Below are 288,358 nucleotides of genomic sequence, written 5' to 3'. Positions count from 1 at the left end.
TGCGTGGATACCCTAAGGGATCTGTGCTTGGCCCACTGTGCTGAAACTTTATGTTTGATAATCTGCTAAAAACACTTGATCAATCCGAACATGGAAAACGCTATGCAGCGTACGCGGACGATTTAATTGTCATTATAGATGGCAATTCTAGGGAAACCCTTGAAGCCAAAGGACAAGCAGTTATTGACACAATACTCACTTGGTGCAAGAATGCCAAGCTCGAGTTATCAAAAACCAAAACAGAGGCAATCTTCATGAAGCGAGAAATCAAACTTAGAGGCAAGAGGAATTACAGGGATAAAAACAATCCCAACTACCGAGAATATAAACTACACCTCAGAAGAAAGAAAGACAGGCACAAATGTAAACCACCGAAGATCACTATAGAGGGTAACAAAAAAAGTACCCAGAGGTAGTTAGGTACCTACACTCAAAATATAGCAGGTAGAATGGGATGCATCTGAGACGGGTCGCAAAACATACCAATTCTTCCCAAACATAGCAAATAGGCTTGATAATAATTGGATACGCCTGAACAACCTCATGACACCAATATTCACAGGGCATGGCATATTTCGTGCACATCATGTACAATATGCCACCGAAACGGACCTAACCTATCCTAATTACAATAGGAGAGACGACGACACAGTGGAACACTCCCTGCTGTACTGTCCCGCATATAAAGACACACGTAGCGATCTCATATCGGTCATACGTTCAGAAACGAACGTTGACCTCAGCCTGACATGGCCTGAAATAGCGCTAAAATTCGTCCAAACAAAGGACACATGTAAGGCACTCAAACAATTTGTCAAGGCGTGCGTAAAAGAGATATTAGAAGACATGTAGGAACCGGGTGCTTTCGTTCAATTAAGGTTAGACTCGTAGTGGTATATTGCAAGGCCTTGGGCTAGATGCGTGTATCCTCGTGCCTTTCTAAAGGCGTGAGAATATGACGTCCCAAGTAACACCGTCACTAGAAGTAGAGTCATTTCCAGAGTTATGCCCCACAAGGCGAGGTACTCAAACAAAATGTCCTTCTCAGGACAGGGAAACAAGGATATCTCGATAATTATTCAACATTATGGGATAATTTTCAATACACAATCAATAATGACTGTGAGCTTGCATTCCAATCCAAAGTATGATTTCTTATTGAGTACTTATCGAGATACAGGTTAGGCCACGCCCCTAATTCCGTTTTTCGCACATTTCAACTCGATTTCTAGCTTTTTTTCGTCAGTCTTGCCTAAATATATAGGTATACTCCCAATGTATAAATATAGCCAATGAATGGTTTATGTATTTCTTATGTTAATATTGATAAAAATACAAATAAGATTATTCATTTATAGATCATCTTAAAATATAAATGATGTAGAATGGAAGTTCATTTAATTTTTTGATATGGATAGTAATGTTTATTTATAACTAACTGAAAAAGGTGAAGAAAATGATAACTGAATTTGTTATAAATAATCTAAAATGAAATCTATGCAATTAATTCGAATTCTTCCAACGTGATTTTTTTCTTTTTTTAACTGATAAAAAGTTATTCCTCATGTTAATAAATGTAATCGAACATGTTATTAATTACGATTGTAATCGCTCTAAATGAGCGTATATCAAATCTTACATTGGAATTCGAAATTTTACTGTTTTCATTTATGCACACAAATTCATTACTTTTTCTTTCAAAATCATGCCACATCGATTATTTACACTGAATAAGAGATTCTATTAATTGGCTGAAAAATAAATGATTTCTAATTTCCGTCCATCAATTCTTTTAATTCATTACTGTTCATACCAGTCAAACAGCATTTACTCAGACAAATTTGCTAGAATAAGCTCGTATTGTAGCATAGATAGCAAAAAACCAATATATCCGATATCTTTTGTCATACTTAATGTTTTTACCCTGGTGCACTGTAAATCCGAAGATTCCAAAAACGTGTAAAAATAATACACATAAGGCGTATTCAATGTAAAACGTCCATAAACAAACAATTCATTATTCGTCGACACTTTATACACATTTCATAGTGTGTGAAAAATCTATAGTTTTTTTACGGCATTTAACATTAAAGATGCTTAGCGTGTTAAAAGTGTCTACAAGAATAACAGACTTAGATTCGCAGTGTGGAAAGATTGGTATCACTTCGACTTCGTTTAACTTATCTCAAATCAACTTGCCTTGCTATAGTCATTGCTAGAAATGAAAAATAAATTTGAACTAACGTTTATATTTAAAACTAATAGAATTTGTTGTAAATAATCGAACTCGAGATCATCACGAAAAATTTAAGTTGTTTGACCGAGAAAACGAGCTTCTTCTACAAAAAATTTATTGAATAAAGTAAGTGTGTTGAGAAAGTCTCAACTTGTGAATTAACCTAACCGTTTAAGGATAGGGATGATTGTGCCGAAACAGAGCAAACGGAAGTCAGGTTTTATAAAAAATAAAGTATCTTTATTTTAAGCACTAACAGGTACACTAAGTATACTGACAAACTTGAGTTGTTAACTAGGAAGACTGAATGTCGCTCAAAATCACTGAATGTCTATTTTTTAATTCTTGAATCTGAATTGAATGTCCAAAGAACTACTCAACTTGGTGTGTTCGGTATTATTGACCTCCCACACGAGCTCAGCACGCTTCTCAAGTTGAGCAAGAATGTGATTGTGCACGTGGCGTTAGCCTATCAATGCAATGCAAAATGAATCTTGATGAAATGTCTTGAATTACACTGAAAAATCTTAAAATATTTCTTGATTCTAGTTTTAGAATGAAGCTTGAATGGCTCTGATGATTTTCAATAGCACTAGTACTGATGATTGACTCAAACTTGTAAGATTTGTTAAGAATGAATAAGAATGGAGTGTACATGTGAACGAGAACAGTGAAAGAATCGCGACAGGAACTTCATCAGTCAACAGGGACACTGAAAATTAGTCAAATGATTGACTAAATTAAGAATTATTGATTGTTTGGTCGATTGGTTATCGACCCCGTCCCAAGATGGCCGCCGAAGTTCCTGTCAGCTGACAAATTCAAACTGAGAATTAATTAATTCTCAACATGCCGCCCGCCATCAGCAACTGGTTGATGATTGTCTTCTGGTTGATTCTGCTGCTGGGCTTCAGGAGTTGGATTGATCGGTAGAATGGCTAGCTTGACGATTGGTCTGACCAACGTCGTTGTTGGTGTCTTTACCGTTGCTACTCGTGGCAGCCCGTCTTGCCCTGGGTGCAATTGTATGATCCTCACGAGTGGCCATTTTGTGGGGGGAAATCTTTCATCTGTTAGCAAGGCTAATGCACCAACTTGAATTGTTCTGTTCCTGAAAAACCACTTAGAAATAGCTTGTAATTTTTGTAAGTAAGATTGTGACCACCTGTACCAGAACTGCTGTGATTGTCGTTGAATCATCCGCCATCGATTTTGAATTGAATGTGCAAGATCTGAGGTTGATGGTTCAGGAACAGTGTTGAGTGCTGACCCAATAAGAAAGTGTCCAGGAGTGAGTGCCTGAATGTCTTCTGGGTCATCACTGATTGGCTCTAGAGGTCTTGAGTTGAGAATGGCTTCTATTTGTGTCAGTAGTGTGGTGATCTCTTCAAACGTGAAGAGTGATTCTTTTACTGTTCTCGTCAAATGAAATTAAAGTGATTTCACTACTGACTCGCACTTGCCACCAATGTGTGGTGCTGCAGGTGGGTTGAATGACCATTAAGTGCCGTTGGTGATGCTGAATCTAGAGATGACCTCATGTTCTCTGGTCAATTGTGTGAATAATTTCTTGAGTTCTATATCAGCTCCAATGAAATTTCTGCCACAGTCAGAATAGATTGTCTGGCATAATCCTCGTCTAGAGGTGAATCTCCTGTAGGCAGCAATGAATGCTTCAGTTGAATAGTCACTAACTGCTTCCAAATGAACTGCAGAAGTTGACATGCAGACAAATACACAGACCCAAGCCTTTCTAGTCTTGGCTCCTCTGCCTGATGATGTTTTGATTGTGAATGGCCCAGCATAGTCTATGCCAGTATGAGAGAATGGCCGTGAAGGAGTGATACGTGATTGTGGCAATTGGCCCATGAGTTGTTATGCTCTTATGCCTCTTTGTCGAGCACATTCGATGCACCGAAGAATGAATGTTTTTACTGGAGCTCTTCCACCTATGATCCAGTAACGTTGTCTGATTGTTGTGAGTGTAAGTTGAGTGCCACCATGTAGTGTGGCTAAATGATAATGTCTAATAATAAGAGTGGTGAATGGTGAATGTCGAGGTAGAATTGATTGATGTTTTGAATCATGACTCAACAGAGCATGCTGAAGTCGTCCTCCTACTCGTAGAACTCCTTCTGAGTCAACGTATGCTGTGAGTCTGTTGAATGAATGGTTTGGTGGAAGATGTTGATTGTTGGATAAAGTCCTGATTTCTTGGTGAAAATGTGCTGCTTGAGTAGACTTTATCCAGAAGATTGAAGTGAATTTAATGATTAAGGCGGTGATTCTAAGTAACTTGTTGAGTGTAGAATATCTGTTGACCAAGTCCCATTGCATTATTGTATCTTGAATTGCTGCTATGAGTGATATTCCAGGACGAGCTTCTAAGTTACAAGCCTCGTCAGCTGGTGGTGAATTTACTGGCCGGTTTTCTTGATTTTCAGCTAACCAGGTGGGTCCCCTCCACCATAGCGAGTAATCTTTTAATTGATTGGCTGTGATGCCTCTTGAAGCACAGTCCGCTGGATTTGCCTTGCCAGAAATGTGGTGCCAGTGCGCGTCCGCAACTAGTTCTTGAATTTGCACTACTCTGTTTCTGACAAAGTCCTTCCAGCGTCCTGCATTTGAATTGATCCATGAATAAGTGATTGAAGAGTCCGTCCATGAGTAAATTGAATGTTTACTTGGTGAGTTTTGCTAGAATTAACGCAGCAGTTAACTCTATCCTGGGGATCGTGATTTGTTTGATTGGTGCTACTTTCGTTTTCGCATAGATGAGTGTGATTTTGGACCCTGTGGACGGTGAATTGATTTTTAGGTAGATTGCTGCAGCCATCGCAAGCTGTGAAGCATCAGAGAATCCATGAATTTCTACAGTTGAATGTCTGGTTGTGTGAATCCATCGTGGAAGTGAGATCTCATGAAGTTGAGTGAATTTTTCTCTGATAATCAGCCAGCGATTGATGATTGATTGTGGGACTGGTTCGTTCCAGCTGAGGTTGTGTAACTAGAGTTCTTGAAGGAGCATCTTAGCTCTGATTGTGATTGGTGACACAAACCCCAAAGGATCATAAATTTGAGCTACTTCTGAAAGAATGAGGCGTTTTGAATATGTTGACTCATGAGTGACTGATTTTGATGTGAATGTGAATGTGTCTGAGCTTGGATTCCATTGAAGTCCAAGAATTTTTGTAGTGCAGTCTTCGAAGGTGATTTTTTGTTGATTGCCTGATGATTGTGACGTTTTTTGAAAAAGTGATTGACTGTTTGATTGCCATTTTGCAAGGGGAAAGCCGCTCGCCTTGCACAAGTTGATTAGTTCCTCAGCAACTTGAATTAATTCTTCTGGAGAATCTGCTCCTCCAAATATGTCGTCGACATAACTACCTTTAATGATTGTCTGAGTTGCTTTTGGATATTTATGGCCTTCATCCTCTACTAATTGCAGTAACACACGAACTGCTAGATAAGGAGCTGATCTAGTGCCGTAGGTTACTGTTATGAGTTGATATGGGATGATTTTGTTGTGATTGTCTAGCCAAAAAATTTGTTAAAGCTTCCAATCTTCATGATGAACCATTATTTGACGATACATTTTTGTTATGTCAGTTGCGAATACATATTGATGTTGACGAACCCAAAGAAGTACGTCAAAGATGTCTAATTGAATTTTTGCTCCAGTATAAGTGATGTCATTCAATGAAATTCCAGTTGACGTCGGGCTGGATCCATTGAAGACTACTCTGAGCTTAGTGGTAGTGCTACTTGGTCTTAAAACCCCATGATGAGGAAGAAAGTATGGATGAATGTCTTGAGATTCTTGATTGATTGTTGGAGCAGGTCTCATATGACCAAGTTCTTCGTATCCCTTCATGAATTGTCTATACAGATTGCTGTATTCAGTCTCGCTGGTTGATCTCCTCAACTGACGTTTCAAGCATCGATACGCAGTTGTATAGGAGTCTCCAAGAGCTGCAGGTGAAGAAATGAGTCGAATTCTGACAATGTATCGTCCTGATGAATGTCTAGAGTGTGTTGATTTGAAGAAATCTTCATATTGTTGGTCCAAGGATGATAATTGATGTTGATTTGACATAGGAACTTCTTCTTGAACCCAGAATTTTGTCAGCGACTCTCGAATGTCTTCATGGTTCGTGATTGTAGTAGCATGATGAATATGATAATAATTGACTGATGTATTTGGTGCTACCAGACCAAGAATTAGCCAACCAAAGATGGAAAGTTGGGCTATAGGAGCTGTTGGAGAATTATATATGATATTTTGTTTTATGATTTTTCCATAAAAGTCAGCTCCAAGTAGAATGTCTATTGATTGTGGAATGTTGAATGTTGGATCAGCTAGTGTTAATCCATTGAGATGAGATCAATGATTGTTGGGATAATTACATAGCACTTTTGGAATTAAAGCTGTCAACTGTTTCATTATGTGAGCCCGAATGTATACTGAATGACTGGATGATGATGATTGTAGCTCGCAGAATGTTACACCTTTTGTTTGAGTTAGCTTAGAGCTTTCCACTCCTCTTATGTTGATTGTCTGATGGTGTTTTCTCAGTTGCAGCAGGTTGGCTAGATGAGAAGTGATTAATGTTAGCTCTGATCCAGGATCTATGAGCACTCGTGCAATGTAACTTCCTGAGTGTGAATTGGCTTTGACTTTTGCTGTTGCTAACAGCGTTGAATGATCATCATGTAGATGACCTGGAAGTGTTTGACTTGAGCAGATTGCTCTCGTCGATGATTGTCTGCTAGTTTGAATTGAATTAACGTCACTTGTTTGTTGATTTTGTGTGCTATTAGCACTACTAGTTGAATGTTGAGTGATTGTCTTGTGGTCATTCTGACCTTTTGATTGTCCTAGATGATTTTGCTCCTCCTGAACTTGTCCTTTGGACCATTCCAACTGAACCCTCAACCCTCCTGAGGCCGAAACCTCATGTGCTAAGGTCATCCAGTCAGTTTGACCCTCCAGAGCAAGTCCATCAGCAAGCTTGAATGTCTGTGAATTGTTTGAGTGTTCTTCGAAGACTGCTTCGCCTACTCATTGTTGTGAAGTTGAAGGCTGAGTGTCTGATGGTGGTTGTTGTGGTGATTGTGTCCTGGAAGACGCTTGATTGTTGTTGCTTGATGATTGTCTGAACAGAAGTGAATAGAACATGGTGTGATGTTTGGAGTTACATTCCTTACATCTGTTCTTATTGGTGCAAGCTGGTGTGTTATGTCTTCCAAGACAATTCCTGCAGAGTTTTTTGTTGTCTACCGTCCTCAGGCCTTGCTCAAGAGGCAATGCCCGGTACTCTGGGCAGACTACAATGAAGTGACCACCATTACAGCAGTCACAAATGAATCTACGCTCACTGGTAGTTGAATGCGATGAGCGTTGTTGATTGTCTGATTTGATTCGTGGCTCCAGTTTCTCCAACGTACGAATCCGAGCCAATAGGAAGTCATGGAACTCTGAGTAAGTAGGCATCCGCTCAAGATCATTATCCTGAGTTTCCCAGAGCTCACGAGTGTGTTGATCATGGTGTTTAAGAATGTGAAAGACGAGAATTGTATCCCAATTCTTAATTAATGTCCCAATAACTTGAGTGAGTGTAATGAATTGTTTACTATGGTAAGTAAGGATGAGATCTTGGAGGAATGTAGTACAGCTCTTTTGACTCAGCAAACTGGTTGAAAAGTTTTTCCAGGTGAACGTTGATGAGTCTCTTGCGATTCTCTTACCTGGACTTGAGTGTCGACCATGCTTTAGTGAATGATTCCTTCGTGTGAGGAAGGTTCTCTACCAGAGAGAGAGCTGGACCTGAAAGAGCTGATTTGAGATAATTGAATTTGATTACCTCATCCAGACCAGGTTGATTGGCTATCATGGACTCGAATTGATCTCTGAACGACAACCAGGAGGCACTAGTCCTATGGAATTTAGGCACTGACAGCTTAGGAAGTCGGGCTGAAGCTTGTGCGACGTCAGATGCACCGCTGGTTGATGTTGATTGTGCTGGAGGTTCCGTGGAAGCTACTTTAGCGGATATCATGAAGAAGTCTGAGACTGATTTGTTGAATGTCTCAAAGACATCATCCACAATGTACGGATGATGAAATTGAGATGGTGGCCAAACTTCCTCGAGCACTTGATGTTCTGAATTGAAAGCCTCGTGCAACGCTGTGAGTTGTTTCTCCAGCGAGAGTCTTTCTTCTTTAGTGATTGTCTGTTGTTGGTCTTTGATTTGCTGATGGAATGACTGGGCTAAGAGTAGCCGAGCCATTTGAGACTTGATCTCCAAGGTCAATTGAATCGGTAGACCAGGATTGGATGGTGTGATTGTCTGTAATCCTAATCCTTATTCGTTGTTGTGAGAATGATCCCGTTTATTGGCGACAGTTTCCACGTTGATGCCAGCTCCGTGGTGATGTGACTCTTGAGACTCAGGTGAAAATCTACTTCATTTTTCTAGATAAACATCCTTGTTCCGGTTAAGTATTCTCCGTTGCCTTTTATTAGTTTGCAACACAGGAATCTTATATTTGATAAACATGAATCGCTACATGAAAACCATATTGGTATGTGCCAACACGTAGCAGTTGTCGTTGATAGGATTTTGACTATCCCTGGTTCTGAATAGTCCACCGCATTATTACACGTCTGCTCGTGGTAGTACCTCACTGGAGTAATACGTACCACGGGCGAGACGGTCTTATCTGTATTAAAATGAGTTGGGCATCGAACGATTCTATCAAAATTTTCATCGTATAAACCTATTAGAACTATGGCGTCAGCCAGTGATTCTGAGTATCTTATAATTAAAGACAACGGTGTTGCCTCCATGCAGCGTAGATTTCCTTGGAGATCGATCTGAAAAGGTAAGTAATTTTTATGACGTTACTTTCGGTTGTGTCTTATACGATCATTTTTTGTTGTTTGTTTTATTTAAAAAAAATTTAAATAAAAAAAATATTTACCAAAGATCGCCCGACCTCGTCTCCTGCTTGGAATAAAAAGTCATAAATACTCCGACCTACTGAAAAACAGAAAAAATTATATGTATATATTTTTTTTTTTTTATTTTTTTTTATTATTTCTATTATATAGGTCAATATAACCTCAATCTAATAGTCTCTTACCTTGTGGACTGTGTACGAGGTTACCTTCTTCCATCCTCCAACATAAAAGTCAGAACAATTAGATGTTAAAATCAACTTTAATACGTATAAAAACCTTTTTTTCATAAAACTAATACAATCTTTCGAATTATTAAACTGAACGAGCAACGCTATATATTTATCAAAAAATTTATCAAAAAATACTAACTCCGATTCAATCATCAAAATCAAGTCAACTGCTATTGTAAATCCAACGACAATAACGGTTGACTTTTTTTATTCGTAGCTCTCGGTTTTGCCGGGAGCTGGCGCGTTGGTACTAAAGAGCACTATAATGGCCATAGCTTGTATGCGTATTCAGCGTTTTGAGTTTGTATTAAGATTTTACCCCTCCCTGACTCTAACCAAAAAGGATTCCAAGTGTATGGAGGCTCCTGGAATTCTACCCGCAGTGGCTGCAGCCGACTTACGACTACCCCAACTGTATCGCATTCGCCGAGGACACAGGAAAACTGCAGAAAACCGTGTGTCGATACAGTCGGCTCTTGCCAATAGGCATCAAGCCTCCCCACCAACAGATGATCGCCAGAAAAATATTTCTACTTCTCTGGGATTCGAACCCAGGGCAGAAGCGATCTCAGACTTTAAAATCCGAGCGCTCTACCACTGCGCTACCGTTGCGGGTTATAACGGTTGACTTGATTATATTCAAGAAAGGCACCAGCTGCTTGTAGCGCTTTACGGCCGTTGACTTAACTATTCTAGGCACCAGCAGCAATGTTGTGCTTTACGGCCGTAAGATGGTGATTATTATTCAATAAATGAAAATGGCGGCGCGTCGTATTGGCTAAACAAGCCCAATAGTTATGTGCCGCACTATATCACTTATAGCGCATCTGGCGAAGAACTCTAGAAATGCGGCACTAACGTAATCACTCAAACGTGCCCCGTTCTGCTAGTGCATAGAATAGTCAAGTCAAGTCAAACGTGCCACGTCGGATATAAGTATAGTCACTCATAGAGAATATATATAATATTTATAACATTTAGTACTTTACAACATTGCATATTGATTTACATCTACTTAATTAAGACGATGAAATTATGTTCTTAACAAATTGAACTTCATATTATAAAGTAAAAGGATAGAGGATCATCAACCTTAACTTTTAATATAAAAATATGAATTAAATATATAGTTATGATGTAGATATAAGTAAAAGTATTTTACTTTTGAATATTTTATCATTATCTTTATTTCCATAAAAATAACTAAGTAAAAGGATTATAAATGTTATGTCCGACTATTTTTAATTAAATTTAATTTATTTAATGAATAATATTATTCCGTAAGGTTATGATTTAATGGTGATACCATAGAAGTGAAAGGGGTGATTGCGGGTAGCGTGCGAAGGATTGGAGGCGTCGGACATGGACAGGTAGTTTTTCTAAGGGAAAGAAAAAAAAACAAACTTCTTTCCCCCTTTTTTTTTTCCTTAAGGAAATTTTTTTAAGGGAACGTTAGAAGAGCCTGCACTCTTCTCCCCTCTTGCCAATGATGAGTCTCCGTTCAGAATGGGAGGTTGACAATGGAAGATGAACTTACCTTAATCCGTACTGCTTGCCGGGAGAACAATTACGCACCAGGTACAGGAACGTTGAGTGGTGAGTTTCGATGGGAGATGTTTTACTCCAAGGGAGTAGGGATTCTCCTGGATCACAAATAACTTACACAACACCTCTTAGTAAACCAATATTTATTTATTGTTTCGTTTTAGTCCCTCTTTTTTTTTTCTTACAACACTAATAATAAGATTTTTATTTTCTTTTTGTTTTGCCAGTAAGTTTGTAACGTCGGTCGACGGAAACTTTTTATTTAATATGATTAGCAATAATTACTATAGGAGAGAATATACGCGTTACTGCGTCTCGGGAGAGATTATTGTAACGACTGAAGATAGAATAAATTTTATTTAGTTCAACGCGATGCTAGATACGCGGGCCGTCTTGACGGGTCTATGGTCTTCGACGAAAAGCCTTGATAAGAGCTGTTTGATCTACGAAGTGGCCGCGTGTAAACAGAGTCGCCGGAAGTAACCCTGCACCGGTTTGAATGTCAGCAGCCGACATAAACAACGATCCAACAAAGTATTGCTTTGTAAGGATTGAGTCATCATTTTATGTGTGCGTGATTTCTGGTGAACTGGAAAGTTTCTCAAGCTGATTAAGCTGGGAACTTCCAGTCCACAGAACAAAACAGGAAAAAGGCGCACCGTCTGCAGTTTGGGGCCCCGGGCCACGCCACAAGTCAAAAGGCTTGGGAAAGAGCTGACCATCGTCGACGGAAAAGAAAAATGCTGGTCAGCGGTATAAATCCTATGCAAAAAGGAGAAGCAAAGAGGAAAGAGGGAAACAGAAAAGGAAATAAGGGATACGGGATGGACGAATATTAAGTCGGACATAGCATAAACCTCAAATTTCAATATACAGAAATATATAGAATCTACAGTAATTATCAAGATATTAGTAAAGTGTTTTAGTTTCTAATGTTTCATAATTATCATTCCTATTAAAAATTGCAACATACTTAGAGATGAATGTAATAGATAACATCTTTTCTATCTAATATAAAAATCTTGCACCTGCCACAACAGAGGCGCTACATAATAGGGGATATTAGTAAAAATAAAAGATGAATTTTGAAAAATTTAATGAAACTGCTAAAATAACGATGCAATTAAGTGATGGAGGTTGGTAACGGTTATCGCTTGGCGATCGTTAGCGACAAAAGTTTCTCAAAAATTCAAAAATTGAAATTTATTTACCCTTGACAACAGCAGTGCTGCCTAGATCGGTAATAATTACCGACTGCAGATCGGTACAACGCCAATTTTAAAAATTCAAATTTTAATTTTCTACCCACCACAACAGCAGCGCCGCCTAGATCGGTAGCAATTACCGACTGCAGGCAAGAACAACGCCATCTAGCGGAAAAACGGCAACTCCACCCACAGTCGGTAAATCGCTGACTCTGCGGGTAACTTACCGATCAGGGTCGCTCGGTCGACATGGTAGGATAGGCTAGAACCCCCCTCAATATTCTACTGTAATGGCAAATTTTTTCAAATATTGAAAAGTGTTCATATTATTAATTAGATGATTACAAATTCATCCATACAAGTCCCTAGACGGAAAGCTAAAAGTTGGATTTTTTGTAAAATATTTCCTGACTTAATACGAGACTGCAGAGATCACTCCTGATCAGTTAGTGATATCAACTTTGAGATACGTTTATTTATATATCTCAGTGTAGATATACGAAAATCATTAACTTATGGAAAGAAACTCAAAAATAATCAAGTTCTCAATAATTCTCAATAATTTACAAGCTTGTTAATCATTAAATACACATTTCTCCATTTCACGCAAGTTTTTCTTTCATTCCAATGCCCTCGTTGTCTTTTTCTTGCAAGTTGATCAGTAAACTGCAAATGCCCAACTTGGGACTTGTATAGGTTAATTAGTAATCGTTTAATGGATGATACGGATCCTTCCAAATATTTAAAAGATGCGTTAGATTTGTTTGAAAATTTTCTTTTACTGGTAGCGCCATTTTTAACTTCCCAGTGGGAAGTTATAGTAATGGGTCCGATTTTGCGAATCGCTAATTTTGACATATCTCCACGTTTTAAGGTCCCCAGAGTCGAATACGATCGTTTTCCAGTAGACGTCTGTGTGTTTGTATGTGCGTATGTACGTATGTGCGTTCGGAATTATTTTTCGCCTCGATTATCTCGAGAACAAAAAATGATATCGATGTGGGACTAATTGCATTCAACGCGTAATTACCCAACTTAGAACTGAAAAAGTTTTCAGGAAAATCGGTAAAGCCATTTTTTTTGGCAGAATCAAAAAACTGGAAAAAAAGGAAATTACTTGAATTTTGCAATTTATAAATTATACCATTTTTTAAACAAAATTTCAAGATCATTGCAGAAATATGAATATTAAATGATAAGAATACTTGTATGAAAATATGGTGACAATATTTCATCGAAAAAAAAAAATTTAAAAAACAATATCAGCAATGAAAGAATTTTAAACTCGTGTCAGGATTGAGAAAACAGCATTAAAGACGCTATAATAGTCAATAATAATTGTCAATAATATGGAATTGTGTTCATAACAATTGAACATTGTCACTATCAAGTGATTATTGATCATAGTAATATTTAAATAATAAGTTTTAAATTGTTATAAACAATAAAAATAGGGACCCTTTCTATATATATGAGTACTTTTAACGCACAATTTTTTCTTTTACTGAAATAAAGTAACTAACCATATCAAATGAATAAAAACAGACTCATTTCGTTTATAACAATTCCATTTGTTATAAAAAATGGGAACGGGTTCTATTCAAATTGTTTTTTTATTTTTTCCACTGGGAAGTTGGTCGTGTGGACCTTTCGGGTCGCACCCAGACCACTGCAGAGCACTGATATTTTACTAGTTAATTAAACTTTTTTATTGGGTTTATGATGATCTCCTTTACCAACACTTTTTTACTTATTTCTGTTCCAGTTCCTAGAAAAGTAAACCGAAAACGACAATAGAAAATGTCAATGCCAACTACGCTAGTTTCCGATAAAACAGGGTTCCATACGACCTTCATAGTAATTTTTTTCCTGTCCTGAGAAAGACATTTTATTTGAGTACCTCGCCTTATCGGGCATAACTCTGGGAATGGCTCTACTTTTAGTGACGGCGTTACTTGGGACGTTATATTCTTGCGCCCTTAGAAAGGCACGAGGATACACGCATCTAGCTTAAGGCCTTGCGACGTACCCCCACGAGTCCAACCTCAATTGACCGAAAGCACCCGGTTCCTACATGTCGTTTTTCGACTTTGCAGCCCTGGATACGGGCTCGGATTCCGGTCTCCCGTAGTACCAGTTTTATCCGCTTTGGTCGGTGGCCAATGACTTTCATAGGTCAAGCTTCAGACGACAATATGATACAGTCAAAGCGGCGCTGCAATAGCGGAGTGGGCGAAGCTTCCCTATGAAAGAGGTTCCCGACAAACGAGGCTACGAGCACGCCGAGGTAACAAAGAATCACCAGTTGGGCTTCCGCTGCCGAGAAATAAAGACGAGACCGCACGACGCTCCGTGAAAGCACTTTATAAGTCCAAGTAATTGATCTAAAACAAGTCCGGAAACCGAAAAACGGGTGTTGGCAGTGTAGTTACAGTGTCAAGGACGCTTCAAAGAACTCAAGGAGGATCAAAACCTACGTTCAAACAGGAAGGAACGCCGGGAAGTCCTACGTAAGGTTCACAGCTCCTCCCGACCCATCATAAGGCCGGCATCGTAGTCCCGGGAAGGCAAAGAACATCATCTCCAGGGAGGAAATCCGCATCACGGGTGAGCTCGCTTCCAGAATACGTTCATTCAGAGGCACCGGGCGAAGCCGCAATGCGCCGCACGGACACAGCATTGCAACGTCGATTTCTCACCCTAATAATATCCTTATTTAATTCATCTATTGACCTTGACAATTACAATGGAGAAATAACAAGTTGTTAATTTACCGGGTCAAGCTTTCCTTTGCTACATATTTATCTACTCTGTAAACATGATAAGTCATACGCTAGCTCGCTTCGGGGCGCAGGGAAATATCCTGCCGTGTAAGTTAGATTATCTTTGCAATAAAGTTTTCTATGTTATATCACGTGTGGATGTAATTATCTTAGTGATACGCGTATCCTTATTTGCATGCTTTACAGGGATTATAGGAGTCCCAGAAGAGCTTGTCTCTTAGTTTCAGAAGGACGAAGGTCCTCACCAAATTCGTATTATCTCGTTCTTTGTTTCAACTCGTCAGCAGTCCAAGAATTCGATCACAGTTGATTCACTACGAATCCCTGGTTATATAAGAACCAAAACCTAAACATAAACCTGAAATATAATTGGCATGAAACATAGTTTTTGACCAAAATAGTAACATCATCATCATGGTTCGTGCTCATGAACTATAGTAATCTTCGTATACGCCTAAAAAGTCTGATGCATTGAGTTATTCCTCAACATACCCCGTTATCCTCTTATTCCCTTGGATTCTATGCCAAAATTACGCTCAAAAAATAACATAGAATATACACATAGCATCAAACATATTTTTCCCGCTTCTTTCTTTCCTTTCTTTCCCCCTACTATTTTTCCATTTTTGGCGTGAATCCTGCAAAGTTCACGCCATCATATTTTAACATTAAGGCCCCCTTCTCTAAATTTAAGTAGTAAATTTTTAATTATATTAACTTTAGTTAAATACTCATTATATTTTATTATAATCAATTTAATTTTAATTTTTTTTAGCTCATTATATAATATTTATTTTTTTTATAGAACACAAAATAAATTATGTAAATCAATATATTTCAATTTAAATCAAATAAATTTTAAAGAAACATTAATTTTAAAAATTAATTGATTAATTATCTGACGCTAATTAACCAGAAGATCAATTGCTTGGAAAGTTATAGGGATAATGAGGACTACGAAGACATTTGTGGTGAGATGCAAGCAGAAATAAATGCAGAAACTTTAGTAAAGACAAAGGCAAAAAAGCCAAGAGGGCGCCCGCCAAAAAAGAGGGCTAGCAGAAAAGTGGGGAGTAAGACGTCGGGCAAGGTGTGCGCGCGCAGAGTACCCAAGACATATCAGCACGGAATTACAGAATATATGGGTTGAGGAGAAAAGTTGGGTAGGAAAAATAAAAGTGACAATGACAGAAAAAAAAATAATAGTAGCAATAATGTAAGCGGGGGGAGCAATGAAAAGAGTGGAAAGGGAAAAACAGAAGACATGCAATGAAGAAAAAGTGAGAAAAGCAAGGAAGGCGAGAAAAGCAAACAAAAAGAGACTGAAGCAGGGTATGAAGGTGCATGCGCATCGCAAAGACACGCTCGCCAGATCAAGAGAAGTAAAAATAGAAAAAACTATGCAAACTGCAAGAGGCTAGCTAGTGAAATAAAAAAAAATAAGGAGCAATATGAACGAGAATTAAGAAAAAGCCAGAAAGAGGTCGCGAAAGCAGATAAGAGGTGTACAAACATGGGGTATGAAATATGTACTATTAAGGAAAGAGTCAAAGAGCTACAAAAAGAGAGAGAGACATATTAGAGAAAATATGTAGAGAGAGAGAGAGAGGACAGAGGGTGGAAATATAGCTTGTCACACGAGCCCGCTGACATTCAAGAGATGCGGAGGAAAGAAAGTAGAAGAGGCCGTCAAATGAAGCAAGTGAGGTGGATACAAGACATGATAACATGCAGCAATATGACATGCAAAAAAGAAAAGATAGTCAAGAACAGGGCAATAAATACGGGCAAAACAGAGTGCAATATGAAGATCAGGAATAGGAATCTGAAGCAGAATTTATGGAAAGGTACGAGAGGGCAGCAATACTACACCACCGGTGCCTCTAAGTAAGGAGAGACTGAGGAAGAAAATTAAACATCAATATAAGGTACATACTATGCGAGGGAGAAAGGGGATAGTGTAAGAGTCTCCTATCAAAAAATTGAAAGAAATGGAAGAATATGGAGATGGAGCGAAGGGGATGGCGAGTTGCATAGAGAATAGGAAAGGCAGAGGAGCAGATGAAGTGGGAAGCAAATGGCTACACTAGAACAGCGAGGAGAGAAGAAGCAGCAGGAAAAAAGGATAAACAGATATGAGCATAATGGTTTAAATTGTAAGAAAGGGATAGAGTAAAGCATGGTAAATTTAAGGTAGTAGTGTAGAATGTTGCGGGGTTGACAGGAGTCCTTAAGGTAGCAAGATGGCTAAAAAAACATGAAATAATCGTTCTTATGGAGACATATATCACTGAGAAAAGGAAAAAAACAGTAGTTTAGGGGTTGAAAAGATCTTTCACCAATTATAAATGGTGGATAAAATCACCGGAGAGAGGGAAAGAGACGGCAAAAGGTGGCTATTTTGTGGGCATTAGGGGTTCGTGTCAGCAAGGATAGGATGTAAATGAATGGGAGTGCGGAATAATTATTAAAAAAATGGAAAAAAGGAAGGAAAAAAGGTTAACAATGATAAGTGTATACAACAATGTCGGGATTAAGAAAATAAAATGCAAGTTAAAAGAATGTATACTGAATGCTGCGGCTAAGTCCCAAAGAGTTTATAGTATGGGAGATTTAAACGCTAGAATTGGAAGGGAGCAAGGGGATTGCGAGACTGAGAATCGCTGGGATAGAATTATAATAAGAAACTCATGTGATAAAACATGCAACCAAGAGGGAAAGAAGCTACTGAAGTTATGTAATAACCTGGGGTTGAAAATTCTTTATGAGAGGGTAGAAGGGGACTATGAGGGGAAGGTAACATTTTTTGGAGGGATGGGAGAGTGTTGACCTGACCATCTCCCGTTATCAACAGAAATCAAAAAAAAAATGGGAAGCAGGGCACGACTACGGTTTCCGTGGCGCCGCCATTTGAGGGTGTTTTTAGATAGATCGACCAAAAATAAGTCGAAAATGAAGAATAAAATTTTCGATATCTCGCTTCGTTTTCGAGATATCGAGGTTCAAAGTTTCAAATTTCGAAACACGTATTTTATAGGATATCTTAATAATTTTACATTATTAATCATTTGTAGCGATGGAAATAAAAGAATTTTTTTGTATTTTTCAATGAATATGAATAAATAAGCGTTAAAAACAATTTTTTTGACCGTTTTTTTTTTAATTTTTTTAATATTTTCATATTGTGCAACAGATAATATAATCATTGATTAGAATAAGATTCTCACGCCATTTAACAGAAAAAATTAATACTACGGATGACGTCACGAAATCTTTTGGCGGAAAAATTAATTAAAATCGATCTACTAACAATCTCTAGCGGCGAAATAATTGATTGATTATTTATTTGTATCAGTTTCCATTGTTCTTCGGTATCGTTCGTTTTGTCGATTTTCTTTCTGCTGTTCTTCTTTTCTACAAGTTTCCAAAATGTCAGGTATGCATCCAGAATTACATAGTAAATTAGAAAATTTTTCATTCTTTCATTCTTTTGGAGAACTTGTTACAACAAATGAATTAGCAATTTCTTTTTTCGAAGAAATCGGCTTAATTCCGTCGCGTCAATCGACACCACCGACATGTTGTAATCCCCCAATGCTCGTTGAGGATTTTGGAGACAAAAAACTCAAATGGGTATGGAGGTGTTCTTCAAAAGGATCAAAGAAGAGAAGAGATAAATCGTGCCGAAAAATTATAAACCCAGCGTCTGGTACGTTTTTCGAAGGAAATACGTGTCGCATCGAAGTACGCGATGTACTTGCAATCGTCATTTATTTCGCGATTCAGATGCAAGTCACTGATGTGTATAATCATCTCAAAGCTTGGCGTAATCATCGAGATTGCCCCGAGCTTAGTTGGAATACTGTAATTGATTACTTCAGTTATTGCCGAGAAATAGCTGAAGTAATCGCATCACACAGTGATTTGGTACTTGGTGGCGAAGGTAAAACGGTCCAAATTGATGAAACATTTTTGACTAAAAGAAAATACAATCGGGGCCGTGTTACCGAGCAGATGACTACAACCGTTCTTGGTTTATATTGCAAGGAAGACAAAGTTAGGTTATTTTTTAAAGTAAATGGAAAAAGCAAGAAGGAATTGTGGCCGTACATACAAAAGTATGTAGATTCATCAACATCCCGAATATGTACAGACAGCGCAAAACAGTATGAAGGAGTTGAACGAATGTTCGCTCATAGTACTGTTCATTTGCGAACAAATCATAGTATCGGTGAATATGTTGATAAATCAAATCCGGCAAATACCATCAATGATTTGAAGAACCAAAATAAATTGTTAAAATAATCGATTAAATGTCGTAGCACCCCAAAACTTCTACACCAATATATGGCTCTCTATTTTTATAGAAAGACATATTTGGATAAGTATAAGGGAGATCTGGGTTCCCAAATCATGCAATTCCTTCTTGATATTAAAAAAGTATATCCGGGAGTAGTGAAAGAAAACTTGGAGAAAGGAATAACAATTAAAGAAATTGATCCACCATGTTTCACATCATCTCAAGAAGAGAAATTTTTACCACCGGCAAAAAAAATGAGATTAGAAGATGGTTCGGATGACGAAGAGGACAATATTGAGAGAGCAATAGAAAGAGACTCTGATCCAGAATACGATGGTGAGGATGTCTTTTGAGACTAATTAGTCTCAACACAACAGGAGGGGTTTGGAGTCATAAAATACTTCGGAAGTGACGAACCGAGGGGTCCCCTTCTGTTGTGTATGAAGTGCGATTAGACAATACCTTCCCGTGGTGCACTTCGAGTGTAAAAAGCCTATAAAATTTAGCTTTTTATAGCCAAAATTGTCTAGAAATATAAACGAAAATGTGTGAATGTTCATTTGTTGTAATGTTAGGTATATCAGTTAGCTCTGTCGACTAGTGAGACAATTCTACACAATTTTGTGCTAATTAATAGTTGGTTCTGCATGAAAAGCACGGATTGGGGTATGCTACTATCTACTTGAGACAGTTCTACACAATTTTGTTCTAGTTGACAATTGGTTCTGCCTGAAAAGCACGGATTGGGGTATGCTACTATCTACTTAAGACAATTCTACACAACTTTGTGCTAGTTGATAGTTGATTCTGCCTGAAAAGCACGGATTGGGGTATGCTACTATCTACTTGAGACAATTCTACACAATTTTGTTCTAGTTGTCAATTGGTTCTGCCTGAAAAGCACGGATCGGGGTATGCTACTATCAACTTGAGACAATTCTACACAATTTTGTGCTAGTTGATAGTTGATTCTGCCTAAAAAGCATGGATTGGGGTATGCTACTATCTACTTGAGACAGTTCTACACAATTTTGTTCTAGTTGACAATTGGTTCTGCCTGAAAAGCACGGACTAGGGTATGCTACCATCTACTTGAGACAATTCTACACAATTTTGTGCTAGTCGATAGTTGGTTCTGCCTGAAAAGCACGGAATGGGGTATGCTACTATCTACTTGAGACAGTTATACACAATTTTGTGCTAGTTGATAGTTGATTCTGCCTGAAAAGCACGGATTGGGGTATGCAACTATCTACTTGAGAAAATTCTACACAATTTTGTGCTAGTTGATAGTTGATTCTGCCTGAAAAGCATGGATTGGGGTATGCTACAGTAGATAAGCAGGGCCGGTTCTGGATCACTCTGCAATACCGGCCAAGTCAAAAAAAGTGGGTTCTGATCCGCACTAATTACCGACCGCGATAACTTTGACGATAAGTTACCGACCGCGATAAGTTATCGACACTGATAAATTATCGGCAGCGGTTTTTTTTTACCGATCCTGATTGGTGATAAATTATCTTCAGCGATAATATTATAATTATCAGCAAAAAAAAATAACCGTAGAAAAAAAAATGGCGATGATGTGTCTCAAGGATGTTAGATGATTGGGAAAACGTTTTAGAGTAAAAACAATTTCTCTTTCAAGTCAATTTTTTTTTATTAAAAAAAATTATAATATATTTTTTCTTTTTTATAAAAAAATAATGATCCCTTGAATGATGGTTCCCAAGTAGCATTAATCTACCTGTAAGAATCAAAATTATTTGCTTTAATAACTTTTTTCATATAAGTAAAACTAGAAAAACTAATCATAAAACAAGACTTACAGTATCATAACCATCATCATAGTCAGTGGAATCATCATCATAATTATCATCGTCATCAATTGTTGGAGGTGAAGGAGGTAGAAATTCTACCTCACTATCCTCCGATGACACAGTCGCTGGAGAAGGAGGTAGAACTTCTACCTCACTATCACTGTCTTCGACAGTGATGATTTCTTGGCTTAGAGGTGGTGGCACGACGGAGATGTCTCCTTCTATCCGGAACCATATGACGTTACCGGGGAACGTTAGGCAGGTAGCCGTTACGCCACAAAGTGTAAGGGTAGCGCCTTCTATCCCTCCCGTCTCTTCCCAATGATCTTCAAGTGTCATTAGAATAATAATTTCTAGGAGGGTGATCGGTAGGTCGAACCAGGCCTCCGGAAAAATAAAAGTGCACATCTTTTTCTAAAAAGTAATAACGATTATGATAGATTGTTTTCAAACTTAAAAAAAGAAAAATTCTCCCACTTGATAAATTATCATTTAACAATTTATAAAATTCACAATTACACTCAATAAATAATTATATTAATGCATATAAATTAAAAAAAAAACACACTTTTTATACTTGAATGAAGCAAAAGTCACTACTTACTTGGTATGGTTTGATCAGTTTGACTGTCGAAAATGAACTAAATATTTTGTCCTATGCATCATACACCATGGCTAAATGTTTATATTTTTCAAAGAGGCCAATGGTGAAAAAATCATTGAACGATATTGATTTAAATCTATATAGAGAGGCCTTGATCACATCACTCAGCATCAAATTACAGATAAAGAAAAGAATTTGACAACAAGAAAAAATTCTCAGTAAAAAAAAATTTATAAATGACATTTTTTCTTTTTAATTATTAAAATAGTTTGTAAACGATCTCTACTATGGATAAATAATTTTAGACACATATTTTTTCGATTGGATTTTTAATTAAACGCGTTTTCTTTGTCGCTCATGCCTCTGCTATCTTCTTTTCCTCGCTCCGCCACCGCTTCCTCACTTTGTCTATACTTTTATTCTCCGCTAAGAAGCTGTGATTCATGCAAGAGTTGAAAGGGCCATGTGTCGAAAAATAATCGACTTATTTCATTTCATTTAGAAACGTTAACGTTTGACTCAGTCGGTCGACTGCATCATATTTTCCTCACCCTTATCTCTTTTTCACTTTGTTTATGCTCTCATTCTCTGTTACTTATTGAAGTAAGACAGAATACATATTATGAATAATCAATTGAAATATTTTATTTACTGTATGAGTAATCATAACTAAACGTATTTTAAATGTAAAAAAATTATTGAAACGAAAAATTATTATCTTTTTCATTTTATATTTTCTGAACTATGATTTATAATTATTTACGTTAAATGACTTCTTTAACAATAATAATAAGATTTTTATCTTGAGAAAGAATTTTTATTTAAGAAATAAAAATTATACATTTTTATTTTATGTATTTGAATGAATGAATTTTTCTTTTTTACAATCAATACAATTAATTCTCAATGTTCTTGTATGATCTAATGACATGTAATGTTTGTAACATTTACGATGCAATAAGATATCTCTATCGAGTTGTAAATGTTCCGGTAATTTATCCCAAATATCGTCGATGTATTCTGGAACAATCTTCAAGAAAAAATACTTTGGAAGACAAGCAATATCTTCACTTGACATTTTTGTTATATTTTTTAATAAACAATACAATTTGAATGACTTCTCAAATGGGGTTTTTTCATGAAAATTCACCATATACCATGCTTTTAGAATTTTTACATTCTTTTCTGCACATTTTTTATTTTCTCCATTATGCACCCCACAATCTCTTAGATGATTCATATCCAGAACATGTAGCGAAGGACATCCAAGCTCATCCAAATTAATTACAACTTTTGAGTTGTCAATTAAACTTTCTAACCATTTTTTTCTTTTCATCTCCTTTCACGTAAATACGGTCTCGATCTTTAACAAGTACACGAAGAATGTATGGAAGTTTATCATATGGTATTGTTCCAGATTTCCATGGAATGCCATGATAATTACGTATCAACCACGAATTTATGCATTTATATTTTTCAGGTAAATATTCCCACTGATATGGCGGTTTAAAAATTATCACTGAAATGTCTTCCATACCATCACTATTATCTTGGATTGTAATAGTCGCCAATTCTTTCACTAAAAACTGATTATTTGGCTGCTTGAAACCTTGAACATCCAATATCATTTCCATGATGTGCTCAAAAATTTGTATACATGCCAAAATGTAAAACCCAACTGAAAAGTTTTTTTGGTAAATCATCTATTTATATGTTTATCCCCACTTTAAAATTATAATATCTAATTTTATTGTTTGATCACTACAACGATTGTCTATAAAATTATATTTTTTTTCATTATATGTAATTTTCGATAGTCTGAAATTTTCAGCAAGAACGATGATGAAACATCATGCCAACCCCTCAAGATTTTTTCTTGAAAAATCAAGCAAAAATTTAAATGATCTCAGGGATGATTCACAGCCTTGACATATTCTAGAAATTTTCAGCGAGAATGATGATGCAACATTATGCATTCGATTTTTTCTTGGAAAATCAAGCAAGAATTTAAATGATCTCAGGGCTGATTCACAGCCTTGACATGTTCTGGAAGTTTTCAGCGGGGGATGATGATGAAACATTATGCAAACGTTTTTTTATGCATGTTTTAATTTATGATTGCATCAAAAATTGAAACATTTTGGAATCTTTGTTTTGGAGGGGATGAATTGTATTTATACCCATGCGACTCATGTTTAAAATCACTGATCAATTGAAACTGTGAGAAATACATTGTTATACATAATTCAAAACAGTAAAAATGGATCTATCAAGAGTAAATAAAATTGCCAAGTGTGAGACGTACTTACCAACCAAAAAGATGGATACATTAAAACCGTCTAAAACGTATAAAATTACTGGTTTAAAAGAACTTGAAACTGTGTATGGAACAAAAGTTGTGGCAACAGTTAAAAATAGCTACATGATATTTTTACCTCCAAGAACGGTGAAAATTTTGGAAAATCATAAAGAATTTGAAAAATTGGTTGAGTTGGCCGTTGACAACAGATTATCATTGTTGTACCATGGTGGAGCTAACAATTCTTTTGAATTCATAGTTGATGATGAAATGTAATCTAAAATTTTACATGTCAAACAAAAAAAATATAATGGATACAATTGATGAAATGTAAATCTTACGATAATCAATGTAATCTAAAAAAAAATTTTCATGTTACAAAAATAATGAATACAATAAATAAAAAAAAAAAATTTGAAATTATTGTTCTTTTGATTTAAATATTTCCCCTCTCTACATTTTAAGAAAATCGTTATTTAATGACGGTTAAATTTGGTAATTGATATTCTCGAACTTTCAAGAAATTTTTTCGGATTATGGCACCACATTACAAGGTCATCCAAAATCCTATATAAATCTTTTCAAACACGCTTTTTCATCATTGTAATTCTGAAGTTTGTCTAGTATAGTCGAAAGAAATGAGTGCATTAAACTATTATTCTGATTTAATTAAAATGATGGAGGAGGCTTATACTCTTCTACCATCTTTGAATCATGAATCTAGTGAAATCATTGATAAGTGGGTGCGAATTAGTAGTGACAATATTACTACATTAAACAGACATTTGCAATCGAGTGGTTTATCGGTTGGTGAAAAACAACGAATTCAATCGATAATTGCAGCACTCGCAACATTACATGAAAAGTTTATAAATCATTCAATCGTTGGAGGAAGCCTTCAATCAACAGAACAATTGATTCGATGGAAAGATTTAGAAAATATTTTCCAAAATCGAATTCGCACTGGTGTTGTCATTAACTTGCAACATTTAAATTTACGAGACTTCTTATTGGACGCTGAAAAGCTGATTACCGAAAAGTAGACAGATATAGTAACAAGTGAGGGAAATTTAAAAGTGAACTTTGTCCTTGCTTGTAAATTCAGTAATCAAACAAATGATGGAACAGTTGTAGAAATTAAGTACTTTAATGTTAAAAATGAAGCAATTTTGCCGTCAACAGACATAAAAAAACATTTTCTGGAAAATGTTGTTGACAAACTACTAACAAAAGTCGAGGATTTTCAAGAACGAGATTCTGGTTGGTCACTTGTAGAAATTGAATATCTGCAAGTCAATATTAATCGTTATCAACCTCTATTAGCTGGACAATCTACATTTATACCTCTACCAAAATTTATACAACAAAAAAAAGCAGTACTAAATATTAAAAACAACGATCAATGTTGTTTCTTTTGGGCTGTTACTGCAGCTCTTTATCCTGTTTTTGTAAATTCAACAAGAACAAGTTCATATCCTGATTACAAAAGTGTGTTAAAATGTGAGGGTATCAACTGTCCCACAACCTTACATGATGTTCCAAAATTTGAAAAACTCAACGATTTACCAATAAATGTGTATGGTTTAGATGACTGTACGTATGGTTTAGATAATAATTGTGAAATTATTCCGTTATATTTAAGTAAATATTATAAAGTAGATGAGCCATGTATTCACCTGTTAATGGTACAAAGTAGAGTAGAAGTAGGTGATGAAAATAATAATATTAATCCAGTTTTTCATTTTTGTCTGATAAAGGATCTTTCAAGATTAGTTGGAAATCAAATTTCTAAAAATGCACACAAACTATTCTTATGTGATAGATGTTTAAATCACTTTAAGATAGAAAAATCATATAAAAATCATCAAAAAGATTGTATCAATATGAATGATACGCGAATTTCACTTCCGGAAAAAGGTGTTAAAATAAAATTTAAAAATTTTCATTTTAAACAGCCTGTGCCATTTGCTATCTATGCCGATCTTGAGAGTATTCTTGAACCTGATAATGAAGGTAATCAAAAGCATATTCCATGTAGTGTAGCCTATTATATGCACTGTACATATGACAATTCAAAATGTCGATTTAATCTTAAACGTGACGTTAATTGTATAAACTGGTTCATGACTGAGTTGAAAAAAATAGCTGAAACTGTCAAAACTTACCTAGAAAACGCAGTACCAATGAAACCATTAACATCCCAACAGTTAAACGATTTTCATAATGCAAAAATCTGTCACATTTGTAATAAATCATTTTTACATGATGAAACGAAAGTACATGATCACTGTCACTTTACAGGCAATTATCGAGGCGCTGCTCATGTTAATTGTAATTTAAATTATCAAAATTCATGCATAATTCCAGTCATTTTTCATAACCTCTCAGGATATGACTCACATTTTTTTATTAAATCATTAGCTGCATCATTTAAAGGTTATATGGAATTATTACCTGTCAATAAAGAAAAATACATAGCATTTACAAAAACAGTTGATCAGAAAATTTCCCACGAAAAAAGAAAAAAAGAAATATTTGTTAAATTACGATTTATTGATTCTTTCCGATTCATGAGCAATAGTATTGAGAAACTTGCATCATTTTTGGATAATAACGCAAAATCAATTACCAAAAGTTTCTATCCCGAGCCAGATAAATTTCAGTTAGTAACTCGTAAAGGTGTTTTCCCATATGAATGTATTGACAGTTGGGAAAAACTTGACGAACGACAACTACCTGACAAAACAAAATTCTATTCGAAACTCAACGATTCGGCCATTTCCGATGACGATTACCAACATGCACGCCACGTTTGGGATCAATTCAACTAAACACCCTCGGTGAATATTCAGATTTATATTTAAAAACAGACGTTCTTCTGTTAGCAGACATTTTTCAAAATTTTAGACAAAGTTGTATCTCTACTTATGAGCTTGATCCGTTACATTACTACACTGCACCTGGATTAGCTTTTGATGCTATGTTGAAATATACAGAAATTGAACTCGAACTCTTGGACAATGTGGAAATGCTTAATTTCATAGAAAAAGGTATTAGAGGAGGAGTGGCACAGTGTTCAAATAGATATGCAAAAGCAAATAACCCGTATATGTGTAATGATTATAACCCCAATGAAAATATATCATATCTCATGTATTTTGATGTAAATAATTTGTATGGAGCAGCAATGAGTGAGTACCTACCAACTGGATCATTTGAATGGGTGAAAGATGACATCAATATTTCTAATATCTGTGAAATAATTAAAAATATCTCCAATGATTCTCCAGTTGGTTACATTTTCGAGGTTGATTTAGAGTATCCAAAAATCTTACACGAGCATCATAAAGATTTGCCATTGTGTCCTGAACACCGTAAACCTCCAAACAGCAATAGCAGCAAACTTATGACGACATTATTACCTAAACTTGAATATGTGATTCACTACAGAAATTTAAAACAATGTCTCGATTTAGGAATGATTGTAACCAAAATCCATAGGATCCTTAAATTTAATCAATCACCATGGATGAAGAAGTATGTAGATCTGAATACAGATTTACGAAAAAAATCTAAAAATGATTTTGAAAAGAATTTCTATAAATTAATGAATAATGCAGTTTACGGAAAAACAATGGAAAACGTTCGGAAGTATAAAGATGTAAAGTTAGTTACACAGTGGGAAGGTCGGTATGGTGCAAAAAATCTCATTGCCTCTCCAAAATTCCACAATAGTATAATTTTTGACAATGACATGGTAATAATAGAAATGGAGCGAAAAAATATATATTTCAATAAGCCGATATACGTAGGATTTGTAGTTTTAGATCTTTCAAAAATGTTTATTTATGACTTCCATTACAATTTAATTAAAAGACAATTTACAGACAATCAGGTAAAATTATTATACACAGATACAGATAGTTTAATTTATCAATTTCTCAATGCTGATATTTATGATTGCATCAAAGATAATATACATAAATTTGACACCTCAGACTATCCACCAAATAACCGTTTTAATATTCCATTAGTTAATAAAAAAATTGTAGGCCTTATGAAAGATGAAAATAAAGGTGAAATAATGACGGAATTCATTGGTCTAAAAGCAAAAATGTACACATTTAAAGTTCAAAATAAAAAAGACAAATATAGTAAAGCAAAGGGTGTCAAAACTGCAACAATAAAATCTATAACATTTGATGATTACAAAAAATGCTTACTTAATCATGAACAATTATGTAAAACGGAATATCATATAGTCAGCAAGAAACATGAAGTACATACAATTAGTAGACAAAAATTAGCATTAAGTTGGGAAGACAATAAAAGAGTTCTTCTAGCACAAACAACTGATACACTTCCTTGGGGTTATAATTTATATTAAATAGTGTAAATAAATTATTTTAAATATGAGGTTTATGTTAAAAAAAAAAATAATTTGTAAGAAAAAAAAAAATTTATTCAATAAAAAAAAATATTATAAATTATTTACATTAGTTTGTATTGAACTCATCTTCTACAAATAATATGACAAAATCATCTTCATTCTTATTGGTCTTATTTTTTTTAATTTCTTTTAACATTCGTTTATTAATTTTATCAAGACGTTTAATTATTTTTTTTTCTCTTTTAATTTGTTGTTGTTCTTTATGAGTTAAAGATATCCATTTAATATTAGCAGCTTTATCTTTTGTATAACGTGGTAATTTTTGAGCATCACTATACATTTTGTCAGCCATTGTTTCTAGCTCTTCAGCTAAAGACATTTTGGCAGTCATTGTTTCTAACTCATCAGTTAGAGACATTATAAATCTTTTATGTTAATCCAGCTATTGTGTGTTTTATCGAATCCTAACCACTTGACAAAAGCTTGATTACCACGTTTTTTCAGAACTTTTTCTACCAAATAAATATCAGGGTATTGAACCTTAGTCAATTCTTCTTGATAAAAACCTCCTTCAATCGGTTGATCTTGATAGTCGACAAGCTTGTAGGTTACTGGATCAGTATTCAATACTTGACTTACATTAAAGATTTCAGTTGTCCAATTAGGGGTGTATCCCTTCTCAAAGACATGCTTATATTTACTTATGCGTACTTTGTCCCCAACCTTAAATTTAGTCTTTTTTATTTTTTGTTGAACTTCAAGTTTATTATTGTAGATAGTATGACGTAATTGTTTCTCATTGGCTGAAGTAACATCAATCGGTTTTATTTTGATGGTTCTATGTTTGCTATTGTTATATGATGTCATCAATTTTGGTAAGATGTCTATCCACTGGTAATTACCTCGCAACGTAAATTGTTTCCACATTTGACTTTTTAACGTGCGATTAAATCGTTCACATATAGATGCCTTAAGATTACTAAATGTGGAATACATTTTGATATTATATTGTTTCATAAGTGCTTCAAATTCTTTATTGTAAAATTCTTTTCCTCTATCAACATGCAAAAATTTTGGCACTCTTTTTTGTGATAGAATCGATTTCATTGCATGGGCTACATCTTTACCATTTTTAGATTTTGTGGGCACAGCCCAAGCGTATTTTGAAAAAATATCAATAATAGTCAATAAATACTGATGACCTTTATTATAAGATTTATATGCTGTCATGTCAACTAGATCAGCTTGCCAAGTTTCATCAAGCCCACGTATATCAACATGTCGTCGTTGATAATTTCTTCTGACCGGTCTATGCAGCTCTTCAGTTATTATTTTTTTCTCCTTGTTCATGATGCTGCTGATCAAGATATTTCCGAATATTTTCTTCCAATTGTTTAATACTTTCAGCTTGTTTACGATTTGCTTTTTTCAGTAAACGTAATCGATCTGACTCATGCAGTTCAATTGTTTCATTCAATTCTTCTTTCAGACGTTTACGATGTTCTTGTGATGATTCAATATGTTGCTCTACTTGAACATTAATGATTTTGATTCTTTCTCTATTTTCTTCAACAATTCTTCTTAAATTTGCTACAGTTTCGCGTAACAGACGTAATTCTATTTCAATAAATTTTTTTAAAATTGTAATCTTTTTTTCAATTACTCCTAATGATGTTGCATCATTCAAATCTACTGGTTCAGCGAGATTACACAATCTCTTATTATCCATGTCAAACTGTTGATCCACAGTTAATTTGAATCCTTCACCAGGAGGCCCACGAACAGCACTTTTCACAATATCTTTCGCTAATTGTCGTCCAAAAACGTCAACACTCATTTTTAAACCTCTCACTTCAAAAGTTCTTCAAAGAATGAGTAGCTGTGTAGAATACATCAGATTAATAAATGATTTCAGCTTCACGCAATTCCTCTAAAATTGATAAAATTTCGTTAGTATGACTGAAATTTCCAGCAGTTTGAGATGCAATAAGTAAACGAAGTCGATCTACAAGTTCATTGGGATCATCCCAATAAATATAATCGGTAGGATGATTTTGTTTATGTTTAATCATATATTGTGGTAAACTTTCTCCACTTTTTGGTATATATTTACTGATTATGTCGGTGAATTTTTTTAAATTCTTATCTACTCTGATACTTCTGTCAGGAAGATAATGCTTTCGATAGGCGTTTGTCATACTGATAATTCTGCCATAAGTGTTTTCATCTTCTTTTGTTATTTTTGATTGATCAGGTGAATTCATAAATAATAATTCCAATAGACCAGAAGTAGTATTGTATTTTCTATCACCAATATAAATAAAATTATTGTCGAACCTGACTTCAGAATCACCCATCATCAGTCGATTACCTTTTAACTTTCGTATGCCATACTTTGTATCTAATTCTTTGGACAAGAGCTTAGAATCGAACATCTTCAAATACCTTACTACAGGTATGTCTTTAATAGGAGTACTTTGATGGGTAATTGTTGCTGTTGTATAAGAATCATCATCAGTTATTTCATAATCAGGTGTAAGGCTTTCTTGTTTGCTTTCAACTTCTTCTTTAGGCTCTTCTTTAGGTTCTTCTTTTTTTATTTTTATTTCTTGAGGTTCCTCTTTAATAAGTGTTTTATCAGCTAATTGTTTAAGAGGAGTCACCATAGGTTTAAATATTTCACTCATGGTTTGTTGAGTCATATCTCTTCCAAGTTTAATCAACTTATGCTTTTGGCGTATTGCATCACTAACTTTTGCTATTTGATGCAATATTTTTTTTTCTTGTTGCAGCTTCGTAGTTTTCATGTTGACACTTTGACAATCACATACATAATGTACAATTTAATGTATTCACGGTGAATTTATACTTATAAAGCAATCAAATCCTCTTCTATATCGCCCATTATTAAGATCACTGTCTTTATCAATTACCAAGAAGCCATATTTATCATTATTCCAGCACATTGAACATATATCTCGAAAATGAGAATAAGTCATGTCAGTATTTACATGATCATCGTAAATGTGTTTTAGATTCATGTCATCTTGCCTGAAAAGTACAAGAAAGTTTGTATTGTCACGCACCAAATGATTAGGAATTCGTGCATAAGTTTGACAAAGATAGAAGCAGTCAATATCTCTATGTCGTCCCATACAAAAATAGGTTCGCATATTATCTTGTTTTTCGCATGCTACGTCATCGAAAATCATAATTGAGTTGGGTTTTGCTTCATCCGGTTTTACCACTTCCTCATGCTCATTAAAAGCATAAAATTTAATACCTTCAATTGGTTCAATTATTTTTTTTAAAAACTGATATTTAGGTTGGTTAAATGATTTTGAATACAAATAAATATTTTCAAATCGTAGGCCATTTGGATGTACAATAAGTGCTAAAAGAGTATTTGTCTTTCCACAATTTGATGGACCACAAATAACACCACGGACACTATTTGGTAAAAGTTGTCCGTGACGTTTGATATTTGTGTCTCGTGATAGGTCAAAGTTAATTACAGGCAACTTAATGTCTTGTTGATTGAACTTCATCTTGATGTAGAATGACATTCTAGCTATAAATTTACATCTTTTATAGGTGTCGAGTTAGTCGTTCTTGAACAATGATAGTGCAAAGACGTATCAAAAAACGAGGTGCTGGTATTGTTAACACACTTATAAACAAATTGCCATTTGAACTTCATATACCAGGATATCATTATTGTGGTCCAGGAACTAAATTGAAGGAGAGATTAGCACGTGGAGATCCAGGAATCAATCCATTGGACGCTGCTTGTAAAGAACACGATATTGCATATTCGCAAAATCGAGATAACATTGAAGCTAGAAACGCAGCTGATAGAATACTTGCTGAAAAATCTATGAAACGTGTTTTTGCGAGAGACGCAGATATTGCTGAACGAATTGCTGCTTTAGGAATTTCCAACGTCATGAAAGTTAAATCAAAATTGGGAATGGGTTTGAAAGAAAAAAACAAAAAGGACAAGGGAGTTAAACATTTGCGAAAAGTTGTTAATTCAGCAAAGCTTATGTTAAATTCCAGTTCAGATCCTATTAAATCTGCATTAGCTGCTGCACGAAAGACTGTTCGCGATGCTGGTGGAAAGAAAAAAATCAAAGTTCCACGTATTATACCAATGCCGCCAAAAGTGGGAGGTATTTTACCTCTTATACCTCTATTTGCAGGTTTAAGTGCAGTTGGTGCTGTAGCAGGTGGCGCTGCTGGCATTGCGAAAGCAATTAATGATGCTAGAGACGCCAAACGTCAATTAGAAGAAGCTAAACGACATAACGAGAAAATGGAAGCAATAGCTTTGGGTAAAGGTCTACGTCTAAAACCGCACAAGAGAGGATTAGGATTGTATTTGAAACCGGTAAAAAAAAACTTTTAAATTTACCCCATCGTGCACTGACTGATATTGAACTTCAAAAATATGCAAAAATCATGAAAATACCCTTTTTTCGTGGTGTTTTTATGCGAAATGATCTTCCAAAATCTTCACCGTGGAAAAATGAATCAGCAATTATTAATCTCGATGATAAAACTGGACCTGGAACTCATTGGGTGGCATATAAAAAACGTGGTAATAAAGTTATATATTATGACAGTTTTGGCAATTTGCAGCCACCACATGAGCTTATGAAATATCTTAATGTTGATAAAATACTGTACAATCATGAAAAACATCAAGATTACAGTACAGATAATTGCGGACACTTGTGTTTAAAATTTTTACGTAGAAAAGTATAAAAGTAATATGCACTTTCCAATAAGCATCAGTCATGGATGATTCACTCACGTTAACATTGTCTGGACAAACGTCCATTCTAGAAGCGTTTTATTTTCCGCCAATTGAATTATCATCATCTAAAAAATATACCCTAGGACTTGTGGAATTGTTAATAATAAATTTTATTATACACTCAATGGTGAAGATAAAAGTATTAAAATACCCACAGGAAGCTATGAAATTGAAGACATTGAAAATTATTTGAAGAAAGCTGATACTCAATTATCAATTTCTATTAAGCCCAATAATAATGAACTACACAGTGAAGTTTACAGTGAAAATGCAACAATAAATTTCAAACCGCATGATTCTATTGGTAGTTTGTTGGGCTTTAGTCCACGAGTTATTTTTCCAAAATTGACTCACACATCAGATTTACCAGTATCTATCTTGAAAATTAATGCATTAAGGATTGAATGTAATATTACTACAGGAGCATACATGAATAATCAGTTGGTACATACGATTCACGAATTTTTCCCATCAGTTCCACCAGGATATAAGATCATTGAAGTTCCATCAAACGTCATTTATCTTCCAATCACCGTACAGACAATACATAATTTACAACTGCGCATTGTTGATCAAGACGGTCAATTGGTTAATTTACGTGGTGAAACTGTAACAATACGTTTACATTTGAAATCAGTCACGTAATGGGGATTGTTTATAAACCAATAGTAGGGGGAAGCTATAAAACTAACATATCATGCCTGAATCCCATCAGTCATCGAAGAAAATTCAAACGATTAACTTATCAAAATCGATTATTCCTACAAAGTCTGGGACTAAAAATACGCAAAAGTGCAACAAAATTAAAGTGAAAGTGTGTTGTCTTGCATGTCTTTTACCATGGAAGAAGAAAAATTAGCAATAAGCAAAGGTGTCATATTTGATGAGTCTATTGCACACATTGAGGTGCATGCTCATCAACCATATGCATCTACAACATATAATAATAATGATGAGATACATATCTCAGTTCAACATCAAGATTTATGTCTGTTGCCAAGCAAAAGTTCCCTTCATATTATGGGGAAATTTACAAAATCTAACGGAAATGCAGTAGCAGCAACATCAAGATTCGTTAATATGGCCGTATGCTATTTATTTGAAGAAATACGATATGAATTGAATGGTGTTGAGATTGATCGAAATAAAAATGTTGGTCTTACAAGTCTCATGAAGGGATATCTATCTCTTCATCCAGGTCAAAAAAATTATTTAGATAATGCAGGTTGGGTAACTGATAATGAAAGATTATTTAATGATAATGGATACTTTGATGTTTCGATACCGTTACATATGCTATTGGGATTTGCTGAAGATTATCATCGCATAATTGTCAATGCCAAACATGAATTAATACTTACTCGTTCAAATACCGATCTTAATGCAATTGTACAAGCTACAGCGGAACCTGAAGAGACGATCACGCTTATAAAAATTGAATGGATCATTCCTTATATCACTGTTGCAGACATGAAAAAGGTAGAATTGTTAAGTTACATTGCAAAAGACCCACCGATTCCAGTGAGTTTCAGATCATGGGAATTATATGAATATCCAATGCTGCCAAACACAACCAAACACGTATGGGTCGTAAAAACATCAACTCAATTGGAAAAGCCCCGCTATGTTATATTAGGATTTCAAACTGCACGCAAAAATGATGCTACAAAAGATGCAAGTCATTTCGATCATTGTGATTTAAGGGATGTAAAACTTTTCCTCAATTCACAATGCTATCCATATGGCAACATGAATCTTGACATAAGTCACAATCAATTTGCCTTATTATATGATATGTATAGAGATTTCCAAACATCATATTATGATAAAGAAGCAGAACCTCTACTCACGAAAAAAAAATTTATAGATATAGCACCACTCGTTGTAATTGATTGTTCTAAACAAAATGAATCCTTAAAATCAGGACCAGTTGATGTTCGACTGGAATTCGAATCATCAAAAGCTTTTCCTGCTAACACATCAGCCTATTGTTTGATCTTACATGATCGAATAATAGAGTATAAACCTTTAAGTGCGCAAATGAGAAAACTAACATAAAATATTGTAAAAAATATACATATTATATAATTATGATTATATTATTCATGTATTAATCAAATTTTTTTTTGCTATAAATAAATTGTGTACACGAAAAAGATTACTGTTTTCATTCATTTATTTCCAAAAAAAAAATCTGATAGTTGGTAGCGCAAATTTTGAGAGAATATCAATACATTGACAAAACTTTAAAAAAAAAATCAGTTATTTTTGCTGATAGTGAAATTTTAATCGCGGTTGGTAAAAAATCGGTATTATCATTGAAGATAATTTATCGAGGTTGGTAAAAAAAAAATCGCTGCCGATAATTTATCAGTGTCGATAACTTATCGCGGTCGGTAACTTATCGTCAAAGTTATCGCGGTCGGTAATTAGTGCGGATCAGAACCCACTTTTTTTGACTTGGCCGGTATTGCAGAGTGATCCAGAACCGGCCCTGCTTATCTACTTGCTACTATCTACTTGAGACAGTTCTACACAATTTTGTGCTAGTTGATAGTTGGTTCTGCCCGAAAAGCACGGATTGGGGTATGCTACTATCTACTTGAGACAATTCTACACAATTTTGTGCTAGTTGATAGTTGATTCTGCCTGAAAAGCATGAATTGGGGTATGCTACTATCTACTTGAGACAGTTCTACACAATTTTGTTCTAGTTGACAATTGGTTCTGCCTGAAAAGCACGGTTCGGGGTATGCTACTATCTACTTGAGACAGTTCTACACAATTTTGTTCTAGTTGACAATTGGTTCTGCCTGAAAAGCACGGATTGGGGTATGCTACTATCTACTTGAGACAGTTCTACACAATTTTGTGCTAGTTGATAGTTGATTCTGCCTGAAAAGCACGGATTGGGGTATGCTACTATCTACTTGAGACAATTCTACACAATTTTGTGCTAGTTGATAGTTGATTCTGCCTGAAAAGCACGGATTGGGGTATGCTACTATCTACTTGAGACAATTCTACACAATTTTGTGCTAGTTGATAGTTGATTCTGCCTGAAAAGCACGGATTGGGGTATGCTACTATCTACTTGAGACAGTTCTACACAATTTTGTGCTAGTTGATAGTTGGTTCTGCCTGAAAAGCACGGCTTGGGGTATGCTACATGATCAAATGGATATTAAGTGTTTCTTCTGATTTTTATTACGGTCCATCTTTGATTTTTACTTATGATTCTATTGAAAAGTATGCAATGTCAATTTTTAGTTTTATTTGTAATGATTCGCGCTTTTAGTTTGAAATGTACTTCACAAAGGAATTTCTTTTATCGACTGTTTTTCTAGCGCAGTCTCCTTTTTCGTCCATCCGTATATAAAAACTTTGACCTTCGATATCTCGAAAACGAAGTGAGATATCGAAAAATTTTATTTTTTATTTTCGACTGATTTTTGGTCGATCTATCTGAAAACACCCTCAAATGGCGGCGCCACGGAAACCGTAGTATCCCCGGAAGCAGAGATGGAAATAGAAAAAGAATGGAGCAGGATGAAATCGCAACACACGAAGGGAGAGGAGGGGAGGAGATGGAGCATATGATGGAGGACGAAGGGGGGGGGGCTATAAATGGGAAAAAGAGAAAAAACAAGAGTATATGGAGGTTAATCACGGTATAGTAGAAGGCAGGGAAGAATTTTTTACGAAAAGGGGTTGGGAAGGTATGTAAGAGATAGCAAAAAGGGCGGCCGAAAAAACTGGAATGATAAAAAGTAAGGAAAATGCGAGGGTAAGGAGGGGGGATACAGGGTAAACCCTGGTACAGCGAGGTGAGTAAGGACGCGAAAAGAGAGGTGTGGAAATCCTTAAAAGACTTCACAAGAGGGAAAAGGAGCGAGGAGAAAAAAAAGATTTTTGTGCAATGTAAAAAAACTACAAAGCTATTTGCCAAAAGGAACGTAAAAAATGGGGAGAGAAAAAATGGAAAGAGATCAATCAAGCAAAAGATATGCAGCAATGGTGGGAGGCTATAAATAAATATAGGAGAGTACAAAGGGAGGGAGTGTTAGAAAAAATAAAGGGAGAACAGTGGAAAGAGCACTTTACGAGACTGTTATAGGATCCAGGAGTAAATTTAAGTGATACAGATAAAGAGGTGATTACTGAGGAACAAGGCAAGGAGGTATTGGAAGATAAACCAAAAAAATTAAACGCGAAAATAGATTTGTTTCCAGAGTAGATTAGCGTTAGGGGATCTAGGAAACGGAAAAGCGTCAGGAGAGGATGATATAAGAGCGGAAATGCGAAACAAATTGGCTGGGAGTTGCCAAGAGATCATGGCGGAGATAATTGACGAGGTATGAAGGGGGGCAACTCTGCCAGAGGGTTGGGAAGTAGCAAGGATAGTTCCTATATTAAAGGGACGGGGATGAAAATAAAATAGAAAACTATAGAAGAATATCGCTTTTGGATGTAGGTTATAAGGTGTTGATATCAATAATGGCAAGGAGAGTAAGCATCTGGGCAGATAATAACAAAGTCATTGAAGAAAGCTAAGCGAAGTTTAGAAGGGGCAGAGGGACGGAGGACCATATCTTTGTACTAAGCTCGCTGATTAATAATAGATTAAAAGTTAAAGGGGGAAAATGTGCGGCTTGTTTGAATTTCAAAGCAGCCTTTGACAAGGTAAATATGGAAATATTAAGAAAAAAATAATGGTGTTAAAAATAGGGGGAGGCAAATTAAGCATAGCTCAAAATTTAAGGGAGAGGAGATAGAAGTGGTGAATAGTTTTAACTACCTAGGATACTGGTTTACAGCAAGGGATAGCGCGGCAAAACATAAGAACGAAATGATGGTGAAAGCGCAGAAAGCGATTAACACCACGTGGGGGCTCTACAAAAGAAGTGGGAGGCACAGAATTAGAGATAGGTTATATCTAATGAACACCTTGGCGAGGTCGGGGGCGAAAAATGAGGATGGGGGAATGTTACAAAAACAGCAAAACTGCAGGATAGGTTTTGTAAAATGGCTATGGGTTTGGCATGTAACACGCTGAAATGAAGGAAGAGAGGTAAAGGGCTTGCTACAAAAAATGGGAGCAGGAGAAATTGTGGAGTTAATTTTTGACAAGGAAGAAATAGCAAAAATTGTCGAGACTGTGGGACATGATGAAGATGATGGCTCATCTATTTTGTTGTGCAAAAGTTAAATATCAGATAGACAGTAAAAGTTGGGAGAGCATTGAAAAGTGGAAAGGAACGGAAGATAAACAGAAAATAGAAGATAAATTGATAAATAAGCTAAATAAGGAAGAGATAAATAAAGAAATTTGTAATTCCTTTAAAAAAATAGTAGTGATCAGAGTTGGGGAAGGAATAAGACATGAAATGATGGAAGAGAGATGATGAGTTGGGCGGAGAATGGATGAAAAATAAAGATAAAATGATTGTTTTCGCTCTTGGTTACATGACAGAAATAATAATGTATTGATGTAAATATAAAAATTTGTGAAAATAATGGGCAAGGAGTAGGCTACGTCAAGGTGAGAAACAGTAAGTGCAATAGAGAAGAAGTGTAGCTGTCTGAGAGATTGAGACGAGAAAAACAATTATTAATTACGGTTGTGGAGCGAATGAGTGAGAGAAGTAGAACATGAAGATAGATAGGAAAGAATAAGTAAATAAATTGAAGTTAAAACTTAACATTGAAAAAAAAATTAAAAACTTAAAAAGTAATAGAAATGGGGTAAAGTAGTAAAAGTGAAGCTATAAGTGTAACTAGAGGATGGGTGGATGACAGAAAATAAATGAATAAAATAAAATAAAATAATAATAAAAGCATAAAAGTACGGAAATGTAAAGATATGGACAGTATTAAGCTAAGTAACAATATCGCAACCAATGTAAAATATCAGTGCTCTGCAGTGGTCTAGGTGCGACCCGAAAGGTCCATACGACCAACTTCCCAGTGGAAAAAATAAAAAAACAATTTGAATAGAACCCGTTCCCATTTTTTATAACAAATGGAATTGTTATAAACGAAATGAGTCTGTTTTTATTCATTTGATATGGTTAGTTACTTTATTTCAGTAAAAGAAAAAATTGTGCGTTAAAAGTACTCATATATATAGAAAGGGTCCCTATTTTTATTGTTTATAACAATTTAAAACTTATTATTTAAATATTACTATGATCAATAATCACTTGATAGTGACAATGTTCAATTGTTATGAACACAATTCCATATTATTGACAATTATTATTGACTATTAAAGCGTCTTTAATGCTGTTTTCTCAATCCTGACACGAGTTTAAAATTCTTTCATTGCTGATATTGTTTTTTAAATTTTTTTTTTTCGATGAAATATTGTCACCATATTTTCATACAAGTATTCTTATCATTTAATATTCATATTTCTGCAATGATCTTGAAATTTTGTTTAAAACATGGTATAATTTATAAATTGCAAAATTCAAGTAATTTCCTTTTTTTCCAGTTTTTTGATTCTGCCAAAAAAATGGCTTTACCGATTTTCCTGAAAACTTTTTCAGTTCTAAGTTGGGTAATTACGCGTTGAATGCAATTAGTCCCACATCGATATCATTTTTTGTTCTCGAGATAATCGAGGCGAAAAATAATTCCGAACGCACATACGTACATACGCACATACAAACACACAGACGTCTACTGGAAAACGATCGTATTCGACTCTGGGGACCTTAAAACGTGGAGATATGTCAAAATTAGCGATTCGCAAAATCGGACTCATTACTATAACTTCCCACTGGGAAGTTGAAAATATAAAAAATTTGGGTAATGCGGGAGAGAGAAAGGAAAAAATGTATTGTAAATAAGATGTGTGACAGATAAATGTAGGAGAGATGGAATAAGAATATTGTGATGGGTATATTGTAAAACGTCGGGAGACAACTGGCATACAATTAAAATAAATGAATATTGTTATTATATTTGTCTCTATCAATTTATTATTAATTAGAATAATTTTTATTGTTTTAACTCTTGTTGAGAATGAATTAATTCTCAGTTTGAATTTGCCAGCTGACAGGAACTTCGGCGGCCATCTTGGGACTGGGTCGATAACCAATCGACCAAATAATCAATAATTCTTAATCTAGTCACTCATTCGACTGATTTTCAGTGTCCCTGTTGACTGATGAAGTTTCTGTCGCGATTCTTTCACTGTTCTCGTTCACATGTACACTCCATTCTTATTCATTCTTAACAAATCTTACAAGTTTGAGTCAATCATCAGTACTAGTGCTATTGAAAATCATCAGAGCCATTCAAGCTTCATTCTAAAACTAGAATCAAGAAATATTTTAAGATTTTTCAGTGTAATTCAAGACATTTCATCAAGATTCATTTTGCATTGCATTGATAGGCTAACGCCACGTGCACAATCACATTCTTGCTCAACTTGAGAAGCGTGCTGAGCTCGTGTGGGAGGTCAATAATACCGAACACACCAAGTTGAGTAGTTCTTTGGACATTCAATTCAGATTCAAGAATTAAAAAATAGACATTCAGTGATTTTGAGCGACATTCAGTCTTCCTAGTTAACAACTCAAGTTTGTCAGTATACTTAGTGTACCTGTTAGTGCTTAAAATAAAGATACTTTATTTTTTATAAAACCTGACTTCCGTTTGCTCTGTTTCGGCACAATCATCCCTATCCTTAAACGGTTAGGTTACTTCACAAGTTAAAATTTTCTCAACACAATGCATTTATTAATGTTAAAATAAATATACATTAGTAAACGTATAACAAAAGAAGTATATACTGATACATGTAATTCACATACTATAAGTGAGTAACGACCATTTATATGTAAAGAAAATACTGATCACAATCACAGATCTTTATTGCTCTCTAAATATTTATTTGTGTGTAAATTTCTTCAGCTTCAAATCGGGCTTAATATAAGAGTCAGTGAATTGCCGTTTTCTGGAATTTTCTTTTTTACTGTTGAGCCATTTTATATTATAAAAAATATGCATCCGGACGAAATTAATTATTATGAAATCCCGATGATTGAAACATGGACCTTCAACTCTCCAAAAATCATTGCATGTTTTCTCAGTCTGTCGTCAATACGATTTTTTAAATTTTGCGATAGATTATTATTATGAATAATTTTTGGCAATTCATTATTAAATATGTCATTCGCTGTCATAATTACTTCAAAAAATTCTTCTGTAGGTACGTTTAGATGGTTAAAATATGCACCATCTGAAGTATCATATGCTTTATGGAATATCAATATTTTATTTCCTAATTTTTCTGATATTTTACCTAATTTTGTCATACAGTCGAAGCAGTTATATTTTTGAAGGCATTTATGCACTAAATATCCTGCGACATATTTTATTGCACAATTTTGCAAAGATGGTACAATGATGTCTATTCTTTCATTTATTTCTTCTTCTATCTCTTGGTGCATATTTTCTTCTGTCTTTTCGTACATAGTTTCTTCTCTTTATTCATAAATGTATTCTTCTATGTCTTCATCTATACTCTGTTCAACGTCTATATTTTCTTCCATCTCTGCTAATATTTGTATTTATCTCTTTATCTCTGTTTAAAGTGTCACAATTTAGCGTATCCTTCGTAATATTATTATTCACATAACATATTTTTGAGTTATTATCCAAATGTCTCATTGGTAGCGGTAACGACTTATCATCATCTTCAATACAGTTGAAGCCTTTGGGTGGGGCCATTAGTCCTGCAACTATACTGTACTGCAAATTCTGTCGGAATTTCATCACCGAAGGACGCACGTTATTTCCAGAACGCCGATGTATATATGCAAATAAGTTTTCAATGCAATCCCGATTTAATCTTTGAGTCAATAGTTATGGTACCCCTTCTTCATTCAAATCATTTGCAAGCGTGAGTATAGAATTTACTGATAGCTGTAGCCTAACAACACACGGAGGCAATTTTCTCAAGTTATCGGCATATTTCCAAGTTTTTATCCAATTTAAAGTTTTTTCTAAACATTCCTTTACATGAGGTGAACCACTTCCTAAACCACGAGATAGTGGATTTCTATCTTTTGCATATCTTGCATTTAAACAGTCGAAAGATAGTGTATTTTTTTATAGAAGTCAGCAGTGGCCGAACATGTTGGATGGCGTAACGAATTTGTTTGTTTCTCTGTCTTTAAGGCAGCTGAAACAGATACACTAAATACCTGTGTAGCCAGTTTTACCTTTATTATCTCAAAATTTGATGGCTAACTAAGTTGCCAGGTTAATTTGGGAGCAAATCGGCAGCCATAATTTTTTTGTATCCACACAAATCTGCAATAGAGCCCCATGATATTCGTTCATCACCAATTAAAAAATCATTCTCAATTAAAAGATTTCGAACTGATTTTATGAGGTGGCATTTGTCAAAATTGAAAAATATTTTTTTCGTCTCAATGATTGTGGATGGATTCGATTCGGTAATCCCTAATAAAGACATTACTTTTCGATTTGCCAATCCCTGATCGCAAACCATCGACAGAATATTGATCTCTGCTGCGACACATTTTTTCACACAACATTTGATGAATTGTGTCAATACATTTGCGGTAATATTTGATTGTGAAATAAAATATCCAACTGGCAATTTCCATGAAAATCTTAAACCTCGTACCATGATAACGAGAGCGAATTTCCCGCGTTTGTTTTTCCTTCCTCATTCGCCAAGATCATGAAAACCTTCAATAAAATCGTTCTTACAATTATAATCGAGTTCTTTTATAACGCTCATTTCATCCCATGCTAATACCGGATCGCGTTCTTCACTGGACATACACTCGACTTTTCAACTTCCCAGTGGGAAGTTATAGTAATGAGTCCGATTTTGCGAATCCCGAATTTTAACATATCTCCCCGTTTTAAGGTCCTCAGAGTCGAATACGATCGTTTTCCAGTAGACGTCTGTGTGTTTGTATGTGCGTATGTACGTATGTGCGTTCGGAATTATTTTTCGCCTCGATTATCTCGAGAACAAAAAATGATATCGATGTGGGACTAATTGCATTCAACGCGTAATTACCCAACTTAGAACTGAAAAAGTTTTCAGGAAAATCGGTAAAGCCATTTTTTTTGGCAGAATCAAAAAACTGGAAAAAAAGGAAATTACTTGAATTTTGCAATTTATAAATTATACCATTTTTTAAACAAAATTTCAAGATCATTGCAGAAATATGAATATTAAATGATAAGAATACTTGTATGAAAATATGGTGACAATATTTCATCGAAAAAAAAAAATTTAAAAAACAATATCAGCAATGAAAGAATTTTAAACTCGTGTCAGGATTGAGAAAACAGCATTAAAGACGCTATAATAGTCAATAATAATTGTCAATAATATGGAATTGTGTTCATAACAATTGAACATTGTCACTATCAAGTGATTATTGATCATAGTAATATTTAAATAATAAGTTTTAAATTGTTATAAACAATAAAAATAGGGACCCTTTCTATATATATGAGTACTTTTAACGCACAATTTTTTCTTTTACTGAAATAAAGTAACTAACCATATCAAATGAATAAAAACAGACTCATTTCGTTTATAACAATTCCATTTGTTATAAAAAATGGGAACGGGTTCTATTCAAATTGTTTTTTTATTTTTTCCACTGGGAAGTTGGTCGTATGGACCTTTCGGGTCGCACCTAGACCACTGCAGAGCACTGATATTTGTTGTATTTTGTGAAATAAATTATCATTGAATCCTACTGATAAATCCAATCGGTTGATTTATTCATTTAAAATATTTAAACACGGGTGCGCAAAATTTTTGTGATCATGGAGAAAATTATATGCCATCGGAGACACGTAATATAATGACGTCGCGAATCTTTGTTCAACAGGTGTCCAGGCTGCACCTCGGTGTTCAGAGAATCGACATGAAGTCAACTCCATGTCACCTGTTTATCGGCAAATTGAACTACCACCGTTTAAATATCCCGGCTTTAATGAATCTTGGGGTGAATCGTCTCAAGTAGAACAACATCTGTTTCCGCAAACTATCACGCAAGCACCTGAAACGTCAACCTCACTTGTGGACCGTCCATTCGTCATGGCAATCAAAATCGCCGATTCGTCCGAGACTACCGACAATCCACCGGCTGGGTCCTCAGCGTCAGCCCCACCAACTGCTGCCGAAGATAGTGCAGTCACCTCCACAGCTAGTGAATTACCGAAGACCCAGAAACCCAAGATACCCTGGTGATGAGACAATGTGATCTTTCCATTCTCAAATCTTATGAGATCTTAAGATTGTGCTTTCCAGTAGGTATTTACTGTTAGACGTTGGAAGAGTTCAACTTCTTAAATAATGCTAAATTCTTTGGCGGCATTTGAAAATAAAGATGAATATTTCAAGTCAGATAATGTTATTGAATCGACAAATTTTTTTATTCGAATCTCTCCTTTCATTTCCTATAGAAACTCTTCATTTTCTATAAAATCGCTTACTTTTTTTCAGAATTATTATAATCCTATTCAGTTGTGTCAATAGGAAAATTCTGAATTCTGTGGGTTTGTGATTTCACTAGTTGAAGCAGGATCTTGTGAGTAATGCTTCCATAGTTTTTCATAAAAAAAGTTGATATGTTAATAAAAATTATTTACCAATAAGTTATTATTTCATCCGATGACAATAATTCTGATAGAATCAGACAGAACATTTAACGGCGTCACTTACTCATAAATTCTCATAGGATCTTATAACAAACGGTTTGATTGTTTCTTATAAAAATAGTTGTTATGCTAAAAAAATTTGTTGACCGATAAGAATTCAGTGATTTCTCACAGGAATTTTTCTATTGTATTTCTTTTGAATAAAATAACATCCTATCATATGACATTGGGATAAAAACATAATTTCTAAGTTGCATTTTAACTGTCATATCTTTACAAATGACAATTATTTCATTTCTGCTTCGAAATACTTGCGAGGGAGTGAACGTAATAAATGTTTAAATTATTTCAAATTCCTAACTAAAATAGATTAGTCGGAAGTCATATCTCCATGTTTTAGAATAGTGCAGTCGGCAGCGTACTGGACTGTGGACCCGAGGATACCAGGATTGAATCACACCATCAGCGGGATTTTTTCAGACAAAGTTACTAACAAATTTCACTACAGGTGTATATTTGAACAACAAATTCGTATAAATAAAGAACGTCCAGAGCGAATTAAAATTTTCCTCGTTTAAACTGATTTTCTTTTGCAATAAGAAGATAAATTGCGATAAAAAACCATACAAAACGCGCTCATAGATTCATATACAAAGCAATTGGAATATTTTTAATAATTTTTCATGAATCCTGATAGAAAACGATACGATATCTGCTTACAGGTTCTTATGAAGTTATAAGAATGAATCAGACAGTTGCATCAGAAATATTACTTGTTTTATAAGAATTTATAAGAAAATATTTTATAGATGCTCATAAAAAGTGTAATATTTCTGATGCAACTTTTTGGTCCTATCGAAATGTTCAATCAGGGCCTTATTATTGTCATAGAGATTCAGGTATTACTTATATTCGGTCACAAGGCAGCACTTTTTCAAATTAGCAGGTTCCACATAATAAAATACTTCCGAAGCGATTTAATGCTTATATCAATATAGAAATTGTTTCGTCTATAAAATCTGTAAAATATTTATATATTTATGTATTTATAGGGCATGATCAAGCTTTAATAACAATAAATGGAAACATCTCGAATACTCATGACGATAGCACTATGCCATATGATGAAATAAAGAATCATATTGAAACTCGCTATGTTTGACCAGTAGAAGCTGTATGGAGAATATTATCAGAACCATTACAAGAAAAAAATCACATTATCATGCGATTACCTATACATCTACCTAATGAACAAATTTGATAATAGACGATAATTGTGATAAAACACAAATAAGAAATGTCCTAGACAAAGTAACTATGTTGATTGATTTTAAATACACGCGATGAAAATGCTCGACAATATCTTCACACGTATTTAAAAAAGAGAATGAAAATCATCAATGGATTAAACGTCAAAAGCAATTCAAGGTTATTGGTCGAATGTATTCAATTAGTCCATCAAATGTTGAATTATTTCATTTCAGATTGTTATTAACAAAAATAAAAGGACCGAAAATTTATGATGATATTTATGCATGAGGTTTGATCGAAGACGATAATAAGTGCAAAAATGCACTTCATGAAACAGACATTTGGATGATGCCATCTCAATTGAGATATTCATTTGTACGTATATTATAAGATTGTTATCCATTGCACCCTGAAGAACTTTGGAAACAATCCAAGATATCAATGTCAGCAGATTTTACAATACGTTTTGGCTTAATTTTAGGAGAAAAAAAGCACATCTACATATAAATTCAATTCTTTGTAACAAAGGATCCGACATATCAAATTTTTTATTTATGGAGAAATTACAGATTCAGAAGATATAAATGACGACAAAACTAGAAAACAAGACGATGAACGTGGAATTCAACAATATAACAAATTAAATCAAAAACAAAAGGATATCTTTGATTACATATTAATTATTATCGATACCAACAACAATAATAGTATATCAAATTGTATTTATATAGATGGATCTGGGAAAACATTTATCTATACAACCTTATGGTATTTGTAAAATTCTGACAATATTGGTCTATATTTGACCATTTGAACCTAAATAAGTTCGTTAGAACATACTTTTGATCATCAGGACATAACTTGAAACGTTAGAACACATAATATAGCGTTAAAATATTTTCTTGTTCATTAGAATATTCGAATGAATATTAGACGATTAGAACATAAACAAAATTCTTAAAATGCATTTTCTATTATTAGAACATAAACCGGAACGTTAGAATACATATTTGACCATTCGAACATAAATAAGTTCGTTAGAACATATACTTTATCATTAAAACATAAGTTAAAACGTTTAATTGTATGATTCAACGTTAAAACATCGTTACGAACATTAAAACATAAATAAGTTGTTTTAAACATATGTGTTAAGGTCAAAATATATGTCTGGACTTTAAAACACATGATTTATTGTAGAACCATAAGTTAGATTGTTAATATACGTATTAAAACACTATTTTTTTCTCATTATGAGAACGTGATGCTTCCATCACAAAATAAATAGAAATCTTAATTAATTATTAGTAAAATTACTAATCATTAATTAAGAAATTTAAATTATCGAATTATCAATTACTTTTGTAATTAGTAATTGATTTGTAAAAAAAATTTCAAATTGCTCTTGTGATGTGTAATTTCACCAAGAATATTATCAATAACAGAAGTAATTTTTAATGAGATCTATAAAACTACAAATTATTATATTAATTTATCATTGGATCCATCAACTTATTTTGAAAATAAAATTATTAATTAACACTGATAATTTTATTTTCGATATTAATGATTATTCAGTAATTGATATTTCTTTTTTCTAAATTATCCATTACAGAAGTAATTGATAATTTTGCCCTATATTACTACAACAAAAAATATTAATGCCGAACCCTGCTCTAAACTATAGATTAACACTAATCTTGAAATAATTAAAATTGTTATAATTAATAAATTATTTATTCAATCAAGATAAGTAGTAAATTTAAAATAAGTTCTTAAGAAAGATATAAAATTTCATTCAGTGTGTTGAGAATGAATTAATTCTCAGTTCGAATTTAACAGCTGACGGGAACTTCGGCGGCCATCTCGGGACTGGGTCATAAGTGACAATAACAAAGACAACCAAGTGTGTAAGTGCTCGAAATGGCTGACCAACAAAAAAAGAGTAAGGACCAAGAGTCCAAGACCTCAAAACCTCAACCAAAAATCACGTTCAGCCCTGACGACAGTCAGGAGGAGTTCGGGAGCCCAGAAGAGCCGGTAGAAGAACCAGATCTCCAGCCACAACGGAGATCAACCACGGAAAGTACAATACAGACAATCACACCACCCAATCCTGGTCTACCTATTCAATTGACCTTCAAAATTAGGTCTCAAACGGCTACGCTTAGCTCAATCATTCACTCAACAAATTACTGACCAACAAGAGACAATCACCAAAGAAAAAAGACTCTCGCTGGAAAAACAACTCATAGCATCTTTTAATTCAGAACATCAAGTGCTTGAGGAGGTTTGGCCACCATCCCAGCTTCATCATCCGTACATTGTCGAGGATGTCTTTGAGACATTCAACTAATCAGTCTTAGACTTCCTTATGATATCTGCTAAAGTAGGTTCCAAAGAACCTCCAGTACAATTAACATCAACAAGTGGTGCATCTGACGCCGCACAAGCATTAGCCCGACTCCCTGTCAGCTGTCAGTGCCCAAGTTTCATGGAACCAGTGCCTCCTGGTTGTAATCAAGTTCAATTATCTCAAATCAGCTCTTTTAGGTCCAGCTCTCTCTCTGGTAGAGAACCTTCCTTACACGAAGGAATCATTCACAAAAGCATGGGCGACACTCAAATCCAGGTAAGAGAATCGCAAGAGACTCATCAACGTTCACCTGGAAAAACTTTTCAACCAGTTTGCTGAGTCAAAAGAGCTGTACTACATTCCTCCAAGATCTCATCCTTACTTACCATAGTAGACAATTCATTACACTCACTCAAGTTATTGGGACATTAATTGAGAATTGGGATACAATTCTCGTCTTTCACATTCTTAAACACCATGATCAACACACTCGTGAGCTCTGGGAAACTCAGGATAATGATCTTGAGCGGATGCCTACTTACTCAGAGTTCCATGACTTCCTATTGGCTCGGATTCGTACGTTGGAGAAACTGGAGCCACGAATCAAATCAGACAATCAACAACGCTCATCGCATTCAACTACCAGTGAGCGTAGATTCATTTGTGACTGCTGTAATGGTGGTCACTTCATTGTAGTCTGCCCAGAGTACCGGGCATTGCCTCTTGAGCAAGGCCTGAGGACGGTAGACAACAAAAAACTCTGCAGGAATTGTCTTGGAAGACATAACACACCAGCTTGCACCAATAAGAACAGATGTAAGGAATGTAACTCCAAACATCACACCATGTTCTATTCACTTCTGTTCAGACAATCATCAAGCAACAACAATCAAGCGTCTTCCAGGACACAATCACCACAACAACCACCATCAGACACTCAGCCTTCAACTTCACAACAATGAGTAGGCGAAGCAGTCTTCGAAGAACACTCAAACAATTCACAGACATTCAAGCTTGCTGATGGACTTGCTCTGGAGGGTCAAACTGACTGGATGACCTTAGCACATGAGGTTTCGGCCTCAGGAGGGTTGAGGGTTCAGTTGGAATGGTCCAAAGGACAAGTTCAGGAGGAGCAAAATCATCTAGGACAATCAAAAGGTCAGAATGACCACAAGACAATCACTCAACATTCAACTAGTAGTGCTAATAGCACACAAAATCAACAAACAAGTGACGTTAATTCAATTCAAACTAGCAGACAATCATCGACGAGAGCAATCTGCTCAAGTCAAACACTTCCAGGTCATCTACATAATGATCATTCAACGCTGTTAGCAACAGCAAAAGTCAAAGCCAATTCACACTCAGGAAGTTACATTGCACGAGTGCTCATAGATCCTGGATCAGAGCTAACATTAATCACTTCTCATCTAGCCAACCTGCTGCAACTGAGAAAACACCATCAGACAATCAACATAAGAGGAGTGGAAAGCTCTAAGCTAACTCAAACAAAAGGTGTAACATTCTGCGAGCTACAATCATCATCATCCAGTCATTCAGTATACATTCGGGCTCACATAATGAAACAGTTGACAGCTTTAATTCCAAAAGTGCTATGTAATTATCCCAACAATCATTGATCTCATCTCAATGGATTAACACTAGCTGATCCAACATTCAACATTCCACAATCAATAGACATTCTACTTGGAGCTGACTTTTATGGAAAAATCATAAAACAAAATATCATATATAATTCTCCAACAGCTCCTATAGCCCAACTTTCCATCTTTGGTTGGCTAATTCTTGGTCTGGTAGCACCAAATACATCAGTCAATTATTATCATATTCATCATGCTACTACAATCACGAACCATGAAGACATTCGAAAGTCGCTGACAAAATTCTGGGTTCAAGAAGAAGTTCCTATGTCAAATCAACATCAATTATCATCCTTGGACCAACAATATGAAGATTTCTTCAAATCAACACACTCTAGACATTCATCAGGACGATACATTGTCAGAATTCGACTCATTTCTTCACCTGCAGCTCTTGGAGACTCCTATACAACTGCGTATCGATGCTTGAAACGTCAGTTGAGGAGATCAACCAGCGAGACTGAATACAGCAATCTGTATAGACAATTCATGAAGGGATACGAAGAACTTGGTCATATGAGACCTGCTCCAACAATCAATCAAGAATCTCAAGACATTCATCCATACTTTCTTCCTCATCATGGGGTTTTAAGACCAAGTAGCACTACCACTAAGCTCAGAGTAGTCTTCAATGGATCCAGCCCGACGTCAACTGGAATTTCATTGAATGACATCACTTATACTGGAGCAAAAATTCAATTAGACAATCACAACAAAATCATTCCATATCAACTCACAACAGTAACCTACGGCACTAGATCTGCTCCTTATCTAGCAGTTCGTGTGTTACTGCAATTAGTAGAGGATGAAGGTCATAAATATTCAGAATCAACTCAGACAATCATCAAAGACAGATATGTCGACGACATATTTGGAGGAGCAGATTCTTCAGAAGAATTAATTCAAGTTGCTGAGGAACTAATCAACTTGTGCAAGGCGAGCGGCTTTCCCCTTGCAAAATGGCAATCAAACAGTCAATCACTTTTTCAAAAAACGTCACAATCATCAGGCAATCAACAAAAAATCACCTTCGAAGACTGCACTACAAAAATTCTTGGACTTCAATGGAATCCAAGCTCAGACACATTCACATTCACATCAAAATCAGTCACTCATGAGTCAACATATTCAAAACGCCTCATTCTTTCAGAAGTAGCTCAAATTTATGATCCTTTGGGGTTTGTGTCACCAATCACAATCAGAGCTAAGATGCTCCTTCAAGAACTCTAGTTACACAACCTCAGCTGGAACGAACCAGTCCCACAATCAATCATCAATCGCTGGCTGATTATCAGAGAAAAATTCACTCAACTTCATGAGATCTCACTTCCACGATGGATTCACACAACCAGACATTCAACTGTAGAAATTCATGGATTCTCTGATGCTTCACAGCTTGCGATGGCTGCAGCAATCTACCTAAAAATCAATTCACCGTCCACAGGGTCCAAAATCACACTCATCTATGCGAAAACGAAAGTAGCACCAATCAAACAAATCACGATCCCCAGGATAGAGTTAACTGCTGCGTTAATTCTAGCAAAACTCACCAAGTAAACATTCAATTTACTCATGGACGGACTCTTCAATCACTTATTCATGGATCAATTCAAATGCAGGACGCTGGAAGGACTTTGTCAGAAACAGAGTAGTGCAAATTCAAGAACTAGTTGCGGACGCGCACTGGCACCGCATTTCTGGCAAGGAAAATTCAGCGGACTGTGAATTTTTTTAAAAAAAAATAAGAAGAAAAATTAATTATGCGGAAGAAAGAAAATTTATATCTCCCACATAATTACCTCAATGGATCTAAAAATGTACATCCATGTTCTCTACACCTCTAAGAACATGCATGCCAATTTTTGCACGTTCGTGATGACCGGGAGTCATCCATAAAAATTTTTTGAAAAAAAATAAAGGGCACAGAATTAATTTTCTGAGAGAAAAACATTTAAAATCTCTTGCACAATTGTATCAATCAATCTAAAAATGTACATACATGTTCTTGACATTACGAACGCTGATTAAATTGATTTTAAAAATTACAAAAAATAGAGTTGTTGAGAAAATTTTAACTTGTGAAGTAACCTAACCGTTTAAGGATAGGGATGATTGTGCCGGAACAGAGAAATTACGAAGTCAGGTTTTATAAAAAATATAATTTCTTTATTTTGAGCACTAACAAGTACACAATATACACTGAATGACCTTTGATGTCTTAATACAAGAATTGAATGTCTTTAACAATAATTAGAATAACAAAAATGAATGTTTGAATTGAATGTCCAACAAATTTTCAACTTGGTGTGTTCGGTATTATTGACTTCCCACACGAGCTCAACATGCTTTTCAAGTTGATCAAGAATATGATTGTGCACGTGGCGTTAGCCTATCTATGCAATGCAAAATAAATTTATTTTACTTTCTTGAATGTACTGGGAATTGTCTTGAACTATTGATTGATTTCTATTGTTGACTACAACTTGGATGTTTCAGATGATTTACAATAGCACTAGCACTAATGATTGACTCAAAACTATACGATTTGTTCGAAAGGAATGTGAATAACGTGTACACGTAAACGAGAACAGTGAAAGAATGGCGACAGGAACTTCATTAGTCAAAAGGGACACTGAAAATCAGTCGAATGAGTGACTAGATTAGGAATTATTGATTATTTGGTCGATTGGTTATCGACCCAGTCCCAAGATGGCCGCCGAAGTTCCTGTCAGCTGGCAAATTCAAACTGAGAATTAATTCATTCTCAACAAGAGTTAAAACAATAAAAATTATTCTAATTAATAATAAATTGATAGAGACAAATATAATAACAATATTCATTTATTTTAATTGTATGCCAGTTGTCTCCCGGCGTTTTACAATTGTTCTGACTTTGAGTCGGCTAAGTGAGAAGTCGGGACTTTGTGGACTGTATTTTTTAGGATGTTTGGATGCTAGAACAGTCGGGACTTTTGAACGGTGTAAATGAGTTGGCTGACACTATTTAACAGTAACAGTTAACGATCTATTAAACACTAAAATCACAGTAACAGAAAAATAACAATAAAAGAGTCTTTGAATTGTCTGTACAGTCTTGAGTTCACGGAAATTTCACACAGAGTTCACTGATGAGTTGACTGATGAGTAGAGGATCACAGGAAAGTTGTAAGTTTTCCTGTACTGGTCTCTGCACCAGGAGTAGCCTGATTTTTTTGAGTAGTCTGAGTTTCATTGTGTTGGCGTCAGCCACACAGACACAAGCGAGTTGTTCGTGTATGGATCTTGTGTGTGTGTCTGTCCATGAGGCCGTGAGGCGTCGAAGCCGACATCATTCGCGCCTTTTGTAAAAAGGTGCTGATGCGGACCAACATGAGCTTCCTGAGGATGTCTTCTAAGAGGTAGACTGCCTGATGAGTTTATAATCATCACTATAGATGATTAACTGGTGATTTAGTCCATGTCTGAGGAGTTGTCTGGGTTTTCACTAGAGAGTTCGACTGCATGAGCTCTCTGCTGGTACATACGTACCGAGTTGACTGTTACAACGAGTTGTCTGTGGGTTGGCATCGTCCGATGATGCCCAAGAGTCGTCCGAGTACGAGCTACGTACGAATACTCGCAGTAACCGGCGAATACAGAAGACTACGGTCCGTGTTTTTCGAAAACTCTGCGTTTTCGAAGCTTCTAGGCCCTTCGAGAAGGGATATCTACGTCTGGGAATTAATTAGAGTTGTCTAATTGGCGAAAATGAGTTGGCAGGAGAGTCCTCGAGTTATCTAATTATTCGGTAGGGAGAAAAATGTTAGGCCGTCGATAGAGTACCTTAGACCAATTTAGAACAACAATATACCCATTACAATATTCTTATTCCATCTCTCCTTCATTTATCTCTTACATATCTTATTTACAATACATTTTTTCTTTTCTCTCTCCCGCATTACCCAAATTTTTTATATTTTCAACTTCCCAGTGGGAAGTTATAGTAATGGGTCCGATTTTGCGAATCCCGAATTTTAACATATCTCCCTGTTTTAAGGTCCTATGTGCGTTCGGAATTATTTTTCGCCTCGATTCTCTCGAGAACAAAAAATGATATCGATGTGGAACTAATTGCATTCAACGCGTAATCACCCGACTTAAAACTGATTAGGTCTCTAACAAAATCGGTCCAGTCATTTTTGTTGCAGAACCAAAAAACTAGCAAAAACGAAAAATGATCTGAATTTCTCAATTTATAAATTATACCATTTTTTAGACAAAATTTCAGAATTTTTTTAAAAATATGAATATTAAATGATTAGAATACTTGTATGAAAATATAATGACAACATTCCATCGAAAGAAAAAATTTTGAAAATCGAAATTAGCTGTGAAAGAATTTTAAACTCGTGTCAGGATTGAGAAAAAAGCATTAAGGACGCTATAATAGTCAATTATATGGAATTGTGTTCATAACAATTGAACATTGTTACTAACAAGTAATTATTGATCATAGTAATATTTCAATAATAAGTTTCAAATTGTTATAAACAATAAAAATAGGGACCCTTTCTATATATACGAGTACTTTTAACGCATAATTTTTTCTTTTACTAAAAAAATATTACCAACCGTATGACATAAATGAAAACATACTTTTCCGTGTATAACAATGAAATTTGTTGTAAATAATGAAAAAAAAGGATCTATGAGGAATATTCGAATTCTTCTAACGCACAATTTTTTCTTTTACTTCGAGTCGGCCGGTAAGAGAATAATCAGATTTAGTGGACTGTAGGATCAATGCACGAGGTTGGATGCTAGAAGATTCTTGAAAGCACTTTTAAGACACACAATAATTTCGGTTTTTTACTATTTATCAATAAACAACACTTATTTTCGTAGGAAATCAGCTTCGTTATTGAAAAAGCCTTGTATATCAATCACAAATTTCATCTTGAGTAAAAATAATGCTTGCTACTTGAAACGTGACAGCCGGTTAGCTCGATACTGAGCTCTTTGTTGAACAATATGTCTCTACTTTATGAAAAATATACTTAGCCAGCAAAATCTACAACAATTTGCCGCGATGAATCAATTTCAAGTATATTTTTATATTCAGCATAAATAGTACAATTTATAGTTGAAGCTAAGGCGTCATCAAAGCGTACTTCTAGACGTACACTTCCATGTCTGATCAAATTTCAGTGGGTATTGCTATTTGCAGGAAGATCAGATGTCGAATCAAAAACAGATAAGCAGTAGCCATTTTGATAGTCCGTACGATTAATATCGTTTCCTTCATTAAAAAAATATATGTCTGTTCCTGAGAATAACGTGTGATAACAATTAACAGACATAGAATTCTTAGTAAAATCTGGCTGGAGTGGTTTTGAAGGAATTTGACGGCCGTCGACATATATAGACAGATAATTAATTTTATAATGATGAAAATTGAAAGGATTCAATTTTGGATCGCCGTTAAAAGCTATGTTATCAACAAAACCTATGATTATTTGACGTGGTAATTGCCCTAAAATAACTTTATCAATAGTTTCACCATGAACACCACCATGTATAGAAACAGCCTTAACTTCCACGCGTGTTGAAGGATATTCAGCGGTAATTTTTCTGAGAACTCGACCGTGTGAAAGCGGAGTACTCGGGGATATTTTTACACGTCTCATTATAAAAGAGGCTTCAATTATTTCACCTTTGCATTCAACAGCTGAATCATATTTATAGGGCCAACATTAGTATCTGGCATCGTTTTTGGATCAGCCTGTAAAGCCTTACGAGGTGTAATTTTGACTTTTAAATTTAACATAGTATGTGCAAGATCAATATATTCATCACCTTGCCCTTGTACAACAAATTCAATGAGTGAATTATCTGTTAATGATGAAATCAGTTGATAAAATACTCATTGAGAGCCCTTAATTGTTGTTTGTGTAGGTGAAACAGAAAATAATTCTAGTTCTGTTTTTGCACACTCACAAGAATGAACATGAAGAAAAGCCATTATGATTATTTAAATATATCTGCTATAGATCGTGATTTCTTACATGAGTGTTTGGTGGTCTTTTTTGTCTTCTCCGTCTTCTTTCTTTTAACCTTGAAGCCTTTACTCTTTTTCTTTCTTCCTTTACGGCCCCTTTTTTTTGCTGTTTTGACTTCTCTTCCAGAGCATTTTCTTCTCTTTTGAGAACTGATGTTCTCTAAGCGACTGTCAAGGGACAATCGTTGATTTGGCAATGAACCTAGTGGTATATAGCCCGAGCCGCTCATCAAGCTATCAATTTTTTCAGCGGCATTTCGTTTGAAATCTCGTCCAGACTCTCGTAAAAGAGCTCAAGTAGATTCTTTGAATGATATGCCATTATCAAGGACATCATCGGCAATATTCAAACCTGACTTCGAAGCATCTTCACCTATGATTTTCGCACCACTTTTTGGAAACGGCAGTACAGATCTAAATAAGCCTCCTAAAAAACTGCTGATGCCATGACCGCGCTGATTGGGGGTTCCAATGTAAATTTGACTAATGCCACTGTATCCCCCACGCCCAAACCCGTCTTGTGGAATATTATAGGCAATTTCTTAAAACATGTTTATCTTAATTTTTCGAAATGTAACGTTATAGTCAACGTGCCGTGTTCAAATGGTATAGCTTGGCCTAATTCATCTCTAATATCTATTTCTATCGTACGAATATCTACCTTCAAAAGAGGGATGTAGCGCATTGTTGAAAACGAGTTTATTCGCATTGGACCATATGTATAATTATGCATGTCAAGGGGCACAATGCGTATTAATGGCGTCTGTACATCATCTGCTACATAATTCTCACATATATCTGTGTAAACAAATAAGCTACACGGGATAGACGCATATATGTTTGCTGGCCGGATGCTTTTTAGAAGTGGCAATAACACAGGTTTATCTTCAGCTGGAAATCCAAGAATCTGTTGGAGATATGGTGATAACTGAACGAGGTAAGCACCGTTACAGCTGTCCCCGCAAACCATTATAGCTTCTATATAGCCGCCGAGGTTCATCCCCCATTTTATATACTCACTGATAATAATGAGCTTATTCAACTCAACGATCAGATGATCGAGGCTTTGATACACACCCGAGGGCAGGCAGGTTGCATGATTTTCAGCATTTTCTGAATTATAAACATCAGTAACGTTTACTTTGGAAGAATCTGAAAGATCAACATTATGTATGAGCGTGAATAAAACTGTAGCATGTTTTACAGGTAAATTCAGAAAATTCATTGGAAAACTTATTTCTTCTAGAGACACACCCCACTCGCCAGTCAATTTAAGAGGCTAGGATAACTGTGTAATGAAGTGCGTTGTGGTGTTATCAGGAAAATAAAGCATTCTACTATTACTGGGTAATATTATGTGGAATTCGTCTTTTTGTTAAGCCATTTTTATTTTTGCTGTTGCAATTTTCGACCAACTTTTGATAGTTCTTCAGCATAGAAAATACCATCGATATCTTGATGATCAAGATCGTGGAGTATGTGAACACGTGGTTGACGGAACGTTAATATGCGAATAATTTTGAAAATTGCTTCACTCCAACCGCTTGTATATTTTTTCGTGAAAGCTGCTTTTGCTTTACTGACACGAACGAGATCACTAACACTATATTTAGGCTTTTTCGATGATTTTTTACAGCCCTTTTTGTACTCATATTTATGCTTCATGTTCAGAAAAGCTGTTAACTCATTGTTGAAATCAATTTCAACAGGCGTAAGTTTTGTAGCACTATGTTAAGTATTATTGCAAGCGGTGGCACGTAGCCATTATGAATAACATCTACAAACTGGTCTTTTGCTATAGCATATTTATTTTTCCTAGCTCTCATGGCGTCATTCAAAAGATCTATAATATTAGATCCTGGTATAAATCGCCCCTCAATATTAATAAGCCCTGTGTTATCCCACGAGATAATATTATCGGGCATGTTTTTTAGGCGTCTATAAAGAATTTGTTTTTGACTGGAATTTCTTCGGCACACTATCAATAACAGATTGATCAATATCATGATCAGGCGATTTATATATTGATTCCCCTGTTTCGTCACCATATGTCGACGATTTTTCATTGTCGTTTTGAGTCAAATGCTGCTCTACTGCAGGCCGGCTTACATTGTTGATCAACCGCAAATACCTTCCCAGTACTTGTGAATAGGCATTCCACTTCTCACGTTCATTTTGATAAACAGTAAAACATTATATTTCGTTCATTTCTTGATCAAAGCGCGCTAATACGGAATCATAACTTTTATCTCACCTGCTCGTTAATAATTCCGTATCGGACGATTGAAAATTCTTCCCAGTCTCTTCAGGTATTGTGCCGTTTTAATTTACGTTTTTGATCCGCTGTTAATGACACGTTGCCGTGTAAAATGTTAAGAGCACATTCGCATATGTATCGCACCAGCTGAGGATCAGCTTTCTTTAATGCAGCCGCTTGTTGTTCTTCACTTAGATCGAATGAAGCACTGAGTATTGCTGCTTGTTTTTTGCGTGGCGCATATAACGCCATCACTGATTGATAACTGGTAAATTGTGATTGTGTATGCTCTTATTTATAGGTTTACGTTGTACATAACCGTAATACTTCTTGTTGTTGAATTGTACTGCTTGATGATTCGTGCATGAGATCGACAATAATCAATTTCGGTGTACGATCAGCCTTATAATCGTTGCTAGTTGGTAATTCTTCTTAAAACTCAAGAAGAAGAAACTTTGGATAATTATTATAATCTTTTTGCCATTCAGCATAATGAAATATTATTTTTGACAAACGTGTATCACTCATGTGATGTATAGTACGAAGGAATCTTTTTACGTAAACAGTTTTACCACAACCTGTAGGACCACAAATAATTAAAGTCCAAGGATGTTTCCAGCGTGGATCCATGATTATAAATGTCCCCTAATAAAAAGTGACTACTATTTTTATATTATACAAGTTTCAAGAGATATACAACATTACATAGCTGTCAACATCTTTTTGTTGACGGTCATCATAGTCCTTATCATCAGGGTTATATGATCTCTTAGGACGGGCTCTGATCAGCCTGAATTTTTTGATGATAAATTGATATAAAGAAAGAGCATAAGTAGAGGAAACGCTTTCATAGAGTTCAAAGCAATAAAACTGCTATTTAAAAATGTTTCAATTTATGATAAAGAGCTTTCTTAAACTTACAAAGTACATCGTGCAGTGTATGTGGCTAATACTCGATATTTGCTGCGATGAACAAATTGTACTAAAATATCAGCAAAAATTTAATCATTTCTTAACTGACTCAACAGTAAAAAATTTACGGTTGGGTGAGGCGTTCATTCATCGGGACTTAGAGTGTGATAATCTAACAAGAAAGGCCGTTTTTGTGATTATCATGAGAGAATACGGCGATTAATACGTGAGCACTATCATTTCGTGCACAATTTCTTGTTTTTTACTCGGGATGATGAAGACGTGGTCGATGTTAAAAGGGCTGCCATCGAGTGAGTAGATAAGCCGGTTCTAGATCACTCCGCAATACCGGCCAAGTCAAAAAAGTGGGTTCTGATCCGCACTAATTACTGACCGCGATAACTTCGACGATAAGTTACCGACAGCGATAATATCGATTTTTACCGTCCTTGATAAGTTATCTTCAGCGATAATACCAATTGCGATAACTTCTTGGCGATAAACTATCGGCAGCGATTGATTGTGATTTTTTTTTTCCGACATCAATAAATTATTTTCAGTGATAATACCGATTTTTTACCAACCGCCATTAAAATTCTACTCTCAGCAAAAACAATTGATTTTCAAAGTTTTGTTAATGTATTAATATCATCTCAAATTTGCGCTACCGACTATCGGGTTTTTCTGGAAATGGATGAATGAAAACAGTAATCTTTTTCGTGTACACAATTTATTTATAGCAAAAAAAATTTGAGTAATACATGAATAATATAATCATAATTATATAATATATATATATATATTTTACAATATTTTATGTTAGTTTTCTCATTTGCGCACTTAAAGGTTTATACTCTATTATTCGATCATGTAAAATCAAACAATAAGCTGATGTGTTAGCAGGAAAAGCTTTTGATGATTCAAATTCCAGTCGAACATCAACTGGTCCTGATTTCAAGGATTCATTTTGTTTAGAACAATCAATTACAACGAGTGGTGCTATATCTATAAATTTTTTTTTCGTGAGTAGAGGTTCTGCTTCTTCATCATAATATGATGTTTAAAAATCTCTATACATATCATATAATAAGGCAAGTTTATTGTGACTTATGTCAAGATTCATGTTGCTATATGGATAGCATTGTGAATTCAGGAAAAGTTTTACATCCTTTAAATCACAATGATCGAAATGACTTGCATTTTTTGTAGCATCATTTTTGCGTGCAGTTTGAAATCCTAATATAACATAGCAGGGATTTTCCAATTGAGTTGATGTTTTTACGACCCATACGTGTTTGGTTGTGTTTGGCAGCATTGGATATTCATATAATTCCCATGATCTGAAACTTACTGGAATCGGTGGGTCTTTTGCAATGTAACTTAACAATCCTACTTGTTTTATGTCTGCAACAGTGACATAAGGAATTATCCATTCAATTTTTATGAGCGTGATTGTCTCTTCAGGTTCCGCTGCAGCTTGTACAATTGCAATAAAATCAGTATTTAAACGAGTAAGTATTAATTCAAGTTTGACATTGACAATTATGCGATGATAATCTTCAGCAAATCCCAATAGCATATGTAACAGTATTGAAAGATCAATGTATCCATTATCATTGATTAACCTTTCATTATCAGGTACCCAAACTGCATTATCTCAATAATTTTTTTGACCTGGATGAAGAGATTGATATCCCTTCATGAGAATTGTGAGACCAATGTTTTTATTCCGATCAATCTCAACACCGTTCAATTCATATCGTATTTCTTCGAATAAATAGCATACGGCCATATTAACGAATCTTGATGTTGCTGCTACTGCATTTCCGTTAGATTTTGTAAATTTCCCCATAATATGAAGGGAAATTTTGCTTGGCAACAGACATAAATCTTGATGTTGAACTGAGATATGTATCTCATTATTATTATTATGTGTTGAAGATGCATATGGTTGATGAGCATGCACCTCAATGTGTGCAATAAACTCATCAAATATGACACCTTTGCTTATTGCTTATTTTTCTTCTTCCATGGTAAAATACATGCAAGACAACACACTTTTACTTTAATTTTGTTGCACTTTTTCGTATTTTTAGTCCCAGACTTTGTAGGAATAATCGATTTTGATAAGTTAATCGTTTGAATTTTCTTCGATGACTGATGGGATTCAGGCATGATATGTTAGTTTTATAGCTTCCCCCTACTATTGGTTTATAAACAATCCCCATCACGTGACTGATTTCAAATGTAAACATATAATTACAGTTTCACCACGCGAATTAACCAAATGACCGTCTTGATCAACAATGCGCAGTTGTAAATTACTTGCCGGTTTCAAATACAATCCTAATCCTCTCTTGTGCGGTTTTAGACGTAGACCTTTACCCAAAGCTACTGCTTCTATTTTCTCGTTATGTCGTTAAGTTTCTTCTAATTGACGTTTGGCGTCTCTAGCATCATTAATTGCTTTTGCAATGCCAGCAGCGCCACCTGCTACAGCACCAACTGCAAATAGAGGTATAAGAGGTAAAATACCTCCCACTTTTGGCGGCATTGGTATAATACGTGGAACTTTGATTTTTTTCTTTCTACCAGCATCGCGAACAGTCTTTCGTGCAGCAGCTAATGCAGATTTAATAGGATCTAAACTGGAATTTAACATAAGCTTTGCTGAATTAACAACTTTTCGCAAATGTTTAACTCCCTTGTCTTTTTTGTTTTTTTCTTTCAAACCCATTCCCAATTTTGATTTAACTTTCATGACGTTGGAAATTCCTAAAGCAGCAATTCGTTCAGAAATATCTGCGTCTCTCCTAAAAACACGTTTCATAGATTTTCCAGCAAGTATTCTATCAGCTGCGTTTTTAGCTTCAATGTTATCTCGATTTTGCGAATATGCAATATCGTGTCCTTTAAAAACAGCGTCCAATGGATTGATTCCTAGATCTCTACGTACTAATCTCTTCTTTAATTTAGTTCCCGGACCACAATAATGATATCCTAGTACATGAAGTTCAAATGGCAATTTGTTTATACGTGTTTCAACAATACTAGCACCTCGTTTTTTGATACGTCTTTGCACTATCATTGTTCAAGAACGACTAACTCGACACCTATAAAAGATGTAAATTTATAGCTAGAATGTCATTCTTCATCAAGATGAAGTTCAATCAACAAGACATTCAGTTGCCTGTAATTAACTTTGACCTATCACGAGACACAAATATTAAACGTCACGGACAACTTTTACCAAATAGTGTCCGTAGTGTTATTTCTGGTCCATCAAATTGTGGGAAGACAAATACTCTTTTAGCACTTATTGTACATCCAAATGGCCTACGATTTAGAAATATTTATTTGTATCCAAAATCATTCAACCAACCTAAATATCAGTTTTTAAAAACAATAATTGAACTAATTAAAGGTATTAAATTTTATGCTTTTAATGAGCATGAGGAAGTGGTAAAACCGGATGAAGCAAAACCCAACTCAATTATGATTTTCGATGACGTAGCATGCGAAAAACAAGATAATATGCGAACCTATTTTTGTATGGGACGACATAGAGATATTGACTGCTTCTATCTTTGTCGAACTTATGCACGAATTCCTAAACTTTTGGTGAGTGACAATACAAACTTTCTTGTACTTTTCAGGCAAGATGACATGAATCTAAAAAACATTTACGATTATCATGTAAATACTGACATGACTTATTCTCATTTTCGAGATATATATCCAATGTGCTGGAATAATGATAAATATGGTTTTTTCGTAATTGATAAAGACAGTGATCTTAATAATGGGCGATATAGAAGAGGATTTGATTGCTTCATAAGTATAAATTCATCGTGAATACATTAAATTGTACATTATGTATGTGATTGTCAAAGTGTCAACATGAAAACTACGAAACTGCAACAAGAAAAAAAAATATTGCATCAAATAGCGAAAGCAAGTAATGCAATACGCCAAAAGCATAAGTTGATTAAACTTGGAAGAGATATGACTCAACAAACCATGAGTGAAATATTTAAACCTATGGTGACTCCTCTTAAACAATTAGCTGATGAAACACTTATTAGAGAGGAACCACAAGAAATAAAAATAAAGAAAGAAGAACCTAAAGAAGAGCCTAAAGAAGAAGTTGAAAGCAAACAAGAAAGCCTTACACCTGATTATGAAATAACATGATGAATCTTATACAACAGCAACAATTACCCATCAAAGTACTCCTATTAAAGACATACCTGTAGTAAGGTATTTGAAGATGTTCGATTCTAAGCTCTTGTCCAAAGAATTAGATACAAAGTATGACATACGAAAGTTAAAAGGTAACTGTAGCAAATTTAAGAAGAATTGTTGAAGAAAATAGAGAAAGGATCAAAATCATTAATGTTCAAGTAGAGCAACATATTGAATCATCACAAGAACATCGTAAACGTTTGAAAAAAGAATTGAATGAAACAATTGAACTGCATGAGTCAGATCGATTACGTTTACTGAAAAAAGCAAATCGTGAACAAGCTGAAAGTATTAAACAATTGGAAGAAAATATTCGGAAATATCTTGATCAGCAGCATCATGAACAAGGAGAAAAAAATAATAACTGAAGAGCTGCATAGACCGGTTAGAAGAAATTATCAACGACGACATGTTGATATATGTGGGCTTGATGAAACTTGGCAAGCTGATCTAGTTGACATGACAGCATATAAATCTTATAATGAAGGTCATCAGTATTTATTGACTGTTATTGATATTTTTCAAAATACGCTTGGGCTGTGCCCACAAAATCTAAAAATGATAAAGATGTAGCCCATGCAATAAAATCGATTCTACCACAAAAAAGAGTGCCAAAATTTTTGCATGTTGATAGAGGAAAAGAATTTTACAATAAAGAATTTGAAGCACTTATGAAACAATATAGTATCAAAATGTATTCCACATTTAGTAATCTTAAGGCATTTATATGTGAACGATTTAATCGCACGTTAAAAAGTCAAATGTGGAAACAATTTACGTTGCAAGGTAATTACAAATGGATAAACATCTTACCAAAATTGATGACATCATATAACAATAGCAAACATAGAACCATCAAAATGAAACCGATTGATGTTACTTTAGCCAATGAGAAACAATTACGTCACACTATCTACAATATTAAACTTGAAGTTCAACAAAAAATAAAAAAGACTAAATTTAAGGTTGAGGACAAAGTACGCATAAGTAAATATAAGCATGTCTTTAAGAAGGGATACACCCCTAATTGGACAACTGAAATCTTTAATGTAAGTCAAGTATTGAACACTGATCCAGTAACCTACAAGCTTGTCGACTATCAAGATCAACCGATTGAAGGAGGCTTTTATCAAGAAGAATTGACTAAGGTTCAATACTCTGATATTTATTAGATAGAAGAAGTTCTGAAAAAACGTGGTAATCAAGCTTTTTTCAAGTGGTTAGGATTCGATAGAACACACAATAGCTAGATTGACATAAACGATTTATAATGTCTCTAACTGATGAGTTAGAAACAATGACTGCCAAAATGTCTTTAGCTGAAGAGCTAGAAACAATGGCTGACCGAATGTATAGTAATGCTAAAAAATTACCACGTTATACAAAGGATAAAGCTGCTAATATTAAATGGATATCTTTAACTCATGAAGAACAACAACAAATTAAAAGAGAAAAATAACATTTATAATATTTTATAATTATTTTATTTACATAATATTTATACAATATTTATTTTTTTTTTTTTTCTATATCATATTTTTTTTATTGAATAAATTTTTTTTTTCTTACAAATTATTTTTTTTTTTCTCACATAAACCTCATATTTACAATAATTTATTTACACTATTTATAGGGTTTATGGGTGTTTTTATCAATAAAGAGATGGTAATCAATTGATTAAGAAAACTTTTATTCTTCAATTGCACAGCAAGAAAAAAACACGATGTACAAAGATAATCATAGAGAAGGGTCATAGACAATGCTGTCATCTGGTTAAACTTTTTAAAAGCCTAATCAATCCAACACTCCCACTAAAAGTTTAACCATTGAAATTTAATCACATAAGTTATGAAGAATTTAATCTCTAAAGTAGGCAAAAGATTGAACTGGTAACGCTTTTGTTAACATGTCTGCTAATTGACTGTTACTAGGAATATAATTTAATTTAATTATACCTAACTCAACCTTTTTCCTTACAAAGTTGTATTTCACATCTATGTGCTTAGTTTTTTATGATAAACAGGATTGCTAATTAATTTAATGGCGCTCTGATTATCAACATACAATTGAACACATTTAATATTTTCATCTAAATCTGACAATAGTTGCTGTAACCACAATATCTCTTTTGCAGCTTCACAAGCTGATACAAACTCAGCCTCAGTAGTGGAGAGAGCAGTAGTCTTCTACTTCTGACTACACCATGTTATTGGTCCTCTATTCATGTTGAAAATGTACCCTGTAGTAGACTTGCGCGTGTCCACATCGCCTGCAAAATCTGAGTCTGAATAGCCAGTGAGATCACTGCTTTCTCCATACTTTATACACAAATCTTCAGTATTTATTAGGTATCTAATAACACGTTTTACAGCATTCACATGTTGCTGACTTGGATTATTGACATATCTACTCAAGACATTAACAGCAAATGAAATGTCAGGTCTTGAAACAGAGCTCAAAAATAACAAGGAGCCTATAGCTTCTCTGTAAGGAAAGTTAACAATACTTTCATCCAATTTCTTTGTAATAACTACATTTGCATCTGCTGGAGTACTAGCAGAATTTGAATCACTTATACAAAATTTCTTTATAATTTATTCTACATAGTCTCTTTGATGAATACAGATACAATTATTGCTTTTTATTATTTCTATCCCCACAAAATATTTCAAATTTAGTTCTTTAATTTTAAATGCTTGTTTCAAATATTCTATAATCTTTTTAATCATTGAGGAACTGGAAGAGACTATAAGTCCATCATCAACATAAATTATTATAAATACTTTTACCCCATCAAATATACCTATATAAACACAATTGTCAGCCTGAGATTGTTTAAAACCATATTTTACTAAGAACTCAGTAAATCTTCTATTCCAACAACGAGATGCCTGCTTCAGACCATACAAAGACTTATTAAGTTTAAAAACACAATTATTTTTAAGTGACATACCCTCTGGTATTTCTATAAAAATGTCTTCATCTAAATACCCATTTAGAAAGGCAGTTTTTACATCGAATTGTTGAATTTCTAAATCATACCTAGCTGCAATAGAAAGGATAATTCTTATAGAGTCATATCTCGTTGTCGGAGAGAATATTTCTTGGTAATCTATATCTTTAATTTGACTGAAACCACGTGCACACAAACGAGCTTTCAACCGCTTACCCTGGTTATTCTCATCCCTCTTGATATTAAAAACCCACTTTATAGTAAGAGTACGTTGACCAGACCTTTCAACTGAAGTCCAAGTATTATTCTCTTTATGTGCAAGCAATTCTTCATCTATAGCTCGCAACCAGTCATCTCTCTGTGGACTCTTCATTGCTTCATTATATGTTTGTGGCACTGAAAATTCTACTAGGTTAGCTTTAAAGATCCTATTATGTCTTGGTCTCAAATTTATATTGTTCTGGATTGTGTCATCATCTATCTTTTGAGAGGGTTCATATGTAGGGTCATCACTATTACAACTCTGCAAGCTGCCCTCGTTCTCTGATGATGTAGATTCTCTGAGAGTATCCTCTGCATTAGTTTCTTGCGTCTCATTTTCTTGCTCTACTCTCTCTTCATCATCAAAGCATATTTGTGTAATATTTTTCCTTATATCTGGAGCATGCTGTTCATCAAAGATGACATTTCTAGATATTTTCACCCTTTTGGTTTCCTGACTGAACATCCTATAATTGTTGTTATCATACCCAACTAGTATCATTTTCTCACTCTTCTTTTCAAGTTTAGTTCTAAGTTGATCAGGAATGTGTATATACCCTATGCTTCCAAATATCTTGAGATCGCCTAAATGAGGTTTGATGCCATTCCATAGTTCAAATGGTGTTTTCTGAAGAGTCTGGCTGGAGGAAGTCCTGTTTAGTAAGTATACTGCACAATTGATAGCCTCTGCCCAAAGGTCGAGTGGTACATCCCTAGCATACAACATTGAGCGTGCACTCTCCACAATCGTGCGGTTTTCTCTCTCTACGCGCCCATTTTGTTCAGGCGTATAAAGTGCAGTACGTTCATGAACTATGCCTTCTTTGTTCAGATAGTCCTCGAAAGATTTGTTGACATACTCCCTCCCATTATCAGTATGCAATATCCTTACACTGTGCATATACTTGTTTTTGATCATAGCATTGTATTTCTTAAATACTTCCATCACATCACTTTTCTGTTTGATAAAATATACATGTCTGTAACTTGTAGCAGCGTCTTTGAATAAAACAAAATATCTCATACCTTGAATAGATATATGATTCATAGGGCCACAGATGTCACTATACACCAGGTCACCTGGCTGTAGTTCTCCACGTACAGACTCGTGAAATGGAAATCTGCATTGTTTCCCATATGCACATGCTTCGCACACAAAGTCAGTTTGATCACTGTCACTTAGTGTCAAACCTTCTACAACATTGTTAGCTCTCATATTCTTGATTTGTTTTAGGTTAAGGTGTCCCAGTCTTTCATGCCATGTTTTAATATTATTTTGATTACTTTGGACTAAGTTACAGGTGTTTGCGACCACTGCTTTTATCTTTAACTCATACAAGTTGTTATCTGTTATTCTTGCATACATTACCAAATCATTACCTTTATAAATTAGTGCACTAGAATCTTTCTTTATAATCGTATAGGATTGTCGCATTATCACAGCTTCTGAAAATAAATTCTTTCTTAAATTCGGAACATATAACACATTATGCAGCTCACTATCCTCCCACTGTCCATTGACATATCTCTTTATTAACACTTTGCCGATGCCGGCCACTTCAACTGATTGTTTGTTTCCTAATGTCAATGATTTCTGGCGGCAGTCAAAAAGATTTAAAAAGAACTCCTTTCTGTATGTCATATGTGCAGAGGCACCGCTGTCTAAAATCCAAGCATTCTCTTCAGTTGTATTAAAACTGGTTTCTACATTGAACGCTAATAAATCTGCACCTTCTTGTTGAGGTTTTCTGGGCTTGGATTTTTCTGGAGCACGACATTTTCGAGCAAAATGTCCTCGCCTTCCACAATTATAACACTCGAACCTGTGTTCGGTGGGTTTATTCTGATTTGAACCACCAGCACCTTTATTCTGATCGTTTTGTTTTAAGTTATTCTTCCAGCCTTTGTTAGCCACAAGGAGAGCCGTTTCCTGCTCGTCTTCACACTGCAAGCTGGCTTCTTCGTCCAAAAAGCGAGCAGTTAAATTGATAAGAGTCTGGTTCGCTGGATCCAATGACATCCAGACTTGACGGAGTGATCTATACTTGGGAGGCAATGTTCCAAGTATTTTTGTTATCACAGCCATTTCACTGATGTTTTCTCCACTTTCTTTTAACTGCTTGGCTAAAGATTCGACTTTAGAAATGTGCTGAGCGACACTGTCACTTGTAGACATTTTGTATTGATAGAATCTCTCATGAACTAACATTTTACATAGTTCACTCTTCTGTTCATATATTAATTCTAGTTTTGACATTATTTCCAGATGGTCTAGGCACTGAAATGTCGATCCCTTTTGCTTTCAGTGCACACTTTATCTGAAATTTCCATTGCCTGAAGTTCTGTCCATCGAATTCGTCTAAATTCATTGCCGCGCGGAAATCCATTTTGAGGTTATCTTATCAATTTGTTCTAACAACGATTGTAACTTTTCTTTTGCTGTTTTCTTTTGAGATTTCAATTACAGAGTCTACTGGGCCCATAACCTATAGGGTTTATGGGTGTTTTTATCAATAAAGAGATGGTAATTAATTGATTAAGAAAACTTTCATTCTTCAATTGCACAGCAAGAAAAAAACACGATGTTATATATGTTCAATGTTTTCTCTAATAAACTACAAGTCTCACAATTCGGGAGCTATTTAATTTATGTTTTTTTTAAATAAATAAATTCCTTTGAAATTTTTCCTCGTTTTTGAAAGTAGAAGGGGAGAGGGGGATCAAATACTTGGTTACGATCAAATTTAAATCCGTCACTTTATATCTTTTGGATATTTCGGATCCTTCATTTTCTTTGTTCCGAAGATTTGTTTGGCTGAGTTGTTGAATTCTGATAGATCCATTGTTGTTTACAAAGAAAAAAGATATTTTTCAGCTTACAAAGATTATAAAATATCAAACGACTTTTCGTTTGAGAGTGATTTTCTAACCAAAAAGTCTCGGCATTTGTAGCACTTTTTACCCCGATTTTATCCCTACTATTTTCAAAATTTACCCTCTCTTTACTAACTCAAGTTTTCGACTTTTCCTCCCCCCACGCATTTTTGGAGGAAGCGTTGATGCACTTTCCAATGATGCCCCATCCAAAATCGGCGGCTTTTCCCTTTTCCTGCACGCTCGAGGATGGAGGGGGGTGTTCTTAGAGATCATTGGCGTTCTGTTCTTATGGGAAATGTTTGTAGGATGCACCTTTTAAACATTTTATATATTTTCCAATAAATATTTGATTTTTTTTATATCTAAACGGGTGGGTAAACAAAGATCAAAATACGTATATAACCATTATGCTACACAATTTTCACTCAGTCGAAATGAGTGAGTATACGATGAACTTCAAGCGGATTAATAATTTTTACGATCGCTCACTTTTACAATTAGAGTCAGTTTGTCGTTATTTTGGACAACAAGAGCAGTGCAATGGAGATGAAGTTAGACGTTGGCTAGATTTAGCAACTAAATTTTTAATATTAGTGAGGAATAATTTAAAATATCCATCATTACCATTATCTCAAAAGTTTAAACGTTAAACATTATTGTGAAAGTTAAACTCGCATCTGAAGAACTTGGAGATTGAATACCGAAAATCCATGAAGATTATAATTCTTTTAAAAGTGTTTACGAGGAACTTGGAAAACTAGTGAGTGGTGGTGGTGTGATAAATAATACATTATCTGCAACAACGATAACATCCTCAAGATCAACTCCATCTGCTACAACAACATCTTCAAGATCAACTTCATCTGCTGTGACAACGACAGCGTCCTCAAGAGCAGCATCATCATCATCATCATCGTCACCTTTATTATCGACGGCAGTACCATCAACATCATTATCATTAGCAGCAACATCATCATCATTATCATTATCATCATCAGCGGCAACATCATCAACTTCAGCTGCATCATCATCGTCACCAGCAGTATCTACCGATCTTAAATAAATTGATCTGGACAAGTATGTGAAAAATTAATAACTGATAAAATTGAATATTATCAATCATTAAAAACCGATATGCGCGTAAATTTTGAATTATCTTGCACATTTGAAAATATAAAACAAGAATCGATAGTGTATGAAAAAAAGTATTTCCATTCAAAAAACATGCAAGTATTTATTTCAACGGAGTTTTCAGATCATTTTTCAAATTATACTATACCGCGTTTATTGCAAGATACAGAAGAGTTTCAAGAACGTGACTCGGGGTGGTCAATGGTTAGAATCGATAGTTTACAGATAAATATTAATAGGTATACACCTCTAAAAGGATCGGGATATATAGAGAAAAGCGAATAAGTACATATTGTGATCTTCCAAGTTTAATAAAAAAAAAAGCTGTTTTAAACATAAAAAATGAGACTGATGAATACTGTTTCCTCTGGTCAGTTCTCGCTTCGTTACATCCAGTATCAAATGCGTGAACAAGTAATCGTATATCAAATTATAACGAATATTTTGATACTTTAAAAATAACAGGAATCTCATTTCCAACACCATTAAGTGATATTTGTAAATTTGAGAAATTAAATGGTTTAATTATTAATGTTTACGGTTTAGATGATGATAATGACATTGCACCGGTTTATTTAAGCAAATATTATGATATCAATAAAAATCGTATTCATCTTTTGATTTCTGAGATAGGAGTAGATGAAAATAAAAAACCAGTTTACCATTACTCGCTTATTAAATCTCTTTCTCGTTTAGTATCAAGTCAACTATCGAATCATAATGGAAGTAAAGATCTTTGTGACCGTTGTTTAAATCACTTTCACACAAAAGAATCCTATGATAAACATATTCAAGATTGTATTAATTTCAATGATCGTAAAATTTCATTCCCTGAAGAAGAAAATTTAAAAATTTTATGTATAAAGAAAAAGTACCTTTCGTAATTTATGCTGATTTAGAGTGCATCATTGAACCTCCTATTGAATAAAGATTTAAACATATACCTTGTAGTATAGCTTTTTATATACATTGCTCTTATGATGATTCACAATCGAGATTTGCTCTTAAACGTGGAGAAGATTGTTTTAAATGGTTTATGGCAGCGTTATATGAATTTTCTAAAAAATATAAAGAAATAATTGATAATCCCAAGTCAATGGATCCATTGAGTGATAAGCAGCAGTCTTATTTTTATACAGAAAAAAATCGTCATATATGCGGGAAATGCATCGAACCCAATCAACCGAGAGTTCGCGATCATTGTCATTTAACAGGAAAATTTCGTGGTCCAGCTCATAATGAGTGTAATTTAAATTATCAAATAGAACCTATACTTCCAATTGTTTTTCATAATTTATCAGGATACGATTCACATTTTCTTATTGAATCATTATCATCATCAGATGTTCCCGGTACTATAAATATTATTCCTATTAATAAAGAAAAATATATATCATTCTCCAAAGTAGTTGAAATCGATAAAAATAGAAATTCAGAAAGATCAAATGATGATAATGATGAAAGAAAGAAAAACAATTCAAACATACAGCTTCGTTTTATAAATTCATTCCGTTTTATGAGCTCTAGTATCGATAAATTATCTAAAATTTTATCTAATGATGATTAAATAATGACGCGTAAAAAGTTCCCCGATGAAGAATCATTTAAATTAGCAATATGTAAAGGTGTATTTCCATATGAATATTGTAATAATTGGGAAAACTTGAAGAAAACCAATTACCCGATAGAAAGTTTTTTTTTGTTTACTAAATGATTCAAATGTAACCGCTGAGGATTATGAGCATGCGCTCAAAGCATGGTCTCACTTTAATACTAAAACATTAGGTGATTATTATGATTTATATTTGACTATAGATGATTGTCTTCTAACTGATATATTTGAAAATTTTAGAGTAAATTGTATGAAAACTTATAATTTAGATCCTTTACATTTCTACACAGCACCTGGATTAGCATTTGATGCTATGCTTGAGTGTACAGGCATTGAGTTCGATATTTCATGTAATGCTGAAATGGTATTATTTATAGAGAAAGGAATTACAGGTGGAGTATCACAATGTTAAAATAGATATGCTAAGGCGAATAATGAATGTATAGGTGACGATCACCAGCCATATAAAGAAGTTTCATACTTAATGTATTATGATGTAAACAATTTGTATAGAGCAGCCGTGAACTCTTCTTTACTATATGGTTCTTTCGAATGGTCTACGCCAGAAATGGATATTATGACAATGAGCGATGATGATCTTACTGGTTATATACTTGAAGTTGATTTGGAATACCCTTAAAGTTTATTTGAAAGACTTAAGATATGCCACTTTGCCCTGAGCATTCACGAGTACCTAATTCAAAGCATTCCAAATTAATGACAACTTCATATGATAAAAAAAAATTATATTATTTACTATAGAAATTTAAAACAATGTATCGAATTAGGATTAAAAGTAACAAATATACATAGAGTTTTGAAATTTAAACGATCTCGATGGCTAAAGCCATATATAGATTTAAATACAGATAAAAGAAAAGAGGCGAAAAATGATTTTGAAAAAAATTTTTTCAAGTTAATGAATAATGCTGTTTTCGGTAAAACTATGGAAAATGTTAGAAAACATAGAGATGTCAAACTTGTTACGGAATGGAAAAAACGTTACGGGGCGAATTATTACATATCTAAACCTAATTATCATTCTAGAGTAATTTTTAATGAAAATTTAGTTGCGATAGAACTTAAGAAAATAAAGGTAATTTTTAATAAGCCAATATACATTGGATTCTGTATTCTCGATATTTCAAAAATTTATATTTATGATTTTCATTATAATTATATACTTAAAAAATATCCTCTTAAACAAGCTAAATTAATGTATACTGATACTGATAGTTCAATCTATCATTTTGAAAATCCTGATATTTATAAACGTATTAAAGAGGATGTAGATAAATTTGATACTTCAGAGTATAAGAAAGATAATATATGGGGTATACCTTTAGCAAATGAAAAAGTTATTGAATTAATGAAAGATGAAAATAATGGTAAAATTATGACACATTTTATTGGTTTAAGAGCTAAAATGTATGCATTTAAGGTAATGAATGATAAAGATGGAATAAAAGCTAAAAAATTAGAAGTAGTGAGAGATAAAGTAAAAGCTAAAGGAGTAAAGTTATCTGTGATAAAAACGATTGCATTGGATCATTATAAAGAATGTTTATTTAATGATAAAAAATATCTCGAAAGTGAGTACAATTTCTCGAATAAAAATAGCTTTAAGTGTTGAAGATGATAAGCGAATGGTGCAAGAAGGAAAAACTGATTCATTTCCATGGGGGTATCAGAATGATAATATAGCAATCACATTGAAAACATGGGAAAAAGGGCAAAAAAGAAAAAAATAGTAAATAAGAAATATGTTTTTATTTCTTAGGAGCATTCATTGATACAAATTGTATATTTTTATTCAAATTAATAAAATTATAAATCTTTTATATCTATCCAACTGTTATGTGATTTATCAAACCCTAACCATTTAACATAGACTTTATTTTTCTGCTTTTTCAACACTTTTTCAACAAGGTAGACATCTGGATACTGGACTTTGGTTAATTCCTCGGTGTAGAATCGTCCTTCAATCGGCTGATCTCGATAATCAATCAATTCATATGTCACAGGTCTTGTATTTTTGATGGATTTAATGGTAAAAATTTCAGTTGTCCAATTGGGTGTATTTCCTTATTCGAATGCATGTTTATATTTACTTATACGCACTTTATCTCTGATTTTAAATTTCAATTTTAATTGTTTATTTACTGAATGTAAATGTTTTTTATAAATATCTTGAAGCAACTGTTTTTCATTATCAACTGTTACATCTTTCGGTTCCATCTTAATAGTGCTATGTATTGTATTATTATATGATTTCATTAGAGAAGGTAAAATATCAATCCATTTATAATGTCCGTGTATAGTAAATTGTTTCCACATTTTATTTTTTAATGTACGATTAAATCGTTCACATATAGACGCCTTTAGATTTGTAAATGTTGAATACATTTCTATGTTGTATTGCTTCATGTGTGTTTGAAATTCTTTATTATAAAATTCTTTGCCTCTATCCACATGTAATTTTCGAGGTACTCGTTTCTGTATTAACACTGATCTCATTGCATCGGTGACATCTTTTCCATTTTTTGTTTTCACCGGTACAGCCCAGGCATATTTCGAGAAAATATCGATAATTGTTAAAATATATTTGTATCTATTGTTGGTGGATGAGTAAGCAGTTAAATCAACCAAGTCCGCCTGCCATGTTTCATCAAGACCTTGTATATAAACTTTTCGATGTTGGAAATTTTTTCTTGCAGGTCTATGCAGCTCATCGGCAATTACTTTTTTGATTTTTTCCATCTGATTCATTATTCCAGGTTAACCCACTAAGTAAGAAATTCAATAATTGTGATGATTTCAAGAGTGCTTCTTGTCCCCTTGATTTTTCGAAAAGGTCTATTATAGCTTGACGGCATACAATAAATTGTGATTTCATTAAATCAGTGATGGCATAAAATTTTCAAAAATTTAGAATCAGTATAAATTCTCTCTGCGATGAATTTTTGTTCAAAATTCTCCAACTTCTTCTCTCAAGTAGATATAGTTTCATTTAATGATGATAATGATATTTCACCGGATACTGAATCTTCTATGACGTTTATCTGTTCTCTCAAAGTAGATATAGATTCTCTCAATAATGATGTTTCATCATGTGATAAATCTATTGCTTCATGCAAATCTGCCAACAGTATTTCATGTAAGTTTTTAAATTCTTGATGCACAATATTATTATCACTCTTCAATGACGCTGCGACATCTAAATCGATGGGATCAGCTATATTGCACAATCGTTTTCCATCAATATCAAACTAATCGTCATTAGTTAATTGGAAACCAATTTCAGGAGGTTCTCTTACTACACCGGGAGTAGATTCCCAACGCTCTCTAAGACGTTTTTTCAGAAAATGATGTGAATACCACAAAAGTTAACACAAGAATGATTAGTTTCTGACTATACTTCAGATTATATACCTTTTTTAAGTTTCATCTCTAATTCATTCAACTTGGTTTGAAGTGCTGTTAACTTTGAATTCATTGAATTGATTGAATTGGTTGTAGAAGATGTATGAGTTTCCAGTGTATTTTTTACTGATGCTGCTACATCATTTTTAACTTTAAATGCTATATCCGTTGTTTTTCTATTAAGTCCTTTCACTCTATTATCAAGTAATTGAATTTGCTTTTTCAATTCTTCAGAAGTATCATTCAAAATTTTCAATGACACAGCATCGCTTAAATCTATAGCATCATTTATATAACACAATTTTTTACCATCAATATCATAGTTATTATCCTTATTTAATTTCAAACCATTCCCCGGAGGGCCCTGAAGTTGATTGTAATTAGGAGTCCAATATTGACCATGACGATTGATACTCATTTTTTATTGTAGCGTATAAACTGTGCGGTAGCCACTACACAAATGAGAGATACTCAATTTTTGACTTATATATCATATAAATTTTGGGTAAATTTTGAGTAAAATTTCTACTTTATAACATTTGCTTCTCTAAGCTCTTCAATGATTGAAATTATCTCATTTGAATGAGCATTATTTCCTGCATTGTAGGAGGCTATAAGTAGCCGCAATCGATCAACAAGCTCATTAGGATCATCCCAGTAGGTGGAATTTGTTGATTGATTTTTCTTTGAGATTTTATATTGAGGTAAAAATTTTCTCATTTTGGTTGATAATCCACGACCAATATACTTTGCAACATACATATTGTATTTTTTACTATGATCAGTTCTCAGCTCTTGATTTGGATTATAATTCTTTCGAGCCAAGTTTGTATATTTAATAATTTCACCATAAATTCTTTTATCTCTTTCATCAACAGCAAGTTTATTAGGTAGTTTTTTAAATAATAATTCAAGTAGCCAAGGTGTGCTTCTATAAACTCGATCAGCAATGAGAATTTTATTACCCTGAAAAACAATTTCTGAATCTCCAATATAAAGCATATTTCCTCGAAGTTTTCTACACCACACATTGTATCCATATTTTGATTATTATCTCTAAGCATTTTTATGTATTTATTTATTGTTTCGGTGATTTTGAGGGGGGTGCTTGACATCATACTCGCTGTAGGCTTTTGTCGTTGATCTTCTTCTTCTTCTTCTTCTACAACTTCCATTCTTTCTACTGATCCCTCCTTTTCTCCCCCCACCGCTCCTTCTTCCTCGCCTATAGCTTCTCTGTCTTTTCCTTCTGCTGCTTTTTCTTCTTGTTTATCTCGTACTTTTGTATTTTCCATCATTTCACGTTCTAAATTATTTATAGGGATCGGTCTTTTCATAGCTTTTAATACTGCTGCAACTTCTTTGCTTTGATTGATTTCTTCACGTCTCTTCTTTTTCATGTCATCGTTATAAATAGAGAAAATATCCAGCTTCTGACGATTGAATTTTCTCTTTTTCGAGGGGGCATATTGTCTTTCATTCATTGATATATTTACATTATCATCGTTTAATAATGGTAGTTTAAAAGAGGTGTTTTTTTTATTCATAAGTTGATGTAATAGTGTTACTACGGGCTTAAAAAATTCATTCAATGAATATTCATTATAATTTTTTCCATGCTTAATCATTTCATGTTTTCGACGTATAACATTACTGACTTTCGTCAATTTTTCCAAGACATTAACTGCCTCCTCCAGTTGCCCACTCAATTCACTCATATTGATGATGTTTACTTAACAAACAATTATTTATAAATGTATATTTTCAGAATAAAGCATTTAATTTATACATATGAAACAATCAAAACCTCTTCTATATCGTCCATTATTGATTTCACTATCTTTATCGATGACAAGAAAACTATAATTATTTTTATTCCAACATGAAGTAGACAAATCATTAAATTGTTGAAATTTCACATCTGTATTAACATGATCATTGTATATATGCCGTAAATTCATTCTATCTTGACAGAAGAGAATGAGAAAATTTACATTATCCCGTATTAGATGTTTTGGAATTCTCGCATAAAAATCTCATTATTATTGTTAAAGAAGTCATTTAACGTAAATAATCATGAATCGTAGTTCAGAAAATATAAAATAAAAAAAGATAATAATTTTTCGTTTCAATAATTTTTTTACATTTAAAATACGTTCAGTTATGATTACTCATACAGTAAATGAAATATTTCAATTGATTATTCATAATAAATATTCTGTGTTACTTCAATAAGTAACAGAGAATGAAAGCATAAACGAAGTGAAAAAAGAGATAAGGGTGAGGAAAATATGATGCAGTCGGCCGACTGAGTCAAACGTTAACGTTACTAAATGAAATTAAATAAGTCGATTATTTTTCGACACATGGCCCTTTCAACTCTTGCATGAATCACAGCTTCTTAGCGGAGAATAAAAGGATAGACAAAGTGAGGAAGCGGTGGCAGAGCGAGGAAAAAAAGATAGCAGAGGCATTAGCGACAAAGAAAACACGTTTAATTAGAAATCAAATCAAAAAAATATGTGTCTAAAATTATTTATCCATAGTAGAGATCGATTACAAACTATTTTGATAATTAAAAGAAAAAAATGTCATTTATAAATTTTTTTTTAGTGAGAATTTTTTCTTGTTGTCAAATTCTTTTCTCTATCTGTAATTTGATGCTGAGTGATGTGATCAAGGCCTCTCTATATAGATTTAAATCAATATCGTTCAATGATTTTTTCACCATTGGCCTCTTTGAAAAATATAAACATTTAGCCATGGTGTATGATGCATAGGACAAAATATTTATTTTCATGCATTAATATGATTATTTATTGAGTGTAATTGGAAATTTCATAAATTGTTAAATGATAATCCATCAAGTGGGGGAATTGTTCTTTTTTTAAGTTTGAAAAAAATCTATCATAATCGTTATTACTTTTTAGAAAAAGATGTGCACTTTTATTTTTCCGGAGGCCTGGTTCGACCTACCGATCACCCTCCTAAAATCATTATTCTAGTGACACTTGAAGATCATTGGGAAGAGACGGGAGGAATAGAAGGCGCTACCCTTACACTTTGTGGCGTAACGTCTACCTGCCTAACGTTCCCCAGTAACGGCTTATGGTTCCGGATAGAAGGAGACATCTCCGTCGTGCCACCACCTCTAAGCCGAAAAATCATCTGTCGAAGACAGTGATAGTGAGGTAGATAATTATGATGATGATTCCACTGACTATGATGATGATAATGATACTGTAAGGCTTGTTTTATGATCAGTTTTTCTAATTTTACTTATATGGAAAAAGTTATTAAAGAAAATAATTTCGATTCTTACAGGTAGATTAATGCTACTTGAGAACCACTATTCAAGGGATCATTATTTTTTTAATAAAAAATAAGAATATGTTATAATTTTTTTTTAATAAAAAAAAAAATTAACATGAAACAAAAGTTGTATTTACTCTAAAACCTTTTCCCATCATCTAACATCCTTGAGACACATCACTGCCCCTTTTATTCTACGGTTATTTTTTTGCTGATAATTATAATATTATCACTGAAGATAATTTATCACCAATCAGGATCGGTAAAAAAAATCGCTGCCGATAATTTATCAGTGTCGCTAACTTATCACGGTCGGTGATTCGGTAACTTATTGCGGTCGGTAATTAGTGCGGATCAGAACCCACTTTTTGACTCGGCCGGTATTGCAGAGTGATCCAGAACCAGCCCTGCTTAGCTACTCGAGTGCGAGCTGGCCATGAGAAAGATATACGAACAAAAATTTCATTTTAAAGAAGATTATGGCAATGAAAAGTGGAAGCTCATGTTAAAAAATGAGCTCAATAAATTAGACGTCGTGAGGCGTGACCAGGCGTTAATGTGGCGGCGTATACACCACGATCAAGATGGTTGCGAGTCTGTCATACAGAGTCTTTATTTAGATCCTGTAAAGAGGCCCGACGCTTTCAATAATGTTTCTAGCTGGGAGCCGCAGAAAGAACACTCTAAAATTAGGTTAGACAAAGAAGCAATCAACACGTACTTCTTTGACTACTACCTATACGGCTGCAGGAGTCAAAGATGTTATGGCTATGCGTTATGACCTCTTCATACGCCCTGACGACTAATTGTGGCATAAGGCTCTAAGGCGCCATGGTTCGCCTACATTGTTAATTGTATTTTATTTTTAGATTATTTTATATGTATTATATTTTTTATGTTATATTTTTAATAAAGATAATTAAATAAATAATAAACATTATTCAACTATTTTCGTTTTTAATTCTTGAAATACCTATTATTATTATCTATATTTAAAATATCTTTAAACAATGAAATTTTTTCTATGCCTTCATGTTTCTGTAATATATTAGTTACAAATAATGAGGCAGGATTATTGGTGAATAAATAGATTATTTATGTAGAAGAAGACAACATGCGGCAATCGCCATGGGGCTACACACAGAGAGAGGGAATCTCTTCTCGCTTACTCCAGATGGCGTACCTAGTACTCCCATACATGACAGTTTTGCTGCGTTGTTGTGCTCTCACTTGCACAATTTACAGCTCAAGCGCCACACCTGCAACTAAAAGGAAGTTAGAGTATACATATCTGCGCGTAGTGGCCGTAAATATGGCATCGCGTTCGTGTGCAGCTTTCTTCAATCTCATTTTCCCACGCGGCGGGCGGTAGCCGCAGGCCTCCCGTGTGTAGGCCCTGGCTGGCCAAGACTGAACGCTCGAAATGGCGTTCAGCTGGCGTGAGTCGGCTTAAGTCCCACCACGCGCCAGCTCGTCCACTTTTACTTCCGAGCATGATAATATAGCGACCCGTACCACCACAGTCTATCGCTAGATGGCTCACCAAGCCAATTTAGCCGAAGCATACCAAGTACGCCCCTGTACACATGCTCTAATAAGTGGTCGAAGTGAAGTGCAGAGTGAAACTTACACAGAGGCAACCTCTCTCTCTCTTGCCAAGGAAAGCGAATCCTTGGTGGAATAACCATCTGTCCCGCCTGAAGCGCAGTGGTTATAGACAGCGCCATAGATTCCAACGTACCGAAAAGCTTAATGCAGATACCTACCGAATTACGACGGCGAGACTCCGATACCGCCAGCAGGTAAGGAAGTACTCCAAAGAAATTAAAAGAGCGAAGACAGAGAGCTGGAAGAACTTTGTCACAACCCACGGAAACGAGGAGAAATGGGGCGTGGTATACAAGCTTGCGGCCGATAAGATTCGAGCCAGAAAAGTTATAAATGCGCCCCGCACTGAAGAGGGTGGTGAGACCCTGGACTTCAAGGAAACAGCTGAGCGATTGCTGGCAGTACATGTAGTTGATGACCACCCGGAAAAGGACACAGATGAACAGAACAGGATAAAGATAAACGCTCTCAACCTACCCAACACAGACGATGCAGAACCGTTCAACAAATAAGAACTCAAGCAAGTCGTCCGAACGCTTAAGAATGGAAAAGCTCCAGGACTACACCTGCTGGAAGTGGAGGTCGTTAAACGTGCAATCACGTACCTCCCAGAAAGATTTCTAGCACTATTCAACGAATGCTTGACTCAAGGTGTCTTTCCTCGGGCTTGGAAGGAGGGAACAATTCGTATGCTCCTAAAGAGTCCCGACAAAGATGTAGCGGACCCTAAATCATACCGCCCTATATGCCTTTTATCAGTACTAGGCAAATTCTTCGAAAGACTTATAAAAATTCGTCTTTTAACTAGCGTCCTTGAACAAGGAAACATTTTAGATCACCAATATGGATTTATGGAAAGGCGATCAACGGTGAATGCGATACTGACGGTGCAAAGAGCGGTGCAAGAGTCCACGGAACGTACTGTGGTTGCATTGCTCTTCGATATCTCGGGGGCGTTTGACAATGCATGGTGGCCCTCAGTCCTCGAGAGACTTAAGTCACGAAACTGCCTCAAAAATATCTACAAGGTAATGCAAAATTACTTTACAGATCGCACAGTTAGCCTATCATCGAGAACTTCCTCAACCACAAAAGTGGCCACACGTGGATGCCCTCAGGGATCTGTGCTTGGCCCACTGTGTTGGAACATCATGTTCGATGATCTCTTAAAAACACTTGATCAGTCTGAACATGGAAAACGATATGCAGCGTACGCGGATGATCTAATTGTCATCATAGATGGCAATTCGAGGAAGGCCCTTGAAGCCAAAGGACAGGCAGTCGTTGACACAATACACACCTAAAACCTGTGGATCAAACGGATAGGGATTCTCACTTAACAATCCTCAACAAAACAATAATAGGCTTTTATATATTTTAGGAAACATCTAAAACTAACCATTGTCTTTTTTTCAGCTGTTTGACAATATAACGGTGCTATAAAAGCGGATAAAACTGGTACTACGGGAGACTGAAATCTAAGCCCGCATCCGGAGCTGCAAAGTCTAAAAACGATATGCAGTGAGCCGGGTGTCTTCGATCAATTGAGGTTCGACTCGTAGTGGTATGTTGTAAGGCCTTGGGCTAGATGCGTGTATCTTCGTGCCTTTATAAAGACGCAAGAATATCACGTCCCAAGTAACGCCGTCACTAGAAATAGAGTCATTCCCAGAGTTATGCCCTATAAGGCGAGGTACTCAAACAAAATGTCCTTCTCAGGACAGGGACACATTCTGCTATCAGCCAAACATTATGCATTTTATATTATCAGCAAACACACCATTATGAACCTATATAGAATCTCAGTGCGGCAATAGGTTCACGTTCTTTTTGTACGAGTTACAAAGATTTATACTGAAAAAACATCGAAAAATTCGGAAATCTCATGAAATATTGCCAAAATTGGAACAATTTTTCTGTAAAGTTTCAGAGCTAATCAGAGAATAAAATTTGAGAATATTAGATTTTTTTAGAGTAATTCAGAATAAATAAGATAGAATTGGGAAATCAATTATTTAAATTATGGAGGTTTTCAATCATTTTCAGAACTAATCAAGAGTACATATCAGAATTAAGGTTAAAAAATGCAGAAACTTATAGAAAAAATCAGAGTCGAATATGGAACTTGAATTTCACAAATTAAGGGAGATTCAGAGACTTTCTAAGAGAATCAGAATTAAATATAAAACTTAAATTTTTCAAATTCAGAGCAATTCAGAGTGAATCAGAGAAAATAAAAGTTGTATATTGAACTACAATTTTACAATTTCAGAGAGATTCAGAAAATTTAGCGAATTAGAACAAATTATTGAACTAAAATTTTACAAATTCAGAATGTTTCGGAGTAAATCTGAATCAATCGATAAACTTTTATTTGATTCAAAATAACAACAGCTGTAATTACTAAATAAAAAATTTTTATTTATTTAACATATTAGAAATTACATCTTCATTATTTATACAAGTGGTAAAAGACTTTTTCTCGACCTTAAGAACACTTCAAGAATCTTCAATGGAAATTAAACGCATTCAAACTCTTTAAATTATTAATCATCAAACTTTATGATTTATTCGTAGTAATTTAAATAGAACTTTAATATATTTAATACTGCGAAAAAAATTATCTTCAACTTTAATATTGAAATAATTATTATATAAAAATTAAGTAAACTCGAACACTTTAAACGTTTAATTAAACTTTAAAACTTTAAAACATCGTTTATTCGTAATACTTTAAATAGAACTCTAGTATATTTGATATTGCAAAAAAAATTATCTTTAACTCAATATTTGAAAACTATTATATAAAAATTAAGTAAACTCAAACGCTTTAAACTATTAATCTTGAGCTTTTTAAATTTAACGATTCCTCGTCTGACTTATTCTTCTTTCGAGGATTATTCCTCCTATTGCTCGCCCTAAATAGGCATTGATATTTTTCATTTCTAATGTATAAGTGAATTCATCACATTTGCGTTTCTTTAAAAAATATTCGAAATGTTGGGTTAAAGCTAGCACCTTATTTGCTTCTACGATCTGATGTTTTGGATGACCTCTTCTGTTGGCGACGCATCTGTTTCTTAAAGCATCATACCCCTATATAGCGTACGCTAATTTTGTTACAAATAAACTGGGCTTTAAACAATTTTTGGCTTTAATATAGGCAGCCTCTTTAATCCACACTCGCTCTCCTAAATACATGAGTTCAGAGCGAATCGTACCAACTCTTAATTTTGATTCTTTTATCCATTCTCCTTCTTCCAAAAAGACTAATCCGTTTCTGATGGTGCCAATTTTTAGATCTTCTTCTTCATTGGGTGTTTCATTATAGTCTGATATATTGGATAGTGGTGATCTTGAAGTTGATGATACAGGTTCTGTAATTGGTGATAAAGAAATTGACCTGGAGCTAGCTGGTTCTGGATCAGTATTTTCAATCGTCTAAAAAAATTATAAGAATTAGGAAAGATTCGAATCAACAATTTGGCCAATATTTTAAAATTCTTAGCTAAACTATTAATTGAAAAAGACTTCTTACATTGTCAGTGTCTATATTGATTTCTTCTCGAGCTTTTTTGTGGGCTTCAATAATACTATCAGCCATTTGCCGTTTGGCTGCTTTTTTTTTCATTTGGAGTTTCTATAAAACATTACATATTATCATAAAAATAATATTTCTTACTATAACTATCATTATTTGTTACATAGATAAAAATAACATAACAGTGTAAACTCTATTAGAGAGTTTCAAGAAATTTGAAAATCAAACAATAAATCGTAATCAGTCATCATTAATTAATATTCAAATATTTGAAACGAAACTTCAATTCAGACAAATGACGTTTAAAGTTATATTATTTAAAAATAGTAATGTTTTTACAAGTTTATTTAATTCTTCGAATAAACATATTGTTTTGATTACTACAATCTTTACCTTGATTAATAATTATCAATAAATTATAAATTATACTAGTTATGTTCAAGCGCGTTGACAACCCGATATTATCAACAAGATAAACAATATATTATTTTATTCTATTACTTTTAAGGAATCACAAACAATACTATTCATTTCGATGTGATTTAATAATAAAAACTATTTTAAAAAAAGAAATTTCAAAGTTTTTTAATTAAAAAAAAAAAAAAAAACAAATACCTTTCGCTGCACTTTAACTGTTGCTTGTTCATGCTTATTATTTTCATCACCTTCATCTTTGTCACTTTTATCCCCATTATCTTCATCTGTATAACTTTTATCTTCGTCATCTTCTTCTGACCTTTCATTATAGTTTTCATTTTCTGAATCTGATATATCGTCTACCCTATCGGATTCATTAATTTTGGGATCTGGCACTCTTTTTGTTTGAATTTCTACCCTTGTTTCTGAGAAAAAAATATGAAAAAATACATATTATCAATCTAATTGAAGAACAAAAAAATGAGCAGAAGTTATTAACGCCAACAAAAAACATTTATATATTATATGTATGTTAAATAACTAAGTGATAAATTCCTAGACTGTTATGTGAAGTGAAATGAAGTTAAGATATGAGTGTTTAAAGAAGAGTTTAAATAATAAGATAGAAATTATACTATACGTGCAAGAAATGGTATTGATAAATTATTATTATTACAAAATGTACTGATAAGACATAATTATTAAATTAAATTAGCTAAGGTAAAAAAAATTGACTCTATGTTATAACTTAATGCTTGCTATACAAATAAATAATTAGTTAATCTTCGGAAAATGTATATGAAAACGAAAACCTCATCCTAATTACATTTTGTTGTTATTAAATCAAACAATCAACAAATTTAATTTTGAAAATAACACTTTCAGAAATATAAAATAAAAAAAAAGTAATAATAAATTAATGTATCTAACCTCCAACTTTATTATTATTATTATTATTATTATTATTATTATTATTATTATTTTCATCTTGCGATTCGTCAGAGGTGTCTGGCCAGGGATCTCAGGGCTCCGACCCACCTGGGGCCTGACCAGACGGGATTATCCTGCAGGCACCTGACTCCCTCAGGTTTGAGGGTGAGCCGGGGCTGCAGCCGTTCAGTCATTTGTTACAGTCGTCTCAGGATTCGGAGAGAACCAAGGATGACTGCTTTCTGCATACGAGCCGCGAGAATCTCAGCCTGACTACGGCAGACTGGTATTGTTCGAAGCTCTGTCAGAAAGTGGTCCCTCATCCCTCCGAGTGCGCCAATCACTAGGACTATCACGTGCGCCGTGTGTTCGGGATAGACAGTTCTCATGACCTCCATGAGCTCTCTGTAGCGTTCCTGTTTACTCTCTTCTTTTGCACGTATATTTGTCTCAGCCGGGGCTGAGAACTCAATGTAATATACGTGCTTGGTGGTATGGTCGAAAAGAGTAATATCCGGCTTATTGTGTTCAATACGTTAGGGCGTAGAGAGCGGGTAATTCCAAAAAATTTTTGCTCTCCCGTTCTCAACGACTGACTCAATTTCACCGGGCACATAGGGCAGCACTGGTGTCTCGTCTATTCCATGAGAGTGCCGAAGGTGGTAATACAGCACTCTTAGGGCGGCGTTATGCCGGTGAATGTAGGCTGAGCGCGCTAATATCGGACAAGCCGATAAAACATGAAATAGCGTCTCATCTACATCACCGTGGCAAACTCGGCATCTTGTGTCCTCGAGTTGCTCGTGCATAACATCTCGCCGATAGGCGAGGGTGGGAAATACACCATCTTGGCAGGCCATAATGAATCCTTCGGTCTCAGGGAACAAGCCAGCTGACTTAAGGTATTGGAAAGTCAGCTGGTGTGACAAGTCCTGTGTTTCGAGATGATGATAAAGCACACCATGTAAGGACTTTGCCACATGTTCGTCGAGCAGTTTTAACTGCTCGGTTGTTTTTATATCGACCTTTCGCTGCCCTCTGGTCAATTGCAAAAGCCTTAGACCGTCTGGGCTGCTAGGGTCGAAAACTGAGCCGAGGTTCTGCCCTGCCTGATATGCTGCTCTATATAGGAACGCATCCCTTCCTAATAGTTCAAAGCTGTTCACGAACTTGAGAAGAGGATCAGAGCTCTCATAAATATCATAAGCCAGGCCTATCACTAACCTGTCATGTAGACACTCCAAACTTAGTAGTCCACGCCCTCCAAGATCACGGAGAAAGTATAGGCGTTGGACAGAAGATCGCGGGTGATGACTTCGATATAATGTCATCACTTTCCTTGTGATAATATCCAGATCTTTAAGCCCTTTTCGGAGCCATTTGAGAACTCCGAATGAGTATAGCAATGAGTATCACTCCAGTTCGGCGATCTTCCTTTTACTAAGTGGGCAACTGCGCACTTGTCCAACCCAAATTCCATGCCGATTGCACTGGTATACTCGGAAACAGCCTCTAGGGCTGTTCGGAGTCTCTCAGGACTTGCCGCGTACACTTTCAAGTCATCCATATAAAATAGATGTGTGACTTTGTGTACGCGGTTGGAAACTCGTCTGGCTTTATATCCAGGCGTTCGGCGTAGAGTGACAGATAATGGCAGCAGTGAAATGCAAAATAGAAGAGGACTCAGGGTATCTTCCTGGTATACGCCTCTTCTAAATGGCACTGCTCTGGTAGACACTCTTGTTTCACCAGATGTTACGGTGAAACGTGTCCTCCAGAGCGGCATCAGATGTTCGATGCATCTCACTATTTGTGGGGGTACTGAAAGGCATTCGAGCAAGTAGAGGAGAAGCTCATGTGATGTTGTATCAAATGCCTTTCTGTAATCCACCCAGGCCATTGACAAGTTGCGCTTGTAGTAGTATGCGTCCATTGTGACGCATCGGTCTACTAGCAAGTTCTTCTTGCAACCTGTCAAGCCACGCTTGCTGCCACGTTGTTCGTTTATCTGTCTCCATACAGGTTCTATTGCAGTCAAAATCCTCTCGTTCAAAATCTTCGTAAACAATTTGTAGAGAGTATTTAGACATGCAATAGGCCTGTAATTTTTGGGAATGGACAGATCACCACTTTTGGGGATCAGCACAGTACGCCCTTCAACGAGCCATCCAGGAATGGGTGTATCTCCTCCTAGATATTCTGAAAAGATACGCTGGTGGGATGACGTCAGTTTCTTCCACCAGAAGGTGGGGATTGTATCTGGCCCAGGGGCAGCCCAGTTCTTTGTGCCCCTTAGAGCATTCCTGATCTCATCCATGCTGACTCGTTAAGACTCTTCAGGAATTCATGATAGATGTTCGTCACAGAATTCTCTAAAAAGTTGAAGGGCTGGAGTGTCTACATCTAGCGCACTAGCGCGACCATATATTTCGGTCCAGTAGGTTTCAACTCTTTCTGCACTCGGGGGCTCATAAGTGACAGGGGCTTGCGGTTTAAGAAAGCGCGAAGGGTCAGATTGGAACAATCTGTTGTCTCTTCGTCGCTTGTACCGCTTTGCTAATGACTTTTTAACGGCTATTAGCGATCTTATTTTGCATGTGTACCTCTCCTTTAGGATCAGTAACACGGCCGTATTCAAAGTGTGATGTTCACGTCTGATACTCGCCACGATACGCCGAATTCTTGGCGTATAAGGCCTGTGAGTATTTAAGTGATCCATCACACTCTGAATACGAGATGCACCCTGTCGAGCCTTCTTGTCCCATTTTCTGTCCCCTTATCACATCTTATTATTGTGGGAAGAATCTTTAATTGTTTGACAGTATTTAAATAAAAAATAAGCCGTAATTTGGGGGTCATTATTTGTCGTAGCTTCTTCTAGCCAAAGAACTAAATGGTAATCCCTGACATCAATTCTAAATCCTCATTTTGTATTTCCAGGCCACATTTATTACCGTCAATTATACGAGTAAGACCGCTTGCACCCGGAAAATAAGTTTTTAATATTTGCAACATTAATTTGTTGTTTTTTGTAGGTAAATTGACTGTTGACTCTGCATCTTTTACAGTTATGAAATTCATTTTGTCAACTGTTGAAGAATTCTGGAATGAATTCATCAATAATTTTAAAATTAAACTAAGTTAAAAATGTTTGAAATGAGAAAAAAATCTAATTGATGTACTTTTCAGATTTTATGATTAATTATTATTAATAAACTTACCGGTTAACGTTTTATGGTGGACATAAATATTTACGCAGTCAAGTTTGCTGAAGAACGGATTCTCCCACTTCCTCAAATATCATGGCGGAATATCATTCTTTGGCTGGCCTAGCGTATGAGAATTCTACTTGTAACATGTGGCTCGAGTTTCCACTTCCCACATGTTGTGTGTAAGTTTCAAAGTTACACTTCTACACTTATTACATGTGATCATGTAGTTTTCTTCATTTCCTACATTTTCGACACACACAAATTAAAAGTGGCCGCAATATGGCACCACTTTCTTATAGAAGGTATATGAGCTCTACGCGCTTCCGAATATGGAAGCCCGTAGTGCTCACCTCCGTTTTTCGGAAAGCGGCGTCACACAGTGACTTCCTTCAACAAAAAGGATAGAAAATAAAGAAACTTGCTCCTTCTCGAGCAACGAGTGATAAGTGTAACCTCAAATTCTCCTCTAAAAGTGAGAAAAGTAAAATCTCTTCCACGAAGTTGGAGATTCAAATCACATGGTAAAAGCGAAATTCTATATCACATGCCCAGCCAAAGAATGAAATTACGCCATAACAGTTAGAAAGTAGGGGAATTAGTTTTGTTATTATTGCTATTATTGAATATTATCAATGTCTGTTTAAAATCAAAAAAAGTTGAAAATTAGCTGGTAAGTTGACACAGAATTTGAAAAGTACATTGAGTACATTAATGTTTCTTTCTTATTGAATTAATTTTTTCTAATTCGTGATTTTTTCATGTTATATTACAGATTTTTTGAGTATTTATCATGAAAGTAGAAGAGCTGATAAACGAATATTTTCATCAAAATTACACACATGAAGAAATCCGTCTTGTTTTATTCGAAAAACATAAACTTAAAATGTCTCTTAATAGTGTTAAGAGAATATTATCTTCATTAGATGTAAGGAGAAAAAATATAATCGAGTCAAGCTTGAAAGATATTGTTGCTGCCATCGTGGAAGAACTCCATTCTTGTGGTTACAATTTAGGCTATCGAAGCCTTTGGCTCAAATTGAAAAGTAAATACAATCTCCAAGTAAAACGAAACACAGTATATCAGGTATTAAAAATTGCGGATCCAGATGGAATTAAAAATCGGTTTGGGAACAAACTCAAACGTCGACAGTATTTGAGTCCTGGTCCGAATTTTATTTGGCACTTGGACGGTTACGATAAATTAAAACAATTTGAATTCGCAATTCACGGTTGTGTTAAAGGGTTTTCTCGAAAAGTTCTGTGGTTAAACGTAGCTACGACCAACAATGATCCACAGATTACAGCATATTATTACTTGAATACTGTCAAAAAATTAAAGATTCTACAGACGATCATAAGATGCGATAGAGGCACAGAAAATGGATCAATCGGACATCTACAAATATGTCTACGACAGCATCATGGTGATAAACCTGCTGGCAACAAGAGCTTTATTCAAGGTAAGAGTGTACACAACCAAAGAATAGAGTCATATTGGGGCCGTATGCGACAGCAAACTGTAGATTTTTACATTCAACTATTCAACAGTATGCAGGAGAAAAACTTATTTAATGGAAGTCAATTACATGTGAAATTGTTACAGTTTTCTTTTGCTCTTCTAATACAGCAAGATTTATATCTGAATCAAAATTTATGGAATAAGCACCACATTAGAAAACAAACAGCTCAAAACAATATTGGTGGAAAACCATATGTTATGTTCAATCTACCAGAAAAATAAAATTGCAAAAATTATAAGAAAGATGTAGATGTTAACATAGTACAAAAATTAATTGAAAAGTTTACAGTTGAGCCGCAAATTTTTGATCTTAAAATTGAAGAAATGGTCAAGCTGCTTACACCTGATTTTATAGTGCCAACAAACTCTACCCAGGCGTTTAATTTATATAAAGAATTATTAGAATTAATTAATGTTCACAAGAATCAGAGTTGAGAACTTCTTCATTCCAAGTAAATGAACTTAAACTTAAAAACTTTCCTAGACTTTAGAGCATTGTTTTAATGTAAGGAGCTTAATAATGTTTCATAAATATTTTTGGTATCAACTTTTTGTTGTTGACAACAAGAATAAAATGAATTACTGAACATTAATAAATAATAAATGGAATTTTATCTGTAGCACATTCGATTCGATTATTTAAAAAGAATGAACCATCGATATATTTTAATCTAAGGATGCCAATAGTGTTTGATAATTTTCAACGATTAAACAGCATTGAGTAACAATTGAATGATGCACAATTAGCCATTATTGTGTTCAATATTTTTTTGCTGTAGAATTGATATTGGTAAATAAATTAATGTAATCACAACTTTAATTCAGTTCAGATTATTGGAATACTAAGATACTGAAATAATAATTGACACTTCAAATTCTATTTAATTTTGCATTGTTTTATTGTAATATTAATGAAATAATTCAATAAAAAATGTTTCGCTAGAAACACTCACCTAACAATAAAAATTTTTTCAATATAGTGTTTCGAAAATAAAATTGACTTGCCAAAAAAGTTTAATGTTCAATAAATGAGTAGATCATACCAATTTTCTAGTCAAATGATAATCAGTGTAAAATTCTTATCAAGATGTAATTAAATTATATCAATCATTTTGTATTCTTGATTAAGATTTTATATTAATGACTGGCTATCGAATAAAATTGAAATCAGTTAAAAAGTATTATTCTCTTTATTATCACTTCGTTATTTAATATCTGTATAAAATTATAAAATACTCGATTTCTAGCACCATCGAGTGATACAATTTCCTAATGGTAATACTAGTATACTATATAACATAAACTTTGCACAGAATCAATTTGAAATAACATATAACATTAGCAGTCTGTTATTAAAAATATAGCATTAATTTTTTAAATACGAAGTTATCGAAGAATCAAATATTAAACTGTTATAATAATACTAATACTAGTAACAGAAACTTTGCACTTATATGTAGTTTATAGTTAAACTAAAAAGAAAAACAGAAGTAGTTACCTAGAATCTAGTATCAACATTCGAAGACTTAATTGTCAGTATAGTTTAATAATAAAAAAAATATATTTATATGATAATCATAATAAAATTCCAATTTCGATTACAGCAACAATAGTTATAACAATATTTAACTTTATAAATTAAAACTAAAGTCCTATAATGTTCAACCATTATTTAATATTTAAATAAATTGTGTTAAGAGCATTTAATAAGGTACTAGCTTTAGGTCTTTTCTTTGGCTCATGTTCAAAACAAGAACTTAAAATTTTTTGTGGGGCTGATAGTATTTTTGATATGTCAGGTTTTTTACTTTTCATTATCTCATTTTTTAAATTTTCCACACCAGATTTTGTCAAAGTCCATACCCATTTCTCTGTGAATATTTCTACAATGCAACATGCTAATGCCCACATATCTTAGTGCGTTGTACTTGGTTCATAATATATTAGAACTTCAGGACCCATGTGTAATGTTGTGCCATTATAGTTGTTTCCAATAGTGGTTTCTAGGGCAGACGGAGCATTAGATATTCTACTTAAGCCTAGATCACAGAGTTTAATTAAACATTGTTTATTAATTAAAATGTTTTCTAGTTTAATATCTCAAACGATTGCTTTTATTATTTGTAAGCAAAGGTGATATTTTTTGAACTCATTAATGCCGTAATCAAATCTTAATTCAGGATTAAATATGATATTCTTTCAACTTGAACTCTCAAAATATTCCATAACAATATATATATCAGAAGCTGCCAGGCTTACAGCCATTATCGAAATTATATTTGGATGACGTACTTTGTCTAAGACATTAATTTCTCTAAAAAAGTATTTATCATTGCCCGATGATTTTATAATTTTTATGGCAACCTCAGTACCAAGCCATGTACCTAATTGTACGCATCCAAATGCACCCTGACCTAATATTTTACCTGAAAATTGTAAATCGTATTTGTTTATGATTGGTACCGATAAATTTCTACTGAAACAATTTTTTTCAGATTTTACCAGATCATCTTCAGACTTAGGTATCATTTTAATTTGTTTTATGTTTTGAACTGGAATGTTCGTAGAAATTTGGTTTGTTGTTGAAGTAGTTGAGCAGTCTTTTCCTTTAATTACTGCCAAGATTTCATCGATTTCTTTTTTTTTGCAGGGTTTCTATTTTCTTCTAAAAATTGGAAAATATAATGCAAATTAATGATAATTACAGAAACATGTTCACCAATACATCAATATAAATATTTTGAAAACAAATATGCTGTACCTCTGGTTATTTCTGGCGCTTCACCGGCAAGCTCTATCCCCTCCCTTTGTACTCAAGTAAGTAGCTTATAACTTATAAATCTAAACACTTGTAGAGTTAATGTATTAGCTCTGCAGCCAGAGCGCTAGATTTTTAATTTGCCGAGCCAGGTTCAAACCCAGTCATAGCTAATGTTTTTTTCTCTTCTTTTTTTGTTAAAATTGCATATAATTGCAATTTTAGGATACCAAAATTAATTTTAAACATCAATTTCAATTTTTTCATAATTATTTTTCTAATCAATGACGGAAAAATAATACAAAAATCAAACGGTGTAAAAAAACTTATCTTCATACTTATGTATAGCTACATTAGTTGAAAGATTATTTTTCAAACAATTCGTAATGATAAACATAAAAAAAACAATCAAAACAATCCACGGTGAGTTCCGGCGCTTCGCCGGCAAGCTCTATTCTTACTCTCCGTACCCAAGCCGACAGTTTATAACTTATAAATATAGAAGTTCAAATGAATGTATGCTAGCTCTGGGGTCAGAGTACCAGACTTTTATTGTGCCGATAAGGGTTCGATCCCAACCACGGCCAATTTTTTTTTTACATTCGTTAAAATTACATATAATTATCATAATTACCTATTTATATTAGTTTAAAATTTGTTAGAGTTCGAATCTTTCCGCCAAACTTGTCCGTCATAATCGATTGATCTATTGATTAGAGTTTTGTCTTTCTTCTTTTTCTAATATGTATCTATCTTTATTACTATCGTGCAGTGTTGACATGTGTTCACATTCGTTTTCAAATCAATTTATAATTAATTAATCTTGTTAAATAAAATAATGTTTAGTATAAAATATTTCTTATAAATAATAACTCCTTCCACAAACGCATAAATCTTAATAAAATTAATTTCTAAATTTTTCCAAAGACGACATGTATAGTTACTACGAATTCTCTTCATTAAAAAATGTAGATTCTATAAAACTTTAGAAAACAATTTTAATCCAACATGAATAGGTCATTATTGTAATTATGTGTAATTTTAACAACGAAAAAAAAAAATTGGCCGTGACGGGAATCGAACCCTGTCCGGCAAAATAAAAGTCGCGTGCTCTGACCACAGAGCTAACATGTGTTCATTTGTCATCTACATGTTTATAAGTCATAAGCTGCAGGCTTGTGTACGGAGGGTGGGAAACGAGCTTGCCAGCGAAGCGCCGGAATTCGCCGCGGATTGTTTCAACTGTTTTTTGTTGTTTATTATTTTTGTTTGTTGAAAAAAAAACCCTACAACTAATGTAACTATATAAATATAAATTTTTCTGCACTACTTTAATTTTTTATTACTCTTCCGTCATTGATTAGAAAAATAGCTATAGAAAAAATTAAAATTGATATTGAAAATTAATTTTGGCATCCGAAAATCGCAATTACATGTAATTTTAACAAAAAAAAAATTTTTTTAAATCTTTCCGCAACTGGGTTTGAACGCTGCTCGGCAAAATAAAAAACTGGCGCTCTGACCACGGAGCTAGTACACCTTCATACGAATATTTTGTGTTTATTATTTTAAGCTGCTTGCTTGGGTATGGAGTATGGGTATCCAGCTTTCCGGCGATGTGCCGGAACTCGTTACACATTGTTGTAAGTGCTCTTCATGTTTTATAATTATTAAAAAACAACTGCTGCCTCTTTTGTAGCGACATAAAAATAAGGTTTTTCAAACTTTCTAATAACTTTCTTACTCTTCCGCTATAAATTGGAAGAGTAATTGATAAAAAAAAATATCAGTGCTCTGCAGTGGTCTGGGTGCGACCTGGAAGGTCCACACGACCAACTTCCCAGTGGAAAAAATAAAAAAACAATTTGAATAGAACCCGTTTCCATTTTTTATAACAGATGGAATTGTTATACACGAAATGAGTCTGTTTTTATTCATTTGATATGGTTAGTTACTTTATTTCAGTAAAAGAAAAAATTGTGTGTTAGAAGAATTCAAATGTACCTCATAGATCTTTTCATTATTTACAACGAATTTCATTGTTATACACGAAAAAATGTTTTCATTTATGTCATACGGTTGGTAACATTTTTTTAGTAAACGAAAAAATCATGCGTTAAAAGTACTCTTATATATCGAAAGGGTCCCTATTTTTATTGTTTATAACAATTTAAAACTTATTATTTATATATTACTATGATCAATAATCACTTGTTAGTAACAATGTTCAATTGTTATGAACACAATTCCATGTTATTGACAATTATTATTGACTATTATAGCGTCTTTAATGCTGTTTTCTCAATCCTGACACGAGTTTAAAATTCTTTCATTGCTGATTTCGTTTTTTAAAAATTTTTTTTTCTATGAAATACTGTCATCATATTTCTGTACAATTATTCTAAACATTTGATATTCATATTTTTCAAAAGATTTCGAAATTCCGTCTAAAAAATGGTATAATTTATAAATTGCAGAATTTAGGTAGTTCACTATTTTTTCAGTTTTTTGATTCTGCATAAAAAATGGCTGGACCGATTTTGCTGAAAATCTAATCAGTTCTAAGTTACGTAATTAAGAGTCGAATGCACATAATCGAGGCGAAAAATAATTCCGAACGCACGTACGAACATACGAACATACGCACAAACGCACATACGTACATACACACACACAGACGTCCACTGGAAAACGGTCGTATTGGATTCGCGGGACCTTAAAACGTGGAGATATGTCGAAATTAGCGATTCGCAAAATCGGACCCATTACTATAACTTCCCACTGGGAAGTTAATTATTATTTAGAACTAATTTTGTTATGCTAAAATAACGCTTATATATCATTAAAAAAAAAAAGAGAAAGAAAAAATTGGCTGCGGCTGGGTTTGAACTCAGCTCGGCAAATTAAAACTCTAGTGCTCTTTCTGCAGAGCTAATACATTAACTCTTCTATTATTTATAAGTTATAAGCTACTCGCTTAGGTTCGAAGGGAGGGGATAGAGCTTTTCGGCGAAGTGCCAGAACTCGCTACCGATTGTCGTATGTCTCTCTCTTTCTACGAACATGAGCCTTTCTTACTTCTATTCATACTTTTTTATGTACAACACAAATTATTCCATGTATTTTAAAGACCATGGCTACGCCACCTGTCGAGAAGGGAAAAAAGTACGATTCTGTGAATGATTACCTGAAACTTTCTCGCGAAACTGTGTTTTATTTATTCGTTTTTTTGTTATAAAATATTTTTTTAAATATTCCGAATAATAGTATGTACATTGGAAAACAACGATTTACCATATATGTAATACTCCTATGTTGCTAGTCGGTATAGGGAGGGAGACTTAAGCATTACGGTGCAGCCATATATGCGTTTGTCTCACTTATTATACGCTGCGACTTGTGCGCATGATCGTGAATGGAGCGTGCGCATTAGATAGCATTTCAATTTGTACAAGGAATGAGATAGCATCCTTTGCAAATAGAATAACGTCATTTTGCATATAAAAAAGCGTCTGTTTTACATGCTACATCCAATTTTCTATATATTTTAATTGACTTTATTAATAATCAATTCCCCATTTTTTCTAAAATGCCTGTTTCAAATATGTTATTCATTTGAATGAAGCTACTTATAAAAAGTAGAATATGCAAACTTCATTTTAAAAAAATGAAATAAAATCTTTTTTCATTAACAAAGAAAAAAAACATTTCTATTTGTAAATTGTTTAAATTAATTCCAGGGCTCATGAATGCTACATTTTTTAGAAAGTAAACTTTTAAATTATTAAATAAAGATATTTAAAATCCAATAGCTTGTATACTATTTATAATTATCATTATCACTTTTTAATTTTATTTAGTGATTAATAATTGTCATTAAAATATAAACAGGAAAAAAAATATTTTCTAAATTAATAATCATGATTATTTATTTATCATCATCACATTTATATATAATTAAAAAATAGAAGAGCAATGTCAACTATTGTGGTGATGTACAAAAGTGATTAGTATGTAGTTTGTAAAATCTAATACGAAAATAATAATTGAAAGGAACAATAATTGACTTAATTATTATTTTTTGCATTTATTACATGTTATTTCATTACTGTGGATATTGGGTCAAACTCAAGGAGTTTGGGCAGCTTGGGGAAAAGATTTTAAAATTTTAATTCTCCAAAAACTTTCAATTGTAATTTTTATAAAACAATTTAATTTGTACTGGTATTTAAAAATATTATGTAAAGTCATCGAATTGAATTAGAATTATTGAACAATAAAAATTAATTTGTTCTTACAACTTTAGATTATTTTATTTATTATAAATTTATTTACAAAGAAATAATGTATAGAAATACCTTTGAAATTAGATATTAAATTATTATATATAAATGATTTAATTATTATACATGTTTAAACAATTATTAATTGAAGTTATTCTACTAATAATAATAATAATAGAGAAAAGAAAAGAATGAAGAGATTTGAATACCCGAGACTCACTGCCAAAGTCGGGAGCTTTACCGCTGAGCTACGAAGCATACAGAAACGACATAGCTCTCCTTTTCATTCACACTCATTACATTTTTCTGCACATGCGCGGCGCATAGAAAAGTGTCAGTGCGAGAGAGAACGGCAGTTTTTTCCGTTTCACTTGCACTCACTATATTTTTATACACCTGTGAAGTACACTACAAAATATAAGTGCGAGTGAAATCGCATACTCCTCTAGTGGAAGCGCAAAAGATAGAAAAGGGCCCATTGAATCCTACTGTAAACATATAAAATTTTATTACTGCTATTATTCTATATGAATAGTAAGCAGCTATGGACATTCTTGGTTTTGAGTCGAAAATGCATTTTTAACTCAAGTATGAAATCTTTAAAAATTTTTCAGAATGATTTTTTTAATAAATTTGATTGTCAACTTCCGGTTATCAGAAAGGTTTAAAAATTTGTACAGCATTGCAAAATGTTGCAAAAGTTGATAAATTTTTGTGTTATGCAACATATAAATACAAAAAAAAAGTGGATCTCATTTGATAGAGAATTTAACTCTCTATCGATTTGTATATATAAAAATTATTACTTTTTTTACCCAATTTTCCATACTTTAAATATTTAAAAAACTTAGAAAAATTTTTAAAGATTTCATACTTGAGTTAAAAATGCATTTTCGACTCAAAACCAAGAATTTCCATAGCTGCTTACTATTCATATAGAATAATAGCAGTAATAAAATTTTATATGTTTACAGTAGGATTCAATGGGCCCTTTTCTATCTTTTGCGCTTCCACTAGAGGAGTATGCGATTTCACTCGCACTTATATTTTGTAGTGTACTTCGCAGGTGTATAAGAATATAGTGAGTGCAAGTGAAACGGAAGAAACTGCCGTTCTCTCTCGCACTTACACTTTTCTATGCGCCGCGCATGTGCAGAAAAATGTAATGAGTGTGAATGAAAAAGAGAGCTATGTCGTTTTCTCTCAGCGGCAGTAACGTAAGAAATGGAAAGTCCCCCAATTCATTTTTTTCATCTATCCTACGTGGATTAAAATGGAAATCCAAGTAAGAGAGCATACTGTATCGTAAATTTTACGCTGAATCGAATGGAAGAGAAAAAAAAAATTCAATTCGATTAAATATAAAAAAAATTAATTTGCAATTTTTAAACTAATATTAATTAATGAAAAGCTCGTAAAAAAATAAAAAACCTTTGAAAATATTGTCAGAGTAATAAAGAAGCCCTCTGATTTGGTTTTTTTTTAAAAAAAAATTTTTTAAATATAAAATAATTTTGTTAAAAATTCGACGTTCCACGGTTCCTTTGATGGCATATAATTTATAAACGGTAAGAGATACGTAAAAAATGTATGAATACTTTTTTGTAGAGAATTTAATTTTCTACAACTTTTATTTGAAACTTTTCTTCATATTTCCAGCCGTTCTCGAGATATTACGGAAAAAGTCATTTTTGCACTCTTTCGCATTTTTTTTGCAAGGGCTCCTTTGCATTTAGGATCCTGACTTTTTGCAATAATATTTCTACGACCCTTACGCACATTTTCGCGTTGGTTTCATTGTTTTACCGCAATATGGTAGTTTCGGCCATCCCTTCATTGGACTATATAGTAGCTTGGTTTCTGTATGCTTCGTAGCTCAGCGGTAAAGCTCCCGACTTTGGCAGTGAATCGCGGGTGTTAAAAAAAAATTATAAATATGAATTAAAAATTAAATTAAATTGATTAAATTAAAAAATTAAAAAATTGGTTATTAAAAAATTTATATTTTTTGTGTTTATGTTTATAATTTTTTTATGACCGGAAGTCATCTATATAAAGTTTTTTAGAAAAAAGTAAAGGGCAAAAAAATAATTATTCGGGTGAAAAAAAAATTAATTTTTCTTCCATAATTTTTTTTTTAGAAATTCAAATGGATGACTTCCGGTCATCACGAACATGCGAAAATTGGCAAACATGTTCATAGATATGTCAAGAACATGTATGCACATTTTTAGATCGATTGAGGTAATTATGTGGGAGATATAAATTTTTTCTCTCCCGAATAATTATTTTTTTTGGCAAAAAAAATCGGAAAAAATGCCCAAAAAAGTATAGCTAGATCGATCGGAAATTTAATTCTCTATCGATCTATATATATGATTATTAGACTTAAAATTGACAAATTTTCTCTAAAATTTAAAGCGCGTAAAACTTAAAAAAATTCTCGCGCTGATAAATTTCGAGCTCGGAAAGACTTTTGAAGCAACCAGCATCAGCCCAAAACATCCCCTCTTTGCTCACCGTATAGTGTCTTTGTCACACTTACGGTTGGAGTGAGTATTTCACTCGCACTTACGCTTTACCATACTCGGCGCATGCGCAGAAGTTTTGTGTGAGTGCGAGTGAAGCAGAGAGATATGTATTGCTCTCTGTCGCACCCAACGGCGGCAGAAGAGGAAAAGTGCTCTCGGGGGCCCAAATATTTATACCTGTATAACTTTTAACAGGTGCAAAATGAACAAAAACTTTGCATAGATGAAATGTTCCATTTTTAATTCTGCACATTTTGAGCCCAAAATCGGGCTGATCGGTGCATTTGAACCAAAATGGGAATGATTTAAATAATTCATTGTTTATAAAAATAATGAAAAAATTAATAAAAAAAAAAAATTTTTCTCTAAAAATGAAATTTAATATCTCATTTTTCGAAATAAATCGCCAAAAAGTAATATTTGTAATATTAAATATTTTTTATTAATTTTCTTAGACGCAACTGAAGCTTTTGTCAATAGTGAAGCTTCAGTCGCGAATAACTTTTTATCTATCATAGATATGAAAAAAAGTGTTCAGTACTTTTTTTATTAAAATTAAATTCTGAACAACTTTTATTTAAAACATTTTTCCATATCTATCATAGAAATCGAGAAATTCGCGATGGAGGGGGGGCGGTTTTTCGCGATTTACTCCCACCCTATGCGTGCCAAACAATTTTAACCTACACCATTGTGTTTCTCGCGAAATTTCCAATCCAGGCATCTATAAATCATTAATTTGGCCGCAGCAAACCAAAATTATCCCATTTCCCTCATTTGACTGGACTATTAATCTATTATAACGATTTGATTTTTTTTTCTCTCTACTCATTGAATTTATTGACGCTAAGTCGGAAAATATTTAAACAGAGCCATAAACCTTTTTTTCGTATAAATACATTGATAATAGCCTGTGTTTAACCCTTCAGACATATCGCCTTCCGAGCCACGGTCTTTCCTATCGCGATGAGAAAATCTCTCACAGCTTGTGCGCATGCGTTGCCATTACTGCGCATGCGTGTTGGTATACGCGCGATAATTTAGAATTAAATAGAAAAACCTAGTATTTAATCTTTTAAACAAATGTAAAATGTATTTTTTAATTTATTTTAATTGAAAAGAAAATAAATCACGATTTTTTATTTTTTTTATTTTTATTCTGAGAAAATTCTTAACACAAAATTCAGAAATTGCAATAATACAAGTGATTAAACATTTTTTAAATCAACATAACTTAGATTATGAACTTTTCAGTGGTATTTTTTTTTTAAAAAATATAAACACTTCATGATACTAAGTTTTTGCAACCTAGTTATAATCCTAGTCATATTATTAATAATTAAATCACATTTTTTTTTAACAAAAATAAAACGCTTTAACATTTTTTTAATTAAGAAACTTAGTTTTTTAAACTCTGTTTAATATAATGATATTTTTATAATTAATATATAAAAATAATATTAATAAATATAATTAACGATAAAGTGATACGTTTATTTATAAACATTGCACTTTCTTCACTTCTCCAATAATAAAAAACAGTATGGATGATCTCAAACGACATGGACGATCACGAAATGAGCATGAGACGAAGATTACCGACGTATTACGGAAACAGCCGAACAGCTACAAAACGCCAACGTTTTTGTTATCGCGATGAGAAAAAATCTCACACCTTTTGGAAAACTCATTTTTTAAATATTTTAAGAGAATGAAAAAAAAAATTTTGTTAACATTATATGAAAAAAAATCGAATTCTAGGAGGGTACTGGAAATTTCAAACCATCGTGCTATTTGAAAAAATAGAAAAAATTAACTTTCATTCTAAGTGTGAGAGAAAATCTCATAGCGATATGTCTGAAGGGTTAACAACTTATACATCTTTACATGCAATGTTATGTTATTAACATGTTATTAACAAGTTAATCATATTATTATCAACATTGAAAAGTAGTTTAAACAATCCGTGGCGAGTTCCGGCACTTCCCCGGCAAGCTCTACCCCCACTCTCTGTGCCCAAGCCTGCAGCTTATAATTTTTAAGCATATATAATCATATTGGAACCATAATAGCTCATATCAGTGGTTACAGCATCGGTCTTTCATTTTGCTAGGCAGGGTTCGATTCCAGTCATGGTAAAGTTTTTTTTTCTTTTTCATTTGTTAGATTTGCATGTAATTATAATATTAACATGCTAAAATGAATTCTTACCAACGATTTGATTTTTTTTTCTCAATTATTTATGTAATTTATCGATGCCGAGTCAGAAAACATATGAACAGGGTTATAAACACTTTTTTTACTATAGCTATATGAACGTAGCTTTTTTTTAAGCAATTTGGAAATATTTAGAAGTAGTTGAAATAATCCACGGGGATTTCCGGCACTTCGCCGGCAAACTCTATCCCTACCCTTCGTACTCAAGCCTGCATTACACAATTTATAAACATAAAAGTAATTTCAGATATGATGTATTAGCTCTGTGAGTAGAACATCAAGCTTTCATCTTACCGATTAAGGTTCGATCCCAGTCATAGCCAATTTTTTTTTCCTTTTTTTTTCATTAAAATTTTATATGAATACAATAATTGGTTGCTTATATAAGTTCAAAATCAATTCCTATTGCCTTTTAAAGACAACATTTTCGAAAAAAGAGAATTCATAGTAACTCGTTCTTCATCCTCAGCTTATTTTCAGAAAAACAAGTTGTTTTCCGTAATTAATTGGAAGAATAATGTAATAAAATATATAAATTGATTTATAAGTATATAAAGTCACTTGAACAAGAAACAGAAAAAAAAATTGCCTATGACTGGGATCGAACCCTGCCCAGCAAAATAAAAGGTCGGGGCTCTAACCACTGAGCTATTATGGTTTCAATAATAGTGAAGATGCTTGAAAATTATAAGCTGCAGGCTTGGGCACAGAGAGTGTGGGTAGAGCTTGCCGGGAAAGTGCCGAAACTCGCCACAGATTGTTTAAACTACTTTTTATTGTTAATAAGTTGTTAAAAAAGGCTATTATCAATGTATTTGTACAAAAAAAGGTTAATGGCCCTGTTCAAATATTTTCTTATTTGTCATCGATTAATTAAAAAATAATTTCACATAAAAATTGAAATTTAAAACTCATTTTTGGCATGATAAAATTGCAATTACATGCAATTTGAATTAAAAAAAAAAATTTTCAGCAATTGGAATCGAACACCGTTCGGTAAAATAACTGGCGAACCTTCTGACTATAGAGCTAGCATATTTTCATTTGCTTTGTTTACGTTTAGATATCGTAAGCTTCAGGCTTAGTAACAGAGGGTGGGGAATGTGCTTGCTCGTCAACTGTTCGAACTCGCAGTCTTCTCTGAAAAATAAGACGGAGATAGATAGATATATTTTGTGCTCTGTCTTGCTCGGAACAGATTATTCTGAAATTTGTAAATTTCTTGGTACCCTAAGGCTCCCTTTTTGTAGTGCATCCCTGAAAATTATCATTTTTCGAACGATTTCTCTGTTACCTACTCAATTTCAATTGATGTCAAGCTTCGGCCTTTTGCCGCACAACACGAAGGCGTAAAGTCAACTCCGGGAAACTTTCTGACTTCAGCCAGAGAAGAGAGACGTAAATAGAAGTTTATTCCTTATGGGACGATGTGGCCGGAAATTTTGATACGTGTTGTTGCTGTCAGATGGCAGAATGGTCGAGATTCAGAGACGTTTCTGAGCGTAGGGCGGAGCTCAAGTTCTGTCATGTAGTGGTAGGAGACGAACGGTTTCCCAACATCGTTCTCTGAGAAAATTTCTCTTTCATGTTAACAGGAGAGAAAAAAATAAAAAAACGAAGGAGTTGATAGATTTGTTTCGAATTTTTTTTTAAATAAAACGAAAAATTAAGACGAAGACAATGATGAGGGTGCGGAGTTTCAATTATCAAAAAGTAATTGAGCACGCGCCAAACATTGACCACTTAACCCGTGGGTTTTTCGATGTAAATAACGCTATTGTAAAAAGGTAGACCCGCATCAGTCATAAAAGCGGATTACCTACATAAAAAAGTACCACTTGTTCGTCTTCAGATGTAAAAATGTTAAAACTAGACTCGTAGTCCAGTCAAATGAGGGAAATGGGATAATTTTGGTTTGCTGCGGCCAAAGTGATGATTAATAGATAACTAGATCGAAAATTTTGCGAGGAACACGATGGTGTAGGTCAAGAATGTTTGGCACGCATAGGGGGAGGGGGGGGGGATCGCGAAAAGCCGCCTCCCATCGCGAATTTCTCGATTTCTATCATAGATATGAAAAAATGTTTTAAATAAAAGTTGTTCAGAATTTAATTTTAATGAAAAAAATACTGAACACTTTTTTCATATTTATGATAGATAAAAAGTTATTCGCGACTGAAGCTTCACTAATAACGAAAGCTCCAGTCGCGTCTAAGAAAATTAATAAAAAATACTTAGCGCTATAAATATTACTTTGTGGCAATTTATTTCGAAAAATGAGATATTTAGGTATATTTTCAGAAAAAAAAATTTTTTTTTATTAATTTTTTCATTACTTTAATGGACAATATATTATTTAAATCGTTCTCATTTTGGTTAAAGGGTTTTAATATTTAGGCCCCCGAGCGCGCTTTTCCTCTTCTGGCGCTAACGGGTGCGACAGAGAGCAATACATATCTCTCTGCTTCACTCGCACTCACACAAAACTTCTGCGCACGCGCCGAGTACAGTAGAGCATAAGTGCGAGTGAAATGATCACTCGAACCGTAAGTGTGACAAAGACACTATACGGCGAGGGAAGAGGGGATGTTTTGGGCTCATGCTGGTTGCTTCATAAGTCTTTCCGAGCTCGAAATTTATCAGCGCGAGAATTTTTCTAAGTTCTACGCGCTTAAAATGTTAGAGAAAATTTTTCAATTTTAAGTCCAATAATCATATATATAGATCGATACAGAATTAAATTTCCTGTCGATCTAGCTATACTTTTTTAGGTACTTTTTTCCGATTTTTTAACGCAAAAAATTAATTTTCTAAGAGAAAAAAAATTTATATCTCCCACATAATTATATCAATCAATCTTCAAATGTAGAGAAAAAAAAACATGTTCTCAGATATGTCAAGAACATGTATGTACATTTTTTTCTTCTCTTAGAAAATTATTTTTTTGCGCTAAAAAATCGGAAAAAAGTACTCAAAAAAGTATAGCTAGATCGACAGGAAATTTAATTCTCTATCGATCTATATATATGATTATTGGACCTAAAATTGACAAATTTTCTCTAAAATTTAAAGCGCGTAAAACTTAGAAAAATTCTCGCGCTGATAAATTTCGAGCTCGGAAAGACTTATGAAGCAACCAGCATGAGCCCAAAACATCCCCTCTTCCCTCGCCGTATAGTGTCTTTGTCACACTTACGGTTCGAGTGATCATTTCACTCGCACTTATGCTCTACTGTACTCGGCGCGTGCGCAGAAGTTTTGTGTGAGTGCGAGTGAAGCAGAGAGATATGTATTGCTCTCTGTCGCACCCGTTAGCGCCAGAAGAGGAAAAGCGCGCTCGGGGGCCCAAATATTAAAACCCTTTAACCAAAATGAGAACGATTTAAATAATATATTGTCCATAAAAATAACTCATTTTATAGGTATATTGTTACACATAAACATAATGGTTGGTACAAATACTGATCTAAAGCAGCTTAAAAGATTGGAGACTGGGGAAAACCATGGGATGAACAAAAAAGTTTAAATGAAAAAAACAGCTTAGCCCATGTCTCATAGAAACGTTACAATTATTTTAAAAATTATTTATAGACAAAAAGAGAGTTGATAATATCATTAATTAAAGTTGATTGATTATAAAATCTCTCTATATTACTACTTTCACTTTTATCAAAGTAACTCGATTCAAAAAACTTAGAAAATCGTGATATAATAACACTTAAATGCTGCAATGAATTATTTGTAAAAAATAAATATTAACTAAAAAGTTGATCGACTTATATCAACCCTTTTAATTGAATTTCAAAAATATTCTTTTCTTCAGCATATATAAAGTCGTTGAAGATACGCAAAGAAGTATTTATATATAGGAACAAATATTTTTTTATATCAATTGATTAATATATCAATGAACTAAGACGAAAACTGTCAATAATGAAAAGTGATTTAAAAACTTACCTTTCGTTTTTAGGAAAGCGATAAAACGAGAGATGCGGCATCCTCGATGACACATTTTCACATTTGAAAAATGCACATACATTTGTAGCTGGCATTTTTGCGTACACAATGCACAATCACTTATACACTGTATGCACTCTCGAAAAAAATCAAACAAATTTATATACTGATATATAAATTAAAGCAATGAATTCAATCGATAATTTTGAGTTGTAACTTTCCAAGAATTTCGGAAAATCTGAGAATTCAAGTTGGCTCTTTCTGCCGCGAAGCATTTTTTCTATGCGTGCGCATCTTTGGAGGAGAGTAGGCGTGACTGTGCCAAGAACACTGTCGCCACCTGGCTTTGGGGTACAGAAGCTTACATGTACAGTATCGCCGTCTGGCGGTTGGGGTGATAACTTTGGGGTTTGGGGTGATCCCCAAATGGAACACGGCATTGTGATTCTATTTAAGGCTGGGCTGAAGTCAGAAAGGCGACTGATTCCCCCTATCCAAATACATGGGATCGGGAAATTTCTAATTTCTTCGCCAATTTACAATTATTTCTATAAAATTAGGTACCAAATTACAGAGGAATTAATGCCGGACTGACGTAAATAACAATTTTTTGTATATAGTGAATATTTTTATTAAAAAAATTAGAAAGAATAATGAAAAAATTATGAATTGACTTGCCGCGCTTAAATTTCAAGATGGCGGCCACATCATTCAGATGAAAAATCACTAATTATTTCATTTTTATACGTTTTTCGCCCAAAATTCGTGTTTGCGTCAGTCCTTGCCACCTGTCTGAATGTTAAAAAAATCAATTCATAGTATAAAATTGAATAATTTAGAAATAATTAGAAATCTTGTATTCCAGATGATATTCTCCGGAAAATTAGTTTGAAAAAATTCTGATAGGTGACAGCATTATGCTCGCAGATGACCTCAGTCATCCATATTGAAAAAATGCTCAATCCGTATCCAGAACTGATGGTGCCCTGCATTTTGGCGAGTAAATTCTGTATGTGTGTGTACGGGTAATATATGTATGTGATGTAAACATAGTGTATCACTTTACAATGCCCTACACTTTGATGACTATTGCAGTTAGGATAAAAAAAAATGATGATACTCATTTAACATTAATTAATATAATACCTGCAAATAACTTCAAATACATATATTCATCCATTATTATCATTTTATTAGGTATAAATGTTAATAAGGAAGCTCAATTCCAAGTCGGCGTATCCAAGCATGTAGTGTAAAAACAAATATACATTAACTCAATATCGAGATTATGCTGGCCATGTGGTTAGGGCGTCAGAGTTCTATTTTGCCGGGCAGGGTTCGATCCCAGTCATAACCAATTTTTTTTTTCTACTTTATTCGTTAGATTAGCATGTAATTATAATATTGACATGCTATAATTAATCTTTTATAACAATTTGATTTTTTTTTCTCTTTATTCATTGAATTTATTGACGCTAAGTCGAAAAATATTTGAACAGAGCCATAAACTTTCTTTTTGTATAAATACATTGATAATAGCCTGTGTTTAACAACTTATACATCTTTACATGTATTAACAATGATATGTTATTAACAAGTTAATCATATTATTATCAACATTGAAAAGTAGTTTAAACAATCCGTGGCGAGTTCCGGCACTTCGCTGGCAAGCTCTACCCCCACTCTCTATGCCCAAGCCTGCAGCTTATAATTTTTGAGCATATATAAATGTTTTGTAATCATAATAGCTCGGTGGTTAACGCATCGGTCTTTCATTTTGATGGGCAGGGTTCGATTCCAGTCATGGTAAAGTTTTTTTTTTCTTTTTCATTTGTTAGATTTGCATGTAATTATAATATTAACATGCTAAAATGAATTCTTACCAACGATTTGATTTTTTTTTCTCAATTATTTATGTAATTTATCAACGTCGAGTCGGAAAACATATGAACAGGGTTATAAACACTTTTTTACTATAGCTATATGAACGTAGCTTTTTTTTAAGCAATTTAGAAATATTTAGAAGTAGTTGAAATAATCCACGGGGATTTCCGGCACTTCGCCGGCAAACTCTATCCCTACCCTTCGTACTCAAGCCTGCATTATACAATTTATAAACATAAACATGATGTCAGAGATAATATGTTAGCTCTGTAGGTAGAACACCAAGCTTTCATTTTACCGATTAGGGTTCGATCCCAGTTATAGCCAATTTTTTTTTTCATTAAAATTTTATATAAATACAATAATTGGTTGTTTGTATAAGTTCAAAATCAATTCATAGTGTCTTTTAAAGACAACATTTTCTAAAAAAGAGAATTCATAGTAACTCGTTCCTCACCCTCAGCTTATTTTCAGAAAAACAAGTTTTTTTTCGTAATTAATTGGAAGAATAATGTAATAAAATATATAAATTGATTTATAAGTATATAAAGTCACTTGAACAAGAAACAGAAAAAAAAATGGTAATTATTTAGAATTGGGGCTCCAGTCAAAAATCGCTCCAAAAAATTTTTCACCACCTGGAAACTATTTTGTTAGGTAGAATTAGATAATTAAAGGTGGGGGAGACATGTTTCATGAGGTTTCATCGAGAAAAACACGATTTTTAGGTGTAGGTATAGCTTAAGTTCGAATAATAAAGTGACGAAGAGGATGGAAGGTGCGTGTTAAAAGGGCATAAATAATTTTGTGATTATTAAAAATATTTATGTTCTCTTAACAACCCGCACCTCCCATCCTTTTCGTCATGCTATTAATAATCAAAAACAAGAATATATATTTTAGAATAAATACAGTTTAGAAAAAATGTCTGAAATAATGGAAATAATATGTCTCCCCCGCCTTAAATTTACTATTTGTACCCTCAGAAACAACCCCAAATGCATAAAAAATTTTTTGGAGCGATTTTTGACTGGAGCCCCAATTCTAAATAATTACCAAAAAAATTGCCTATGACTGGGATCGAACCCTGCCCAGCAAAATAAAAGGTCGGGGCTCTAACCACTGAGCTATTATGGTTTCAATAATAGTGAAGATGCTTGAAAATTATAAGCTACAGGCTTGGGCACAAAAAGTGGGGGTCGAGCTTGCCGGCGAAGTATCGGAACTCGCCGCGGATTGTTTAAACAATTTTTTATTATTAATAAGTTGTTAAAAAAGGCTATTATCAATGTATTTGTACAAAAAAAGGTTAATGGCCCTGTTAAAATATTTTCTCATTTGTCATTGATTAATTGAAAAAAAAATTTTACATAAAAATTGAAATTTAAAACTCATTTTTGGCATGATAAAATTGCAATTACATGCAATTTGAATTAAAAAAAAAAATTTTCAGCAATTGGAATCGAACACCGTTCGGTAAAATAACTGGCGAACCTTCTGACTATAGAGCTAGCATATTTTCATTTGCTTTGTTTACGTTTAGATATCGTAAGCTTCAGGCTTAGTAACAGAGGGTGGGGAATGTGCTTGCTCGTCAACTGTTCGAACTCGCAGTCTTCTCTGAAAAATAAGACGGAGATAGATAGATATATTTTGTGCTCTGTCTTGCTCGGAACAGATTATTCTGAAATTTGTAAATTTCTTGGTACCCTAAGGCTCCCTTTTTGTAGTGCATCCCTGAAAATTATCATTTTTCGAACGATTTCTCTGTTACCTACTCAATTTCAATTGATATCGAGCTTCGGCTTTTCGCCGCACAACGTGAGGGCGTAAAGTCAACTCCGGGAAACTTTCTGACTTCAGCCCAGCCTTAAATATATTTATCATTTCTGAACAGTCAACTTAAAAAATTAGGACTGGTAAATTATCTAGCGTCGGTATAGTAGAAAAAAAATTCAACTAGTGTCATTGTTTTCTGATAGATGACAGTAATTGCACTGTTTTCAATCAAAAATTCAAAATGCTTATACAAAGAAAAGTCTTCTTTCTGGCTCATGTAACGTCATGTAATTACTACTACATAAATAAGGATGTTTAAGCTTATAATCTAATGATAATAACATTTTTATCTTAATGTTAACGTAATAACGTAATCCAAGTGAAAAAAAATTGAAAACTGAATTATTAAAAAGTTGAAAAACTTCAAAAATAATGTCTGTCAGTATTATTCTCTTCTTTAATAAACATAAACAATTTTCGTGCAACGAAAAAAAAGTGTTATTACTTAAGTTTTTATAAAAATAAATCAGTATTTGTAATGAATACCTCAATTTACCTGAATTTAAATATAAATATAATATGAATATAAATTTATTAATAAATTTTAAGATAAATCACTAGTCAATTTAATTATTTTAAAATAAAATAATCAGGGTCAATTAAAGAATTCAAAAATCATTCCTGAAGTTATAAGTCTAACTTTTATTTATATTTAAGAAAATATACATTTGCTGGTATCTCTCTAACTTTGGTTTTCTACACTTCCAAATTATGAGCCACGTTGTCTCAGCTCCCGTCGAATATTCGTGCGTTCAACTACTGCCCACAAATATTCTGACAATGTCATCCTATATATAAATTGATATTATAACAAATTATTTAAATTTACTATAAAATGATTGAATAAATTGACAAATTATATAAGTACCTTCCATTTTTCAAGGACTCTTGTAAATTATTAATGTACAAGTCAATTGTATGTTGAATTGCTCGAGAATAATTTTGTCGTGTAGTCACTTCTTTAGAATAAGAAAAACAAATTAAGTTATTTTTTTTAAAAATACACTTATTATTATGTAACTTATATACACGTATAATATATTTTTATTTGAGTAATTAAAAATACTTAATGGAAAAATTACGTTTTTGTGTTAAAACTAATTGTCGGGTGAACTAAGTTGAGTAATGATAAAAATTTCATAGGATCGGAATTTTATTTCTCTTCAATATATAATTTATTTGTGTGAAAATTTATTTTGTTTTTTAAAAAATATGTCATTAATGAAAAAAGGAATTTGAAATAAAAATTTTATTAAAAAAAAACCTGTTTAAAAAATTTAATTACACGATGGAAGAAACTAACTTTATTAGAAAAGTTAAACTAAGCGTAAATTAATGATACAAATACTATGTTTTACTTTATTTATAATTACGATAATACTAGAAGACTGTCTTACTAATAGTCAATTAAAACACAAACTAACTAAAGAAATAGCAAGTAATTCAGTAACTTAAATGATTGATAAAACAAAAAAAGGAAATATATTGAAGAAAAATTCAATTTAAAAGTAAAGTATTTTTTTATTATTTTGAATTGTGTAATTGATATTGTAAAGAAATTAACTTAATATAACTTGATGTGGTATATCTCTAACGATGGAAAATATCGATATAAGTAATTGGTTTTAAAGAAAATTATCCTCCATTTCAAGAAGATCAATATAATATTTATTTTTGGTAAGTAAAGTTGCTATTAAACAGTTCAAAATTCAAAATCTTAAAAAAAAATAATTATTTATCTTTATATTTTTTACATTACATTCTTCATGTTGAATTAATATTTAATATTAAGAGAATTATTATGAACAATTTGAAGAGCTTTGAGTAAATAAATTGTAGCCATTAATGTTGGTAGTAAATGAGTACATTCTTCCTGTTGGATGATATTATTTTTTATGGAAAATTGTATATATGAGTTATATCTTATTTTATCTATGCTTCATAATGCAGGATATTTTCCATTTATGCATTCTTTGTTAAATTTATCTAATATAGATGATATTTTTGTTCGATTATATAAAAAAAAATGCTCCTTCTTTATTACTGATAACTTTTTTATCAGTTCAGGATTTTCTGCTATAATAACTGGATGACTTGGTTTCTTTCTTGTAATTTCACGTATAATCTTCATTGAAATTACATGGCTATTTTAAATTATCATTTATTATTATCATTAGATTATAAGCCTAAACATCCTTATTTATGTAGTAGGAATTACATGACATTACATGAGCCAGAAAGAAGACTTTTCTTTGTATAAGCATTTTGAATTTTTAATTGAAAACAGTGCAATTACTGTCATCTATCAGAAAACAATGACACTAGTTGAATTTTTTTCTACTATACCGACGCTAGATAATTTACCAGTCCTAATTTATTAAGTTGACTGTTCAGAAATGATAAATATTAAAAAAAGAAAAATTTTTATAATTTGAGTGAATATTAAATGATTGAAAATAAAAAAAACCAATTTTAAAAGATTAAAAGAATAAAGCTTATTTTTAAAATGATCATTAGATAAAAAATCTGGGCATCATAGAATTTGATTGACAATCAGTAAAATTATACATTTAAAGATTTAAATTTTAAAGATTGTAAAAATGCCTTTGACTGACATCTTATTGGGGACGGATGTCACGCTCCCTTAGTATTCTTTGGAGAAGTCTTCTCTCTGCTTCAACTTTAGAAATTGTCTAGCAGTGACATCATACGATTAATAAATTAAACTTGTCTTCAGCTTAACGAGACATCTAGATGAATTAATCTGAACGAAGTTGTGTTGAGCGGCTGCCATATCGTGAACATAAACAGCTGATATTTAGTCTACTACCTAAAAAAGGTTTGAATTTTATTTATATTTAATTATTAGTAGTAATAATGTTTGTTAGATATTATAAATATTATACATCTTTTAGTTTGTTAGCCAGAATTTAGCAAAGATGATGTTACCAGCATGGACCCGGTTTACCGTATTATTTTGGACTGGAATCATCATCTATGCAAAAGACAATGAAGACTCAAACAAATTTTGGAATATAAATGTACCTAATCCTATAATGGGACCTAGTAAAAAACCAAGGGTAAGAATTAATCTTTTAAATTACAAGAAATAATTATGCTTCTCTTTAATTGAGGTTAACTCTAAAAACATTTATCATATGTCACAATGATTTAGATAAAATTTTTATATTGGCAAAAAAAGTTAAATTATCATTTATCAGTATTACTTTGTTATGGAGTCTATGAAATATTTTGATGATTTGATTCTTTAATATAAAAATGAAAAATTTATTTATCCTTTTAAAATAATACACAACTTGGAACAAATAATGGACCACTTCTATAACCACAATATCGGTTCATAATTGCTTATCAATACTTCAATAACAAAATCTTTTTTAGCATTTCGAATTAAAAACGTTTTATCTAGTGTTAATAATAATATTTATTATCGTTAACGAAAAAAAAAATGATTTAAAATTTAATATCTTAATTATAATGTTCTTGCAAAGGATGAATCAATTATAATATTATGAAACTGTTATTTTTTTAGGAACTAGTTGAAAAAGGTCCAAAACGAAAATACACTTATCCGCCAGAAGAATTATAAATAACTAAACAAGTAAACATTGTAATTACAATTAAGTGAATAGAAACAAGTAATTAAAGAGAAATGTATAACTATAATGTGTAAATAATTATAAAATATTGTGGTGAAATAGTAAATAAAAGAAATATTAAAGAACCTTTTAGTATTTTTTATTAACACATTTTTTTTTTAAAAATATTCGTTTTCAGATATTTATGTAATTGTTGTATATGTTATTATTATCATTATGAAATGAATACGATAATTATTTAAATAAATAAATTATTCATTATAATATTAATATTTACTAATTAATTGATATTGATAAAAAGGATTAAGTACAGCGTTAGTAGGAAGAAATAGATGAAAAAATAATTCCAAGTAGACTTTTAGAGTATATTTTTTTTCTTTTTACAAATGTCACTGTAATTGTTTGTTTGTTTGTTTTTTTTTTTACTAGAGCGTGGACAATAACGAGCAGATGACCACAGCATATCTCTTAATGATAGCATGTATAATGTGTGCAATCGTATGTGCAATATTTTTATGTGATTTAAAATGCTTTTAATATATTACACGTGCACGTGTTACTGAAAGCCAAGTTCGCATAATATTGGATGAAACGATTGCCGGGTGACATTTTGCTTGATTATGATTATGAAATTATGTCGTTAATGACAATTTAACTGTATTCTTAAATAATCTACTTATATTTACAAAATTAATCACAAGATTGGGTATTTTGGTCATTATTGGTAGCTAATTTTTCATTGACGAATTTCTGAACTATTAGAGTATTTTTTAGTGTATTGACTGTATTACTCAGTTGATTACATGAATCGCTGTTTTTCTTAATAAGATAAATAAACGATGGAAGAAAAACTTTATTGTTCCAAACAGAAAACTTGAAAGTTATTTCGTTTACTTGAAACAATGGATAAAAAAATAAAAATAATTGTAAAACTATTAATAATAACATTTTAGCTTAATATTCTCTTAATTCTTGTCCAATTATTTATTATTATTTTTTCCATATTGTTTACCGGGAATCCATTTTTAAAGGAATTATTATCTTTATAGGTTTGTTAATCTTGTCATAAAATAAAAATAAATCTTGTGATCAATTTGAATATGAAAGTAGTGGTTAGCCTTGCTCGCTTGCAACAAAATCTTAATCAATATCACACCATTTGAATCAAAACTTATTCAATTGAATTTGCAAATTTTAGGTTATTGTAGTTATTGACTATTAATGGCGACACGGAAAATCTACCATACAAATGCTTGAAGATTTATTTATAAATTGAATTCTAAATAAATAGTTATGAATTATTCTAAATATAAAGATTAAGATTTTGTTGTTGGTTTTTATCTATGAATTGATAGTTAAAAATTAAAATTTGTATTTTAAAAATAAATACAAACTTTAATTCTGCTTAGAATAACAGACAACCAGGAATACATTATTACGAGAAAGAAATAATTCAGGCTTTTTTTGACATGTTTTTTTCCATACATGGAATATTTTTTTTGGTTTTGTTATTTCATCATAATTGATCATTTTTATTCTATCTAATCTTAATTGTAAACTTGTTAATACTTAAAAAAATTCAATCCCCTCCTATTTTATTATGGTCACTCTTCTTATTATTTTCAATAATAAACCTACAATGATATGGAACACGGCACGATGATTTGATGATATTAATAATTATATATAATTATTTTTTGCTCTTTTAATCTTGATATCATCTTACATTCGCTTAATCAGTTAAATTATCTAGTTATTTAAGTTTATTATTCTCCATTCTTTTATACCTTTCTTATTATTATTATTATTATTATTATTATTATTATTATTATTATTATTATTATTATTATTATTATTATTATTATTATTATTATTCCACGCACTCTCGCCACGTTTTTTTTATTTATTAATTTTTTTTTTATCAACTCTACTATACGCGACTGTTCTGTCACTAATTGTAAATTATAAAATTTGTCTTTTTGTTACATAAACAATAACATTCATATTTATTATCATTCAGACTCAAATTAATATTACATTTTTATATTATTATTTCAATGTAATTTAAAAAATTATTTTAGTTTTTAATTGTTATAATTTAATTAAACCTATTCTCTCTTACTTTTTTTTTTCATTGAATTTATCAAAAAATCCACTCAATTCCCTACTTAGTTCGATGTTTCGATACTCGCGAAATTTCCGGCTCTTTTAACAGATCAGAGTACGTAAAAGACTATAGATAGTTTTATTTAGTTATTTTATTTTCTTTTTTCTTTCATTTTTTCATAATTTATTTGTAGTTTATTCTTTTTCGAGTTTTAAGTAGGGATAGCATTGAATTTATGGTAGATTATACAGCAAGATAGCAAGATCAGATATCTCTTTCTCACAGACTACACAATTTCCTATCACACTTGTACTGAAAATTCAAGTTTTCGTTCTGTTTAGAGGCTGAGAAGGGTATTAAAAAAGATAAAAAGTATATTGTGTACGTATGAAATATATTTATTTAATTTTCTACACGGAACAAGAAAAATGTTATTTTCTGACTTGCAAACAGGGCGGAAAATAGTATGTTCCAGACCTAGTGAGTAAAAGTAGACTAGCTCAAATTTCCTGGTAATTAACATGCTCTCCCAAATTTTCTAAATGTCCCTGTCTGAATGCGAATATTGTTTTTTGTTGCATCTGTGTGAAAAATTCTACTCATCTTGAATCATAAGTCAGCTTTTCTTAAAGGTATAATGAAATAGTCTATAATGACTTTTTTAAGTTATTCTCAAGGAAAAAAATTGGGTGTTTAAATACACGTTATAAATAAATATAAGAAAGAAAAAGCAATACTATATGGAGTTAGTCAAGTGTCATTTTTCCAGCCTTCAAGCAGAAAAAGTCAATTTTCCTAAGGGATATGACAAAAAGCTAATTTTTTCTAGTTAAAATAATATATTGAAGAGAAAATGAGAAACGGTAACATAGAAATGTGTATTTATTAAAAGTAATAGTAAATAAAATACTGCATCGCCTTGAAATTTTAAATAAAAAAATTAAATTTTCAAGTGAATTGATTTATCTAAAGCTAAAATACAAATTTTTCATGTAACGCTAAAAAAAAAGCAAAAGCTATTACTTTTTATAAATATTCTACATTTCCTTGATATCTCGATAATTCCGCATTTTTTTCATTGAAATGCAGAAGCGCGTCAACCGTAATATTGTGTAATGTGTGCGTGTTTCATTTATTTAATAATTATTATCAACCCATTTTTTTCTAATGCCAATTAAATCGATCGAATTGATTCTTTAAATATTATTATTATTTATATTATCAATAATTTTATTATCATTGTTATTATTATTATCAATTATTTATCCACTGTCTTTCGCTCTTCTTCGTTTATTTAATACGTAAAATTCAAACATTCTATGAATTAATAATTACATTATTATTATTATTACATTTGTATTTACAGTCAAACCTGTCTAATCGCAATTCGTTTACCTTGTTGATAGCTCTTTGAATTGCTTCATTACTACGTAGATACGCAACCGCATGCGCACAAGACGAAATTATGTATTCATAATAATGAATTGCAATTGAGCAAGTTTGACTGTTTTTATTTCATTACTATTATTTTAAATTAAGTTTACATACGCGTCATACTTGATTCAAGCAATAATATTGTCAACAATTGTGTTCACTTTGTTAAAATTTCTAATTTGTATGCAAATTTTTTGGTCAGCAGTCTGTTGAAGATATTTTTGTTTTATTTATTCTTTTATTATTTAATTTAATCTTTTTAATTTTTTTTAATGATCTATTCAATTGTCATTCTCACAACAAATGAACGCAATAGTCGGCATAACTTTTTCCTCTCATTTGCAAAATATTATTCCATGCTTATTGAATAATGATGACGATGATGATATTAATTAAATTATTAATAATAAAGAAATTTAGTACAGAAAAAACTATTGTTGCCATAGGAAGAATGTTTATTATAATTTTAATGTTCCCTTGTGTAGTTTTTTTCATCTTCATGGCACGGGAGTATATATATATATATATATATATTTATATTTATTTATATATAATATATATGTATGTATTTATATGTATACGTATTTTACATTTTTTTATTTTTCTGTTAGTTTTAATTCAATAGGAATCATTTGGGATACGTGTTATGTGTTTTTAAAGATGAATTATCACAGAATATACGAGATATTTTGTTTATAAAGCTTAGAGAAAATTCACTCAATAATTTAGCAAAGATCTGAAGACAAAAAAATAGCCCGTCCGAATCATGCTCATGAATTTTTTTAGTATTTAAGGATTTAAAAAATTGAGATTGGTAACACTCGATTGTACGATATTCTGCTCTAAAGTGAGATAGATATGCTTGGAAATAAGTCATTTTTTTAGAAAAATTCAATGTTTTATGGATTTCTAACAAATAATCTAGTTAATGTTGATGTAATAAATCATTTGTTTATTCATAAACCACTTTAGAACAAATCTAAGAATCTGTTAAGAAATGAGAATATTTCAGGTAAAAGTATTCAGATTTGATTGGATCATGAAGTCTTATAGTACAGATCTGACTGGGATCTGATGTAGAGTATCTTAAGGTTGGGCTTTACTCACCTTAAATTTTTCTCATCGAACTGTTTATTTTTTATTTGTTTTTTTTTTCACGTAAAAAATATTTAGGAGTATTTAGAAAAGTGGTTTTCACATCGGAAAACGAAGATTGGTAGAATAAGTGTAATAATAATCGTAGAATGAATAATTTTCCAGTGAAGGGCTCACAACAAGTGCATCCGCCATGACACCTCGAAATTCACGGAAAAATTATTTATTCTACGATTTTTATTACACTTATTCTACCAATCTTCGTTTTCCGATGTGAAAACCACTTTTCTAAATACTCCTCAATATTTTTTACGTGAAAAAAAAACAAATAAAAAATGAACAGTTTGATGAGAAAAATTTGAGGTGATTTGAGGTTAGGAAAGCCCGGCCTTAACATGTACACTGACGGAAAGATGATGTTGAAACATGATTTTTTCAAGGTCGATCATTCTTTCAATGTATTTATGACTTAATTCGGTCATTCTCGCGAAAAAAAATTGCACGTATGATCATATATAAAATTTTTTCTGAAATCTGAGGAAAAAAAAAAATAGATTTATGGTTTTAAGAAAAGCAAAAATGATAGCAATTTGACAAAATGGGTATATTTAAATCTAGTCAGATCTAGTTCTATCAGATCAGATCCAAAAATCTCATGAGATCTGAATAAATTTTTCTCAGACTAAGAAAGAGTGAGCGAGATTATGGACTCGTGCGTTCGTATCGAAACATCGCTCTTATTTGTGAAAAATGTCATTCAATATCGCCATATTAATTTTCATCTATCATCTAACTCAGCATTTAAACAAGCATTGGCGAAAATTTTTGACATAATCTAGGCGTTAACTACATTGTAGAAACTTTAAAGATGATCGTATATCTCAATGTTGAAGAAAGTCTTCGATTAGTGTTTTTGTTTTATTAATGTTAATTACAAATGCAAAATGTTTAATTATCTAAAAAATGAGATTTCTTTATGCCTTACATAAACTAATGTATTGTTTAAAATATTTTAGACAATAAATAATAATCTTAAAAAATATTACTCATTTTTTAGATCTTCAAACTCTCCATAATGATTTCAAATCATTACTGATTTATGTTCTTTTTATTTTTCCATTTATTAATTGCTTTTATTCTCATGAATTTTATTTATTTGTTACTTTTTAACAATCTGGATTTATTTTCTTTTTAAACTTTACAATACATTGGGTTTATTATAAACTAACGACACATCAAGAATAACGTCAAGACGTGTCTTTTTGGTCGTGCGCAATGCTAATTCTTATACTCTTTGTTACAAAAATCATTTCAAACATTCCATTATCTACAATCGAGATTCTCTATTTAACGATTGTTTTTTTTCTAGAGAATTCATACTTATATCATTCTTGGGTTGTATTTTATACTTTTTATCATTATTTCCGGAATTTTATTTATCGACAACGTCACTAAAATTGTCGTCAAGTCTTTCGAAGTTATGTTCAATTTAAAATTTATGTCCATCTTTTATATCATCATAAGTCATAATCATTGTGCGATTCTATGGATTCAGTACTGTTTTGTTTTTTGACATTATGATCTTCTTTTATCGTTCAACAGGACTATCTTTCAATAATCGAATTCTTTTCAGTGTCATTAACATACTTTATATAGTCTACCTTCTTTATTTCTCATTGCTTCTCTTTTTTAAGCTCTTTCGAAGCTTAATATCAACCAATTATTGTCCCTTTATTCCTTTTTTTCCATAATATATTTAATTTCTTTTACAGCCCGTTGCTTCAAGTTGGATTTGGTAATGGATTTTCTTGACGAATGTCGCTCTTGAGCTTAACGAATTCCTTCGCAACATCGTCATTATTTCTTTGTGACAAAATTCGTAAAATTGTCCAACCCGTTTCGTCCATTTGAATTCTCTTGCCAAGAGACAACCAGAATGGGCACGAGCCTTCTTCTGCGATGTCCTTTAGCTGAAGCACTGCTACACCAACTAATCTATCTTCCCTTGCGAAACAGTAGTCTTTCACGCACAAATGTAGTTCATAAAAGTCCAATTGTTGTGGTTCGTTGCCAATAATACTGCAGAGTAGAATTATAATGAATATTTCTATTACTTTGGAATAATTTTTAAATCAGCCATTCATCAGTCGCAATATGATGATATTATCTAATAATTATATTTAAAAAATAAAGATTATTCTCGGAGTTCTTAAAGGCTATGGAAATACCTGAACTGTTTCATTGGAATCGTTAGGCTAATTTGGATACTGTTAAGCTAAATATTGCGTCAAGAATCTAATCTAGAGGGTACCGTCACAGAATATCCAAAGACCAAAAATTCGCGACAAAATATCCGCAGCCAACATATTTAATAATAGAATAAATTTATAGATTTGCAACCTTTAAATTTTGAACCAAGTTATAAAAATATTTCATTTCAATTTATAATAGTATATATATACATATATATAGCTTGCATATGTACTGGGGGCTGTGCCCCCAGACCCTTCTGAAGAAAGGGCTTCACCTCTGGGCCCCGGAAAAGAAAGCAATCCTGCAAGAGGGTAATTATCAATTTACAAAAACCGAGTAAGTACCTTCTGAGGCATTGCCCCTGGACCCCGCCCCGTGCAAGTACAAGATATTAATTTAAAACTAATAACATTCATTATTTTTATCGCCGGATATTCTGTCACCAAGATATTTTTTTGCGGATACTTTGTCCACGGACAACAATTCATTCTACCATCTAAAGAAGTGAGGAATTCATTGCGACTGATGAGAGTATGAAAGCATCAAATTAACATACAAGTGGAATGTTTCGTTGAATTTTGGCGCGAAAGTATTACTTTTCGATTTAGTAGCATATTTTCGTTTCCTTTCCGCCAAATGGGGACCAATTAAATTGACTTCCACGAAAGGTCTGAACATTCCGGAAGTTGCATTCCACTTGAGTTCAGCTGCTGCCAGTACTGAAATTTTTTATTAAATATTAGACAAGAAATCAGAAGCATGAACAAATAAAACATATTTTAGGAACAAAGAACGAACCTTTTACAGTTACTTTCTGTTCTCCAGTTCCAGGATGAGTAAATAGATCGACTTGGGTGCATAGTTCACCTACAGAACCACCATCAATACCTACGGTATCTGAAAATCAAAATTAATTTGTTTTTAATCCATTTTCAATTTAATTAGTATGCATACGGCAATTTTTCAACACTTCCAATAGCCTACGGACAAACAAAACTGTCAAACTTCAAAAAAATATAATCATATCCTAATTAATTGTTCTTCTAATTTCCTCTAAATTATCACTGTGACTAAATTTACAATGTATTGTCATCAAATATATAAAACCACACAATAAGGAGATTTTTATATAAATATTCAAATAAAGGAAAGCAGACGGAATGTGCTTTCGCTCTAAAAATGAACGAAAGTTGATACTTTTTCTATTCGTAAGGCTGAAAATTAATTTTTCGTCATGCCTGCGCGGAAAGTTCACTTTTCCATTGGAGAGGGGTTGAACTTTCCACTCAGGTATGACGAAAAATTATATTCAGCCCTAAGGAGGACAATTAGACAAGCTTAAACCACGTGTTTACCCCCCTCGCCTTCGGCTCGGGTTGTAATTTTACACGTGGTTTGAGCTAGTCTACTTTTCCTCCCTAGGTGTGAAATATACTATTTAAAATCATTTAAATAAAAATTGATGTGTTTTTGAATATTTTGTCAGTAAAAAAATCTCCTTAAACAGACAATAAAAATCAAACGAAAGCAAAAATTATTTCAGCATCAATAAGTAATTATTACATCACAAAGTTCACTTTTCTATCCTGTTTGGAATTCTAAAAAACATTACTTTTTTCACTCTGTAGAGAAATGTGATTCTTTGCACACATGCAGACAGTTTTTTACTTCTCTTCACAGTAAAAAAATCATTTCTAATCTTCAAACAGGATAAAAAGTTCAAGTTTTAATACAAATGTGATGAAAAATTGTGACATCATTTGAAAAAAATGTAATTAATTTCAACCCGTGTTATGTATTTATCAAAAAAATAGTTAGTTCTTATAAGATTAAATACGACGGTATTGCCAAATGCTTCAATTTGGTATACTTTATCTCCCTAGGTGTGAAATGTATAAATTATACGCAGGTTGAAATGTTTCATTTTTCTCACGAGGTGTACAATATGTTATTATTTTGTTTTTTAGCAAACAAAATAATAGCAAAATATTTCAAATGTGTAAAAACTCACTCAAGTGTACTTAAAAATATATATTCACTAATTTATGGAAGCTGAGTGAAAATGATCAATAAATGATTGCTTGCGGCGTAGCATATTGTAGAAAATGAATTTCTTTTATCAATAATAGCAATGACAGTAGCAGTAGCTTCACCAGCAGCCTTAAATCCATGACTACCAATCAAGATACTTTCTAATGTACTTCAAGGATAAAACATAATTTCAAGAGACTATTGGTAAATGGTACAGTGACATGATAATAGATATAGGGCATATGGCAATCTAATGGCATGAATTATATTTTTGCCACTAGGATCACGAGTTAATAGAGGAAATTAACATTGAAGAAACCCGATAAGAAAAGTTCTCTTTTTGCCATTAGACGTCGTATAGGAATGAATCATTTACCAATTCAGTTGAGTCTCCATAATATGGATGGCTTCGATCTATGAATTCAAAGAAATGGGAGAAGTTCTTTTCTAGGTATGCACCTCCACTTTATCCAATTAAACACATATAGACTACTCTACAATTAGCTCAGGACGATTTTCAGAGAAAAATATATTCTGTCAAGACCAGGACTCGAACCTGGACCTTCCAGTTACGCGCTGGCTGCTCTACCAGTTAAGCTATCTTGCCAGTCAATATAATTCACTTTAAATCGTGCCTGTATTCGTCATTTGTGGCTCCCCCCTCGATCTACGCCGTTCCTCATACGGCCTAAATAAATTTATTCACTACTTAAGTGTATCCCAGCACAAAGAATTTATTTTTGAAGATGTCCCTAGAACGGAACTCTACCCAAAGAAACTTTCAATTTTATGGGAGACCCAATGATAGAGACTCTACTGTAGTGATTGATATAATTGTTGATGGAGATTTAAAAAGTATCTTGATTATTATTGACTATCTTAAATAGGATATCTAAACCCTATAGGTAGCTAAAAATTGAAATTCCGGTCTCAGAGCTCCATTTCGCTGGTACCTTGTCGACTCTCTCGTCTAAGAGGGGGTTTGCTTTGACGAAGAGGCTCTTCTAAGCCTTCCATTCCTTCTACACCTTCACCTTCGTCGCCTCTTTCACTGGTCATAGATCGCTGACGTTGTCTCAATGTTGATGGGTCGTTCAGGGGCACTGTTACCCGACAATTTTTTTATTTTTTAAAACGCATTTTTCTTTAGTTTTTTACCACTTATTTTTTATTAATTAATTATTTCTACTGATCCTAAACTTTTTTTATTAATTATACTTATTGTTTTAATTTTATTTTACGACTTTATAGGTCTTTTTTTTATCTTGCAGTCTGTTTGTTATTTATGAGTAGTTGATAAATAAATTAATTGAAAAATTACCTTGGTTAACTTGGGTCGTAATAAATGTTTTGATTAATGTATCTGTTGTTTGTGTGTACAGGCTCAAAGCATAACGTAAGCTCTGCAATTCCGGTGATTTTTCCAAGAATGTTTTCTTCAATCCATTACCACCTGCGTGGAAATATTGCTTTATCGTGTCCAAAGCTACATCTAAAACTGCACATTGTTTTGGAGATAGATTTTTCTCAACTTCCTTTGATATATCCTAAAGAAGAGAAAAAATATTGAGTATTGTGCAGATGAGTTGGTTTAAAAATTAAAATAATTTCAGTAAATTTACCATTACTCCACTCAGTGCATTCTTGACATCTGGTTTGCCAGCCATGTGGTTTTTGAATATTCTTGACATATCTTCAATCTTGGCGTTAGCCGCAAGATTCTTCGCATTATCAGTCAAGTTTTTGAACATCATCTATAACAGAATTGGACAGTCATTAATTAATTATTTTATTTATTTTATCAATTAATCTTAACAAATGTTTTACACAACAGACAAAGTATGTTTGTCATACCCAAGATAAATAGATAAACTCGAAATTCATTCGTATTTAAATAAATTTTTTTGTAAATATATTAACATTGATTATTTTCTGTTGGAAGTTATAGAAGAGTGATTGAGAAATAATTAATAAATAAAGTCAATTCAATTTTATAAATATAACTCAGTTGTCTTTATTAAAAGACGGATTGCATTTAGAGAATATGTCCTTACGCTACAGAGAGTCGTCCAGAACTAATTAAAAGTTTAAACTAATGTATTGTAAGGACAAAGAGATCTAAACCTCTTTTCCATATGTTTTAAAAAACATATAACATACTGATAAAATCAGCGCACGAATAAAATGGTTACACTTTTCTGATTGGCCGATTTAAATTTGTATTCTATAATTATTGTTTTTTGGTATTTGTTACGATAATTTAAAAATTTTTTTTTATTATAATCATTATTGAATTGTAATCTCTATGATTTTATGAAAAAAAATATTATAAATATGTAATTATTTTCACACGAACGGTTTTTTTAATTTTATCTCTTTGCCTGACAGTAAGTCATGAGTTTTAATAAATACACTGAGAAAAAAAGTTCGTTAAATGAAAGAATTTTTTATTCAATCAATAAAAGAAACTTTGAATATTCTCAAGATAATATTTTATTCAGACTAATAGTAGTGTCATCAAAAACACATTTTGTCTTTTGTTTCAATGTTGCGACAAGTTTGAAAACAAATTTTCAAGGTTACGACAAGAATGAAAACAAATGACATTTCATTCATTTGAGTAAATAAAATGATTTCAATCAAATATTCATAATTTCGAAGAAATATTTTATTGCAACTATTTGAAATTTCGATGTTAATGATCGAATGAAATATTTTTTGTATGAAGTAAATTTTTTTTTCAGTGTAGGAATATTATATTTTAAAAACTATAAAATAAAATGAACAAAAATATCAACTAACTAGGATTTATTTTTGTTCAGAGAATCTAACATTTTCTAATTCTTTAGAAGACAAAAAATAGATATTTTCTCCCAATGAATGTTGTTTTGCTGTGCATTTTAAAAGTAAATCTAGATGATTATTAAATTGTAAGGTTTAAAATTACCACAAGTTATGAAGATGTAGCATTCAGTTTGACTAATATTATTTGTTTTTAAATTAACAATCTATTGATAGCCATTTTGGTCACATTCATTGTTGATAATAAGTAGTTTTAATCAACTTTTAGTTATTACATGTTAATGAATATTGATAATAGGTTTAGATAAAACCTTTCTTTACTAATTGACCCAGCACGAAACGATGCTATTTTTGAATTAAATTCTAAATTTTAATTCGATAGAAAAAAAATATTAGTTAAAATGGCTATACTTACACTCTTATCAGTCATAGGTGGTAAAACAACAGTTTTCTCCAGAATCCTCATCACAATCTTCCAAAGTTCTTTTAGTAATCGTTTGAGAACTGTTTTCTCACAGGACTGTGCATACAGAGACAAACTGCCATCAAGAAGGTCCATAAGTGGCCTTAAAACATCATCAGCTTCAACAGCAACGGCATTTCTTTGTGCTTGTTGAGTTAACGTCACTTGGCCGCCACCTTTGATGGCCAATAGCAGATCTCCAAGTTCACGGACGGAAACAGTTATTCTCGGTTCTAAGCTCTTGGCAAATAGCATCGCTAGATCATCCAAAGCACCATTTAATTGCTGTTGAAGTTCTTTTAGAATGTTGGCAGCATCTTCTTCCAGTTTTTCTCCACCCATTGATTCAAACATCTTCTCTAATTGCACTCGAAGTTGCTGAATGTTGTTCATTAAGATACACGCCTGAAAAAGTCGTTCTTATTAACTTGGTGCTCAAAAATTAACTACTAAAATATCAACTGAAACAAAAAAGTTCCAAGTTATGTTTCCATATCTTGAGGATTCTTTATCATTATTTTTAAGTGATTGGATATATTTATGTGTATACACATAAATATATATATGTATATATAATGTCCCATAGAAATGTGTGGATACTAATAAGTCAATTGTTTTTAATTAATAAAAAACTGCTGCTTTTGGTTTGGGAAGATAATTTTCTTGCGGACGAAATGTTGTGTTTTTGTTTTCTTATCTTATTATGATCATTGTAAAACTCTTGACATATCTATGAAATTTTCTTATTCGATTATATTGAAAAATAATAGTAAAATAATAACTTAAGAAATAATTTGAATGAACGAAAGTTGCTTCCTAACAATTCCTAACAGCTGAGTAAAGTAATCGATCATTAATATTAGGACATTTAAAATGTCGAATTAAAGAAATTGAAATTTAACATTAAGAACTAAGCAAATAAATCAAACAATTATTCAGCCTAGTTTTCAATATCGCTGCTTCCCAACGCTGCCTACTTAAAAATAAATAAAACCAATTTTTAAGACAAAAAAATCCTGCGGTGGATAAAAACCTCCCAAACAGGCAAAAATTATTTAAATTATCTATTGACGTGACTCTATAAAAATCTTAAACTAAGAGTTCGTCAGTTAACATTTTAATTTTAAAAATTAACTTCATTAATCTTCTTTTCTTTCTTCCTTTTTATTAAAAAGAGTTTCTGGAAAGAACCAATCAAAACTTCCAAAACAGCTGGAAATTCCAAGAAACTGGAAGGTTAAGAACACTTAAACAATTATTTTACATTTTGGTGAATGTCTAAGCAGATATTTATTTCTATAATTTTCTCACTGACATAAGATACTCTTCTTTAAGTATTAGATGATAATTCATCAGCATAATGATAATAAAACGTTGGGAACTAAAGACGAATCCAATATGTGAAATAGTTTTGAAATTCTGATTTTAACTAGAGCTCAAAGCAGTAACATCTTTGTAATTACCTTTATTAAATATTTTTAATGAATACTTCAATAAAACCTTACTTTACAGTGTTAAAAATAAAACATGTACTTCTTTTTTAAAATTTTATCCAATTAGGGTAAATATTATCAATGATTCCTAGCGTGTTACTAATTGAGATGTCTACTTTTTTAAAAAATAGTCTTTAATTATCCTAATGACTTCTAAAACCTAAAAGTATGTTACAATTTCTAATTTTTAGGCCCATCTCAATAATATTCCAATGTACTTTAAAGCTAAAAAGAACAACAAACAAAGGTACTTACAATTCTTTCCTCCTTAAGATGACTTGGAAATTCCTTCTTGACAATGTCTGAATAGGAGACTAAAACTTTAACAATTGTCTTGGCAAATCTCTTCATGTACCTCTTCCATATTTCTGGGTCAGGACACTCAAGTTTAGATACAACATCGAAGCACTGCGTTAGCTGTGTAAATACATCGACTACGGATACACTGAAGAGAGCGTGTTCGCTGCTTCTTTGGAAACCGTCCTTTTTATCTCTAGTGAAGGCACCATGGAGATACTCAAGTGATACATCGTCATTCTCATTGAGCCATTGCATCACGAATGGTTCAAACCAAGCTGGATACTCTGGTACAGAACCTTTGTATGGAGGTACATCCTTTACGTAGTTGGCATAAATCCATTTCACTCGGAAATGAAGGTTCATATAGGCCGAAGACTTACACAGACGATGCTGTTCATGCTCTTCAAGTGCATACTTCATGTCAGTTGCAAACAGTTGCCACATTGTTGATGCTGACAATTGACCAATGTTCAATTCTTGAGGGAACTGATTTAAAACTGGTGCATAACTATTTCGATCTTCTTCAATCACTGATACTATAAGTGCTATAAGCTTATGCCAGAAATCTAAAGAGTCTAAACGTGGCTCATGATCATCTGGATCTCTTTTAGCCTCATTTGGATCGACTTGAAACTCTCGATTGTAAAGTTCATAGCAGTTTGCAAAGAGAAATTGATAGGTTGAATATAGACAAGCTTTTACACAGTCTTTCACTACTGTACTGGCTCTTGGAGGACTTGATAACTCTTGAACTTTCATTCGAAAGAATGTAATACTTGTAAGCAGGTCCACTGTACTCTTCAAATCCATCAACTTTTCTTGGCTTGATGCTGGGAAATTGTTTCGATACATTGACAGATCGAGCCTTAGAGAATTGTGAAGTTGATCCAGCAGCTTGACAAATTTCTCTTTCTGGAATTGGAGAAAAGAAACAATGAGAAATTCAAAAGATGTATGATGTTGATTTTGGAGTAAATGAGATAAATAAACCTTGCATTGAGAAAAGAATTACTTATTTTTAAAATAGCATTTATCTCTTTACATAAAATTGTTAACATTGTGTTTTTGAGTAGAAAAAAATATTCCTTAAGTTATAACTTTTTTTAAACGTGAAATTTCCCAGCGTTGCTATTTACACAGCTATTTGAAGAGCTTTCAGGTAAGTGAAAAAAAACGTTAACATTTATACGATTTAGTAATTTCTCACAGAGTGGCAGTGAAGTAAATAAAAAATGAGTGAATTTCGAGCTTTGAAGCTATCTAAAATTGAATATTATACCATGAAGAGAATTTTTCAAAGGGAATAGATTCTAAATATTTTGAAGTTAGGATATTTTTAGACTTATTGATTGTCAGTCATTAAACATTTGAAATTGAAAATTAGTTCTGAGCTTTAATTTAAATTTGGAGTAGGGATAGGAATTAATTTGAAGGAAAATCTACAAGCTTTTAAACTATTCCGTTACATTTAACTGATAGATTCTATAAAAAAGAAAAGCTTTTAAAGGAATTTTTAATTGAATAGATTACTTTAGTTATTATTTTTTTGCTGTTTTAATTTATTTACTTCTACAGAACAATGTAGGAACTTGTTGATTTTTCAATTATTTTTTTTTAACAAGTTATAATCTATTCTTTGAAAATGAAGTCAAAACTTTACTAGTTTATCGAGGATAATTTCACTGGGAAATTAATTATTTCAAATCTGTTTACTGATCAATCCAGTAAGAAGGTCAAGAGTTGTGAAAATCATTATTTCCTCAAATATCTCGTGAAATATTGGTTTTAGATAAATTTTAGTTAAAATAAAATTTGTTTATTATCAAAATTTACACAAAAAAGTTCTCATACAAAATTTGCGTAGAGTGGATAGTCTTTAAGATATGGCAATGAGAAGCCTGAGTTTTATAATGTATTTATCTATACCTTGCTCTAAAAGTTCTCAGCCTTATATCTAAAAAATGAGTGGTCCTGCATAAATTTTGCAGAGATCTTTTTTGTGTAAATTTTAATTTTGAACAAATTTTATAATTACCAAAATTCATCTAAAACTAATAGTTTACATGATGTTCCTAAAAAAGTAATCATTGATCACCTTTTAAAACCATTAGACTTGAATTTTTTTAAGTGATATTATTTTTTATCATGATAATCTACTTTTTTGTTATTGACAATACATCCATCAAATTCAATGCGTATCAATATGCGATAATAATATGATATTTGACTAAATCCAAATAAAATTCCTCACATTCCCTGCGATATAATCTCACCTGTTGATAAAATCAAAAAACCCAGTCATGTTTAATATAATAGCTCAGTAAAATAACATCTCTTTTTGCTGGCTAAAATTGATAGGGTTGAAGTGCACGTCTGTGTATAGGGAGGGAGAGTAGGTGCATTGTGCAACGAGCCCGAACGAGCCTTGAGTAACGGATGGAGCTGTTTCCCGGGAAATTGCTGCATTTCTCACCCTCCTAAACCCCCAACAACCTTACTCTATTCCTCTTTACTCTGTTAGAACGTCCATGTCTTTGTTCACAAAGCATTCTAGACACACATTATGTTAGCCTGTCACTCATCAAACCGGAAATAAGACTCTTCACATATACTGGTGCTTTTACTTACCCCAAAATTGCTTGCTGCAAATCTATCACTAGCAGAGACAGCGGAGGATGCTGTTGTATGAGCATAGTATGCGTTTATATTGGCCAATAAAGTTGACATTACCGCTGGAACTCCTGGGCAAAGGTACTTGGTTGATAAACAGTGAAAATGCCTATGAAGTTGCCCCATAGAAACAAAGGAAATAACATTTTAAATTGATGTCATGTCAAATAAAGCATTTACACAATTTCATCCCCAAGTAGTTGAAGAGAAATCCAATATTTATTGTTTATCTGATGATTGTTTGTGATGAGTTGGTGTCTCAGACACTATTTTACATTTAATTAATTGGACTGATTAGTTAATTAAATGCACATACTGAAACACCTCAGTGTTTAGAATATCGAACACTATAAACAAACTATAGAATTTTGGTATACAGCAAGAGGCATCTAAAAATTGTCTACAAAAAAAGCTACAGTTTGTTTATGACGTTTTATGTGGTAAATACTTCAAGTGTTTAATTCATGAACACTTCAATGTGCTGGGTTTTGATGAGATGAATACATATCCCTATTAGCTGTGAAAATTTATCTACACTGAAAATCTAATTGTGTTATTCTTGAAGACACTTTTAACACACTAAGCCTGTTTAATGTTAAATGCCGTGAACAAACGATAGATTTTAACACACTATGAAATGTGTAAAAAGTGTACACAAAGCATGTATAGTTTGTTTATGGACATTTTACATTTAACACACTTTATGTGTGTGATTTTAATACGTTTATAAAATCTAGAGATTTACAGTGTAGGATATCAAAATACTACTTTTTATGAAGTGCTAAAACACTAGTTTTGTCATGAGACTTGAACTTGCTCGTTTGAATGTAGCGTGGCATTTACTACACGCAGACAAATGTATAGTAAAAATTATCCTGAATTTTATGGTAACTTGGTGGAACTCGCTTTGTTCAGAGTCATAGATTAATTTTAGATGTCAGAAATAAAAAAGGTTATATATTAATATAACAGTCTAAGCCATGGTTCAATGTGAGGCTATAAAAAGATCAGTCTTGCTTTCTGCTAAGATCGTTAACTCTAGACGCAGTCAACTTTTAATACAGCTTTTCAAAGAGGGAGAGGTTAATTCATCACATTATACCATTTGCTATTCTTTGAAATATTTATTACGTTCAGAATTTGCTGTTAAAAAACCAAATGTCTTTCCATTTGTTAGTCTGTACGTATGCTTGTGTACTATAGGTTATTATTCTTGACCGATATTAATGCATCTTGTTTCTATCAAGTCATCAGTTATCAAAATGGAAGCCTACTGATTTTCATAATAATTGGGTAGACCATTTAATATTTGTAAGCTACTTATCATTTATTGCAATTCTTCTATTGTCTAACCAATTCTATGCAACAATCATTTTTTTCTCAACTTGAAATGAGATATCTTAACTTTAGAGCTAATATTTAATCAGTGAAGTACTTATTAACTTTTCGTCACTCGCGTTACTCTTCCCAATGTCTTTCATTGTGTGGTAAGTCCTACGTCGTCCATGTTAAAGTTGATACGACATTGTCACGTATTCACGCGTATAGCAAATATACAATTAACAAATGTAATTTTATGGTTTATTAATAAAGTTAATTAATTAATACTTTTAAATGTTAACTAATTTACAAGTTGGAATACCTTAGGTTGAATGTCAGCTAACAAGCCGGCTAAACAACTTGGCACCACTGTGTAAAAATTTCTTTGACGATTGTCATCGCGCAGTAAACATGGCGCCGCATTTCGCGCGTGTGTTGCAAAAAATTGGATTTTTTATTGTTTAAAACGTTATTCATGAATTATAAAAACACATAGCGCGAGTAACGAACGGTTAATTATTGATTATTCTTATTATTAATTGATTTTATCAAACTACACACGTTCATCAATTTAGTTGAATTTTTCATATTGAAACAATTTATGGAGAGTGCAGTTTTTGTTTTATCAGCCATTTTGAACTATCTCTAGTAGGTTATGTAAGTTTTTTTAGCTAAGTATATGTACCATAGTTTTAAAAAAATATAACAATTGAAAGAAATAACATTAGAAAAAAGAAGTTTGTCTGTTGAATAATGGAAAGGAAATTAACCTCCGTTAACTCATTGTATTGCATTAATTATTTTTAGTGTCCAAGTGAATGCATAAAATTAAGTGTCACGTTCATTCAACACTCAAGTAGTTATTTAATTTTCTCTGTTCTTCTTAGGAATGAAATTGTTTAATTAAATAAAAAAAGTGATCAACAATAATACTGACGTCATTGCTTGGTAAATACTCTCAATTCCATAGCGCATAGCAAATTCATCCACAAGTTCCTCTCCAGGTGGGTCAAAGTAAACCTTCCAAGCATCATCGCCTTTAGCTTGTGGCAATTTGACCATTCCACCATTTTCTTCACATAAACTGTGGAATAAATTCTCGTGGAGACAGGTGTATTGTACATGATAAGGAGCCACTTTTTCTTCTCCTTTTATCTCAACACTGATGTGCAGCCGAATTGCTCCAGAAACTGCACTTTTATCTGTTCGCTTCTCTAAATTATACCAAACATCCATCTCGCCTGAAAGAGTGCGCACTTCGATGATGGTCTGACCAAGAAAATCATCACTCTCACGAGTCAATTTTTGCCGTAATTTAGACTTGAGATCATTGTCTTCATCCCACACTCGGACTTTGATACGATCTGATGAATTGTGGCATTCACTGAAAGCATTAAATTTATTGTTGGTAAGTATAAAGAATAAAATAAGATTATTATAAAACAAAAACGGGAGTCATTTTTAGAGGGTAGAATTAAAGTGGTACCATAAAATTACATTATGAATTATGCCTTCTATTGTATCTAATTACAATATAAAAATAAAGTAAACTAGTATAAATATCGGTACTTTTTATTTGACCTCTAATGGGTTAAATCATTAAAAGTGTTTTAATATGACGTTTTTGAATGTTTTTAGTTTAAATCGTCTAAATCATGTCACTTATAGTTAAGACCTGGCTTTGACTTGAGAATTAAAATAATAATAATTTCATTTTGAAGAGCTATGTTCAAACTAAGTTCAAATTTTTCGAAGCAGGTCTTATTCTATCGATATATTCCAATATCAAAGAAAAATAGTCCAAGTCAGGTCTTATTTTTTGACTTGAGTCCACAAATTCTTCCATCCTAAATTGCCTGAATTACACTGATAGAAGAATATATTTGGTGGGACTAAACGAATTCATTAAAATTATTTTTCAGCATTTATTTGATACAAATAAAGATTTATTTGTAGGTAATAAATCTTCTTTGCTTAGCTGTCTGATATTATTATATTTATAAAACCATTAAAAATTCACACGAAATTAAGTGGTTATAATGTAATTGCTCGTCGAGCTATTGTTTAAAAGAAAATATTAATTTTAATTATTACGAAACTGTTATTTTTTATTTAAAAATTTTCAATAAATCAAAGTTATTTCATACTATAACCTAACATTTGATTATGCTTTACCGTCATTCTACCTTACCATCGAGCCCAATCATAGTATTTAGATGAGAAATAAATATTTGTTTGCAGCTAAGAAATCATTCATTGAGCCAAATCAATCTATTCTAATAAATAATTTCTTAATTGTTAACAAATGTTCGTTCGATTTCTCTTTCAAATAACATATTTATTAGCTGCTAATAAATTATGTTAGATACAAAGAAATACTTCTATCAGTGTAGGAGTATCTAAAATTGCCACGTAATTTTTATTTCATTCTTCTATTCGTATAGGATTGCGACTATTGGATTGGTCCATATACAGTTACTGATTACTCTATAATGTAAAAATAGACTTTGAGAATTTATTGATTTAAAATTAAGATTATGGTTTCTATAATAATTTAAGTGCTTTGATAGACCATTGATTGTCATGTATCGAACCAATAATAATTATCTGATCTGAAATAAGTAGTTTTGTCTTTTGAAGCCTTTTTCAGAACCAACAATCTCTAACAATTCCAGTCAATATGCTTCAAAAATTTAAAGTTTGTTGAATTAACCAATCTCATTTATTTTGTCATAACGACAAAATTTAATGAAGCTTTTTTTATTTTTCATCTCAAAATGTTATAAAATTTGATTAATTCTAATTTATTTTATGTATTCAAAATAGAAGTAGTTTCCGACGAAAAAAAACAAAACTTTAAAAAGATTATTTGTTGATAAATTATTCAATTGTTTAAAAAAAAGCGGTTCTTTTTATATAAATAATTAAATATCTCGAGAACTATCAATCGCAGAGAGCTCAAATTAATCTCATTTTATTCTTCATAAAAATCTCTACAAATTATATGTAACATATTTCAATCTCCGATGTGTTGTTTTCGAGTTATTAAATAAAATAAAAGTATTTTTTTTATAATCCAAAAAGCTCCATCTAGCTTGTGGTCACAAATACTTCCTGTAATCTATCATCCCTAAAATTAGATTACTTCGCTTACTCCGCATGTCTTTATCACCTAATCAAAAAATTTTCAGAGAATTTAGTCTAGTTTGTTTACATACAACTATCGAGAAGTTGGGCTAAATTTTTAACCCCTCCTCTTCCCCGACTCTTTTTACACCTCTTAACTATCGATTTTAATGAAACCATAGACAACAATCGCTAAATTTGATTAAATGATTACTCAAAAATTGACGGTTGAGAGGTGTGAAAGGTGTCGGGGCAGGGGAGGGGGGTATGTTAAAACTTTACACCAACTTTTTACACTGTCCTATTCTGTCCCTCTTTTATTTCTTCCAACGATTAATTCAAATATTACAATCACTGAAACATTATTACAATTATTTGATTCTTCAAACGCAAAAAAGTACCTGAAGGGCTGGTTTCCGCACCCTATACATATACATATATTTATATATATTCTTGTTCAGCATAATTTTCTCTATAACATACTAAAATTCCAACGAAATCAGAGTGGTATAACCTAATCTAAATAATTACCGAAAAATGTTTTCAATAATAATTAAAATTCATACTTACAAGTAAAATTTCTCATGCCAAACAGGATTTAATTCTTGAGGCATTGTTCTTGTCCTTTTCTTCACTTTTCCCACTTGTACGGTGACGTAAGGGTCAGAGGTTCCACTTTTGTCCTTGGCTATCAATCCTTGTGCACAGATTACTGTCGACGTGACATAAAAACATTAATTTACTGGAATAATCCGATTAGATAAGTGTTACCATCTATTTGTAACGAACTCAAAAACGAATCAGCATACCGCAGAAGTTGTCAACTACACCTCGTTACAACAGTCAACCGATTAGTTTTGAATTCAAAATGACACTTTGTACATAACTTTGGTCATTCAAATTTGTTAGGAAAATAACATTGGAGTGTCCAACTTTTCTTGTTTGGTCTCTTGGAAATAATGTGAGTTGGAAACTGTAGTACAACGTCACTGTATATTATATGAAAAAAGTATGAAAGAATTTTGTCACTTGAGGTAATTGCATTATTTTCTCTTAGATAACCAATGGTCGTATTATGATGTTTACATAAAGTTATTTTTTAGGATAAAGTGGAATGAAAGTAAAAAAAAAGTTATCCACAACGTTTTAAAGTCATTTCATGTTTTTTTTTGCTTAAAAATTGTATAGAGTTTAACTTTAAAAACTCGAGCTTGGTCATTCGAATTAGCTGACACAGCTCAACTTGGTCCCTCGTTAATACCTCTTCCGTAACACTAAACGAGTCTCAACAACTGCAACAGTGTAAGGTGTAGTCGTCAACCTCTTCTGCGATATTCCTGATATAAATTACACTTTTCCATTTTCTTTTTAATCCAATTTTATACTTGTTAAAACTCAAAAGTCCACATGGTCTTTCCGTAATAAAAAACAAAATATATAGAAATGTGTAATGGATAAAGTAAACAAAAAAGAATCATTTAATATCATTGAAATTTTTTCAATGTTTCTTGTTAGGTTGACAAATAGATTTTTTTTTTAACATGCATCTCGACAGAAGTACGACACACACATTTATATAATTAAGGCAGTCCTTTGATGAATAAAAAAATAGATACAATCTTGGAGAGATGAAAAACTTACCTTTGGAAAAGGATAGAGAAATGAATGTCTGGGTAATCAAACCAGTTGATGGAAAATTTAATCGATCTTTAATTTTATGAAATAATTTAACTTTACATATTTTTTGAAGAGCACAAATAGGATTTTTTTTCAAAATATGAGATAAAAAGGTTAAAATAATGCTAGAAAATTTTTATCAATGATAGAAAAATATGCCGCCTTCGTGTGTAATTGGCTATTTTCCGCCCTTGTTACATAATGTACTATTTTAACTTCCCAGTGGGAAGTTATTGTGATAGGTTCGATTGCGCGAATTTTAAATTTTCATATATTTTTACGTTTCAAGGTTCTTAGACTCAAATGTTATAGATATAGTTCCGTTTAAGGGACATCTCCAAAAATAAATTACAGTACTCTCTCTCTCTCTCTCAATAGTTCCTGCTATTGAGCGGAAGTTCGTGGTACTCGTAATTTTATCGTTAAAATAAAAAATTGGTTAACTTAATAAAATGATTATTATATAAATTTGATTATTCAGTTAACTAAGAACATAATTGATTTGAAAATATGCTTATCACTCAAATTACACTATTATATGTATAAGTCATTTTGAAGTTCAAAAAGCCGTCTTGCCCCTTTACGTTCTCTTTTATTTTCTCATTTTCAATTATTGTCAAGTAATTAGATCAATGATATTCATGTTTTCTATCTTAGAGTATGAACTAAGCTTCAAATTAAAAACTAAATTATGATAAAATATTCATTTTTAAGAACATAATTTGACAAGAAAAATTTTATATGAATTTTCTAGGAGAAATTTATGTATATTCTAGTCATACCCAAAGAATTATAACGGATCATTGAGGCTTACTATTATTTAGAGATATTTAATAAAAATTTTTGATGTAAATTGTGTGAGAAAGGTCTAGATTATAAAAAAAAAAAATTATTGATTTGATGTGTGAATATACAAGACATCGATATTTTCATGACTTGAAATATTGCCAATCACTTGTTTGCATCAACTGGCCATCTACCGGAAAACGCTTAATTATTAGGCTGATTGTCCTATTCTAATAGAAAGTAAGACTGGCTCATTTCTAATCCAACATTAGAGTAAGGTTCAATGTTAGACCAGCAATAAGCCATTCTTGCTTTCTACCAGAATATTCATCAAAGAAAAAGTAATTGTTTGAGAAATATTTTTGTTTTTTTTTTATAAAAAAAACTATTCTTAAAAAGAAAAAAAACCCTAAAAGCTGCTTATCATTTATACTTTCATCTTAATCCGGTTTACAATGATGGATGACTTGGTATCATTTACAAAAAGACTGCCTTAATATAAGAGATGTTGGAAAAAGCGTGCACAGAAGCGCGTAAGTGACGAAATATTAAATAAAATAGTGTGATAAATGATGGTGTAACGCGTGCTAATGAGACTAGTTACATTCAAGGATTATATTATGTTGCACATGCATCAGTATCACCAGTTTCTAGCATCAACTTCACAGACACTTCAATAACTTAGGCTTTGACACATAAAGCTTATATTAATCCCTCATCTCCTGTTGTTCGGTCACCGATGATCCATGAATTCAACTCCAATGGTTATGTAAACCTTACATGTATACATATGATTGTGATTCCAATGTGAACCACGCGAGAAACTATCTCCTGTTTGTGACAATGTGGCCACGCAACTGTTGAACGTGATCATTAATCGCGTTAGTTTCTAATCATACGCGTGTTTGTGCATTACAGACAAATGTTTGCCGGAATACACTTCATAGACATATTGATTATCAACTTGATGCTACTTAATCTACCAGGCTTGTTTTGATCATCTATTTTAGACTGTATTGATATCAATCAATATCTAGTGAGATGGATTGTTGTATTGTTGAAAAGAAGGTGAGTATCGAGAGAGCTAATTAAACTTTAACTTTGTAACTTTGGTTTAGGTTTAGTAGGTTGAAAATGGATAATTTTGAATTTGGAACCTGAATCAATTTGCCCAAATGAAATGACATCCATTCATTTTGGATTTGAAAAAGTATGGTAGATTTGGTGATTATTATATAGAATGGACCTTTATCTCTAGATGGTCTCCTATTGTAGAAAAGTAACACAGGGCAGCCCTTAAATTATTTTTCTCCATTAGCACACCATCCTGATCAGAAGCAAGATTGGTCCAACATGGGTCCAAGGTGGATCCAGTGATGAATCAGTTTTGCTTCCTACCAGGATGTACCAGTGCTAAGATTCATCTTTTCCTTTTGATATAAAGATTTTTCAATCGTGAAGTACCTGTTTGGACTAGAATCCCTTGTAAGGATTGTCCAAATAGAATAGCACGATTGGTGCATGTTGTGACTTGCTACAACATTGGGCATAATTAGCGCAGTGTAAGGTCAGAAATAAACCAGTATCAAGCACTATTGAGGTGCTAGGAAAGCTCCTCTTAATGCATGATAACAATTGATGCAAATATTTTTTGGACTCCCAGTAGGAAAGCACGTCAGGTTCATCTCTGACTCAGTACTCTGCCAATCTAAGTCAATTATAGCCCAATTTTGGGTCATAAATGTGCTAGTTTGTTTTCTGCTAGAAATTTGCGTATTTCGTAAGTATTACTTCGATTAGAAACTATACGTTTGAAGAAATTTTTCAAAATATATAGAGTACTTCTATGATATAGACCTTCAAACATTAAATTTTGCATGGTTCGCCAATTTGAAAAAATGCCTGCTAGATATATCTTATTCACGGTAACGATAAACTAGTTTAGCAATTTTGCTCTAAAAATTTCCTGGTGACCAAGTCCGAGGTTATTTTAATCGGAAATAAATCAAAAGATTTGATTACTGGAGCGGACATAAACGCCAACTGTTACCTCTTTTTCCGTGAAGCGGTAAATTTCTGTTTATTTTTTTCTTTTACAGTTTTCATTTCTCATAACAGAGTGAAAAGATAAATTATCTAATGTATAAACATAAATTCAAATGTACATACGAGTACTTTTTAACGCAGTTGTCAGCATAAATCAATTCTCTAAAATTTTATTGAGAGTTACCATTCAAATAATAGCTTTGAAGAAGCCATTTCCAAACAAATAAAATAAAAAGATAATCGGCTAGAGACGGTTTAGATTAATTTAACAGGTAATTTAAATGAAGATTGTTTTATTCAATCAGTAGCTACCAACTTCCAAGCTTTCGTGTTTATTGATCTTACCTCCTTTTTATTTCTACTATTTGCATGGCTACTCATTAGTTTCTTTTTTAAGCATTCTCATGAACGCATTAATGCTATAAAGCACCTACGTTTTTATCTTTGAATGTAGCATTTTTTTTCTTTTAGTATTCACATAAAATAGTTGAAATTTTGTGGAAAATATTTACGTGTTAAAAGATTTCTATGATCATTTGTTCAATAAAAAATAAATAAAATTGAAAGCAAAATAAAATACTCTCTTTTCGTTCAATGACGCTATCGCTAGATGGCGTATCCGTTATTTTATTGTTAGAGTTTATTTACGAGCGTTTGTTAGTGAATAATTTATTTTAAAATCTTTTTCAACCCTCAAATGTTATAATTTATCACAGCTGGTAAAATTAAGAGCTCTCTTTATGAATAATCATTATTCTCGTTTAATAAAAATTTTGCTGTTACTTTAGAAACAAGTAATAATGAAACCAATAATGACTTGAAATTTACATCAAAGTTGAAAGAATATTTCCATGACTATTTCATATTTCAAATTTATATTACAAAGCTTCAAATAAACTCTCTAAACCCTCAAGTGTAATTAAATCGAGTAAAGAAGCTAATAAATAATAGTTCCATAACTTTTGTATTATTCAGGTGAAAATCTTCATAATTTAAATGATAAAAGGAGTGAAAGATTGGGCTTGTCGGCTTGAGAAAGGAAGAAAGAAAAAAAAAGAAAGTACGAAAGAGGTTTTAAACTTCTTCAACTAGATCAATGATGGCGCTGCACTTGAATGTACGTTGAACTATCGATTTCCTGCTCACGCAAACACTAGTCAAATGAAAACTAACGTCAAATATTACCTTGTTTACTTGTTTAACATATTTACACATTTTTTTCTTTGTTATATACATATAAAATGTAAAATTAATTTTATTTATAGATAGTTATTTTTTGATATTAGTAATCGTGAAAATGTGTGTGTCATAATTTCGGTTAAAATCAAATGAATGTCGTGAACGTGTATAGACGTTTTATGATGTGATTTATTTGTAGAATGGATGGATGATTTAAATTTAGTGTCATGGCTACCTGTGATGGCGATCTTGCATGACCACTTGCTGGTCCCCTCGAGGACGATCTGCTCTGCCTGTTCTAGACTGTCAATGTGTGTATCCGGGTCGACTGAAAATGTTGTGCTGAAAAGAAGACAATGACCTCGTAATCGCGCTCAATTCAAACTTTTCTTCCAACCCTTTTATTCCGTTTTTTTTATCCTCTTGAACATATTTGCGTGGACGGTTTTATTGCCATTAATGATACTTATTTTTTATAACCCTAGAGATACCACTAATGCTAAATTGGATAAATTAATGGTTTCTGCTATTGAAGAAGAATACTATACAACTTCTAAATAGCTTTAATTTATAAATAATGGGCTCTATGAGACCCAAATTCACTTTTTATTTCATTCATTTCTGCATAAGGTATGTGACTAACACGCAAGTCGTTTTATTATGTCAATTTTCGAGGAATTCGAAGCTTTAAATGGAGTTTGAATTGCTATAGAGAATTTTTGATGCCCAAAGAATTTCAGATATTCATAAATTGTTAAGTGCAAAACTTTTTAAAGTTGGTATCTTTTTATTAAATACAAAAAAGAAAAAATGAAATTCTTCAGCTGAATGAAAAGTTGGACGAAAAAGTTTTTAATTGAATTAAAGTGATAAACTTTCTGAACGTTACATGAATCTGATCAGAAATAAGTTGACCAATGTTTGGATACCAAATGGGTATTGGTTATTGATATAAACAGTAAAGTCATTGAAGAAAACATAAAACAAAAGATTTGCGAGTAAAGCTGATACTGCAATTCGATTCTTTTATTACATAAACGTGACGGACCACCTGTTAACCCAACGATAGTAGAATTAACATTACCAGTTGCTGGCATAGTCTAAAAGAGAGTGAAGCCAACAGTCAGGTCAACCGTCTGGCTTAGATATATTCAGGCTAGATTCTAGAATAAGAAAACTTGTTGCTCACTACCTCACTCCTTTGTTCGATGGCGTTGAGCCAACTCCAAAGACTAGCACGTCCAATAATCAACCTTACCAATTTCTTACTTGAGTTATGGTCTAGATAAATGAATTGCTAATGCTAATGGGCCATGTTTCCTGACATGTACAAGATACAGTTCACATTTTTCACTATTTTTTGCAATTATCGCTTGACACTCTATCTATTCTCACGTTCTTTAGAGACTTCGATCTTGGTGTTTTGCTCTTTTGTTTCCAATAGCAAAAAGGATTTGTCATTTGTTGAAAATGAATGGAAATAGTCGACACTTTTTCATCATAGTTAGAAAAAAGGGTATTGATGGAAAATGTGATTGTATGCTGATAAAATTTTCTTGCTATGTTGGAAATAACAAAAATCATCATTTCAGGAATGATAAAAAGAAAACTAGAAATGATACCCAACAGTGTAAACAATGAATCATTGAGTTATAGGTTTGAACAGATTTGGAGCAAGCTATATGTCTAGGATTGACATATCAAAAGATTAAAACACCAAGACTCACAGGTCTTTTGTTTTTTTTCTTAGTTCAAGGAAAATTTTTTTCCGATCTGTAGTACTTTAGGTGGAAGAAGCTTTTAAATAATTAAAATGTTTATAACCATAAAAATGGTCTATGTACAAGTAATTTTGATGAAGTAATTTTGCTTAAGGTATAATTTTGTGGTTCTGATAGAGTGAAAACGACTAAAGTTGTCCATTCTCAGGGATTACTCGAGTTAGTTGAATTTGATTTAGCTTCCGTATATGACGTTTTAGGTGAACAGGGCATCTTTTATCGATTTATACAGCTCTACTATTCCATACAAGAATGAAATAGATAAATTGTCATGCCTCAACAACGACGAGTCTAAAATAACAAGATATAACGACCTACATTCCTAGTAAACAGATGTTTATTCTTTATCTTCAAACATCTTGTATGCATTTGAATTTACAGATTAAGCCGTCAGTAGTCTGATTCAAGTATGACTTAATAAACTTAATTGGCTAAGTTTCCAACACTTTCATGCCATGTTAATCATGACTATCGACAAATTGTCACTGTTTAATTATAATAAAATAATTAGAATACTCGTTTGTTTTATGGAGTTGGTGGAGTCAGGAAATGTAGATTTATTCAGTGATTTCAATTTTACGAAGCCCTAGTTTTCGGCATATTTAGAGACAAATTATGGGCACATTAAAACATCAAATTAACATTCATAGCGAGGAGACATCAAATTAAAAACAAAGAGATGATAAACATTAAGATAAATCAAACCATTTTTGAGATTATTACAGCCTCTGATTTTTGAAAAATCGCCAGCGAATATATGAAAATAAAGTAAAAACATCAACACGCATACATACGGGGCACAGCACATTGATGGGCTTTGGTACAAAACAAAGAGCCTGGTCAGCCATCTTACTTAGCCATAAAGCTTTCAAGGACTTGTTTTACCAATTGGATTAAACCCACACAGAAAAGAGTATCAATAAAAGCTTCATTTGCTATTGATAACCTGATGAAGTTGGTTGAAAAATTACTGCTTTATTCAAGATCTTTGATCATTTCTGGAGCTCTTGATGTCCAAAGTTAAACAAGTCAATTTTGACTATTTATTTGTAACACGAAGAGACGATTCACTGGGTAGTTACTCTAACAATTATTCCTTCAAAGCGCCAGCGTTCTGAATGTTCACTTTGATTTCAGTCTCGTACAATGAATAAATACTCTAGTAGAAAAACACAATGGACCCATTCCTGGCCCAACATTTTACCATTCAAAGCCAACTGCTGCTCAATATTCGGCCAACAATGAGCCAATTTTGTTTCCTGCTAGGATATCCTTTAACTAAATTAATTATTCACCAGAAAAGACAAATTATAAACAGGGGTAGTAATTTTCCAATCGACAGACCAGGTAGTCCTGAGCTGTTCCCAAATTACAAAGCAATCTTCGAACAAGATCTTATTTGTTGCAGTACCCTTCAAAAGTTAGTTCATCGTCGTTTATTTCAACTAGCTTTTGGACTGCACTGCATTTAAATTTAGTTGATTCTTTTACTCGTTAAAAATTATCCTACAATCCTAGTGTTAGCAGTGATAAATAGCTTCATTCATTTTATATCCAACTAATTAGGTTCATAAATAAATTATTACAAGTACACTTAATGTATATTTAGCTTCTAGAACACCCTAACAATACCTAGAACCATAAAAATTCATCAGGTTTCTCACAAAGTTTACTATTTTACTTTCTTCTGTGATTTAAACAACTGTATAACTAGCTCTATGATTGTTTGGATTGTGTTACAGGTTAATATAATACATATTCATGTCGTAGCAGTAGTACTGTTGTTTAAAGAGTGGGTGTGTTGAAGCCAATTGGGAAAACTAGTCCTTGATAGTTTGATTATCTGGAGCAGTGTAACCTAACCTTAGAGAATAACAATGCTGAACATAAAAAAAGGTAATGAATGATCAGGATTTTTTGACAACCCACAAACCTGTAATGGCGATTTTTGCGGACCACTTGCTTGTCCCATCCAATACCGATTGCTTCACCGATGACATGTGATTGATGTGAGCGGTCTCATCGACGCCGAATACAGACCTAAACTCCGATGAGATTCACATCAAGTGCCACACACAAAACCACTTAACCCTCAATATGTTTCCATAGACACTCAGCCACTTTATTGCATCAACACTCTTACCCATATCTCGCTCTCTCTTCCTCTCTGTTTTGTATTTGATGTTTTCTCAAAGCAATAGCCATCATCATAATAAGGGTACTACTAATCATGGACATAGGTATATGTATCAGGGCTATTTGATGAATTCAATTAATCAGCTTTTGGTTAATTAGCAAAAATAGCTATTGAAATATTCAATTGATGTTAATGTTAATATTCTGCAGTACGCTTGTTTAATGACAAAATATTCATTTTCGTGACATAGTATTAATTAATAATTATCCGAAATTGCTTTATTAAGGTTAATTGTTAAAATTATACACAGTAAATTGATTACATTTCGAATTATTAGGGATTTCTAATGTTGATTCCCTTTCCTGAAGTTTAAATGAATTGAATATTTTTTGCACAAACACTTTGATCTTAATAATTGTTTCGGTATTGACTTTAGTAAATGTGGATGTTCAGTAATAAATAAATAAATAAATAAAAATTGTTGCAAATTAGTTCATACGTTCGAGTGACTTTGAGTGATTATTACCAATTCATTTTCGAAAAATTGAAAAAAGGGTTCAGAAAACTTTGTGAAAAATTCTACTTGATGCTATTAATTTTATTGACACTCAAAATGGCTGACAGATTTTTGAAGATACTGACCATTATACTACCGAGAAAAAAATGTATTCAGTTAAAACAATGATTGTTTAGACTGAATTAATTGATTAGTGTCGTAAGACATCTATGCTTTATTTCAATCCCTCGTATTGAGCTATTATACAGCTTGGAGGGTGTAATTACCTGGACAAAATCAGGTACCACGAGGTAGCTAATAATAAACTTGATATCGATTGATGAGTGTAAAAATATTTCTCATAGTTTTTATGATAAAGAGAGAAAAAGAGAGTTCGATTGTTTATCAAGTACACACAGCATTCATATACATATCTTCATTGAGTATCAATAAAAATTGGATATATTTTATTAGCTTTATCTAAAAATGTCTTTTTTCCCATTCGATTGCTATTACTTTACATACTGTACTATTTCAAGCGCGTACATCATACGAATCTGGCTGACAAAGAGACAAAGATAAAAGTCTAGTGTGTTTGATCATAAATTGCATTGCATTCACTTCTGATTCAGCAATTAAAACACTTCATTTATCATTGCTCTGTTGATGATCGATTTTCATAGCTCGTTAGTGCATATTAAGTATTATTTTACCAAAAGTGCTACAATCAGGATAAAATTATTGTAACGATCTCATTATTCTTTCGTTATTGTTTCAGTTGTTAGCGTTTTATTCTCATATTACTAACTATCATTGCTATGAGAACAGTTTGTGGTTCCTTTTTCAATTAACTCTTTGGCGAACGGATTTATCTGTTCAACTAATTTTAATACAATTTGTTATTAATACATAAAGAGAAGAATGGACTACACATGATCCTTTCGTTCAGGGAAATTTTACTTTTAATATAAATGGGAAATTGGTATAAAAAATTTGAAATACTGATATCTCAGAAATTTATAGAGATAGAATATTTGTACTGAAATTAAAGAAAAGTCTCATATTATAGCAATTGAAATAATCTCCAAAATAAACGGTCAATGAGTCTCATAGCATGATTAGAGCAATGTGATTTAATCTCTGTGTATTAAAATATCCAGGCTGTGAAGTAAATGGTGGATCAAATAATGGTGGATAAGTGTAAGTATACGAAGAAAATTGTTTTCCTTATCTAAGAAAGAAATATTAGTTAGGTAGTAACTAATTTCTATGAAGTCTTTCAATAAAATTACGGTATGCTGTGAGGAAACATGATAAAGTCCGTATGTACACTGTAAATTCAAGGTGTCTTACAGTAAACTTATCTACACGTGTTGAATGTCAAGCTCCGTAAACAAACTATAGATTTAAACACGCTTTGAAGTGTGTCAGAAATGACTACAAAGATCTATAGTTTGTATATAGCAATTTAACATTGAACACTTATTCCAACACACCTTTGACTTACAGTGCGGGTTCTTCGAAATAATGTCAGAATTTTTGACACGTTTTGAACTATTTTCAATTTCTCATCCGGAAGTTATTGTAATAGGATCAATTTTTGAAATTCGTAATATTGTCATATCTTTACGTTTTAAGATATTTCACGGCATATTAGAAGTGTTGGAAATTCAGGATTATGGTGAAGAAACTTTAATTAAATATAGACTGAATTTATTTCGTTATATCAAAACTTTATTTAAAGATAACGGATAGTGTTGAAAAGTGCATTTAAATGCTTCAGAGATTTTCTTAAGACTAACTAAAAATGTTTTTAAACATTACTTTAAAGTAAAAACAACCAACCCTCTCTGTTTTGTTAATATTTACAGATGTCTGCAGTATGTGGCATAATATTGAATAAAATCAATGGGTCCTTTGACTGACCCAAGTACTTGAGGTCATATATTAAAAAAGTAATAAAATAAAATAGGAATTGTTTGGAATCTTTACAGATGTGTATTAAAAATACACATGTTTTTATTTCTTGAACTTGAAAATAAATTGTTTAATAAACAAAGAATAAATTGAGATTCATTTTTGTTCAGAGAATTCAATAGGAAAATTTAAAAATTAATGTTCATATGTCCCTACGTGTGTCCGTACGTACATGTGTCAGGTTTCTTTTTGTTCTCAATATCTCGAGAAAATCTAATGACATTGACTTCAGACAAATTTCATTTTAAAGATAATACAATGAAGAAGACTTGAAAAAAGTGTAAATAAATTCGGCACAGTCGTTTCTTTTTTATAACTAATAAACTGTAAAATAAATCAAATAAAAAGAAATTAAGAATTAACTTTACTAATTATGTAATCATAATTGTTAAAAAATTTGGTCGATATTAACAAAAAATTGACGTTAATGGCTTTATATAATTCATAATAATTACATATTGTTTATAATAACCACAATTTGTTATAAACAACAAAAAACAACAATCATATGACAAATTTCAATATGTATATAAAATATAGATACATACAATTTTTATAAAATTTTAATAAAAAATAAAACATGTAAAAATAAAAAAATAGTCAGTAGGAATGAAAAGTTCGTCGTGTGGGCACAAAGTACATCTAGACCCATTTTTTGTTTCTGGAATTCAACACCAGATAAATGCAAGTAAGAGTTAATTGACTTGAATCATGTTTTCCACGTGTGAAAACTAGCAAAAACATTTTTTTACACAAGATAAAAATAATATTTTACGGAAATTCATACTCCAAAATCCAATTATAAACTTTAATAAATGATAAATCAAAAACTTTATATAGGTTACATGAATTATCTTTTTTGAGTATTTTTAGTATTTTATAATTAAATTATGAATTTTTTTAATATTATGTCACTAGTTAGTCTACATTGATGTTAAACTTTAATTTCTATTCCATTTTGAATGAATTTCAGAGACAGGATCGAATTTCTGTCAAGGCAATCAAGAGCATGAAATTGATCGATGTCAATCACTTGTAATTGAACTCTTGACTAATAATTGCAAACAAAGACTAAGTTAATTCAATCATCATTTGTTACAATTTGACAACACTTGTTTAAATTATTAGCAATCGAATGAGACGAATGAGAAATCTTTTAATAACTATTTTAATTAATATAGGTCTTGTAGAAGAATAAAAGTTCATTACTTACCGAATGAGTTCGAATATTTCTGGCTTTTCTCGTTCCCTCTGCTTCATTCGTTCCTTCATTGCAGTTATAATGCTGTTGGCTTTGTCTTCAGCTCCATGTTTAGAACTTTTCTCTGCCGCTCCTGTAGTGAACAAGATAAAATGGAATATATTTCTTCAGTTGTAATGTTTTTGGTGTACATTGACGACATTTATAAACGAAATACTTAATACGTATTTCACATTTCCATCAAAGTTGATCTTGAAACTTTATAATAAGTTAATTAAGATGATAAATGTATCTTTAATCATAAAGATGTGCTTGCAATACTGAAAAGATTCAAGAGAGGATACAAATTACTTGGAAAATTTAATAATAATCTGTATCTTCTGACGTACTAACTAAGTTCATACTGCGCACATAATTATCAAGCAGATATTCTTAAGAGAATAATAACATTTTATTTTTGTCTGAGAACATTTTTTTATTTCATGTAAATGAGACTAATTGATAAACTTTATAGAATACTGGAAAGTTATTCTAATGAACCTGGAGATCAAAAATTTCAACATGTCTTTGTGTTTTAAGGTCATTATCATCATTCAAAAATATTCTTTAAAAAAGCTGTAATGCAGATATGACTTCAAAGATTCACGCTATTCATTTTCTCTAGTACACTGAAAAAAAAATATTGCTGTAGGAATTATCTGAAGTGTTGTTACAGATAGATCACTGTTAGAGCAATCCTGGATATCTATAATAGCTGTCCACATCACTGAAGAGTAGCACGTGACGTCCCACATTCATAAACCTATCTCTGACCATAAAATTTGAATATTAAGGTAATACTACCGGCTTCAGAATTCACGTTCAGATTTCAATAAAACATGGCATATTGGTACATTATAACATCATAATTGATCTGAAGAAAAAATTAATATTTAAAAAATTGTACCTTCACCATTAATCCTTACGAGAAATCACAGACTTTATTTTTTTTCATAAAACTGGACGTTCAGATTTCTATGATACCCATACAGGTCTTGCCATACTTCAGAAACATGGCCAAATGCTAGCCGATCAATGGTTGCCAATAATAAAATTTTAATATCAGAATACAATGAAAGATATCACAGTTGTCAATTAAAAGTGTTATAAACAATCAACAATGATAATAACAGTGGTGTCATGACTGTACTCCAAGAATACTTCAGAATTTTCACTGTGGAATTTTTTTATTCAATTCTCTGTAGGCCATCAAAAATTTAACTGATCAATTATGATGTTGTAGTGTACCAATATGCCAAATTTCAGTGAATTCTAAAACCGGTAGTACTACCTTAACGTCATGTGATTAAAATACGATTCATTGTTGTAAAAAATATTGGCTGCTCTAATTTTATTAATCCAATTTTTCAATAATACTAAAAAGACAATATTTGATCACGGTTCATTTGTAAGACAACATTCTTTTAAGGCATTAAAAAAATTTCTGATTATTTCATGAACGAACTGCATCGACGAGACAACATCGACAATGCCATAGGTGTCTGTTTGCGGATTTACGTACGGATCTTGCGACAAAAAATTACGATAGAATCTAAATCTTACCATACAGTTCAGTAGAGGTGCAATTTAATCAGCAAATCTTACCTCCGATTTTGAGATAGGGTTTTTTTTACGTAAAATTATATGAGGATTCTGAAAAAACTATTTGCAGGGAAACAAAAATATACGCGTTATTGTGTTTTTTTTTGTTATAAATAATTTTTGCCTGCTCGAGTCCGCACATTTCAATCAATAACTTTTTAAATATTCAAAAATCGTCAATATTTTATAGGACATTTTTTATTCTCTACAGTGCAATGAAAACCTCTATCACCTCACTTTTCTTATTTCCGACCTATTTTTTGAAATATTCGATCTAAAAAATGACGGCATCATTTCTTCAGCCAGCAGTTATTATTAATCTACAAGAATGTATGAAAGAAATCAATATCTTTGATATGTCTGGTAGTTTCTTTGATGCCAGTTTCTGCATTGAATCTTTTACAAGATCAAGAATTAAATCTTGTAATAATATTTTGTCGTAAGATCCATGAGTAAATACAAGGGCAGACACTTATGGCACTGTTCCAAAGTCTGACATTCTTTACACGATCGGTACAGAAAATTTTTAACAAATGTTCAAAAGTCAACTACTACATGGAGAGAATTTTTTTACTAAACGTAAGTACAACAAGTGATAAGTTCATGTTTCGAAGTTTAGAAATAAAAATATTTCTATCCAATAGTAAGTTTTGAGTTCTTGTAAGTTTATTTGATACTTAATAGGTGTCTTAGTGAAATAATTAGAAGACGAGGCAAGAGGGCTTTTTGAATTTCAAAATGACTTAAACATATTGTAAAATAAAAGTATAAGGACAACTAATATTAAAAGATAGTTTATTAAAAGTCACAGATTCAAATATAGAATCAATGAAAAGACGTCTAATGTTAGCTACTCTCAGTCCTAAACTGGAGATAAACAAACTCTTCCCTCGTTGCTATAAACAATCTAATCGTCAAGCAATCGTCGTTAACTAACAAACTGTCGTTAGTCAATAAATCCATAGATGGAGACATTCATATATTCTACAATATAATAATGTAATTGGGGCGATAAGTATATTTTCAAATTAATGTTTACTTTCGTATTAACAGCTTCAGAGGATCTGTTTTGCCTCACTAAGTTCCCAAAATCGAAAAAGCCGTCTTGCCCGTATTCCCCACTACTTAGGAGAGCCTAAAAGTTACTTATTTCAACCCGAAATTCTCTGTTGAACAGAAATATTTTTACTTCTCAACTTCGAAACGTGGATTTGTCACTTTCTACTGACAGTTAGTGCAAAATTAATTAATTATTTCAGACGTTGCCAATCAACTATTTGAAGAGTCATTTCAGCCATTTAATAAGAAAATTAATTTATAGAGTACGATATTGTTCCTACATCTATAAATGTTTTTCAGTGTAACTTGTTAAACAATAGTTGAAGATTTTGTTGTAAAATAATCTTTTATTATTTTTTGACGATATATTATAGTTACTTATGATATTTTATGTACAATCAAACTCCTCTTATTTCTAGATCGTCAATCTTCAATAAGCAGAGTAACGATAGATTTGATTAGGTGTTATATTATTTAATAAAAAAATCAGAGAGGAAAGACTCTTGATTGATAATACCCATAACTTTGTCTTTTGAGTTTTAGAAATGACAGGAATTTGATTTAACTGAAGTAAAAAAGACATGGTTACAATTTAATCATTCTAGAGTCTATGATATCACCATTTTAAATTATATACCAATCGACTCTCATTAGAAAGTTTAGTTATGCTAGAGGGTCATGTTTTGCTTTGCCCGCATCTCATATTTCATGAAATATTTGTAATGCAACCTCTCTTATATTCCTGATTCCGAGCTTTAGGTGCTAAGAATTAGGTAAGACAATAGAGGAAAAACTAAAGATGTAAAATTATCAATATTTAAAAGATTTCGGTAAAATACCGCATTGTAATGTCGAACAGTGGTAGATGCAAAAATGACCGTCAAGCAATTGGTCACAACAATTACTGTCAATTACCGGTTATTCACATCTAGCTATATGGATGTGACGAATATTTACCTAGATAAATGCGTGCTTGCCTCATTGATTGGCTTAACATTCCCATTTTCGCTTGCTCCCTGCGCTTGGTAACTTAAAAATAATTAATTATTATTCAGTTGAGAAATAAATTCTAAATTTTATAGAAATTGCTTTCGATTGTTACGATGAAGTTATAAAATGATTTAGTTCACATTGTACAAAAAAATACTTGATAAGTAAACTGAATAGTTAGGTACACATACTGACTTGATATAAACTTAGTTTTTAATCAGATTGAAAGGAATTAATTTTATATGACGATATATTATTTAACTTTAATAAATTCATTTAAAAACATTTATCTTATAGAAAAGACATTAGAAATTGTTAATTTTGATTGAACACATAGCACATGCATATTATCCAATCAGGAATCAGTTTCAATTGTGACCATATAATAATATTCGGCTCGGTAATTGACAGATTTTTACCGGCATTTTACCGTAAAATTACTAGTAAAAATATTTATTTATACTTTTAGATACTATGTTTAATTTTGGTTTCCCATCATAATGAATAGGTAGATGGATAAATAAAGCAGTTTAATACTTAAGAAATTGAATAAAGTTTTACATAATAACAGCATAGTAAGAAAAACAGTGCATGACAAGAAAGTAAATACAAATAGAAAACAACAAGAGCATATTGAAGTCCAGGGGGAGATGATGGGAGGCAGCTAAGCTATCCACCAGTACCGGGTAGTCATTCAGATGTAGAAGCAGCAGTCAGTATTGAGAGATCAATGTCAGAGAACTTAGGAATTTCGTTGAGTCTTTCACCATGCATAACAGAGCAGAGTTAACTTACATCTTCAAGCTTGAATGGAATAGGCATATGAGAATGAGGATATCAGGCACAAAATTTGCTGAGAGTAGAGATGAAGTAGGGATAGAATTTGAAGGTTCACTGGTAAAATAGGAGTCAAACTTCCTCAAGAAGTAAGTATCACTGACACTAAACTTCTTAAGTGGAACATTGTTGGCACCAGTATCTACCAAAACATGAGGTAAGGGACCAGTTAGTGTGCCAGAATCCAGAAATCTAACAAGGCATTAAATAGTTCAAATTCATAACAGCTACATTTGTGAAAATTGGTTATTCTTAGATATATCGATTGAAAGATCAGGTGTAGTGTAGTTGTTTGTCCAAGTAGTAAGATCAGTCACTGTTATCCATAAGACTATATTCGCCTGTTCAAAACAAGAGATAGTAGCCTTGAGAGCAGCTGTCTCACTTCTGAGGATATCGATTGTTGTGAGAATATCAAGCACCACTTTGAGAAAACAGTAATACCAATTTATGCTGGTATAGACAGCACTAACTCCTGCCATGACATGTTTGAGGATAAGCTCCAAACCAGAAGACGATCTTGCAGATAGCATTTCAGATGGTAATAAAAATAACAGTTTTAAACGTTAGTGATTCACGAAAATAAAGACATCACTTAATAATATACAATACACTGTAAATAAAACAAGTCCACTGGCAGAGAACTGCAATAAAAAGTTCAAGAGTAAAAGCAGTAAAACAACAAGCACTAGCATTCACCGAGAAAGAAAGAGGCATAGTCATAGGAATGAACACAAAAACAAAGAGAGAAACGAAATTGTCACTTTGAAAAGACTACTGTCTCTACGGGACAGGAGTGGAAAATGGGAATGTAGAGAGAGATTGTACTGCATACATATTGTACGAAAATAATTAAATCAAAAGCACGTTAATTTATCAAAGATCTGAGATCTTAGAAATTTAAAAGGTCTGGTCTTGAAAGGTTTTAGTAAAAAATGGTGTAAACAAGTTGGTCAGACGCTGCTACAATCAAGTCTTCATTATTTGCCCAATACACATATTATCAACGTCAGTGCAGAAGCTTAGATCTACTTCTTTACTAAAAATCCAAACATAATAGTGTTAGACTTATTCTCTTATTTTCACTGCAAATCTCAAATTTTAGAAGTGTTTCAAAATGACGTCATCTATTTGATTAACATTCTAGTCACTTTTTAGACACTTCCAAGCATCTAAAAAGTGACTACAATGTGAGTCAAATGGGTGACGTCATTTTCCCTTGTAGCCATTAGGAAACAGACTGTTGTCAGACTTACGTATGTTGTTGTCTTTTGGTTTTCTAACGTAAGATCAACGTCAGACGTCAGATGCTACTGCAGAAATTTCTTTAAGGAAGCAGACGTACGTAAGGCTGTCGAAAATTCTGACGTCAGATTTAGGCTACCAGGGTTAAGACACTTTAAGTGTTTTAAATTGATAGACTACGATTTGCAATGTTTAAAAGATATTTTGATATCTTTCATAAAAAACAAGTTGGTGTAAAACCAAGTCTTGCACTGATGTCGACAATACACAAATATTCAACACTATGATCACTCAAAAATAATCACAAGTAACTCTTGAAACCTTAAAACATAAAGGTAAAGTTTCTGATTCCAGGTATCAAACACACCGTAGCAGCTTTTCAGTACTTAAACGTTGATCTAACAGCAAATTGATATTTTTTATCATCACAAAACTGTTATAATCTCTTATTAATTTGATATTGGATAGTTAGCTAGTGTGGACCTCTGGAGTCTTTTCTGATAATAACCTCTTACTTCGATAGAGTCTCACCTAAACCACAGCTTGTTTGTAATAGAAATTTTCCCCAAGTTAATATACCTCCAATGAGGTATTTCTTAATAAAGTTTTTAAGTAATTTGTCAAACAAGAAAAGCTCACACTTAAGCAAATGTACCTCATAACTTATATAAAACTTGAATAAAGAACTTTCAGTGAGCTTAATAAAAGGCTAGAAAAAGTTTATCCAACTTAGAAGTAATAAATTATTTTTATTTTTACTTACTTTGAAGACAGTCTGCATTCAGAAGGTCCTTACACTTTTCGTGACATTTGACTCCACATTCCATACATCTTACACCTTGCCTAGCAATTCCCCAAAGTAAGCCTTCGCATTCATAACAGTATGTTGGTGAGGTTGCAGTCCAGGTGACAAAATTGTGTGGTGTTGTTGAAGAAATAGGATAGATCATCGCCTGGAGTGTTTTCTTGTACACGTGCATCTTCTATAGAATACGAAAATGACAAAAAAAAACTTTTAACAATCGTTATTCAATACCTGAACACTAAAAGGCATTTCCAGGGATGCTGGTGATTCAAACAAGTCTGCACAAACTTTCTTTTCATGCTTTCTCAAAAATTTTTTCTCAACTTTTATCATGTCTTTTTTTTGGAGTTAATTGAATGATTTCTTTTATCAACTAAATGCAAATCGGTTTCTAAAGTGATTATTCACCAGCTTAAAATAATTTTGGCGACACTCAAGAGTTTTCCTAGATTGGTAAGTGTGGTAAGTGAAGCATATCGATTTGCTAAAAAGCTCTAGAGGGAGAATAAAAACGTTCTTCTGATCTCTTTTTCACTCTTATCTCTTAAAGGATACACTTTTCGTTAGTTCTAGTCCCTCGGGCTGCTTTCTCGACAGAATATCCGAGTGAATACACTCAAGAATCAGAGGAACGCCTTCAATGACCTCTATATAAATGTACACACTGATGTAGGAAAAAGTTTTCTGCGATAGTTCTAGAGTGTTGTCTAGAATATTTTTATGGATAATAGGATGTGAGGATAGATTTTCATTCTTACTCATTGAATACGAATCTAAAAGTTGCCTCCTACTTCGGAATCTTCATATTTACAGTTCTGTTGGCAGTAGTAGTCAGTGTCACCACCACTATAGTTTATTCAACGGTATTGCATTTAAATTAAATCAAGCTTTTTGAGAAAATACCAATTATAAATGAGTTGAATAAATGCACAGTAATTAAACATGGTCATTTGAAATTATTTTAATTAAAAGCACTTGGAATCTACAATATTTTTTTACTGATTTTTAGTCTTAATTAGGAATGAGAGAAGTAAGAGTTTTTTAATAATTTTTAAACGTGATATTTGGAAAAAAAATTTGAATAAAAACTCTCGCCATGTATTAAAAAAATTATCTATAGTCCAGTCAATATGCTTCAAAAAACAGCCTAATTTGAAAGTCCGTTGACCATTAACTGATTTGGTCCATTAGGTTGTTTTTAGTTTTTAAAATTTTTACAAGAAAAACAATGAGACCAGTTTTAACTTTCTACGACGAATGGTTTTCGAGATATTAAATTGTGTATGTCAAAAGTACTACTGTTTTTTAAACAATTGATCATAGTTTATCAACAAATGAATTTTTTGAAGTTTTTTATTTAACGGGAAGTTACATTCATGCCAAATATGTAAACCTAGTGATACCTCACATAATAGAATATGTGCAAAAATTTCAGCTCTATCTCAATAAAAAACAATGTATGATAAAAACCACACAAGATTGCAACTATTGGCAATAGAAGAGACTTGATAAATGGAATATCTTTCGCCAAAGTTGGTTTTCGTTGAAGATGAAATTTTACTTTGAAACAAAGTGTCTACACGGAGAAAAATCGTAAGGCTCGTAACCCTTTTCTTAAGAAGTAAAAATAATAATGTTGATTTTAGTTCAAATATTATGAATTTTAATCGTCTTTAAAGGATTATTGATATTATGATAAAGTTATAAAACCTTTACAAATAACAGAAAAAAATTCTGGGGTTTATCATTTTTGTGGATTAAAATGAAACTTTACAGTAAAGGAATTTTTTTTGTCTCATATTTAGTTCTGAGAATTTATTGTCGGCGTATAGATTTCTGAATATTGGAAAGTGGACATCACTCGCCGTAAGGTAAAAGCTGTGTGCCGATACATTAATTCGATCGTTGTTTTTTCTTTTGTTATTCGAATATTCTTGTTTACAAAAGAAGTGTTAGAATAACTAAACGGATTAAAGCGTAGGTTTGAGTCATATGCGTGCGAGTAGTTGTAGGTTCGAATCCCCGAGTAGAAATAATTTGTTAGGACAAAAAAATTCAATTTAAATTAAAAATGCGTCAAATGATAATGAAACAAATATAATTCTAATTAAATGAAGCCATATAAATCATTGAGAATAATTTTTGTTTTAATTGTTATAAAAAGTTTATGTAATTATAATATTATAGACAAAATGTACGATTTGTATACTGGTAGTTTCATGTATACGTATTATGTCAGAAATTTTTAATATTATTTAAATAAATGCAACATTATTATAGTGTCATTATTATATTCACGCTAATAAATGTAACAATAAAAAAATTGAGAAATATATTAATGTATAACTTCTAATTGTTATAAATTAAAATGGACTTGGCGTGTAAGGTAATTTATCCTTTACAATAAAGTTGAACTGCATAAATATTTTGACTGGAAACATAAAATAAATTTAACTGTACAGATCAACCGTCCATATTTTTACTCGCTTGTCTTATGACTACTACTAGAATTCCAGACGCTCGCCCTTTACTTTTTTCTCCGTGTATGTACGTCTGCTGTATTTTCGAAAAGGAGTTAGTCTTTTGTCAAAATTTAACATCAGTCTTACATCTGAATATTCCTAATTATACGGAACAGACCTACGTAAATACCAAACGAAGGTTTTCTGTTGATATTACGTAGATTAAGTGAGAAATGATATGGATACAAGTTCCTGAATGAAATAAGGAAGATGCAAATTGATAATGGTGAGGTCCAGTTGACCTAATTCTAGAAATAGAAAGTAAATGGCCTAAGGTTATCAAATTCTCTTAATGTTTAATAAGCTTTTGTAGATAATATTCAATTTACACAGACAGTTCCAGCACTTTCTCTAAAAATATGAGGGTGCGATGAGCTAGGGAGGAAGATATGACAAAAAAATGACGGTTTAGTTACCATTTGACCATGGAACCCTAAAAATTAAGTTATTTGATCAAAGGTAAGATTACCTTTCTGTCCAAGAATGCCTCTTTTTTAAGAAACAACCCTAGTACTTAGAAAACTGAAGGAAGGAATTTGTCTAAATGGAGTTAAATAACGACAACTGCGGCTATAAACAAAGCTTGATATTACGCTAATGAGTTGAGATAAACTGAAATTAAGTCAAGAACTTGGCTCTGATAAATCAACTGATTAAAAAGCAGCTACGTGCTTGGGCAAAGGTACTGGGTTTGAGTTTGAGTTTAAGTCTTTTTTCTGGACTATTCGAAGTTGTTTTGCAAGTTTGCAGCTCAGAAAAACAAGTATCCTATTCTAGAACCCGCTTCAAGGAGCAAGAAGTATGTGATATTGCTTACATGTAGGGCAATCGTCAGCAGAGGAATTGAAAAATATGACATGAAAGACATTTAGTATCTAGCAGGACCACACTTGAATAACTCCAATATTCCTATAATAGAAGGCAAACGGTTTCTTGAAACAGGGTCAGGAAACTTCCAAGTCAATGCATAATCATAATGATGTAGCATATTTTAAAAAAAGTTATAAGTTAATATTACTAGAAAAAAGGTTATACTACGTAGATAGCTAAATATAATTTTTATTTTTCCTAAAAAGCTTGATTTTATCCTAAGATTCATAATTAATTTGGAATTTAAGTTCAGCTTTGAGCAGGTGGTAATACTGACAGTAAATTATAAGAATGCGGCTTCGAAAAGTTTCCCATGTTTGTTGCCTATCGTAAATGGCACCAGGTGGCTCTAAATGTAACACATTCTCGTTTCATAAATACTTTACCGGTTTTAATAGGTTAATTCGAATTTGATTAAATGACCTTAAATCACTTTTACTCCAGTTAATTATTGCCTTTAAAGCTACAATTTAATTTGCATCAAGGGAATGAACTTTGGTAGTTTGAATCAATAATATGACAATTTTTTCTCCACCGCATCCCAGATTACTACTTTCTGATAACTATACATTGCAAGTTTATATGGATGGGTATATTTATATGTATATCTTAGAGATCTTCTTGCAGTATGTGCTCATCTTGTACCTATTCAGTGAACATTCATTCTCATTGAAAATTCATTTTCCTACACTCTTGTCTAGATTGGTAATTTTCTAAAATGCTACTCGCATTTGAAAGAAAAGAAATTCACAAAAATTAACTAAAAAACCGTTAACATGAAAAATAATTAATTAATTGAAAAATTTTTTTTAAATGTAAATAAATAAACGTAAAAAGTTAAATTGCCATTAATTAAATTATTTTAATTTATATCTAATGAAATATTATTAAATAATTAATTATTGATAAATTTTGAAAAAAATTAACTAATTGAAAAATAATTTCATTTAAACAAATACATAAATTTGTAATTAGGTTAATTGAAAAAAAAGAAAAATCGTTAAACTAAATAAAATTTTAAGACTCAGCGTCACTTACGTGAAAGAAAATAGCGTGGAAATGAGGATAAAATGCAGCACATTAAATATAAAAAAAAATATACAGTATTGATTGTAAAAGTTATTATATTAATTACGCTGGTCATGTGTGACACCTTTTTTCAATTTATTTTATCTTCTTTAATAAATAATTATTAAAAAATAATCCGATTTTTTCTCTAGATCTTCCTTAAGATTTTTATTGATAAAATTGAATCAGAATTATAATTAGTAAGAATATTTAATTAATTAAATTATCATTATCAGACAGTATCTTACCAATTCTTCGTCATTCAATGTTGCTCGAGGTAAAGCTGACGTCAATCCTGCCGCGTTCCTTTTCGTTGCTGCCATAGTCTGGAGAAATAAGAAATGATTAAAATCTTATAAATAATAAATGAATAAATATTTAATTGGTACATTATTGAACCATTTGATATTGTTCAAAATGATGGTACTTTTTATTTTGAATATGTGCATACGTTTATCCAGCTGGTGATGTTTTGTGAAATATTTCATTAAATTATAGTGTGTGGGTGTTGATAAAGACATTTGAATTAAAAACAATATTCACATTGATGTTAATTTATTTATGTGATATTTACAAATAATTTAGTCAATTGTGATGTAAACAGTTTCTAATGAATGAAATTGATTTATGTTGAAGATAAAAAAAGTGTTTATAGAAAATGACATTCACCAGAAGGTCTCTTTTGTTATGCATCGCCCACTGAAAAAACTAATTGAGCCGGGCTGCGTACTGTTATTTTCAAATTAATACTATCATAAATGAGGATGAATTCTGATACAGACGAAAATATTTAGATTGATTGGATTTCGATGTTCGCGGTATCATTTGGTTTGTATTTTAGTTAGGAATTGGTTTAACAACTTCAAATTACTTATATTTGCTAAGAGAGGAGAGGGGAGAATAGAGAATAACAACTACTTCCAACGCAATTTTGTTGGAAGCTATGAGATATGAAAAAAAGTAAGAACAACAATTGTTCAAAATAAAATTTTACGATGAGAAGTTTTTTTCTACGTTTTTGGTATTGTTAATGAATAATGAGTTAAGCACAGTTAGAGTTCAGGGGTGTAAGTAAATGAAAGAATAATAATTAAATTATTTTATCGAAAATGATTGAAAATAGGAAAACAAAGGATTTCTCGTTATGTTTTTTTGTGAAATAATTTTTAAATAAATTAAAGTTATTTCTCTGATATGAATGGTTTTTTTTAAGTATAGAATAAATAATATATAAGAATAAGTTTTTTCATCAAGTTTACAATTGTAACATCCTCTAATACATTAAAACAATAATGTTTTTTATAACAATGCAAACATTTTTCAGCCACGCTCAATTATTTTTGCAGTGTATTAAAAAAAGTTGCTATAAAATGAATTAATTTTCTAAAATGAATTCTAACGATTGTTAAATACATTTTTATTTATAGAAAAAGCCTTCACGTGTGGAGAAAAGAAACTTTTAGTGATATTTACAGTGGGAAGTGAAAAAAACTTTGAAGAATGAAAAAATGAAAACTTTATTTACATGAAGCTATAATTAAATTCTAATGAGACTTACCCTCTAATACATAGGGCAAGTAGATGTATTTAAAATCAATATTTATAGTGAAAATTAATTGAAGAAAGGGTGAAAAGAAAAAAGAAGTGAATAGTAGAAATTAAAATTGAATAAAACAATGAGATAGATGCTTACCAACAAGTAAATTTAATATGAGCAAAGAACTCATGTATAAATGTATATATATATATATATATATGTATGTATGTGTATATGTGTGAAAATGTAATACAATTAGTCTACGGCAACTGAGCTATGGATATGGACATTGTGACCACAATGATTTTAATTAAGATCTTGCACTTTTTCGTGCAATCCCAGAGTGTTACTCTGTTAAAAACATTATTTGGTTTTCCCTCACAAGATCATGTATTTGTCACCTTAATAATACAAGGAGTCACACTAACTTGTTATACTTTTATTAGACTCTAGGGTAAACTGAGGTGAGGTAAAATGGGATGATTAAAATTTTCTTATTTCAATAGAACATTTCATCATTCCAAACTGTACCCATTTTGACCTCAAATATTTCCATGGAAAATCAAAAGTACAACGTGAGGTAAAAATTTACGCCTACTATAGACAATGAAATTTTGAATTAGCAATTAAATTTTACTAGCTATGTGACGTGAAAAGCGTTATTAGACCTATTATGTCTAGTTCCCTTGATAATACAATATGTAGATTGTTTTTTTCTTCTCTAATTTTGAATCGTTGTATAAACTAATTAATTTTTATTTTTTTAATAAACATTCTTTTCACTACAAACTACAGGACTACTTCTATCTTAGAATTAATAAATGAAATATCACGCTGGATGCAAACTGCGTGCGATTTTAAGGATTTTTTCATTTTTCAACAAAACACAGAATGAATAAATAGCAACCAATGTTTGTTAATTAATTCAAACAGAAATCGAGTCAATGATAAAAAACATACACAAAATTGGAAAGAATGATTAAAAATTATTATTCATTAAAACATAATAGAAAAAAAAATACAAACATGACTCGTTTTCTTCTTAGAGTATTATAAAATGATTAAAAACGTGCAAATTCGAAGAAAAGCCTGAAGATTATATTTTCGTATTATTCTGTACTCATTGAACTTTTTTTTATCTTATCTTGAATTTTAATTAAAATTTTTTTCTCCTAAGAAAACCAAAAAAAAACATTACTTTTCAGTATAAAATTACCTGTTTAATAAAATTTTTTGTTTTTTTTTTCTTGGTATAAAAAAAATAAGCAAAAGCTCTAGCAAGCGGTCGAAGTAATCCTTATTACATAATTACCACACAATCTCCTGTTTGCTTTTCTTTTTCGATCTCGAGGATTCGCGCGAAAGCGTGCTTGTGCGTAGAACAAGAAAACTCAAATTAGGTTGAAGAGACTAAGTAAAAAATTATTGATAATTGTTTTTTTTTTACCGGGAAAATTACTGGTATTTAACTAGATAATAAATCACAATAGAAAACAATATATCACATATTGAGTAAATAATTAATATAAACTATTCAACTGGTAATTAGTTAAAAATATTAATTTATCTAAAAAATTACAATTATTTGAAAAAAAATTGATTATTATAATTATTAATAATAATAGATATATTTAGAGAAGATAATTAAAATATAATATTAGTATTGATAATTATAACAATGGTAATACTTATAATAAAGAGATAACAATTAGGATTATAAAAATACATTAAAAAAGATGATAGAGATAGAGAAAAACGAGTAATAAATAACATGCAACGTTCGAGCAAGCAATTTTCAATAATTAACTAAGGAGAGCCATTTTTAGTACCTTCAAGACCTGGAGGTGGAGATTTTTTTGAGAGGTTCAGTAAGTGGTTTTTTTTGTCAGGTGTTCAGGTAGATACAACAATGGGCGCCACAGAGAACAAACAAAGAATAGCATTATATGCTGGTTAGTTATATTCATTTGTTTCGCTTGCATTAATTTTTTTTTTCAAATGACATTGAATAAAATTATATTTATTCGTTAAGAAAGTATAGAAAAGTACCGGAAAAGTAAGCTTGATTATTTTTGTTCAGTCATAGTTAAATGAAGTTCAAGTTTCATCTTTTTTTTTTGTTTTTTTTGCTTCTTAATAAATAGGCTAGTTTTGAATGAGTACTTACAGCGCACTCTATCTGGCTTACTTCATTTTGTAAGATTCTATTTTTAAAGATATTTATGAACTTTTTTTTACTTCAAATTGAATGAGTTTGTTAATTAAAAAGACAGATGTAAGAGCTTATTTTTAAGATAGATAATATTATAGTAAATTAATGAGATTAATTTATTTTTATTATTTTTGAATGGAGGTTCAGATCCGAAATTGAGACTTCAAATCTAATCTTTAAATAAGTGACTCTATGATTTGCACAAGACGATTTCTGTATAAAAAAATACACTAAGTACGTTAAAGTAAACCGAAGTTAGGCAGCCTTAACCTCAGTCATAACATCGATTGGTTAAGGCTGGGTTTTACTTCGGTTTTCCTCTAGAAAATCCCAAGGAGTCGGGAAATAACTAATTTAGCAGTTAATTTGCAATTACATCCGCTGATTTTAGTATAAAAAAAAAACCTATTTTATGTAGAATGCCGCTAGTAAAAATTTTATTTAATTAATTTACATTTTAATTAAATTTAATTAGAAATAAAATTGTTATCGAATTATTACTAGATTCGTCATGCTTCATGACCATCAAGAGAGAATAATTAATTATTCTTTTTTACAAAGTTTATGCGGGAAAAAGTTATCTGCCGACATCCTTGCCACCTTCTACATTATAAATAAAATCATTTTACATAATAAAACGCAGTGATTAGGATGTATTTCGTCATATCATTTTTCAGGTGCTTTCTGCTATAGCTAATAGGGCTAAAATTTTAAGTAAAGTCCAACCTTAAGACATTTATGCAGACAAAATTTTCCTAACTTTGGTTATCCCACCTATTTGGATGAATTTTCTTTTGCTAAATTTTTGACATACGTAAAGATAATCGTCAATAATCTTTTATTTGTGTTTATTCTGGCGGATAAGTGGATTACTTCCGATTTACATTTAGCTACTTCGACGTTTAAGCTTTGTGCGTGGCTTTTAACCTAAGTTAAATTGGAACCCGGAAAGCTGAACCTAGATTAAGCTATCTCAAACTCGTATGAATTCTCCCATCAATCATATTTGTGCTTGTCTAAAGGTTGCCTTCTCTTCTTGACCGTTTCTCTAGTGACACGGAGTTTAATGCATTATAGTTATTTACACTTTCTCAAAACAAATAAGTCTCAATTCCGGATAAAAACCAAAGTAAGGACTGTAAATCCATTTACTACCAGTAGGGTTACGTATTTATCTCATTATAACACTGTACATTATAATGTTAAAAAACTAAACACTTAAAGTGTTTACAATGTAAAGTACCATAAACAAACTATAGTAGTTTTGTAGACGAATTTTAAATGCTTCTGGGCGTTTACCAAACTTCTATAGTTCGTTTATGGTATTCAATACTTTAAACACTTAAGTGTATAATTATTAAACACTTCACAAGTTTTATTACTATACTCTTGAATTTTTCCGAATAGGTAGAATATTTTATAAATCTAATGGTGTCTTTATTTTATCATTAACAAATTAATTATTAGTGTATCACGATATCTTGTCATAACAGTGTAATTTTTATTCAATCCTTCTCTCTGTACTGCAACTTGTAGTGTTTTATTTTAATGCACTTAAAGTGTTTTAGAATGCCGTCACCCATTTGATTAACATTTTAGTCATTTTTTAAACACTTTCAAGTGCACTAAAAAAGATTACATGATAATCAAATGAGTGACCTCATTTTAAAATACTTTGAATGCATTGAACTGAAATACTTCTAAATTTGAGATTTGCAGTGTGTGTATGGATAAACTTAAGCAGATTCCAAATAGGGTTTGCTAAATTGGTGTCATCATCCAGCTATGGCCCAGTCATTTCCCATCACTAGACCAATGCTGGTTATGACAACTAATGGTGACTTATTGGATAATCTTATTTGAGATCTAAGTTAATTTGAATTTTTTTCCATTAGATTCCATTAGATTTTGATGTTTTACTTCCTAATATCCGATCAAATACAACTGCATCTCGGCAGATCTAATATTTTTTCTCATGACTCAATTGAACCAAGACAGTTTTTTTTGTCAGATTCGATCTAATTCAATTTAACAGAGTAAATTTTGAAATCAAATTAAATCTAATAAATTGAGATCTCTTCTGATCCGATCAGAACCAATTATTTATAATAGGAGTCCAAAGTTCATAATTTATGGCCAGATAATTCTAGCAAAGTTTGTCGAAATTGACCGAATCAAAATAGTATGCTTCTAAAGATGATAAATAAAAAAGTTAAGGTCGCAGTGAAATTGACTTTCATTTAACATGACTGACATAAAAGCCAAAGCAACAAATAAAGCGGAATTTATGATAATTTTCGGAGTAAGTAGATATCAAGCAGAAGATCAATATTTGTGGTAACAATCATTTTTTATTCCGGTAATTTTCTGAAAATCATAGGTACTTTATTTGATCATAAAATTTTTTTATCGAACTTTAAAAAGGGTAGGAAATATGAAACACAACAATGAGATTAAATTTTTGACATTTAACATACAAGGGGGACACATAAGTACGATGTGAAATTAAAAAGATTCATAGAGAGCTTTTTTTTTTTTTTAATTCGTTGTATAGTTTAAAACAAGAAGTTATCGTATTTAAGAAATTTTGATTTTGATATTACGATATTTGTTATCGATTATTCCCGCGTGAATTTGGAACACTGAAACGCAGAACATTTATTTAAGAACCATAGTTAAATTAGCGCATACAATTACGTCTATTTTTTATAGCTCGAGTGTATCATTTACACCAAATTTTTATTGAACAACTGCAATAAAAGGATTTATTGATGATCCAATTGGACGAATGATTGAAAAAATTTTGAAAATTCATCTTAAACTATATCTCAAAAATAGTCTAGGTAAAATGTATGTTTAGCGTAAAAAATTGAATGTAAAAGCACTCGAGCTTAGCAAATGATAAAAAAACGTATAGGCATTGTTGCAGTCGAATAGGTAAAATAAAATGGTTCCTTCAACCATTGTCTTTTCTAGTGTTTTTCTCGTCATATTTTACTGTCATTTTTGCCTTTTTTACTTTGCAATTTATGTCCGAAATATCTCTTGTCTTACACTACGAAAAATGAGAAGTTAGGAAGACAAAAGGTAAAGTTACGGTAAAAGAGGTTAGACTGGGTCAGGAAAAATCCTGAAAACAAAGAAAAAGAAAGGTAAAACGAGCAAAAATAATTATTTATGTTGAGTACATTGTCCACATTGCTTTTTGAGGTTGCTTCCTTCCCACTAACACAAAGACTTTTATCATTTCTTGTTTACTTAATTAACTACAGATTTTATGCAACCATTTTATTTTCATCATAAAATTATATTTCTGCTGGTTTTATATTCAACGAAATTTAATTATCATCTGTGTCCAGAATTAAATTTAATAATTTAAGCATTGTATAATTTTATTCGTATTCATCTTGAGATGGGTGCGTAAAGTAAGATTGACCTAAATAAAAACCTCTTTCTTAAGTGTATTGCTTTTAACTAAATATCACATTAATTTTCACTCAAACCTGGGCTTTCAATTGCTGAAGGCGAAATTTGGAATAGAGACTGAATTTAGTCTGAATCACGTTACAAACAGGAAAAAGGGTCTGTGCTTAGTTTGTTTTCTAAACACGAACTTCCCATTAATTGGAATCCGTAATTTTGTCATCTGGTTTATAAAAAAAACCATTGTTATAAACAATACATAATGGTCTAGAGTCATATGAAGTTATTAATACCCGAGTAAAAATAAATAGGCCCAAAAGAAGCCCAAAACACGCCCAAAATGAAAAATAAGCCCAATACAGGCCCGATTGAAGCCCAATCTTGATTTAAAAAAATTTTCAGTGCCCAAAACAAGCCCATTACAGGCCTAAATTTTGTAGGAGCTCAATTGAAGCCCAAAACTATTTTGCAGGCCTAAAATGCGCCCAATTCAAGCCCAAAAATATTTTAAAAATCTAGAAAAGAAAAAAAAATTCTCATAAAAACTTATCATTAAATTAACTTTCGGTGCTACAAATTTACATTTGTAATAATTTATTGTCATCATTGTCGAATGTGATCTTAGAAAATGGGCTTGAATTAGGCGCGTTTTAGGCCTCGAAAATATTTTTGGGCTTGGATTAGGCGTGTTTTAGGTCTAGAAAATATTTTTGGGCTTCAGTTGAGCGTGTTTTAGGCCTGCAAAATAGTTTTAGGCTTGATTTGGGTGCGTTGTGGGCCTGGAAAAGAATTGTGGACTTAAATTGGGCGCGTTGAGAGCCTGAAAAATAATTTGGGCTTGAATTGGGTCTCCTTTAGGCGTGCCCAAAAACTGATCATTTTTACTCGGGTAAGCATATTATGTTGACCTCAGTTGTCAATAATGTCAATCATCTAATAAGTAGTATCTATTTCAAATGTCTTCTTTACTCAACTCAATTTGCACTCTTTTTGTTATTAAAACAAACGGCTGGACCGAATTTGTTCAAACTCCTTTCACGTCTTCTTCACTGTATTATCTTTAAAATGAAAGTTTCTCGAAGTCGATATCTTCAGTGGTTTTCGAGATATCGAAAACAAAAAAAAACGTAACATACACGCACGCATGTACGCACGGACGTACATATATCTATGTTTAAACCTTCTAATATGGTTTTAAATTTCTCAAAATGTATGGATATGATAAAATGACGAATTCCAAAAATTGACCCAATCACAATAACTTTTGGGAAGTTACAAAAATACCAAATTGCTCAATAGAGAATACGAAGGACAAAAAGAATTTCAAAGTTTCTAAGAAGAGGTATTAATTAAAAACAGGTATAAATGCTGAAAAATCCGAGGAAAAATTTTCAGTAAGTATTCTTGAAGAGTGATAAAATGCTAATGACAAATGAGCTGCCTCATTAAGGACTAACAACTATTTGTATTCATGACTGGTAGCCTAATAGAGACTTTACTCCCTTCAAATAATTATTTAACTATTTTCCGAATCACAGCTGCAATTTTAATGGAATAATTAGTATTTATACCTGAATAGAGATAGTTTTCTGCCTGACTGGACCCAGACTACAACTTCAACATTTTATGGCATGGCGAAATATCAGGGAAAGTACTCATTGACTAATAGATATGATTATAGTCAAACCCGGGTATTTTCCTGAGGGAGATTCCATTCGCAATCACGGAGTTTTATTGCATTTCGTCAACAATTCCATAATACCTGCAGCATTTGGGTCCAAAGTAGGCGTCCGTCTTCTATGTTTGCCCAATTCATGTTTATTATGGGCTAATTAAATTTTTCCTTGGGTAAACTATTCCCTATACCTCCTATTGATGTTATTATAGTGCCAAGAATACTATTTTACTAATTCGAAATAGGTAGTTGAAGCAAATGCTTTTTGGCAATCATCAACCCAAATATTTTTCAAAGTATGGGTTAATCATAAACCATTTTTTATTTGTGAAACTTTGAATGAGTACGAAAATAAAATACAGTGCTTAAATTATTGTTAATAGTACTGAATTAATTTTTGAATATAATTATTGTAGTGGACTGCAACAATAGCCTAACAATGATGATGCTCCAACGACCAGAGATAATGTTTGACTTTAGAGAAGTTAATCAATCTGATCAATATATATATACTGCACACATACAGTACAGAAAATAGAATGAATAAAGACAATAATGGATAATCAACTACATACCAACTCCGAGACCAATGGTATCGATTTCCGACGTGGTCGAATGTCCGGCATACTGTCGATGTTGCTATAAAATGGATTGTCACCTGGATGTCTGTAATCAAAGCATTTAAACAGTTTGAATAAGCAACATTTAAGTATTTGAGTTAGAAATAATTAATAAATTTTCTTTAAAATAGTATATTTCAAACTCAGTCATTTTTAAACAACTGACCCAAAATTTAGTTTTCGGGCGTCGATTGTCTTACCGAATAAGCATAAATTCATCGAATTGGGCATTCTAGAAAAAATCATAAGATGGACATTAAGTAACGTAAAGAATAATATTCTAAGTATCAGATGTTTACTCTCTTGAACTGAATCAGTGAATATTAACTGAATGCCAGTGCCAATTCAATGACTGATTCATTCAGTGATAGGATTAGAACTGGGTATTAGTGAATATTCATTTATTTGCAGTAGTTTTCACTGATTCAGTTTAAGAAAGTATTTGTAAAAATATCAAAAGCAATGAACATGGATGCGAAGATTTTTCAGGTTTTTCCATCTGGATGTTTAACAACTGATTGCAAGTTGATTTTTCCAACCAAAAGAACTACGATATAATCTCTTTTAAGCAAAAACCTCGTTATAGCAAGGAAATTAACCTTTCTATTGCAAGATTTTAACATGGTAACTCTAGAAACAACAATGGTGAGGAAACATTGCTGCACCAAGGTTCTTTATCCGAAAAGAATAGTCATACAGAGGGGTTATTGGGATTCAACATATACGCCATTTGGATGAACTAAGAGTAAAGTTGATTTTTTTATATATACAGTAATTCACAACTGTTAGAATATATAAGTATATGAATGAGTGCGTGCGTGAGGCAATACAGTATATGAATAAGAGTGGCAACATCAGCGCAGCGTTCCGTCAGTTGAGTAATGGCTACCGTAAGTGTCAGTTGCTAATACATGTATAGTAAGTTTCATGTACACACATGTAATTCTCAGAAGTTAATAAAGTTAACTAATTTGTTCTTGATTAATAATAATAAAGATTGTTAATCAATAAAACCTTTTAACGACCAACATCTACAGTAGGATCTCTTTGAATGCAAGGCCCTTAAATGCACGAACTCTCTATTAACATTAAAGTCATCTCTCTAAACGCAACTTCTCTAACTGCTACTCTTATTATTGAACTGACCAATGAGAATCAATTTATATTATGTTTAGATTATGTTTGCACGTGGAGATAAAAAGCAACAGAGGAGAAGTTGCATTTAGAGAATTCCGCCGGTCCCAAATGCATTTAGAGAAATCCTATTGTATCAACAACTGTACAAAATTAACTTTAGTTTCCGTCATTTTTTCTAAGCTCCATCTATTTGTTAGATTCCAAAGTTCTCTTGATCTTAAAGTATTTTCATCCTCTAAAATTCTTAGCTTTGGGGTCCTTTAGTTTTTCCATTGCATCAAAGACAACAATTTCAGTCCTTATACCAATTTAGAATATACTTTGTTCTTTATTCAGCCTATCCAACACACTTGATACTACAAAACCAATAATAGATTCTAGCGTATATTGATACACTGATAGAAGAGATTTGTAATAATAAAGGAGGCTTCTTAACTGTTAAAATATTTTGTAACAATTATAATATTACATCTTAACTATTAAACATAGCTTTGTTACAATACAAAATATATTTTTAACAGTTATTAAATCTTCTTAACTATTAAGGAATACGAAGTAACCAATATAATTCATATTTTATTGTGGATTACTAGGTTTATTTAATATAAAATGATATAACATTCGAATGAGGCGAGGATTTGGTTTTATTTGATGTATAATTCAATCAATAGAAAATATGCATAAGGCAAAAAGTGAGGTTATAAAGAGTGAATTGATATGGTTGGACCAGAGAAAGAGTCGTTTTTTCGGCCAAAATACCCCAACCATGACCAAAATAATGAGCGCATGCGCCTAGCTATATTGTGCCCTATTTTTATTACTACGCCGCGTGGTAAATATAAAAAATCAAAAATTTATTTATTAATTCGCTTTTTTATAATTAATTAATATTTATATCGTATCGTGTACACATTTTATCAATAATTCATAACAATAAAAATAATATTTCTTAGTAATAAAAAATGTTAAGGAAATTTAAACTAAAGGAACTATTTTTTTTTTTGGCGGAATCGACTTTTTCGGAATCAACCGAAAACGACTTTTTCTCCGGTCTAACCATAAATATGACAGTTCTGGTTGATGTAAGGTTAGGTGGCGTTACGAACGCTGGTTTATTAATTGTTAAAAAATATTTTTATACGATAAAATGAGATTTACTCATTATAAAACCGCTAATGTATTCATAACTAAGACTTTTTTATTGTTATAAAATATTTATAAATAGTTCAAAAACATCGATTTTAATAATTAAAAAATCTTTTGTTAACAGTAATAAGTCTCTTCTATCGGTGTATAATTCTTTTAATAAATGTGGTTTTAATAATCTAGAATTACGGAACAGAGATTATATAAATCACAAAAGACAAATAAATGCACTAGAAGTATTTGTGTGGAGTGAGGATGAGGATAAAATTTTCCTTGACGGTAACTTGCGTGCAAATTGAGATATCGACTTTATTTTAGCAGTAATCGACATTTGTCAATGTCAGAATAATACCATTGAAGTTTTATCAAAATCAGTTGGCCTGTTTTTGTTGCTTTGATAGAACTAAAAAAAATTGATTTTTTGTTAAATTTCGCAAATGTCATAATCACGATTGTTGTTATTTGCAAAAATATCTACGAAGTTTTTAGTTTGTCTTTTTGCTAGCATTTTAATTGTATTCCTCTAATTTGAATTTTTAATCAAAATCTGAATTCAAAATTCTAAATATAATTTTGTTATTCAATTAAAAAACATGCGGTGAATAAATATTTCGTAAAAATTACTTTATTAGTACATAATTTAACGTAAAAAAATTTTACTCATTTCATTGCAAAATATTCAAAATTATTCGGTTAAATGCAATGAAAGTTATCGTGTAACTGCACTTGCATAGTGGAATGTAACTGACTGAAAAAACGGGTAATGATACTGCGACATGACGACAATTATTTATTCGCAGATTTTGACATCTAATAAATTAAACAATTAATCATTTTTGAATTGTTTCCCACTAGGTCTTTTGCTCATGGACCTCTGCTTAATCTAGGTTACGCGATGAATAGGCAAAAGGAAAAAAAAAGAATAAATGGGAAATTAATTCAACTTCCAAGCTGAATTGAAAACTCGTTCAGTGAAAGATCAGCTGGCGTAAAACAGTGTTTATTTGTTTTTCCATCAATCTTTGCGAAATAAAGTTGTACTTTACATTTTTTTGTTTTCGCTTAATACTTTTTTTTCGATTTACTCTTCAACATTGTGAGTCAAAAATTTGCGTGTATTGGAAATTTTTATAATCGAGTCTGAATATGTTTAAAAGAGAGGAAATAAATAAATTTTGATCAAGTTAAAAATGAAAGAAGAGAACGAACGTTGATAACTTTTCTTGCATTCAAAAATATACAGATTTATAATTTATGCTCCAAATTCCAGTGATGAATTGTAAAAAGACCAGATGTAAACAATTTTTGGAATAACTTTAACTTTGAAGATTAATAACTTTTCGAAAGCTAAACGGATGTGTTATCCTCTTATTCGGCTTGTAGCTAGAGATGTATTTTAATTATTTCCTAAACAAAGAAAATCCGCGAACTTTTAGATTTCGGTAAGAAATCGAAGAAACCCCGGAGAAAAACCATTTTTGTACTGATCTTAAATTTAAAATTCAACAACTTTAGGGGAAGGTGGGGTAAACACGGATGCTGGGTGATCGCGGACATGTTTAGCTATGTTAGAAGAGGTGGAAACATATTTCCAATAATGCAATCAAAAGTCGATCCCGAATGCAAAGCCTGACAAACAGTAGCAACGTGACGACGCGCTCGATGTACAAAATATGTTGACTTCATTATTTTTTAACAATTTTACGTAATTTTAGAGTAAAATGAAATATGTGTCTAACATTGTGAGGGAAAGCGTTAAGATCCTGTCAATGATGATTGAATAAAATGTAACAAATGTAATCTATGAGACCCACGAAAACTTTTCGATTAGTGAAAGTTCATCAAAAAGAATTATCTGTGATTTAAATAATGATAGAATTCACACTATCCGTAATTACGCCACGTGCTGTGGGGTAATTCCGGACACCAAGGTTTCGTTTATTTATAACCATTTGATTCTTGATTGAAAATACATCCACATTGACTGTGAGATCTTAAACTTTATTAATTCAAATAAACTTTCAATAATAAATAACATCTATAACTTCAACTACTTTTGTGTTATTTCACTTCTCTCTTAGGTGTTTGCAATTACCCCACTCTCCCCGATGAAAACTAAATGGATTTGCAATTTTTTCATCCTGGCCTGTAGCTAAAGATGACTTTTCAATAATCTGTTTATTTAAAAAGCTTAATCATTTCTAAATTTACTGTAAAAAAATAATAAGAGTAGGAAGGATAAAGTGAAACACTCGAGAAAATTTACTAATTTATCAAAATAAGTTTAAACATTCCTTTTGCACTTCTTGTTTATCAATTTTTCAATTTATTCATGTATTAAAAATCATGAATATTTGTTTATATAATGCTTAATTTGTTGATTTACGTTTTCCCTTAGTATTCCACTTCACCTCACCTCCCCCGACACTATCGACCTTATTTTTTGCAATTCACTCACTTTTTCTTACACCCCTAAATTAATAATCGCATTAACATAGAGACTTGAAAATCTATAGAATTCTCTTCTAATCTGCTGTACGTGTAAAACTTCCTTGAACTCTGCCAGAAAGGTTTCATCTTAAATAAATTCCAAGACATAAATGTTTAAAAGCTAAATATTCATCTATAATAAGTACTTTACAGCATTCAGATTCAAAAATGAATTAATTTGTACTATCCTATCTTTCTGAGACCTTTAAGTAGATGAGATCATAATGAAATACATATATTATTTTAAACTCAGAATTGTTTGTAAAATTAAATCCTATTTTGAAATGAAGATTAATTCCTTTGCAAGTTTATGTTTCATTCCAAGCTTAAAACTATTTCAATTGTAATGTAAATTGATTAATTTTCGTGGCAATGCATCAAATTAAAGTTTGAACACATTTTATCGTTGTTAAATTGGAATATTATTCAAATAAAAAGCAAACCTTTAATTCCTCATTAAAACTTGTTGAAAACATATTGGAAATTTTACGTTAAATATTCTTGTAAATTTCTTTATGTAAATTATCAGTTGCTAAAGTCATTTTATTTGCGTTTTCATCAAGATGTATTCAAACGTTTTGTATGCACTGCAAGTTTCAAAGTTACACATAAGCTGTTATTATAGAATCTACGATATTAAATATATCATTTAAAGTTACGTTACGTTTAAACTTGACTGAGTTGAAACAGAATAAAGTTAAATAAAAAAAAATAATGGCCAATTTAACTTACCCATTAGCTCGCCCTCCAGACTCGCCACCTGGTCCACTTCCATTCTAACAAATAAAAAACAATTTATTAGAAAATAACTAAGTAACAATTCGAAATGAAACGAAAAATGTACGCTTCAATTTAAAAAACAATTGTTGCTTATAATATACACAATATTCAGTAGTTACAGTTTTATTTTATCGGTAAGTTATCCACCAAGTCATTTTTTTTTACAGATTCAAACAAATTTGTTTGCTGAATGAGTTTTAATTTTATGTTATAGTATTTTAATTATTATTCATTGCAAATCCAAGTCAGTTTAATCAATTAATAATTCAAGTATTTCAAAGTAAAATACTTAAGGAATTTTTCGATTTGTATCAACATAAACAAACAGTAGCATTTTGACAAACACCTGCTATAGTTTGTTTAGAGGAGCTAACATTGGAAACCGTTTTAAATGTTTTATCGTGAAATAATTCATTAAACACTTAGATTGCAGTAATCCTTTATATGATTATTTATTAAATCACTGAGTGGACGTTTATCAATGTTTTGCTTCTTAACAATACAAATCTTTTGCTATTTACTCTAATGATTACATTGCGAGAAATTCTTTTGTATTTTTTTATTTTGTACCTACAAAAAAATGAGATGAACGAAATGATGCATTTTGAGGTTATGAGCAACTCTTCGTGATTTAGATCATCTATTTTTTTTCATATATTGTAGCACACATTTATTCTCTTTTCTGAACATTTTTCCTTCTTTATTTACCTCTTTTACTCTTTTATCGCAATACCATTTTCACCAACTCAATCTAACCTCTTTTTTGATGCCTTTTTTCTATTCATTTTATATTACTTTTTGTATATAGAATTTTCACCAACCTCCTTACACTTATTTTCAACAAATCCTGGTCTTTTCTCACGTATATTATTCACCTCAATATCAAGCTTGAAAATATTAACTGATCTATTTTATGAATTTTTTTTTCGCATTAACAGCATGACAGAAAGACTTTGCTTTTGATTTATAAAAAAATTTTTATTTCTTTATTAATATTAAAAATTTATAAACGACACGTCCAAAAATTACTTAACTTAAATCTTATTTCGACAATTACGTCATCAAAATGATCTAGAAAATAGCTTTATACCCATTTTTTTAAATGGAAAACTTAGGTCATCTATTGGCATTACTGGAAAATAACTTTATTTAATGGAAGGGCTTTTCATTAGATTATGTTTGCGTTATATTATCATAGCTATGAAGTATTTATGATCCCTTTTTTAAGTCTACGGTTATGAGAACTGGACGCCATCTATTGGTCAAAAAGCTCTAGTAAATTAACTGCGTTTCTAAGCATTGAAAATTTAATTGTACAGCTTTTTCAACTCTTGATCGAAGAGAATTTTAAATCTAAAAATTACCCAATTATTGATATATAATGTACAGTAAAATAATTTTTAAGAAGACTGTTAGTATGGAAGAGGTAAAATTCTTGTATAGTGAGGCTTGAACATATTGAAGGGTAACCTATCGGATATTGAAAGAAAGCACAGTATTGAAGTTATTATTTCTTTAGTTTCAAAAATCCGTTCAAGGTAAGATGACTTCATTTATCAGACAATGTTTATCATTATGGTGTAAGCGAGATTTGTCAATTGGAATAGCATATAATCTAAGAAAAGTTGTCGCAAGGACAATCTTATTGGGGATTAATTGATTAGTGTCAGTATAAACGTGAGTTTACTCTCACTAACCTTTGCAGTTATTTTATTGTGATATTCGCCATTTCAAGAATAAAATTTAAGATACAAGTGCGAAGACCGTACTATTCCTCCTTCATCTGTAGACCTTCGTAAGTCCTACAAAATAAAAGCAGCACCAAATGTGCATTCAATGAATATTTAAACCGACAAAACAATTTTTTTCCTTCATCATAAAGATTTCCTATCATAAAATAAAATATTGTAGATTTAACCATCCTTGATTGTTTTGAAATTTGTAATTACAGTGGAGTTTCAGCAATTTCAACTTTCTCTACATGGGAGAAACGAAGCACACTCCTTCTTTCGAAATTTTCCTTCTTTATGGAACTTTTTCATTGCCAAACAAGTGATAGATAGTATGATAGTAGGAGAGGAGGGAGGGGGGCTTAATTTCTCTTTTATGTAGTCTAGCTCAAACCACGTGTGAAATTACAACCCAAAGGCAAAGGTAGTAAACACATAGTTTAAACTAGTGTAATTGTCTTCCTTAGATCTGAATATGATTTTTCGTCATATCTGCGTGGAAAATTCAACCCCCCCCCTTTCTTCAATGAAAAGTGAACTTTCCGTGCGGGTATGACGTAAAATTAGTTTATAGCAGCAGAAATTAATTGAAGCCTACCGTGTTTTCTTTCTAACACTGCAAATCCTAAGAATTTATAAACGTGTTAAAATAACACATATAAAACGTGTTCAATGTGAAATATCCATAAACAAACTATACATAATTTGTGAACATTTTTTACACGTTTCATAGTGTGTGAAAATCTATAGTTTGTTTATGACATTTAATATTGAAGAGGCTTAACGTGTCAAAAGTTTCGACAAGAATAACACACTTGGATTTGCAGTGAACACTTCATATTGTGTCGTGTATTCCAGTGTTTTATACGAGGTAAAAACAACTTGATTTTTCAAAAGAAGTAGATTTGTGAGTTTGAAATTATTGTAACTCTACTGTATTTATTGATTCAATTAAGGAGAGTACACGATGTCATTTTATTGCATGGCTTTCAATCGAATAATTATAAAAAGTCATTTCAAATCAAAAAGCATTATTGATTAGTTTTTTGTGTTATCGTAATAACATAAAGATTTTTTTTTCTCCAAATAATTGGGTAATTTTTATGTAAAATTCGTATCCGTGTTATCGGGCTTTATAATGTGACAAAACTAATATTTTTATGGTGATTAGTATCGATTCCATTAGTCTGTTAACTTTGTTAATAATTAAATTATCTAAATTGGGTATAAAATGGTATTAAAAATGGGTGTTAAAAGAAAAAGCTTAATAAATAATCAATATCTCTCTCACAATACTGTCTGGCTTCATAAACTCACTTTAAGAGCGATCAGAAATTTTTAATAAAAAATTTTAATAACAATTTTACCATTTTATTATTATTTTATTCATAAATTTAATATTAATAAATAAGTTATTCATTATTATTATCACGTACACCTTTCGTTACTTCGTATTTACTTCGTTAGAGTTATGATATTAAACTTATGGACAGCGTATAACAAGTGTAAATAAATATTTAAATATAAAGATAGCCGCGTGTCAAAAAACATTCTTTAAACTATATATTTATTGTATATAATATAATATAATTTATCACGTGAAAATGTTACATCTTTATTTATTTTTCTTTTTTTGTCTTTTCATGTGTAGCTTTTATATATGTTTGTCTCTTTTAAAAAGCAAAAGAAAAACAATATTAAAAACAATGGAAAAGTTATAAAAAAAAATATTTTATTTTATCTGTGCCCTAGAGACAATCGAAAAACGAGAAAGAAACTGCCTAGTGAACAACAACATACCCTAGGGTATTTTAGCTCAACGACATGAGAAAAAAAGATGAAAAAAAAAAATTAATCAAATAAAAAATATTTAGCGAAATTTCATTAACTGATTTTTAGCCTCAAGAGAACTAACAGTCACTTCTAGAACATAAGTTCGTTGTTTTATAGCCAAATAATATTTTATTTGTTTACATTGGTATGAAAGTTGTAAAATGTTGGCTAAAGTTAATTAAATCAACAAATTGTAACGTCCCAGAGTATTAGTATTAATTTGATCTTCTCTTCAATATTTTATCGTTTTCATTCTCTTGAATCTCTTTCGACTTTTATAAAATTTGTTAACGATGATGCTAGCTGTGATTCAGATAATTTTAAAATATCTTAGAGTAGACATTATTCCAAGTATTTTCATACATTTAAATATAAGCATCAAGTTGAATCGAATTCTCCAAAAATTCAACGTCTATCTGTTTAGGACCAGTCATCAGCAAAAGTATTTTTAAATAAAATTGTAGATTACTCGTAAAATTTAAGTCAAGGATTGACAAATATCGATTGAAAAGTAACATAAAATCAGAAGTTTCATAATGGAAAATAATGAAAAGCTTTCATTTTTCATCATTTGTCAAGTTGTAATTTTAATTACCGATTTTTCATTATTTTCCAATATAAAACTTCCGATTTTAGAAATATCGTAATTCTTCACTCGACATAGTTTAATTATCAATTGAGTGGAAATTCAAAATGGAAAATTTCCATTTTCTATGAGTCAATTTGTTCTACTAGGATTATCATAAAATAATAAAGTGGCGTCTGTCTCCTCATTATGGTGAGTTTGAAGGTTTTTATACTGCATACATCTTCAAATTAACAGAAACTGTACAAGTCAATCGTAACACCTCTATTCCAAGATGTGTATAACATTTATGAATTTTTAAATGGTTGCCTGAATTTGAAATCTTTTATTGAGTAAATGATTCTGCATCGATGAAGATAAAGAAATAGATACCTTTCCGATAATTTAAGCGAAATAATTCGTTTTAAGGTCTTCATACATTCAAAGTCATTTCCACCGGAAGTGGAATAATTTTTATAAGAATCAAATAATTTACGTTTTTCTACAAAACTTATTGTTAATAAGTTTAGACGATTTGCGATTTTTCAAACCCAAAAATAAGTGGAATTCCGGGCAATTGCAAAGAAATATTTCGGTTTAAAGCCAATCAAATTAATCACTGCCAGTGCAGATATTAGGCCACCATTTTTAATGAAAAAATCTGACAATGCAGTTTGCTGGTATGTCGATAATGAAGAGGTCTTTACTATCCAAGTTATACTAATGACATAAAAAAAAATTGAAAATAAAACACGTAATAATTGCATAGCAACATATTTGTTATTTTGTAAAAACAAGTGAATTCTCCAGATTAATTAATTCAAATTTTGAACTGCAATGTTACCAGATTTTCTTTTGACTACCAAAGCGGTAATGTTTAATTACTCTAAAAATCTATTACAGAAACTAATTATAATTTAAAAAAATATTGCTGTATATAATCTACTACATATTAAAAAGTTTACAATTTCATTAGATGTACTACGAAATTTGACCTTACACACATCCTTAAATTAAGATGTGAACAAATGTTACATATCCTGAATTATTACGCGCCCCCTAATGCTTGAAATCATAATTATTGTTGTACATAAAATTGAAGTAGATAGCAGTAACATCCATTATTCTTAAATGGTTCTTCCATTGTTTATTAATATTTATAATATATATAAGGTTCTCTAAACTTAGCTTTTTGGAGCTAAAAGTATTCAAATGTAATCAACTATTTTTCGAGTTCAGACTATTTTTCCATCACAACATGGACAGCTGATGCACATTAATCTTTGTCTGTACTATACTCCTCCTTTTTTTACCTTTAGTCCAGTCGATACAAAAAGACTCGCTCTATTTGTTAGAAAATTTTTAGTAACAAGACAATTGTTAATTTCCCACCAAGAGAAGATTCCTGATAGAATGTAGAAAATATTGAATGAAAAGCAGAAATGATATATTCTTTCCTTCACACATTCTTTTCTTCCTATGTATCTAAGCAGAACAGCATAATAGGCAGCAGCACCATGTGCTGAAGAAGGACATAACAATTCAAAATGTGAGCAATGTACATTTTATAAAGGTCTATTACTTTCGATTGACTGATTATTTATTTATCCCAGCGAGGAATAAATATTATTATTTATTTTAGCTGCAGCTGCATAACTGTGCTCACTCCATTTTTTCGAATAGTTCTGAAGCTAAGAACCCATGTTCACGAATATCTAGTCTTCTAAAGCTAGGAGTTCAAATTTGCTTTGCACTGTTATTTAAACTAAAAGACAACTTGGCATATTATAGTTCCAACTATTGACAAGATCACCATATTCTCGAACTTGGCACAACGCAACACAATGTGATTTTATGCTCACACATATTGATAGCCTACTGTTTCGCTGGTCGAATCAGCATTATTCAACAAAATTATTATTCTTTCAAATAAATAAAACTTCACCATATAATATGTATCCTCTAGACTCTTGTTATCTTCTCCATTTGATCTACTTCATGCCTGCTAATTAAACACTCTAGATCATATACTATCCATTCATGGAGTCGTATTTCAACTTGTTACTTAGCTTCATACATTTTTTCCTGTTTTTTATCACCCTATTCGGTATTCAATATATTTTTCCAATTTTCTTTCTTTCGCTTTTTCTAACGAATTATGATCATCCAGTATTACCTCTATACAGAAAGAATAAAGAAGTTATCACGAATGGTAGTATTTTGTTGATAACGATGAAGTCTGAGTAACAGTTTTGTTTGGTGAAGGCTTATCTCTCAACGTGTCATGAAAAGAAAATTTGAGCATGTCTATATCTAGGATGAACTCCAAGCTATTAAGGAAGTGACTTTGCTGAGAAACTGATCACAAAGAACTTTGACTTTGTATGAAAATATCTAAGATAATATCCAATACAAAACATGACAAGATCATCTAAATCACAATTAGAATCAACTTTGATCATGTTTACCAACTTTTCTTCAATCATTGATCAAAATTCTCCAGGACGTAACAGAGTGACATATTTGACAACATTTTAGAGAATCTCGACATATTGAATATAAATAATTATTTCTTTTTTAGATACGAATGATACGATTTCTAATGATTTAAAGGTATAATTAGGCCTAGAGCATTGATGCCTGGCGATAAATGAGCATGCTTATTATGATAATGCATTTAAAATGCACGTACTACGTTAAAAGCATCATTAGTCAATAAACTAGCTGTATATCTTTGTATTTAATCTACGCGCAAAACTTATTTTGTGCACTTTTTTTTATTAATGATATGATACTGAATGTGATGATATGAAAAATTACGATATGGAAGAATGATAGTGATATTTATGGAGACATTTAACGATTATATACGTCAAGGTATATAGAGAATGCATATATATTAATTTCATCATTTTTCGATCTACTGTAATTGGGATTATGGTAAATGACAGATTTTATAGGGATAAATGAAGCAATTTTATAAAAAAATCACGTAGTAACTAGAGTCTAGGATAGTGTTGCTATATGATAAAAATTCCATTTTGCTTGATAATATTACAATTAAGGGTAATGCACTATAATTAAAACTTTTTTTTCTCTATCATAAAAAGTTCATGTGATAATATTATTAGATATAAGAAGAGAAAATAATGCAATCAATATTCATTGTCACTATTAGATATCTAAATGGATAAAAAGGTTCTATTCAGACTTAGCTTGTGAACTATGTTGTAATTCATTGGATTAATTACATTTCTAAAACAATTTTCAGGCATCAGCTTTAATCGTTAACTAAATTAATATTTATACAGATGAACATTTCTGTTCAAGAGCCAAGGATAAGTGAAATTTAAAATAAAGCATCAAGTCGTCAGATGTCAGTCACGTTGATGTGCTTGGATGTGATGTATGTGAAGCATGAACATGAAAACTACTTACTGAATACTAGGAGTAAAGGATTTTCGATGTTCTGTTTCAAATAATCTCACGAGAATAAGTGAGCACGGTTTTGAATTCATGTTATCATCCAATCAGGAGAAAGTCTGATCTTGCAACTTTGAGTCAAGCTTTTTTTGCGCATATCTCCAAAGTGGTAAGAAATATGAAAATAACTTTAAAACAAAAGCAGTAGGAAATTTTATTTTCTATCAAAATGTTCTATGATATTTTCTCGTAGCTCTAATAGTTTAGCCGTAAAAGGCATTCTAATTAAATCCCAATCAAAAGTGTAATTGAGGCATTTGAAAAATTTTGACTTATTTTAAAACTCAATGTTAAAAATGAATCTTATCATGTAGCAACATTGATTTAGAGAAGGGATATCAAAATCGATGGTAGGATACTGCTTAGGCTATAGTTACAAGCATAGCACGTCGCCTTCGGTCACATTAATGCGCCGTAATACATTATAACCCCATATTACGATGATCATGTCAGATTGATGCTAGTATATGCTTTGGACTTAGCTCAAAAGCTACATTTAGTATCTTCTGCTCCCATTTTGTGAAAGCATGACACAATTATTTCTGTAATTAAAGCATTCCCTTAATCCTTGACGTCACATTCTTCAGATATTTTAACCGACACGTTCATCTGATCATTAAATAGTTCTGCTTGCATTCGTCTTATTACATTTTCTTCATTATATCTACTAAATTTATTAGCTCATAAACTATAATTTTTTTTAATAAATAGAAATTATTGCTACTAGACTTTTGGTATTGACTTTTTCATCATACCTAAATTTAAATCACATTAGTTATTTAAGAAGAAATAGTTGTTACTATAATCTAGAATCATTCAAGATAAAGTTTAGTTGATCAAAGCTATGTTCCAACATCATCTGTGTGCTAAACTTTATCTAGGTAGATTCTATTATTATCCACCCTTGAGAGACATGCTTTCGGACGCCCTCTAGGAGCAAAACACAGAACGCAGAAGGCTCAGAAACTCGTTTTCCTTGAATATTCAATATTGCAATTGACGTAATAAGTTCAATTGTTCTTTCAATATTCTCTAAGCTTTCATTTTTGTGCCTCTCTTAATACAGGCGAACTTCGCTAATGTGAGTCCCGTCAATGTTACTCTCTCGCTGATGTTAGAGTTCCTTAAGACAGAATCTGGCAAGACAATGCCATATTGCTTGAGTTCTGCCTAAATTTCCATAAGAATTTAAGGGACTTTAGTCCTGCCCGACTCTGTCTTTAGGGACTCTAGCTAAGGTTGACCGAATAGTCGTATTATTGTTGTTTTTTTTTCCCCTCCTAAATTTTTTATTGACTAATCAGATTTTATCTTTGTAGTGCGCATTTCAAATTTAATTGGATTGAGATACGTATGTATCTGCACATGAATTCTTCTCACAATTTTTTTATTCTACGCATGTTAATGCGCATAGGAGAAGAGAGACATTAAGAAAGGTAGGAATAAGAAAAACTGTTGAGAGTAATGAATGCTCCTGGCCCGAGTTGTTAACATTAGCAAAGTTCAACCGTATTTTGGTCATTTTTCAAGATTTCGATGCAATACATAAAGTTTTGTGCTTTTTCTCCTCTAGATAGTTCGAGTCAAAGAATGTTATCTGATTTCCAACTCCATCATCATATTAAATTTCATTAGCTACCATTGTTCCGAATTCGATTGAACTATCATGAATTCTGGACACCTATCAAGGGTTTATTTTGAGCCTTTTTCTTTAAATAAGTGTATGATGAAAGTATACAATATGGATCTCATTTTCATTTATCAAAATAATTACAAATGGTGTATCATTATTGATAATTATCAATTATTAACAAAGAAAAGTATATTTGTAATGAAGTTTCCAATTGCAAATTGTTTAAATCTGGGCGGTGTATGCAATAATCTACCTGATGAATAAAATTAATGAATCTCATTAAAGTACGATAATTTGATGTAATGATAAAAAATAATTGAATTAACTTTAGTAATTTCATTATTCAGGTGGGCTACATCAAACATAACTCAAGTTTAAAAAATTTAAGATCAAAAACTCAGTTTAATAGTAGATTACGCATCAAGGGATCCAAGTGCCCTACTATTGTCTTGGGCTGGTGACGTCAGCTGAGGTATGCGGCGCATGCGTGTCTGAAGCGATGATCGGTTAGGTTCCGTGGTACACACGAAACTTTATATATAACAGGTTATGATAAGAGTTATTTATTCTAGCTGTACAGAGAGGTTTAAGTACCCAATTAGCGACACGATGGAAAGAGCTTCGGTATAGTTTTTGTAAACAAACAAATTACATAACCTCAGAATTGTTCAAAGATTTACTTAATCCGTCGTTATTTGTTCTAAACATCTCAGAAAAAATTTGGCGTTGTATCTGGAATTTATCATGATTTCGTTTTCGAGTACTTAAATTACTTAAGTATTTCACCGGTCGGTAATCAGCAATTTAGGTTCCTCTCTACAGGCATGATAAGTTACGTTTATCATTCCTGTGTTACATAAAAAAATAAAAACCTATTTCAGTCTGTAATTCCTAATATGGTATATGAAAGGCGTTGATAAATAGGAATGTACAAAATTTAGCGAAATAAAACTAAAGTGAGGTTAGGCATAAATGCCTCAATTAACTGATGTTAAGGTTCCCTAACTTAGATTGATTTTCACACATCAACATAGTCAAAGTCATCTCGATCGATCCCCACCACCACCTTATTTCAAAGTAAGATCCATATTTGAAACCTTCATCAAACTCACTAGCCGATAAATTTATGAAAAAACAATTACTTAATAAATATTTATCTAGTATTATCACCGAATAGATCTTCATTAAATGCATATGAATATTATTTATTCGATTCTTCAAATGGTGTTATAATGTAATCAACCTTAATTAATTCCTTGTTCAATTTCCTTAATATACTTTACCTAACATATAATCAGATAAACGTGTTTTTTCTTTTCTGTTCCTAATGTAAATGACGATGCAATAATGGTAATTGTCTAATATGAATGTGCGATGTGTTTCAACACATATGACACAACCGAGAGATATTTATTTAATTATTCTGGCTATAGACTAGTATGCATTATCATTTGTTATAGTTTTAATAATTAATTTACAACCGCAGTCTTGATTTATATTTCTGTCATATTATTCATCTTCAACCAAGCTCTCTTTTCTATTATTTACACCATGTTTTATTCATTTTAATTTCATATATTTTCAGAATAAAACATAGAAAAGATTGCGATTATTAATATTTAAAAAACAAATGTTATAAATTATTGTAAAAGTAAGTTTACAACTTTAACATTAATTTTTATTATACGTGAATAGATAATTCATGTTGGAAACTTTTTAATCTGTATACCTTAACTTGTTAATTAAACACTTCTATTTTGCACACTTTTTTTCGAAAGTTTTTCTTTTTTTTTGATTTAATATAAAAGTCTTTTATTTTTTAGCTTCAACCTTTATGAACTTGCAAACGTTTTAACTAGATTTCCAGAACCTTAAATCTTATGAAGGAACTTATTTCCCAGCTTTCAAAGGAAATTTAACTATGCTTTGTTGAAGATAATATTAAAGCGGCTTTTTGTAATCTATGTTTTATTGTTACTTTATTTACTTATTGAATTTATTATAAATCATGGTGTTCTAAGAATTAATTATCGCCAGAACAATCGATGTGTTTGGAGATAAGTTTTCATGAAGTCTCGATCCATATTGTTATGTAATTTTCTCCAGAACAGGATTCTTTAGAGGAAAAAAAAAACAAAGAAATGAATGTTAAAAATATTGTTGGATTGAAAAGGAAGGTATCTTGTTTTGTGATCAATAAATCATAATTTAAGTAAGATTTCATTCAATTGAAGTTCATAGATAGTTGGAACCCTGGAAGCCCTTACTTATAACACTGTTAGGATAATTTTTTAATATAGAATTTAAAAAAAATTGAGACAGGCACATTTTTAGCAGATCAAATTAACTCCAAATTTTTCAAAATTTATTCTACAATATGTTCGTGTAAATCGACGTTGATATTAAAATTAATTTTAGGATAATCGATTTAAAGTTGACGTCTTAGCAATATTTTAATTATCGACAGTATGTTGATATTAACTTTTTTTATTAATATTGCGTTGAATCTTAATAATAATTAATAATATATGTACACTAAATAAATAGTTTACATTGAATTTTGAAAAATCCATGGTATGAATTAAACACAAAGTTAATTAAGAGAAAAGTCTGAAAGGTCGATGTTATCTCGTTCTAGGAATAGAATAATAGAAAATAATAGAATATCAATAAAATAACAAAGATAGTAGAATAGTTAAAAATAAATAGGTCTGAGCACACTTTATCTGTGCTAACACGACGAGCTTCCCATTGGAAATTGTTTATAACAAGTTTAAAGAATTATAAACAATGTCTTATCATTAATAATATTCTTTCGCCGATAGAATCCAAATTAGTGCAATACACACATTAGTTAATCAATAAATACAATTGTTAATTGTTTATAACGAATTTATATTGTTACAAACAATATGTAATTGGTGAAAGTCATATTTGGTTGTGAACAATAATGTCTAGTCAATATCGACTTTATTTTTGAATGAAATTATTATTCTTCCGCTTAAAAGTATTTTGAATGGTTCATCTTTTCATTTATTCATTATTAGTTTTTTGTTAACAAAAAAGTTCATGTCGAAATACCACTAATAATTAGCAATTTCTTTAAATATCAACCACTTCCTCAACGTCAACTTCGAGTCGATTATTCTAAAATTGATTGTAATACATTGCAAATCTCAAATTTTGAAAGTATTTGAATTTAAAACACTTAAAGTGTTTTAAAATGACGTCACCCATTTGATTAACATTGTAGTCACTTTTTGAACACTTCCAAATGCATTAAAAATGACTACAATATTAATCAAATGGGTGACGTCATTTTAAAACACTTTAAGTGTTTTAAATTAAAACACTACTATTTGTAGTGTATCGATGTCGATTAATTATCATAATAAATGTCATATAACATGACAAACAAAACAATTATTATACACCAAAGTATGAAAAGACTAATTTTTCTAATGATTTTAAAATGTAAAAGAACTTTTTAAAATTAATTCTACAGCTCTAAATTATCAATAAATTCATATAAAAATATACAAATCTATTATTCTATCAATAATAATAAAATTTACTTGAAAAATTAACTAAACATTTTCCTGATTTATTTGAAAGAACTCAAGATTCTAACGACCAGTAGAAATAAAATCTATAAAAATCCTGATATTTAGAATTATAACAATGACTTCTACATTTACAGGAAACTAGAAACAAAGAAAAAAAAATGAGGCCAACTAATGAAAGTGATGTGATTTCCGAGCTCAGTTTCCATGAAGAATCAATAGCAACAGAGTTCAAGTCACGCAAGATTGAAATATAATTTTTTTATGAAAAAGGAGATAATATTGAAATATTAAATATCCCCATCGGCATAGTAAATATTGAAACACAAATAGAAATAAAGTACTAACAAGCATTAATCGAGACTTCAATGTAAACATATCTGAAGCTAGAACTAGATTTGTTTAATTATTAATTGACACAGAACAACCCGTGAGAATATGAATCTACGATGCGTTTATTTATTTATAATATCGTGCAGTTGTTTAGCGATAAAGTTTAATTGAGCCAAGCTCGTTCAAAATAGTGACATGCTTTTCAATTAACTAACTTACATCACTCTAATATTTTATTATCAGTTAATAATTAATACTCAATTTTTAGTATTTATTTTCTATAAAATAAAACAATTCAAAAATTATTTCTTTTAATTAAGTCTTATACTGACATTTTTACTCTCATTAATGAGCCAATTATTTATCAATAAATAATCGAGAGCTTTTTTATTTTTTTTTCCTATTCAATATAAAAGTGAGAAACTTGGTCTTATATTCTCTCCCTGTTTCCACAATTATTTTGTTTTTTTTTTTTTATTATCATTTTTATTTGTTAATTAATGGTCAATTAGTATTATTTTCAAGTCCAATTGGTAGATTTGTATGGTAAGAGTGAATGTATTTTATTGATTACTACGCTCATTATTCGTGAGATAATCAAGTGAATTTACTGCTGTTAATTCTAAACTATCCAATAATTTCTACGTCAAATCTCTGCAGGATGATCCGCATAACATTACATGGAATTATTATTATCAATTGCAATATTGTTTGTTTTGTAAATCATCCCTAAGTGATATTTTCCTTTAATTATTACTTCAATCATTTTGTTTACCATTAATGTAGACCTTCATTAGTATTACCTTGTTTCTTTATTTTTAGTTTGAAAAATTGTAAATATTCTGTAGAAAAATTACGCAATAAACATATCAAATAATTTTATTTTTTTTGCATAAATGAATATTATGAGATAGAGTTTGTAGGTATTTTCATTAATTGAGAGCTTTATCAAATAATACCTGAAAGCTTATAGACTACTAGTAGGTCTTAGAATATCATTGAAATATAAGTGTTATGTTTAATTTATCATCATAATTAGCTTGGGAAATTTTTAGTTTGTAAGACAATATATTTCTTATTATCTAGTTATTTCGTCCATTTAGATAAGTTGTTAATCAGATTCAATTGACTAGAATTTCTCGCATATTGACTTTAATCATATTATGAATGATTATCAATGAAATTACAACGCTTACGTGCACGAGAAAAATTAGTTCCAAGACCAAAGACTGAAACTCGAGCACATTTTGTTGAAATTATCGTGCCCTCACTTAATCATAATACTCACAGCTGCTGGAGTTGTTGGAATAGCGTTTTCTTTAGCAGTTGCTTCTTCAACTTCTTTGAGTTTTTCTTCAGCTTTGCGTTCCTTCAAGGCTTTCAGGAGTTTCCATTTAGATCCAGGTGGACCAGGGCTTATCTGGCCATCTTTCAATGTTGTGTCTGAAGACCCACATGATGAAGAGTCGATTTTTATTTTTGGTAAACTTAGTGTTGCTGTTTCAGCACTTCCAGCACCATCTCTTTCACCTTCAATAACGGTACTTTCGGAATCCCATGCTCCAGGAATGCTTACAGATATTTCACTTGGTGGAACACTGACACTACCTTCGCGAGAAAGAGAATCTGAACCTTGGAGTAATTTTTCACCTTCTCGACGCATGGTTGAGCTTGAACTTCTTCTTGATTGTTCTTCAAGATCTTTACGAAGATCTAGTTCTTCATCGAGTTCATCTGTTGAATGAACTGGACTATCAGGACCAGAAGTTTCACCTGAAGATCCTTCGTCCATTGGTAAGAGTGCTGTTCTCTCTTCTCGTCTTGCTTCTTCTTCGTGAGCCCACGTGTGGTAGTCAGTTACTCTAGCAAATACAGATTCCACACTCTCAGCTGTCTTCTTTTTAGGAATTGGCTTACCATCATCTTCAATTCGTCTTTCTAACATTGGAATGCTTCCATTTATTTTAGGGCCTTTCTCTTCTTTTCTGACATCTTTCTCATCAGCTTTCGGAATTGCTTTTAGCTTCAGTTCTTTCAGTACAATCGACATCCTCTGTTTTACATGTTCATCGGGGTAATACATATCTGATTCTTCTGGCTCTTCTACCAACACTTGACTCATTTCAATTTCCATTTGTGATTGTCTTTCTAGTTCTTCCAACTTTCGCAACTCATAACAATACCACTCATCTTCAGAATCAATTGAATCTTCAGTACTTTGTCTTCTTGAAGATACTCGTGATGTACTTCTGTATGAGTGAGTACTTCGGTTGTCTTCATCACCTTCACCACTTCGTGATCCAGCCCAAGGGATTTCTAAGCTCTGCTGATGTTTTGGTAGAAACCGATTACCCCCCCATGCAAAACCTCGACCACTTGATGCTGATGGACTTCCTTCAGAAACTGGAGCTTCTTCAGACAAACTTGCTACCAATTCAGGTGGTTTTGTACTTTTTTCAAGTTTCTCTGATACTGATTTTTCCCCTTCAGTATCATCTTTCATTTCCTGTAGCTGCCCATCTTCTGATTTTTTATCATCTTCAGTAGTTGGAGCATCATCTGATACTGTGGAAGACTGACGTTGTCGATATTTACCTAGTGCTCGTGACACAGCAAACTCCATACTTGCACCACCACCCATTAGTTGAATAGGTAATTTAGGTGCTTTTTCATTTGGTGCTTCATCAGAACTACCCGTCGAGCGTTTGATATCTCCTACTGTCGGAAATATTGTCGTAGACCCACCAGAACCTGAACCAGTACTTTTTCCAGACCCATCATGAGCATCATCTGGTCCAGCTAAATCTGAAAGTTCATGCTCACTTTCATGTTTCACTGGTTCACGTTCTTTTGATTCTTTTGACCATTCAGCAGCTTGTTGTTGAAGCTGTTCTTGATGTTGTTGTATTTGTTGTTGAAGAACTTGCTGCTGTTGGATGTAATCTTTTTGCTGCTGAAAATTGGGAGCTTGAGATTGTGGTGATTGTTGACCTTGAGTTTTTCTTTTCTGACTCGTTCGTACTTTAGCAAAAAATGGAGGCTCTTGACTCACGTCTGACATCACACTATCTTCGTCTTCAGACAAACCACTCTGCCGCCCACTACTCCACTCAGTTTCAGATTGTTCTGGATCAGACAAAGATTGAGAATGATGACTTCTTCTCTTAGCTTTTTGTAAAATTCCAGATACAGTAGATACTAGAGTATGTTTTTTCTTCTTTCTTGTTGTTTGAGGTCTTCCCCGAGATTTTACATCAGGAATAGACTCTTGTTGAGGTGGTGGTTGAACACCATCAAGGTCTTCTCTTCTTACTCCCCCTGGTAGTGATTGACTTCTGTGTCTTTTTGTCAGATGAAGATCTGGAAGCCAATGACTCATTGAACTCATTGCATTCTTCAATGAAGCACCTCTTCTCATCTTCTTTTGAACCTTAACTTCTTCATGATCTTTTAAATCTGATGCTATACTTATGTAGCCAGATTGTGATACAATAACAGTAGATGGGTCATAGTAATTACTTTGACCTTGAGGCTGAGGTCGTTCTTGTTCTCGCATATATTGATGATCTCTTTGTCGTTGTCGTTGATAATTTTCAGGCATTTGTGGAGGTCCACTTCGTTGCGTATAAGCTTGGTATTGTTGTTGATAAGGTTGTGGATAGCTTTGAGTAGTAAGTACATGATATTGACTTTGATGACTTTGATAACTTGGCGGCTGAGGAGGTTGAGGATGTCTTCGATCTGCATATGGACTTGGAGCGTAGCTACCTTCAGAAGTTAACGATCGAATACTGGAAGAAGTTGAGTCATGTGGAATTTGTGACTCCATGACATTCGACCAATTATCATTACCTTCAGTTCTTGGAAGATTTTCAGAAGTAGGATAATATGACAATGCATCTGTAATATTTCCCGTAGGAAACATATTTCTATACATGGACATTTTATAAGCCTCTTGAGTAGCCACTCTATCACCATATGACATTGCTCTTGTAGGCTTTCTCGAGTGTCCGTAACCTTGTATTGACGGATCTTGATATTGCATTGTACTGTAAGTTTCTTGGTAATTGGTAAAATGATCCATATTGTCTCGGTAAAATTGATCAGCACTCGTTGTTCTAGGAACGTACGATCGACCACTGGAACTAGGACTTGAAGTATAAACTCCAGTGATTAAATTCTGACGATTGCCACCAGCTACTGAATAAATTGCTGGTTGGTCTGGACGATATATCAGATCAAGAGTTCCCGCAGGAACTGTGTCATAAGTATGTTGAAGACTTTGAGCACGGGCACGTTTTTTTGGACTTTGACTCGGTCCAGAACTTGCTGGAGAGAAATTGTAGTTTTCTTTGTTTACTGGAGATTTCATTGGATAAGATGATACATGATTCGCTAGAGTCGAATAGTGTGTGGTAGCAGAAGTTGTAATGTTACCAAAAATATCTCTGCCTTCAGGAGTATCATAAAGAGGTTCTTGAATGGATGAAGCTGTTGTAGTGGTAATGGTAGTCGTTGTAGTTGGAGCTTGTGGAAGCGGTGGTATTGGACTGGTAGTTCTTAGAGATTGGCTACTAGTGATTAAATTCCGAGACTGGTCTAAAGAATAGGAATTAAGCATTTTGGCTAGCGAACTTTTAGGCGAACTTGGTGATTTATCTAAACTACTCCAACCACTCATAGATGACAAACCTGAATCAGACTTGGCTGGTATGATAATGTTGGAAGGCTTAGCTACGTGTTTGGGTGAAACTCGTGGCGATTTTGGCGAGTGTGGAGTATGAGGACTCAGCCTTTCTTGTTCTAACGCCAATTTTTCAGTACTTTTTAGGAAATTCTGGGGGCTTTGTACGTGTTGGTTTACTTCACTGTCACGCTGAGATTCACTCAGCATGAGGAAGGTGTCATTCGAATCCCGAGGTGCTGGAGGAGGTGGTGAACTTGGTGAGGGACTCGGTGGAGTTCTACTCTCTGGAAATTCAAAGTTTAATTTTGCTGCACTCCCAAAATAGCCATCTCGACGAGTTCGTATACTCTGAGCACTGTGAATACTATGTACACTTCCCGCGGATGAAGTCGGTGATGGCAATTTGTCTGTTGTATTGCTGAAAATAGTCGGAGATGCACAAGTTACAGCAACAAAACTTTCAGCCATAAGATCAGTCAATTCTTTATTTTCTGCATAACCTTTAGCAAAAACTCCTGGATCTATTGGAAGTGGAATAACAGGCTCTGGGCTTTTTTCTAATAAAGATGTAGTATACCCTAATCTTGGCGGAGTATACGTTGTTGTCATAGAGTCTAAATGACTCTTGGGAGTGGAGCTCAGTCTTGGAGATAAAGATCTAGCAGTAAAATCACCATCTGTTGCTAAACCTGAATCAGTGCTGACTCTAGAAATAGAACGTCCGGTAGAACCTGGACTCTTGGAATATGTCCAATTATCAACATCAGTCTCAGCATAAATTTTTCTTAATTGTTCATCTATACTGCTTGCTTCCTCAGCTAATTTTGCTTCCGCTTCTGAACTAAACTGTCTCTTTGGTGATTCCATAAGTCGTGTATTCAACTCAATAAGATCCTGTGAATCTTTCTGAAGTTTATTCGTCAACTTGTCTAATTCGTGAAGTTTCTCCAATGCGACTTGATCTATTGAACTGAGCTTCGAAAGTTCAGCCAAGTCTTGTTCACTTACACATGGTGTATTTCCACGATAGCTTTTGTAATCTGCTGCACTAAAAATTTCACCATCATCCACATCCTCATCATCTTCAGGTTTTGTCTCTAAATCTTCTTTGTTTTTCTCTTCTTTTTTTTCATCTTCTCTTTTTTCTTTATTCTTTTCCGCATTCAATATATCATCTTTCTTGCCATTCGAATCATCAACATCTTCTGCTTCCTCCCAAATCATTCCTAGTTGTGATGCAGGTCGAGATGTTTCACCACAAATTAAATCTTCGCGGTATGCATTATTTAAACTTCTGTAAAACGCTTCATCAGGCATATTTTCTTCTTCCTCTAGAGTTTCTAAAGCCTCCAAGTTTCTCACGCTTCGATGAATGTCAGGAATAACCGCAGGGCCACTGTCATGTGGAAGTCCATGCATCCGAACTAGTTCTTGTTGAGCTAATTTCTCTCTCAGTACACTAGTTTCTTCAATGCCCATAGAAGGTCCTAAGCTCTTCGCAATAGCATCTAACTCTCCAACAGAACTTCTTTGTGTCATCATCAACGTTGGATGTCCCATAGCATTTCCACCTTCGTGTCCACCTCCAGCATAAAATTCAACTAATTGACTTATCACATTCTGTTGTTCATAAAGTAATCCTTCTAATTTTTCTAACCGCTCCCACATCTTGATGTACTCTTGACTCAAGAGATCCAGAGCTCTCCATGCGTATTTCAATTCCGTCTCAAGAATATTTAAACGTTCTGCTAGTCTTTCCATATAGTCACTAATAATAAAATCTACATTGTTATCACCCGTCAATCCACTCGTGTAACTGGGCATGGTTGAACGCCCGGCGTCCGCTGAGCCCCCTGGTCCACTTAATCTTGATTCCATTCTCTTGTTGTATCTCGCCTCACTCGCTTACTTATTGATTCATTGAATTGTGATGTTGTCTGTTGTCAAATACTCGTTCAGGCAACGCATTCTTCCTTCAGTCTCAGATCAAATTGGATCTTGAGATTGGATTCTTTCATACCTTAGCTTCCGCACCATCACCATTTCACGTAATTTCAATATGAGTCTTAATACTTTCATTCTGATCTATTAGTTCTGTCTCTTAACTAGGTTAGTCACTCATTTTTAAACTTTACACTTTTTAATTATTTATCAACCAGCAAGCTCTGGAAACACTTTCACCGATAGGATCTGCAAAAAAATACTTTTGTTAACATTTTATGATATTGAAGGAATTTTATTAGAATTCAAATATCTCAAAATAATTTCCATGTTAGTCTTCACGACAAAACCACTGAAATTACAGTGGAGATGACGTGAAACACGAAGCAATTCTATTACAATTTTATTATTAAATCTTTCTATTTTTTTTAATATTCAAATTCAACTTTTTGATTTAAATATTATTGAGAATTTGGCAAAATAGAAACCCGTGATTGCTTCCTCTGTAATCTTTTATCGACTAGATAAGATCGGTTTTTCGCTTGCATAGTTATAGAAGCTCTAGAAATTCTTGCTTCTTCAGCAATGTGTACAAATAAATAAAATGGTTTATATTAAAACCGGGTGATAAGCGTGATTTATTAAAAAGTACCAAGAAACGTCGAAAATTCAAGAATGCCTCAGGGCAATTGAATATAATTGTTGAGCACAAAAGACTTTTGTGCTTCTAGTAAAAGAGAATGAGAGAGAGAAAGAGAAACGTAAGAGTATTGATCTATGTTAGGTTTTGAAAAATTCGACGATTTGTTCAAATAATTTAATAATATAATATTTTAGGGACTCTTCTGAATATAGTTATGATTACTCAAAGTTGATGCATAGTTACTATAATTATCGTATGGAATAAATTTTTACCTAAAAATTATCCCATTACTTTAAAACACAAAATGACGATTGAAACAAATTTTCTTTTTAGAAATAATTGTTTGAATTCACCTTATGCCTTTCATCTGAGTGATTTGGACCAGTTATGAATTTATATATCAGTCGCTTTTTTAGAATTGAATTATAATAATAAATAGAAATTCGCTGACCTTGATAACCAGTTTGTCATTAATTTTAGTCAATTATCGATTGCTGTCATCCAAATAATAGAGACACAGTGAATAAAAATAAATCTTGAGAGTGTTACACAAGTCATGCAAAGCATCTATATGATCGGTTTCTGAAGATAACAACAATACAAAAGTTCTACGAAAGTTAAATTCAATAGATACCTTTTAAGATATAAATAAGCATTTAAAGTTAACCAATCACGTGCTAGAAGCCAGAAAAAGACACTAATATAAATTTATAACGTTTATGACTACCTATATAATGAATTTTAGATTACGATATCGGAGTACTATAAAAATTTGTAAAATAAATGTACAGTTCTAAAAGTACAAGTACAGTTTGTAAACCCTGTCAATCTTAAATTTGAAAGTGTTTTAAAATGATGTCACACATTTGATCTACATTTTAGTCACTTTTTAAACACTTTCAAATGCATTAAAAGTGGCTTCAATGTTAATCAAATGAGTGACGTCATTTTAAAACGCTTTAAGTGTTTTAAATTAAAACACTATGATTCGCGGTGCATGTACAAGCTATAATCGTTATTTTAATTTAAACAACAAAAAATGAATATTATCTAATTTGGATTATTTATTTATTTATATTATATTACTGTTTGTAGTTAAAAAGGAATTGTGAACTTAAATTTATTTTTACGCTTAAATAAATTTCTGAGTTAGGGAGATTCGAATCTACGACCATTTGAATGCACGCATCTTAAACTAACGTCTCAGTCCGCTCGGCTCACCGAATAATTAATATCAAATCAAAATTAGCTCTATCTGAATGCATATGTTTTAATGATAGGTATTAAATACTCTAGCGCTAGTGATATTCACCTTGCTAGACAGTAAAATAATGAACGCAAAAACTTGGCGTATTTTATCGATCAGATATTCTCAGAATTCTATAGTTTTGCCTTACTGTATTCTTTTATACTGAATCAGTGACAGCTACTGTGCATCAGTGAATATTTTATCACTGAATGAATTAGTCATCGGATTGGCATTGAATATCAGTGAATATTCACTGATTCACGGCAGTTTTCATTGATTAAGTTTAAGAGAGTAAGATACTGCTTGAATTCATTTGTTCAGAAAAAATATTTTACTTTACAATAAAGTGAAGTTTATTCAAAAAATTTCTAATATCTGGAGTGTGAATAACCTCATTATTTCACTACATTTTAGATGTGAAAAATACTTTACAGAGCCAACAAATACACGATACCTACAGTTATTTGTGCTTCAAATTTAGTGTTGAATCCTGTAACTTTTCAACACTCCTGTAAAGTAAAAATTACACAACTCATTTTTCTCCGTGTGTGACCTTTAATTTCTAATTTTATGATAAAAATTGTGTTTTCCAGCCTGCAGAATTCAGAAAAGTCTGACTACATTGCTGACGCCTAGTATCCTGGCTGCTAACACGTGATTGGTTAACTTTATATTAAATGCTTGTGTCTCAGAAAATATTTGTCGAATCCAATTTTGGTACTCTCTAAAAATGAAACAGTGAAAATAATAAAATACACTGCAAAAGTAGTTGATATTTATTAATTTTGCAATGTAAATTGAGCCACTGTTTGAATTAGTTGTATTATATTCACTGATTTTGCAGTGTATTTCATTATTTTTACTGTTTCATTTTTAGAGAGCATAGCACAATGATATAATTACTGAGCATAAATTATGTGTCATTCTGTATTTTCTATAGGCAGAACATTAGATATTATCAAATAATAGTTCTCATGAGTTTTGTGGTTGATAATTAAATGAAACTTTGAATGGCCTTTGTGTTTTTGCTAATAAGGATATGAAAGTACATAACAGTAATAGAATGTTGAGTTTCTGAATTATAACGTGACAAGATGATAGTGACGAATGTATTGAAATGATTATATGAACGGTTTCAATAGATTCGTAGTTTTTTTTACAATTTATCTTCCAACGTTTTCAATAAGCAATAAATCATTGAGAAATTTGTGAACTTCTGAATTGAATGACGTGAGTAAAATGAATAATTGTAAAAATTTCTCCAAGAGTTAGTGTACTTTTTTAAACGCAATACTTTTCTGTAATACAAGTTGTTATTTTTTTTATCACCGAGAAAATAAATGAGGGTTTAGGAGAAATGTAAGACTACCTAGAGGCTTGAGTCTGCAAAATGAGAGAACCCAAGTAAATAACGATCGCAACTGTCGTTGGTAAAGTAACTACGTGACTACTTGATTACAATCCTTATTTCTGAATGGTTAAGCATTTATTTAAGTATTTTATAAATTCCATGTATAATACTTTTTTTTATTTACCGAGAAGAACTGATAAAACTTAATTACATGTGGTATTCATTAATTCGATTTTATGATCAAATTTTAAAAGAGATGAAAACCACACTTTTAAAAATAATTTAAAGATTGTAATAACATTCAACTTTTTAATCTATTTTTGCAAAGCTAAATTTCAATGAAAAATAATCATAGAAAAGAGAGCTAGATAGCAAATCAAAGCTTATAATTTTCTCTTTAAAGCAAAAAAAGATCTCCAAGATTTTTAGTAGTATATAAAACCAAGTGAATGTCTTGTAAAAAATGGCGATGAAAACCATAAAATTCCATCTTCTTCCAAACAATTTAATTTTTTTCTTCTCGGCTTTTGAAATCATTTTTGAACAAGATATTAGCTGCCAAAAATGAATGTCTTTTTCAACTTAAAACCTGAATAACTTAAAAATAAATTTTTGTTCAGGAATGCCTTTGCAATTTCTAAAAATTTCAAATTTGTTTTTACAAACCTTTTCTAGAAAAAAAGTTTCCAATTTATTTTATAGTCTAGTATAGATGCAATTTAATTAGCAAATCTAACCCCCTTTTTGAACTAAAGTTTTTTTTTACGTAAAATTACACGATGATTCTGAAAAAAACAACTGGTAGGGAAAAAAATGTACGCGTCATTGTGTTTTTTTGTTATAAACAATTTTTGCCTGCTCGAGCTCGCACATTTTAATCAATAACTTTTTAAATATTCAAAAATCGACAATATTTTATAAGACATTTTTTATTCTTTACAGTGCAACCAAAATTGCTGTCACCTTATTTTTCTGATTTTTGACCTATTTTTAGAGATATTCGATCTAAAAAATGAAAAAGAGCGTGCCAACTATTTTACAGCTACCATGCCAATTTGTCGGTATTGTAGAATTCTTTCTAATCAAACTTTTACGATTTCTTAGTATAGTATTGAGAAATTGTTTAAAAAATTTTAAATAAAGGACTTTAAGTGACCACAAACTATGTACTACATAGGATAAAAAGAAGCACAATTTAATTTTGCGATATTATGCTTTTTAATCTAACGTGAAAAAAGCCTTGGTTCAAAATCGAAGGTTAGATTTTCTATTACCCCTGTTTTCATTTTCATCCCTACTGAACTATAATATATTTTATAATTATTAAACCAAAAAAAAAACATCTCGTTTACCCTATGGCCCCATTGTAGAATGTCACGCACCAGGTGAAGAGCTTTGTCACTTTTAAAGTGGCTCTTTCAGAAAAGGGAATTTCGTGTAGATGCCATCCGAAGAGATACATAGATTTAAAAGTTTAATCTCTCAGAAACCTTTATTAACAATTTCAAAACTGTGAGCATCGGAAAAATTTGCTTCCTAAAAAGCACAGTCAATTTTCACCTTTAAAAATTAGAAATTGCTTTAAATAATGTTCATGCGATTTTTCATCAAGATAAATTAATTCTAGATAAAAAAACAACGATACTTTTTTATTTATTTCTCATGAGAAAACTATTGCAATGAGGTCAATTTCTAAAACTTAAAATTTTATGATATCTCCACGTTTTGAAGTATGTAGAAGCATATTGACTAGCTTTCAAGAAGAAGAAGAAGATGTATGTATGTGTGTACGTATGAATGACAGGTTTTTTTGTGCACGAAATCTTGAGAATGAATGGAGTTATCAACTTCGTACAAATTGTATTTGAAAGATAATGCAATAAAGAAAATCTGAAACAAGTTTAAACAAACTGAATCGCATCACTTTCTTGATAACAAAGAAAACTATTTATTTTTATCATTTTTTAATATTCAAATTTTAAATACTCATTTTAATATTAATAATATTAATAAAAAAAACTGAAAATTAAATACTGAAAAAAAAAATTTTTTTAATAAAAATAAATAAATTTAAAATACATTCTACCTATTAATAGCGATGTGTGATCAAGTCAACAACATCAAATCATTGTTGAAGTTCGTCATGTAGGTACAAAGTGCGTCTAAACCCTATTTATCGAATTTTTTGTCTATTATCCCTAGTAACCAATGCTTACGTATGTTATTAACATCAGTTTTACACGGTTATTAACATCAGTCTGCTATGTTTCTTAGGAGCAATCGTACATAAGATTTTCATGATAATGCAGTATCTCATCTGCATCTTACTCTCTAAAAATAAAGCAAAGAAAATAATGAAATACACTGCAAAATCAACGAATATCAACTGATTTTGCAGTGTATCAGTGTGGCTCATTCACAGTTATGGGGTGTACAGTATCCCAGAATAAGGTTCATGTTAAACAGAAATAACATAAAGTCCCAGGATTAATATTTTTTTGTCGAATTAAGCAATATTCTGTAAGATAAAAAATTCACCATTTGTTTGAATTTTTATGATAATTTCATGAAAAGTCCAATTAACACAAGTCAACTCAAAATCTACTGTTCAGTCTGAATGATTAATTGTCTAAGTAAATAATTATTTAGGTCATTGGAACTCATAACTTTCGTAGTCATTGTTACCCTTTAACAAGTAAGAGTCAAGAATTATTAAGAGTTATTCAAAGTGAGTACATTGCTGTCATTCCCAAAGTATCTTTCGTGATCGAGCAATGAATGAGGGTGAGAACAAGAGACCAACTTGGCATCCATCCAACTTTCTATTTTATATTGTAAAATTGAAAATTAAAATTTATGATTAAACTAAGTTTCTTATACCACCAAGTGTACTAAGGTTCAAAACCATAGGAAAACTTTTTTCCAAGGTTGATTTAACTTTCCTCTAATTATCCAACTTAACATTATCATTTTTATATTTTTTTTCCTCTGCTTTACTTACTTAACGTGCTACTATTCTCTTTTACCACGGCTTTTCTTAGATCCTAGTAAATAAAAAAGCACATAAACCATGTACTCCATGTAGTCCAATGTATAAACGAAGCCCAGACATATACACCAGACGTCCAGATCAATAAGAGCTTTTGATAAAATCTAATAACACTTTTATGACTTGCAATTGTTTTCAAAACAGTTTAACATGTTTAAATTGATTCTATTTATCTCAATAGAATAGTAGTGAAAAAATAATCATGTACAGCTGTTAACAGCTTATGTGTTGTCATTGGATTAAAGCTAAAAGCCAGGTGTATTGATTTGTTACGTCGTACAAAGAAGACTTTCTTGAACACATTAATTAGCTAACAAGAAAGAAGAATGTTGATAAAATAGTACTTCTTTTAATAATCGATAATTTCATTGGAAAAAAATTACATTCTCTTCCTTTCCTGCTGTATTTTCTTTCAATTGCCAATTTAATTATAGCCTAATTGGTAAGATTGTATTTATTCCAAGGCATGGGTATGCTTCAGCAACATTGTAACAACTATACAAGTAGACAATTGATATAATTACAATGAATATATTCCTCAAATGCTCTTGAGTTTTTTATCATTGTTGGAGAACAATTCGATTCTCTATGATTACAACTATGACCAATTTAGCTGATCATATAGCCAGACAATCATCTATTTGTTTGGCTCCTCAAGCATCACAATGAGATGGGTGTAGATGGAAAACGTAATATAATAAAAGAATAAGAGATGAATATAAAATAGAATAGGTCTCAGTTCGTTGGTAAAGAAAGCGTAAACTTGTGCTTTTCTTTTTCTCGCACCCTCGAGTACATTGTAAGCAAATTGTACGCAAGCTCTCGTTGCTAACCAGAACACGCGCCATTCAGTTTTTAAAGGTACTCTCATTTATTCGGAAGTGACAGTAACCAAGAGCGATATACATATACAAAGGAAAAGATAAAAGGAAATGTTATAGTAGAGAAGAGAACATATGAAATAAATTGTGCTTATTTAGCTTACCTTGCTCTGAATTTTATAAAACAACAGATTGTGAGAATATGTAAGATTCCTAAGAGAATTCATTTCAAGGAATTGGACCGGATTTTGATGTGTAAACATCTTTGCTCTTGGTATGGGTGAAATTTAGCATGGAGCATCAGGTTGTCTAGAGTAGTCATGCTGATATGCTTGCATGAATATGTGTAGATGAAGCATTAACGTAAATGCCTCTTGCCAAATACCAGGGAATAAGTATCTTGGATCTTTTTACTTTGAATGCTTCAAATACCTTCTAGAAGAATAAGTGAGATTTTAAACCTATGTTGGAAGTCAATGCTGCGTAGACTTGAAGAGAACTTGAACTCTTCACATATTAAGGTACACTCTGAATATTGCATCTATGATCACGACATTGAGAGTGTTTTTCGGGATGTAATAGACCTGTTTTCAGATAGATACTCTTTCAGTCACTTGGGATTCAACGACTATTTTTGCCAACACCAATTGGATGAAAATCTTCTTGCGATTCATTCTGTGTCTGGGATCAGCACATGACTTTCAATACTGAACACTTGTGTGTGCTCACTCACATCAGAATCTTACGGTCTCTCCATTTATATGATAGGTCCATAATTGGTTAATGCTTGGGCCATCATTGTGTATGGTAATCAATATTGGCCCAGTCGTGGGAAATTATTAGATTATAATTAGCATTGCTTCAACATCATCTACGTGACCTCTTCAGATTCCTAGAAGTCAAAAGCTACTCATCTCTATTATGGACTCTGATCACATCTGCTAAGCTTAGTGAAGCATGAAACTGTCTTTTAGAATCAACTTTCTGTTCAAGAAAAAGTAGTGTTATGAGTTTGAAGTCTATTTCTAGATCTGTTAGCAACATTATATGCTCCCAACAAGATGAACCAGTTCTAATGCAGTTTGTTCTGGTTGAAAGCTGGTTCAATCGGGATAGTTTTTAGGTATGTTTGATGGAAATGAGTCTAGCGATTTCAAGATCATCAACTAGTATCACAGTAAGTGTAGGTATCTTAGTTGTACAATTGATATTTATTCCACTTCTGTCCCTCTGATTGAATTGAAACTTCAAACATGTATACAAACCTAGTAACGATACAATATTATAGTACCATCAAACTGATCTGATCTAGGGTTTGGATCGAATGGTTGTTAACATCACTCTTCAATAGCTAATAATCAGGCAGACCTATCATATTAACCCCATAAATTGCCTTGACAAGAATTTTTCATGGCATCAAATGGTGTTGAGGGTCTGAAAATGGATTTGGAAATTGCTCTACTCCATTACTATTAATAAAAAATTATTCTTAACTGCAGAAAGCTTGAAATAAAAATCGAAGTAAAAATTTCAGAAACTCCTGACCTAAAAGAAACTCTTCAATACTCATATGCTCTCACATTGATTCCCATGAGTTCTAGCATTCACTATGTTTTGTTTTCTCAAATCCTATATCCGGTAATGTAAGTGCATAAGTACCTAAATGGAAGGTGCCAATCATTCCATGACTGACCTACATTTTCATTGATACAAATATGCAATTGCTATTACCAGACCATCATCATTATCATGAATATGAATTTACAATTGAGTTCAGAAAAGTTGGATGCATTTGTATGAAAATAATTTTCACTTTTACTCATGTAATTTGCGTCAAATAAGCACGTGTGTTTTATAAAATGTGCTTTTCTTGCTTAAAGTTGAAGCTATAATTTCCATAACGTCATACACTCACACTTTATGACTTGTAAATACGAAATATGGGAATAATAAATGAAAAAAGCACATAAGCAAGAAAGAAGTGCAATAAATAATAAATAATTTCAAATAAAAAAAAACTAGACTCCACTAGACCACGCATTTTTCTTGTCTAGTATACATTGTAAATATGTAATTCTCATTGCTGCAATGTAGCTTTATAAATGAGATACGTCTATCTAGTAAGAGAAATCCCGAAATGTAAAATTGAATATATTTCCTAAGTCTTATCACAACAAAAGCTTGAAGTTAAATTTATTACTACGATGAATTTTCATATGTTTCATAATATATTTCATGACTCTGAAATACATTAGAGATAATAACTCATAAATAATTCTCCTGATCTTTTTAATACATGGGCTGTTTTAATTTTTATTCCCCATTGTTTCTAAAACAATTTTTCCTTATCTACCACATGGGTAAATGATGTAGCTTTGGAATAAGAAACTGATTAAAATAAATTAGAATCATTGAATGACATCAACATATTTCTAGTCATTTAATTTCGCGGGCAAAAGGAATTCGTGTGCCAGTCCTGAGCACGCGGAAGATCAATATTCTCCCTGAGCATCTCCGAAACTCTGATATTCTCCCTCTCCTATCATCATCTTCGTGTTCTGCATGCGCTCGAGAAAAAATTTTCTCTTTCATTCATTTTGTTCTTCTTTGTAATGTCTTTATATACTTTTTTCTCTTTTATTTCACTTCCGCAAGCTTGGGGGATTCAGGATTCAAGTATTCAAAAAAAAATTCCTAATGATTTTCTCTAGCTCAGATAGAAATGAATGCGCACTACTACAGGCCACTGTAATTCTATAAATTACTTCTTTTCAGGTCCTTATTAGGTGAGTGCACTACGGGTAGACTTTAATTTATTACCTAGACAGTGGTGTAAGTGTTGGAAAATGTTTTTTATAATTTTAAATTAAATTTTATGTTACGATGCATCGTAAGGTCATGATTATGAGTTATGGTCGAGAATTATCCAGAATGTAGAGGTTAGTTTACTCGGCTGTTCAGCCAGATTGTTTGGCTTTTAAATTTTTAGTAGATGTTGTTAAACAAGTGAAGGGTAAAAATTTACTTCTCTAAATTTTTGATGAAATTGTTCCTTATTTTGGTTAACTCAGTACCACAAGAGTAGTTGAGAGCAAATAATGCGGTGAACAAAAAGTTTTTACTTAGTAGAAGAGTAAAAATAATATGTCGGGGTAAATGGTACTTTTCTGTCCAGTCTACTACGATTATTTTACATGACAGTATAATTTTTTTTATTCAGTCTGTGTGCACTTTTTCCAAAAATAAATTTTACGTGCTGTTGGGGTACGAATTGTTGCATTTTAGTGTAAATTTCCAACAGATGTAAAGAATATTTCTTCACAGTTCGATAAAAATGAAGCTACAGATATCTTTTATCAAATTATGAGACAAATATAGATTTGGCTATAGAAAACAAATTTTTACACTGACAAATATTTTACCCAGGTAAAAATTGGATAGATTGAAGTTCAACTGAAAATAATTTAACAATTAGGATTAACTTTATTCCTTAAAAAAATTAACAATTTTAATCAGAGTAATTTTTTCTTGGGTAATGACTAAAAATTCACTCCGGTGTATCTGATAGTTGGCTTTCTGTTTTTACATTTAGGACTAGACTATGAGAAATTTTTTTAGTGTAAAAATCGTCACTGTGGTGTCTCATAATAAACTTTCATTCTTACCATGGAGTAAAATTTTACCCATGCTATAAAATATGTTTTATTTCTAAATTTTCATACTGGTTTTATTAAATAGAAAACTGTTGCCTTATTAATGGGTAAGATAAAATCTTAAGTTACATAAATATTTACTCCAATTTTAGTTATTTTTTAACAATTTATTTTTAATTTTCGTTTAATTGTTGAGAATTCAGCATAAATTGAAGGATCATTCCTCTAAAGAATAGTTTCGTTTTAGATAGACAGATCACAACAATAATTGTTTTCTCAAACTTCAAGAACAATTTTATCACAAAGAAAATTATAGTAACCATTTTTCAATTTGATAAACAACAGTAACGTGTTAAGCATATATTTCTCTCAGGAATAATTCCTTTCCCGTTTGAAATTAAAGTACTAACAACCTTGAATAACGTTTGTGACGTTAGTTAAGAAAGTTTTCTTTAATAGATTTTCAAAAGATAAAAAAATGCATGTGTAAACGTTGAATGTGTGATGTAATATGCATGATGATACATTGTGGAGTGAAAAACTGTAATGTAAATGAAAATAGGCTTTGATGGTGAGGGGATCGATGGGTGATACTTTGAGGGCTCAAGAGGTCATTGAGTGTCACGGAATCCCCCTGTGGGAAAAGAATCAAGGACTTTGATTGCGGGATCGGAGACACGGGAGGGGGAAATCGTATCTGTATAATTCAATCACATACCAAAAAAATCATTACTGGAAAAAAAAATACATACACTGTAGAGGAAAAAAATTAGAAAAATTATTTCTCACCATTCACCGTTGATGAATTGTCAAATTCTTTTATTTGAAAAATCATCGAGTGAATGAAATAAATGTAATGATCGAAATTTAATGAAGTTCAAAGCTAAAGAAATGATTTTTTTCTTGAAAGAAAAATAGGAGAATGAAATCTCTCGATAGTTTATAAATATCTACTTCTATCACACAGTTAAGGTAGTTATCTCGCGAGAGCAATTACTTACAATTTTTTTTAAACCACATTATTTTTATAGAATAACAAAAAATGAACATTTTTTTCCTTTAAACAAAAAAGATTTGATGTCTCGAAATGAAGGTATTTGTAATTAAAGATTGCAATTTTACCATGCAGTCTAATAATAGAAGGTAACCCGTAGCAGTTTTTCAATAAATATTCCAAAACAGAATTTACGATTACGTTTAAAAAGAATCAGGAAATCAATAAATATGTAATTAATGCTTCAGTGAAAATTTCATACAATTTCGACGTTCAGTTATTGAACAAAAAATTATTAAAATTAATTTTCCGACAACAAATTGATGAATAGTAATGTGGTGGTACACGGAGAAAAAATTCCAATAAAAATTACCGTGCTCAGCACAACAATCCACGCGCAAATGTCTATTTCATAAAACATTAGGACTACCTTTAAAGAAAGATTAGTAATCCTTTTAAAATTTTTATGATAGATTCAATATTTTTTAAGAAGAGTAAAAATTCTTATACAGCCTGGTAATATTCGATAAATATTAATTTTTATACAAACTTTAAACAAAAATTAGTAAGTGACTAGGAAAAATGCATATACACGCAGAGAAATGTATAGTAAATTTACCCTGAATTTTATGGTAATTTGGTGACACTGCAGAGAGAGAGAGAAATTACTATGCAGTTTAGTAATTTTAACAGTGTGCATAGTAATTTTTACCATGTGTATAATAATTTTTATCCTCACCCTGCAATATCACCAAATTACCATAAAATTCAGGGTAATTTTTACTATACATTTCTCTGCGTGTACGTATGCAAATACATATTCTGATGTAACTTATAATTTTTGTATGCATTTTTAAATAAAAATTAATGGAATTTTTTCTTCATGTACACACATATAAGTAATGTCTATCCATTGGTACAGGTCCGTACCAAGAAACTTTTTAAATGACAAACACTTGAAAAATATGACTAATACCTTCTTGATAGTATGAAAAATAACTATATCTCTAATTCAAGCGTCTTAAATTGAATATCCATGCATTTGAAGCCGAGTTTTGAGCTCCAAAGTTGTTGGAGATACGAAAACGACTTTTGAATTTTTTCCAATTTATCACTGAAAGTGAAAGCATATAATTTTTTTGTGATAATGCATGTTTAGAGGATATTCGCAGCTTTTATTTCAATTTTTGGCTGAGATACAGGCTTTCCAAAGTGTAGTCTTTGATAAGAAAATATTGAAAATCGGATTTAAAAAATAACCAAAATCGAGGGATCTGCCAATTTCCATGTTCCGATGGTTCTATAAGGCTCAAAATTCACGCTAATGTAGTTAGCTATATCCTGAAAAAATATGCGTTGGAGTATGTTATTCATTTAAATTTAGTATTATTCATCTAAATTTAAATGAATATTAGGTAATAAAAACATAAATAAACAAAAAATAATCGAGTTTATTTGAACATGAGTTTATCAAGACTGACTAGATTGCTAGAGAACCTTTTGACTATATGGATTTGAAAGAAGACTTGTTTTTTCCATTTAAATGTCAGACATTGCAAATCCAAGCATTTTTTCCAGAATTATTTAGCTTCAAAGTTGGTGAAAAAGGAAAAAACCCCGACTTTTGGCTTTTATTTAATTCATTACCGGAAGTGAGAGCATGAAGAAATTTGTTGTGACAATGCATAAATAGAAGAAATTCTTAGCTTTCATCTTAATTTGGAAAAATATAAACTAGTGAATTTTTAGCTGAAATCAAGGCTTCTAAAGATTGATATTAAATAAAAAAGTTTGAAATTTTTCACTATACATCCTAGTCTCCAGCTTTGAGGTCAGTTATTTTGGTCAGATTTACATGTCTGTTATATTTCTGAAGAAGACCCGAGTAAAAATAAATAGGTCCAAAATGAAAAATAAGCCCAGTAGAGACCCGATTGAAGCCCAATCTTCACTTTTCAATGCCCAAAACGAGCTCATTACAGGCCTAAATTTCGAAGGAGCCCAATTCAAGGCTGAAAATATTTTGCAGGCCTAAAACACGCCCAATTCAAGCCCAAGAAGTTTAAGAAAAAATTGATATCGAATAAAGAATTACGTTAATTATAAAATTTTGATTTTTGTTCATTTAATAAAAAGATTCATACTGAAAACAGGAGTATTTACATGTATAACATATATATATATATATATATATATATATATATACATGTATGATAATTAATTCTTATACATACAATAATTTTTATAATATACGTCTGAACACATCGATGTGGTGATTATTTAATTGCAAAAATAAAATTCGTTTAATAATTGATGAAATATTCGCGTGCCTTGATAGTCTTCAATTAAATATGAATTCAGAAAATATTTTTGGGCTTGAATTGGGCGTGTTTTAGGCCTAGAAAATAATTTTTATTGAAATTGGTTGCGCTGTGAGCCTAAAAAATGATGTGGGCTTGAATCAGGCCTCCTTTGGGTGTGCTTAAAAACTAATCATTTTTACTCGGGGATCCAGATGTAAACAACGAACGCTAGCCAACATTTCTAAGTCCTCTTTTCGTCTTACGTAGGTATCATTTCTAAAGCTAATTCAATATTCATTCATCAGGCTTTCTATTCTACAAAATAAATAAACTGATTCATATTAAGTAAATTTTTCTTTCAAAATATATTCATAAATAATTCTTTTTAGAATTGGCAATCATGTGCTGATTATCAATTCACATGCTAATTTTCGTCTGAATTCCAACCCAAACTCTAGAGTTTTTTCTACCTGTATCAATGGCAATTACAGCTTCATTTTTCAATCGCAACATCTCCAATCAATTCATCAGAAAATAAATAACGTAACTCCAGAGAAATACCGCAGTTCATTAGGTTCTTGATAGAATATTCAAAGACCAGAAAAAAAGTCGTAAGTGCAATTTATCACCAGAAAGTATTGGAAGTAGGAAAAAAACCCTAGACCCCTAATCGAGTAATTTAATTTGAAAATGAATGAAGTAGATAGCTATGATTGATGATGATAGTGGTAGTCGTGGGTTGATGATGAGTATTATTTGTGGTACCACAACAAATAGAACCCCGTTGAAGAGCAAGTGTACAGGAGAGGGAGGGCAGAAAATGGTAGAAAAAGATGGAAGAGTGCTGAAGGAATCAATGTCCAATTTGCCGGCGCGTAATTTCCTGGGGACGTTCGTGAGTGTGATCGATACTAGGGAGAAAGTAACGAGCAATGCGAAGGGAATCGTAGCGTAAAGTGAAGCCTCGTCGAACCCACTGCAACGACCCGTCCACAATTCCACCCCTTGGCTTTTTTTTCCTATTCGTAGAAATTAAAGGGAACATTCACTTCTATATACATTCCCTAACCTGTTAACGTGACTAGAATAAAAAATATGTGGGTTTCTATGGAAGAAGTAGAACTAGAATTGTCATTTTGAGAGCAAATTGATGGTGATGGTGAGCAATGAAAGTGAAAATTCCCAAGATGACTTTTGGAATTTGTACGTAGTTGGTTAACGAACTAGAAATTTTTGTTCCCTTCTCAAGTCAAACAGTCAAGATGATTTGTAGATTTCGGACTGTGTTAGAATACAATGAGAAAAGGGTTTCATGATAATTAATCAGAACATGAGGAAGACATGCATCTTACTTTAGAACTTTGTGAAAGATGTAGAGAATTTTTCTCTGTGATTCAACATTGGGAAATACAATTACTTATTTCAAAGAAATAGACGATGAGGATTACATAAGTCATGAACTCAATACTTGCTGTGTAAAGTCTTGAGAGTATCTGGATTACATTGTAAGACGTATATTCTTTCAACATGAATTAGTCTCTTGATCGAATCTAATTTAACTCTTCCATAGGAGACTTTTGTCATGTTTATCAAGGGTTGAATATTGATGTTGTTTTGGATTATCTTTGATAGTTTCCTGATCAGTAAACTAATACCATTCACTAGTTTCTTCAAGTGTTCTTGGTTACTCTAATATACCTAGCGATGTTATTTGGCTTGACACTTAATTATCAAGAGAGAATAAATCTAGAGAATATCTACTAGTTGGTGTAAAAGAAATTACTTATCTCTAGCATGTAACGTCTTGTGAGAAAGAAGTTTTAATGATATTGATTTTTTTCATTCAACCTTTTTTATTGGAACTTTACTAAAGACCAAGACTGGCCCGTTTCGAGTCCGATAATAAGCAGTAGTTGGCTAGATTGGTTCAGTGCTAGATCAGTAATGGACCAGTCCTACTAGATGTCTCCTATTGAAATCAAGTAGTGTTAACTTTAGCAAGAAGCAAGATTCATTTCTGGTCCAACATTGGGCAATGATTGATGTAGACTGGTACAATATTGCTTCAAAGCAAAACTGAAATAATTTCACTAGTTCTCTGGTTTCATTGTGTCACCTTTTTCCAGCCAGTCTATGATCATTGATGTTCTGTAGGCAAATATCTATTTATTTCAATTGATTTTGTTTCTCAATAGAATCAATTACACTTAGAAGAGTATGTATCTTATTTTCAACCTCTTCTGTATAAATAAAAGCTCTTTTCCCAAGACACTCAAATAAAAAGCTGTCAAGGGAATCTTTAATTCCACTGAGCATCAACACGTAAATCGAGCACATCTGATTCAACTTGGGCTTTAAATTGTTCTCCTGATGATAATAAGCTTCATCTACTTTGCTTTAAAAAATATTCATTGGAATATTTTAGCCTGTTATTTCATGGAAAATTTTGTAAATTTTAGTAAAATTTCCAAAGAACATCTAGACATTGCTTTTAAAAGCCTGTTCGTTTCGATGTCTATTTTTCAAAAATTCTTTCACGATCATTTTTCACCATGCTATGGACTCTTAAAAGAAGCAGCTTATTTTTCGACTTTGAGCTTTTATACCTTCAAAAAAAGCGGTCATATAACAATCGATGAAGTACCATTTCAAAGCTAGAAATATCCTCTTGATATACTTTCATGCAATGTTCATAAAAAACAAATCTAAAAGTTGTAATGTTGATAAAAAATCACTTTCAAATTTCCTAGTTTCTAATAAAACTGACAATGCTAAAGAATCTAATTCAAAACTCTATTTAAAATCTTAATTAAATTTCATTGTTAACAATTTCCAATTTCATATCTTGGCTGCATATTGACTATCAAGATATATAATAAACCCAAGCTATTACAGTGAATGTCTAAAATAGTAACAAACAGGACAAAATTTTTTTAATCGCCAAATGTCAGATTACCAATTTATCCGTCGCGTTTGACTTGGAAATTCTAGTAACGTTTTGCTTTTATCCAATCAAGCGTCCACTGAGCGTGAAATAAAATTTTATATTGACCATTGAGCTACACTATTTAACACAAAACAATAAAAATAAAAATAAAATTGTAAAAAATTATGAGAAAAAAAAACTCATCCTATGAAATAAAAAAAAACATTCCAATAGGTTTTTTTTTATTCTATTCACGATCAAACGTGAAATTTAATTACAATATTGCATCAAAATATCAACGGTATTATATTTTTCAAAACCATTCACCAACTTTACTGAAAGAAGTTTTTATTTCTCAAAGTAATTTTAATTTTTTCATTCATTTTTTATTCCAAATAAGAGTCTGAAATTTTATCTTTTTTATCTTGTAAAAATATTCATATAAAAAGAAAGCTGTTTACTTTTTTTTCTTCGATGCTCAAAGACATTTATATATTTTTTTCCTTTATTTTCAGATAAAACAAGAGAAGATAAAAAAAAATCAGATGACGATGGATCGACACTCGAGGTTGGGAATGATGAAGAAAAAGTGGGATCACTCAAGTAGAAAAGGGACTCTCAAGTGATAATCAACTGGATTCTCTACGTCTGACAAGCTTTTTTCTTTTGTTTCTTGATCCGTCTTCTTTCATTCTGATCAAGTAAGACTTGAAGATTTCAACGATTTGACTTGATGATAAAAAAGATACAGTATAACAATGTGAAAAAGAGCAAGTTGATAGCTATCAAAACAAGCATAAAATTATCATAGAAACCTCTTTTTATCAGCATTTTTATTGAAATCAATCAAATTATCTTGCAAATGAATTCAAGAAGTCAATAAAAGAGAAATTTAAGACTTAGGAATAATCTTTTAGATCTCGGATCCAGGTTTAAATGAGCCAACTATAAAGAATCTTTGTTCATCTATCTTGATGATGTCTTATTTCGATAATTATTGCAGTAAAGAAGTAATAATCATCAGAGAAGGACACTAATAGAAGGATCTATTCGGTGGGACTAAATGAATTCATTAAAATGATTCTTCAGCATTTGTTTGATACAAATAAAGATTTATTTGTAGCTAATAAATCTTCTTTACAAAGAGCTGTCTGATGTCATTATATTTATAAAACCATTAAAAATTTACACGACATTAAATGGTTATAATGTAATTTCTCGACGAGCTATTGTTTAAAAGAAAATATTAATATTCATAATTACAAAACTGTTGCATTTTATTTTTTATTTTAAAAATTTCAATAAATAAAAGTTATTTCATAACATAACCTAACATTTGATTATGCTTTACCGTTATTTTACCTTACCATCGAGTCTTATCATAGTATTTAGATGAGAAATAAATATTTGTTAACAGCTAAGAAATCATTCATTGAACCAAATAAATCTACTCCAATAAATAATTTCTCAACTGTTAACAAATGTTGATTTGATTTCTTTTTCAAATAAGATATTTATTAACTGCTAATTAATGTTACCCTAGTAGCCAAGATCTACATATACATTCTATACATTGTATACATTCTATGTTAGATTCAAAGAAATACTTCTATCAGTGCAAGTCTGGTTACTTTTGGTTTAAAATTCGATCAATTTCATTCAACCATTGTCCAATGTTGGCTTAAAAATGGCCAGTCTTGCTTTCTTGCTAGGGTAAGCTGAAAACTGGAACCAACGTTCTCCAGTGTGAAGTGTGTATGGTAAGTATTTCTAGAGATATAAGCATTCAAAGTAGACCAATTACATGTTACCAGCCTGCAACAAGATACTAAAACAAATTACGCATGAACACATCAAATGTTTGCCCGGGAAAAAATAAGGTTAGAGCTTTCTAGAACCAAGATTGACTAGATTACCCTACTGTTAGATTAGAAAATAGGTTAGTCTTGCATGCCATTTAATTTTGCTTATTTTGTCATTTACTCTTTGACTTATTTTCTCATCAGCTTCCTCACTTCTAGTGACAGTGCTCAGTTTCTCATTTTGTATGGATCACCAGGATTTTGATTCAATATACTACCTGATACTGATACCTACTCTAGGTTATGTTACCTCATCCTATCATTTATGTTTAGATCTATTTTTATCAAAATAACTTTCAAATTGAGAGATTATTGTGTAGCACAGTATTCAGTCATGCTTTCTTTTTCCAATGTATGTTTGAATCTCAACGTGCATTATATTTTAATTCACTTGAATTCACAGTGTACAGGTGTTAAAAGTTGCACGAGGTTCAAAGCAAAAAATCAAAGTTATAAAATGTAATTATTCCAATAGTTTCCTTTAATTATTAAATTGAAATGAAAACGTGATTAAATAACATCTGTCAAATGGATTGAACGCAATGCACTCATTTATGCAAATAGTTTTTAACGAGTTAAATTTTCTAATGAAAGTGTATGGATATTTAATGTTTTTTCATTAAATATTATCACTTTTATCAACTTTTTTTATAGTTATTTGATAATTAACTTTTATGATTGAATAAGTCAATATTATCCAAACTAATGGCATGACTTGATTTTCTTACTTGATACAAATTTTGACCTTAATGGAATAAAAATATTACTCCAAGTTAATCGTTCTACATCGATTGAACAGCTGTGATAACTAACCTACATGTTTGTACGTGAGTCAACACAAGTTAGTAGTAGTAAGTACAGAAGGAAACGTAAATACTAACTGATAAGCAAAATACGAGCATACCGGCACGTGCTACGAATTAATCTCAATGTCCGCGTCTTAATGAACACGAGTGGAAAGCTAGGGATTCAGCAATGAAACGTTTCCGGGTGGTTAATAGACTGTCACTAGTTCAATCAATTGAATTTCCGTAGGATAATTTATTTTTGATTATTGATTTTCAGATCTAAATTATTGTCATCAGGTCATTCATTTCATTGATGTAATTATTATTAAAAAATTCTCTTTTGTTTTTAGATCCAATGAATGAAAGGAAATTGAGTGAATGGGATAGCAAAAAGAAAATTTTTTGCACGGAGAAAAAAGTAAAGGGCGAGCGTCTGGAATTCTAGTAGTATTCATAAGATAAGTGAGTAAAAATAGAGACGGTCGGCTTTTACAGTAAAATTTACTTTACGTTTTCAGTCAAAATATTTATGCAGTTCAACTTTATCGTAAAGGACAAATTCCTTTACACGCCAAGTCTATTTTAATTTATAACAATTAGAAGTTATACATTAATATATTTCTCAATTTTTTTATTGTTACATTTATTAGCGTGAATATAATAATGACACTATAATAATGTTGCATTTATTTAAATAATATTAAAAATTTCTGACATAATACGTATACATGAAACTACCAGTATACAAATCGTACATTTTGTCTATAATATTATAATTACATAAACTTTTTATAACAATTAAAACAAAAATTATTCTCAATGATTTATATGGCTTCATTTAATTAGAATTATATTTGTTTCATTATCATTTGACGCATTTTTAATTTAAATTGAATTTTTTTGTCCTAACGAATTATTTCTACTCGGGAATTCGAACCTACAACTACTCGCACGCATATGACTTAAACCTACACTTTAATACGCTTAGCTATTCTAATACTTCTTTTGTAAACAAGAATATTCGAATAAGAAAAGAAAAAACAACGATTGAATTAATTTATCGGCGCACGGCTTTTACCTCACGGCGAGTAATGTACACTTTCCAATATTCAGAAATCTATACGCCGACAATAAATTCTTAGAACTAAATATAAGACAAAAAAATTCCTTTACTGTAAAGTTTCATTTAAATCCGCTAAAACGATAAACCCCAGAATTTTTTTATGTTATTTTTAAAGGCCTTATAACTTTATCGTAATATCAATAATCCTTTAAAGACGATTACAATTCATAATATTTAAAGTAAAATCAACATTATCATTTTTACTTGCTAAAGAAAGCCTTACGAGCTTTACTATTTTTCTTCGTGTAGGTAATATGAATGTTCCCTGGTAGAAAGCAAGGCTACTCATGTCTGACACAGCATTGTATCAATCTAAGCCAACCAATGTTGGATTAGTTTTGCTTCCTATTAAGACTGTTGCCCTAGCAAAAAGCAAGACTAGCTCACTTATGGTCTAACACTGGATCATGATTGACTTCGACTAGCAAAGTGTTGGGTATAACCCTATGTAGATTTCAAAGAATAAAATTAATGAGCACTGATTGATCATTACATTTTCATACAACATGATAACCAATGTTAGTTTGGTTGTAATGCATAACTGAATGATGACACTAATCTAGCTCCTTTTATTAAAGTTAAATCTTGTCATCAAAAATAAGTAAGATTTAAATTTTTATTCCAGTTCCTAGTATTCAGTAAAACATCCGGAACTTTAGCTACATTTTCTTCCTTTACGATTAATAAAATAAATTTTTTTTACTTAAAAAAAATGCATGATATTTGACAGACTATTTTTGTTGTCCATTCCCCTCAGTGACTTTTTATCTATAAACTCTTAAAAACATAATAAATAAAGAAAAATATCATGCATAATCTAAAAAGTAGGAAACATGAATAAATGTAAAAAAGCGATATTTTATATATTCTGAGGAAAACTGATTACAAACAAGAACATAGCATTGGAATGATCACGAAATAGTGCGTGTATGATCTCAATCAAGTCTTAGAGCATCTAGGGTAACGTGTATCTAATTATGCATGTCAAGGGGTGAACTGGTTGCTCAGTTCCGCTAGTTATTCATTGATTTATGGCTGCTGGTATGTCCCACTAGGTTATATTGCTACGAGTGAGCTCAAAATCTACACTACTAGGATATTGACCATTTTATTTATATTGGAAAATGCTGGGATTAATGCTTCTATTTTTTCGTCATTAGCTGAATCTCGCTTACTATCTAATCATGATATTGAAATCAGTCTAGTATTACTGCTGCCAGTATTGGAAATCTGGAGGGTTTTAAAAGCTCCAGACTTTTTGACATAATTGTGATATTACATTCAATATTTGTTTTTTTTTTTTTTTAAATATGCATTCATAATTTTATATGGATTAAAATCAATCATAAAAAAGTAGTAATGTAGGATTTAAAAATACATGATGTTGATCTATTGATTTAGAAGAAAGATTAGAGAATTTATTTTTTAAAAAAATGAGAAGTAATTGACACAAAAAAAATATTCATCATTCAGTCGCTGTTCATTTCTTGTAACTCTATTAAGAATTGGCCTGGTACACATCTCCATACCCAAATGCCGAGCAAAAACATCACTTATACCAACTTTGTTAACAGGGGAGCAAGTCTGATCATTTTTGATATAACATCCCTAGTAGCCGAACCAACGTAAGACTTACATCAGATCTGAATATTTTGTCCTACGTTGGTCATTTACGTATGTTTCTGCCGCTTTTCTAAAGCAGATGGACGTAAGATTATCGTCAGAAAATTTAAGGTCAGGAATTCATGGCTATCTGATGTAGACGTACGTAAGTCTGACGAAAATTCTGACGTCAGGACTGGTTACTAGGGATTGGACCGATCTTAGTCAATCATGACCCAATGTTGACTTAGAAATGGTCAGTCAAAAAAGATATGGTTAATTGTAAAATAATGATAATTTATTGTAGCAAATTTTCATCAACTACCCTAGCAAAAAGTAAGACTTGTCGGTGACAGCCTTTTTTATCTCAGCCAATAACATTTTAGCAACAAATTCTCAGTGATATTTCAAAAAATAGCATTTCAGTATGAAACATTGGGCCACAATTAGCTTCGACTGGCACAGTGATGGATCGAGACTGAGTCTGTTGAGTTTTTTCGCTAGGATTTCTACACCATAGTCAATGAAGATATCAAAAATGGACTGCTTTTTTAATATCCTAGCCCAATATTACTAATCAAAGCTAACCATGGCTTACTGTTGGACCAGGAATGGACCCATTTTGCTTCTTGTTAGAATTTCGAACACATTTCTTGCACATTATGATCATCAGTTTATGATTGTTTCTCAGTCAGAAATGGAGAAGTAGTAATAAATCAATAATTAAAATTAAAATACAGCTATAATATAGGCATTACCAAACTCTTCAACACCATCAACTTCCCAGTTTAATTAAAATATTATCAACAATACTCAATACAAGTACTAGTGTAATAAAGTCACCATAAATTCAATGGCACCAATAAATGGAGTGGATTAAAACGTTAAAACTACTTTATAAAAAAGAGTCAACTTCATTCCAACAGCAGCGTACCAGCTGGCTCTTGTTTCAAACTAAGAGTAATTCTACTACAAGGTAAGTTTTCCCAACCACAAAAAGTATACATTTAAAAAAAACTACCTAGGTTTTAAAAGCATAATAATTTAAATATCAGGTATTTAATCTCTTATGCTTTTGATCGATTTAAAAAAAAAAATATGTAATAGAAATTTCTTTCTTCGTATAGCAACCACCCTTCTATGCAATTGAAAAAAATGTTCACTTTTTTCTCTTCTTTTAAAAACTAAAAACCTCCACATCAAAATGGACTTTTAGATTTATTTAAAGTTATCTAAACAATTTATGAAAAAAATGACAAAGTTTTCTTCTTATATGGGAAGTTACCCTTGTTTGATAAGAATAAAAAATAAGAGAAATGAAAGAAATATTTTTCAATGTATTTGAAAAGAAACTATAAAAAGAGGAAAAAGATTGGATAATCATAAGGTAATATATATGATATAAAGAAATAAATTGTCATTTATTAAATTAGGGTGGATTTATTTAATCATAATTTATTAACAAGAAAGCTTTTAAGTTATAAAAATGATCTTACCACCATTAATTATAATTATACAAAAATTCAACATCACCTAAAAAACGTTGTTAATCTCACCATTATCATAATTTATCTCTTCCTCATGTTAATCTATAAATATATATCATAATATGTAGCCAAAAATCAATAAAATTTACTGATAATCTTCAATTGCCCCCTTTGCAGTTTTAGTTTCATTTAAAAATGGTTACTGTTTCTGTCGACAGTTGGCCTACTTTGATTCCTTTTATTTGTTCATTTGAATTAAAAAAAAAAGAAAAGATTGGATATACTCTCTATCAAGTACTACTCGAGTGGAAAATGTTCTATCAGGTGATTTGCGTCAATTTGTTGACTAATTTCTCGGTTGATTTTTTTTTTTTCTAAGAAAAAGAACGTTGATTAACTGGTCAATCAAATAAAGAAACGAATGTATATTCGTTTGAAGTAAAACCAATAAATAAAGTAATTAAAATGATCAATTAAATTGAGAGAACGAGAAATTGTTTATTTCAAAAGATAAGTGATTGGATATTTTTAGCAACTCATTGATGATAGAATTGATCAATAGTTTATTTATAATTTGTACTTTTGTGCTTTGATAGGCAGAAATCAGTCAGTTAAGTAAGTCTGGACATTAAATTATTGTTAATCTACCTGGTAGGAAATAAGACTGGCCCAATTCCTGCTCCAACATTAGGGTCTTCTAGTTAATGTTGGTCCAGAAATAGGCCAGCTTTGTTTTCTACTATGATAAGATCATTAGTGAAATCAACTTAGCATTCATCAATTCTTCTGTAATGCACTATTCATGATGACTATTACTGTACCAATGTTGACAATCTAGCTGCTATTTCTGGAACTGTAACTTACTCTTGTTCCAAGTAGAAGAGAGCAGTCTCAGTCAACCATAATCAAATGTTGATTTAAACATTGCTGGTCGTATTGTTCTGCTAGGGATATAGAACATTACCCAAAGAAAAAGTTGAATAAAGTTAATTAGTCGTCACAATAAATTGTATGATTTTGAAATCATCATTCACTGAAGCAATAAACATAATTGAAACTCATTACATAAAAACAAACATTACTTATCAATGTTCCTCTTAATCTCTATAATTCCTTGGATGAAAAAAATATAGAATAAAAGATAATCTGTACATGTTTAACCCTCTTTCCAGATGACAATTATGACTCAATAGCTTCAGTGACTATTATGAGGTTGGAGGGAACACGTTTAATGAGTTTGTCAGAGACTTGGTTTTCACAATCTCCTGTCTACTCTTCACAACTCGCATCCCTTCATTTTTCACCCTGGGTTGTTTTTGTTGGAGATGAAAGTCGAGAGGCGTCTAAAACTGAAAGCTTTCTCTACCCTAACATAAAAAAGATCGACTTTCGACCTACTTTTTTTATCGTTTATCGATTGCTCAAATTTCTTTCTTTATTCTCCAACAAACTTCTCAATTTTCTATTATTTTTTTCCTCCCTACTAGTATTTTGAACGAGTGAAGGCATCTTAGCTTGATTTTTGCTATAAGATATTGCCTCTAGATAGTTTGGATTGATTTTAAACTACTTGGTGCATTAGATGAAAACTATTACTCTCTAGCTGTGGTTTTGTCAAGTTTTGATGGGCTTTTAGACTACAATGAGTTAAAACTGGTTTATATTACTACCTAGATCAGATAAAATGGGGATAAAAGGTGTTTTCTTGTAATTTAAAAACTCACGTGATCTTTTATTTCATCCTTTCTCTTTCCTTGACTATGTGCTATTTCACTGGGGATAATTCAATGACCAAATTTGATTTTATGACTCACCTTGAGTTAGAGAATACATTAAATAGAGGAATACATTTCCTTATTTTTTGTCGAGTGCTTAATGAACGTAATAAAGAATTGCTGAAGATAAAAACAAACGGTGCTTTAGTAGTAGCTTTGGGGATACTTAAAATGCAAGTAAAGATATAAAAAAGTGGAGTTTGTTTGCTGAGTATAAAATACTTTTTAATTTTACGGTTTTTTTTTAATTTTTATTACCAAGAGATGGAAGTGTGCGAATTTTTTTACGCAAGTTTCTAGAATTTAAGGAAATTCGTGCAGTTGGTTTGATAGTTAGAATTGAAATTCAGAGGTAATTATATTTTTTACTGAAACATGAAATCTTACTTATTTTGAAAGCATCACATAAGTTTATTTTCGAGAAAAGAAGCATAATACTGATATTTTCTAAACCAACATTGGGTCATGGTAAATTAGAACTACCCCAATGTTACGCCAGAAATGACCAAAAAATAAGCTTATTTTAGATCTAATTTTCTCGCTGAAATATTCAATGACTTAATTTTCGATTCTTTTTTTTTAATTATTCACAACAATCTTTAGAATATCATACTAAAAATCCTATTTTTTTACAGATTTTTCTTAAGTGCTAAAATTACCTTAAAAAAAAAAAAGTTAAGTTAAAATTACTGAATTTGTTTATAAATCAAACATTTTTCATTTTTATTTAATTATCAATTCCATTTTTTATCACATAAAAATATTTTCTTTGATTTAATTTCTTCTTCTGACAACCGGAAAATTTAAATTCTACTTTTAATTAATTTTCAAATCCATCCCCTTGACTTTTAATGATTTCGGTATTTTTTAAGATAAATAGTTTCGTGAAAATGGCACTTCATCATTATTAACAAAGATTATCGCTATCATTATTTATACTTAGCGTACACTTTCGTACAGCTTTGAAAGAAAAGCCTGTTTTTGTTACGATTTAGAATATATATGTAATATCCTGAAGTAGGATATTATACTGAAATGGGAATTAAAATTTTTAATAAAGCAAAGCTGCTTTAGAGTATATTGTTTATCTTCGATGAAATGGAGAAAATTATTTCAACCTTTATTTTTAACTTCAAGAATGTTTAACTTTTTATTTTTTTAATAGAAAACTGAACTGATCTTTTCCCAGGTCGATATTGGACTGAAAATAATCAAATTGGTCTAGTGATGAATCAAGAATGGGCTAGATTTGTTTTGTAACAGGATAGGAAGTTTTTGTAATAAATGAAATTTTTGTAAGTCCTGTTATTGATATATATATTTTTATAGGTATCTAGAGTACAATTTTGTTTCTTTAAAAAGATTTATGTCAGCTGAGCTGCTCATTGGCAATAGAAAATTGGATTTGAATTTCAATTTTAATATAAATCAATGCTGGAGTGCGAGGTATACTTCTAGATTACAATAAAATGTAGTAGAAGCATCAAGATTACAATGTAAAAAAAAAAAAAAAACAAATTATCTGACAGTGAATAGATGATCATATTAAAAAACCAAGAATACTCTTCAATGAATACTCTATTGACACCAATAAAATTTACAATAAAGTTTTTTTTTCTTTTTTGCTTAATCACTTACTTTTTTTTCTTTTATGAAAAAAATCAAAGCCCAAGAGTATTGGAAGAATAATTATATGTTTTGAAGGATTATTAAATTAAGCATCAGAGTGAAAAGAATTTTATTTCACTATTTTTTTGAAGAACTTATTGACAAAAATGTATATTTAGAGATTCAGAACACGTGGCTAGAGTTTAAGAGACAGTGCCAAACAAGATTCTCAAGCAAATCTTCGAAATCCCTTGAGCCAATTCTTTTTTTTTTTGTTTTCGTATAAAAAGAAAAAAGAAAAAGATAGATCCGAAAGGCATTAAAATGGCAGAGAGGTGATATGTCACGATAAATCTCGAATTTTCAAGGCTCCCAGGTAGATTTAGGGCTTTTTTTTCCTTTTTCATCTGAAAGTAAAGACAGTACGGAAAAAAGAGAAATAAAGTAAAACCTAGGAGTAAAATCGAGCTTTGTAGGGATCAAGCGACAGCAGTAGGAATTTTTTCCAGGATTTCAAACACCAGTGTGCACCAGTCTAGACTGTGGTTCGAATACTGCGGTCTAGAAACTCGGAAAAATATTCAGAGTATCAACAAGAAGAAACATTTTATTATAATGGGAAAGTAGACTTTTTTGGTGGTACATAAGAGCTTGAATTTTATAGTATTCTATGTTAAATAAAACATTTGGTTAACAAGATTCAAAGATTGGAGAATCGTGTAAATTTGATGTGAATAATGAATTTTCTTTTCATCTTTGGATGATGAAAATAAAAAAAAAGCTACTGTATTAGACCCTAGAGGTCTACCTACGTAGGAAACATAGACCTACTTAAATATCTTTAGCGTCTACTTCTTGTCAGAGCTGATGATCTTGAAGCTCAGTAGAATTCTTGAGTGCAATTAAAATTAGGTATGACTTCTGATAGACATGGTTAAGGGACTTTGGTTATCTGTTAACCTTTGTGGGACATGAAAAACCTCCGAAGCATTTTTGGAGCAGATGCATCATAACATTTTCATGAAGGTTCAAAGATTCTACCGATACAGGGTCCAGGAGCAAAGCTTCTCGTTCTCTCCTAAGTGGAAAGCACTGGCAATCATTGAATATTCACTGATTCAATTAAGAGAGTAAGAGAGTAGGATCTGGGTTGGAGCCACAGATGTATGTGTACACTTTTTAAAAATTGATAATCACCTCCTTGCAGGGTTGGTTTCGTTTGCTTAAATCGAGGGGCGTAGTCCCCAGTACTCGCATTACCTATAAGGGAATGAAGGGTAGTACTTAATTGGAACTTCATTTCAATTTTCTAAGCAAGAAGAATTAAAGAGCTTTCTCCTTTACCATCAAACTGTCTATCACTTGTTTGGCAATGAAGCAACAATAGAAGCTATCCAACACTATAGTACGTTTTACTACAATGGCCCATGATCCCCACGTACTATGTGTTATTGTACTTTTTATCCAAGTCTTTGCAATAAAAGCATAATAATTTTCTTTGTAATATTTACACTGAAAAAAACTTTTGCTATTATAACCATACGTTTTGCTGTCAGGGCCAAACCCTCTCAGCTAACTTAAGTTTAGTAGAGTATGCGGTGCCAGTGCTTAACGAACAACCAATATAGTTTTTTAAAAGAAATGAAAAATGGTTTTTAAAAGGAAGGAAATACAGAGTTCTAGTGCAAAAGTTGATGCTTCCAAGGTGGCATCTTCGACTGGCTCTTCTCTTGTTGATGTTGAAAGAGGAAAATTCTCTCTTCCCCTACTCTTTAAGATCTTTACCTGACGGGTTTGGGATTTTTTTCTGACTCTCTCCTTCGACACCTGTTTTGGATTCAAGGTATCTACATCTGTAAAAATGGGAAAAGCCAGTCGTTTGGAAAGACCAGCTTATCCTAAAAAACTAAGTCTACATTAATACTAGTTTGCGTCCTCGATAGTACATTAGTTGCTCCATTTCAATATTGTAACAATTGTATTAATGCTCGGATAGTTACAGTGTATTGCTATATCCACGTTACTGTTTTGCTGTCAAAGCTAAACAGCCTATTATTACGAGGGCTCAACAACAATTTTAAAAAAAAATTTCTTTTTAAGAGTTGAACGTTAACTCTTTTAAATAATAATTTATATGCTTCAGGCTATATAATTACTCACTTATTATGTCTGTTGAGTGAAGCTTAAACAGCCAATTATAGACCGGTGATATAAGTGTGATTCAAATGGAATTATGAATAAAAAACTATTGGGAGCTCTTTCCACCGTGTCTCTAATCGACCCTTTAAAGTTCCACTCAACAGTCATAACAATTAAGTTCTTATATTTAACCTTTAGTATATAAAACATCGTATATATCATGGAACCCAAGCGGGCTATCATCGCCTCAGACAGATGAAGCTAGCACAAGACTCGCGGCGCATGCGCATGAGTCGAAGGCGACTATCAGTCCGAGGCAATAATACCTCACTTAGGTCCCTGGATGCATAATGTATTATCATTTCTATAATGAGGAGGTTGTAATAAATAAATTACTGATTACAGAACACTTATATATATTTAACAGAGATCGATTACAATATGATTTGACTTAATGTTCCAGTCATATGATTATCCATTTCGCTATAGCAGTGATTTCTTTAGCTCTAAGAGACAAACGTTTCGTTCTAACAACCGTGTAAGTGGATTGTCTAGAAAACTCTATAGTTATTTACCTTTTTCAGGAAAACATATTGTTATAATGATCATAATAAAGAGTTGTTTTAACTATAAATTTTAGAAAAACAAAAAAATGCTGTCATAGGGATTTATTTCGTTCAAATAATCTAAACGTTTGGCTGTCATCACGATCTGCATCTGGCAATATTTTGTTTCCTCATGATAGAACAATTTTTTTCTTCAGTGGAATATAATATTGTTAATTATCTCTCTAATCATTGTCGATAATTATTCATTGATTATAAGTTTCTTTTGACTGTTTTCGTAATTGGTTCATTATTGTTTGAACTGTATTTTTACTGTCGAACTAAGACTGGGAATTAAGTACAGCACAACAGAATAAATAAATCAATGGAAAGTAAACTAATAAATTGTGTTCACGATACGGTGGTAATTACCAGTTATAGTTACGATCACAAAACAGCATAGATCTAGGGTTTAAAGGATTTACTAACTATATAAAAATAATTGTCTTCCATTTTTATCTCCAACAATCGAACATCCATATAATTCTAACAAACTAGAAGGTATCTGAAAACTTTGAAAGGTCAACAAATAAAATCGACACTCTACAGACTATTTTATTCTTCGTAAATGAAATTTACCAAGTTACAATTGACTTAAACTCTTTCGAAAACGTCACTTGCTCATATTTACCTACTCTTTCGATAATAAGAGCGATTGTTTAACCAACCGTGCCCAAGTTCAATGTTCATCCTGAACAGACAACTGTATATATATTGGTAGCATCAGTTGGTTATCTTAAGTTTCTACTATTTGTTTTTAGAGTTAAGTATATAAAGATCTAGTTCAGTTGACATTTGTTCATATTTTTCAAATAAACCAATCATAATTTTTTCCAAGTATTATCAATTTTTATTGAAGTTATTTTATTTTCTTCAAAAATTTCAACTTGTTTCCTTTTGATTTTATATCATATTCTGTCTTCAACATTTTCTTGACATTTACTTATTTATCTGATATCGAAAAGCTGTTATGGCTTGAAGGAAGCCGTTAGATTTTATCATTGGAGACATTAAAGAAATGTTAGAAACGTCAGTTTACCTCGCATTCAATTCGAGTATTCTTTTATCGTCGATAACAATTGCAGACAATCGATCGTTTGTAATTGGCCTCACGTTTCATTGCTCAAAACGTACTTTTCTTAGTTTTGTTCGAAAAACCTAGATTGTCCTTCATTGAATTTTTCCATTATGTCTGTAAACCAGATGTAATGACCATCGTTATTATCTTCAGACGATTCAGTTTCTAATTTTTTCTAAATTTTATTAACTTTTTTCTTGACACTTAAAGTCTTTACATTGCAATACGATTAAGGTCTTCAATTTAAAAATATAGTCCGTATGGAGAGACTTAATGGACAAGTAATAGACACTATTCATACAGGTTTATGGAATGTAGGCTTGGTTGGTTGATGTCTAGATCATGATTGGATGTTGCAACTGATGTTAGTCTAGTTGTGAGAATGTTTTAATCATAAAACCAATCAAATTTTTTTTGTCTAAGTAGCATCATAGAACCTGATGCATCGAAACCATAAAAAATTCAGCATTCTTCATAAGCAAAAAGCTTTTTTCTAAATAAACACATGATTCTAGAAGGATAATAAGCTATCTTTACATTACCTTATGTATAAAAGATAGCCATGAGGCGAAAAAAATAGTTTACAGCGAGCAAAAATCAAAAATGCACAAATATTAAATACAGACAATCACATTAGTACACTTGCGGAAAGTATTATAGTTCGAGTCCTCTAGCGGCATGTCGTGGAAAGATTTAATAGCGGAAAATGGTGAAACAATGTATGACGAAATTTAAAGTTCTAATAAAAGTTAGAAGAATATCTTTGTGTGAAAATATTTCACTCTTTTACATGAGCTGGAAAAAAAGCTTTTGTACAAATTAGAATGAAAAACCAGGTCACAGGAAAAGTTGGGTCCAGAGAACGAGAAAGTTTATCAATTTATTTATAAAAAAAAATTTCAAAGCTTTAACCATAATTTTTTAAATAAAAAAAATTAATAGACAATAAAATAATTCAATTTTTTTAAAATCAATAACTCATTACAGATAGCAAAATTAAGATATTTAAAGCAAATAAATCATTTTCAATCAAAATATCAATTTCTGTAGTACAATTGTGTATAAGTAAAATAAACAATGTCGTTTTTTTTTCAAATTAATCGACTTTTAGTAATTCAAATTGATAAAAGTTTTCAAACAAAATGAAATTTATTACAAAACATTAAAAATTTTAATGGTGAATAAAAGCGTTGACAAAAAAGAAGGTAAAACTGATGGAAATAAAAAAATTAATGTGATAAATTGAGCTTGAATATAAGTTAAGTTATAAAGAGTAAAAGTTTGGTTATTAAAGTTTACTTGTCAAACGTAGTAGTAGTTAAACCTCTTCTTGAAGAAAATCGTAACTTCAATTTATTATGGTGAAGATAATGGACTATAATACTTGCGTGTTAGACGACTAATCAAATAAAAAGCATTATCAAACTTGTTATAAGCATCATCAAAGATGATTGAAGGAAATTTCGAAGAGTACACTAAGAAAATTTTTTATTACTTTGAATTAATTTGATTAATTAAATCAATTATTCATGAATAATTCTCAATAATAAAACTCTATTTTAATAAGATCAGGGGAATTTTATGGTCTGTAAAACTCAATTTATCATCTGGAAAAACTACTGTTTGAATGATTTTTAGAATAGGAAGATTTTTAAAGAGTTATTGTACTTTAATGAACCTGGAGTCATTTTAAACCTCGTTATATCTAATTGAAGACATCATTTTTGAGTTAATTTTTTTATCGCCCTCCATAGCTTAGGGAGGTACACTAAAAAAAAAGTTTAATCACTGCAGAAAAAGACTGTTTTGTTCTGACACGTATTTCTCTTGTAAGAAAACATGTTTTTGGCGGAAGAATACGTATTCTTAGGGGACTAAAAATATAGTTTTGCCGTGGGGCGCAAATTTGTTTTATTGTGGGACTTGAAGTGCGTTGAACGATGGTGTAATAATGCTGCAGAAACTATATTTCGATATTTGACCGCATACATTACTACACGTGTGAGCTGTGTGTGTGTACACTATACATACATACACGTATTTTTATCTAAGAATTTAGAGTTCAAAATTATCCTTATTAAATAGTGTCATCATGATAAAATAAATCTGTGAGAATCATGCCTTCTATAATAATGAGAATTTAAATTCCTTTCAGCCCAAAATGCTTTAAATTAATCAAATATTTGAATTAAATTTTTGAAGTGGTATCAATAAGGTTATGAGATTTTTCGTCTTCGCCATCATTGTTAGTATGGCCTCTACACGAAAACTTTTTTTCTTTACGGTAACTGAACGTTTGTTTACGATGACGAAACTTTAGTTTAAGTCATACGCTAAAACTAATGTCGTTACGGTAACGAAATTTTTTTCTGCAGTAATTAAACTTTTTTTTCAGTGTAGAATAGAGCTAAAAAAATCTTCCTGATTTCAAATAGATTGTAATTAATCCTAGACTGGTCACCCTATGAGGGAATCCCCGCAATCTGTCTTATTTTATTTTTTAAAGACAAACTATCTCTCCAAATACTTCAAAAAAATTTGATTTTTTTCTTACAACGTTTTGAAAGAGACTGGCGTATCGAAAAAATTCATTGAAGTTAGTAGCTATTATTAAAAGAATAATTTATAAACGTATTGTCAATCTGAATCCATGTTAAAACGATGACTGCGAGGAGCTTGTTGCGTGCAAGTTGTCAATGCTTGAATTTCCACTACTCTTGTCATATAAACGAATAGAATGTATTCTGAATTATGTGGCAACGTCGCTGCAAAAATAAGATTGTGGGGAATTCCTATACAGGCGACCATGGACTGCAGTCCTGTGATATTTCATTATGTGACTAGTCTAGGGTTAAAGGGAATTTTTATTCGTCAAAATCGAATAGTGGTATTTTGGAGAGAGAACTAGCAAGTTTTTACATCAGTGCAGTCGTTGTTGGGGTAGATATCGGAGTTTATCGTTAAAAATAATGTTTTTTAAATTTAATCAAGACAACTTTGTTAACGAATTTGACATTTTATCCATGATGAAATGGATTTTCTAGTTTGACACTATTAAGTTTTGGAAAACATTTTTTACACGAAAAGAATGTATTTTAAACTCGATACTTGTAATTGTTTTTTTCTCTTAATAATTGAAAACCTTTTTTTAACCTACGTTCGAATGTTACAGGTTTTGAAAGTACTTTCAAAGTTCTATGAATCAATAATTTTTTTGACCGACATACACCAAAGTAATTCTGTAACGATTTCTTCTTTCTTTGAAGTACAAAACCTCAAAAGCCATTGTAAGATCGGATAGAATAAAAATGAAAGAAAGGAAGAAGAATAGCTTAAGAATTACGGGTACGCATGCGCATAACGATGTTGATAAATAACTACTGAGTTGTGCGCATGCGTATTCCTAATTATTAACGTTATTCTTATAGAACAAATTGTATCGCCATCAATCTGAACTAATAGTGTGTATTGCAAATATTTGATCCAGAATTATAAATCCGTCCTCATTCCCTAGGGTCATAATTATTGTTATGCATGCAATCGACATAGATAGTGTGCACAATTCCTCTATTGACTGCTATCCATGTTAGATTAGTGTTATTGTTTGACCATTTTCTATAACTAGACCAACATCAGATACCTCATTGCATTATGATTAAATAAAAAGCTCTAAAGTCAATAATATGTATAACTGAAAGACAGTGTTTTTATTCAAATCAGTTCCATTAATGTTGACATCTAATATGATCAAAAAGTGATAAACAGCGTTTTGTAAAAAAAAAAAATAACAATAGAAACTTGAGAACTACTATGGCAGTGCCATCTATCGACCAAAACTGAATAAAAACTAATAACTCAAATGTAAGTATCTTTCAATTATTTTTAGAACTAAATAATGCATAAACAATAGAGTTTGTTTGACCGAAATATCTTTCTTATCGATTCGTATAACGACGCACTCATTTTTTACCGTTATTCTCATTTTTTTTCTGCTCATTGATTATTCATACCTGGATACTCTTTTATTTTTAATACTGGCGTAATGTTGATGCAGAAATTAGATAATAGAGAGAGGAACCTGCATGCAAGAGTCCAATGGCGATTCTGGATGTCGACAAACTCAACATAACTCGTAATGCCTCGGCATTCTCTTGCTTTTTAATGAGATTGTAGAAAGCCCTTTAGAAGATTACTCAGAGATACAGAACAACTATATTCGCTTGAGGTACACAATTGTATTCCTTATTATTCATAACTTTGTTCATATATCGTTTCTAATATACCTATTTATTATCATTATAATTATCGTTATTGTAGTAATAATTATGTAACTATTGTTGGTTTTACAACAAAACTTGAAATGACTATATTCAATTCACATTCATACTTAAATTGTATCCTGGAGAAACTTTGAAATCGAGTTATAGAAACTTTAAGCGTACGCAAGAAAATACCTCGGGGAAATTCATTAAGGTCTCTAATTTCTATTTTATTCATTTCTAAATCGTAAGATCGATGGTGATAAATCTTGGTGGCTTTCGAAACTTTAATCTTTTGAAATTACATTTTTAGGATTAGAGAAAACAAATTTCGTACACTGATAGAAGAGATTTGTAATAATAAAAGAGGCTTCTTAACTGTTGAAAAATATTTTGTAACAGTTATAAAATTATATCTTCCTATCTATTAAAATTCATGACTTACTGTCAGGCAAAGCGATACATTTACAAAATTACGGAGATTACAATTCAATAATGATAATAGCAAAAAAGTTCTAAAATTACCGTAACAAATACCAAAAAACAATAATTAAAGAATATAAAATTGAATCGACCAATCAGAAAAGCGTAACTATTTTATGCTGATTGATGAATTTTATTCGAAAAGCGTGCAGTGTATTTCTAGTAACTATTAAACATAGCTTTGTTACAGCACAAAAAATATTTTTCAACCGTTAATAAATCTTCTTAATTATTAAGGAATCTAAAGTAACCAATACAATTCATATTTTATTGTGGATTATATGGTTTTTTTTAATATAAAATGACATAACATACGAATAAGGTTAGGATTTGGTTTTATTTCATGCATTTTTTTACTATTAAAAGATATGCATAGGGCAAAAAGTGAGGTTATAAAGGGTGAATTGATACACGGAGAAAAAATTCCAATAAAAATTACCGTGCTCAGCACAACAATCCACGCGCAAATGTCAATTCCCTAAAAAATTAAGACAACCTTCAAAGAAAAATTAGTAATCCTTTTAAAATTTTTATTATAGATTCAATATTTATTAAGAAGAGTAAAAGTAAAAATTCTTATGCAGCACGGTAATATTCGATAAATATTAATTTTTATTCAAACTTTAAACAAAAATTAGTAAGTGACTAGAAAAAAATGAGAATCTGTATATAATTTATTATGATCCGTGTGGTAGGAAAAATTCGGGTGCTCTCCTATAATTTTTTCTATTCTCGAGAGTTTCCGTGCTGGGTCGGGAATCTTCGAATTATCGGTCCAACACAATCTTTCTTTGTATTGTAAGACCGTTCACACAATCAAAAATATAAGCCGTAAAACGTACAATTTAAGACGTACGCGTGCATACTAACATCATAATAAGTTAAAAATTGGTTTGTACGCATGCGTACATCTTACGGCTTTTGTTTTTGATTGTGTGAACACCCTCAGTGCTATAGTTACTTTTTCCATATTGTAAACAAAGATGACATTCATATTTTTCGTTACGATTCAATATTGGCGGCAACACGTTATATCTTAACAATTTATGATAAGCTTAAACGGATTGACGCGGTGGACTCATGGGTAAGCGTCAGCTTGACACACGATGGGTCGCGGGTTCGAGTCCCGGCCGAGACAAAAGTCATTTATATGATTTTTCTCGGGCCACCGTGAGCGGGAGAGGAAGATCTCTTCGGAGAGCCGGGTGGTTGTATCGACGACACAGGTTTTCTGCGTAAGATCCCGATCGTAGGGATAGGGGGGGGCAGTATTGTAAAACGTGTGCCGTATTTCATTCCAACGAATTAATTAGTTAAGAAAGTTAATTATCAATGAACCTAATTTATTTATTTATTTGTTTATATAACCAAAAAAATTATCACTAAACTTAAATAAAATTGTTTGTCGGTTACGTAGTTATCACAGCTAACGTTACTAAATTTTCAGGTGCTGTGGAACACTAAATTTTCTGGTGCTGCCAAAGTAATTTTCAAAAAACTGAATGATACATTTTCTTATGTAACTTATAATTTTTGTATGTTGATCATTACTTTTTACTTTTCAGTAAGTTTGAACTCACATTCTTGAGCAGCACGGTAATTTTTGTATGGATTTTTAAATAAAAATTAACGGAATTTTTTCTCCGTGTAAATATGACAGTTCTGGTTGATGTAAGGTTAGGTAGCGTTGCGAACGCCGGTTTATTAATTGTTAAAAAATATTTCTTACGATAATATTCTTTCTTTAATAAATTTCTTTTTGAACGCTTCTAACACATAAATTATTAAAGATACCAAAAAATTCCATAGAAACTTTTTGATGGAAAATAATATCTCTAACAACTTTTGTTTCAAATTTTTTTTGATAACTGTTACCGATTTCATGTTTGTGAAAAAGTATTTCTCTAGTAGTGTCAGCTCTAACTAGTCAGCCATCAGACGGTCTGTCGAGTACTAGACAAATTCCTCCTTTAAGAGAAGCACAGACGTTACATTTTCAGATTGAACGTAATAGATGTGATTTAGCCAATTCTATTCTTCTCTCAATGAAATTTTTAAACAATTATCTTCTGTCCAACCAATGGAAAGATGATTCATATTAATTAAGCGCATTTAATAATCATTGCAAACGACAATAATATTAATATTACTAGCGATAGTTACAATAGCAATGACCCAAATTTAATATGAATTATATGGAATAATAAATCAAATAACCAAAACTGTGGAATCCAGTCAACCATACGTGTTTTCAAGTCAAATAAGGTACACATACATTGTGGAATAATTCGACACACGGTCCAGCAAGCTCTGAAGCATTCAGCTGTACTTCAATTATGACAAAGTGCTAGACTGTCATGTATGTGTACCCATTTGAGACAGCATTCACAGCTGGCAGTAGATTTCTAACAATCTCTACCTGTCATGTTGCTTATTTAAGAACGTGGAACAAACGATAAATAATGCTGTTGGCGACGTAATGATAAAAATATATCACAGTTAAAAGATTCAATGAACAGAATGACTTGTGTTTTGAAGATTTTTTGGAGCAATGTGTCTTTGCCAAAATAATGAGATAAAAAATGTGAAGGCATTATGAAGCTTTAATACCAGTCTACCTATCAGATGCAGTCATTAAAATTTTTCCTCCCTTTTTTCTTAAAATGAAATAGCAGGGCTCAGTGTTTCGTAGTGAGAAGTCATTATTTTTGCAGTAGAAATTAGTCTAGTCCTCACCAAGACCTGGTGACAGTTTGTTTTTCATTTTAGGACAGTTCAAAACTTTGAAAAACCTGCTAAATATAAATGTGATTTATTAATGACAAAATTACAAGCTAAATAACATAAAGCTTAGAGAACAATACTAAATATTGTCGTGATAGATGATGAAAGAGAATAAATATTTAAATTAATTTTATTTGGTCACACTTAGTGAACAAAACAAAATTTTACTTTAAATACAACTCAAACAATCCATTAAACATACTAATGAATAATTCATCAGCTGTGATTATTTTTATCTCGGATCTGTATTTATATTTTCCAATCAATATTTACAAATAAATATTTTTTTAATATTTTGTGGATTTTATGGGGCTTTGTTTCCAATTATTAATTTAATTACAAATTTTGTTGGAAAATATTTCAAGATAGTTATGTGAATTAATTCGGAAAGATTCACGCTTCTATGGACAGAATGAATCGCTGGGCGGAAATCCGTAATTGAATTATATGAATTCGAATAAATTTTCATATGAAATCATTAGAGAAAATGAGATATTTATGTTGCACAATAGAGAAGGATTTAATGGACTTACAAGATAAATATGTACAATAAATATATTCAAAGCTGTATGTGTGTAAAAAAAACCAGAAAAAGTAATTTCGAAAAGACTTTGATAATTTTTTTTAATGAAATAAAATGAATATGAATCGATAGTGCGGTTTTGAGGGAAGGATATATCTTTAGCAGCTCATCCAAGTCAAGTGGCGATAAGTTTGGTTAGCACTTAGATGGATGATCGCTTGATTGAGTTTTTGAATGTTGAATCCTAGAGTCTGTGGGGTCTTCAAGTCTTAATGCGAGAATAGAGATATCTGTGAGAAAAAATTGTTTATGTCAATGCCTTTTGCAGTCAGACTCATCTAATTTCCGAAGCTCGGGAGACTTGATTCTCTAAATTAGAAATTGAGGATCATAGTATCAACTTCATGCTGAGAAGTGCAAGTGGAGAAGTAAAAATGTGGGGACTAGAGCCTGTCTACTGCAAATTCAGGGTCAGAAAATCAGACGAGTCTGACTTTATTACAAAAGAAAAATGCAGAAAAATAACTGTAAATAAAAAGTGATAGTAAAGAGGAATTTGTAGAAAATTACTTTAAATTCAAGTCTATTAAATCTAGAAAAATTAAACAAAATCAAATGATGCCTGATTAGAACAAGTGTTAGTCACAACCTGATAGTAAATAAAATATTCACTATAAATCTTAGTGTTTTATTTTATACATTAAAAGTGTTTTAATATGACGTCACTTATTTGATTAACAATGGGTCGTTCTTAAAACACTTGATAACGTTTTAAAAATGACACAATGATAATCAAATAGATGACGTCATATTAAAACACTTTTAATGTGTAAAATAAATCACTAAAATTTATAGTGTTTGGATGTTGCCAATAATAAATCCGTAAGAATCATTTAACACATAATCAAATATTTTATAGTATTATACCAGTGTATTTTCTACCGATGGAGATACTTATTTTTCTTTTATGTAGAGAATCTAGTCCGGAATAGAAAGCCGCAGCTCGGATCAAAGCATGCTTTGAGTAGAGGAGAACTATTACCACTGATAGGTATTCGCGGTGTTGGATTGTTAGACTGAAATATTCCTCAAGAATAGGACCGTACAGTAAATTATTTTCATTATTCAAAAGATCTCTTACCTTCAGAATATTATATTGTTTGCGAATAATATTCATTTTGTTCATCTAGAATAAGATCAATTTGTGTCTCAACATAAAAAAGAGGGAACAACCACTTCAAGACCGATAATTAGTTGAAAATGGAATAAAAACCATGAATCAAAAGGAAAGTATTGAGTCGTAAAAAAAAAAATATGACAATAAAGCTTCTGAGCTTTGTAAAAGTTTAGGGATGAAAGTAAAGAGATGATATCAAGGGTTGGAAGTGGATTCAAGAGGTAAAACTTGGATGACGCTAAAAGATGACAAAAGTCAATGACTCTTAGACCTTCTACATATCGATCGTGAATATTCGAGACCTCGGGTCATGCTCAAGATGAATCTCTCGGAGTAATGGAAATATATAAAATGAAAACATGTATCCGCATTTGAATTAATACCAGTTAAATGTGTACCATTAAAATCAATTTTGCAGAAGGTAAGCTTTCAATTATTCATATTTTTTTTTTATCAATGAATATTCACAACCAAATATCTGGATATTATTAAATCATTTTAATTATTGGAATCCATTTGAAAATAATTAAATAAATATTTGATATTTATTTTTAATAAAATATTTTAGTAATTATTTAGTTTAGGTTGCATATGTCTGATTTCGTTGAAATTTTAGTATATTGTAAAGAAAACGAATCAGATGTGTACTAGCTATTAGCTCAGGAACTCAATGGTCAACCTAATAAATAAATTTGCACATTAGTTAGGAATTTGGAGAGAGCGACCAAAGATTATTAATTATATTGCAATAGTTGTAAGTCAGCGTGATGAGTGGATGGAGTAATCATAAGTGTATGAAATATCGTACCTTTCATGTTTTTTTAATAATAATGATTGTGAAGAAAATTATGCTGATTAATTAAATATATTATAAAATATAGAATTAACAACAAATATTAAAAGAAGAAAGTCTCAGTCACAAACTAACATAAACAAACCAGTCGCGCGTTGCTAACAACAAATTCTGTCGTTTGTTAATCCATCTAATGATGGACACACATATATTTAACAATATATACATATGGGACGCGGAAAATATTCCTTTACATACTTTTTCAAGGTTGAAAATTTAGATGTTAACATGCATTAGATTGTGTTACGGTAGCATTTTGTCCGACAATAATCACATCATCTTGTGAATTTTTACAATATATCGATTTCTTTGTTTACATTTGTCTGTTATTGTGTGTTTCTATAATTTGCTTCGTTGAAAATTCCAAAGAGACATTATTGATATTCACATAGAATTGAAGCATTCATAAAACAAATTTCCTGAATGTATCCGATAGAAATTGATGACTATTTGTACCAGTGAATAAATGATTATTTTTAGAAACTAATTTGTGTCATTATGTTAGTCGTAACTAAATATATTTGATGTTGGAAAGGATTGAGGGTAGGGCAGGGGGTGAAAGGTGTTTAAAATGTAGACTAGATTTTCAACAATCTCCCCCCCCCCTCCCGCCGAGACTCAATCCTGTCCATCATTAAATATTTTCAAAATACCAACTATTCACGGTAGTGTACATTTTTCAATTTTCGAAACCTAAAAAACTATGTAGAGGAATATTTTCCGCGTTCAGCATAAAAAACTGTATAACATACTGAAATTTCGAAAAAATTGGGCGTATGCAACCTAAACTGAATAATTACCAATATTTTTTTCCTAATGTAATTAAATAGATTAAATTGAAGCCGACTTTAAAAGTAAATATCTTATAAACAATGGAGTGTATAAAGTCGATTTTATATTTATTTTATCCATCAATGAAATCTCAATCAATAAGATATTACACGTTTGGATCTACGATACACATTTTTCAATAAAAATGCAGGCATGATTTTGAATAATCGAATTGATTCATTCATGAGTATAGAATTTTTCTAAAACTTTTATGCTCGTGTTTACTGGAGATGGATATTTTTTAATACATTATTAAAATTATGTAACGAGCATTTTATCATGAATTTCTTTTTTAAATAAATAAATTCAGCATATGAGATACGTTACGTGTCTCTTTAGAAACTGTCTTGAATATACTAGCGAGTCATAAAAGCTATTTTGAAAAGAATGTCATTTTCTACAATGGTAGAAGAAGGTTATTACAGTTTTTTATGTGTTATTTTACCCTTGGAAAAACTCAGATTGGTAAATTACTCAAGGTTATTTATAAAAATATCCTTTTTTATTATTTTTCTTTTGCAATAAACTTTGACGATACATTCATTTTTAATTTCATTGGTCGAGATATTCTTTTACGAAAAAAATTCTACCTCTTTATACACACGTGGAGTCAATTTTACACCAGAAATTACCCACAGTTGATGGTGCAGGTAAAGTACAAATAAATGGCCGAACATACAGTGGAAAAGGTTTTAATAACAGTCTATTCTTATTTTTGTAAATAGTTGACCCAATTGGTGTTGGGCTTTTGATGGAATGTGGGTGATCTTAGGTGTATTCTTCAGAACAAAATCAAATGCTGACATTTGGATTGGATTGGAGATTTTTGTGAATTAAATGTACCTTATTGGACATAATCTTATTTAGATTATCTTCATTTAAAGCCTTCATAGGCTGTGAAGCTTCCCAAACAGTTCCAGTCAACTTTCCTATGACCTTTGAAGAAGCTAGAAACCAGGTTCCTTGGTGGGATCAAGAGTCAAACCTAGATCCTTCTAGTTAGGTACTAGGATGTTTTACCATTTGAGCTATCTCACACTTGTATTACTTTCCATACCAGCACTTATCGGAGCTTTTTAGCTACTACTATCCTTTTTCTAGCATTAAATAGATATTTAATGATTTGTCCTGAATCAACTGAACCTGTTCAGGTCACCATTTCAACCTATTCCTTGCCGATAAATTTTCCCATTAAGAGCAAATGCTGGATTGATGTTAGCATCTAGTAGTTTCTCACAACTGGATCACCATTGTCTGCTGTGATCAATGATGACCCAGACATTAACCAATGATGACCGCAATCTACATTTTCATTGAATGGTTTATATCGTTCACAATTATTGCAGCTTTAAAATGATTCACGTTATCAGGTTTTTGTAATCATGGATAAAGAAATAAACTGTCGGATAGAGATGCTCCAGGAAGTGAGAAAATGGAGCAAAGTATAGTTGGTGAAGAAGATGAAGTGAATAAAGTAATGAAAAAAAAGGTGAAGAGATAAGCGAAAAAATCTTCATAGTATCTAAAAAGGAAGTAGATTAATAAATTTTCAATGTTCTGAGTATTCAAATGGATTTTTGCTATGCTTAAATTTGCAAGGTAGATGTTTTGGTAGAGTTGAGTAGTTAGAAATTTCAATATGCTGAGAATTGCAAAAGAAAATCGACAGTACAGAATAATTCTTATTTAAATTATTCATATTATTTACCTACTAAAGCAAGTAACTGGAATAAAAAAAGTTTTGTAAATTTTATTTTCATCTTTGAAAGCTGTTAAATGTTTTTTTTTTGTTCATTTTTTATGTATATATTATCAAAGTAAATTCACCATATTCTTCGAGCGGACGTAATTCCATCAATATTAAAATTTAAAGCCACCAAAGTACATCATGGAATTTTATAAAGTCATCTTTTAAACAGTTTATTATATTATTACAATAATCACGTAGGATTTTTCAATAATCATCATTCTTTGGTAATTTATTCAACGTGATGACATATTTCTAGATCTAGCAGTGAAAAGTTGACTGAAAAAACAGTGAGCTGATAAAATTGTCTTCATAGCTGGGAAGGTCTAGAAAAGCATTGCTCAAGATAAAGAATAATGTTGAGGAAGATCTGATGAACTGAAATATGGTAAGAGAATAGTTTTAAAAAACCTCTCTAGTTAGTCTCATCTTAAGGCAACTCTCTATGAGTAAAGATAGATTCTTTGTTCAGTGAATAAAATTGAGAGAAACATATTTCTTGCTAGAATTTTTAATATAACCTATCTCTTTTCCAAAAGAAAAGGTCTGAGAAACCATCATCTAGGACAGAGATCACACTGATAGAAGTATTTCTTTGAATCTAACATAATTAATTAGCAGCTAATAAATATGTTATTTGAAAAAGAAATCAAATCAACATTTGTTAACAGTTGAGAAATTCTTTATTGGAGTAGATTTATTTGGTTCAATGAATGATTTCTTAGCTGCTAACAAATATTTATTTCTCATCTAAATACTATGATAAGACTCGATGGTAAGGTAAAATAACGGTAAAGCATAATCAAATGTTAGGTTATGTTATGAAATAATTTTTATTTATTGAAATTTTTTAAATAAAAAATAAAATGCAACAGTTTTGTAATTATGAATATTAATATTTTCTTTTAAACAATAGCTCGTCGAGCAATTACATTATAACCATTTAATGTCGTGTAAATTTTTAATGGTTTTATAAATATAATGACATCAGACAGCTCTTTGTAAAGAAGATTTATTAGCTACAAATAACTCTTTATTTGTATCAAACAAATGCTGAAGAATCATTTTAATGAATTCATTTAGTCTCACCAAATAAATCCTTCTATCAGTACAGTGGATAATTTTAAAAGAGGTTCTTACCAAAAAAGAAATCAATATTTAGATTTTTATTCAATGACCTATTTTGGTTCTATGACTAAATTTTTGTTATACTCTGATCATCCAAAAAATATTGACAAAAGAATTCTTAGTCAATAAATAATACAAAATTTGAAAGCTGACAATCAATTGACTGACATGAGTTAAAATATTGCTGAATCAGGAAAACAGAAGGATATAGTGAGAGAAATACAGAAGATTCATGAGTTTAGAGAGTATGATGAAGTCGTGATAGTTCTACCCATGCAACACAGTTATGTATAAATCCATATATATATATATATATGTTCGAGGAATATATATCTTTACACATAAAAGACAACAATGAAGACATTTGTACCCTTTATACAACTCTATTCAACTTAGTCTTCAAGCCATAAACATCATCTGCTACCTCCTCAAACTCGTTCAATTTTCTCAACGTGTCTACCTTATATATGACTTGACATTTGAGATCTCAACTAATGAATTCAAATTCGCTTCAACAGCAATTTCATTTGAGACACGAATTTCGAGTTCACTTATTAAAAAAATTCTGATATTGCCTTTACTAATAGGAATGTTACGTAAAGTTATTTTTTTTCTGATGTTTAGCGTGAATGAAAGCAAATGATGAATGATAAACTTTGCCATCTGGAATTTAAATGAGACAAAAAACTTAACCAGTGCCAAAAAAAATTGGCACTGGATGAAGCCAATTGTTGGCTGATCATAGGTTTTTTATTCATCTGATAAGAACATATGGTATATTTCCTAGCGAAAAAACTGGTAAGTTTAGTGCCAAAAAGCACTTGTTGAAGAGTGTAAGTATTAACATTACTGTCCATTAAAAACCAATTTAGTCATTTTTCTGCTATAATTTAAAATCCATTCACTTTAACAAACTACTGCTGCTTTGTAGAATTTTGAACATGGATCTTCTTACTGACTTTTTTAATTCCTCTAATTGGCTTTTGAAAAAAAGAAAGAGCAAAAAATTTCTTACTTTAGGACAGGTTTTTCAAATATATTACCTCAGATCTCCACCATCATTAAATTGATTACAATAAATCCTAAATGTGCAGTCTTCACTCAACCCATTCCCTAATTTTCTATTAAATTCAGCTAAGCAGCAACCCATTTTACTGTGAGCATTCAAATTGACTCAATATTTAACATATGATTGGCAAAGTTAAGTAAACACACGTAGACAGAAATACCATAACTAAGTTTATCAATGTTGGAACCAATCTAACCTTTTTGGTTAACTGATGATGAGTTATCTCAAATGCAATCGCTATCAGTTTTTAAACTTGTAATTCAAACTCGAGTTTAGAATCTAATACCCTTCATCAAAGCCGTATATAATTTTCTCTGGAATGATAATGATTCTAATCCATCTCATCTTAGGTGTTCCAATATTCTCCATGCAAATGGTCCTGTTAAACCAAGTAAGAGTGGTTTTACATGAGACTTTCTTCATCTCTGCATCATAAAAGTCCAAGTTCGTCCCCTTGTCATATAACAAGCTTGGAACCAAGTGCCTTCAAAAAGCCATCAATGGTATGGTAGAACCATGTAAATAAAATCAGTTTATGGCTCCTTCACTCATACCTTTGACACGACTTCAGTTGAAATGCGTAAAAACGTTTTAGGGATGGACAATAGAACTCATTAACTAATGAGAGCAACTTAATCGGTGCATTTAAAGCATCAAGTATTCATACCTAATTTGGATCAGAAGTGCTTCTAGTGGCAAAATTGTTGCTTCAATGATGGTCTTGCTCAATTCTAACTAAACACCTGGATAACTACCAGCAAATTTAAGGAAAAAAAGAGAACAATATGACCCGCTTGAAAGCAAACAATAAAATGCTAACAATTCGCTTGAATTTGAAATTGGGATGAACCCCAACTTGTAGGAAATTACCCAAATCAGGTTACTAAGGGTCATATCCAATAAAATCTCCTATTGAGCATGAAAATAGTTATCTTAACAAAGTGCACCTGACTTATTATAATCCTAGATGTCGTTATAGAGGAAATAATCATTTTATCGAACTTTAGCCAAACCAAATCGAAATCTTGATGGTCGATTTGGGGAAAAGATAATTTAGCATAAACATTGCATGGAAATTATTTCGATTTATCATCACTAAAATTGAATGTATTGAAAGAAAAAAGAGAGTAGAAAGTAATTGGAATCAAATTGATCTTACCTTTGAATTTATGCACCATCACCACAATAGTCTGTCCGTCAGCAATATAATATTAAACCACTCAGTCACTTGGACACACTTGAAAACCACTTATTAGTCACGCGATCGACACTTTATCTTTTTCATTGAGCTCGAGAGAGAAATAAAAAATAGAATAATCAGGTACAACCACACACATTAACATTAAACACATTAATCATCATCACTTTAATTAATTAATGAATAAATGAATTTTTTATTTAATTACTGAATTTCACTTGAAGAAATGGATTTTTCTAGGCCACTTCCACTGACTTTTACCACTTCGTTGTTTACATTTAGTAACGATGAGATCATTATTTATTTACCCAATAAAATTAATTATTTATTTATTTATATTTTATTTATATTTTTAATCACAGAAAAACACCTATTATAGCTTTGTATTTTTATTCTCTCGTCTCATCATTTTTTCTAATAATTGACAATAAATCGATTGGTCGTTAAAAGTCTCTCTCTCTTTCTATCTTAAAACGTCCGACTATTTTTTCATTTGTTCAAAATTTTTTTATTATTTTCCACACGAAAAAATGTCATATTATAGATATCTTGTGTATTTTAACATTCAACAATGATTATACACAATAGCTTGTTTTATTATGCAGTAATAATTATTATTATTATGAAACATGTAATGTATTAGTAAATTTAATTAATATTGATATCTTTTTTTTCTTTTATTATTATTTAAGTCCAATATGGATTCGTTTTTTTTTAATACCTTCACGGTAATTTTTTTATTGTTTATTCTATCTACTTATTTCCCACGAGTTGATTTGCTAAAAAAAGAAGTTTATTTTTAGAAAAAAATCTGTTAATTAACAAATGAATTAAATACTTATAAAAAGTGATGAAATCATTGATTAAATAATGCTTTAATAATTAATTCAGCATTTTTTTATTTAGAGCATAAATATTTTAATCAAATTCAACGATGTTATTAACGTTGTGGATGTTAATGTAATAATAGTAATTAATATTCTTTGATAAAATTTCTCAAAAGATAAAAAAAAAAAGGCCGACTTTGCATTCAGTGTAGTTCATTTGATAAAACGCCTCAAGGCAATGCAATTATTTTAATCTCCTCCAGTCATCAAAAACATGTTGCTTGAAAATATTTCCTTTTTTTTTAGTGTTCTGATTTTTTAATGACGTTGGAATAATATTTACATTCGGAAAAAAATCGTAAAATATTTCTTTACTATACAATGAATCATGTTCACCCTAGAGAATGACTAGGGATTTTTTTGAAATCAAAAATCAAAAGTTGGTCATCGGGAAAAATTACTTTAAATACTTTTGAATTAAAAGGGGAATTTTTGATAAGTTTTACCTCACGGTATCTCTGGAGGAGATTATTTGGAATATTCCTTTTTACATTAAAATTTTAAAAAGTTTTGTTTGAAAAAAAATTGATAAAATTTGATAATTTTTTCGGAAAATTTAAGAATAACATGTTCACTTGCATCAATTATCAACGCCAAAAAACGGTAATATTTTAATTGTTTTTCAGGATGATCTAGTATTCTAATTCTTGTATTGAAGCCGCTATGTTTGGAGTAAAAATGATAATTGCGATGGATTTGAACAATATATCATTAAAATTCAACTGCTGTATTCAAAATTTAAATATTCATCACACCAAAATTTTTACATTACTCTAGTCTATCAGAATATCACGATTGGTCATTTTTGTCATGACATTGGGGCAGTGTTAAGGTAATACTACCTGTTTTAGAATTTACGTTCAGAATTTAATAAGACTTGGCATATTGGTACATAATAACATCATAATTGATCAGTTAAATTTTTGAAAGCCTACAGAGAACTGAAAAAAAAATCAATCTTTAAAAATTTTTGCCTTCACTATTGATCCTTTCGGGAAATCATAGACTTTATTTTGTTTCATAAAACTGGACGTTCAGACTTCTACGATAGTGGTGTCATGACTGTACTATAAGAATACTTCAGAATTTAGACTGTGGAATTTTTTTTTCAGTTTTTTCCATTATTGGGCCTTCAAAAATTCTACTGATCAATTATGAATGTTACAATGTCCCAATATGCCAAGTTTCATTAAATTCTGAACGTGAATTCTAAAACGAGTAGTACTACCGTAATCAACCATGACCCACTGTTGGCTTAGAAATGACCAGTCGTGGTCTCCTTTGAGAATTTTAGAGTCATTTAAGACGTGAACTTGACGCAAAGTTTTACTGACATTGAAGATCTCAACTGTAGATATTCAAAAATAGTTAAACTAAACTTTAATAATAAATTTGATAATTATTATCAATATATATTGTTAGATAACGACATTTCATTTTACCCTAAATCGAATTTTTATCTAAAGAAGATTACTAAGTACACCCGTCGGCAGAGTTTCAGTAGCTCATGTCTTTCAATTTTATGAATCCGCCCTCTCATATCGCGTATCCCGTCCATTAGATGAATTTTTATTTTATGTATACTAGCGATAAGTTTGCACACAAGTTAACCAAGTAACAATAACATGAAGATTTATTGTCGCAGAAATTGATAAATAAATGTGTTAGCAAATAAACACGAAATGAGCAGAGAAAAACAAGGTTGAAAAATATACTTGGATAGCTTTAATGATCATTCCTTAAATAATTTTATTGGTTCAGGAAATAAGAAGAGAAAAAAAAAACGATGTGAAAGGTAATAGAATTCTCTAATAGAATAAAATATTGCAAAATTGCTGGTAGAAATGTTATATGGATACCGCTTTAATGATGTAATTTCTTGAGGGATTTTGATGACTCCTTCCATAAGAAAAGAATTGAAACGTAAAAATAACTCAATGAAAAAATTTTTTATAACAAAATGTAAAAAAAACCTTAAATTCAAGTTTATAAAAGGGTTAAAATTTTACAACGTAATAACTTGAATGTAGCTGGGTATCAAAAACAAGAATTTGTTCGAAAATGTGAGAATATTGATTGGGATGAAGGGTAAATTTTCCCCTCATAAGCAGAGGTGGAAAATCTTAGTTCTTGAGAATTAGTGTAGATTTTATGGTTTTAATAAAAGTAAATAAAAGAGGCTCTAAGTCTTCATTCAGAGCCTGAATTGATTTTTTTCTTTTAGCTCCCAGAAAATTGAAGTTTGCCCACCTCTGATATAGGTGAAATAAAATTTACCCTACAGCAGAGGAAAAAATTGAGATTAAACCAAATCTGAGGTTTCATATTTTCGTTCTTTTCTTGTAATTTATGGAATCTACCTTTTTGAAAAGAGACAACTAATGAGAATAGGACTCCAACTCCAGTGTGTTTTACTACTTGAGTTATCCTTACTTAGAAGCAAAATTAACTCATTCTGACTGATATAAAGAGTGACAGTCTCAGAGGAGATTACGAGAGGCATCGGTATTTTTTTGATGGTTGAAAAGTTGCTAGATTTTTTATGAAAAAATTGGTATTGACCATCTTGTCATTTAACAAATAAATAAATAAAACCTTCAATTATTCAATACAATAATGACAACAATTTCACTGTAATCACATTAAGAACTAATAAAGCTACAAGGAGAGAATTTCTTCCCTAAATGTAAGTGCAAAAAGTAACAAGTCCATATTTCGAATTTTAAAAGTAAAAATATTTCTATTCGATAATCAATTTTGAGTTCATTCAAGTTAACTTGATACTTCAAAGATATCTTAGTAAAATAATTACTTACGCCAACCCAAAATTCACTGTTGAACAGATATATTTTTACTTCTAAATTTCGAAATATGCACTTGTCATTTTTACGCTTACGTTCAGTGAAAAAATTCTCTCTGTGCAGAAGACATGACATGTCTATCAATATTAAAGTATCATGTCAGTCCGTAAGTCCGTGCGTATTTAGTACATGTGAAGAACAAAAAAAGAAAACTCAAATATATTTATTCAATTAATTATGTATTGGCAATTATTATTTACAACTAACTGCCATCTGTTTGGTAATTTGTATAGTTCTTTCTTGTGAAAATGTTCCGGTTTGGAGTCGAAATACTTCAATACATATGGACTAACTTGATAATATAAAATTCAATTGGATAAATGTAAAAATTTTTTAGCAATCTTTTATATCAAGTTTTGAAATAAACAATGGATTGTGAAGTATAAATATTTTATTAAATTTTTTAAAACCATAATTACATTAAATCTTTAATTTCCTAGAGATAGTATTTGATTTAGGTAATTTTGATACTTTAAAGTGCATAATTTATCTAGTGCTATGTGAATAAATGATTCTTTTGATGTAGCTTATATTTTATTGATTAAAGAACTTATTCGAGAAAAGTGAAAAAGAATATTAAAAAAATTTTATTCAAGTTATTTGATAAACTTATATTCCCTTTAACAACACATGTTTACAGCACTTTGGCGACAAAATTCATCATAATAAAAATGAAAAAGTGTTTTTATTTTATAGAGATAGAAATTTCCGATTTCAAATACTACAATCAAAAGAGTATTCATCATAAAAAACACCAAAAATAAACAAAAAAAAATCTTCTTTATCGACAATTTTACAAACTGAGTTGTTATTGAAAAGAAACAAAAATTTTTTTCAATGCAAATGAGCTTTGCAAATATTCGCAATTTGATAATAAACTTTGAACGATGAAAATTCATGTCAATTACTAAACAGTGGTCAAGCGAAAACCGCACAAAATGCTATCAATTGTCAATGGAAGCGTGAACATGAGCTCTGTCTGCGTCATAACCCCCATCGTGAATTTATATCGAACTAGACGATTCCACTGTTGCAAAAGTTCTATCTCAATTTAGCCAGAGCACTGTGGTATATATAAGTCCATAGGGAGTCAATCCTCATGGGTAATTGACGCTATCAATGAATTTCAAGATAGACCGGGATAATTTCAAGATTTAGATAGGAAACTTTTGAAGCAGATAAGAATTTTTACTTTACTTCTTTTATTATCAGTTTAATCGGAGCTTCTCATCATCTTTTTTTCTTCTTTATTACTATTCACCACCCGTTTTGCCGAAATTTCATTGTACTGAATTTATTGAACCCAAATACTTCTTTGTTACAAGAATCTAATTGTTACAGTGCACGAGAATTTTTTATTTTTCGTTCACTTTGAATTAAAGAGGAACTATTATGCTCTAGAAATATTACTACCTTTAGAAATTAATGATTAGCTTTGTTAACAACGTTTAAAATTTACTTTCCAAAAAAAATTTTTTAAAGATGTGAGTATTACGAAATTAATTACTTAGAAGCTGAATTTTTTTTAGAGAACAAAAATTGTTGGAAGCTATGCAGAATTATCTAGACGAAAGATTTAGCAGCAGACAGTATAAATAATCATTGCGTATTAATATTGGATCTGAAGTAAAACAATCCTGATTCACAATTCGGCAATTTCGATTCTTCATTGGAAATTTAATTCGAAAGTATGTAAAAAATTCAAATAAAAACTGTTCTAGAGTAATTTCCAAAGTATTGAATGTTGATAAAAGAATAGCCTAGCCTTTGTTCCTAGAAAGGGATCATCCTCCTACACATCCTTACAATCATACATATGACAGAAGAGAGTTCCATTATCAAGAACTCGTTCATATTTACAATGTTGATTAAATTCATTAATCACGAAATTACGAATAGCACAAAAGTAATAACAATACCTTAATTGTGATAAATGTTGAAATGAATGCGGGAGAGTACGCAGAATCTACGGAAAATTTCTACCGAATAATTTATTTAGTGTTAATGCATTGTGACATAGTTTTGAGCAATTGAACTGGTCAGTAAAAACTTAGTGTTCTAGTATACGTAGACATATACTACAATACAAAAATACACACATGTATGTAATTGAGAAAATTGTGCTTGAAAAAATAAATATAATTTGTACTCCAATGGAAGACATTTTTTTTCTGGGAACGAATAACTTTCTACTTACTTCCATACTTGATAAACGAATGAGCAAGTGTTTACTACAGAGACTTCCAATTAATTTTTATCAACTAAAAATTGCAAAAAGAATTAATAAAATTTATCAAAGATCTACTGATAAAGTGAAATAATCATAAATGCACGGATACAAATTCTAATTTATAAACTAATATTTTTTAATCATTTAATGAGTCAAAATTGTTTGAAGCCTAATAATATATCAAAAATCATTATCAATAAGTTTAGTCTATCTTAGATGACTCAATCATTCGAAAACACTTGTAATAACCTGCCTTTCGTCAATAAAAGTTGTTTTACTATCGAATTCTCCTCGTCTCGACTAGAGTAAATAACTAAATTATAGTCGATATCTAAATGGATATAAATATGCCCATTGTACATTTTAAGGACAAGGGGTTGGAGTTCCCCTAAAATTAATGAATGTCTGTACTCAGAAAAAAAAAATAACCCTACGAATACAACATACCAGTTCCCCGAATCTACAGTCCGTTCATTTTTAATGATAATTAATCAAATGTTAATTATACGTTCACTACATCACGAACGTGTCCTTAAATAAAACATCAGATATAAAAGAGGCGTGTCAATTTATACATTGGACAAATTGTTAGTTCGACGTTTATTCTCGATATAATATTTAAATCATTAAAAAATACGGCATATCTCGAAATTATCCTTAGAAAACATTTCTCCTAAATTTATTTGGATATTTATACTCATAAAATATTTAAAGAGTGTAATACTTTCACATCAACGACAGAGATGCTTCTAAATAATTTTTGAGTCTGGTATCATACAAATTTGTCTTCTACTGCGAGGAGGCTTACACATTTGTTAATAATATGAATTAATTGGAGATAGAAAACCGCAGCTTGGTGCGAACAGTCGGTTTAGTACACCGATACGTGATTTGTATTAATACTTTCCATATTTTTAACTTTCCAGGGAAGTTATAGGAATGGATTCGCATTTGCAAATCCCAAATTTTGACAAATCTTCTGGTTTTAAGATCGTCAGAGTCGAATACAATAGTTTTTAAGTAGGCGTGTGTGTGTACGTGTGTTCAGAATTATTTTTCGTTTCGATTATCTCAAGAACAAAGAATAATATCAACGTAGGACTAATTGCATTCGATGCACAAATACACAATTTAGAACTGATTAGATTTTCAGCAAAATTGATCAAGCCATTTTTTATGCAGAATCAAAAAACTGAAAGACATGGTAAACTAGCTAAATCTTATCATTTTTTCCACTGGGAAGTTACTCAGACCACTGAAGATCACTGATATTTTATATTAAATCCTTCGTTGGTTCAGATATGTTCCAATTTGTTTCTATTCGAATTCAGATTAATATCTTTAAAATTTCTCGTCAACATATTTTTAATTACAATCAGTAAATTTTATTTTGTCATTGAAAAATGAAATTTCGTGAAAACATTTATGTCAAAAATTCCTCATCATATTTTTTGTAATTAATGATGAAAATAATGATGTATTCTTTAAGTAAAAGAAAAACTATTGTAAAATTACTAAGTGAGAATACATTCATGAGCGAGAATTACAACAGTGACTAGTGTTTAATTTACTTATAGCAAGAATAACTTTACTACCAACGAATAATTATTTCATCTTCTTCGTTCATTTATTGATCACAGTAAAACTTATCCAGCAAGATAAAGATTTCTATGATGTAGCATATTAAATTTTACTTTTTCTTTGCAGTGTACCACGATTACCTGGCACGAAAGGGATTTTTTCCTCAATCCTTCTTTCTCTGTAGCAATTCCTAAATGCCAAAGGCTCGCCGCTTCACTAGGAAGCAAGGTTAGTCCTGTTGTCTAACAAAAAAGCACAATGGACTTATTTTCGATTTAACATCGTGCCAATGTCAGCTAACCATGGTCTAATATTGGGCCAGGAATGGACCAGTCTTGATTCCTGCCAGGTATTTTAAAATCCAACAAAAGGAAAAAAGCAAAACTCTTTTATTTCTTATTCTCAGCAGAAAACAAGGCTCGCCCATTCTTGACCCAACACTGTACCAATCACAGCCAATTATGGCTTAATGTTGGACCGGAAATGGACCTGTTGTGCTTCTTGTTAGAGATCCTTTATCATTGAGTGAGTATTTATCCAGCAACGAATTTTTTTTTAAATTCAACGTAAAGATAAGACGACGAGCAAACAGGTAAAAAGCTACAAAGAGATCGCCTTTAAAGTCCTCACGGTTGCCCAGGCAACCTTCGAAAAAATCAAACTCGCTAAAATATTTCTCTGTGTCTGGATTCTATTCTTGTATAGTTTCGACATCCGCTTCTCTAATATACCAAGTCTTCTCTGTCTTTCTAGCTAGTCAACCTCTTGTAGACCCTTTTCGATAGAATTTCACCCGAATCTCCAGAAGGAAATCGATTAAACTGATGTACTAGAAGTAATTCTACTTGACGAATCGCCATCCAAATGCTGCCACATTTGAAAAACAAATTCTTTCCTATTTTCTTTAAATACTTCCTTTTCCTACCGTTACTTCAGGATTCCTCAAATATACTTTGTATTATCGGAAGTGTAAGTTATCGAACGTTTGGACATTTTCTCACTTATCCAATCTCTCTTTTCTTCCTTCAATATACTCATGGCTGGGCAAGCATCACTTATTGCAAAACATCTTCTGAAGAGAATCCGTCGACCATAAAGTGGAAAATAACAACACCCTAAACTTATACGATTATTTCTTATACCCTCGTCTATACTTGATCATTCAACTCTCTATTTTATTCATTTATTTTATTATTTATCGATTTTCTTGAAATTTATTTTCCCCAACCGTTTGAAAACACGTTAAACAAATTTTCCGGTTTTTCTTTTTCAATAAAATGCAGTGAAATTATCAAAGGTCAAAAAATTTTTCATGATTTCATCAACACTTTTTTAAGTATCTTTAATTATTAAAATTTTTATTGGATAAAAACGAGATAAAAACCTAAAAATAATAATTCGCTCACACAATCAACTTTGTTTTGAATAGAAATAAAAAAAAATGGAATTCAATCACTGTCAATTTTCATTTGAAAAAAGTTAATTATTATCCTTTAGATTTATACGTTTCTTTATTTTTCCATATACACCACAAATGAATCACTGAGTAATCCGTATTTTTGTATCCATCATACAATCTTCGATATTGAAGCATCTCCAACCTCTTTATTTCAAATAATACCAACATAAAAAACCAACTATTTACTTTTCAAAAAAACTTTGCATTCTATGTATTCAATGAATTTGTTATCGAAACAATAAATAACTAATCACAACAATTAATTTTGAATAATTATCAATATTAATCACTACTATTTAAGTCACCAACAAAACCAGTAATTTCGATATAACGACGGAAAAAAAAGTTAAAGTTATGAATTCGAAGCGAGTGAGATTAAACAGTTTTGAAACCGAGAAAAACAAGGCCGTAGAGGCCACACGGCTCTCACTACTGCCGGCTACCACAACGTGTAGCCTCGCTACTGAATGCGTCCCTCCCTCCTATTCAAGTTTCTACTACCCCTTCGGTGCGTTTGACCTCCCATTCTTCTCCCACTCTATTTGTCCTTGGTGCGCATGCGCCATCATTGCCAGGTACGTAACTTCAATAGGTGCAATAACACACCCTCCCAGACAGACAAATCAACAGGAAAAACTTGAGAATTATCAATGAATACTACTTTCATTATTCAATTGGATCTATTTGGTACCTCATATGAAAGGTACTTTTGATGAATTTTTTTGGGACTCATGAGTCTAATTGAAGTTTGACTTCCAAAAAAGTTCTCAGTGATGTCATCAAAATGATTCAAGATGATTAATGGCTAATTGTTGAAAGTTTTGTCGTTGATAATTTTTAATTAACTATATTTTAATGGAGTAAATATAATGACATGTCTGAGATAAGCTTAATTTTTGAAGCTCTTGAGAAAGCTCAGTTGATCAGTGATCAATCAATAAGATACCTACTATCGGATATTAATTTTCTAAGTGAAATTATAACACGGTCATTCAACCTTACTTGAAAATAAACCAGTGAAAATATGACTTATTCATATTTAGATTGAATTCATTCCTATATATATGTATATGGCTGTGAATAATAAAGATTAAAAAAGGTGGGAAGCTTTTTGAAAGGCTTTTAGGATTTTTTTTTTAACCAAAAGAACAAGAAGAGGGCGGTAAAAATGTAATTTGAGGTTAGCTCAGCTTCACAATAAATAAAAAAAACCGAAATTTATCTTGGAAATATATACCACAAGACTGAATAGTGAACCAATAAATCGATAATCAATTAGTAATAAAATCTTATAACTGAAAAATAACAAAAAGTGAGGTTAGAAATGGAGAAAAGTTTCTTTTTAAAAATTTATTATTTTCAGAATTTTATTTCTAAACTCAAATTATTGTCAAGTAAAATAATAATGCAGAAGAAAAGTAGCTCAAAGCTTTTGAAAAAAAAGACGCAAAGAAAAAAGCTTCATGTAAGAGAAACGGTGAAAGGTGTTGAGCCACACATCCACGCCACAACCGCCATATTGATTTTCTGGAGTTTCCAGCATTTTGTCCTCTCTACCTTGTGTTACTTTACTATTCTTGAATTTTATTTTTCCATTTTCTCATTTTTTTTTTCCTATCCTCGAGACTTGTGTCTTCCCCTCCCCTCCAACCTCACTACTTATCCAAACCTCTACCATTTTCTCTGTCATTCTCTGATTTCTTCTGTTTTCCTATTTTCTCAAGTTTACACGCGTATTCATACCACTTGAGTTCAGTTCTTGTCTGTCCCGCCTTTGTCAAGCTTAAAGCGAATATTTCAATCTTCAAAGAAATAACATACGCATTACTCAACCATTATACTTGGACATAACGCATAACATTGCTACACCATCTATATTGATTTTCATAGAAACCCTGGTCTGGTCAAATACACTTCGCATGCTCGTAAATGTTTTATGTTTTAAGTACACATGAACTCGTTATCCTTTACTCGGACTCTATGTAAGCCACACCGGGTTGAATAAACATACAGCCAAGTAGTAAGAACATTAAATAGTCAGACGATTTTTTTGTATAATTAAAAGAACAAGTGACAATCATTGACAGTTATACTTTTGTCTATTGTAGTATTGGATGAGTAGATAACAACATTTAATAGGTATAAAGATTTTCAGCTTGGTACTATCATCAGAAGGAAGACTAGTCTTTCTGGGTCTAATAATGAACCCGAGTCTTAGGCCGTACATGTCTCAACTGGCCCAGTGATGGGTCGAAAATGGTCCAGTCGTAATTTTTACTAGAGTGGTGAGGAAGGGAGGGAGGGGGTTTAACGAGAAGCATCGTTAAAGTAAGTTTGGTCCAACTTTGAATCAACACTAGAACAATTTACTCAACTGGCCCAATATTGGGGCCGTATTATTATCTACAATAATACCGAATAATATTTTTATGGTTATTTTTTTAAAAATATCTGTATTCAGTCCTATCACTTGTAATAATCTTTTTAAATAATGCAAAATGAATAAAGTTTAAAGTGAAATGTGTCAAATTATTTCAAAAACTTTAAAATCACGAATAAAAATTAATATTAAAATTCTTGTCAGTGTGGTATTTCTTAAACTTCAATCCACTTAGAATCTTAAAGTGACTGAGCATGAATGTGAAATAAATTCAATGAAAATGGTTGTAAAAAAAAAAGAAAAAGTATTTTACAGTACAGAGATAAAAAAAAAGTCGAGTTAATATTACAGCTAAATGATGGTTATTTGACGAAAAAGTGAGAGAATTTAACGATCATACAACCATCCGTAAACATAATATTAAGCTTTTCATTTTGTGAAATAAACATTTTACGATCAAGATCCAACTATCAACACTTGGTTACGAGATGAAATATTATTATGATGATAAAATATTGTTGGTTTATACTGAAAGCTATTAAATAAATATTTTTTATTGTGTGGTTATACATTATGACATTCTAAGATCTTTCTCATATCCACCGGGATATTTTGCAGTCTGCCCAAATAATAGCGATTAAATGCGATAAAGAAATAAAACGTGGCAGAAAGATGATATTGCAAAATACTTGACCTCCTTTACGTTGAAGATCTTCATCTCAGCTCAACAAAAGTATATCATCTTATCTCACCTAAATATCCTGCTTCATCTACACTAATTATATCATTCAATATTGTTATTAAAACCTTTTTATTTTTCATCAAAATTCTTTATTCAACTATTTCATTGACTTTTTCTACTGCTATACCAGCTGACATCGTGATTTCAAAATTCCAAACATTTCTAACTTCGTATGAGATAGAAGCACCAACTCTCGGTCAATCCGTATTTCGTGGGAATTCAGCTGACAGGAGAAATACCTCTTTTGCTTTATATCCAATCAACGTTCATTTAGCTGGAAATTTTTTTATCTGTCTCTTTTTGTCGATAATAAGGAAATTAAACCCTCATTTTTTTTTTAACATTGAAGGTTAAAGATAGCTGTTGATGTGAATTGAGTGGTTGTAAAGAATTTTTTAAATGTTAGTAAAATACAACAGAGGTGATATTTTAATTATTACGGAAGTTATTAATGAATATAGTAGTATTATAGACCAGTCAATATGCTTTTCAAAATGAAAGTCCGTCGAGGATTAACCGATTCTGTTCATTAAGTTGTTTTTAGTGACGGCAGACATCAGTATGAATTTGTGACCACATGGCAAAATGTGCTTTTTTGTTGATGGGTTTAGATATATTGATGGATTTGAAGTCCTTTGTTGTATCTAATTTTGAAAAAATGTATAAAACAACTTGGCATTGAGTAAGTACCATTACATTTTAAAATAATATGAGTGGTCTGAGCGTGAGCCGAAAAGTCCACACGACTAACTTTCTAGTGGAAAGAATGATAAGATTTAGCTAGTTTAGAAATTAAACACTTAAAGTGTTTGCAATGTTAAACATCATAAACAAACTATGGAAATTTTGTAGTCACCTTTTAAACGCTTTTTGCCGTTTACCAAAATGCTATAGTTTGTTTATGGTGTTCAACATTGTAAACAACATTTTAGGTGTTTAATTATTAAACACTTTAAATGATTTATCAATGAACGTTTGAATTTTTCCGGATTTATAGTGAACGTTACAATGTTAGGGTTGTTTTTTAATTTAAATATTCTTTTTCATTTTAAATTCGATATATTAAAAGTACTCATATCTGATAATATTAGAATTTGTAATAAGTAGAGAATAAAGTAGTTTTTGAAGTATTCCAACTAATTAAACCATCATGGAAGATCTTGGCAGAAGTACAATATTAACTTCATCATGAGAAAAATATTTTTAATCGTGTCATTTCTGTAGAAAAACTCAAAAAGCAACGTAATATGATCGTTCCTGTTATTATTACCCAGATTCTTTAATATAAATACTTGCATCAAGTAAAAAAAATTTTGCAAATAAAAAAAGTAAAAATTCTTCTCTTAACGATATTCTCGCACAATTTACTAAACAACAAGATTTGGAATAACTATTCCTAGGTTTAAAGGTTTGGATGGACGCATTTCCTCATTTTTTTCGTAAATTTCAAGATTTTTTGTGTTTGGAAACCAACAGTGTGAAAATCAATTCTAAATTTGGTCCTGACACGTAGCTCAAAAGTTTCGAATCATCAGACTTTATGGAGGATTAGTTATACTACCTTGAAGCCTACCTTAGCAGGAAAAAAGATTGGCCCATTCCTACTATAGTTCAATATTGAACTAAAATATTTAACATAACCTCGGTCCAATGTTGAAGTAGAAATAAACCAATCTTTGTGACTACTACCCATATAGACCCGTCATTGTGAAGCTTTTTATCTATCTTCAATGATTATTTTATGACCCTATATGTATGAATCTTGTATACCTAAGCATTTATCATACCAGTACGATTTTCTTAAAAATATAAGATATCTCATTTTAAGCATTGTCCAAGTAAGAAGATTAATTCAGAAATACGCCAAGCTTACTTTAAAGATCAGCGAACTTGAAATAGTTTTTTAAAAAAGTAATCCTAACACTCTATCAAATTCACATTCTATTCACACCTAAATTATATTCATTTTTTTGAAACCTTTTTCTAGATAATAGGATTGATTTTTTACAGAAATATCCAACCGCTTTCAATACGTAAAAAAAATTTTAAATCTACTTCAAAGAATGTCTGAGTTGTGTACCACACAAATCTGTTATCTACTGATGAGCACAAAGGATACCATCGTATCTTTTAAGAATATAAACTAACTGGAGATAAGAGTACGCAGCCCGGCACAGACTGTTTCATCAGTAGATCAATTTTAAATGTACGGTAACTCAATCATTGAAAACCGCAATTTCAACCAACACATGAAATGATTTAGAATCCAGTTCTACGTCAGACTTGAAAGCAGAAACCTTTTCATAATATTTTTATATTTTTTCAAGAAATTTGAATTAAACTGATCTTGAGATCTATGTTGGACATGGACTCATGATACCAAGAATTTTATAATAAACAACACACTAAATCTCAGTTTTCCAACGCAGATCTAAGTGTATAAACAATGACTACAATGTCAATCAAATGGGTGAATTTACAGTAAAAGTTTGTGGAAGATAAAATAAAAAATTTTTCAATGAAAATTTTTCAGCTTTATTTTCAACAGTTTTTAAAGCATTTAATCAAAATTAAAAAATGAAATTATTGCAGATTACTTAAAGTGTCGTTGATAAATATGTTGATGAGTTTATTTCAAACTTTATTCGACATTGCATGATAACCAATTGTATTAACTCAATTATTAGGCAGCTTGATATTGATTAATGCTCAAGTGGAGAAAGATAACGTTGAAAGCTGTAAGCCAGCGTCATTACGTGATACGAATTGCCGGAAAATGTTCGTATGCTTCGTGACATAGTAGAGAATCGTTTGTCAAGGTGATTAGTGGTGAATACGCGCTGGTCAGTATAGTTGAAAGGGATGATAATTGTCGTGCTATTTCGACTTGAGGAGTGTTTCGGCACTTCCGGTTAGACAAATGCGAATCATGTTCACATTTGTCTAGCCCTTTTTGCAGGTCTAATTCAGACCTATTTATTTTTACTGGCCATTCTATCTATTTTAATAAAATCACTGTTTAACTCTCTAATAGTTTTACGCTCTTTTATCAGTTAAATCCTCTTACTTTTTTTAATAAAAAATTTTACCGTTCTGTATTTTTAATATGAAATTCTGAATGAAAAAAATATTTTCAATTTACGCATATCTTTGTATTCATTTCAATCTTTATTGTTTATCGACATTTGAAAATATTCTCTTCGACGTAAACTAAATATTTTAGCGCCTTGGGGATAATCTAGACATTTGAACAAACCAGATCGTAAACAACAATCTCTATATACATATATAATGAAGTAGAAGAAGATTCTGATATAAAAATATTCCATTTTTCGGATTGAAAAATTGAAGAGTAATAATAAAACAAAAAAATATCGTATATTGATATCACGATAAAAATGCATTCAAAGGAAGGAAATACTTTATTCTATCTCGTAAATCCAACAATAGGATCAACGAGAGATATATTCAATGAATACATTCCTATTTTGCTCGATATTTTCAACAATTTATGTTTTATCAGATTGCTCATATTGTGTTAAAAGTCTAAAAAAAACTCTACGTGCACGGAATGCTAAATATTTAATGATTTTCAGAACAGTAAAATTATAATTTTAACGAATATTCTCGAAGATTGGAAAGCTTTCTAGACTATTTTTTATTAAAGCAATTCCCAATCTTCCAATTCAAATATGAACCCAGACAAGTTTTATCATGATACTTATTTCCAGAAAGCGTGGTCATGTAGACCCAAGGGTCTCCAACCTCCTGGGCTATTACTCAAGTATGCTAACCTGCCATTGTCACTCCACCATACATAAAAGTAATAGTAGTAGTCTAGTACTTAGATGCATTTGCTTTAAAAGGCTCAAAAATAAGAATTTTTGCAAAATCTTATTTCTGAATTAAAATAAAAAACTACTAATATTTTCAGCAGCGTAAATTTTAAGACATTGATTATCATTGTTACTTATGAATAAAGTTTATTCTACTGTTTATTGGGGTTTTATTTTTTTGAAGTGTTTGAGGTGCAATTTGAATTCAAAGAAAAAATTCAATCAGACTTGGCCGAAATTTAATGGTGTTCTTTCTTATCAGAATATTCTATTATTGATTGTTAATCCTGCTGTAGTAAGGATGTAGATTCTTCCAAAATTTGAGAGAAAAATTCAATAAAATTGATTCAAGTCTGATTGAATTTTTTCTCGAATTGATTTTTTGCCTTTGATTAAAAATTGTTTCAATAATAATAATCGCTCTTAAATTAATTTCCGGATAAATATTATTTTTGAATAAACTCCAAACCTTTAAAAAAAATAACCATTCATTTTTTCACTATGTCTTAGAAATCAAAAATTCTCTACAAATTTATTGCTGACTTGGCATATTATGCGATTTTAGAAATTATTGTGATATGAAAGTTCACTAAAAGTTCAATTTATCATTTCAATTGTACATTGAATCAAAATTTCTTTATCTTCAGAGTCACTTGAAACGTGTACTTGGTACACAGTTTTACTGACATCCGAAGATTTCGGTTTTGGTTGGATTTGGATATATAACAGATTTTCTACATCCACTATTTAACGCAAAGTTAACACCATGAAATTACTTAATAAAGAGAATTCAGCATGAATATATATCTGCTCCAACTACATTTACTTATTAGAAACTCGAACAACTAAATTTACTAGATCGTGTAATTATTTTAATTAGTCATTAGATAACTAGAATGTACTCATCAATAAAATATCTAAGATGCTTTCGAATTATCTTCAAGAATCTTCATGTTACGTAATTCGGGAATCCGTCATCTACTGATGACAATACTCATAGTCTTCTCAAAAATATAAACTGATTGGAAATAGAAGAACGCAATGCGGTGGACGAGTCAGCAGTGGATTATTATTAGCATGACGCAGACTTCAGAGATAGCACTCAAGTATATTTTATCACAATTATTATAAAAATATTTCTCTTGCTATCCAGAAAATTACACAATGAATATTTTTGATAATTATCTATCCTTATTATGCTGAAAAAATTTTTAGATTCACAATTTTTTATTGCTCTTTAAACCAAAAAGTTTTTTGTATCACTGCTATTATCACGACTATCATTCTAATATATGTATAACTTTTTCTTTTACCAGTGCTAAAATCGTCCTAAATTTGTGGAAAATTTATCCGGAAGTAGTAAGAGACGGAGAAAAAAAAAATACAACGCATAAAACACATACATATTGCAACACCCAATGTATCTCTTATGAATATTTAAATCATCCGGTTACAAAAGAACAACGTATTGTAGACCGTATAAAATGACAAGAGATATAAACGTCACTAAACAAATACTCTATTTGTATTGTTCGTGAATATAATGGAAATAACCTACTGTCTACGGTCATTTGTACCAATATGATATCGATAACTTGTTTATCAATATTGTATTTTTTTAGCACAAAACATTATGATGACTGTTGAATGAATGAATCATTTCTACAAAACGAGTGTTTTTGGAGAATCGTTAAGATTTTATGTATATACAATAGCAGAAGAGAACAAACAGACCAGTCGTGCTTTTTTGCTAGAGTCATCATCAAACACTAATGAATGTGAATAACAACATTTTTTGGCATTCTATTAGGTTGGCAAGAAAATAATGAAACACTTTGATAATTTAAATATTCTTGCATACAGAGTATAATAATACTACCACTATATCTCAGCCTTCAAGGTAGATACAAGTCATTGGTGGACATGGTGACGGCATTAAAGATTGAAGTTTGCAGACCATTAAATAAATAATAAAATTAAAAGCTGTTCTAAGTGCTTCACTAGTTTCTTGCCAAACCAATATAAAATATCAATAGAATTATAAAATTGAATGTACTTTCTATTGATTTCAATTTATAGTATAAAAAGTAATGATTTTATTTTGATTGGTTTGAAAAATTCTTTTTCCAAAACAATGAATTTGGGTGCATTTTACGTCCATACAATGAATTTCCAATTCCTATTGACCATTTAATATTACATATTTCTGTCATGTAATTTTGCTCTTTAAAGGTGTCAATATGTAAACCATATGCTTAACCTTAGAGACTTTAAGTTCCTCTTTTTAGTCCTAGCCTTTCGACCAATAGACAGGGATGAGGGGATCTTCGATAGAGAAAGTAAAAATGTGTGATTTATATAAAAAACAATAACAAAATTTTATTGAATGAAAATTATTGAAAAATTATAACAACAATTTAAACGTTACCAACAGATGATTTCTTTTACTCTGGTCGAGATGAATTACAATTAATTGGTCCTCAGTCGATGTTCCAGTCAGCGCAATTATTCACTTTTTCTCGCGAATTAATTTAAATATCAATTTAAAAATAATTTGACGATCAAATAAACTTCATGCAAAAATTTACAAACTTTGAAGTATTATCAATACAATACTCAAGACTTATGATTTCAAGAGATGTTCCACGACGATCTGATCTCGATCTTACTTTTTCGACAACTGACTGATGCATCAAACCTTACGTATTTATTTAGTCGAATGTGACATAATTAGAAGTCCCTTGCTTCAGGCGCGCACAAGTCCCTTCGCATGGTCTTTTCCCTTTTTGGAAAAGCTTAACGCTCTTCTTATGTCACGTACTCTTTTTTTAGAGTTTTATTGCTTTTCGCCACGTGGGTTTTCCAAAAGCAATAAAATATCTAAAAAATGACTTCCTCAACTATTCTTCGAAATCCTTTCTATTTTAACGAAATCTTAGGAAAACTCAAAAAAAAATAACTTGAGTAATAATCGTTAACCTCAATCCTTAAGTTTATCGCTATTCATTTTTAGCTTTTCTTAAAATATATTTTAAATAATTATATGAAATAATTAAAAATACATTTAGACATTACACCCCCCGTGTTAGACGGAAGTGCGAGTGACAAAATTTGATCGAGTACGACGTTTTTCCTTTTTAAAATTAAACTTTTACAATAGGATTAGTAACACTCAATTCATACATGGTTAGTTATTTGAAATTACTCTCTAACTGTTGGTTGACAATGATAACCTATTTTATAACTGGTTTAAAACCCTTTCGAGAACCTTTTGGCAGCTCACTGGTGGTTCCCTTGTCATCCTTCTGCAAGTTAATTGAAGTTGAGTAGGCCAATTTTGCGGAAAGTTATTCACTTGACAAATACTCGAGTTGTTATTTCTGTTCTTTGATTTTCTATATCTGGATATAATGGAGAACTAGTTTCAGCTGTTGTAACATCTTCTCCACGTTCAACATTTATATCCGACATCCTTACATTTGGTGAAGAATATTTATCTGAATTATCTTTTGCTAAATGAACCAATAAATATGTTATTGAGTCCCAGAGGGCTCCTATTAATTTTAATGACCATCCGTACACGCTATGAAGTGTGTAACCATGTACAATGGTATCTATTATCAGTTTACATATTTTCAGAACCATAAACACACCAATGAACCCTGCGCTGATAGTCCCAAATCTGACAAATCTTCCCCAGGTCTTCTCCCAGGCATTCTTAGCTAATTTTTCCAACGATTCTTCATCCAACATGTTATAAATTGATGGCTTATTTGATATAGATCCTCTGGTTGCCTTTCCCGCAACTGTCTCTAATACTGCTGCTTGTTCCATGGTGAACATTATTCGATTCCTCATGGTTTCCAAATCCTCGGACGTATAAATTCCGCTACTCGCCAAATGAACAGGGTTTTTATATTCCCAAGTAATTTTCGAGTCTGGTTTTAGACTCATCGGCGGTGCTGTTTCGACAGGTTTTGGCATGAACTTATACCATGTCTGTCCAATTCTATAAAATTGTAATAATGGCGAATTGCAGGGAATTTGTGCTGCATGATTTGTGATTATATGAGTTTTTGGTGATAAGAAAAAACTTTGATTGTTTCTTAATATTGGTATTCTATTATAACAAATTTCTGTATGCTGAATCTTTACTTCAACTGGAACACATTGTACAATATGAATAACTTCTCCAGCCAAAATTGCCATAAATCCAGGTCCTTTCATGAATCTGTAGGCGAATTCATCGGGCTGAGTTGATGCAATAGCCAGGCTGTTCTGTAGAATCTCCTTCTCTAGCTTACACCTATGCATCATTACATCATGATATAATGTTTGGAGCTGACGTCTAATGTGTCTTTCAACATAAATAAATTTAGTATTAATATAAAGGAAAATGTCCATGTTATCAGTTGTTGTGTTGACTGCTTTAGTTGCTTCTACTTGACCGAGTGAAGTTCCAATAACTATGAAAAGTTTTGGATGCTCAGTCTTTAATAATTTGAGACCACATGAGTCTTCAGCTCCAATTACAGATAATGAGAATGTAGTATCTTTTGACTGAACTGTATAAATCGTTTCCTTTTTAGTTTCTAATCTTTGAGCTAATCCTCTATATAACGTTGAATATGTTGTCATAGAACAATATCTACGCGGTAATTGATCCCAGAAGGTATGTCCTCCTTCGGGATCTACACATGTTCCCGAATTTAAATTACATTTAAAACCGGACGGCAAATAAATTTGATTGGAATCCGTTTTTACTCGGGCTATGGCCGATCGTAAACTAATACGAACAGTGCCCATTACTACTACAGAATTCCATGTACCGTATGGATCTGAGTACTGTGCACCTGAACAAGCTCCATTCTGAGTTGATGAGCCTGCTAAGGTGATGCTTCTAATTGTAGTCGTATTTAATAGTAAACCATCTATTACTGCGTTAGCGATTCGAAGCGTGCCATGATCGTGCGCTATCTGACATGCTTCCCTTGACATGGAATGGACATAATCCATGTACGCGTTATCGACAACCGAAACATGAGAATGCATTCCACAATAATGCACCGTTCTACTTATTTCAACTTTACATTGTTTTATTTCAACATGATCATATTCATTAATTTGCAGTAAGAAAAGGTTTACATTTGCTATTTGTACATGTTCATCTTCAACATTGCATTCCTCAATGTCTAATAGAGATATCGTTGTCATATTCAACGACTTAGAACCGCAATCATACCCAATAATGGCTTGAACTGCTCCAACTACAATCAACAATAACAAAATTTGGAATCCCTGCATTGTTACTGAAAAAGAAAACAACAAAAATTAATTTCGATAATCTGGATCCTTCTCCTTGGTTATTCGCTTTTTTGACTTCTTCAATTGTTCTTTAGCTTCGAACATCGTTATTTTCGACTTTTTTAGTCTATCAGAATGAACTATTTTTGGTTTATTCTTAATTAGTATTTTGACATTTCCATTTGGATATATCTCTAAAACTTCAAATGGCCCATCATAATGATCACCTAATTTACTTGGCTTTGGTCCTTTTTCTAAGAAAACATTATCTCCTATATGTAACTCCATAGGTTTCATTTTTCTGTCATAATATTTCTTTGACGTTTCTTTCGAATCTACTAGATTTTCATAAGCTAATTTACGTATGTTCATTAATCTTTCCACTAAATCTGTTATATAATTTTCATACGTTGGCAGACGATCTAAGTTATGCAGAGGTTCATTCGTCGGAACGCGCGCTATTTTTCCAAAAACAAGTTCATAAGGTGTAAATTTCGTACCTTCATGAACACTCGTATTATATGAGAACATGGCTAATTCTAACCACTCGTCCCATTCGTCATCTTTACGTGCGAATTGCTTTAAATATTCTCCCAACACATGGTGGGATCTCTCTAGAGAACCATTTGATTGTGGCCTAAACGCGGTTGTCTGCAACTTTTTTATTTTAAATCTTTTCATTATTCTTTGCATAAAAGCACTAATAAAATTACGACCTTGATCAGTCAATAAAACCTTCGGTGCTCCAAATACACAAATAAATCTTTTAATAAATGCATCCGCAACCGAAATCGCGGTCATATTTTCAAGTGGAATCGCGACACTATACTTCGATAATTGATCCTGAATTGTTAAAATATATTCTTTTCCTCGTGATGTAACTGGTAATGGACCTACTATGTCCATTGCAATTTTCTCAAACACTGTACCTGGAGTATCCGTAATAATCATTGGTTGCCTATTTTTAACACGAGTTAATTTTTTTAATTGACAATCTAAACATTGTTGTATTCGACGTTGCACGTCGCCCTTTAAATCTTCCCAATAATAATTATGCTTTAATCTATTATATGTTTTAGACACACCTTTATGACCACCAACGGGTGAAGAGTGTGCTTCCGCAAAAATTTTATCACGTTCATCCGGAGGAACGTGCCTAATAGTTCCTAAACAAATAATTACCTTTATATTTTCATTCTCAAAAATTTCTTTAATCATTGATAAAACATCATCCCAAGGAATATTTTCTATATACTTTGAATAAGCAACTGAAACTGTTTCAATATTCTTTTCTTTTAACATGACTTTTAAATTGACCAAACATCGTCCTAAATGACTTTTTACTCGAATTATAGATTCTCCTTTCGATTCACGAATTATACATGCAAAATGAACTTTTCGATTAACCTTGAACGAATAAATACTCCCTACTCTAGGAGCTTTAATTATAGACATTTTATTAAGGTCTTTTAATTTCTTAGAGCCCTCATCACAAGGATGTCCACTCTCATCAACAAAATAAACTAAATTATCCTTTCTATACTGAAATAATTCTTTCGATAAAATAATATTCGACCTGATTTTCTTAAATTTTTGTTCATCAACAGCTACATCCTCCAATGAATCATCCGATTCATTGTCCGACTCGACTTCAGACTCGGAGTCAGAATCATGAGGATTTCCAGAACCAGCAAATCTCGTATCATCATCACTAGAGATACCTTGAGTATTTACATTATCAGGTTCTTTAGAGTCTAACACCTTTTTCGGTGGCCTACCTCTTTTCTTGAGCATAGCTCCATCCGTGTTTACGACTCCTTTTCGCGGCCTACCCCTTTTCTTTTTGGGAGTAACATTGCCGTTTTCTTTTTCCTTTGACGATTTTTCTGATAAATCATTTAAATCACTGACTTTATTGTTCATTCGCAATTCGAGATCGGAGCAATCTTTCTTTTCATTTCCTACTTTTGCTTGAGCACGAGTAGTAACATTTACAACTTCTACCGGATTTCGCGACAATGCATCCGCGTTCAAATTAATTTTTCCCGGTTTATATACAACATCATAATCATATTCTGCTAATTTTAAACGCCATTTAAGAACTCTTGCGTTTGCTTCTTTTGCAGCTTGAAACCAGATCAATGGTTTATGATCAGTAACTAACGTAAATTTATGCCCATAGATGTAAGGCCTAAAATTTTTAACAGCCTGAACAATAGCCAAAGCTTCTTTTTCATATGTATCATATTTCAACTCAGCGCCTCTTAACGCTCTGGAATAATAAGCAATAGGTTTATCTTTACCTATTTCCCCTTGAGATAAAACTGCACCAACAGCAATGCCTGAAGCATCTGTTGTAATTATGAATGGTTTTGAAAAATCTGGATATTGTAATACTGGAGCTCTACATAAAGCTTCCTTTAATATCTCGAAAGCACTCTGTGCTTCTTGAGACCATTTAAAATCTCTATTCTTTTCTAATAAACGCGTTAATGGTTTTGCAATTTTTGAAAAATTCTTAATAAATCTTCTGTAATATCCAGTTAAACCCAGAAAAGCTCTAATATTTTTTTGCGTTTTCGGTACCGGAAATTTTTTAACCGCATCTAATTTTGATGGATCAGGTTTTAACCCTTTATTACTAATAATATGACCCAGATAATTTACTTCACTGCGTAAAAATTCACATTTATCTGGTTGCAATTGCAAATTAGCTTTACGTAAACGTTGCATTAAATCATCAATTCTTTTTCCATGCTCATCCAAATTTTTCGCGAAAACTACAATATCATCTAAATAAACAAACATCGATATACCTTGCAACCCAGTCAAAACCGTATCCATTAACCTTTGGAACGTTGCTGGTGCGTTTTTTAACCCGAACGGCATACGTTTAAACTCCCAATGTCCTTGTGGAGTTGAAAACGCCGTCTTATGGCTATCTTTTGGATCCATCTTAATCTGATGATATCCGGAAGCTAAATCAAACACAGAGAAATACATTGAACCTCCTAATTGATCAAGAATATCAGTAATATTTGGTAATGGATAAGCGTCAGTAATAGTTCTTTCATTTAATTTTCTGTAATCTATAACGACTCGCCATCTTTTATTACCTTGCGAATCTGGTTTCTTAGGCACGATCCAAACTGGACTATTATAAGGAGACTCAGAAGGCCCAATAATGCCTGTGTCGAGTTCCTCCTTAATTTGTTTTTCAATTTCTGTCTTCAAAAACTGAGGTGTACGATATTGTTTCACTGTTATAGGAATATCTGAAGTAGTCGGTATTTTATGATTGTATACATCTGTTGACCCTAGTGGTTCATCTGGAATATGAAACCGATCTGCATATTTTTTTAAAAATTTTTCAACATGTTTTCTTTCTTCTTCGCCTAAATGGCTTAATCTCAATAACTTTATAATTTTTTTAAATCTTTTATCATTTTCAAAATTTTCAACAATTGACAAAATTTTTTCCACATTAAAATCTTTAAAATTTAGTTTATTAAAATCTGATTGAATTTCAATTTCACAATTTCTGTTCAAACAGTCTTCTTGATCAATTTTAGGATCATGTAAATTCTCTACTGACTGTATAAATAAAGTAGGAATTTTCAATCCCACTTCATTTTCAGTCGTATTAAAAACTTGCATATAAGCACGACCATCATTAACACGTACTAAACAGTCTCCCAAAAATACGCCTTTACACGCTTTTAATCTTGGGACATAACCTTCGACAATATTTTTATTTTTAACTTTTACGAAAAAGGTTGACTCACTACGAGGGGGAATATACATCACTCCATCCTCGACTCTATTAGCTTTTTTAAATGGGTATTTAACATTATCTACTTTCATTACTTTATTTTTATAATCAATTTTTACCCCATGAGTTGCGAAAAATCGAGATCCTACGAGACCTGCATACGGAATACCTAAAGTATCAGGAATCACATGACATACAGTCTCTTTATTAAATAATTTAACTTTTACTCTTCCGAGTGTCTTTATTGGTACATTTGCAATACCGTGCAATTCAACAATTTTACTTTTATCAATTGTCGTCGGATCATTTACATAGCTAAATTTAAGTAAGTTCGGCGAAGCTCCTGAATCTATCATCATAATTACATCTTTATTTTTATTTGTTTTGCCTACAATAATATACGGTAGATCGTCTAAATTTTCTAATTTCACGCTCATGATTAGTACTCGTTTTCGGTTTCCTCCTCGAAAGTCAATGTCACTGGACGCTTTTGAAGTGCCTCTGACCCCGCGCCCATCTGGCGAGACACATTCGAGTTTTCCTGTTCGTCGTATTTTTTAGCTTTAAGACGGAAACAAGTGGAAATGTCGTGACCAGATTTTTTACAAAATTTACAAGATTTACTTTGATTACTTTCATTCGAATGATTAATTAATCGACACGTTTTAGCAATATGACCATTTTTTTCACAAATTTGACATTTTACGTTTGATGAAACTCTATTTGGATTTTTAAAACAATTTTTAGCAGTATGTCCAGTTTTATTACAAAGCTGACAATTTCCTCTTGAATTATTATTATCTTTCTCTCGACAATTTTTCTTTATATGACCAGGTTTATTACATGAATGACAAATAATCTTTGGTTTCTCTTGACTATTATTATTTAAACTTTTGTCTTTATCGTTATTTAGTTTATTAGTTACAAATTTAACGGGTTTATTTTTACCTTCATTTTTATTTTCTTTAGTTTTTATACTATTTGGGTCTTTACGAATTTCTTTTCGCGCAATTAATCGTCTTTCTATTTCTATTGCCTTTTCTAAGGCCTCAGTGACGTTGTCACATCGAGACATTCGTTGATCTATTTCATTTCTTAAATTTTGAACAAAACATTGAGCTACGGCTTTATCAGTATTATCCTTATAGATTTGAATTTCATTCGGAATAGCAGTCGGATTATTTGATTTGAAACATTCTACTATTTCTTTTGCTTTTTTCCGTAATCTATTAACAAAGTCTACTACTAATTCATCATCTTTTTGAAACATTCTTCCTAGTTCACCTTGCAACTGAAAAAGTGTTTTAGAAGGAACATAAACTTTTTTAAGATCTCTTAAGAGTTCATTTACAGTGCTATATGTTATTTTATTTAATGCATCTTTAACTGAAGGAGATAATTTACTACCAAAAATTAATTTAGTGAGATTTGATTCTACTTGCTCTGGTAACATACATTTTGCTTCCTCACAACAATTTGAAAAATCAATTAATTCTTCTGGTTTGCCCGTAAATATAGGAATGCATATTAACGCGTCTTTGAGAGATATATTTTGATTATCAGACATTTTCCTTTGTTCCGTCATATTTATATCTAAATTTTCCGTCTCTACGTGAGCTTGAGTTTGATTTATCGTTTCGTCACTATTATCACTCTCGTCAGATGTAACGAGTTCACTCGATTCTGATATTTTTGTTAAATCACCGATACCCGAATCAACAAACTTGAAACTTTTAGGTCTAGTAGGCGGAGCTAAACCTTCAGGATATAGTGGGTCACCGGTACTTCTCAACGAATAACCTTTTTTATTATTATTAGATGATCCAGAATTATCAGACATTTAAACTATTTCTCCATAGAAGATCATTGCAATCCCGGACGAGCCCCCAAAAATTGTCATGTAATTTTGCTCTTTAAAGGTGTCAATATGTAAACCATATGCTTAACCTTAGAGACTTTAAGTTCCTCTTTTTAGTCCTAGCCTTTCGACCAATAGACAGGGATGAGGGGATCTTCGATAGAGAAAGTAAAAATGTGTGATTTATATAAAAAACAATAACAAAATTTTATTGAATGAAAATTATTGAAAAATTATAACAACAATTTAAACGTTACCAACAGATGATTTCTTTTACTCTGGTCGAGATGAATTACAATTAATTGGTCCTCAGTCGATGTTCCAGTCAGCGCAATTATTCACTTTTTCTCGCGAATTAATTTAAATATCAATTTAAAAATAATTTGACGATCAAATAAACTTCATGCAAAAATTTACAAACTTTGAAGTATTATCAATACAATACTCAAGACTTATGATTTCAAGAGATGTTCCACGACGATCTGATCTCGATCTTACTTTTTCGACAACTGACTGATGCATCAAACCTTACGTATTTATTTAGTCGAATGTGACATAATTAGAAGTCCCTTGCTTCAGGCGCGCACAAGTCCCTTCGCATGGTCTTTTCCCTTTTTGAAAAAGCTTAACGCTCTTCTTATGTCACGTACTCTTTTTTTAGAGTTTTATTGCTTTTCGCCACGTGGGTTTTCCAAAAGCAATAAAATATCTAAAAAATGACTTCCTCAACTATTCTTCGAAATCCTTTCTATTTTAACGAAATCTTAGGAAAACTCAAAAAAAAAAATAACTTGAGTAATAATCGTTAACCTCAATCCTTAAGTTTATCGCTATTCATTTTTAGCTTTTCTTAAAATATATTTTAAATAATTATATGAAATAATTAAAAATACATTTAGACATTACATTTCATTGTTTGTTACAAATGTATGAAAATTTTATTTATTTATATTTTAAATATTTATTGAAATTCAAAGTTTTAACGGATCATTACTATTTTTTAACAATTATTTATAATAAATTAAACGTATTAGAAACAATATTTATTTGTTATAAATCGTATTACGACATTAAAACCAGTATTTAATTGAAATTTCTCAAAATTTTTAATTTTCTAAAAATTCTGATGGTATAATAAGCAAAGTTGATTCATTATTGCCTTCTACTTCATTCACCCTAAAATTTTTTGTGATAAAAAAGAAACAATTACATCGAATTTATTTTTCCGAATCTTCGTCATTACACTATCATTCAAATTAAATGACTTTTAATAATAAGACTTTATCGAAGCATGAAATTTAGATTATATTATAAATATTAAAACCAATTAATAAGTAACAACCTCGCCCAATTTTTGGTAGCTATGTTTATAGTGTCCTAAAATGTATTCAATTTTTTTTTTATAGTTGGCGCACATTTTTCTTTAGCCCAGAAGGAGGAGGCTGTTTTTGATAAGATTTCACGATTTTTCGTACATATCAACTGAAAATGAATATTAAAAAAATAAAAATTTATTTATAAAATACTTGAATTATTTGTATATTCACGCTAAAGCAAGAATAACTTGTTACCAACTTTATAATCCGTTAGTGAGAGAACTTCATAGCAATCAAAAATCCTGATCACCAACTTAATAACAGAAACGTATGATTTCTCCAGGAATAAACTTTCATTTCACCCAATTTTTGCGCAACGAAATTTTTTCAATTTCGTATATTATGAATGAAGCAATAATGATGCATAATAGTATGTTTAATCAGAAGCTGATAATTGTTTTCTTTACGAATTCTTGATTTCAGTCCATGATTATGTTAGAATAAGGAAAATATTTTAATTTCAAAAAGTATAACCTGCAAAAATCATTTTATAACTTGTATCTTATCATGGTAATGCCTTGACGTATCATGACGTAAGGTCAAAATGGAGGCAATTTATGCTTGACGCATAAATTCTCTGTATGAAATATTTTATAGTTATTTAAAGCTGTTTTCGAGCAAGTAAACATTTTATTCTAATATTTCCTGAAAAACTTGAACTAAGTAGAGAGAGAGAAGGAAGGAAGGAGTAGAGTCTACTTAGAAATTGTGAATCAAGGAATTACAGGAGTCTGACTACAATAATAGAGAACACATAAAACTAAATTAGTTTGGATCATTAAAAATTTTGCTTGATTATTGTTATTATGTCAATTACTATACGGAAAGAAGAATTGAGTAAATATTACCGAATTACACAATGTAATCATGGCACACACTTTCTAACAATAAAACAGTAAAAATCATTGTAAGTAACTATAGAGTCAGTAAATATTCGTTGATTTATTTGGAGAACAAAAAATAACATTCACCCGGCAGAATAAAATTTATTCTAAAAGACAGTATAATTTACTTTTCCACTTTGTAAAAATCCCTGTCTAGCAGCGTAAATTTTATTCCCTTAATATTAATCAGTGAATACTGTAGTAGAAATTCTGTCGAGGGGCTTTCTAACGCTCGAAATCTCTCGAAAGCGACTTTAAAGACAAATCAAGGGACTGTCCAGGGTCTTGGAATTTCTTCGATAATTTCTCGATTTCTATTGGTAAATGAGGAATTTTTTGAAATATTAACTTCAACCATGACAATACTTCTTTGGCAAATTACCGTATTTGAACAATTAACTTAGAAAATTAATTAAAAAATATTTATACGATAAATAGGTGGGTAGAATAATAAGTGGGTTAAATATGACGTCACCCATTTGATTTGTCAACTTGTATCTTTTCTACTTTCTGGCCTCAATTTTGATAAAAGTTATATTTTTTCATTCGAGAACATTTAACTTCCGAATAAGAAGAAATTAGGTTCGTATTTAGAATTACACTGCAAATCCAAGTTGTAGACACTTTTAAAACGCTAAGCCTCATCAATGTTAGATGTCATAAACACACTATAGATTTTTCACACACTACGAAACGTTTAAAAAGTGTCTACAAATCGTGCATAGTTTGTTAATGGGCATTTTACATTGAACACATTTTACGCGTGTTATTTTAACACGTTTGTGAAATCCTGGGATTTGCGGTGTAATGTAACTTCGATTCTTTGATTGTTACAGATCTACAATCCTGAAAGTGATGCTAGAGAAGTAACAGTGGAACTTCTCGAATAACTAATTTCGATTTTTCTTTATTTTTTAAGTGGAATTATTCCACCACATCGTATTATTCTGTTTGCTTTACGCATCACGTGATATTTCTCGAAAAACGAAACAAGAGTTCCATTGTAATAGCGTCTTACACTGGTCATGACAGAAAAAAGAAAGAGAGAGAAACGAGATTTAGCGCGAGTAACTAAAAATTACCTTCAATCTAATAAATTGCGTGCTCCAAAAAGAGAATTAAAATTAATTCACGGTCATTAGTAATTAATTTAATTAGCATTAATATTAATTAGATTATTTTTAATTGAATTAAAACAATTTTCACAAATTAATTAAATTTTTTTAATAATGTCCAAATTATTTATAACACTCCGTTAGTTTTACAATCATTATAAAATTGTAATTTTACAGGAAACTTAACTCTAATTAGTTAAGTTTTTACTAAAACGAATAATTCAATAATTATAATAATAATTAAATAATGAGAAATTTTATAACACGTATTGTGTTTTATCTTAATTATAGTGAAAAGGCTTGAGCTAATTATGATGATAAATATTTCACATCTTCGTGTGAGTTATATGAATTTAAGTTATTATTAACTTTACTCCCATTTATTGTATTTCATTTTCTTATAGAAGCAAAACATTGACGTACTTAAAATTACTTACCGAATATTCAATAAGAAATACTGAAAATGCTGATTGAATTATTAATAAGGGATGAACAAGAAAATGTAGTACTCACCTGAAACATAAAACATTAAAAAATTAGTAATTGAAATATACTTAGATAACTATGAAATAAATTAATTTATTTAAAATTTTATTTAGTGAAAAAATAGTAAGAGAGCACTTCTTAAAATTGGTTGTAACAATTATATATAAATATACAAAATTAAGGGATGTAAGTAATTTTGCTGAAATAAATTAATAAAATTTTATGAGATCATGTTAATAAACATACGCAGTACTATTTTCTATCAATATCAATCCATTTTTCCTCAACAAGTATTTGTTAACTATTCGGATTATAAAAGTTTCTTTTTCGATCACCGCCTATTTTTTACCAGCAAAACATATTTAATAAACAAACTATACATGTTTTGTAGACACTTTTTACACACTTTAAATGTGTAAAAAATATATGGCATCAAATACTGAGCATACTTAGTGTATTGAAAGCATCTAGTGCAGTGTGCTTTTAGATTAGACCATCATTGGTTGCCATGTCGATGATGGTCCAATGTAAATTTTCAAAATGAAATATCTCCTATCAATGAGTTGATATCAAAAATCTTCCAAAAAACATTATTGAATTCTTGTTCTGAAAATATTCGAATGACAAGCGATTAATTAATTCAATTAAAACGCCACGTGATAATTGAACATCGTTAATTGTGAATAATTATCACAGCTAGTTGGGTTTCAACACAACTTGAAGAGAATTTGGCATACCTAGTAACTCTACAACACGTTTATACTATAAGTATGGGCTTCATTAAAAATTCTCTAAAAATTTTCCATTTTACATTCTGTTCCTCAGTTTTTCAATGTTATGTCGGTCTTTCTTCGTCAATGTTTAATGTTTGCCGTCGGCATATTCTGTTACGTGGACTCTGATAGTGATATCACAATCCGACAAATGGCTGCAGGCATTTTTTAATTTGAAATGAAGAGAAATCGAGGGGAGAAAAACGCAAAAAAATGAAAAATTCCGACACGTTTTGGCTTTGTGATAGAAAAGAATGCGTTGCAAGAAATTACTTTCATTTCGGTCGTTTCGGATGTAAAAAGAAAGAATAGATAATTAAAATATGACAAGTTTAAACTCTTAAGGAGTCATATTCGAAATAATTGCTGACGAAAGATAAGTTTAATTTTGAAAGATTTTTTTTATATTAATCGATTTTTGTGATGAAATTATTGAAGAATAAAATTAAGTTAGGTAAGTAAACTTTATTTAGTGAAGGATCAGCAGATTAGAAGAAGCTTTACACCTCTTCATTACTTCCAAATTGATCAGAAAACTTTGAAGAAGATTCAAGAATTATCATAAAGTTTTAAAAAAAATTAAAGCAATAATTAATATTTTGAGAGAAATTGGAATTCTTTACTTCTTTCAAGAAAAAACAATTAACTTTTCTTTTCATGGGCATCAAACGTTCTATTGTTTGATAAATATTCATTTGGATAAGAAAAGAACAGACAGAACAATTTACACTTTTCTAATAAGCACGACTTAACAATGCGCTTATGAATATTTAACTAGTAGTAAGTATCACACGACAGTACACGACCTGCTAATACCACGTTCCATAATTAATCAGTCGGAAAGATAGACAGAGATCGATAGGAGAATTAGAATTCATTGACAGACCGTCAGTAATCAATCCTCATACTTGAAAGTTTGAAAAAAAAAGCTGCATAAAATACAATAAAGCTTGGAAAGACTAACTCTACAAAATGAAGCGAAGAAATTGAATGAAAAAAGAAGAAGATTTTAAAAACTCTAACAAGCTTCAACAAAGTTTCATTTCAACTTTGACTTTTTTGATGATCTATATAATATGTAAGTAATCTCTTGGATTTATCAAAGTATTATTAGAGACGATTTTTTCCTTCCTTGACTCATAAAGTCTTCTAATATTCGCTTTCTATACATATACCTCATGCTTCTCTCAAGGATACAAACTGATTGAAAATAGAAAACCGCAGTCCGGCGCAGATTGTTTTCTCTGTACACCGTACACGGTACAACTATAGATGTAGTCTTGGGCCAATTGAAACTATTTTGTTTTAATTATAAAAATCTGGCGTCAAGAAAATAAAAACAAAGACAAAAAAAAAGTACCAATAATTTTAAACTTCGAAACTTAAATCTCTTTTATATTTGAAGTATCTAAATACTGCAAAACCAAGTTGTAGAAATTAAACACTTAAAAGTGTTTGCAATGTTAAACATCATAAACGAACTATAACAATTTTGTAATCGACTTTTAAACATTTTTTGCCGGTTACCAAAATGCTATAGTTTGTTTATGGTGTCCAGCATCGTAAACACTTAAGTGTTTAATTATTAAACACTTTAAACGTTTTGTTATGATTTATTTTTCTTTAATAAACGTTGACTAGATTTTACTAATTATTTAATGTTCATTTCGCTACACTTAACAATAAATGAGAGAGTGGTGTAAAAAATACATACAATATGATACGGGGTAGTAAATATCTGAATTAGACTCTCTTCCGGTGAACCTTAACCACATTTTTTAAACAAAAGACAACTTGATAAGATGAGAAGTCGAACCTGGATCCTTCCAGCCACGCGCTACGCTGTAGCTTAGTAACCAAATCAACGAGAGACTGACGGCAGATTTAGATATAAACCGACCTACGTTTGTAATTTACGTATATATCTGTCGTGTTTCTGAAGCAGATAGACCTACGATTGTCGTCAGCAAATTTAACGTTAGACAATAAATGCCAATCTGATGCAGAATGTAAACAGTCGGGCGTAAGTCGGACGAAAATTCTTACGTCAGGGTTGGCTATTAGGGTACTTTACCACTTGAGCTATTCTAGACTTGTATCAATATTTTCACTTATTGTACTAGGTATTATCATACCACTGCCCAATCAGAACAAGCCTTTTATATTTATCTATATGACAACGATTCACATATTGTAAAAAATCATGTTTAATTGAAGTAAGATTCACTAATAGTTAAGATAGAATTTTAACCATAAATATAACATGTTAACTTTAAATAAATCCTATTTTTAGTGCAATTGATTGTATGATCGTTGAAAATAATGATCGAAAAGATGACATTTTTCGATGTCGTTAGTTAATGTCTAAAAGAAGTCTGAAAAAAACATATTTCGGAATAGAAAAATAGAACGGTTAGTAAAACAGTTGTTTCTATTTTCCAGCCAGAAAACAAAAATTTTCTCAGCCTATTTGACATCTTTTTGAAGTTAACGATTAGTTTTTCCAAAATTCATCCAAAAGATGTCTATATCGATGAATTTTCAGATAATTCAAATAATATTTAAAATATGTCTGAAAAGGTGTCTATTAGACAACTGATCGTCTTCATTCAAGTCGTTTACTTAGAAACTGATTTTACCGATGGATTGTGGTTCATTTTTTGTAAAATTTTATTCTTATAAGAGTAAAATTATAAGAGTATTTTACTTTTAAAATTTTAAATGTCTATTGGACAACTGTTTGGTTTTCTTTCAGACATTTAAATAGACATCTTTTTGGATATCTTTAAGACAACTTTCAGAATATCCAATAGGAATTTGATATCTTCCTATCTGAGTTCAAAAGATGTCTTCTGAATAGCTTTTTTCTAGTTGGGTCTAGTTTTCTTCTAGTCTAGTCTAATTAAAATATCGATGGATTTGGTTTTCGTCGACACGTTCTAGACATCTTTCCGACATCTACAAGACATCATGTAAATTAGTGTACAAGACAAAATTAAGCGAGACATAGAAGTTGATTTCGAGACCTAAAAGTAACCTTTCAGACATCTTGCGGAGAAAGAGATCGTTTTAACTGAATAATAAAGACATCTTTTAGATAACATATTCTTCTTGGGATGTGGCCTTTCTTCTATTCATATTTCCATTTTCCCTCTCACTTCCCAATTAATTAATGAATTAACAATTCTGAATTGTGATATTCTGGAACTCGATACCCTCATCCAGACATTTTCCTACTGAGTGGTTCTCTGTATTTCACTTCCTGACTCCAAATTTAAATAAGGAAAGCATGTTCAACCTCCTCATTAATCCATTTGATCATCTATACTTGGAATAGAGTATTTAAATCATTTGGTTACTTAGTTTAAAGCTCTGTAGTAAATACTCATACGTGTCTCATTCTTTTTTTTAAAATGACAGAATTTACATATAAAGTACACAAAGAGAATTTTTTCACTAAATGAAAGTGCGAAAATGACAAAAGCACATTTCGAAATTTAGAAGTAAAAATATTTCTGTTCCACAGTGAATTTTGGATTGTCGTAAGTAATTTTCACTTATCCTAAGTAATTATTTCACTGAGACACAGCTTAAGTATCAAATTTATTTACAAGAACTTAAAATTTACTATCGAACAGAAATGTCTTTACTTATAAATTTCGAAACGTTGACTTGTCACTTTTTGCACTTACTTTTAGTGAAAAAATTCTCTCTGTGTACTAGGTAGCCTTCGGGTGTGTTTTTCTCGACTATTTCTGAATATTATATTTGAGTATTTTACAGATACATGGAGAGAATTTTAACACTAACCGCACTGAGACAAGAATTTACTTCATACAAAAATATTTCATTCGATCATTAACATCGAAATTTCAAATAGTGGCAATGAAATATTTCTTCGAAATTATGAATATTTGATTAAAATCATTTTATTTACTCAAATGAAAAAAATGTGTGTTTGATAACACTAGTATCACTGTAAATTTTAGTGTTTTATTTTAAAATATGAAAAGTGTTTTAATATGATGTCACCCGTTTAATTAACATTGTCTCTATTTTAAAACGTTTTCAAGTGTTTTAAAATCGAGACAATGTTAATCAAATAGTACCGTCACATAATATACATAGACAAAAAATCCGGAAGTAAAAATATCCGCAGCTGAAATATTTAATAATGGAATAAACTTTTAGATTTGCAACATTCAGATTTTCAACCAAGTTATAAAAATATTTTATTTCAATTCATAATGATAAATACATATATTTTCCAAATAATACCACGTAACATATATATATAACTTGCATATATACTTGGGGCTGAGCCTCCAGACCCCCTAGAGCTAGGACTTCGCCCCTCGACCCCGGAAAAGAAACCAACCCTGCAAGATGGTAATTATTAATTTATAGAAACCGTGCAAGTATATTCTGGGGCTTTGCCCCTGGACCCTACCACCCCCACCCCGTGCAAGTACAAGGAATTAATTTCAAACTAATAACATTCATTATTTTTTGTAGCCAGATATTTTATCACCAGGATATTTTTTGCGGATATTTTGTCCACGGACAACAATTCGTCCTACCAATCAAATGAATGAAGTCATATTAAAACACTAAAATTTATAGTAATTAGATTAAATAAAATATTATCTTGAGAATACCTCAAGTTTCTTTTATTAATTAAATAGAAAATTTTTTCATTTAACGGAATTTTGTTCTTAGTGCGTAAGTAAAAAAAATGACAAGTATATTTGTTAAATAATAGAAGTACACGTAATTCTATCCAACAGTGAATTTTGAGTTGTCATGAGTAATTATTTGACTAAAAGACCTCACTAGTATCAAGTTTACTTACAAGAACTCAAAATTCAGTATTGGATAGAAGCATATGTATTTCTAAACTTCAAAACGTACAGTTGTTATTTTTTAATATTTACATTTAGTTCAAAAATTATCTTCGTGACGTGTACCCCCATAGTATACTGTTGCTTTGAAAAAATAATATCGAAATCCATTTTTCCAAGGTTCGCTTCCCCCTCCTCACTTTCTAGATATTTGATCATGGTTGTAAGAGATTAAGGATGTATGACACTTTTATAAATTTCATTTTTAAAGCTTTAATTTGAGATATGTAATACAGTAAATAATACTTTATTGGTTTTCATTAAAAAAAATATACCGTTTCTGATATATTTTATGGAACAATTGAACTTAATGATCTCATTAAACGGCGTGTTATTTGTACCGGAAGTATGTGAAATTGGAAGCAAATTATAAAATTACTATGTTTTATCTATTTTTATGGAAAAAAATATACTTCTAGAAAATTTGAATATTTTTGTATTTATTTATGGTGTAATATAATATATATAATAGGTGTTACTGAGTTTATTTTTCTAAAATTAGATAAAAACTTTGGCAAAATGGAATAATGGGTGGTCCAACATGTTGAATGCGATGCTGACATTAGTTATATGGAAACTTTTATGTATAATAATAAATTATAAATCAGTACAATTTAAATTATTACTAATTAATCGTTAGTTAAAATTCAAAAAAGAATTTAGGTACGCATAATTTTAAAAAAAACCTATTTAAAAATTTTTTACATGTACTGCGGGATTTGACTAGACATACATCTTTAATCACTATCTCATTCTGCTTCGAAAAACTAAAACACTACTCTAACACACCCTAGAAAAGACACTACATAGTATATAACAAATTAAACTCCATATATACATTTTTTATGTTCATTTTTTATACCAACAAAAACTTACAGCCAATTTTTTCAACGTCGATGGGCTGAAAACTGAAATTTGTCGTTGCTTTTTGATGAGTTTACTAAGTCTTTGGGTCCTCTGCGCACATGTAAGAGTTTCTCTGCTTTCCACAGGTTCCTCATCAGCATCATCGTCTTCTCCACTGCCATCACCATCATCATGTTCAACAACACCACTTATATCCATTGGTGGACTGTGTCTGGGTGTCACTGTACTCAATGGTACGAATTTAGTTATCAATGTTTCACTACGAACACTCCAAGTAGAGCTTCCGTATTTTTTTAAATTCATCAAATCACCAATGCTTCCACGAACTTGACTACTCGACAGTTGTAAATTAGTCCTAGACAAAGCTGGCGATTGGGGCAATGATTCAGAACATTTTTCCGTTGATCCAATAATATTAGGCAATAAAATTTTTGTCTGAAGTTTATCTAAATCAGACAGTGATGATCCTCTTCGTATTTTAGTATTTTTACAAATCACTCGTTCTCTTGGTTTATCAGCCTTGTCTCGGCTTAAACTCCGAGATGATATCGACGATTTTACGGCAAATAAACCAGCTTTCAGTGGAAACAAGAGTGCCCACTCGGTAGATTTCTCTCTACAATGCATTTTTACAGCTTTTTTGTTTCAGTCCTAGTAAATCCTCTTTTTTCTACTATTTTTTATTTCTTTTCTTTATCGATCAAATTGCCATAAATATTGTGAATTGGTTGTGATGAACCTCAGCTAACTTCATTGTGAAGAGCTTCTGTTTTTCTTCATTATTTCAAGTTCTTTAGTATAAAAACAAAAAAAAAAAAACTTTGAATAAGCCCTCTTTTTTTCTTCTTTAAATTAAATTCCTTTTTTATTTTTATAATTTATTTTTTCACTCAACTCTTTTTTAAAACTTATTCCAGAATAAAATATTTTCATTCTCTTGTTTTATTCCATCAAATAAAAAAATTTAAATCTGATTATTATTTAACCACTTTTTTTTCAGCTATTCTACGTCAAACCACTTATCAAAAATATTTTTAATGAATACTAAATGACTTAAAACTATAATAAATCACTGTTCTTTTATATTAAAAAACTTTGAAAAAATCTTTATTTAACTTCCAAACAAATAAACTTTTGCTTAGCTTTTATTCCAAACTTCTTCTTTAATGTATTCTTTTCGTAAACAATTTTTTGCTGTCATATTTTTCATTGTTTCGAATTAAAATCTAAACAATTCTAGTCATCACAACACGAAGTTCGATGAATTTTTTTGTAAAGCAAAAAAAAAATGAATGTTTAATCACAAAACTGTCACACAAAAAAAGAAATAACTTGTCTACAACTGTGTCCAGTAAACAATAAGCAGTGAGCGAATGGCAATTTTACACTGCTTTTATCAAACCGATAGACCAACATCCGGTCACTGTTACGTTCCTCGTGGCTTATCTTTTAGTCTAACTCGACAAGGTTATAACTGAGCGACTACTTAACTGACGAAAGAGACTGGAGAACATTTAGAGACAGACCACTTGCTGTTTTTTTCACTTAAAACTAATGACCATCCCCTGCTGTTTTATTCCTTTCTCATGTGAAACACACTAATGTTAATGTTCTTTAATACTTTAAGTTATCAAGATGAACATTTTTTTATTGTTTATTATTAATTATTAAAAAAAAAAAAACTTTTCTGAAGACAATTTTAGATCAATTTTAATTTATCTTTTTTTTTCTTTTCCCATTCATTTATTTCTAGTCTATTGATTTTTCTTTGTTATTAAATTATTTATAAATTTTATTAAATCTTAACAATGTTTAATTGATTTATTTTGTTGAGACCACACTCAAATGTATAAGCGATTCGTAAGTTTGCTGACAGATTTGAAAGAATTCAAGTACTGAAGTGAATTCACTATCGTTGATAAGTAGCAGACAAAGTGCGGGAAAAAAAGCCTTGAGAAGAAGGTGATAAAGTACAAAGCATACGGGTTTTTTCAATGTTCTGGCCTACATTGATTACAGCAGGATATTGCTGTTGTTAGATTAATAACATGGCAATTAATCAAATGTAATCATTGCTACCATGTTTCATTTACTATTGTACTCAAAGAATATCGAACCAGAAGAAGGACTGTCATAAAAAAAATTAGTAGAAATGATAATAAAAGACTTTTTCTTATTGAGAATGTGTTTAGTTATATTTAAAATATAATTTACTTAAATATTTTTAAAAGTTTAAAATCAATTGTATTATCATCGTTAGCCTGAATTTTTTCCTACGCAAATGAATCTGACATTGCTCATTTTGCTCCAATGCCCTTCTGCATTTTGTAATAAAAAAATTAAAGCTTATGGTTGCATCAGAAGAAAAAACATTTTTCTAGAACTGTTTACACTTTTTTTTCTTTAAATTAATTTGTAATAATTAAAATAAATAAAAAAAACACAAAAAAGTCATTTTCTGCTAAGTGTCATGGCGGACCTTCTTGTCATCAGCTGTTCATTATGAAATCATTATTTTAAATTATTCACTACGTTTTTGACACGAAATTTTGTTTTTACACTGCAAATCCAAGTTGTAAACACTTTTAAAACGCTGAGCCTCATCAATGTTAGATGTCATAAACAAACTATAGATTTTTCACACACTACAAAACGTGTAAAAAGTGCCTACAAATCGTGCATAGTTTGTTAATGGGCATTTTACATTAACACTTTACGCGTGTTATTTTAACACGTTTGTGAAATCCTGGGATTTGCAGTGTAACCCTGTATACATACAATAGTATACAATTTTTTTCGATAGTTTATAATTATTTTTCACATGGGAAAAATTACTAAATCAATCCCGTGAAAAGCGAGTTTAGATATGGCCATATTTGATCAAATCAGATCATTATGAGACTGTCCAGATCTAATCAGGTGGAACAGATATAATAAAATTAAAATTTTAGATCTGAAACTATCCAAATAGACATGACATAATCAGATCTGCGAAAAATTAATCATTCTTGTAAAGGATGTAATAAAAATAAATAGCTACAGTTATACAAATAGATGATTTAAAAATAACATCTCATGTTTTTTGGGTCAGCGTAGTGGTGACTATGCAAGTCTACAGTTACGAGGGTTCCAGGATCGAGTCTACCTTAGTTTCATTATTTTACCTCAAAAATCATGTTTAGCACAGAAAGAGAATTCTAATCATGACATTAAAATATTTATTCAGTAATAAAATTTAAATTTGATAAAATTTTTATTTTAATTAACATTGTCTTCTAAATTCATATCTGAGCAAGTCTGAAGTAATCAGAAAAATGAATTCAGAGTCCAGGTCTGATCAGATCAGTATCATGAGACTGTTTATATCTGAAAATTAAAAAAAAAATTCAAATCTGATCAGATCTGAACTCGTTTTTCACGGGATTGTATTCTTTAAAAAAAATTTGAGGTGATAATTCCCCGAGCCTGATTTCTATGTATATCCAATATAAGCGTTTATTGAAGCTTCAGTCGCTAATTAATAAAGAAAAATACCTCAATACAGCTCAGCCGCCAAATTTATTTTAAATATCTAAATAATCTCTGAATCGTCAAATTTATTAATAAAAAATATTTCTTATTCATTTTCTTAAAATGAATTTATTTTAATGCTAATTAAAACAGTTTAAACTGTTGTCATATGAGTTTTTCATACTCTAGATAACTGTCAAATTACAATTAACTCGGAGAAAATATTGTATAAATACGTGACAAATTTTAAGATGATCTTAGACAAATTAATATTGTTCAATCCAATAGTAAGACTGCATAATTAGTTAATATTCATTCGTTCTTCAATTATGTTACTACAACTGTTTCAAACAGTCTTAATGTATATTAATATGCAAATGCGTTTCTGGTACAGAGTTTTAAAGATAACTCCAGGACAAAATTTTTAGATCTCATAAGACCAAGTAACTGGTTCTAATTAAATACTACATCCTATGAAGACACTACAGTGTATTCCTAACAAAGAGCAAAACGGGCTCATTTCTGACCCAAAATTAGGCCATGGAGGGCTTAAATTGGTATAATGTTGGATCAGAACTGGACCAGTCTTGCTTCCTGCTAGGAATATACCATGCAATGTGATTAAATAACTTAACCTATATCGAAAAAAATAGTTTTTTTAAAATATTGTAAAATATTTGTATGTCACCATCTAATGACTAATAGACTAACGACAGTTTTATGAGTTGTTGACGTCGCTTGACGATTAGAATGTTTATAGCAACGAGGGGAGAGTTTGTTTATCTCCAGTTTTTGATTGAGACTTGAGTTGACCAAACGTCTTTTCTTTAATTAACCAATAGCTGTCAATCTTAAATAAACACTTCCATTCCTTAATTAATTTTTGAAGTTATTATTCGGATTTATTTTACAATATTTTTTATTACAAAATTATATTAAAATATAATTTTTCAGCAAAATTTTGTGTAATCAAATATTAAAAATATATAATTATATAATTGACTACATAAATATATTTTATTATATTTTTTTATACTTAATTATACAAGATTTGTTGGCTGAAAAATTCTATTTTTATATATTTTTGAAATGAAATATGTTTTCAAAAATACATTTGTTTTTCTATATGGGAAGATTTTTTTAAATCTAGTTATATTTGGATATTTATGAGGTTATAAAAAATTATGCTATAAATATACTGAACGATTAATTTAAATGAAGCATAAATCGAATATGAATAATATCTCCAATAACTAAACGGAAAAAATTTTATAGGAACTTTTACGAGTCAATTTAAAATAAAATTCACTAGCCGAAAAAATTGAAAATTACTGGTCTTTTTTTACTAAAAATTAAGAAAGAAGTACTATTTTCTCATACCTCCGCCCAAAGTTAAAATTTACTCCCTGTTTTTAGGTCCCAAAACGACGTATTCTATCTCGCATAAAAAGACAAAAAATTGTCACTTTTCTAACCTTAAAACAGATAACAAACTTTAAATTTGGACGATGGTATGATAAAAAATAGTATGTTAGCCATCGAAACATAGTAAGATATCCTTATCTGAGTGTTTGTCCCTCTTGCCTTTAGCTTGGGATGCAATTTCACACCTAGGTCAGAATATCATACTTTTCTCCCTCGGTTAATAATGAACTATTCTGGTTGATAAAAATTACCAACATCAAATGCTGGACTATTTTTTTTGATAATTCTTTTTTTTACAAAAAAACTAGTAATTTTCAATTTTTTCGGGTAGTAAATTTTATTCTAAATTGACTAGTAATAATTCCTATAAAATTTTTTCCATGTATGCATCAGAAATACACTAAAACAAATTTGTAAAGCATAGTCAATTATAAGTTAGGATTCAAAATATGCTGTACCTCGAATTTTCAAAGTTAACTTCTAAAGCTTACGATTATAAAATAAGAGAAAAAGTAGAGTTGAAGTGAAGATGGCTTACACGAAAGTTCCATTAACAGGGGCTTGTCAACCAAGTGGATATCGTTCGATCGTATATATGCGAAACATTCTCGACTCTTCGTCTAACTCTACTTTCGACACCTGACTCTAGCAATAGTCGTGTCACAGGCTGAATATTAGAGCAGAAAAACGACGTCACGTTTTACAGACACGTGATCCGAAAAAAATTTCATAGCATTTGACAAATAAAATCATCGATTCCTTTGGGTCTAAGACTGGTATTAATGTTTGATCAAATTCCATCCCTTTTTTTTAGATAATTTCAAATTTTTGCTTGGATGTAAAAAGTTCAATATGCTACAGGAAAAGTTTTATTACATTTTTACTGTATCAGGTAGAGAACACTAATTCAATTATTGACATAATTTTACTTTTTCGATGATCTGACCAATTGCGATCAGTAAATATTGACACCAATATTCTGTATGTTCTTTTCAATAATAACAGTGGATACTATGGACGAATAATAACATGCAGGAGAATATTCCAAATACATTAATCTAAAAGAAAATAGGGTAAGACAATCTCTTTAAAAAAAGTATTAATCTAAGAAGATTCAAACGTCTCCTAGTAGAAAACAAGGCTAGCATGAAGTTGCATGAAGTTTTATAAGCTATCTTCCAAGTTGTCCTGTTGAACCGTGATATCACTGATAACTTCGTTGCTTGCTAGGTTACAGTATTTCGACCATAAGACTGGTCAGAGATGTACTGTTTCCGCTCTTAACAAATATCATTTGGACTGTATATCCTCACAACACATTGAATTGAGTGGAGACATTACTTCATTAATCAGTTCAGCTCTAAATCATCTTCAATATGTACGCAATATATCAACATATTGGCAACATCATGAAGTCTAATTACTAAACACTAGGCGGTATATTTATTTCAATTTCTTTGCTCCGCACTTGCGAGAATACGACGCCATCATGCGACAGCTAATGGAACTTTGTCGCTTACAATGAACTACTCTTATGTATGTATACAATGCACACTTCATTGCCTAATTTGTTTAAGAAGATCAAAGATTCTTTGAAGTTAAGATTAGCTCGAGATGTCTTAAGTTTTCTTTCAACTAATTAATGATTAAATTATTTAAAAATCAAATTAAAAATAATTGAAAATAATTAATTAAGTTAAGAAAAAAAAGTCTGTAAAATATCGTCTCAATAGAGCAGATCAATGCCCGGCTTATGACCTGCTAACCCTGAGTAAGGTCGAAGCAAAAATAACTCGGGCAAATAATAAAACGAAGCTAATATCGATCAGACATACATACGTAATACTATCATACAAATAGTTATTTATGATGTAACTACCTTCCTAATCCATCCTATGTTACCCTTGTTATCATTATTACTGTACTTATCAGAATAATCATTATTACTGTCATTATAACATAACTATCAATAAATAGAATCTAAAATTCTCATGTAAATCAATAGTATTATTATTGAAGGTAATGGCTTTGATCGATTTCAGCCTTTAAATGACACCAAGGCAATCACGCCAATCGCATTATTTACGAGGATTTGACGACGAGAAATGCGGGTCATGTTTGTCAATGCCATTTGGGAAGGTCGTTGTGAGTCATTGCTACCTAACACTTTCATTTTTTATCTTCTCTTTGCCATAATAAGTTTTTACTCTGTTTCATTTACTTTAAAACACTTGTTTCAATTTCTATTTTTAAATTTATAGAATCAGTTCTCCGACGGATCTCGATAGAAAACGAAAAACTAAAATTTAATTTTCAAAAAAATATATTATTATTATTAAAAATAAAAATTGTCATTAAATTTGTGAAAAATTGAAACACCGATAAATTAATAAAAAAATTCGAAATTTTCTATTTCAGTTGCTCTTGGATTAGTTAAGAAATATTTCTCAACTTATTTTTGCCTGGACATAGAAACAGTCCAGAACACAATAAGCAGATTAAGCTCCAACTACAAAACCAGAATGAGTATCCATTCCACAATGCACTCACAACAGACCTGTTTAGTAAAGGGCAAATCATAAGATGACTGAAGAAGTTCAAATCAACAGATCTCGTCAGTTGTTCAACACCTAGAGCACAACCAATGAACTACTTCCATTGCATTGTATTATGATTATAAGTTGATTTTTCACTTTAGTTCCATTATTTTATTCAGTTAAAAATAAAAAAAACAAGGAGTAATTCAATAGACGATCTCCTTGAAATAATTCAAGAATCATATCAATTACTCATTATTACACGGTAACAGATTGTAATTTACATAGTATTATAATAAAAAAACGAAAAAAATTAATTTTTACTGTAAAACTTATTAACTTCCCATTAGGAAGTTATTGAAATTGGGTCGGTTGGTGGAATTTGAATTTTCATTATATCTCCACGTTTCATGATATTTGCAAGCATACTGACCAATTTTTAGAATGATGCGTGTGTGTACGTACGTACGTATGTCTGTACAGACGTCAGCATTTTTTTCGTTTTCGATATCTCAAGAATGGATTGAAATATCAACTTCAACTAAAATTTATTCGAAAGATATTATTTTAGAGAAGATCTGAAAGAAATTTGAACAAATTCGGTTAAGCCGTTTTTTTTTATAACAAAAAAACTATTAACGAATAAATGAAAAGATGAACTATTTAAAATACTTTTAAGCGGAAAAAAAACAATTTTATTTGAAAATGAAGTCAACATTGACTAGACATTATTGTTCACAACCAAATACGACTTTCAACAATTACGTATTGTTTATAACAAGATGAGTTTGTTATAAACAATTAACAATTGCATTTGTCGATTAAATAATGCATATATGACACCGATTTGGATTTTTTCAACAAAATAATATTACTTATGACGGGATATGATTCTTAACAATTACATATTGTTTAAAACAATATAAATTTATCATAAACAATTACTAATATGAAGTTTGTCGTGTTAGTACAGACAAAATGTGCTCGGACGTATTTTTCCTATTTTAAGTAATACATATTTAGTTGAAAAACTCTTTAATTTGGTTGTTAGTCAAAATTAGAAAGACTTTGACAATAAATCTAAGACCTCATAACAATAAATATCAGTGTAAGAATAGTAGAAATAAAAAATATCGTTTCTTAAATTAATTTATTCGTTCAACTTATTACTATTGTAGTGATAATTGATAAATATTAGCTAAGTTTCAGTTAAAGAGGAATCTGTTTACAGTAATGTATACCCACACTGCGAATAAAAATACTACGCTGTACCTTTATTTTAATAATATTTTTTCATAAACGCAGAACATACTTTTAAGAAAGCTTGACAAGAGTAAGTCTTAAGGCGGCATTAACTGTGAATAATACAGAAAAAAAAGAAAATTTATGTTTTTATGTTAAATATGTGACAAAATTCTGTGTTAACTCAACATTTATTCTTTGTGTTAATAGAGATATTAAAACAAATGAACACAAATTGTTTTTAATTCGATAAAAGAGCTAATCAGTTTTGAAAAGCACGAAAGATAACTCAATTTTTGTATTATACAGTAAATTACTCTTTTAAATTCCCCTACCCAGGTAAGAAAATATAATTGGTTAAGCCTTAAGCCAAGCTTGTCCCAAAGCTGAAGAAAGTTGGGACAATATTGGAAATAAGTATGGTCGAACATTGTTCCAACCATGGAGGATAACCACGTTCCAATATCATTTCAATTAATTGGGACAATATGTAAAAATAATTCTGACCCAATCCCGAAAAAAAAATCTTCATAATTTTATAATTTTTATTCGTTTATTATAAACAAAAAGTACAAAAGACAAAATTATTTAATATTTTATATTAATTAGAAACTGATGATGGACGTAGTTGAAAGCCTTATAATAGGGTATATATATAAAAAAAATTACCAGCTTTATGTGTATGAAACTCATTGAATTAATTTTCAATTTAATTTACTTTCAAAACTAAAATCACAGTGATTTGAAATATATTTTTTTAAGAAAAAAAAAGATTCTTTTACTCAAAGGCTTACACAAGTCCATCGAATTATAGTGATAAGGAAAGTACATAAAAAATAAATCACTTAAGGGATTCGATCTTGCGATCTTCGTGCCCGACCTCCTTCCCTATCTCCACTTTCGGCCAAAAATTTACTAGTTACTGAAAGAATTTTTAATTCTCTTTTCGATTCAGAGTATTTTGTTTCTATGAAATCTAAAACATAAGTAATTAAATAGTTATAAATATTATTTAAAAGTTTAAATTGAAACGATATAATGAAAAGTACATAAAAATTATAAATCGATATTATGTATCTCCATTTCTTCATTGATAAAAGAAGATTTATTTTCTAATTTTTTATCTTTCAATCAGTTTTTGTAATATTTCTTTATATATGATAAAAACAATTACAAAAAGTTTGTGAAGTTATGTCACTTCAAGCTCTAAACTTCTTTTAATGGAACATTTATTGTGTATTAATACATGTTTTTGAATAATTTCATTGATTTTTCTGGAAAAATACTCAATAAATTTCAACCAATATTGAGTCAATATTGTTTTTTTTTCATTTTCTTCATTGATTTATGCATTGGTTCCATATTGAACGTTTTAATCAGCCAAGCCATGGTCAAATCTTGAATCTCAATGCTTGTCACACCAAGCTTGATCCAAGTCTGATCCAATTGTTAAAAATTGGCAGAGCTAACCTGGGTAGATGTCGTTTATTCCTTCGGTGCGCTATTGTGGTTTGCACACTCTGAGTTAATGTGAATTTCGGTTATTGTTCAAC

General features: G+C 31.5%; 4 protein-coding genes and 1 long non-coding RNA gene across 13 annotated transcripts; 2 read left to right on the top strand and 3 right to left on the bottom strand.

Annotated features, from left to right (window-relative positions):
• Nucleotides 1–4,111: 4,111 nt before the first annotated feature.
• On the bottom strand, nucleotides 4,112–7,208 carry LOC118071344 (uncharacterized). The gene is made up of 5 exons (XM_035090453.1): nucleotides 6,644–7,208; nucleotides 5,830–6,595; nucleotides 5,296–5,715; nucleotides 4,995–5,178; nucleotides 4,112–4,933 (listed from the first exon to the last, which is right to left on the bottom strand). Exons 1-5 carry the CDS (start codon nucleotides 7,206–7,208, stop codon nucleotides 4,112–4,114), a joined length of 2,757 nt encoding a protein of 918 aa, XP_034946344.1.
• A 42,319-nt stretch (nucleotides 7,209–49,527) lies between these two features.
• On the top strand, nucleotides 49,528–51,366 carry LOC118071343 (uncharacterized). The gene is made up of 2 exons (XM_035090452.1): nucleotides 49,528–50,092; nucleotides 50,141–51,366. Exons 1-2 carry the CDS (start codon nucleotides 49,528–49,530, stop codon nucleotides 51,364–51,366), a joined length of 1,791 nt encoding a protein of 596 aa, XP_034946343.1.
• A 61,242-nt stretch (nucleotides 51,367–112,608) lies between these two features.
• Nucleotides 112,609–113,424, top strand: LOC118071335 (uncharacterized). Its single transcript, XR_004690873.1, has 3 exons — nucleotides 112,609–112,691; nucleotides 112,768–112,932; nucleotides 113,406–113,424. It is a non-coding gene; the product is annotated as an uncharacterized lncRNA (long non-coding RNA).
• A 4,987-nt stretch (nucleotides 113,425–118,411) lies between these two features.
• unc-13 lies at nucleotides 118,412–241,164 on the bottom strand. Of its 9 annotated transcripts, none has more exons than XM_035090482.1 (21): nucleotides 240,741–241,164; nucleotides 188,332–193,920; nucleotides 173,856–173,899; nucleotides 168,306–168,396; nucleotides 162,250–162,258; nucleotides 161,733–161,789; nucleotides 159,132–159,209; nucleotides 154,382–154,601; nucleotides 147,859–147,979; nucleotides 143,969–144,075; nucleotides 135,137–135,278; nucleotides 132,378–132,824; nucleotides 130,079–130,229; nucleotides 127,406–128,362; nucleotides 125,610–126,062; nucleotides 124,015–124,146; nucleotides 123,714–123,939; nucleotides 123,346–123,495; nucleotides 121,160–121,258; nucleotides 120,918–121,080; nucleotides 118,412–120,187 (listed from the first exon to the last, which is right to left on the bottom strand). In XM_035090482.1, exons 2-21 carry the CDS (start codon nucleotides 193,606–193,608, stop codon nucleotides 119,890–119,892), a joined length of 9,222 nt encoding a protein of 3,073 aa, XP_034946373.1. In that variant the 5' UTR covers nucleotides 193,609–193,920; nucleotides 240,741–241,164; the 3' UTR covers nucleotides 118,412–119,889. The 9 variants fall into 9 exon arrangements, with proteins under 9 accessions (XP_034946373.1, XP_034946372.1, XP_034946378.1 ...); XM_035090481.1 differs by lacking the exon at nucleotides 143,969–144,075 and adding an exon at nucleotides 140,490–140,596; XM_035090487.1 differs by lacking the exons at nucleotides 123,346–123,495; nucleotides 143,969–144,075 and adding an exon at nucleotides 140,490–140,596.
• Nucleotides 241,165–271,437: 30,273 nt separating this feature from the next.
• Nucleotides 271,438–278,924, bottom strand: LOC118071366 (uncharacterized). Its single transcript, XM_035090491.1, has 2 exons — nucleotides 278,101–278,924; nucleotides 271,438–271,577 (listed from the first exon to the last, which is right to left on the bottom strand). Exons 1-2 carry the CDS (start codon nucleotides 278,716–278,718, stop codon nucleotides 271,509–271,511), a joined length of 687 nt encoding a protein of 228 aa, XP_034946382.1. The 5' UTR covers nucleotides 278,719–278,924; the 3' UTR covers nucleotides 271,438–271,508.
• Between the last annotated feature and the right edge of the window lie 9,434 nt (nucleotides 278,925–288,358).

Source organism: Chelonus insularis, unplaced genomic scaffold (genome assembly GCF_013357705.1).
Source record: "Chelonus insularis isolate UGA/USDA-ARS -01 unplaced genomic scaffold, ASM1335770v1 contig_77_pilon, whole genome shotgun sequence".
NCBI lineage: Eukaryota > Metazoa > Arthropoda > Insecta > Hymenoptera > Braconidae > Chelonus > Chelonus insularis.
This window is presented reverse-complemented; position numbering and strand designations above follow the sequence as displayed.

Bases quoted from the DNA above. Each gene is read 5' to 3' on its own strand.
- LOC118071344 (XM_035090453.1), bottom strand. From the start codon at position 7,208: ATGACCTTAGCACATGAGGTTTCGGCCTCAGGAGGGTTGAGGGTTCAG. The intron at 6,596-6,643 runs GTAATTATCCCA...GATTAACACTAG, and splicing joins TTTAATTCCAAAAGTGCTAT to CTGATCCAACATTCAACATT. The intron at 4,934-4,994 runs GTAGCACCAATC...CGTTAATTCTAG, and splicing joins TCATCTATGCGAAAACGAAA to CAAAACTCACCAAGTAAACA.
- unc-13 (XM_035090482.1), bottom strand. From the start codon at position 193,608: ATGGAATCAAGATTAAGTGGACCAGGGGGCTCAGCGGACGCCGGGCGT. The intron at 135,279-143,968 runs GTTTGTGGGTTG...TCACGTCGACAG, and splicing joins CGCAAAAATCGCCATTACAG to TAATCTGTGCACAAGGATTG. The intron at 128,363-130,078 runs GTAAGTAAAAGC...CTCCAATTCCAG, and splicing joins TTGCAGCAAGCAATTTTGGG to AAAGAGAAATTTGTCAAGCT.
- LOC118071366 (XM_035090491.1), bottom strand. From the start codon at position 278,718: ATGCATTGTAGAGAGAAATCTACCGAGTGGGCACTCTTGTTTCCACTG. The intron at 271,578-278,100 runs GTAAGTTTTTGT...TTTATGTTTCAG, and splicing joins CGACGTTGAAAAAATTGGCT to GTGAGTACTACATTTTCTTG.
- LOC118071343 (XM_035090452.1), top strand. From the start codon at position 49,528: ATGACCTTAGCACATGAGGTTTCGGCCTCAGGAGGGTTGAGGGTTCAG. The intron at 50,093-50,140 runs GTAATTATCCCA...GATTAACACTAG, and splicing joins TTTAATTCCAAAAGTGCTAT to CTGATCCAACATTCAACATT.